Source organism: Molothrus aeneus, chromosome 13 (assembly GCF_037042795.1).
Source record: "Molothrus aeneus isolate 106 chromosome 13, BPBGC_Maene_1.0, whole genome shotgun sequence".
NCBI classification, from domain to species: Eukaryota; Metazoa; Chordata; class Aves; order Passeriformes; family Icteridae; genus Molothrus; species Molothrus aeneus.
Genome location: NC_089658.1, coordinates 3,739,789 through 4,023,105, shown reverse-complemented (window position 1 = coordinate 4,023,105; position 283,317 = coordinate 3,739,789). Strand labels below are relative to the sequence as shown.

General features: G+C 50.7%; 1 protein-coding gene across 3 annotated transcripts; it reads right to left on the bottom strand.

The window, feature by feature from the left end:
• Positions 1-123,423: 123,423 nt before the first annotated feature.
• On the bottom strand, positions 123,424-282,122 carry LINGO1 (leucine rich repeat and Ig domain containing 1). 3 transcript variants are annotated; one of them, XM_066558820.1, is made up of 6 exons: positions 281,982-282,122; positions 267,520-267,690; positions 230,534-230,576; positions 187,610-187,752; positions 183,261-183,346; positions 123,424-125,629 (listed from the first exon to the last, which is right to left on the bottom strand). In XM_066558820.1, exon 6 carries the CDS (start codon positions 125,615-125,617, stop codon positions 123,776-123,778), a length of 1,842 nt encoding a protein of 613 aa, XP_066414917.1. In that variant the 5' UTR covers positions 125,618-125,629; positions 183,261-183,346; positions 187,610-187,752; positions 230,534-230,576; positions 267,520-267,690; positions 281,982-282,122; the 3' UTR covers positions 123,424-123,775. The 3 variants fall into 3 exon arrangements, with proteins under 3 accessions (XP_066414917.1, XP_066414918.1, XP_066414916.1); XM_066558821.1 differs by lacking the exon at positions 187,610-187,752; XM_066558819.1 differs by lacking the exons at positions 183,261-183,346; positions 187,610-187,752; positions 230,534-230,576; positions 267,520-267,690; positions 281,982-282,122 and adding an exon at positions 139,896-140,027.
• Between the last annotated feature and the right edge of the window lie 1,195 nt (positions 282,123-283,317).

Below are 283,317 nucleotides of genomic sequence, written 5' to 3'. Positions count from 1 at the left end.
TATGTCAAAACATCAGGAAGGCTATTTAAGCAGTTATGTCAGTGGAATGAAACAAAGTCATGAGTTAATGCTTTTCTGATGCTATATAAAAGGGAAAATGGTGAAGAAGGGTCACAACTAAAATACAGAATGAATAAGATCAACTAGAATAAAGTCAGGCAGTTTGCTCTTAAACTGGAGACATCTACAGCAATAGAACTCACATGACTGCATTGCTATTTTTATGCCATTCTGTGATCACACCATCCTGTCCCAGATCTCCCACCCTCTAGGGTCAGTCCCCAGGAACCAGGAAGGATGATGGAGCCCTCCTAACCCTGTTGCTTCCTCCTGTCTGTCCTGCCAGGTGCTTTGAAAGTGAGTCAAGGCATTCATTATCCCACCATTTCTTTTCAATGACATTTTAAAAGACCTGGCACAGTAGGAATGATTGAAGTGCCTGCTGCTTTTCTCTGTAATTATGCAGTTTCCTTGTTGGGACTGAAATTATTGCCCTGCAAGAGGGCAGTGTCCCTATTGCCACGTAAGAGCTACCCAAACACAAACCTGCTTGGCTGCCACCAGCAGCACTCCACATATCCAGACAAAAAAAGGTTTTTCCTTGGCTGCTGGTTGCACTGGGAGTGTGGGACCCAGACTCAACGGGTGAAGCTCCAGTTGGCTGAGGTGGTGATGTTCTGGTAGATGGTTACAAAAACTTACCCTTTTTTGTCTCCCTTTTCATGACAAAAAGTAGTGCACTGAAACAAGGGACAGGGAGCTGTAATTAGTCCTCAAACAACCTTTGCTGTGGATTGCCCAACTGAAGGCCTTGCCTGTAATCTGTGGCAGGAACAGCAGGACAAAACCCCTGAGATCATCAGCTCAGCTGCTTAGAGCATGGTGCTAATAACACCAAGGTTGTGGGTTTGCACCCTGGATGGGCTGTTCACTGAAGAGTTTGACCTGAGAATCCTTGTGTGTCCCTTGTAGCTCTTATTATTATGTGGAGGAACAAATACAGGTAAAAAATGGAAGGTACAGGAAGAGGATGATGGTTGAGGAAAAAGTCTCACTCAATTATGGAGCATCTTCTGTGGCATTTGCTTTTTAGAGGATGTTCAAGGAATGTGTGCAGCTCTTGCCAGGGGAAGTTAGATCTGGAGCTATCAGGAAACACAAAAATTGGGAGTTGAATTTCTTCAGCTAAAGGTAGGAGAGTGCCAAGGATGGTGTGAGACAGCAGAGGGAGCTGACAGGGATTCCTGTAAGTATCTGTTGGACAGCTGCTATTCAAAGCCTGAAGAGTTAACAAATAACTAGTCTTGATGCTCAAGGACTGCCCCTCTGCAGTCTGTTGAGTTCTCTGTCTTCACCTGGGCTCTGAATTCCTCTCCAGAATGGAAGCTGGAGTGTTAGTGGATGAGCAAGGTGAGAGAAGGGGGAAAAGAAGATTAGGTTGAAGGATCAATGAGGTAAATGATCCTTCAGCCTATGCTAAGAGCGCTGTTTGTAATGAGCAAGGAGGCAGAAGGATCCTGTGTGGCCTCAGGTGTGTGTGCAGATCCTGTCCCAGCCCACAGGGCTTTCCTGGAGCTCAGCTCACACTGCAGCTGCCTTGGCCCTCATTTCCCCCTCCCCTTGGAACACATGCTGCCTCTGCCCTGCCCCCTCTGCCTCCAGTTCCTTGTGACAGGCTTAGAAATCCTGGCACCCCTGATGCTGAAATGGCATTTTGGCCTAGCTGGAATTGTTTATAAGCACAGAGCTTTGATGCTGTCTCCAAAGCCTCTGGAGAGCTGAGAAGGGCTATTTTTCATGTGATGCTTTTGGAGAATGCTATGGGAAAAGGTCAAGGGACAGAGTGGGAATGAGTAGGTCACATACTCATTGATTTAGGGCACCAGGACAGCATTGGCTCTTTAGGATCTCAGAGGCTGCCTTGTACAAATAAGCACCTCTCAGTGAGCTGCCTGGGAAAGAGCAGGGCCACGCCTCCCATAGCAATGTTCCCGTGGCTCCTTCTCCTGCCCTGGCCTTCCTGTGTCTCAGCATCCCTGCCAGCCAGGCAGATCCCACAGATGGTGTGCAGCATCCTAAAAAGCCTCTTTGCCTTCTGCTTTCACCTTTGTAATGCAAGGAGATGTTCTGTAAGCAGGGGCCTTCTGCACCTGGCACAGATGGGGTCTGCCAACAATGCTGTAGGATTCCTTAGTCCATCCCTATGTCACCACCCTGGGCCTGTGGGCAAGAAGAGCTCAGGCTTGAACAGCTGTTTGCCCCTTGATTTAGCATGTTATCTTTCTCATTTCAGTTGGGCTGGGGGGAAGCAGTCTAACAAGTCCTGTTTCCTTTTTCCTCCCTGATTCACACATGCTTCAACTACCAGCCAGAGTGTGGGGGCTACAAGAGGGAACAGGAAGCAGAGGGTGAGGTGGCAAATCATTTACATTGGAAATATGAGCTGAATGTGCATTTCCCTACTGCTGCCATCAATCACTGTGATTTCCTGCACGCTACAGAACAGGGGAATGGAGTTTGCTTGCTTCCTACTTCCCCCAGGAATGGAAACGCTCGTTTGTTTCACTGCCTAGAAATGCTGATCACTCAAAACATTTATTGTTTCAGAGATACATGCAGTTCTGATGCTGAATTTTTCAGCTTTCTCTTATCTGGTCTTCAGAAATGTCTTCAGATGTCCTGCAGACCTGGGGAGTCACTCTGTTCTGGTAGAGATGTGAAGGTGCTGCTGCAGTAGCACAGGAAAGCCCACAGGCAGCAGAGCAGATGCTTTACTGCAGAGCCCTGGCAGACACCCTCTGGTCTCCATCAAACCACTTGCTTTAGCTTGTTCATGTGGTCTGGCACCTGATCCACTGAGATGAGGTCTTTAGAGTCCTAAGTCCTTGTTATTGTTGGAAACTTTTCAGTGGCTATTTTATGGGGCTAACAAATCTGTTAAGTGAAAGTTATAGTGGGGAATGACATGGAGCAGACATATCAGCACATGTTCACTGTTCAGCTCTGTTGGAAGGGATGGAGACAATAGAAGAAACAGAACCTAAAATGTGGAACTGAGAAAGGAATAGAAAAAGAAGAAAACCAGAAGGAAGTACTAGGACAAACTAGAAAGTGAATGAAAAGTCTATAACAAAGAGCAGAAAATAACTAAGTGTAGAAGAATTCAGGTAACCTTGCAGACTGCAAAGGTAAAATAAAAATGCCTGTGTATTCATTGCCCTTGTGATCATGTGAAGGCCTGGCACACTTCTGCTGTCTTTGATGGGATCTGGTCTCTGATTAAGAAACATCTTCCTCTAGTTTAAGTCTCTCATTAGCCAGATGATTTTCCTGCAGAGGTGTGGAGGGATAGAATGTAAGAAAATAAAGATAGTGCAGAAGGTAGTCTCACACCTGAGGAGTTGCAGCTGCACTAATCACCAAAGATTAGGAACAGGCCTGCCCTTAATAGGCCACAGCTGTGTCCAATAAGAAGATGAGTGCTACAAAAGAGTGGGGTAGCTGGGTAAGGAGGGAGTTGGGGTTTCTTGCTGAGCTGTGAAGAAGAAGGAGTTGGTGCTGTGAGGAGCTACCCATGAGAAATCACCGAGAAGGTATGGAACTTATGCAATAAGATGATAATACAGAGGAAATGCTGACTTCGTTCTACATGGGGGCCCCTGGGCTGTGGACAGTTTGGGACTCATGGATAACCAAAGGGATGGGGCACTAAAACTCTGGTGTGGTTCCTGCAGCCCTTCTTTGGGGATGGCAGGGCATCTCTGAAGCTTCTGTGCTGGCTGGGACTGGGATGTTGTTGCTATTCAGTTCAGTTGCTGTAGTAAAGAGGCTGGTGAGGCACCATGTCCTTGAAGCATGGTGGTGGCCAGGAGAGCTCTCCTGGCTCTGGGGGCCTGGAGCCTTGTTCCCTGTGAGCTCAGCACAGCTTTTATGAGCTTAGCCACTGTGGGTCTGGGCAGCAACTCAGAGGGGACCTGTCGGGAAACCCAGGGGCTGGAAGGAAATGCTGTTGGTGACTCAATAGGCAGAGCTCTTCCCTCTGTTGATGTTGGAGCTGAGCCACACAGACACATCCCTTCATAATTACCTAGCAGTTACTTACAGTCCATGCTTTGTAACCACTGGCATTCTCACATGTGGATTTGTAAGGCTTAAATCCATCCCGGAAAATCTGATATCACAGCAGTGCCTGCAGCCTCTGAGAAGCAAGGATGCGTTTGCCTCTAGGTGAGGGGTATTTGACCCATGTGAACGTGTCTCAGGCATGTACAGGTGTTGTACCCATGCAGACAAATTGTGGATTCATTGCTGTGGTTCTGCCCGGGAGTGGCTGCTGTGGGATTACGTGCACAAACCCAGAGCTGTCATTACCCGCTGGTTTCAGCCTGGTGAGGAGCTGGGAGGTGTCGGTGGCCTGGTGTCAGGGTGCTGTGGGATGGCCGGGCAGCACGGGGGAAGGGCTGGGCTGGGCTGACAAACATCCAGCAGGACAGAATTCCCCGCAAAGGGTGGGACTGAGCGCGGGGGACCCCTGGCGGGCAAGCAGCGCGCCCAGCCCTGAGCCCAGCCATCTTTCCACGTGTGCTTTCCATTCGCTCCTTTCAGACATGAAGTCATGCCATGACTTCAGCTCTGGACATAAACCACAGATTCAGCTGTGTTAATGGCATTGAATAATTGCACTTTTTTTTGTTTCTTAATGATCCCCTTGGAAATAGGGAGGTGCTTTGTAAAGCTGGCACAATTTTCAATTGCTGTATTGATTGCTTTGTGATATTTGTGTATTTTGTTGCAACTGCTGCCTTATGCTGAGAAGTTCCTACTTCAAACTCCTTGTAAATGTATTTGACCTGTCCTTGTGCTTCATCCAGCCACAGTGGCTTCCTCTTCTCCCTTGCTCCCCACCAGCCCAGTGTAGTTGAATTTGGTGAATGACATTAATTAATCTGATTTGTCCCTGAGGAGGTGCTGAGGCTCTGGCACTGGGGTCCTACAGAGCCTGTGAAGCTGTGGATGCCCCATCCCTGGCAGTGTTGGAGGCCATGGACTGTCCTGCTCCAGTGGAAGGTGTCCTTGCACATGGCAGGGGCTTGGAATGAGTTGGTGTTTGAGGTCCCTTCCAACCCAAACCTTTCTGTGATGTTGCAACACCCTTATCCAACTTGTTAGCAAATGCACAGATAATTTGCTTACTCCTATCAGAGTTATTTCTGTGCAATTATTCTCTTTGCTGTGGCTGGCAGAGGAACCAACCCACCCATGCAATGGATACCTCCTGGCTCTGCAACAGCACTGCCTTCCTGTTCTGTTTGTGAGAACAGTGTTCTCTAGAATGTTCCTAGGTAACAACCAGCAGCAGAAAAATCAGCTCAGCTCTCATGCTCTTTATGAGATTTAGTCACTGCCACTTCAGAAGTCAGGGACTGTAGTATTCCAGGGATCTGTTGTAGCTTGATGAGTGACAGGCTGGGAATTGGAAAAGATGGGCTGGACATCTCAAGGGGTGCTCATTTGGGGTAAGTCACTTAGAGGTGATAACAGAGGTGTGCAAAACAGGGATAATGGTCTGACTCACCTTTGCAGAGAGCTTAGAGAACTCAGCTGACACTGGTTTTTGCTGACACTGTTTTTTTATTGCCACCTCTCAGCTCCAGCAATGGTTCAAGACCTCTCTTAGGACTCAGCAGGAATTCTACTGGTCTATTAGGAATCACAGCAATATATTGCAGGGCTCTTCCTGCTCTCCCAGTGCTGCTCAGTAGCTGTTCACAAGTTACCACAACGTCATCATAAGGATGCTGTGTGAAATCACCACTTAGTGTGCCCACTGAGTCAGCTCTTTCCTGGCTTCCACATTAGAGCTGACTGATCAAAACTAACACTATCCTGCAAAAAAACTAGAACGCTGAGATTTCTTTTCTGCCCAAATCCCCTTCTGCATTGTTATTATTATCTGTCAGTGCTCTAAGTAGTAAATTTTCTGAGGTCATGAGCTGTTACCAGCTGCTAATGATGCTGTATGCAAATTGCTGCTGGAGAGATTGGCTTAGAAGAACCATGGGATCCCAGACAACTTCTGGATAAAGGATTCCAGTAGAGACTGGACCTTGAAGTTCATGTCTCAATCACCATTGGACCTCTTCATGAAACTTCCAGCTCTCCTGTTTGTAGGAGACAATGAGTATAAAGCAAGGGGTGGTTGTTTCTTTAAGGCCCCCCTGCACTGCTCCTCTCTGTTTTCCTGCTGACACAGATTTTCCTCTCTTGCTCAGTTTCAGTGCACCTGCTCATACAAACTAGGCTGCACTGGGTTCTCTCAGGCTGAGCTTGTGTATGGTAAAAGCACATTCCTAGGCAGAGAGGAGCCATCCGTATGCAAGGAGCAGCCTGGCTTCAGCAGCCTTACAGAAACTAGTCAGGAGGTGAAGGAGAAGTGCCTTTAACTAAAGGTCAAATCACCTGACATAGGAAAATGTAGGGATATTTTAGAGAGGTAGCAGCAGAACAGGAGGCTTCCCTATTGGATCTAGGTATTCACTGTGACTATATAGCATTATTATTGTCTTACATACTCAGTACAAACCTATTTACCTGTGCATGCTAAAAGCTTTACACTCAAATTCAATATCAAACGAGACAAGTTGACTTGAAATGTGAATGCCCACATTGTTTTACTTGAGCCTCCAGGTCAACCTGCCTTGTCTTAGTCCTGCTTTATCCTGAGTTAAGTAATGTGGGTTAGTCAGCCTGTATTCAGAACACATATTTTCTTGGTTTTTAAAAGCCATTTTTGTGTAACCAGAAGGACTTAGAGATGGATAGGAAGGCCTCTGTGGTCAAATTTCAGGAAGCCAGAATGTGTCAGGAGGGAACTGGTTAGAGCTGTGGAGGAAGCTGGCAAATAGCTGGAGAAGCCTGAGAGTTTGGGGGCAGCAATGTCCACTGGGCCTGTGCACATTTCCAGCTTGCTGTAGTTGTGATGGAAAATGTAGTCTCAGAAAGTGTTTGTGTGGCAGCTTGTTTGCCATCCTGCTTGTCTGGAGAAGGTTTGCCATCCTGCTTGTCTGGAGAAGGGAGGTACTCTCTCAGAAGGATAGGTGCAGCTGAATTCATACCCAGCTTCTGGAACACAGACATGATCCCTGGCAGGATGTTCTTGCTCTCAGCTTTGTGTGGGGCAGAGCTCCCAAAATGCCCCTCCTGGCACGGTGCTGATGCTGTTCTGTGCTCTTGGCTGTTCCCTGTGGCTCAGGGCTGCAGCACAGTCCCTGATGTGCCCCAGTGCTCACCTGTGAGCAGGGCTCCAGAGCTTTGGACAAGGCCAGTGCCATCCAAGGACAAGCTGCAGTGCTCCCCAGGCCTCATGAGTGGACAAAGCAACTGTGGTGAGGCCCCAAATTATACTGCAGGAAAGCAGGGTTCCTTGGAGTCTGGGTGGGGGCTAATCAATGTATATTCATCATTAATTTATGCATATAAGGGGCTTTTGGAGTGGAGTTGTCATGCTGGTTTTGATAATGCTAACTCTATCCACTCTGCCAGCTGCTGCAGTGTCGTGGTAGTTTGTGTTGCTGCATGCAGAATTATGGTGCTTTTGTGGGAATGTTATGTTCCCTGAATAGAGCCCCACAGAGCAATTTGCTTCATCCTTACAAACCCATCCAAATAACTGGCAGTGCCTTACAAATTCAAAACAATTGAGAAAATAAATGTATTATACTGTACATCTGTGACAAAACAATGCTTTCATGTGCAAAGAGAGAAATGTGTTTGTTTAACTTACAGTCTCCCTTTTGGAAATAAATGCATTCATTTAAATCAAAATGGGATGTTCTTCACTATTACAGTATTTTGCATGCCAGATGTAAGAAATATGCTGCTTGAGGAGCAGACAAAAAACTTGGAGTGGTTGATCTTACCAAAAGCATGTATGTATGTAGTGCCTTATTCTAGACCCTGCCTCTCCTCCTGGAGTGGGAACCTCCTGCCTTGGTGCATGAAGGGTCTGTGTGCAAAAGCTTTGGGAGTGTGGCACTCTGATGTCCTGTCTGCACACAGGAGAGCTGCTTTTCCACCTGGGTTGTGCCCAGAGGAGAGTGCAACCAGCAGCCACACAGCAGAGCTTCACATTGCCATGATCATGAGGCAAATTCCCTCAAGGAGTTGTAGCAGTCCAAAAGATTTTTTGATCCTTTATGGTTTTTGTGCTAAAGAAACATTAGTTTCATTTATATGCAGCAGTAGAATTGTTAGATGGGGAAACATAATCAATAAAATACAGGTTGAATGTTCTAATATTTGTTTTAAAAATGTGCCCCATCTTGTAATTTTCATCTTTTTAAATGGTTGAGCTCTTGTAATGAAAGTCTGCTGCATTTCAGTTTACACATAAGCTTAACATCATCAAGCAAAGTTTGTTCTGGGAGTTAACATTTGCATTTTTGAAAGCAGCAGCCTAATCCAGAGCAAAAGTAGATGAGAATGTATTATAATATAGCACATTACCAGCTGCCTGTCAGTAGGTGTGAGAATTGTCAGAAAGGTGCTGAAACTTGATTTCAGTGGTTTTCCAAGTCTGCAGTTTCTTCCAATTCAGTTTGAAGATCACTACCACCAGGAGTAGGAGTTGTAAACAGAAATTCCAGGAATGATTTATTAGAAGGAAAAATAGCAAGAAAAAGAAAGTACACACCTGATCTTTTCCAACCTGATCTTTTAATAATAATACTCAGACCACTTTCTAGGCTTCTTGTTATACCTTAATTAAAATCACTTCTCAGATTATAGGTGAGAAGGAAAGAGTTGGGAGTTTCAGCCCCTTGCCAGCGTTGGCTGACACACACTGCTCTGTCATGGTATTTTTCACATGTATCATCAGGTCTGGGCAAGCATTTGATTGTATTTGTCTTTGAGTAGCTGGAGGGCCCCAAGTTGAGATTCCCAATTCAGCAAGTCTAGCATTAATAAATACTCTTTAATTCAGCTGGAAAGCATCTTGGTCTGCATCTTCCCCATGTGAAGTGTGATATCCATCTTACTGCTGGATCCAGCCAGCCAGAGGAGTCCTCACAGCCTGCAGGAAATGTGACACCTTTGTGAGAGCCAGCACCTGTGTATTGACTGATGGACCAGCAGGGCTGTGCAGCAAGGCTAGTTTGGCCTAGCTCTCTTTTTCCCCTGGATTGATTAATCAAATAATTGCTGCAGTTGTGATTAATGTCAACTGCATAGCTAATCTCCCAGGAGAATAAAGTGACTCTGTTTGAAAAAAAAAATCAAAATCCTGTAAATGAGTTAATTATTTACTCTGCTCACCTCTCTAACCTTGTTATGCTTGTAAATGAATAGAAATATTGATCTTGGAGCTGACTTTTGTGTTATCCATCTTGCCTCAGTTTAATTGGGGGGTTCAATGTAACCCTGTGCCCTCCTTTTGCCCAAGGACATGCTCCTTCTGCTTTGATTTGGTGTGACCTGGGAGAGTGGGGCTGGCAGGACCATTGGGCTGGAGCTGACCCAGGATTTTTAGGGCACCTCTGAATTAGTAATTCCTACTCTCCATGGGCCACCGTGGCCCCTGGCAGCAGCACCTCCTTGGCCACCTCTCTCGGTGGCAGACTCTACCACCCAGTGGCTGCCGCTGTTAAAACAGTCTTGTTTCCTCCCATTAGCTTCAGCTCACATCCAGTTTTCCCACGTTCCTGCTCTGCCAGCACATTGTCCCCCCCCCTCCCATGGACACAGGAGACTTTAAAAGCAGCCAGGGCTGCAATGACAGATTTCTGCCCCTGGCAGTGCAGTGCAGGCTTGCTCACAGAGGGGCCTGCTCTGTTCCCTGCTGTGGGACAGACACCCCTGTGCCTCCCCATGGAGCTGCTGCAGCCTGGGCTCCTGTGTCCCAGCACTCCTCCCCAGCTTAGCAGTGCTTGGCAAAATGTGAGACTCTCAAACTGACAGAGTGTGCCAGCTTTAGGAACATTACCAGGGGTGTACCACCAGCAGCAACACAGAAAGCCCCTCTGCTCTTGTATTTGTGCAAATGTAAGTAAAGGAACCTTTAAAGCCAGATGCTGTTTGTGGTCATGTCAACTCCCTGTGCTTTCATTTCCATGCAGTTTGGATTCCAGAAAAACGTTGGGTGTCTCAGCTTTGGGAAAGGTGTTTTAGACACTGTCCAGGGACCATCAGCTTGTGTAACACAGAGCTGAGACAGGTCCCATGATGCACAGGTGCTGTTTGCTGGCCACAATGTTTTCCTTGTGAAAACTCAGTTTCAAGAAACAGGGAAAAGCAAGTGAACAGTTGCTACAATATCCCTGCATCAGATAAAACCTGAGAAGAGGTTGTAGCCGGATGGGGTCCGTTTCTTTTCCCAGGTGACAAGCAACAAGGGAAGAGGAAAAAGCTTCAGGATGCACTAAGGAAGCTTTATATTGGATATTAGGGATTTTTTTTCATCAAAAGGGTTGTTAAGTCCTAGCCCAGGCTGCCTAGGGCAGAGGTGGAGTCACCATCCCTGGAAGGATTTAAAAGCTGTGTGGATGTGGCAATTGGGGACATGGCTTAGTGGTGGCCTTGGCTGTGCTGGGTAAATGTATGGACTTGATGATTGTAGGGGCCTTTTCCAACCTACACAATTCTGTGATTGGGAAAAAATAAAACACCCCAGCATAGAGGGAACACAATGGCTTTCTCTTCTGCATCAGACTAGTGAAGACAAAAGGGCAGGAGTTTCTAGCAGAGCTCTGGAGGAGATGTTAATGTTTCCCAGCAAGGCAGACACAGCTCCACCAAAGCATCCTGATGGCCAGACACAGGAATGAGTGTATTAGAGCCAGACAAAGACTTTGTGCCAGGCTCCATCAGCAGTCCCTGCCCAGACACAAATGGTCTGAGTTGGTGCTGAGAGACCCAAATTTTCTTCTTTTTTTTATTTTTTTGGCAGCAGAAGGCTGAGTTATATCTGTAGCCTGAGGGCTGTATGGACTTGGTACAGGCATGGCTGGTGCTACAAAGATAAAATAAGTAAAATAAACAAGAAGCATTTTTGCTGCTGGACTCAGTGGCTTGACTTTAATGCCAGGTGCCATCATGGGAACTTGGCTGCAATTCAGTTGGTGAAACTTGATATGTTTTCTTGTAGCTTTTGGATGTGGCTGTATTTTCTGGCAGCTGGGGGAAAACGGCTTTGAAAAATAATAGTGGCTTTTAAGTCAAATTAGTGTCAACATTCACTCCGTGATACTAGAAGCCAATCAGTTAAAATTCCCACTTGGCAAATGAAATTTCAGTCTTGATGGCCACTCTCTGTAGCCCAGTTCTCATAGTAGCCCAGCTACTGTAGCATAGTTCTCATGCTACTTGTTTTTCACTTCCTTTCTTTCCTTTTAGTGGCTGGTTGAAGAAATGTTTGGTTGCTGAGGTGTAGGATCTGGTGTGATTTTGAAGATACCTGTGTTTGGGCCTCTCACCTTTTGTATAGGAGCAGAGGGGGGAAAAAAAAAAAGCAAAAGTTGGTAAAGCTTCAACACCTGCCTTGGGCACAGTTCAGCTCATGAAAACCACCAGTGCCTGCTCTCAGCAAGGCCCTGATTCCAGCTGTCCTGCCTGGGCTGGGGCAGGTGGGTAGTGAGGATCCATGGGGGAGCCATTACAGGCTATTCCAGGTGAACAGAAAAGGGAAAGAAGCAAAGCTGCCTGTGAATAGAGAGAATCAGGAGAGCAAGAGGTAGATGGGCTGCTGAAATAATGCTGCCTTTAACTGTGAATAAGTAACAGCATCACAGGATGCATTCAGGGCAGCAATTTTGGAAGGTTAAAAGGAAGGTTAAAGATTACATTTAGGATTAGGATTAGGAAAATTGGGACCCCTAAGGCACACTCAATGCATGCTGAAGATAAAGGCAGAGGCAAAACTGGCTCTGTCTGGAGTAAGGACTGGTAATTAGGTGTGTAAGATACACTTCATCATTTTTGATATTAACACCTCTATATTTAATATCTATGGTATGTGCACATATAATATACAATATCCATGTTATTAGCAGATTAGATATTATGCAGACTAATTCCTTGGATTTATGGAAGTGTTAGAGGTTGCTGTGCCAAGAAAAAGGTTTCCTCTGGCAGCTCTTTACATCAGCTCCTGTCCAGGAGCAGCTTCCACACGAGGCTTCCCTGTGGAGCTGAGTGCTGGGCTGTGAATGCAGCCCTTGCTGAGGCCCTGGCTTTGGCTGGAGCTCTCCTGCCCTCCCTGAATGCTCAGGGATAATGCAGGCTGTGTTAGCACGCAATGCAGATGCTGGGGAATGAATAAAGTGGGAAAGGAAGGAGTGAGCCTGCCTCTGTCATCCTTTTCAGAGAGCAGAGGAAGGCATTAGCAGCCTCCAGAGGGAGTTTCACTGCTCAGCTGGTCCCTAGGCACGGGCAAGTGGTGCCTCAGGGAATCTTGTGATGGATGAGCCTGTTTTACTTAGTTCTGTCATGGCCCTTCAGAAGGCACTTGTTTCCTGTTTGGTTTTAAAAGATTGGGTTCACTGTTTGCTAATTCTGTGTGAGGGCATCAAAGCTTGCAGAGGAAGCAAACAAACCCCCTCCCACGTGTGCAGCACTGTGCCTGCCAGCCCTGGGCTCTGCCATGGGGGCTCAGGCAAGCCCAGGTGTGAGACTGAGCAGCTGCACCTCAGGAGCCTGGGGATCAACTCCCACAATCACTGCTTCCCTCTGCTAGAGCAGGGACAGCTCTGCTCTGCAAAGGTTGACTGAGTTGTTTTGTAAATCTCAGCAATAAAAACGTGTCCACTATCACCCAAATAATGGAAGGGAAAGATGAGAGCATAAAATGATTATGCAGGTGAAAGAAAGGAGGAACTAGTGGAGTCTGAAAGAGATACAGGCAGGTGACCAATGGGCCTGGTGAAGCAGAACGAAATGCATTATTATTTTTAATGGAAATTCAGAAAAGGCTCTGTAGATGTGCTGGGCAGAGGCTGAGTAGAGAAATTGCTAATTCTGTACTGTTGGAAGTGAAACCAGCTTTGTTCCACTGCTCAGGCAAATGGATGTGGCAGCTGGAAAGGACTTTCTAGCAAGGGATGGGAGGAACCTCATGTGAGGATTGCACTTCACACCTGCCAGGTTTTCTTCCTGTTTGCACCACAGGAGCCCATTGTGCTGGTGTGAAGCTCTGGGTCCCCTGCAGAGGATAGGTCTCAGACATTTCAGTGTGACACTAATTCCAGGCTCCATCCTGCCCCTCTGGCTTGCACATCAAACCTGGACACACCACATGCTCCCTCTGCCTTGCTTAGTCCCTAAGCAACCTTTCTGACCTGGGCCATCCTCCATCCAGTATCCTCCCAGTGTGCTCGAGCCTTGCTGCCCCCAGGAAACTTCCTGCATGTTGGATTTGCAATAAAAATGTAAGATCCCTGGTAAGCAGGTTAACTATTTCTTCCAAATTACAGGTGGCTAAAGCTATGCTCAGCTTTATGCTCATAAATTAAGGGAAGGTTCTGATGCCACCACCAAGGAGCAGAACTGAGACTTTCACAGACTCTGAGGTCTTCTCTCTTCTCATTTCTTCTGGGTGGGGTGCCTAAAGCTCAGTTTAGAAAATGGCAATCATGTCACAGGATATATGTGATGGAGTGTCATATGGGACATTCCATTGTGTTTAGTGCTCCTTAGAAAATGGTTCCCAACACCTATTCCAGAGGCTAGAGAAAATGACACATGTAAAAAATAAAATAGAATTAGAAACCAAATCAATCTGTGTCCATGGGGAGGGCATTCCCAAGAGCAACATTTGCTGAGAAAGAAAGAGCATTTACTCTGTTTCAGGCAGAGCAAAAGTAATTAAGGCACAGCACCTACCCAAGGCAGCTCCCAAGGTTGCTGGCTGGCCAAGTGGGTAATGTAGAGGGATTTAGGTGGTGATAGTAGCCTGTGATGGTGTTTAATAGAAAACAGGGGTTGGGTTGTTATTTCTGGGGGATTTAACCATCCCAGACTTGCACAGTACAAGCTTTCCTGCATGAAATCCTGCTACATGTCTTGGAGATGCTGAGGACTCCTGAGTCCCACTGGGTGACTGTGCCAGCCAGGGGGACAGGTGAGGGTGGTGCTGCTCTCCCCTGAGGAGGAGTTGGTGACAAATGCTGTATCTCAGGGTGCACCTGATTACTTGTGCCAGGTCCTCTTTTCTGAGAGGTACCTGTGCCAGGCTGGCATGGCCATCTGTTCTGGGCATCTGAGCTGCATGTTCCCATTCTGGCTCAGACAAATTTTCACTGTCCATGCTTGTGTAGTCTAAATACTCTGCATCCAGCCTGCCCTTTGTCTGGCATTTCAGGGGTCAGTGTGACCAGTGCCAGGGTCCTCATGGAGAAGCACTGCGCCCCAGTACAAAACCAGGAGGGTTTCCTTTTCACACACAGCTCAAGCTGGATCTTGAGGTGACAGGACCAGGCTCACCTCCCTTACAACCCACCAACATGAAGCATTTGCTTTGTGATTGCCAGGGCCCAAAACCTGATTTCTGTGCAGGTCTGTAGAGAGGGGAAGCAAGAACAAAAGGAGAGTGAGGTTTTAGGATTTGCTTTCTCAGTGGCAGTTCCTTCTGATCCTTTGTGCATGTGCTTGGGGAGTGCAGGAGTGGAGGGGATGCCACTGCTTCCTTCAGTGCTCCAGAAGACTAATGGACCTTGACAACTGCAGCACAACATGGAAACTATTAAAAAGGGAGGGCTGATTAAAGCCCCAGCCATCCCAGCATTCCCCTGGGCTCTTAACCCCGTGTTGGGGCTGAGCAGCCCAGCAATGCCTCCTCCCAGTCTGCACAATTAACATCTCTTGTCACTAATTGATTCCTGTGGTGCTCACAGGACAATTAGAATTTAAATTGCCTTTTACAAAGGTCATGAAAACATGATAAAAGACGAATCTATTAGGGAGGATCACTCAGGAGTCTCTCTCCTTTTCTGCTGTGCTGGCTGTTGGTTATCACACAGACATGAGTGAGGGGAGCTGGGAGGGAGGTTCATGCCTTGGGTTCATTTCTTGATTGTAGTTCATGGCAGAGGCTCAGCTCTTTGTGACTTGTGAATATTTTTGCACTGAAGATGGCATTTAATTTTTTACTGCCTCTTTTAGAAGGCTTTTGTGTCTGTATGTCTTCTGATAAACTTGAAATGCTGGTTTTGTGCTTGAATCTTGAATTTACTGCAGAGGGGAACCTACAGTGTTTACAATGTGAGGGCAAAAATTTTGCCTTTGCAGGGCAAAGGTGTCCTGGTACAAGCCTGTCCTGGTTCCCAGAGGGTGGAGAAATGGATTAAAATCTGCCATGACTGCCTGGAAAGCACAGGCAGTGAGGCAAAGGGCAGCTGAAGTGCTGTCTGCACACGGGTGCAGTGAGGATCTGAGTACTTGGTTTAGCAGTACTGTCACTCCAGCTTTCTGTAGAGCAGTCCCCAGTGAAGAGGTCCTAAAAGAGAATGCATAAATGTAAGTGTATGAAGGCATCACTTCTAAGCCCATACTTGCAGCTTTCCCCATCTGCAGCTGGTACTTCAAGGAATGGCGTGATGGCTCCAGAAACCTCTGGAGCTCCTGCCATTGCTTCTGAGCTGGTGCAAAGCCTGAATTCAGGTGTCTGCAGCTTCAGGGCTCAGAGAGCTTTGAGCATTTTGCCTCCAAAGCAGAATATGGCAAGCCCCCAGCTTGCAGGGGGGGTATTTCACTGGCACAAGGGAGTGCAGAGCTGTTACACTTACAGCAGCTCCCCTCTGTCACCCTCAGACCTCAACAGTGGCAGAGATACAAAGTTTGTGTGTCAGGGTTAAGGCAGTGTCTTGTGACTGCAGCAAATTGGCCTGGCCTGGATCTTGGCAGGTTCCCCGACTCATCTGCCCTCTCCCAGGCAGGACCAGCCCCACCCTTGTCCCCAAGCTGTTAGCCAGGAAACCTCTCACACCAGCCTTTGCTGCAGTGGGGATTGGGATGGGGGCAGGTCACCTCCTGTAGGAATGAGCACATCTTGTTCTGACACACCTGGCCCTGCCTCAGAGCCAGCATTGTGGACTAGCTGCATTTCAGGCCTGGGTCCAGTGAAAAGCAGCTTTAAATCCTGCAGCTCAGTCATTGCTCTCCTGTCTTCTATGCCCCAAGTGTGGGGTTTGACAGGAAAAACAAAGTTGGAGAGCCACCACTGTGGTCCAGATCCCGCCTCATGTAACTACAGCAATATTTCATGCTGAGAGAGAAAATCTAGCCAGAATGTCCAACTGCCCATCCCATCCTATCCCAGTGGCATTCCCATTATAAAGAAAGCTGGCTGGCTTTTTGAAAAACTCATGTCCTTTCCAAGTCCTGCCTTTGACTTCTTGCTATTCTGGTTATTGAAATTGATTTTGCACTCCAGGCATGGGATTTTCCATTGCCAAGTTTAATGTGGGAGATAATAGAAATTATGTTTCCACTTGCACATAAATCTCAGGGCTGTTTGTGCTCAGATGACTGGACAGTAAGTACAGGTGAAATTGCTCCTGTGATTGTTTCAGTAAAAGTGTATTATTGTTGTAAGGTTTTATAAAGTGTGTTTAACTAGCTTACACATATTTCTAGCAGTCACCAAGTAGGTTCTTTGTTGAGGTTTTTTTTTTCTATTCTAATAAATATAAATCTCTAAGCAGGGCATGTAATTTCTCTTCTTGACAGGGTGGTAAATCAGCTGGTTTTGGCAGTAGGCCAGAGAGTGAGCAGCAAGCCCACCCAGCAGTCATGCAGTGCCCCTCTGCTGTGCTTGCCCTGCAGTTTTGGGTTTGGAGAAACCAACCTGTGCAAAAAACCACAGGGATCCCTCTGCCTTTGCACCCCTCTTCACACAGGACAAGCATCAGGCTTTGTTCTGACTGCAGCACAGCCTGGTCTGCACTAAACCCAGCCATCATTAGTCAGAACTCTCAGGACCTGGCTCTAACAAGCTTGGGGAAGAATAAGCAAAGGTCAGTCTCTTGAGCTTTAAGGGCAAAACAGGCAGAGAAGGTTCCTGCAGCTCCCAGGAGCTCAGGGAGATAATGGTGTTAGTGTGAGCCCCTCAGGGATCAGCAGGGGCTGTGGCCTGAAGGCACTCCAGCCTTTGGGCTCCCCCTGTCCTAACCCAGCAGCTTTTTCTGCTCCCAGGAGGAAGGACCTCTCTTTGTCAGAGTGCATGAGGCAATCTCACACTTTACAAGGATAAAAGAGGGGAAGGACTCCAGAGTGATACAGGGACTGAAGCCTACAACCACATCAGCTCCAGGCTCCTGTGGGTAGTTGTGAATCTGCTCAGCTCTGCAGTCCTCACCTGGGTGACATTCCTGTCATCTGGAGGCCTTGGTCAGCTGCCCAAAGAGCTCCATGTAGCCCAGCCAGCTGGCTGCCACCCAGCCCTGCTGCCATCTGCTGCCCTGGGCCTCTGTTGTGTGTGGGCCCTGGATGCCAAAGATGCTGCCATAGCTCCTTCCTGAGGGAAGCCCAGGCCCTGGTAGCTCAGGTGTTCAGAAAAAATCCTTCCTGCACAGATGCCAGCCCCAGCAGCCAGGGCATGCTGTGTGTTGATTAGAGCACTGCAATGCATGCAACACATTGCTGGGGTGGTTTCCTATCTGTCCTGACCCCACTTTCTTTTATTCTTTGCATGTCTTGTGTCCTTGGCTTGAGGAATATCATTACTGTGTGTCAGGTAGTGCCCAGCATGGTGAAGCTCAGCTTGAGCTGGTATTTTAGATATTGCTGAACAGTTAAAAATGCTGCACTTGGCTTATTTTTGTACTTGTATGCATTTGGCAGAACTGCTTTGGTGTATCACGTTGTTTCCCTCCCAGAGATCTTAACTTTGGCTGGGAGCAAAGGGACTCAATTTATCTATGCCTTGCCTTGCAGGGGTTTGGTGAAGCTCAGCTAGCAAAAACTTGTAAATTGCTTGGAGATCATTAGAGGAAAAGTGGTGTAAAAGAGCAAAGTATTATTTATTAATGTGCCTCTGTCTTACGGTGCCAGAAATATCAAGGTTCTAATTGTGCAGACTTGTAATCTGAGTAACTTCCTGTTGTTGTTTTTTGGGTTTTTTTCCTTTGTTTTCTTCTTGGATTGCCTAGGTAAATAAATTCATGGAGCAGTCATTGCCCAAAGTGGCACATGGGAGGGATGTTTAAAAGGCAGGTCTGTCAGATAGAAGGCAATGGGATGCCACAGAATGACTTTCAGCTTTCCTCTGCCTGCTCTAATCCCTACTGCCTCAGTTTTATCCTCTGCATCTAAACTTGCTTTTCCTCTGTCCTTGTTTAAAACCTGACCTGTGCTCAGGAGAGGAGTGTGTGACACAGTATTACAGAAGTGAACAGAGACCTTACACTGCAAGGATCACTCTGTCAGCCATATGCAGCCACTGATAAACTCTGGCCATGCCTGAAAATCTGCACTATTGCCACTTTTGGGCAGGAGATGAATGATGTGACTGAAGGGCACAGAAGGGAGAAAATCCTCCCTCTCATGCCACTAGCTTCAGCTGGCAGGGGGAGCTGGGAGCTGGCCCTGCTGTGGGCCTGCCCTGCTCTCAGACCACGCCAACAGTGCTTGCAGCCAGTTTGAGGTGACAAGGGTGGCTGTGAGCTGAGTGTAGCTACTCCAGGAGCAGTTGGAGCAGACAAGATGCAGTTAAATGTGTTTTGGGTTTTCCTTTGCATGAGAAATGTCTCCAGATGAGTGACATTAGGGGCATAATCAGCTGCCACCTTGCCCATCCCACCAGGACTGGACAGGGATCTTGCACATCCTTACCTCTGAGGCTGTGAAAAGGTGGGAGCCTGGTGTTGCTGCAGGCTGCTCTGCAGAGGCTGATCTCAGATGCTGTGGCTGGTGGGATGGTATCAAGTGATCCACAAAGAATGATGGCAAACACTGTGGTGTGTGGGTTTAAAATTGAACCTTTCTGTAGTATTTCTAATGTGCAATGAGGAAATTCCTGCCCCCTCTCTCTCAATATCTCTCTCCCTTTGCCTGTTTTGTTTTAGTTGCCTCAGAAACAGGAGGCTCAGCCTGCTCCTGTTTTCCCAAGTGCATGGGCATCTGACTGCTTGCTCCTGCGTTTCTGGGGCCTGGGACTGGCCCTTTGAATATATCATTCAGAGGCCTCTGAGATCACCCCATTTCATACAAAATTCACCAGGAGCAGCAGCAATTTGTCTGTGTTCTCACTGTTTTCCAGCTCTGTCTGATTAACATCAGGTTTAAAATGTTCATATTGGCTGTCAGTGAGATGTAGAACTGGTCTGGAGACTTTCCTTTCTTCTGGGCTACAAGATATGAACAGCACAGTGTTCTGCCCTCCATGTTTCCCACACTTCCCTCTGATCCTTCCCAAGCTTCCTGTGGGATTCTGAAGGCTACAAGGTAACAATTTCATAGCAAATTCAAGGGGCTGGAATCCCAAATACATCAACATTATAAGGAAACGTTCAGGATGGGTGGTGAGCATGTCTCCAGACAGTCCTAGGGGGTTTTACCTCAGGTGTAGTGATCAGACAGTGTCAGGACCCGTGACATCCCTCTGGCTGTCCCGAGCAGCCAAGACCCCTGCCAGGGGGCTCAGAGACCCTGGCACACAGCCCAAAACACCTGTGGGTTTGATCATGACCCATGGAGCAAATCACCAACCTAAGATGAAGATCTGCAAGCCATGACAAATTAAGTACAATGATAGTGAATTTATCACAAGGTGAAAAAGTAGATTTTGGGGTTTTTAGAGTGGGGATTCAGGGGGGCAAGATGGAGGGATCTTGGTGTGACCAGCCTTTCTCCTTCTTCTTCTTCTTGGCCTCCATCTTCTGCTGTAATGTTGGCACTTTTGGATTGGTTTAGAGTAGAAGCTCACTATCTAACATAGGTGATGGGTATTGGAAAGTGATTGTAAACATTGTACACATAGTTTTTAGTATAAAGACATAACACCCACCCTGGGGGCAGGCAGAGTGCCTCTGTCTGTCCTGCTGAGCTGACCTTGGCAGGACAGGAGAAAGTCTCAAGTTTGTTTATTGTTTCTTATCTATAAAATAATGAGAACTGAAGAGCCCTGACTCCTTCTTCGACCGCCGGGCTGGGCAAAGAGACTTTCTAACGTATCCCAGGGTCACTGTGACAAGCTAGAGACCCCTACAAGACAGCTCCTCTGTGGCCATCACCTAGGCCTGGAAAAGAGAGGATATCCACTGTTAGGACCTCACACTGAGGCCATGGCTGAAATCCCCCAGGCTGCAAAGGATGGGCTTTCAGTTGGCAGCAGAATTTAGAAGTGCATCTGGCTTAGCCCTCAGTTGTAGCCATCTGCCTTTTCTGCTCACTCACAGCCTCACTTCCCTTTAGCAGCCCTCCCCAAGGGGCTCAGGTGTGCCACCTGAGAGGGAAGGGGAACAAATGGTCTGTGCTTCAGAGGGAATGTCAAGTCCTAATTCAAGGGCTCTGGCAGCCTGCTCTTTCCTCATGAGCCAGGCCTTGCACTCTGGAGGAAAGGAAGTCTCTAATTTCTGCCATTGACTTCCAGAGGGTCCATGAGCAAATGGGAAACAGCTGCAAATGCTGAGGGCCATAAAATGTGCTCCAGGGAAACATCTCCAGTACAATGCCCATTGCTTGGGCATCATCACTCAGGCCTGTTTCTTTTAGCTTTGCTAACAACCTTCAATTAAGTGATTCAACACTCTCTGGTTGGTTTCAAATGTGTGGCTGATATTGAAAAGTGCATTTTAAGCATAAGAGGGCTTTGAGGAGCTGTGTTTATGCTCAAGAAAGGAGATCCATGTTTCAAAGGTGTAGATGAAATGACATTAAAGTGGGAAAGGAATAAAACAGCACATTTCTTGACTCTACAAAGATTTCAGAAGTATTTTGAAACCTAGAGAAACTCTGCACTGCAAAATCTGTTTTCCTCATATATTTTGGCTGAGATTTCCAATTATTTTTGCGACATGAGCACAATCTGGACTCTGAAGAGAGAGTGGGGTGGAGTGTGCTGCTGCATTCACTGGGCAAGCCTCGGGTGCTGCAGAAGGGAGAAGCAGGGGAGGCTTCCAGAGGAAATTGTGTTCACAAGGATGCCCTCCCTGCACAGCTAGGGACAGTGACTGCACCTGGCCTGGCCTCACTGAGGATGTGCCTGGAGTTCAGCAGTTGGCTGAAACAAACCCTGGAGACTGGAATGAAGAGGAATTCTGTCCCAAGATCTCAGCACAGTGATCTCTGTGCCTGAACCTCCTGGCCTGCTCTTTGAGCCTCTTGCTAAAGAGGTGCACACTGGGGAGGGCCCTGCTGAAGTCTCAGTTTGTGTCTGGCAGGAGAGCTCATGCAGACTGCTCAGCAGTGATCCCACCATGTCCTGCCCAGCCCAGCTCTGAGCAATTCTGGGCTCTCAAAAATGTATCTACATTCAAATTATAGAAACTTAACACTCTTGCTTCTATGGCTTCTACTCCCTTCAGCTGATGGCTGGTGACTGATCCCTTTAGTGAGGGGCCTTTGAAGTTATTATGAGACTCATTAAGGTAATTAAATGGTTGGAGCCTATCAGAAGGGCTCATGTTCCCACTGGTGCACGAAGGGAAGAGGCAGCATTTTGTCTGGGTTTCTGGGAATGCTGACACCCGTGAGCTCACTACTGTAGCTCTTGGTGATTGCTGGTGCTGCCAAAGGACCCGTGGGCAGGCTGAGGTAAAAGCTGTGTGCACTAAGGAGCCTATCAGCATTCAGACTGTTGTGAAATTAATCCCAGTCCCTTGAGACAGGCTCAGCCTGGGACTTCCAGCACAGTGAGTGCTGAAGGCATGCTCATAGTTATGGCTGGAATTAATTACATTTATATCAAAGAGCAGATGGAATAAGGCAAGAGGGAGAAAGTGAAGGGGCTGTGGGACAGATCTTGTTCTCTCACCCCAAGGATCTCTGGAAGCCTGGGTGGTTGCTGTGGCTGTGTTCAGCTGAATGGGTGCTGCTGAATTCTCTTCAGCAGAGAAGGGGTTAAGGTGGTGCTTTAGAAATCCAGTGTGGGAATAACAGGGGCTCTGAAGATGGGCACTAAATTGGTACAACAGGCTTATATGGACAAAGCTAGCGGGGAGACTTCATTTCACCAGTGCTCAGGAATGGAAAAGAAATGAAAACTGGCACATGATTCTGTTTCCACTTATGAAGCACCCATCTGCCTTTTTAAAATTCAATTTCTGGGCATGGTGAGTAAGGCTGGGCCAGTTCATAGCTATTAGATCCATGCCATTAACATCCCAGCCCCTTCAGAGTATCAGTAGCACGCACAGGGCGAGGGACATCTCTCATGCAGGATTGGCAGAAATTGTTATTAATAAATGGATCTAATATTCTTAAATTTGCATTCCTTCCCAAGCCTCACAGCGACCCCAAAGGGCAGGAAAAATAATAAGTGAAGGCCTAATTCATTATTTATAACCAGGCAAACCAGGGAAGTAACTCTGGGAGATTACCTGGATAATCCAGCATTAGCATCTTGTTTCAGATATCTTTATTAGGACTCAAGAAAGGCTGCTGGGAGACTGGAGACAGCACAGTAAATTCATGTGCTAGCCTTTGGCCCTGCCTGCTGCCCTGGCCTTCTCATTTACTTTGGGACGTGTGTGAGTTTAAGAGAAAGATAAACACCTTTGGGTGAAGAGAGAGGGAAGGGGGCTGGGGAGGGGCAGTGCCTTTTCAGGCTGTTTGGAGTGCATCTCAGAGCAAGGTGCTCCTCAATCTTTTAGACTGTTCTACAGAATGGAAAGAATAATATCACATCCTAGAGCTCAGGCTGATGAGGATAATGTTTATGTGATGCTTTGAGGTTAAAATACATTAGTTTTTCTAGTGCAATGTCTGTTATTCTTTCTCAGGGCAGGGCCAGCCTATAGGGCTTCTGAAAAATTATTGCCTTGCTGTCCTGTGCTTTGTTGCTCTTGTATGGGGTATGTGGATGATTTTGCAGAAGGAAGGGACCAGTTGCTGTCTGAAGGTTGAGAACTATTGTCCTCACTGGGTGTTTGTTCTTTTTTTCCTGCAGAGGTTTAGAATGGTCTCAGGTTGCAGGAACGAAACCAGCTAAAAGGTCACAAATAAATTTTTGGGAGAAGATGTAGATGAGAGTACCATGGGACAGAGAGAGAGATCCTTCTTCTGAGATTCCCAGCTCAGCTTTGCAGATGTGAAATGTTTGAATAAGTTATGGGAGAGGAATTTAATGTGTGTTTAGTCCTGATAATGCCTTCAGCTCTTTATGGTTTGTGAGCAGCCCCTTATTGCATGAAGAGCTTTGCTTTTGTGTACTAATAGCAAGGCAGATGGGAGACACACTCCTTGGAAAAGTCATGGGGACTCCCCTCTGGATGACTTTTTGATTGGGGCTGTTCCTCATCTTAATTCTTGGCATTCATTGTTGATTCAGGTCTGTGGGCAGGCAGTTAAAAAGGAGCAGAGCAGGCTGTCAACAGTTAATAGAGCAGCAGGGCAACTGCTTTGCATTTATATTGTACCTTCCCTCAGAGGTTCTCAAAGTGTTTCCAAATATTAGTTAATCCCCACTAGGCACCTACCAGGTAGGTACAGTCAATAATAAGCCCATTTTAGATGAGGAAGTCTGAGGTGGAGCAGTTTAATGGCTCTGTAACAGATCAGTGGCAGTGCTGGGAATAAAGCCCAGGACTCCCAGGTGCCTCTCCCTGGCTCTGATTCACTCTTCTTTGCTTCTTCCTCATCCGAATGGATTTACCCATCCCTAATAGAAAGCAGATCAGATCACCTACCATGTCTGCTTACACGAATTTCCTTTAAACACTAGCTGTCAGTGGGCCTTTTTGTGAAATTACACACAGAGAAAAGAGGGAATATTACCATCTGGGATATCATATCAGCACTTCTAGAGATACTCGGTACAGGATGTATCCAATTATAAATGAGCTAGAAGCCTACAGTCTGACAAAAGCACATGGAACCTTATCAGCAGTAATGAACAGTTAAGGGAAAGAGAGTTAGCAGGATTATTAACCCTCATGAAATAGATTCTGTCTTCCAAAAGGGAAAATAATAATGTCCAATGCCCAAATAATTAACAGAAAAACAATTTGCAACACTTAATTAAATGACTTAGAATATGCTAATGCAGAGTTAAGACTGCACAAAGGCTTCTACTACATTGCATACCAAGTATGCAATTTTCATCCACTTATAACTTGGTGAAATCAAAGCCCAACTTCTTCCAATTTAGGGAAGCAGAGGCTCCTCATTGAGGTGCCATGTGTCAGGTCTCAAGCACCAGCCACACTTTCTGGCTGCAAGGCTTTTGAGATTTGTTGGGGGCTTTTTCCCACCACAAAGTGTGCTTTTCATCATTCTGTAGCTCACAAGCAACTGAACAGGTTTTTCAGAGATGATTCAAAACTCTGCAGCTCTGGGAACGCATGAAATTGTGCAAGAGCTGTTGAGGAGTGTGCTGGAATGGCCTGGGAATGAGAAGTGTCTCATGGCCATGCCTGCTGAGGGTGTGCCAGCTCCAGCCTGGCACACTGGGCATTGCATCTGCTGCAAATGTGCTGGGAGCCATGGGCACCCTGCTCTGCCACAGCTGTGCTGCCATCCCACACATCCCTGCCACCAAGTGCCACGGGGGTGACTCTGTCTGTATTGTTGTGGAGCCAGTTCTGTGCCACTGTGTGTGACCCAGCTGTCCCACTGGCTGGTGGAGCCTGGCCATTCCAGCTCAGGCTGGCAGGAAAGAAACACCCAGTCTTTCCCCTGAAAAGGGCTTGTGCTGAGAGAGGGGATGAAGTGTAAGACTCTTCTGGGGGGCCTTGAAATGCTCTCTCTGCCTGTCAAGGAGTGCAAGCTGTGGCCTGGTTCTGTCCTGTTCTGCTGGGCTGTGCTTGTGTCATGGAGCCAGCCCTGCCATAGGAGAGTGAATTGGGTAAATTGGGGATGTCCTGCAGTGTGTCTGTGTGAGTCCTGCCATGGTAACAACACTGAGGTGGGACTGAATCCAAAAGGTTCTGGGTAAGCAGAGCAGGAAAACGTTCTGCTTGTCTCTCAGGATGAGGTCCTTTCTGCTCCAGTCACTGGCAAGAGGGAACTAATAGGAGAACATTTTACATCTGCATTTGCTGTCTTCTTTCCTGGGTTTCCTCTGCTGCCAGCATAGAGGCTGGAGGTGCTGGTTGTGGATTGCCTGTGTGCATTTCCTGGTATCAACCTCCAAACACTACCTAGTGGCACATAAAATGTCCTAATAATCACCATTGGCCAGCGTGTGCTTTTTGGAACCTGCTTGCTGTGTGCTGAGAATTCTTTGGGGTTCAGATTGGCTTTCTCAGTGGTGAGGAGATGCCATTCACCACAAAAGCATTTCCAAAAAACTAGGTCCCTATTTCCAAAGTGAGCCCTGTTCTGGGCTAATGGTGTTTGAAGTCCAGCACCCCTCCTTACCTTTGCAGGGAGTACAGGATGCTGGGGCTGATGAGCACACTGATGTTATTCTGGAAAATGCTATCAAAGACAGCCCAGGAAACCATGTTCTGGAAACATCAATATCTGCTCTGGGAGGTGGTTCAGGCCCTTTAAACTGATCCCTGATATTGCAGATTTCTCTGCTGAGAGCCTCAGTCTCATTCCTTACATGTCCAATTCTTTTATGCCTGGAGTCAGCTGTTAAACAACTGGTTGTAAGGTTGGCATGTGGGAATAGGGGGATTCAGTTAGCAGGGGTGGATTGAACTGAGTAGCACATGAGTGCAGGGCTGGGGACTTTGCAGGATGAGCTTAAACCCCTGCTCATCCTCTTCTGCTGTTCACAACACCCAGGCTGGCTTCAGCAGGTGGGGGCTGTGGGAGAAACATGACAAGAGTGTGGGAAGAGGCATAAATGGTTCTTGTGCTTTCTCTGCTGAGCTCTGCGCTTGCTTTTTATTGCCTGTGAGAAAGTTGGGAGAGAAATTCCTGCTCAAGTCCCAGGCACAGGGATTTTTAAGAGATGACTACAGTGACAAGAGGGAGAAGAGCACATGAGAATGGATGTTAGCAGCTCATTTGAGTCCACGTGACCCGGAACAGAAGGCTCTGGCTCCAGCACAGAATGACTTATTCCCACGTTGCCAAAATGCACACTTTGGAGTACACTATCTGCTGCTTCATGACTCTTTTAAGGCTGAAATGATAGAGCCTCCTCTCCCATGGTAAATGATTGCTGGGCTTGCAGGCTGTTTGGTGGGTTGACACATCATAAGTGCAGGTGCTTAGGTAAATATTGCCTCTTCCTTGCCTGAATCAATACCCGTGCTGATCACTTTGTAAATGGATGCCTTTTGATGAGAGGAGAGGGTGCAGTTTGCCATTTCACAGTCATTCTGCAATATCTTTCTCTTCAAATTGTTTTGCTTTTATGGGACTCTGGCCTGTATTCTGCAAATAACCCTGGAATTTTAAATAGTTAAATGGAGTTGGCCAAATTCTTCCCTTGGAGATGCCCGTGTGGTTCCCATGGCATTGCTGAGAACTCAGAATGCATTTCTGAGGACAAGCTTAAGCTCAGCAGAGCCATTTCACTCCAGGCATAACACTGTTCAAAGTCAATGGAAGCATGATTTGAACACATCGTGTTTGTATTTTTACAAGTGTTTTTCTATATTCCTTTATTTCCAGGCTAGAATCCAACTATGCAAATGCCAGGCAGAAAATTGCTGTTTTCTTCTTAACTCTTGTTCTCCATGAGCTGTGCATGGTTTTGGGGAGGACTTGGATTTCTGGATATGTTAAGGTTATCTGGATTTGGTCCTACTGAAGCTGCTTTGTAATCTTGGCTTCCCAGTGGCTAAATAAAGCTGGAGCGGAATGCCTTGGAAAAAACTCATTCCTTCCTGAAAAAGATCAGTTTCTGACCAGTTAAAATCCTTTTCTTCCCAGATTAGCTGTCTGAGGTCAGCTGGTAGCCCCATTCTCTTGGCTTAAAGCACCTGCTGCCTCAGCTTCACAAGGTTATGCACGATTGCCAAAATTTAATTGGCATGTGTTAAAAGTTGTCTGAGGGGAGACACAGCCTGCTTGGTACCTAGGCTGGGTCAAGCTGTCTGTGCTAAAAGTGTCCATCCTGGAAATTCCACCTGCAATCCTGAGTCTTTCCTGTTTGCTCTCTTTTGCTGTATGTTGTATTCAGGGTTTTTCCATGGTTCTCTGTGCTGAGATGCTGTGGGAGCTTTGTGGCCAATTGTGGGCCAGTGTGGCTCTTGACAGGAAACCATGAAAAGGCTTTGGAAGGCTACCAAGATGGGAGTGATTTGGCATAGATGGCATCTCATCTCTGCTCACACCCACAACAAAAATGTGTCCAGACTGGGGCTGAGAGCTGTCTGTGGTGATTCTATGCTAAATCCTGGGTCAGAAGGGGTGCAGCACGCAGTGTCCATGCTTTAGTTGCACAGCTCTCCTGACTCCACTTAAATAAGTTTGGGCCTATCTTGGGAATTGATGTAACACCTGTGTGGCTCTGCTGGGAGAGCAGTTTAAGATGAGCAGAACCAAGGTTGTCACTGCAGTTGGGCATGTACAGTGTGTCTGGGCTTGTGCAACAAATCCTGGTCTTGGATATTAAAAAACCCACTCTTGGCAAATTCATCTGTCTCCCCAGCAACTGGCAAGATGACAGGAAAATTGGCCAGGCAGATTTCCAGCTAGCTTGTGGCAGCCCTGATTTAAGACGAATATTCCCTGTCAGATTTATTTAGAAGCTCCAAGTACTCCTTCCTGGTCTCTCCTCATCCACTCCTCATTGTTTTGTTGTCTGCTTCTCAGCATCTTATTTGCTCTTGATTTAAGGCAGCCATTGTTTAGGGTGAGTGTAAGCTGCAGTTACACAGCACACCTGACAGTGTCTTGCTCACACCATTTCCCCTGGGAATATCCCAGATCTGCCCCCTGTGCCCTGGTACTTGTGGGGTGGCCCAAGTGCAGTTCTGGGGGGACCTTGCTCTCTGCAGGAGCCCTGGCTGGGGAGGGCAGCTCAGAGAGCTGCTCTGCTGTGGGGAGGAGCCAGGCTCACTGTGCCCTGGCACTTCAATCCTGTGATAGCTGTGTGTGGAGACACTAAAATGAAGCCAGTTCTGCTGGACAGCAGTGGCTGGGCCCTTGGCCTGGCTAATAACAGAGCTGCTGCAGCAGGAGCATGCACTGAGAATGTCTTCCTGCACAGTTTTGATTGGCACACCTTGTCAGGTTTCCTAAGTGAGGTGTTGAATGCTGCAAAATGAGTTCTGGACCCTGACTGTGGGCCTGCTAATACAATTCAGAAGTAATTCCTGGGCTCCCAGGGGCATGAGGAGCATTGGCTGAGCCCTCCTTGTGTAAGCTGGTATGGAGGGGGGGCTGTGTCCTTTTGAAAGTACAAACTGCTGTGCTTGCCCCATGGGATTTCCTTATTGTTCAGCCTGAATTGAGGCCTTCAGGAAAATGCCAGAGACGCTCCAGTGACCTCCTTGCAGTACCTCCCAGAGCTCCACAATCAGATATTAATTACAGGCAGACTCTATATTAAAGCAGAGATTTGCCAAGTTACCATAGGGGTTTCAATACTTGATTCACATTAATTTAAAGTGGAATTTAGAAATCCACCCCCCCAGCAACTTTGGAAATCTCATAAAAGCAGAAATGAGGAATTTTGCTGGATGTGCCCTGCTTAGCCAGGTAGCTGTCTAGTGGGTACCTGGCTGAAGTCAAAGGGGTGTCCATGTTGCTTAGTGTTTGCTCTGACCCTGTTTTCTTCTCTGTGCCCCCCACCTGTGGGCCCAGCTCTGTTGCCTGTAGCTCTGGAGAGACTCTAAAAATTGTGATGCCTCCACATGCAAGGCCTGATTCACCTGTCACTCGTTTCAGTCCAGTGCTTCATGCTGCTCTCATTGTCCTCTTGCACTCAGATCTGATAAAACTTCTTGGCTTTTCCAGCTTGGGAGGACCTGGCAGTGAGTCTCATGGGGCTGCATAACTGTGTAACTAAGCAGTGATGTGGCTTTGTAGGGCTTCCACTGGGAGAGAAACTGATCCTGGGCTGCCTCTGCAAGGTAAATCCTTTTTCCAGAGAGAGCCCAAATTTCACTCTAAGCATGGGGATCAGCAGGTGAAGCAATGGTCATTGGGCACATGGGGAATTTGACTTTGTTTTGAATGCTCCAGGAAAACAAGGACCAATTTATTTCTAGTTTAGTGAAGTAAGCTGTGTGAAACAAGAAAATCTCCTTCAAATTCCCCCGGAAGTTGCTAGGGATAAACTTCAGCTATCTGCAGCAAGAGCTGGTCACTGTAACAGGGCATCTGCTCAGCATCCTTGTGGGATCTGGGTCACCTCTCTAAATGTCCTTCAGCAAAATTTCTTCCTGGGATTCTCAGCAGAGGAAATGTTGCCTCTGTGGTCCCAAGATAGATGCTCCCACTATGCTGCCTGCTGAAAGCTGTCCCTTTCTTAATCCCAGTGCTGAAGTGGGGAATGGGATCAGTGTGTCACAGAGGTGCTGTCCCAGCTGCCTGCCTGTCCTGTCTGCACTGGAGAGGAAAGCTGCTGTTGTGGCATGGCAGGGCTGGCTGGGGACCTCACTGGGGCCTGGAGGAAGGGATGTGTGAGCAGCAAGGATTGCCTGCTTCTGTCCACTGGGTATAATCTGTCCTCTGCCTTCTCTGGCTCTTAATTTCCCTTCTCTTCTCATCTTCCCTTCCTCCTTCAGAGTCTGCCATCTCTTGCAGCTTCCTCATCATGTTCAGCTCAATATTCTTTGACAGCAGCTCTGGAAGGAAGGAACAAGTTCAAGCAGCCCTGTTCCCTTCAGAAAACTCTTCCTGAGGAACAGGGCAGCAGAGCTGTGCCCTAGAACACAGTGTTTCCCTGGCAGGGCAGTGTGCTCTAACAGGCTTTAATTGCCCTGATCACCCTCACCTGGGCCCTCTATCCACCTCTACCCACCAGCCCTGGGCCTCAGCCCTTTCCTGAGCTCCACTGTATCTGCTTCCAGCCCTTTCCTGAACTGAGCCTTGTTTGGATTTCCTGGTCTGACCTCAGACCTGATTTGTTATCTTACTCTTGCCTGATGATTTATTAATAGAGCTGTTTTTAACTGCCTGACTCAAGTGCTGTGGGACCATATCCTGCTGGGGAGGTTGTTGTCCACACCTCTGCCTGCAGGCTTGTCTGCATTTATGGGAGAGCAGGACCTTGCTGTTTCCTGACACTCCTTTGAGAGCTTCAACTTGGAGTAGTTCTGCCTCTCAAGTTAGATATGGACCAAAAAAACAGCTGTAAAGCTTAGCCTTGCTCATGGACCTGGGGCCTGGTTTTACTCTTGTGTTGATGGCTTGATGAGTGTGCTGTGCGCTCTGCCCCTGAGCAGGCAGGCAGTGGCCACTGCCTGTACTCCCAGGCTGCAGTGCTAAGGACTGCAGGACTAAATCCCATTTTGCTGATATCTACAGAAGCTGATGCAGTCAAATAAACCTGTTGTGACAGCAGCATTTAATAGCCTTGCTGCCTGCAAAACCCTGGGTTCCTGTGCTCACTGGCAATGAATGTGTGTTTTCAGCAAGCTGAATTTATTGTCTTGGAACTGGATTTACAGCTCAGCATCTGCTGAGTACCTGTACACCCAGACTGTAAAAGGGAGGGGAGGGGAGGTGTTCAGTGCTCAAGCAGACCCACAGGAGAGAAGGCAGCAGCTTTTGTGCCCCTTGGTGTGCTGGAGCTGACCCAGAGGAGGCTCCTCAGTGCTGGGTGAGCAGGGAGGCAGTGCAGGGAGCCCAGAACAAGGCAGCAGCAGGCAGACATCTCTGCTCCCACAGAGCTCCTGGCTGTGGGAGGCTTGTGTGGGGAGGGATGGTACAAGTGCAGGGTGAGGAGCAAAGCCTCGTGCCAAGTCTTCTCTTCCTGGTGCTTTGTTCTGTCCTTACAACATCCTCAGCCCCTGCCACACTTACAGCAGTGAGGAAGGAGCAAAGGGTTGGTAATGGGGATGTCTTCAAGATGGAGTGTGAGCCTCTGAGGTGCCTTCAGCCCTTGGAGTCACCCACAAGGGTCACTGTACATCAAGGCCAGGGGCAGGGTTAGTAACAAGAGCCCTGCTTTTGGTTTCTCTCCTCTCACGTTAGGAAAGTTGTGGCAGGGAGGAATTTTGGTGCTCTCTGCCTCGTTTCACTTCTGTCTCCTGTTGTGGCTGGTATACAGTCATGCTTGTTTCTGCCTTTATAGATTAGGTGCTGTCACTGCACACAGTTGCATCCCACCCTGGGGGTGGCTGCATTTTGGTGATTCATGCTAGCCCAGAGGACTCCTTCTTATTCCATCAATTTGATGGAAAGAGGCAGTTGAACTTGTTGTTTACATGATTACTAGAATGCCTGCATGGCAGAAAGCTGTATTTGTAATTAATATCTGTACCAATGGCCTAACAGTTAGTCATCTTTCATTACTGGATGGGCATTCTCTCTTCAGCAGCTGGCAGGGCCTTTCTTTGATGTTGTGGCTAACAGCCAGTGAGGGCAGCCAGCTGTTCTGAGAGCTCTTGGGCTCCAGCAGAAGTGGTTTCAGTTGCTGCATGACACAGAAGGCATTGCAGCATTCCTCTTCTTGCTTTGTATCTAAATGGAGCTTTCAGTGGATGCCTCAGGGAGGATGTCAGAGATCTGCTCTGGCTGGCCCATCTCAGGCACAGGGTTTGTTCTGCTGCTGCTCCTGGGAGTAACTCCTATCCCTTTGGTGGCCCCTTGGTATGGAGAACGCACAAACACTTCTCCAGGCCACAATGGAGCAGGGTTTCCTGGCCCATTCCAGGAGACAAAGTCAGTGGTAGGTGCCACTGACTTTGAGGTGTCATTCTCATTTTAATATCAAGGAAAAGGGACTGATTTACAGATCATTTCCCCAAGGACTTAATCAGGCTTTTACTTTTCTCCTGCTGGATCCTTTGCCCTGCACTGAGGTGCACTGCTTGACTCCTCTGCTCCTCCTGCAAGTCCACATTGTCTCTTCCTCCTGCCTCTGCACTCCCTTCTGTTCTGCTTTCTGTGGTTTTTTTTCCTCACAGCTGTTTGTATTCAGGGCTCTCCTGCTGTGCCAGGCTGCTGGGTTATCCCTGCATGAGTTTCCTACACCTCTCCTAAGTGTTTGTGTGCCAGCACATCCACAAATCATATGGATGCGTGGGTGAGAAGCAGGGATGGAGCAGCCACTGGCTCCCATGGCATCCCAGGCTCTCAGAGCTAGCAGAGGGAAGGGAAGGGCCTTTCTCCAGGGACTTCACTGCCTAGGAAAGGGGAAAGCTCCCTGGGTGCTGGAAGCAGCCTGTCAGCTTGGCAGGGAAAAGGGAGGGTGGGTAGAAGCAGGTTGGGAAGGAGGACAGCTGGTGTTGGGCATGGTGGGCTGGGGAATGGACTGGCAGTGTGAGGGCAATGAGGTGTAGACAGTATGAATGAGAAAATGCCTCCCTCTGAGGGTGGGGGTCTGGGCACATGGAGCCCTCAGCCATTTTCCAGCTCAGACATGCTTCTCCTATGTATGGCTCTGCTGCCCATGCCTGGGCAAGGGATATGTGCTCTTCTCTCAGGGAATCCTCTCCACAGGGTCAGAAGTGTGACACTCTCCTCGCTTGACTTCAGGTCTGGTGAGCTTTGGGTCACCCCTTCCCCCTCCAGCCCTCTCCTCTCTGCCTTCTCAGCTGCTTCTTCTTCTTTCCCAGCCCCTCCTGTGGCTGCCACAGAACTCATGGTCACCTCTTGCCCCTGGCTTTCGCTCAGGCTGAGGGAAGCACCTTCTGTGGGTCCCCAAAACCACTTTGGTCCTGGATGCTGTTCTGCAGGGATTTCAGGGATGCTAAATGGTGAACTAGGAACTAGAGGAGATGTGGGAAATGCTTTACTTGGGGGAGCAGTGGAGAGGATGCTGGTCTTGTATGGAGTTGTGAGGTAAATTCATCATGGGAACAGCCTTGGGTGAAACAAAAAAGCAAGCACAGCTGGGTTTGTAACAGGTCTGCCAGAAGCTTCACTTGCTGGTCTCAGATATGCTTCCATTCTCAGCCATCCCCCTGTGTGTGTTTTCCAATCTCTCCCTCTTCTCCATTCACAGTGAGTGCTTTGGGACAGCAGCCTCATCTGCCAGTGTGTTTTGCAAGCACTTGAAGCACACTTGGTGCTGAGTAAATGACTGCCACCATTGTTGTTATTGCATCAAGAGCTCAGGGCCCCAGATCATCTCACAATTGCTTTATGGCACATTGAGGGCTCTCCAGCAAAGCCCTGGGCCTGCTCTGCAGGGGCTGTGCTAGGCAGGAGGGCTCTGGGCTGGGGTGCAGTGTGTCCTCCTGCCCTCCATGCCAGTGGTATCATGTCCTTTGGCATTTGTTCCTTGATTTCCCCCTCTCCCCCCACTGGCTCCCCTGCCAAGGTCTTTAGTGAATGCATTGCTTGGCCTAAGGGTTGCTGTGACTTGTCCAAGACAGCACAGCAGTCAGGAGTAAACCCAGGGACTTTTGCTGCCCAGCTGTGTGTTTTAACAGCTCCTCTTGCTCCCCAGGAGGACACCTGGATCCTGTTGGAAGCACAGCAGATGGAGCCAGGCAGCAGGTCCAGCCCCAGCTGCCTGGCAGGGAAAGGGCAAAGCAGCAGCATCAGTGACCTTGTTGATTTATTCATCACACAATGCTTAGAAGAAGGGGAGGATTGATTTGTCTGTCAAATACAACATGAAACCATGTGGCCTGCAAGGGGAGGACTAATTGTGCTGCTGACACACGGACCAGCACTGACTCATGCAGTCAAGCACCTTTTTATTGTGTTTTCCTGCTAGTCAGCTTTTCTTTTCATCTATCCCATTATCTCAGGCAATTTATTGATGCAAAGTCAAATTTAAGTGGTTATTTTGCCTGTGAAAATGAGAAAAAAATGTCTGAATTGAATACCATGAGGTGTTGGATCAATCTCCGTTATGGAACCAGTTTGAAGCCATCCAGCTGTAGGATCCACAGCAACAAAATGCCTTCAAAGGGGCCAAGTCCCTTGTTCAAAAGCACTTTGTGGGCTCTTAGTAAGTGTCCCAAAACAGTCAGGTTCTTGATTCTTGAATCCAAGGGGTTCTTGAAAGCACCACACTGCCTGCATGCCTTTGAAATCAATGCCAAAGCTGCTTTAAATATTTAAAAAAAAAAAAGGAAGAAAACTTTTTATATGTACAGTGTAATGGCTCTGAGGCTGCTGTTCTTGCAAACAGGCAAGGGCCCAATTTAAATTGGCTGTTTCACATGCAAGGAGTGGCACTGCTGCAGGAGCTCTCCCAGGCAGCACAAGTGGGCTCTGCCTGTTCTGTGGGCAGCTCAGGCACTGCTGAGCCTCCACCAGCACCCTGCTGGGGTAAGGTGAGCCTGGCTGGGTGGCAGCACAAGACAGACCTTGTGCTGTGCCCTGCCAGCCTCCCCTGCTGCTCCTGAGCTGCCAGGCACGCTGCTGTCCCTCTGTGCAAGAAAGGTGTGGCACTGTCCTTCCTGAGGACGCTGAGCATGCAGTCACAGGGGTCAGCCCCTTCTCTCTGCTTCCTGTCCTGATCAGAGCTTCACCTGCACTGCAGGAGGCTTTGGCCTGGCCCCACAGGGCTGAGGACATTCCTGTGTGTGTGGGGGATGCCTTCAGAGACTCAGGTTTGCTTGGGCCCTGACAGCTCCTGCTCGAGATGCCCAGGCCTGGCCTGGAGGGTCAGTGCAGTCCTTTGGAAGATTTCCAGTGGCTGCAGTGGGTGCTGAGCTGAGCCTGCACTGAGCACACAGGGGAGAATTCCTTGGCCTTACTAATTTAGTTTTCATTCTCCCCCACTGCTCTGCTCAATGGACCTCAACCCTGATCTTGAAGCAAGTACTTTGCCAAAATTTGCACCCTACAGGACTTGAAAAGCTCCTCCTCTCACTTCCAGCCTCTCCTTTCCTTGCAATCTCTGTTCCTCCTCCACAATTTGTTGAAGGCCATTTATCCTCTGGTTGCAGAATGTGCCTCTCTCTCCCCTGCTGTAGTTTCTTGCTGCCCAAAGGATGTTGAACGTGATTCCATCCTGCATTGCAAAACTAATCACCTTTTAATTATGTAGAGGAGAGGGAGTTGGAAAAGCCTTTCAAAGCCCAGAGTCATTCTGCAAAGCAGAGGCAATGTGAGCCTGGCAATTTTTTTTATTGATAGTGAGCTGTTCCTTTAAGCCACACATTACACCTTCCACCAGTGTTTAGCCATGGACAAAAATGCCAACTGAGAGATTCCTGGGCTTTTTTTGAAAGCAAAGGTGGATTCCTTTGAACAAGACCTGGATTCCTTTCTCTTGGCTCCTCTCATCCCCATGGAGATGAGGGATACTCTCAGCATGAAGGCAACACAGTTGGAAAGCCAAGTGTTCTGCAGAGGGATTTCAGAAAATCTTGTGGATTTGGCAGGGAGGACATCAGTACAAATGGCCAGCTACCTCCCAAAGGGTAAAACTCCTCTGGATCAAGGAAAAGCTGCTTGCAGTTTGTTTTGGTGCTTTCTGTCTCACTGTGGGGCTTTTAGGACTTTGGAGGGGGTAATGAATCAAGGCATTCAACTTACAAGGCTTCCTTTTTGCTGTGATGCTCATGTGAAAAAGTGATGGCAAAGGCCTGTGAGAGCTCCATTAATGTCTCTTATTCATCCAACCTGGTTTATGGTAGTCACTAAATTGGCTGCTTGCTTATCTTGTGCTCACTTCTCTTATAGCTGCGCCCTGCTGCTTCTCCCTTCACAGTTCCTGTCCAAATCATCTGTAAGAGAGCAATATTCTGCATTCATGTAGCACCTGGCAGTCAGTCACAGACAGGCTTAGGGAGCAGCAGTGGAGTCTGCCATGGGACCCCTGACCCTTTTCTGTATTCCAGATGAATGTTCCACTGGGCTGAATTATTGAGTCATTGCACAGTTATTCTCACCTTAAAAAAAAAAAAAGGAGAAACAGGTCAGGGATCTCCAGTTGCTGTGTTGTGTGTGTCATAGTAGATCACACTCCCTGTGTGAGGAGTTGAGAAGGAGCAACTCTAGGCTTGGATACTCACCTGGATTTCTGTGAGAGGCTGCTCAAAGGGAAAATCCCGTGTGACCACATGCTCTGTTTATTCTCTGCACCTGAGCTGTGACAAAGTTGAAAAAGCTACAGAAGTACAACTTCTACAACCAGCATAGTGGGGAGCCTGGGGTGAGAAAGCCCAGGAATGGGTAAGACTGAAGGACAGGCAAAGCCTAAAGGCCTGGCAAAAACCAAAGCTGACTTGAGCTATTGGCATGAGGGTTTGGGTGAAAGGTGAGAGGGGAGCTAAGATGGTGAGGGACAGGAAGGAGGAATCTGAAGATTCCTGTCCCAGCTCTGTACCTACCTAGAAAGTCAGACTTTGATCAGTGTGTTCAGCCTGCCTTGCCTCTGGTTCCTGTTTGGATAGCTGGTGAGTGATTCTCAGCTATCACATGGCTGCAGCTCTGCCTGGGGGACTCGTACCTGCTGAGTGTTGTGATGCTTGGTGTGAAGAAAGGGCAAAGTCCCCTTTATTGACACTATACTGCACCAGCAGTCAGCAAACAGCTGTGTTCACCTTTGGAAATCCTTCTGCCCCAAGAGAGGCCCAGGATTAAATCCTCACCCACTACCCTGAGGACAGGAGGGCCCTGGAGTTGAGGCAGTATCTTTGCCTGGCCAGCTGTGTGCTGCAAGCCTGTGCTAGCAGTTCATTTACATGTTACCAGGGCTCACTGCAAGCTGGCAGTCGGCCAGGGCAGCGATGCATTCAGCTGGCAGGCCAGCTGCAAATCCTCTACAAGTTCATCTCTTGATCTCCAAAAGACAAAAGTAATGAACCTCTTGAAAGAAAGTTGCTGTTTTTGCTGTTGTACTGCCACAATGTTTGGACATCGGTTGGAGGAGGCTGGAGTCAAAGCAAGGAACTGTTGAATGAATAAATCGGCTTAAAGGGCTTTGTGGTGATTTATTCTGGTCCTTTGGGCTTGTGTGCAGCTCATCAATGAGCTTATTATTCTATCATGATTCACAGCTCTGTCTGTGGCAGAGGCTGGATGTGCCACCAGGAAAGACACAGGGCCTGGAGATGGAGCATTGCAAGAGGAGATCAGGCAGAGGTCACCTGGAATGTGGGGGAAGAGGGAGAGACTGTGGCTGCAGCCAGCAGTGAGAGACAGGGCTGCTGGATCTGGGTGCTGGCTCAGGGCTAGTGCATCAGGGCTGTGGATCAGAACTGCTGGATCAGGGCTGCTGATTAGGGCTGAGGGATCAGGACTGCTGGAGCAGGGCTATGGATCAGGGCTGTGCATCAGGGCTGCTGGATCAGAGCTGTGGATCAGGGCTGCTGATTAGGGCTGAGGGATCAGCACTGCTGGAGCAGGGCTGTGGATCAGGGCTGATGGATCACTGCATGTGCAATGCAGCTGCTGGGGAATGACCCTCCCTGATTAGGGTTTAATTTGTGGCTGCTCTGGCATTCATTTAAAGATATCTGAGATCTCCCAGTGACAGGAAAGTGCTTTGTACATCTGCTGGTAGGAAGCTTAGTGATGGGGTACATACAGTCTGTCTTTAGGGAGACTTCAACGCTCCCATCTGTATCCTGGGACTTCTGTTCCACTTCATTGTTCCCAGCAGCCATTTCAGCCTTTCCTCCTATCAGTGGAAGAGTTTCTCATTGGGATGTTCTGCTCTAGCACACACCAAGGCACCTCAGAAGTCCCTCATGCTCCCCTTAGCATGTATGACATGATGTCCTACTTAGAGTGCTGCACAGCTGGTTTCTGCATGTTGGGGGGCCCTCTGTCACTGGAGATTAATGCTGCAAACAGGAATCAGCTTGAGATGGGGCTTCAAGATGTCCCAGCCCATTATCTGTGTGTCTGATCCAATCTGTCAGTCTCCCTGGCAAGGAAGAGACAGCATGTGCCAGGCTGCTTAGCCAGATGCTGTGGTATATTTGGTGTTTCAGAGCTGTCAAGGAAAAAAGGAGAAGCCCTGGCCTTTAGCACCTCCCTTGGTTTTTCCAGCATGAGACTGGATTGTATCTGCAGGGCTGCTGCACAGCTCTGCCTTTAGAGAATGAGCAGGTGGGCTTTGTTCTCTGTGCCCAGGGCATAGGAGCCTGAACCATGCTGTCCATACCCAGTCCCTGTGCTCAGTGATGTCCTTTATGTCCCAGAGACCTCCTGAGCAAAGGCACAAAGGCATCTCAGCAGAGCCTGACAGCTGCTGGTGCAGCTGTGGATGTGGTTTCTCAGCCATGACCTTGGGAGGCTTTCTCTGCACATCCTTTTCCCTAGAATCACAGTGGGACTCTGATCTTGTTTGCTTTTCCTTTTGCCAAATGCAGAGGTTACTTTGATCAGGAACCTGCCTGCAGTGGCCCAAGACACAGGAGGGTTGAGAACAGCCCTTCTCAAAGTGTTCACAGAGATGCTGTCCTGGAATTCCTCAAAAACAATTCTGATGGAAGCCTGAGCCTCCAGCAGTGCATTACTTCATCACACAGGGCAATGAGGTGCAGGTTCTGTTCTCTGTGTATATTGTTGAAGTTGGGATTCATCCCATCCAAGCTGAGGAATGCAGATAAACTGTGAGTGCAGCTCTGTTTGCTGGTGTCACAGTCACTGCTCTCAGGGAGAGAGGGAAATCGGCTCATCTGAGGCCAGTGGCCTTCTGGCCATGCTCTCCAACTTGCTGGCTGTAAATGAGTTTGGGATGACTATTCTCTGCTCCTCCCTTGGGGGTTGAAGCTAACAGAGGTAAATGCAGGTCTCTGACCTTCTCTCTGAAGTTATCAAGAGGCAAACCATTCATCATGACACTGTGGCTCTTGGTTGTGGCTCCTGGTGCAATGTGGTGATGGTGGGCAGCCTTGTGAAGGTTTGTTCAGGTGGTTTAGGGGTACAGGTGTATTTGAGGGTGCTTTGCTTGCCTTAGCCTAAATAAGAGCATCCAGCCAGCCAAGTGCTCCTTCTCCTGCAGTGGTAAATAGTGGATGCCTACAATAGAGGATGAATGTAGGAACAGGATAAGCATGCAGTGACACCTCTTAATATATTCTCTCCATCTCCAGAGATTTGGCATTCTTAGCCAAAGTCATTTCCTACAATCAGTAGCACTAGATGGGGTTTTCTCCCTTGAATTTCCCTCAGCTTACAAGAATTTATAGCATCCAGCCCCTGAAACAAGGAGTTCCACCGCTCAAATCCTGCTGGTGCCCAAAACACAGGATTTTGTGTTGTCTTCTCTAGTAAAGCAAACCTAATAACTCAAAGAGATGAAGGTCCCTGGGCAGATATCTTTGATGCTTCTGAAACCTGAATGGCTTTCTGTGGAAGTGTGAGTCAGCAGAGTGTTGCTTGTAGCTTAGAAATACTTTCAAGGCTTCTGGCACAAATATGTCTCCTGAAAAGCAGGCTCTGCGTGGGCTCTGGGACACTGGGAGTTCCCAGAAGATGAATCTGCAGAAGGCATTTCTTCAGTCAGCTGTGTTAGGAAAATTAATCCACAAACACCAGAGGTTTATGTCCAGAAAGGAGACAGAGGAGTCCTTTCTGGCTTTATTTGAATAAAGGGAGAGGCCAAGGGGCATTCCCCTGGGATCTCTCAGATTTTTGGAGGACGCAGCCTCCTTTTTATCCCAATTTCCCACCTGCATTTCCCTTCTCTCTTTCCCCATTGGCTGAGGTACTTGAGAGGTACAGACTTCCCAGAACTCCTGATACCAAAGATTCCCCTCTAATGTACAACCCTCCCTTTTAATTTTTAATTCTTATGGAATTTAGGGGTTTTTCTTCCCCATTGTTTCTTTCATCTTTCAATGTCTAATTTCATTTATCAGCAATTTTATTTGTAAAAGCAAGTATCTTTTTCCATTCATCAATCAGTGGAATCCTTCCCATTGTTTCTTTTATTTCCCAGTGCTGGTTTTATCTACCAGCAGACCCACAGCTTGTTTGGAAAGACAAATCCACTGTTCCTCTCAGCTGGGAGCAGGGAGAGGCAGTAATTTCCTCTTCTCCTCGGGCCACAGCCACTGCAGCAGTGCAGGCACGGGTGCCTTCTGCAGCTCCGAGCTGTGGGTGCAGGGGACAGGCTGTGTCTGCCCTCCCTGCTGCCTGTGGTGCTGCAGCAATGCTGAGAAGTGCAGAAAAGTCAGACATTCATTCATTGTGTGCTTGACACCTGTGAAAAATGCCTATTTTATGATTGGCTTTTTGCAAATATTCAAATGAATATTATATGTGTTATGTTAGAAAATTATGCTGTATTAATTTTCTTGAGTAGTGTGTTAAATATAGTTTTAGGTTATAACATCATGTTAAAATAGAAACTATGCTATGTAAGATACTGTTTTTAAAGAGAGGACTCCCAGCGAGACAGCAGCCACAGGACACCTCAATCTTTCAGAAAAAGAGAATTTATTGCCCTCTTATCAGAAATTAACTTCTTCCTGCCTTGCTCAGTCCTGAAGACGCCATTAGGATTCAGAGGAAGAAGTTGACACTGACCAGACAGAATCCTGTGTTTGAATGGAATTTATGCATCATGGATGAGGTGTATGAATATGCAGCAGGCTGTTGTTTTTAAGGGTTAATCCTCTGTTAACGTGAGTCCTTTTTCAGGCTTATGCTGCCCAGACCATCCGTAACTCTTTGTTTCTGTTGTCTCATATTGTCCTAATTCAAACTGTCCAAATTTTTATTACTCTAATTATATTGCTATTTTTATAACCTTTTTATTACTGCTAAACTTTTAAAATTTTAAAAACAAGTGATTGGCGTTTTTCACAATACCCTTGCAGGAAGCTGAAGGGAGCACCGCAGCCTTTTGGCTGGGAAGGGACTCACATGGGACAGCAAGGGAGAGCACAGAGACTGATTTGGTTGTGAGAAATGTAAATGAAGGCTCTGCTGATTCCACAGGAACTCTCAGCAGGCTCATCAATCCCTCTGACCCAACAGCCAAGCTGAAAAGAGTGCATTTACATTTCAAAGAGAGGGAGAAGGTGTGCGGAATGAGGCGGATTCTTCATTTGGTGATCCTCGGGTAGGTTAAAGAGGCAAGAGCTGCCTCCTCTCCTGTGCTTCAGTCACATGTGCAAACCATGCGACCGAGCTTTCAGAAATGCTCGGGATCAAGAGGTTTCCATCAGGAAGACAACTCCAATTCAGGGTGCACACAGATTGATGTCACTTTGTCAGAGCTGCACCTGCTTATGCCAGCTCTGAGGGTGGCTGAGGGCCAGGCAGCACTTGGGTAATCAGATGGGAAATAAGGAAGTGACTTTGATTAAAGCTGAGAGACAACATGTGGGGGAACAGTGGGAGGACCCACTCTGAGCCACTGGAAGGGAAATCTACTGGAAAAAAAAAGCTGGGGAAGGATTTCTGGGGTTTGAATGGGTGAAGTAATAAGAAAAGAAAGGCTCAGAGAAGGCTGCAAGTGTTTTGGAGATATAATTGTTTGGGACAGTAGCAGGAAAACAGCCAAATTCTCCTGTCACTGTGTTTCAGACCCACTGTGGGCAAGTGGCACAGCAGTTTTGGGAAGTTTTTGAAATGACAGAATATTAAACTCCACTAGCAGAGGCCTCTCTCCTGGGGGAGACAAGGAGGGCTCTGATCCTGGGATGTGCCAGCCACTGCTGGATGTCTGAGGTCCAGCTCAGCCCAGAGCTCAGGGTTTGGCCGTGTGAGAAATGATACTCACTTCAAACAATGTGAAAGGTTTATTAAAACCTTCTAAAAAATACAACAGAAAACTGACTAGAGAAAATATTAGGGTGCTGGGAGCAGAGGATCATTCCCACCATGGATGGGAATGGATGTTCCACCTTTTAACCCTTTTGGCTCCTCCCGAAGTCTTGTCAATGGACTCCTTCTTTGCTGTCCAGTGGTGGAGATCACTATCTTACATCTTGATTGGAGGTCAGGTGCTGCCATAGTGAGAGGAATGACAAATTTGTCTTTCCAAACAAGCTGTGGGTCTGCTGGTAGATCAAACTGGGACTGCGAGATAAAAGAAACAATGGAAAGGATTCCACTGATTGATGAATGGAAAAAGATACTTGCTTTTACAAATAAACTGTAGGCTGGTTGATAAATGAAATTGGATATTTAAAGATGAAAGAAACAATGGGGAAAACCCTTAAATTCCATAAGAATTAAAAATTAAAAGGGAGGGTTATACATTAGAGGGGAATCTTTGGTATCAGGAATTTTGGGAAGTCTGTACCTCTCAAGTACCTCAGCCAATGGGGAAAGAGAGAAGGGAAATGTGGCTGGGAAATTGAGATTAAAAGGAGGCTGCATCCTCCAAAAATTGGAGAGGCCCCAGGGGAATGCCTCATGACCTTTCCCTTTATTGGAATAAAGTAAAAGGACTCCTCTGTCTCCTTTCTGGACACAAACCTCTGGTGTTTGTGGGTTAATTTTCCTGGCAATAGTAATAAGCCAACCCTGCCAAGTGCCCTGGCTTCCCTGGCCATCCCATGAGAACAATGCAAAAGGGAAAGAAATAAACCTGTAAATCTATAAAACTTCACTTAGCATATACATAATATTTGCCCTTTAATTGTGAGAGTCAACCCTATAATTACTCATTTATCCCAGCCCTGTGCTGTGCAAAGCTTGGCTGGGGAGCCTCTGGGGACTCCCAGGGGACAATGACATGGAGGCAGAGCTACCTGGGGATGCTTCTGTGACACTGGTGAGCACATCAGGCTCTGGGACCATGAAAGCTCCAAGCCAGTGAATTTGTTCCTCCAAATAGCTTCTCAGCTATAAATTTGATTTGCCCAAAACAACTTTTCTTGTTTGAGTGAAGCCCCTTCACTAAATATGTGTAAGATGGCAGGTGTGCAGTGGGGGAAGCAGGAAAGGATGGCTGAACAGACAGAGCACTCACCAAAGCTTCCTCTAAGCACACCTACCAAGGTGGGACTCCTGAGAGCCATTGGTTTGGACAGGAGGAGAGCTGGGCTCTGCAGCTCTGGGGGACACAACCTGCCTGAAAGCCTGGAGCAAACCAGCTGAGACCCTGTTTGATTGAGTCACTCTGAAGGGGGGTAGAGTCTGTCACACATACCCACTGTAATGAGTATGAACAAACCCAGAACAGCTGGCTGGAGCATATGGAGCATCCAGAAGGGAAAAAAGCTGAAATAATTCCCTTTTCTCTGCTCTTTGCTTACCCTGGCCCTGATTCAGGAGCACACTGGGGACTGTGCTCATCTCCAGGCCTGCACTTTAGATCCCAATGATTTCCTTTTCAGTTTTACTATCAACTTAATGAGTTCTCTGAGCAGATAAGCACCTGCCTGAGTGCAGTTGGGGTACAGCATCTTTAATCACAGATTCCATAAGGAATCTGGCTCCCCCATGACCAGCTGGCTCCTCTGTGGGGTCAGGTGGGAATCCAGCCTGCACCACCCTTGCTCCTGGATAGGAATTGGGTCTGTGATGGGCCTTGGTAAAGAAGGCAGGGCAGAAACACAGGAATGGAATCATCCTGTCACTCACAGTTAGCCAATGGTCCATGTCCTGGGTTCTTGTGTTTTCACTTTCCCTTAGAGTTTCTCAGGTTTTTCACTTTGGAATCAAATAGTTTCCTTCATCTGTACACTGCACATGTGGGAATAACTGCTCTGAGGCTCAGAGGTGGCAGGTTTGCTTCAGAGAGTTTGGTACATCTTTTTCACTCTCCCATGGTTTTTTCAATCTCCATCAGGAGGGACAGAAGGGCACAAGCAGATAATTGTTCCCCATTGCCAGTATTTCTGTAGCAGAGCAGTGACAGAAGGACTGAATTGTGCCATAAGCAACATATATGTGTGTATGAAAAATGGGAATGTGGCATAAATGATCTCACCCATCATTTCTGGCTTTGATGCCCAACAGAGGATAATTATCAGCTGCTCTTGCACAGAATGCACTGGTGAAATCAGGGAGAGTCTGTCAGAAACCAGTAAGAGGAGCAGAGGAATTCACAGGAAAGTTGCTTACTCCTTGTTGAAAATCCCTGTGTGTGTGTGTGCACATGAGCACGTGTGTATGGGTTTTGCACTTGCCTCAGCGTTTTTGGGTGGGCTGTGAAGCAAATTTCCTAAGCAGTCTGCACCTCCTGCTAAGCAAAAGCTGGTCTGAACATTTGTTATGTTAGTAAAATGCATCTTTGTGGTACCCTTTAAGCAACTGCCTCATTTTAGATAAAAATCTGCTTGTGGTTTTTTAGGGCTCTTGCAATTTATTGCTTCCTCTGATATCCTAAACCTATTAGTTCTCTACCCATCCACAAAATCTTCCAGAGAAACAGAATTGACAGCACCTGAATGTCTAATAAAAAAACTCTGAGCAGGAATGAAAACAACTAACTAAAGTAAAAAAAATTGACAAAACAAAAGCTGGCCTGGGGGTTTCAGGCTCTGCTGTGTATAGCACAGAAGGGGCTGTAAAAATGGAGCTGTTTTCCCTCTGCACTGATGTGGGGACCCAGGACATCCCTCTGGCTGCCCTGGATGGCTTGAGACCCTGGCAGGGGGCTCAGAGACCTTGGCACAGAGTCAAAACCACCTCTGCCTTTGATTTTAGCCCATGGAAACATTTACCAACTTTGTGTGAAGATCTGTCAGCCACAAGAGTTTGAGTAGAATGATAGTGAATTTGTCACAGGGTGAAAAAGTAGAATTTTGGAGTTTTAGAAGGGGGGTTCAAGAAGCAAGATGGAAGAATCTGGGCGTGCCCTGTCCTCCTTCTTCTTCTTCTTGTCCTCCATCTTCTGCTGAGATGGTGACACTTTTGGGTTGGTTTAGGATAGAGACAGACTGTCTAACATAGGTGATAGGGATTGGAAAATCATTGTAAATAAAGTACAGGTAGTTCTTAGTATAAAAAGCCAACACCACCCCAAGGGCAGGGACTGTGCCACAGCCCAACCTGCTGGACAGATCTCAGCAGGTCAGAGAAAGAATGGAACAGATAAGAGAAAATAAAAGCAGAACCAATGAATCTTGACTTCTTCAATCGTGGGGCTGGAGAAAAGGGACTTTCTGATACCTCAGGGGTCATCTCCACCACAGAAACCACAGACACCTCCCTTGTATTCATTCAGAGCATCCCTGAGCACTCCCAGTGGCTGGGCTGGGATTGTAACCTGGAAGCAGCCTGGGAGTGCTGGGGCAGCACTCAGAGCCTGAAGTGAGTCAGAGCAGCCTCTTGGTCACTCTTACAGAAGTGCTGCTCTTTGGGATCCCCTGGCCCCAGCTCTCCTTTGGCTGCTCTTGAGCAAAGGCCAAAGGAGATGAGACAACCCAGAGAACCTGGAGCAGGAAAGAATTTTTCAGCAGCACCCAGCATTGACATTACAGCACATTTCTCAGCTCCCAGGCAGAAGCAAAGCCTTGCTGTTACCTGCTATTCTCAAAGGTGCATTTCATCTCTACTCAAATAGTCATTCGACACCAGATTTTTAAATACAGCCTCCAGAAGGCTTTAATGTTAACATTAAAAAGATAATGAAAACAGGCAAACAGACAAATCATGATGCCCAGAACTCTGCTTCCTCATTGATAAAACATGAGAGCAGCTCCCCCCTTGCAAGATTTTGCCTTTCCAGACTGCTAGTCATTTATGGTTTTATTTATGAAAAGAAGAAAAAATAAGTTTCCATCACAGCCCCTAAGCATAATAGAAAGGGAAAGCTTTCATGCATTCTGCATGGGGCTGCGCTGTCAGGCTGTGCAAGTGGCTAATAACAGGATTTCTTCTGTTACAGCCCCAAACCTGCCTTCCAGTTCCATCACAGAGCTCAAAAATAAGTTTGCATTCAATAATATTCCTGTTGTGCTCATCCACAACTTCCTGCTTTGTACCTGTTTCCCTTTGCAGTGTTTTGGGGTGGTGCATCCCTGTGCCAGGCACTGCTGTGTGCATTGTTGCTGTTAACTGCTGCAAGGCACAGAATTATCCTGAGAAGCCTCAGTGCAGTAAGAGAGAGTCTCTTACTTAAGGTCTAAACAGGCAAGGCAGATGGAAGTGTTATCTTATATTTATATCTTATAGATATATTTATATATATATGTAAGTTATTTTACTGAGAGCTTGAATGACCTGCTAAAGGTCACACAGGCACCTGTGGTAGACTCACACCTGGCAAAGAGATTTCCCAGGGTTTATTTACACATCTAACCTGGGCTCTTAGTTCAGGAAGGCAGTGTGAGAATGCTGCCTGTGTGTGTGAGCCTGGTGCTGTTCTGGGCTGAATTTGCAGGGAACCTCCTGGTCTGAGTAAGGAGCTTTGGGTGCTGGAATGAAGAAGGCACAGGGAGCAAAGAGCAGCTCCAAGGGGCAGCTGCCCTGGGTTGCAGAGCTCTGAGCAGCTCCAGGACAGAGCCTTCACAAGGTGCAGAGGCTGGTGCTCTCACTGGGTGTGTGTTACACAAACCTGAGCAGGAAGCACAAAGGATGGTGATTGCTCTGGTTTTAGGCTGATGAAGAGCACAGTCCTGTGCCTGGTGTGCTTTGTTGTGTGGGCCTTGATGTTCAGAAGCAGCTGAGAGCCTCACATTTTGCATCAAAGCTAATGTTTAAAGTGCAACATGTTGAAATGTTATGGCAAAATACAGGTTTTAAAAGCACTCTGAAGTGCACAGGTTCATGTGTGATGGGAACCACCCATGGTGGGTGCTGGAAGTAGAGGCCAGCTAGAAAAACAACTGTGCTGCAGAGCTCCCTTCTGGCAGAGTGGTCTGGAGGAAAGGTGACCTTCCCACTAATCCCTTGTGCCAGCTCAGGAGGGGTCCCTGGGCTGTGGCTCTGCTCTACCTGAGCTGTGGAAATGGCTTCTCTGGAGCTGAAAGCTGGGCAGTGTCCAGGTCCTCTGCTTTCTTTGGCTGTACAAGAGTTTTGTCTGTCATTGGCTGGAAACTAGACACAGTTAGGCCCTAATACCACAGAATTAGCAGAGCTACCGTGCTTAGCTAATTGTTTTAAGTGAGATTTTAAAAGAACTATTTTCCTTAATGTTTCTAGTTTGCTTTTCTATTGTCTGCAAGTACAAAATTCAATTTTCTTAAGTGTCATTTTTTATCTAAAATAAAATACTTATTAGCAGTCCCAATGCATTTCAATGTAACTTTGTTTTTTGAAATGATTTCACAAAACTCTTTACATGTCTAATTGAAATTGACTTTAATTTAACAGAGTGACTATTTCTGCAATCTGCCCTAGCTTGTTTCCCAAGGAAAATGTTATTTCTCTTGCAGCAAAGGGAAGGACATGAGGTACCCTGCTAGAGCTGGAGACCCAGAGCTGCAGGGACTTTGGCCAGCTGTGAGTGTGGGGTTTCTGAAGCCTGTGCTGGTGCTTTCAGCTTGCTCTCAGCATGTGCTGTGATCAGGAAACAGCTCCACAGAGCTTTTTGTGACATTTTGGCCTTGGAGTAGTAATGCTCATGGTTTCCTGAGAAGTAAACAGTTTTTATCAGTGGCTGAATTGGAATAAGGCACTAGAATTAACTGAAATGTGAAGGCAGATATTTGAGAGCTAACGCATAATGCCGAATGCAATTCCTTTCCTTTCTTTTGGATACAATGTGTTCAGGGATTAAAGTTGCCATTATGGTCAAATAATTTCTCTTCAACTCCATTTTGTAACTTAGCTTTAATGTGTTTTGCCATTGTTTTAATTTTAAAAACTCTACCATTAAAAAGCTTTTAGCACACTGTGAAATGACCCTTAGTGTGGGGTACTGGAAGTGCCTTCCTGTGTTGGACAGCCTGAAAGAACTTAAAAATTGCTGCTGAAAAATCTGATCCTCTTCCCCTGCACCAAAGTCACTTCCAGCAGCTTAAGAACATTTTAAAAAAAAACCTTTTCAAATGTAGTATATGCAAGGGCCCTGTGGGAAAGCTGAATCACTTTGGGAGATATTTAAAAAGATTTAAAACTTTCCAATGCAGCCTCCTTGATCAAAGGATGATATATCCATGGGAAACTTGCTGTATGATATATTCCTGTATTCCATTGGCCTTGGGAATTACAACTCTGTGCACAAATGAACGTTACCAGTTACAAATGGAGACACTTTGCCAATATTGAAATAATTACATTACAGTAAATCTTTAACTTTTAAAAATATTCCAAATGGAGTTTCAGTGCTGCTTTCAAAGTCATCATGAAGACAATGAGTTCCTTCCTATTCAGCTTTGGAGTTATAAATGATTATTGAAAATATTTTTATATTTCCAAAGGTTGTAGCGTAGAGAGAGCAAATAAAATTGTCCTTTTCTAGGATGTCTTTATTTCCTGTACTGAAAAAGAAGTTAATATATTTTTGTCAATGAACACAGATTTTGCCTTATGAAGATGCAGCATTTTAGCTACGAGTTAATCTTGTAGAAACAACATTATTTAATTTGCTACCGATTCAAGAGATCTCTGCAAACAACTAAATAGTGGTGTTGTGTGCCTTTGTGGTTTCACAGAAGCCACTTTGTTACTCTGGATTTGCAGGCAATAATCCATTTCAGAAATGTTCTGTACTAACCTTTACAAGGTTTTGTTTGTGGACTGTCTCTCATCTGAGTCCACCACAAGCAACAAAGAAACTTCTGCAAAACCTATCATAGGTCTTGTGACAATTATATGTACCTTCAATGATTCATGCAAAGTAATTTCTTTACTCAGGTTAGAAAACACCAAATCTCCAGGAGATCTCTTGTGAGTTATTGCTGTAGTGCTGCTGGCAGTGCCATTGAGGTTGTTACCTGAGGAGGATTAAGGGAAGTAAATAATTCTCAGATTAATTTTTTATTATAGTTATCTATAGTTTTGTTTCAAGTCATTCTGGTTCATGGGCCAGCAACCCTCCAGACAGTGGGACTTTGGATTCAGGCCATGGTAAATATAGGGGGGAAAATAATATTTAGAGAGCAACAGGCTCAGAAACTGTGATAATCTGGGTGAATTTAGCTTTTAAAAATCTTGCTGTGATAGTTGAGGTGATTTCTGTATTAAATTTGTGAAGACTTTTAGGGTCCATTAGTCTGGAGGAAATTGTACAAATATGAACTACTGCTGTTTGAGATCACTTACCCAAGCCTTGATCTCAAACAACAAGGAAGTCTGGGGAAATGAAGCAGGCTTTGCAAGACAGCCTGAGTCACTGCTCACAGTCTCTGGGGGAGTGAGCATTTGAAGTACCTTTCTCAGTCAGTTCCAGTCCTTCAACTTGTACTCATTGATTTTCTCCATTCCCAAGCTCTAACCTCGCTGCAGGATTGGAGGGAGGGCCTGTGCTGGCTTTTGAGGAAATCTCCCTCCCCTTTGTCCCCAAAACCTCCTGTCCCTTTCTCATCCTGAGCTGTAAGAGAGCTCATTATTTCTGCTGTGCTGCAGCAGGAGCAGGAGGAGTTCTGGGAACAGGCAGGAATTCCCAGCACAGGGATAGAGCTTCCCTCCACACACAGGCAGCTGAGCCTGGGCAAATATTGTCCCAGGACTCTGGGGCAGCCTCCATTTAAAAAGTTTGAGGTCCCTCAAATCCGTTTTGCACATGACAGTGTTCCATCTGTGCAAGAAAATGAAATGATACTTGCTGTGGCAGTTGTTTGCTTTTCTGATTGTCTCAGTGAGCTCCTGCAGAATTGTTCTTCCTCACCTTTGGCGGGGTTACAGAGCCAGGAGCAGAGCTCAGGGGTAGCATGGAGCAAAACCACCTTCATGGCTCTCATTTCTGCTCTGCTGCAGGCTTCACACAACCATTCAAAAGCTTTGTTTTTCTCTCCATGGAAATGCGTAGATTAACTTTGCTAAAATTTTAGATACGTTCAGGTTGAACTCTCAACTGAGACAAGGTTTAATCAGCAGTTACACTGCTTTGTGGGCTTTTTTGCAGGTTTTTTTTTCTTTGTTTCAATCTTCTCCTTTCTCTACTGATAAATGAATAAAAAGGGGATATTTTCTAAAAGAAGTGATGCTGGGTTACTCTTTGCATTGAGATTAGCTGGAGGGAGTGAAAATGTACCCCGTGGTTTCTGTCCATTTCTACTGTTTTGGGAAAATGGATCAAATGTGCACTAGATTTCAAAGTGTTCTGTAATTCAGGCAAAATATCTATATATCCAAATGTGCCATTATTAAAAAAAAAAAACAAACTCAACCAAAACCCCCAAGCAAAAAGCCTACAAAGTAAAGGGAAATGTAAGCTGAGAGCTTAGACTTTGGATTTCTCCTAAGCAAAACAGTTTAACCCTCCCCAAGGTTTGGGGGGTCTAGAGTGAACAAAGTATACTGGTAAAATCCAGAATTTGTTACCATTGAATCACTTAAAGCTAAAACAATATTCTGAGAAGGAATCAGTCACTCAAACCAGCCTGCGTAGGAAATATTGTCCCTGTGTGCACCAATCCTTCAGCTGTCCGTGCCATGAGCTGGACTCCTTGAGGGGTTTTGTTCATTTGTTTTGTGGAGGTGCTGGAAACCTGCAGCTCCTACTGAATTGGGCAGGTGTCCAGTGAGGTCCCTGGTGAGCTGACAAAAGAGGACAAGGATAGTTGAAACATTTTTCCATCTCAGGCTTGCCTAAGGCACTGATTCTGGAGTGTGGAGGTGCCAGTTGGATTTTCTGTCTTACTGCTGGTGTTAAAATGGGGACCCAGGCTTGGAGTAGCTGCTGAGGCAAGGCAGAAGTCAGAAGGAGAGAGATTCATTGCCAAAGCTGCCTTTTGCCTGGCTCTGGTCTTCACAAGTATTAAAAGTTAACCATAATTTTTTGACAGGAGAAAGATGAAATCCAGCCAAGCCCTGCCCTGAATTACAGGGGGCTGCAGTGGGAAGCAGAGGTGCACACCCCTCCCAGAGCCAGGCACTGCCAGAGGTACCCAGTGGGACATTAGGAGGCAGAGAGAGGACAATTTCCTTGCTGATGAAATGCTGCTTTGCTCAAGGGAGCACATTATTGCTGTTATTTATGCACTGCCAAAGGTGTGCACAGTGCTTTATAGTGCAATAAAGCAATGACTGGTGTCCAGTCCCTGGGGTGCTGTGCCACTGCTGAAGGATGGCAGAGGGGCAGCATGAAGGGTTGATTGTCCCTCTGCGCTGAGGCAGAGCTCTGTCACTGTCACAGCGTGTCCTCCTGGCTGGGGACATTGCAGTGGCTCTGTCACTGGTGTGCACAGTCGCCTGTGATGATGATTCCAAGGGCACGTAGCCTGTTTGATATGCACTGGGAGTCTGGTGGCACTGGGAATGAGTGAACAATACCTGGGGCTGTGACAGAGGCACTTTCTACATTTTTTTTAACTTTTACAGATTCCCGGCCATCTGCTGCCTCACCAGCTGCTCACAGTGCAATGCAAAACTTATTTCCATTCAGGAGCTGAGCTCAGCCCCCTGAGGAGGGCAAGGGAAGGGTGCACAGCTGACCTCCTGTGCATTGGCTGCAGGACAGGCCCAGACCCAGTGCCAAACTCCAGAGAGATGGGGAATAAATGCAAGGAAAAGGTGGAAGAGCCAACATATGGCTGCATGAACTCTTGTTCACCCCTTCCCAAATCCTGGCCATGGAGATGCTCTGGCCTGGAGAACTGTGGGAGTGAGTCTGGGGACTGAGAAGACCACAGGAGGTGGCCCAGTCCCAGATTTGATGCCCCTTTAGCCATTATTAGGTAGCCAGGATGGAGGAAAAGACATTCCCTGAGGGCATGGAGAGGTTCTGGCTCTGGCTGTGTTGCTGTGATGTTGCTTTTGCTTGGGAAGGGAGCCGAGGCCTGTGGCAGCATAACTGGAGGCAGTGGGGAGAAAGCAGCAAGTTCTGCCTCAGGGAACCTCAGCAGCCACCAGCAGGTGTAGGGGAACAGAGAAAGACACAGCTACTGGAGATCTGTGGGGCCAGAGGGCCCAGGGAATCCTCCTGCCCGGCAAGTGCATTGCATTATTACTCACTGTCTTTGGGGCACCTCGGTGAGAATTCCCTAATTTCATTAAATCTTGTTTTTATAATCCCCTTGGGATCAGGGTGACTCACCTGGGTGCTCTCTAGTCCTACCCCTCCATCTCTCCTGTGCCTGCTCCCCAGAGATGGGGGCGATGCTGGGGCAGGCAAGGGAGGAAAGGCAGGCTGGCTGCAGGAGCTGGAGGGAGTGCCCAGGTTTCCTCCTCCATTTCCAGAGAGCCCCTGTGCTGTGCCTGTGCCAGTTCAGACCGCTCAGAGCTCCCTCCTCCCTCCTCATGCTTTTATGCATTTTCCAATTAAATTTCTTCCACGAGAAGGAGAGAGGCACTCTGAATCCATTAGCATTAGTAATTATGCAAATGCTTCAGGGAGTTGACTGCCCATCATTACATATAATTAATGTTTCTGGTTATGAATGAAGGGTTTGTTACTCTTCTTCACCCCCCCTCCCTTTTTGTGCTGGAATGGGGCGGGGTGGAAGCGCGGGAGGGGGGGAGGTGGTGGCGGTGTGTGTATTGGTGGTGATGATGTTGCTGTATTTAATTTGCATAATCAGCAGGTCTGATTGGGTATGCATGAGGGTAGGGGCGGGGGGACCTTCTCCAACGTGCACTCAATTAAGCTGGTGGCAAATCTCAGGAGAGACACGCGGAGTGTGGAGCGCAGTGTGGCACAGTGATGCAGCCAGCAGGCTCGGCTGTAGGCTCGGCTTTAGGCTCGGCTTTAGGGAGCATCACCAGCATGTAGCAGTCTGAATTGTTGCTAGCATAGTCCAGGGTAAGGAAGCAAAAGGGATCTTTGCATAATATCCAAAGATGTTTTATTCAGCCCCACAGTGAGATGATCAGGTTCCAGCTCCCACACTAAGTAAGCTGAAGGTCGAGCTTACTCTCACAGGAACCTGGGGCTGACCCTGGTCTCAGGGCAGTACAAAGATGAGGGGCAATCAGGGAATAGGGAATAGGGGTGGCTCAGGGACATAGGAACAGACACAGGAACAGGGAAAAGAGCCAATGGGGTCTAACAGAGCTTTTTGAGGGAAGTTTCCTGTGTCTCCCTAGACCAGGGAATGGGAATGCCCCCCCAGGGTCTCCACACCAGCAGGAGCAGAGGTGCCCTTGGACTGGCAGGGCTCTCTGCACAGGTGTTCTTGCCTGGAAATGCTCCTCCTGCCCTTTTGCTTTGCTTGCCTGCTAGAAATGGCACAGGGGTTCTGCAGAGGTGCTGTTTTGGCTCTTTCCTTGGGCAGCACATGGGCACTGAGTACTGCAGAGCTGTATCCTCGATACCTGGGGCAGCACGGGGGAATGGGCTTGGCACTGGCAGCAAGAGGCACAGCCCCATCCTGTGCCCCACGGCCCGAGGCTGTGCACTGAGATCTGTTCTGTAATTCAGGCAAAATATCTATATATCCAAATGTACCGTTATTAAAAAAAAAAAACAAAAACAAACCCAAACAAAACCCCCAAGCAAAAAAACCTACAACCAAAAAACCAAACAAAACCCCCAAGCAAAAAACCCTGAGGCTCTGAGCAGGCGTGCTGGTGCTCAGGGGGCTGAGGATGCTCTGTGCCCTGGAAGGCAGGGGCTGAGAGGGGAGGGGTATTGGGATGGACTGAACTGTCCATGTAACAGGGGTCAGGACAGACAGGGAAGTGGTAATGTGGTAGCTCAGAGCTGTACCTCTGTCAGACTTTACCTCCCACGTCAAACATTACAAAAGTTGGGGGTGGAAATTTCCTCTGTGTGTTCCAGTTACAACAAATGCCTGGGAAACCTCCCTGGAGATCTCTCTGCTTCCTGGTCCACATGAAACAAATGCTTCCTGTCCACTGTAAAACATCTTCCTGTTCCCTGTCACTATCCTTTCACATTTTGTCTCTTTTATTGCTCTTCTGTGTTTCCTTTCCCAAACAGCCAGACCCTGGTCTCCAGCTGAAGCCCATCTTGTGTCCTTTACCACCATCCCTGGATGTAGGCAGCCCATCACTGGCCTCTCCAGAGTCCCCTGGTTTTTAAGTGTCAGCTGCTGTGTTCCCTCACTCCTCCATGGAGAGGACAGAACCCTTGATTTTGGCTGATCGAAGATGTACAGAAAGAGATACTCAGTGAAGGGGGTCTGGAGTGGGGAAACAAAAGATTCTGGAAGCAATATGTGCTCAGTGGGATGTAATGCCATATATCCCTTGGAGGGCATATCTCCAAGCTAAGGACAACACAGATCCTCCAGACAGAGGGAGATGAACCTAAGAGTACCATGGAGATGAGAAAAGCAGGCCTGCAGCAGAGATCAGATTGACCAGAGAGTCTCTGTCAAAAACCAAAAAGGGGCAGCAATTGCATAGATGGAGTCTGGGGAATTGTGCCCTCCTACTCTGTATCTATCATTATTTTCTGTCCTGATTATAATACGTTGTTTGCAATGCAGCCACTGGAAATTGGATAGATCTCTTCTGGCATCTCCCTCTTGGGTCACTATGGGCAAGGTGTGAGCTCTTCACAGCAGTGCAGGAATTTGGAGTATCTCAGCAAAGGTTCCCAGAGCAGGCAAGTAGGGAGAATTTCAGTTTTATTTCCTGCCATGCTATCCCCACAGCTTACAGAAATGTGAGACAGAATTCCAACAAGAACTCTACTGTTACTTAGAAGAGGTGAGGAATGGGACACACATAAAAGAAAGAAAACATCCTGAAAAAATTAATGTGTCCCTGTGTATGTGTTTTTATGTGTGTTTGTTCTTAAAGCAGAAGAAAGTTCAGTGTGTGCGTGTTTGTGTATAAGCTTTTAAAGAGGAGAAAAGTGGGGGAAACTTGAAACATTAAACTTCCAAAAATCCCTCAGACTCTTGATAGATGACATTATGAACTGATACCAGGTTTGCTCTAAAGATTGTTTTTTGGTACAAGAAACTTGAGGCAGTGCTGGATTCTGTTGTTGTCAAGGTTTTGTTTTCTCTGACTTGAAGCTGCTTTGGAGATTTGTAGTTCTGAGGTTTGTGTTGTTCAATATTTTGTAAAGCATTTGTGCACTTGGCCTGCTGCTACAGAAAACCACTGGGGATGACAGGTAGCAGCACCTGTAAAATCTTCAATGTACACAAAACCAAGAGCTCTGGTTGGCTCACACAAAGAACTTCTCTTAAGGATGACAAAGGTACCAACACTGATGGGAAAGGTGATCCCTGAAGGACTGGATGAAATCCCAGAGGCACTTGCCAGGAGTAGAGCAGAGGTCTTTGGGAATGATGTGATGAGTAGCTGCTGTAAAATCACAGCAGCAAGTGATGGTGCTTCCTTATGTGATAGAGAGGAAGCTTTCCTCCTGTGGAATGGGAAGATGTCAGCAACTCTGCTCTGGTTTTGCTTTCTGCAGCATTCACCCCACAACAGAATGTGTGACCAAGGCACCAGGGCAGCAGTGACCCATGGAAGCAAGGTGGGCTCAGGCTCCTCATTTGCCCAAGCCTGGGTTGTGTTTCCTGAGGTCAAATCTGCTGATTGTGCTGTATCCTCAAAGAAGACACAAGGTGAAGACCTCACTGTCCCCCAGAGCCACTACTGAGGTCAGCTGGGCCTAGAGAAAAGATGAGTGAAACAATTTCCAAAGCAGAAGGGAGACAGTGCTGAGAGCAGGGAGTGCAGCTGAGGGAGGGAAGGGAAAGGACAGCGAGTAGCATGACAGCCCCAGGCTGTGTCCCATCACCCAGAGGGTGCAGCCATGGCCAGGGACTATGACCTGCAGGAACAGGGCTCCCAGGACACAGCTGAGCTTGTGCAGGGTGCCAGCCCTGTCACAGGCTGCTTTGTGGGCACTGATGTTCACAGATGGTGCTCGATGGTGTCACTGGGGGGGAAGGCAAAGAACAAAGTCCCCTCTGAGCTGTGCCCAGCAGTAGCTCCACATGGTCACATCACTCTTCTGCAGGGTGGAGGCATTTGCTGTGTTTCCCCTTGCCATTTGATTTATTTTTGTTGCCCACAAGGTGGGTCAGGCTGTGTCTGGCACAAGGACACACGAGAACACCCATGGGCACATGCTGGCACAGGGCATGGTGCACAGACTCTGGAGATTGCTACAGGCAGAAGTTAAATCCCACATCAAAGCACAGAGCTCTCAGAGCAGCACTGTTCAAAGGCACCAGCTTCCTTCCCGGGAAAGACAGATTGTCACTTTGATTTAGAGATTTTAACAAGAGAGAAAAAAGAAGGAGGGAAAGAATGGAGGAGAGAAAAGAGGGAGTTTTCATTTATACCTTTTTTCCCCTTTGGCTATCCAAATAAGGCTTCAGTTTGATCAAAAAAGGACCCCAATTTAAAATAAGTTTAATGTAACAATGAATTATTTAAAGGAGAAGAAAATACAAGCTGCTGCTTAAAAAAAAAATAGAAAAAGCTATTATTGAAATGTCAGAACAAATACCCAGCTTGATCTGCATTAATATGATAAATACTAATATATTCATTTCCCCTGGTGGTTCTGGCTTGCAGAGGTACATCTGCAGCACGTTGCTTTTGGTAATCAGGTCACAACTTCAAAGGGAGAACGCGAGGAGTTCTGGGGGATGTTGTGCAAGCAGCAGTTAGAGACCTTGTGGAACATCCTGTAGACTTGAGGTGTTCTCATCAAGGGTCTTCTGGAAGTTCTGTGACTGCTGAAGGAAATGGAACATCTTGTCATATTCTGTGGTGGCTCACCAGTTATGGGACAGCACTGGTGTCTGGCTGTTAGCTTCAAAGTTGCTGTTTTCCTGTAGACAGCTTATCAAGAGAGAAAAAAAGGCTGAGGTGGAGAAAGCAAATGAGCTTCCCACCTTCTATCCCCACAGCCAAATTCCCAGCCCCTCTGTGACTGGGAAAGCTGTAGAATCAGCTGTGAATCAGCCATGTCAGTCTGTGCTTCCAGAGCTGCACAGTGAAGTTTTCAGGAGCTGATAGCTTGAGCCTTGAAGAAGCTTTATGTAAATATCTTTGGGTTTTTTTGGGATCTAACAAGCTGGGAAGGATGTTTTGGATAGGGACATGCATTATCCTCTACTGGGCATCGTCTCTGCCTGCCTCACCCTTCTCATCTGCTGGACAAGAAGTTCTGTTGTACTGTGCATCAGGCTTGCTGGTATCAGCACCACCTGTGCCCTTGAAAGAGTAACCTGGAGATCAGACCCCTTTATGGGGTCTTTTCTATAGCCAAGGCCTAGATTTAGACCAGAGTGATGCACCCAGATACCAAGAGAAACCAATAGTTCAGACTTAGGAGAGCTTATGTAGGAGTGATGTGTGAAAGGTGTTGAAGTGTTGCTTCCTAACATTACTGCTGACAGTTGAGTGACAGATTGAGAGTGTGGTTAAATTGAGATGCAAAGGAGTTAAACTGGTCTTCTGGTTGGCAGAATAATGACAAAATGTTGGAGAGAAACAAGGGAGGGGCAATTTACATGAGAAGGTTGAACTAGAGAGAAGCTCAGAGCAGGGAGTGGAGGAGAGGTGTGTTTAGAAAATCATATAATATAGAAACCTGTTGGGGTGTCACTCAGGATCACCAGTTGTGGTTATTAATTGTTGCGTTGTTGAGGGTCCCCAGGATGAGGTGAGAGATGAGAATTTACTCCAAATTCTCAGAAGGCTGATATTATATTATATTATATTATATTATATTATATTATATTATATTATATTATATTATATTATATTATATTATATTATATTATATTATATTATATTATGTTATGTTATGTTATGTTACATTATGTTATGTTATGTTATATCATATCATATCAAATTTATATACTAAAACTATACTAAAGAAAGAGAAAGGAGACATCAAAAGACTAGAAAAAGAATGATAATAAAAATCCCATGACTGACCAGAGTCCCAACACAGCTGGGCTGGGATTGGTCATTAAGTAAAACAATTCACATGGAACCAATCAAAGATGCACCCGTTGGTAAGCAACCTCCAAACCACATTCCAAGCAATCAGAAATTATTGTTTACATTTTGTTTTTGAGACTTCTCAGGAGAAAAATCCTGACAAAGGGATTTTTCATAAAGTATGACAGTGACAGAAACCTAATGTGAACCTATCATAGAATGGTTTGGATGGGAGGGACTTTAAAGATCATCCAATCCAACCTCCCTTCCTCTAGCCCAGGTTGCTCCAAGCCCTGTCCAGCTTGGACACTTCCAGGAATGGGGAGCCACAGCTGCTCTGGGCAGCCTGTCAACGTGGCAAGGTGAGTTAAGGTAAAGCCATGAGACATTCAGGTAGATTTTGACCTTCTTGTTAAGCATCGTTTCAATTGAGATAGCTCAAACATAATTAATATATTGCTAATCTGCTGCCACACTGGAGCTGCTATGTCATGAGACATTGAGCCCCTCCTCACAGGGGACACGTGGGCCCCAGGCTGCAGCGTGGGGCTGTGAGCTGGCCACGTGCCCACCTCAAGGAAGGACTGATTGCATCCAGGGGAATTCAGCTGCTGCTGGAGCCTGGAGTTTCCAGGTAGATAGAAGTGTGCCCAAAGCCCAGGCAGGGCTGGTTAGAGAGCTGCAGGAACCGTGCCTGAGAGTCTGTTGTGATAATCTGGGCTCACTTGAGGAGCCCCTCTTCTCTGTGTGTGTGTGTTTCTCCATGAAATGCTCTAGTTTCCAAGGAGCTCTAATGTGCTTTTCCGCTAGATTTTCCTCACAAATGCAGAGTCTTAGTCCATCTGCTTCTGCCCCTCTTCCCTCCATTGCCTGCATTTGAATGTATAATATTGGCTTTTGGGCATGAGTGTGCTGTGCCCAATTTACAGACCAGTTCCTCAATTAAAAGATGCATAAGCTTTATTATTTATACCATTATTTTTCTAATTATTTTGTTTTCCTGGAGATGCCCCGCAGGGTCTGTAGTCTGCTAGAAATTCCACCAAGAGCTCCTGGCTTTTGACTTCAGAAGGTTAACTCTCCCAGTAGCTATTTTTGATCCATTCACTGGGAAAATGTGATTACTTCTTATTTACTGACATTAAGTATTCCTGCTTGTAGCCAGTGTGGTATTAAAGTAAAACGTTCAGCATTTAACACGATGAATGCAGAGATATGAGGCTAAATGCACTGCATAAAAATCTTTATGGGGCTGTAAACAGACGCCCAGAATATTTTCAACTGTTTTGTTGTGACTCAGGCTGGGGTCCCCCTCTCTGCCAGGCAGCCTGCCCCAGGTCCCTTGGGAATCAGCCAAGATGTGTCAACACAGCCTTGGCTTCCAGAGGGGAAGGGGCCTGGGGCACAGAAAATGAGCAGGGCTGCTTCTGGTGGGTGCTGCACTTGCCAAGACTGGCCTTGGCCACACTTGGTGGCTGTTGCTGCATCAGTGCAGATCTGGGGGTGAATATGGGCTGTGATTGCTTCAGAGCTGCTTTCTTCAGTCTCGGTCTCAGATAAACAGAGCTCAAGAGAAAATCAGTTCAGAGTGAGTTTTGTCAGCTTCAAAAGAGATTCATTCCTGCTGTTGTCAGTCACAGGAGACTGATGGCTGAGATTACTGAGGAAAGCAAGGCCTGTGGGCATTAAAGCAGATACTGTTACTGGAACTCAGGGCTTAAAGATGAGATTTAATCTGGACTGTGGATTTGTACAACATCCCTTCCCCCTTCCAGCTTCTCACTCAGAAGGTCTGGTTTCCATGAGCACACTCAGCTTCCAGTGCTCCATTTGCTCTCATCAGCTCTCTGGTCAACACCAAATCTGCTCCTGATTTCCTGTGTGCACTGAACACCAAGAGCAAGGCTAAACTGAGAGCTGGGCTCTTGCTTGACCTTGTTCCTTGTTGGGTTTTGGGTTGGGTGTTTGGGCTGTGTCCTCACCCATGGATAGAAGCTGGGAACTCCTCAGCAAAACAGGCACCTCCTGTTCCCTGGGAGAGCAGCTGGGCTCCCAGGGAGCCTGTGCTGGGCTTCCCACAGCTCAGCAGCTCTTCTGAGCTGAAACCCCACCAACACCTCCTGATGCTGCAGCACAAGGAGCACCAGTGGTGCCACACAAAGCACTGCTTGCCAACCCTTACTTGGGGTAATCCCTGCCACCCTTGGGTGTTGGAACCCTGGATGCTGAGACTTTTAAACTTTCTGTGCTTAAAGGCACAGACCCACAAGAGAACACTGTATTTGACCTGAGGCTGTGAAGAAGGCTTCCCAAATAGCCCTGGGACTATGGGTGTGTAGTTGGTTAGAAGTGTGTTTTCCACCCTGGGTGTTTTCACAGGGTGGGAAACTTAAGAGTTTGGGGTTTTAGAATATAGTAATAAATATGAAGCAAGATGGAGGTTTTAGGGCAGAGACAGGTTGTTCTTCTTTACCTTCTTCCTTCTTCTTTATGGATTTGGGTGATGTTTTGTAATTGAACAGAAAAGTCCACATTGCAGGCTTTGAAGGATCAGTTGTTGGGTTAAAGGAAATTAATCTAGGTGTCCTTTCTTAATTGGATAGTTTAGCCTTAAAATACCTTGTAACAAGAGCTAGTTAGCCATTTTGTGCCTTGCTAATGAAAGGCTGCAGTACTCATGGTTGGCAGGCTGTTTCACTGATAAGAAATAATAAACACCTGAGTCCAAACATGTACTACCATCTCAAGTGCCTTCAATCTCAACCCAGAGAAACCAATACTTGGGCACCTCAGCAAGTTCTAGGTATGGTTGGTGGTAAGTGAGGAGGCAGAGCTGAGTCACAAGCTCTGAGATCTTTACTGCTTTAATAAAAGGCTGTGGAAGGTATTTAAATGGCCTCCTGAGGAGCATTCCAAGAGCAAAGTCAAAGGCCGCAATTCCATATTTAATGATACGGAATAGAATTGGTTCTGTTTGTGCTGCAGGGAGCTTCACACAGCCCTGACCTTCCAGAGCTCCTTTCTGCTATGTGTGAGGCTCAATGACAAACCTGAGAGTTTCTTCCAGGGGCTGATTTATTTTTGATTGTTCCAAAGCTGCGTCCTGAAATTTGGAGTGGCATATCCCTGGGAAGTTAACATTTTGCAAGCTTTACTCTTGCTTAGAAGTCTAATGTGCCTGTTGGGAGCAGCCCTGCCTATCTGCAGTGGAGCGATCGGGACAATTTTACATCTTTGCCCTCCCCGATTGCTTTGGATGCTTCCCACTGGGGTTCCCAGCACAGGAAGGGCATCAACTTGTTGGAGTGACTCCAGGGGAGGCCTCCACATGATCAGAGGGATGGAACACCTTTCCTATGTGAAAAAGCTGAGAGAATTGGGATTGTTCAGCCTGGAGTGACCTAATTGCAGCCTTCCAGTACCTGAAGGAGCTCCAAGAAACTCAGAGAGGGACTTTGTTATAAGAGCCTGGAGTGACAGGACAAGGGGGAAGGGACTGAAACTAAATGGGAGTAGGTTTAGATTAGATATTGGGGAACAATTCTTCCCTGTGGAGGTGGTGAGGCCCTGGAACAGGCTCCCCAGAGAAGCCCTATCCCTTAAAGTGTTCAAGGCTAGGCTGAATGGAGCTCTGAGCAACCTGATCTTGTGAACAGTGTCCCTGACCATGGCAGGGGGTTGGAATTGGATGATCTTTAAGGTCCCTTCCAACCTAAAGCCCCTATGGCAGAGGGTTGGAATTAGATGATTGGATGATCTTTAAGGTCCCTTCCGACCCAAACCATTCTGCAATTCTGCAGTTCCTTGCTACAAAGGTTTGTGTCCTACATCCATCCTGCTCCTCTTCCCCACTGCCTCCCCCTGCATTCAGTGTCTCTTCCCCATAGCATATGGCCAGAGCATATTCTCAGCAATGCTGTCACTTCTGCTTCTTCACTGCAGCAGCCACAGGAGCTGTGGGACAGGAAATCTGTTGGGTGGTGTTTAACTGCCCCGTTTGCAGCCAGTCACGGGACAGCAGTAGTTACAGTGGCTCTAATTGGCTGGCTGCAGAGCCCCTGCACTCCGTGCTCAGGGCAGGGCAGGGATCGCTGCCAGGGTCTCTCCTGCTCTTCTTCCAGCAGGCTGAATGCTGCTCATTCAGGAAGTTAACAAGGATGTCTGACTGCTGCCTCGAGGATCTGACCCTTCTACAAAAGAGATGCTGGTCAGCTGAAGTTCAGGAGGTCTCTCCTGGAACTCTTTCCAGGGATCCTGGCAGGGCAGGCTCTTGGCAGCTCTGGTGCTGCCTGCTCCTGCCAGGGCTCCCTGCTTTCCCCTTATCCCGCTGCTGCCAGGCTGGAGCAGGGTTTTTTTCATTAGCAGTGATGCAGGCAGAGCGGGGCCAATTACTCACTGCTTTATGCTTGCTGGAAACCCACCCAGGACTGGTAATAGCCATTAAGTGAGGGTGCAGCTTTAACTATGTGCCATTACATTAAGTTTCAAGTTGATCTATGGCCAGAGCAAATTGAATTCCTGCTGCTATCCCATCTGACATTTGTTACATTACAATGCCTGCTCTTTTGTTTTTGAGTCAATAGCTGCTGCTTTCGAGAAATATGGATTATTAGAATTTATAGCCCGTCCAAAGTGTCTTTTCAAACACTCATATCCTTTTATCATTTCGTTTTGTTGTTATTCTGCCCAGCACAGTTTGTATTTCTTCAGGTTTTAGCACCTGGGACTCTCGATACTTGTGCTAAATCAATACCCTTTGTCCTCATTGCTTTAATATACACAACCATTTGTGTGATGCATGAATTGCAGTGGGTTTTCTACCTGCAATAGTCATTTACTCCTCCTGCTCAAGCATTGCTTCCCCTGTCTGTGTACAGGCCGTGCTTTGCAGTAAATATCACACATCTACATTTCAATTCCTTTATATGACCATTTCCAGGTACCTGGCTGCACATGGGAAAGTGAATTTGCTGGCTCCTTATCAGGAGGGAAACACAGGTTTGACAGTATTCCAGGGCGTCCTGGAAAGTGCTGGTGTGCTGAGTTCATAAAAATCCAACTTTTTCTCTTATAGTGGATTCACACCTTCGAAATCTTAGATTTAATGCAGTTACACCTTTTCATAAAGCAGATGTCGATACTCTCAAGATCAGTAAAAGGGTAAAAAAGGGCTTTTGGACTTTTGTTCAGATGTCCTCAGGTCAGTAGCAATTGAAGTTGTCACTCATCACTTGGCAGTTCTGGAGACCCTTGGGAGGGGAATTGCTTGGATTACTATCCCAGCCAGGTGTACTGGAATGGAGACCCCCCCAGCCTTGGACCTGGATTCACCCCTGCAGCTCAAAGTGGATTTACAACAAGAGCAGCACAGCCTGTGCTGTCACTGCATCTGCTCTGCCCTGCTCTGCTGATGGAGGTGTTCCCAAGGCTCTTCATCACCCTTTGGGTGTGTGCTGGACACTGCAGTGTGTGCTAAGGTACATGGTAGGTCTGGGCCTTTGGTATCACTCATCTGCTGGCCCTTCTGCTCTGCTCCACTTCTCTGCTGGCTCTGGGAGTCCAGAATGCACAAGAGCAGCAAAGCTGCATGTTCCCTCTGAATTTTGCTTTCTTTTGGTCTATCAGGAAGGGCAGGAAACAAACAGGAAAGGTGAAGGCATACAAGATGAGATCAGAGAAAGAGAAGACCACTTCTTGGCCACTCTGCATTTCCCATACAAGTAGGAAAACCTTGCCCTGTGGCCATGACCCCTTTCCAGATGTTTCTCTTTTCCTCTGTTCCACAGACTGGCAGCCACACACCCACTTCATGCCCCAGCTCCCTGCCAGCCCAGTGGCCATCCCACGAGCTGCCTGGGCTTCAAGTCCTTGACTCAAGCTGCTCCACTTTGTGATTCAAGGCCCTGTGCTGCTCTCCCAGCTGCTGCCAGCCCAGCCCTGCCGTGGCCCTGCAGCCCCATTCTCCTCCCAGGCTGAGCAGCTCCCGGTGCCTTCCTGCTTGAGAGGTGACAATTTAACTAAGAGCCATTTCTGAGAGTGATGAGTGTGATTTTCAATGTCTCATTGAAACACAGGGCAAATCCTTCATCCCCAAAGGGAGATGTGTTAAACACTGCTTCAGAATTAATCTGCAGAGCGTGAATCTCCCTTGCAGCAGCAGCAGGGAGAGGCACCACGGTGTCCTCCTTTGTCTCCGTGTTCATGGCAGCCTCCTGGTTTATCTCTGCCACTGCCGCTCTTCAGGGCTCTCCCTCCCTGTCCTGCCCATGAAAAATGAGATGTCAGCTCCCTTCAGGGCACAGGTATTCCCGGTAATATATTTTCCATGTAAATAAATGGCAGCAATTTGCCTGTCACTTACATTAATTGTAGTGGAAACTGGGAGAAGCAGAAGAAGGGGTGACCAGATCCTCTGCTGGACTGACCCCCCCACTGCTGCACCCTGCTCCCAGGGGGCTGCAGTTTGGGCAGAGCTGTGGTCTTCTGCATGGAGCACCAGAGCTGCTGTCCTGCAGATTTGTAGCAACATCACTAGAAGTGGAACCCAACTGCCCTGGCTCAGGGTCGAGGTGAAGCAGCCCAGCCCCTGACCCTGATGGATACATTTTCCCTGATTTTTAAGTCCTCCCATCAATCCCTTGATACTCCTCCCAGTGCAGCCTTTTCCTTCAGAGGTGCTTTCAGACCTGCAGATGAAGCACCCATGTCACAGAGCCAGGAGGCAGAGCCCAGCAGGGCTGTCAGAAGGTCCTTCAAAAATCTGTTGGCACAGGTGGCACGTGCCTGCCTGTTCCTGAAACATAACTGCTCCTGACTATAAAGATTATTTACATTGCAACCAAAGCTGCCAAACACTTTTAAAATGCGCTAACGGTGCCTCTCTCTTCCCACTGCACTTGCTGATAAAGGGCCATAAACAAGCTTGACACATTTATAATAACCTTTCTCCCCTCCCTCTACCTTGTTCTCTCCTCTTCCTCTCTTGCCTCTCTCACAGGCTGCATTGGGTAAATTTTTATTCTACTGCCATTAGCTGGGATATATTGTTTGATGGGGAAAATAAAATGTCGAATCTCATTTTATTTTTATTTTTATTTTCTTGTTCTAGTAGCAGCTGCTTCAAATGCCAACAGCGGATGTTTGATTTTAAAATTTTGTTTCCCCCAGCATTTTTTTCCTTTTCTCTGTTCATTTTCTTCCCCTTTTCCTGTATCTCCCTTCTAAAAGGTCATCTTAAATGATGCAAGGATACATGCTTTTGCAGGTTGTTTTTATCACTTATCAGCCTGTTCCAAAGGCCATTTAGTCTTCTAGGCAAAGGTTGTAGCTTTCAGCCTCCACTTCCCATTTACAAAGGAAAAATGGATGCTCCATTTCTAGGTGTATAAATTAGGTATAGATATAGATATAAACCAAAATGCTAACCCATTGGAAAGAAAAGAACCTTGTAATTTCTTTGTCTCCAGTCTGAAGAGGTCTCAGGTTCACCTTTTTTCATGTCACCTGTTCCTCTCAGAGATATTGATGGAAGTGCCTCGTCTAACGATTCCTCCTCCATCCTGTATTGATGGTGCTGTGGAAAGGCCTGTGCTCTGCAGATGAAAGGCAGGGTACAGACTGTTCCTCTGGGGCTGCTCTGGAGGCTTTTTTGCTCAGTGACTCGTGGCTGTGAGGGAGGGTTTGTGGGCAGGGGGGCACAGGGGACTGCACTGGGGGCCCGTGCAGTTCAAAGTCTGCGTTTCTGGAGCCATCCTGGCTTTGCAATTTTGTACCCATAATAATAAAGCACTTATTTGTTTCATCTTCCCTTGAAGCCCTGGCCAGAGGGAGAGAAATGGTTGTGGTAGACCTGGCCTGGAATTGCTCATCCTCTGGCAGCAAATGAAGCCATGGTGAGCTGTGCTCAGCTGCTGACACTGGGAAAGCCTGGCTTGGAGGGGAGGGGGGACATTGATTCCAGCAAAGATGCAGCAACTAAGCTATTGTGTAAGAAAGCATTACCTAAGATATGGTTAGATAAGGTGAAAACATCCCTCACCTCTCCCCACTTTGTCTTGCTCACATAATATGTATATAGTATGTATGTATATGGTACTGGCAGGGCAATTAATCACAGTGTGCAGACCTGAGTTGGAGCCACTTTCAGGGCTTGAGACTTTCAGATGAGAGATGAGGAAATAATTTTTTATGTTTGATACATTAAAACTGCTGCTTTTCCTCTCCACTTGGTATATTTTGTTGTACGTGGTCAATAAATTTGCAGAGATCTGCCTGTGGTTATGGAAATCACACAATGGAATAATTAAATGGCCTAATTGTAAAGTATATTATCTTCAGCATTGCACTCAGCAGCTATTCTACCACACCTCATAGAGGAGGGCAGTAATTATGAAAATCTGACACAGACTTGCACTCAGCAGGGGAATCCAGCCAAATCCAAATGTGATGAACTGAACCCACCACCCATGGGGATGGATCCCACTCCTCCCTCATGGTCAGTGACTGAAGACACTGAGGGAGGGGATGATGATAATGTACAAGGGATAAATCATGAAGCATCTTACAGCAGAGAGAAGGTGGGGACCATTTTAATTTTGGTACCACTTTGGGCTTCTAAAGCTGCTCTGTGGGACTCAGGTCTGTGTCGTGTCCAAGCATTTCATCCTCTGTGGTCCTGGCTGGAGTTCTGTGAAAATGTGCCTGTGGTAGATATCCTGGGGCTCCTGTCAGCACTAAGGGCTGATGCTGTCTAAAAAATGAGGAAGGAATGAAGTGTCCTCTCTAATATGACACAAAACCCTCATCATCTAAGCCATTTTCTAGCATATTAATATTAATTTTGCACTAATGCAGGATGAATACATTTTAGTGTTTGACCAGAGCACATTTGTCATTTTTATGTCATACTCACAGAATGCATCAGTGTGATATATTGTGTATTTTACCATAATAGTAGACAATATACCTCAGTATTTCATTTGGACAAGTAGCAAGTATGAGGCAAGGAGACAGTCACTGCTGGACCAGGGCTGAGCGCAGGAAAACAGAAATAAATTAAAACATATTAATCTGGAATAAAAAGTCATTTATCCAGTAAATTAAAAGCAGAAGCCTTCACCTCTTGTTGAGTTGCCCTATTAGGCTGCCTTAGCAAGGCTTGGCCTGGAGCTTCTTCTGTGTGACTTCAGGCAGTGTGAGTTTGGAGACAGGTGGGAAAAGGCAGAACCTGAGAGTGACAGTGCCTGGGGAAGTGCAGAGCTGCAGAATCTGAGATGGAGCCAGGTGGGCTCAGCACCTGCTGCCAGGTGTGCCATCCACCACCCTGCCTGCTCCCAGAGCACAGCTGGGGCAGGGTGAGGTGCCTCAGAGGCCTCTGGGTGCTGGCAGGGAAGAAGCATCCCTAGGGTGCCCACAGACAGGAGGCTGAGGAGGGGCAGCAAAGGAGGGAGAAGGGCCCCAAAAGTACCAAGGAAGTCACAGTTACTGAATGGACTCTTCCCTATTGCTTTATTTGTTCCCATGTTTTGCCCTGGGCACTGATGTTTAGTCATTTAGACCAAAGGGATCTAAAGCGTTGCCATAAAGGGTAGTTCAAAAATCAATGGATGTTAGAAAGGGTCAAATGATGCCATAAAGAGATTAACAGCAGCATGGAGAGATAATATTCCCCTGACTGCAGAGCTGGGCCTGAGAGCTTTATGAGAGGGAAAGAGCAGAGGCAGCCCCAGCACCTCTTTCCCTGCTTGACTGGTCCCCCTCCTCACAGCTCAGGGCTGTGTGGGGAGAAGGAGGGATGGCTCTGGAGATGGCAATGAGAGCAGACAGGCAGGTGGGCCATGCTGCTGCCTGATGAATTCTTCTTCTAATCCAGACAAACTGCAGCTCTGTGGACAGTCCCTGCTAAATCACCCAGGAGGAATTACTTACTCAGCAATCAGTCACAGGTTTACAGCATGAAGGTCAGATTTTATGAGGGTCCCCTGGAAATGCATGGGGGAAGCACAGCAGGGCTGTGTGTCACTCCCCTGGCATGGGACCTAAAGGCAGGGCAGGGGACAGAGCCAGCCAGGGCAGCCTTCCCCTGTCACTTCCTCCCCAAACCCATCTGTGCAGCCTCCTCACCCAGCTAGGGAATAAAATCAGGAGCCCAAGGGACCTGAGGGCTGAGGCAGAGGTGACATTTGGAGATGAACTGAATGTCCTTGTCAGGAGAAGGAAAGCTGTTCTCTGGGGATTTTTTTTTTGCTTTGTTTTCAGCTGTTCTTTAGTTCCATGGAATGTTCTCAGCACTGACAATGCTCTCATGCAGGAGCACATTGGAATAAGCAGCTCTGTTTTCTCCTGTCACTCTCCTGGGGCACTGCCTCTCTCTGTGGGGACAGGCAGAAGGAACCACTGGCATTTTTTGCTTAGAAAACACTGTTGATGCACAAAGATCTGTTCAGGACACGTGGAGGGGCCACTGCCCCTCAGGCTTGCAGTTGCCTGGGCTCCTGGAAGGGCCCTGAAGGAAGTGAAGAGGCTGAAACCCACGTGCTCAGCAAGGATTGCCTGGGAAATCTCAGCTTGGCCCTCCTGGGAAGGTTTTCCCCTTGGAGAGAAGCCAGAGGCAGCTTCCCCACAGCCCAGCTGATGCTTGGGAAGCCTGGGCAGGAGCCAGTGATCTGCATCCAGGGATCTTCCTTCAAAGCATGAGCAGTTCTTGTACACACAGCTCCCTAAGCCTTCCCATGGTGATAGTTTATGGCAGGATAAAGCCAAGGCAGATAAAATTACTTGTTTTCCTGGTGTTGCACTGTAGATCTTAGTTCTGCAGGAAATTAAAGATCACACCCAGAGGTACCTGATGTTTCCTGGATAGAGGCTCCTTTCTCCTGGGTGCAGCAGGCCTGGCTGGCACCCAGGGGGTGGGGGCTCTTCATGAGGACAGGCACCTTTGGGGTCTGCTGGGGACTCCCCAGGGCGGGCAGAACACATAAAGAATGGGATTGCATTTGGTGCTGCACTTAAACAAATCAATGTGTGAATCAATGTGACTGGAAGAGCTGTGTTGAAGAGCAGCTGACTGATGTACCATATTAGCAAATGTGAAGGGAAAGGAAAGAGATGGCTGAACCTTGGGAAAACATGACCTTGATCCAGTGCCCTTTAAAGCCACAAAGGCATCTGTTTACTGGAAGAGACAGCTGCCATTTTATGTGGGATCATTGAGTCTCCATGTGCTAAGAGGTGACATTCTGAGCTCTTCCTGCTGCCATGATTGGGTGGCTTTAGGCCAGCTCAAAGCCCACTTTGCCCAGGAGGAACCTGCTGTGATTCTCCTGCCCTTGCCCAGAGGGACATTCTTCTCTCCCAGTTCCTCGCTGAATGCAGCAGAGCCTGGTGGCCATCAGGATGCCTGGTCCATGCCATGGAGCTGGCCCTGCTGGAGGCACAGCCAGGCACCCATTCCCATACCCTGGGCAGGGCTCCCAGACCCTGGCATGGAGCAGTGGTTTGACCCTTGGTCCATCTCCAAGGAAAGCAGCATTTTACTGATAGCCTTTAGAGTGATGTGTGCTCAGTTCCTTGCTGATGCCAGGGTGCTGGTTTAGCTTGCTCCCTCCCTCTACATTTCCCCTCCTTCTATAGCTTTGTTCTGATTCTCTTTTGCTTCCCATTTTTTTCCCTTTTCCATGTCCTGCTGGCCCTGATCCTGCTCACCTGCCAGCCAGCCCCTCTGGGACTAACTCTTGAGCTGCCCTCTGTAAAGATTTGTTTTCTTTAGACAGCAGAGGAGGGAGGAGGGTGCTGCCACGGGATTCCTGTGCTTGCTTGCATCAGTGCTTCCTGCAGAGTCTGGGCGATTGTTATCTCTGTAAATGACTGAAAGAAGTAGAGTGATAAAAGGATTAAGGAATTTGGATTTTATTTTATTTATTTATATCTTGCTGCTCCTCCTCCCATCCCCCTTGACAGGCTGTGGAGCATATTGTGCTGCAGCTGTTGCAGGGAGGAGCAGTGACATGGACACCAGGGCATGGTGCACAGGGCTCTGGGAGCAGGCAGGGAGCACAGATGGATGTTTGGGCAGGGGGTGCAAGGGGCTGCAGCAGGAGGGCAGCAGACCCCACTGGGAAGGGGCTGGGCATGCAGGGAGGCAGCTTGTCCACTTTTTTGTCTCCTAGTCCTTCTTTTTAAGACAGGGGTAAAGAGCCCATGAGAATGCAGTCATGGAGCTGGACCTGGAGCTGCTCAGAGTGAGAGCTTCAGTGAGTTATGAATCAGGAGGGCTGACAGAGTCTCTGGACAGGAATTGTTGCACAGAAATGCCACAAATTGCTGCTTGCCTGGGGCCCCTGAGTGCACAAGGCAGTGGCACAGCCCCGTTCCCATGAGCAGTTCCCAAGCTGTTCCTGCAGCAGATCCCTGCAGATGCCACTGGAAGCAGCCTATTCCCAGCTGAAGTTTATTTCAGGTCTCCATGTGTGTCTGCTAAATAGCTGCCAGCCTACAGACTCATAGGGACAAGTGAGTCCTGTCTGGCAACTCACAGAGCCCTGCCTGTATCTGTGGCTTCACTAATGGCCCTTACAAGGGTTCCCATGGTCAGAAGCCCAGGTGATTCCAGCCATGCTGGTGGCATTAGAGTTGGATGGGGCTTAAACCATGACAGACACTCAGAGTTATATAAAACAATTCAGCTCAAATGTTCGGGTTTTGGTATTGCACCCCCTCCCAGCTCCTTGGCACAGAGGGAGCAGTACATGATTGCAAACTCTCCTTGGATTGAACCCTAAGGAATGAAGCTGGAGATTATATTCCTGGCAAAGAGTCCTCTGTAAAACTCATTTGTACCAAGGCTGTATCTATTCTAGTAAATGTAACGAGCCAGAATGCAGTCTGCTCCTGCGGGGGTGTGATGTGGTGTGGTTCCTGCTGATACAACTAAACTCTGGCCTCTCCCATCCAGTCCCCTGGTGACAGTCCCTGGCTCATGCCATCCCCTGAACTGTGTCCAGGATCCTCTGGGACACTGCTGGCTGGAGCAGGCCAGGGAAGCATGTCCTGGCTTGGATGGCAATGACAGTGTCTGAAGCCTGGGCTCTGGCCCTGGCTTAGTTACCAAAGTAGATCTCTCCTGACACAGTTTCCCAGGCTAGAAGGAGTTTCATGGAGCCAGGTCTGTGGGCTGTCTGCAGTGCTGCTCACTGGCAGCACAGGGTTCCCACACATGGAGCAGGAGCAAGGGTGGGGCTGGAAGGGAACAGGGAATTTGGATGGGGAGGGACAAGCGATTTGTGGCACACTGGGAAGCCTCAGCAAGCAGGAGTGGGGGCAAGAGGAGCCTCCCAGTGTCTCCCTGTAGTCTCAGTGCTGGCATGATCACACTGCCTGTACCAGCAGGAAGAACTTGGCAGCCGCCATCTCGCTGAGTGCTGCGTGGAGACAGATCAGCTGCTGTGTTTGTGTGACTAAAGAGACCCAGGAGCACAATCAGTCAGGAAGTGAAACAAAAGGATGGCAGCGTTCAGGCCAATACCTTCAGGAGTCCGCAGGATATGGGAGCTCTGCAGGCAGGTGAAGGAGCAGCTAGAGCTTTGTGTAATGATTGCATGTTCTCCTGAACCCCTGGGACTCTGAACTGGCCCTAAAGGGGCAACAGCTGCACCATGATATTCCCTTAAGGAGTCCAGTCCCTGAGGTGGCATCACAGATATCTGCCTGGTAGGCATGTGGTGGCAGCAGCACCCCTCGATTAGCTCTTGCCATTTGTTCTGCCTCGTGCTGCAGCTGCAAAGCAGCTGATGCTCACTGGGCTCTTGGTGCTTCTGGACTTCAGCCTCCATCTCCATGGCCAGAGTTCCAGGCTCTCTCTGGGTTTATGGCCAGCAGCAGAGGCTGTGGGTGGGACATGTCCCACCAGCTGTCACTGAGAGGCAGCCCAGGGGCTCAAGGCCAGGGCCAGTCTGCTGCCTCTGCTGCCTAAGGCCCCTTCCACAGGTCTAAGCAGAAGGAACAATTTTGTCTCTTCAAACAAGGCCTGTGGGAGATGAAGCCACATCAGAAGGGTCTCCCATGGATTCCAGTCCACCCTTGGAGAATACAAGGCAGGTGGGATGGGCAACCATCCCTGGAAGGTCACCTGAGGACATCTCACAGCCTGACACAGCTCTGCCTAAAGTCAGTGACTCCCCTGGGCTGACTCTTGCTGTGGTGGCTTCTCCCCACAAATCCCCCATGGCATTTGCTTTTCCCCACCTTCTCTGCTCTGCCATCTCTACCTTCCCTTCCACCATTGCCCACAACGAGCAGAGTGAGCAATCCAGCATGGCCCAGTTTAATATTCCACAGATCCTCACACACTGATAAATGAGAACAAGAGAGGGAAGGGGGGGATGAGAGCCTGGTGCATGGGGGGGATATAAAGCCCTGAGCCAGTATTCAGAGCAGCAGAGATAACAATAAGCGAGAATAATAGTCTAACAAGTCGGAAATGTCACACGCGATCGGGTGCCATTAACACAACATGGATCTGAAATATCACATAATTAGTTTTGTGCCTGTTGTTCTGATTTGGAGAGAAAAAATATTAAAGGGAAGAGATTTGGGGGGGCAGAGAGGAAAGTGCCAGCAAAGTGAACTCATAAAAGGGCGAAGCCTACAGCGTCTAATGTTTTTGGAATGGTATAATAAAGCTCTATCTCCTTACCCATGTTTGAGGCAGAGATTTTTATCTGGCAGTACGGGATAAAAAGAAATGAGAACTTGAAAAGGGTAGATAAAATTGCGATTGATCTCTCTAGGGCTGCCTTGCCTCCTTTCAGGGAAGCTTGTGGGCCTCATGAATTGCTGCACTACTGAGACACATGATCCCCACCCCTTCCCGTGCCACCTCACTGAAAGATGAAAAAATCCCAATGTTTTCAAGACTTCTTTCTCCATCTTTTTATAACCCAGTGCACAAAGCCTGTGTTTGAAGGCTGTGCAGTGACTCAGGAGCTGTTTGTCCCCTGAGAGCAGGCTAATGCATGGGTGTTTGGGGGACCCCCACTGCTCCAAGGCATGAGAGTGCCTGTGCCTGCAGACAGGCTCGGAATTTCAGCGACTGGTGTCTGCCACCAGCTGCTGGGAGCAAAGCTCCTGCCTCTGCTGCAGAGCCTGCTTTGTGCTGGGGGCATTTTGTCTTTCTGAGGGATCCAGGCACTATCAAAAGAGACAGAAATGCTCAGGTCTCAGTGGGCACTGCTTGGGGATGGTTGTATAAGGATTGGAGCGTGACTCTTCTCTGAAATGGTAGGAAAAGGGAAAATTGCAAATATCACAGGAGACAAACACTGTCAGTCCTTTCCTGCCCTGCAGCCTCTTGGAGTGTGAGGAAAGTGGTGTACATGCCAAGCTCTTTGAGTCAACTCTGGTTGTGTCAACTCTACACCTGACTATTAGGTATCTATATTAGGTGATTAGTTAGACTATGAGGTGACTAGTTAGACTACTAGGTGACTGTACACTCCTCTTTTTCTGGAAGAAGCTGCCCCTTTCTGCTGGGCCCACACCTCAAACACACTTCTTTGAGACAGGAGCCCTTGAAAGATTGGGTGGGGATTGCACACTAACCCACCTCTCTGTCCTGGAACAACTTCAAGGTCAAGTTTGAGTGGGCTTGGAGCAACCTGGTCTAGTGGAAGATGTCCCTGCCCATGGCAGGGGGGTGGAACTGGATGATCTTTAAGGTCCCTTCCAACCCAAACCATTCCATGATTCTATTAACTTAGCATTTTCGTCATCAACAAGATCGTGATAGGGATGGGGATGGATTTCTTATTCATGCTTCATTTTAAACATTCCCCTTTCTACATGCCTTTTCCAAAAAGCCCTTTAACTCTGGTGCTCACTGGGACATGAACAGCCAACTATTACCCGTTCTCTGGTGAGACAGCTGGAGCTGCTTGTACAGCATCAGGCACAGATTTTGGTGTCTCCTCTGGCAGAGGCAGCCCCTTCTCCATGCCCTGGCTGTGGGAGCTTGGTGGGTGCCTTCTGCTCCTGGAGGCAGGTACTAACCACCCATCAGTGCTTCTCCAGGCTGAAGGACCTTGTGGTGCACAGCAGCCAGAGCTGGTTTTGCCAGCTCAGCTCATTCCAGGGACTCTATTTTGGAGGGAAGATGGGAAGGGCGTGTGCTCCTCCTGTTTGCTTTTGCCTTGTCACCACAGAGCAGCTTCTCACCCATCCAGGTACTGTGTCCCCTTTCCCAGGTCGGTGTGAAGGGAGAGCAGAGATGTGCTAACCCCCGGTTTGAATTACAGTGCCTAGAGCTCAGTCACTTGTCTACCTGCCAATGGCTAATCACTTTTAAAGGTATTCTGGGAAAGAGGTGCTTCCAAACAAAAGCAGCACTCCTGTGCCTGAGGCATGGGGAGCTGTGTCCAACTCCTGTCTCTGAAGGATGCCTGGAGGATTGGGATTCAATTAATTCAGCCCCAGTGGATCCATCCTTTGCCGGCCAAGGGCCAGGCACTGACAGCAGTGTGACAGCAATGCTGATCCATTGCTGCTGCTCTGGCCAGTCGTGACAGGAGCTGCTGCCACCTCAGAGCCGCAGCCTTTGCGTGCGGTGAGCGATTCGCAGAGGGCTGAAGTGCAGCCGCTCTGGGCTGGAGTGTGGCAGCTCTGGAACAGAGCTCCCCTCACTCACGTGGCAAGGGAAAAGTATTTCTGCATTTTGTTAACACCGAGCAGAAGTCGTAAATATTAGGACTAGCAAAGAAGCGAGTTTTCCTTTTGACAGGAAAGTCTGTGGCATCAGTTTTTCTCTTGACTCTGAAATGAATGTTAGAAATTCTGATGAAGCATATGTTCTTCCAAAATTAAACATTTCATTTCTATTTCAGTCTTTGCAGCTTGCCACTATTTTTAAAATACAAACTAAATTATTTTGTTTGGAAAAATCATTTTGAACAAGGCGTTTTAGACTTCTTAAAATTCTTTGTTTCATTTTTTTAAATTGAAAAGCTATTGAACAGAGTGTGTGATATTAGTATTTCCTGAGATGTGTTGATTTAAATGAATACAATTGATTATTTTATTTTGGTGGTAAGCAATTGCTGATGAAAAATTCCTGACCTGCTCTAGAAAGATGGACAAGGCCTGTATTATATATTGGTCACTATCTATAGAATGAGACATTAGCTATTGCAAGAAGCAAAGGGAAGCTTTTGTGACCATTACTACCAAAAAATTCCTAAACACACTCCTCTGCATCATATGTCAATGTAAAATATTAAATTTCTTCCAGCAGTTTACAGGGAATTTTATCAGAATGATGCAACAAATAAATAGGCTGCCAGATGAGCTTAACAGTGCTAGTTCTCCCATCCATTTCAGTCTGCTTGAGTTCTCAGCAGATCAGCTCAGCCTGGACTTGTTGTGAAGGTTCAGACAGACCCCTAACACTGTCTTGGTTTGAAAGAGAGGGAACCTCCCTTGGAATGGAGAGTGTGAAAAATGCCAATCACTTGCTTTTAAAATTTTAAAAGTTTAATAGTAATAAAATGGTTATAAAAATAGGAATATAATTAGAGTAATAATAATTTGGACAGTTTGAATTAGGACAATATGAGACAATAGAAACAAAGAGTTATGGACATCTGGGTACATTTTTCTGGGCAGCACAAGCCTAAAATAGGACACACCTTAACAAGGGATTAACCCTTAATAACCTTTTGCATATTCATACACTCCATACATAATGCATAAATTCCATTCAAATACAGGAATCTGTCTGGTCAGTGTCAACTTCTTTCTCTTAGTCCTAATAGCACCTTCGAGGCAGGAAGAAGTTCGTTTCTTCTGATAAGAGGGCAATAAATTCTCTTTCTCTGAAAGATTGAGGTGTCCTGTGGCTGCTCTCTCACTGGGAGTCCTTTCTTTAAAAAAAGTATTCTACATAGCATAGGTTCTATTTTAACATTATGTTATAAACTAAAACTATATTTAACACACTACTTAAGAGAATTAATACAGCATAACTTCCTAACACAACGCATAGAATATTCATTTTACTATTTGCAAAAAACCAATCATAAAATAGGCATTTTTCCCAGAGAGTATGACTCCCTTCCCTCCAAATTATTGTAACCTTGAAACGAAGGCAAACAAAGCTTTGGGGCAGAGCTGGCTTTAAGAACCGGTGCACTTCCCCCAGACAGATCTCAGGGGAGCTGCACCCAATGCACTTCCCCCAGACAGATCTCACAGGATCTCTGCCCCTCCAAGAGAAACCCCTCAGATAAGAGAAGTGCAGCCAGGTACACTCCTCTCCTTTCCTCCTTCCTAGGTACATCTTTTGTTGCTCTTACTACTGGTTGTTATTGTTTCTTAGCAACAAATGGGACAAAATTCCATGAGAGAAAGAAACAAAAGAAAAAATCCTAACCCCTAACAAACACCAAGGCCAATGTCTGCCTAGAGTACAGGCCCCAGGGAACTGGGCTGCAAGGCTGAACTCCAGTCAGGAATTCAAGAGGCTTGGAAGGAGTGCGCAGCTGAGATGTGTTAGGGCCCAGGTTTCAGGTGGTAGCAAGGCCAGGGTGGGGGTAGCCCCCCAGTGATGTCCCTGGCTCATCCCTGGTAATTGCAAACAGGTGGCACCAACAGGGAGGCTCAGCCAGGTGAGCACTGCAGCACCTGGAACTTGTAAGCAGGTAATAAACCATGTGACCAGAGGAGCTGAGATACTCTGAAGGACAATCTTGAGGAGAAGATGGAAGTCCTTCAGTCTGAAGGACAGCTGGGGAGAGGTGTGCAAGCAAGGAGGAATTGGGGAATAGTTCTTGATGTGCTGCTTCAACTTTAGAGGAGAGAAACCACTGCAAAAGCCTTAGGACAAGTATGGATGTTGGATCATTTAAACAGAAATGGCTCAGGAACTGAAGGTATGCTTTGCTGGGTGTGTTTTGGTGGTGGCTGTGGCTGGAGAAGGGGCTCTCCTCATCCTTGTTCCTCCCTTCTCTCTTGAGTTGGATTGTGATGATGGATGGAGCAACACCAGCCCTGTAGGTAGGGCGGGTGTGGGCTGGTGCCTGGGGACAGAGGTTCCCTGGCCTTGGAAAACAGGGAAACACAGGCTCTGCCTGTGCTGTGGCTTCAGAGGACAAAGAGAGCTTCACTGCCCAGGGCAGTGGGCTCTGGGCTGGCTGCTTCCTTGGCCCAGAGCAAACATGCCTGTTTTTCTGGGTTTGTGGAAGTTACATTACCAGCTCTTCCCTGGGAAATGGCCTGGAAATTAAAAAAATAAAGAGGAAAAAAACTTGTAAAGTTGTTCTATCTAGCTTGCAGTCCTTTAAGGGCCACTCTTTCCTCGAGAAGCCATGAGGATTAGAAGCATCCTGTCCCCTTCAGTTGATGCAGAAAGTGAGGTTAAGTGCAGTGCTGAAGACTCCAGGACCTGAGGATATGCAATTCCCTGAACTCATAAAATCATGACTTGGCAAAACTGTGCTAGCTGCAGAGCTGTTCGTGCTCTTAACCTGTATGTTCCCTAAGCCAATTAGGCTGAGTTTCTGGAGAGGGCAATAATGGCTGGGCACACTCCTTTGAACCAATAATGAAGGTGGCTGGAGCTGACAGTGGCCTGCTAATGAGGGAGTGCTGCTGCTTGCCGTGCATAGCTAATGATCCTGGCTCCAGTAGCCCACGGCCAGGTAGAACAAAAAATCCATTTCCACCCAGTCCTTCATTACTATCCAGCTGCACTCAAGGGAGCACCTCTTTGGTGGAGAGAGGGGACATCATGGCTGTTTTTGGGAGAGGTAGAGTGGTTTTTCTTGTGCCGTCCTGGGTCAGCCTCAATTCCTCTTTAGGCATTGCTGTTCTTTCCCCTCCCTGCCTTTGCAGTGGTGTTATTTCAGGGGTGAAATGGGTTGTGATACATGCTGCAGGTAATGGTGGAGAGGAGGAATGCCAAAATACAGAGATTTTAGGGCTCCAGTTTGGAGATGCCTGCCTGGTTAGTGTCTGTCACCTCTCCAGCCTCTTCCAGGGGATAATACCCTTCTGCATTTGGGAAGGGAGCTCAGGAAGCAGGCAAGGCCCCGCCCCCCCCCCCCCCCAAAAAAAAAAAAAAGCTTTGTAGTACTTGTGAAACACAGATTTCTCCAGGATTGGTCCTTGTCTGTTGAAACCAGCCCCTGCTATAGGCAGGCCTGTGCTGGGTGTGCTCCCATCCCTGCCCTGGGAGGAGTGCCCACCTCTGGAGCTGGGCTGGTGTGGGGCAGGGGCAGGCACTGGTGCCTGTGTGCAGAGCCCAGGTGTGCAGGAGGCCGTGCCAGCCTCCTTGGAAGGGCTGGGCTCGCTGTGTGTGACCCTCCTGATGGGTGCTGGCAGGGAGGGTGGGCAGGGTACAAAATCTACTGAAAGAAATTCTTCCTTTTACCACATTAAACTCTTCTTGCCGAGCTCCTGTGCATCTTCCCTCCTACTTGAAATTATAAATATGTTTTTTCAGTGAGTTAGTGAAAAATTCAAGCTTTCTACTGTAAAGACCCCATCTTCAAACCAAGCCCTGTGAGATGTACATGTGGCAGTTGATTTAGCTTCATTGGGCTGCTGTGGTTGGTAAAAATGTATTGAGATGCTTTCAAGATGCTAAAGAAACATAAATGATTGCTGTTACGCTAATTTATTACTATTTAGCAGAGAACAAATACATTTTTAAAGGGCTAATGGCAAATTAAAATTCCTGTTAGGCAAATTTGCTTATCAAGTACTTAGTAAAAAGTTGGGCTTAGATCCTACAGTCTCTTAAATGCACACACAACCTTATGCAAGTGTGTAGGCCCAAAGAAATCTTAAATCTCTGTAGGATCAAGAGCATGGATATTAAATAGAAAGCCCCCACCAAATTAGTCTTTTCCTCTTGGCACTGCTAGTCTGCTCGTTATTCACTGCCTTGGCTTGGAAAGTGATAGTCAATGAGGTCAGTGTTACTTGTGTTTCTAGTCAGTGTCAAATCCTTGCCCTCAACACTGGTTTCAGCAGGAGTGTGGTATTGATCCCACCTCTGATCTGCAGCATCAGAAGGACAGGGACAGTGCCTGTGTGTGCTGGGTCAGGGGGCCTGTGCTCTCCCTTGGAAGGGCTCTGGGGATCTGCAGGATCCCTGGATGCTGTGCCCTCAGTTACACGAGGAAGGATTTGGGGAGCTGGCTGCTGCCATCCAGCACAGGTGGGCTGTGCAGCCCAAAGCAGGATGCACTAATGAAAGATTATCCTGAAAACTCTTTTCTTGGGCTGCTGGATGAGCACAGTAACCTGTTCCAGCTGCTTCTTGACTTACCTGTCACAGCTGTGCAGCAGCTACAACTCTTCTGCTCTGTGTCATTTCCACATCCATGCTGAATGAACTAAAAGGGTGAGAATTTTGGTGAGGCCATGGCACAGACTGCCCAGGGAAGATGTGGCTGCCCCATCCCTGGAAGTGCTTAAGGCTGGGTTAGAGGGGGCTTGGAGCAACCTGAGGAAGGTGTCCCTGCCTGTGGTAGGACATGTGGAATGATAGGATCTTGAAGGTCTCTTCCAACCCAAACCAGTCTGGGATTCTATGATTCTAATTAGTAGAAATTGGTCTTGCTTTCCTTCAAGTTCTAGTTTGTACTGCAAATCAAAGCAATTGCCTTTCTGCACTCCTGAACCGAAGACTGGCATTTATTTATTTTGTTAACTACAGTTCTTCATGTGTTCTGGTGCAGGTAATGGAACTGACATGGTTTGCAGCTCAGTTGTGAGCAGGCTGCTTCTTGGGATGGGATGTCACAGAGTCCCTGCAAGGCACTGCCTGAGGTGTGTTGTGGCACCCAGAGGGACAGCCCAGCACAGGTTTGTGCAGGCATGAGCAGTGCAAAGCTGGAATACTGCTGGGATTGGTAACCCTGAACCAGGCAGCACATCTGGAAGTGTTTGAGCAGGGATGTGTGCCTGGGGTGGTTTGTTGTGAGGGCGGCTCGAGAAGGTCCTGCATGCTTGCCTTGGTTCCACTGAAAGCTGGGAGCTGCACCAGCGCAGACAGCTGCACATGAGGGCAGGAATGAGCTTCTGGAGGGGCTGGGATTGAACAGGAGCCTGTGGGGGGAATTCCAGTGGGCTTTGCCTGGCCAGAAGTGGTATGGTCTGCACCTGCACCCTGGGATTTGTAGCCCGTGGCTGGCAAGAGCTGACATCTGCTGAGACCTTTTAGGTGGTATCTGGCCTACAAACCAAATGTGTAGAGCAACCCTTATTTCCATTGATTGGAATATGAAACTGTGGGGGCAGTGTGAATAAATGCTCACCTGAGCCAGCCATTTACCTGTGCTCTCGTCGTGGTCACCAGCAGATTGCTTTTCTCTACGTGAGCCTCGGTGCTTGCTGGACCTGTCCCATTGTGCCTGTCACGCCAGGTGACAGTCTGAGGCAAGGTCTGCCCTGCCCACACAGCTGTGGGGGCTGCTCCCCTAAGATGGGCTCTTACCAGCTCTTCATTAGCAGTTGACTTGATGAGGAAGGCCTGGAGGCAGCCAGAGGCAATTCTCACCCCAGGCACCCACGGGTTTGTGCCTGCTCTGACCATATCACAGATTTGAGATGGGTAGTGCATGTTCTGGTTGGAAATGACATGTGCTAAAATTCCTGTAGCAAAAAATATACTTGTGAATGTGTTCCTTGGAAAAAGTGGTGAGTTCAGATGATGATGGCTTTCAAAAATCCTTCCTCGCTACTTGTACAATGACTTCTATTTATGTGAAAGTACAGCTTCTGTGAGGACCTTAAATTTGAGAGGGGTTTGGTTTTTTCAGCAGAGAGATGAATTTCTGATAGTCAAAACACTTGGTTTCAGATCTATGAAGAAGTTCTAAATTACTTTTTTTGTCCAGGTTTCCCTGGAACTACTCCTGTCTCTTGGATTTGACATAGTTTGGAGAAATACTTGGATGTTTTGATACACAAATGTTTTTCGGTTGGGAACAGCCTGAGGTGTTTTGGGGAAGGGAAGCATACTCATTCAGCAGCTCTGCCTGCATCCCTCTTCTCTGCCAACCAGTCACTGCCTTCCAATTCCACAGCAGTGGTCATCCAGGCAAGGCAAAAAAAATAACATGTGAAGTGACCTACTGCAGAGTGCAGCTACTGAAATCCAAGGGAACGGGCCCCAGCTTCCCCAGTGTGATTCTTACCTGGCTGCAGAGATGCTGGGCAGCCCCTCATGGGTCTGTTCAGGTAAGGACTGTACCTTAAATTTCAATTCATGGTAATTGAATGTGATAAAAGTCAAACCAAGAGATATTTTGATGCACAAGTAACACCTTTCTGTGAAAAGGATTCCCTCTTTCTATTTTTAGTGTGCAACAGTGTCATTGCAAGTGTCTTTCTGATGCTTTTGTTGTGACAGATCCACTGGGCAAATATACTTCAAAACAGACTCTTCTGTGCTAGGGGCAGCTGTTGGCCTTGGTGTGCAGGACAGCAGAGAGGACTCTTGTGGGGAGGGCAGGAGGCTGTTGGTGTCTGTGTCCTTGCCAGGCTGGTGGGGTGGGTTGTTTTCCAGGATGTGGGAGTGAGGTGGGTGTGAGTCATGCCTTGCCCTTGTCATTCCCTTGCTTCCTGAGCCATGCTTGCTCATCTTTCTGAGCACAGGATGTGGTTGGCTTTATTTGGAATGTTACAAGCATCCCCGTCTGAGTTAATTGACCAAGACAAATTTTGTTAAAAAACCTTGACATTAATAATGTGAAATAAGAGCTGGGAGGTAAAATACACACTCTCTAGACAAGCATTAGCAGTAACCCCACCCTTCCAGGCTCCTCCTGAGGTACTATGGCAGAGAGCTTAGGTCAGTTAGTTTTAAAATTAACTTCTAGTCCTCAAGGCAACCTTTAAATAGAGCATTTGAGCTGTGACTATTGCTAGTCTTTTTTGGCTGTGTAAGGGAGAGTGGAAGAGTGTAAACCCAGAGAAATCCAGAACTGCTGGTGACTGGTCTAATGACTGATGGTGGGCAGACCCTTCATCTCAAACTCCCCAGCCCTGCAAGCTGAGCTGGGCTGTGGTGCCCTGGTTACTACCAGGAATGGGAATGCTCCTCTCTTCCAAGGGAGAGTCTCCACATGCTGTCAGTCTGCCCTTTGCAGCTCGGATCCATCAAGGCCTTGCTGTGATAATGCACTCCAAGTGGATGTTGTTCCTGCTTCTCCCAGCCTGGGCAGGGTGTGCTGATGTGGCTGTGCAGAAGGCTTGGCCTTGCACTTGTGTGGAGGGACCCACTGATACTGCTTTGGGTACCAAACATGCACTGAGAGCTGCCTCAGTCCATCTGAGAGGTGCAGAGCTGTTCCCTTCTCCTGGAACAGTAGGCTAAGCCCAAGAGATACGCAGGTCCCTTGCCTGAGATAATTTTAAGGTGGAAAAATTAATCAGGTATAAAGGGAAAAAACAAAGTGCCAGATACTCTGAATGCCTGGGAAACAAGGTGAGAATCCTGAAAAACACCTGTTTCTTGGCTGGGGCAGTGATGGGACAGTCTAAGCTGCAAGGACTCGGTGTGTCCTGTGTCAAAGCACGGCAGCATTCTTCTGCCTCTTCACCTTCCCTTCCTGTGGGGAGGAGTCTCTAACAGGACTGTGGCTGCTGTGCTACAAATCATACTTTTCTCCAAGGAAGCACAGCTATCCCTGTTCCTGCTTCCCTCCCCAGATAGGACTTTGGACTGAAAAGATACTCCTGAGACTCTGAGAGCAGCAAAAGGAACTGAAGTACACAGGGCAGGAGACTTCTACTCCTGTTGATGCCTTTATTAAAATAACCAGCTTAAGATTGGGAGGCTTGAAAAGTCCATGGCCTCCCCGTTGTTACTCCCAGGGTGAATTAACGAGAAGGAAGAACGTACGGTTTTGTCTCCTAAGAGACTTGAGCTAGCGTTTACTATCCACGCGCACCCAATATCAAATTGTTCCAAGTTACAACTATCGGCTTTTGCAGTCTTGTGGTCTTGGTTCCAGCTGAAGTCTGTGGTCAGGGCGAGGGGCAACAAAGGTTCTCAGCATCTCTGCAGGCTCGGTACTTTGTTCCTCACGTCCAGACATCACTCTGATCTCTTAATTCTGTGTTGGCTCATTGTTTTTGGGGTCTTTTCGGTAAGTTTGGTGGGGTGGCTTCCCATGGCATGCTGGTCCCGAGGTTATTTTGCATGCCCTCTGATGCCCCCCACCCCATGTCCCCTCCTCTCACTGTCCGGGGAGGAGGGCTATCAACTTAGCTTTAGGCAGGGCCATACTGATACAAAAGGAGCAATTAACCAAAACACCCGGTGATTACAATATTAAACAGGTAGAACGCCACCTTGGCAGCAACTGGTTTAACTTGTTCACTCTGCAACCTTTTTTAAAAAAAATTGGCAGATTTTTTACTTGTAACAGGAACATCTTCATTTGCCTCTGACAAATGAAGAAGGAGAAGCTCAGCGCTCGGGGTAGCTCCGGCCCGGAGTGCCGGCGCTGTCCTGGCTCCTCCTGGGACGCTGCCTTGTGGTTTATCCCCATCCTCGCTCCCTTGCCCTGCCCCGGTGCCGTGGCCTTGCAGGCGATCCCTGAGCCGGCGTCAGTGCGGGGTGGCAGCGCTGCAGCCTCTGATCGATCCCGCCCGAGCCTGACACGGAATCAGTCACTCGTGGCCAGCTCATTACTGCTGCCGAGCCGCTCGCCTGCAGCAGCCCCTTAATAGCCCTGCTCGGCTGCTGCCGAGGCATGGCAAAAGTGTTTGGCTGTCTTATTTACATGCAGCATTCCACAGTGCCTCCTTCCCTTGCTCGCAGCTCGCCATCTGCTCCGCAGCCTCGGAGGAGACGGAGGTTGCGGAGTGGGGACAAGAGCAATCGTGCCTGTGCTTTGTCTCTATGGTGACTGAGTGCTCTCCCTTGTGGAGGCTGGGGGGGAGCTGGTCCCAGGCCTGCCCATTTCAGGCCTTATCTGCCTAAAAGAAAGGGGTTTTTTTCTAAAAACCTTTCTTCGGCCAGAAGATTTTGGTGGTGTGCTTGGCTTTTATTTTGGCTTTGAAGCTGATTTTACTTACAGCTGTCTTAATCTGCTGTGTGTTTCTTGTCTTGTCACTGTGTTTGCACTCTCCAAGTGGTGGAAAAGGCTTAGGATACTCTTCCTAGACAGCAGCTTTAAAAGGGCAATTTATTATTTATAAATTAGGGGATGGATGAGGTCTGGGAGTCGAGTTCCTGTGAGTCTATTAGCTGGGCAGGTTGTGCCCTGTGTCACTGCAAAGATGCTTTCCTCTATATCAGCAGCAAAGTCTTAGACTTGACTCCTGACCTTGGTCATGAGCCATTAATGATCTCTGAAGGCAGAAATGCACTGACACGTGCACTTTGGGGGATTTTGGTACATCTGCTAGTATGCCATTGGTTTCCATGAGCAAACTCACAAGGACAGGTTCCTTTTTAAATAGCTTTTACTTAAACTGGAGTCCAGTTCTTAAACATGGGATCCTCTGATTTTCCTAGGAAACAATTTCACCCTGGGGAGTGAGGATGTGGAGAGTGGCAAAAAATGAGGTGTGTGTGCAGCAGCAGGCTGGAGAAGCAGCTGCACATGTTGGTTATGGACACTATCAGGGACCTCTTCTCCTCTTCCTCCTCATACAGCCTCTTACAAGGCAGTGTGACAGGCCAAGGCATCTGTGGCAGATAACCCAGACAGTGCAGCATGGGTGTGTTTGCTGCTTTGCTGGCTGTTGTGGTAGTTGTGATGCTCATTTCCAATCTCCAGCACTGCAGTGGCCCAGAACCGAGGTTCAGCCCTGCCCTCAAGCTCCCTACGTGAGCACTGAGGGTCAGACCAATGTATGTGCCATGGCTGCCAAAGAAAGTTGAGGTTTTTGTGACTCTTAACTAGTTCATTAAACTACTTCAAGTGATTGTCCTGTTTCTTTCCTGATTAGGGAAAAAAATCTTTAAATACATGAGACTATTCTTAGATGTTTTGGGAGGAACCAACAGTGCTGTAGAGTGAGTTGTATTAAAGGTATCTTTAACTGGAATGAAGACAGGAAGGCTTGCTCCAGGAAGCTTATGGGCAAGGAATGTTTTCTAATCTTGTGTTTAGAACCACTATCTTAGGGCCTCTGTTTATTTTCGGTGGTGAGAAAGAAATGAGTGGTTTAATTGCCTTATTTCAGTGTGTTGTGGTTTAACCCCAGCCAGCAAGCCACCAGTGCAAGCAGTGTTTTGAGTACTGAGGTGGCCTGGCCAATGGTTTAATGCCAGGGAGGGAGAAGCCCTTTGCCCAGATCTTGAGCTTGGTGGGGATTGGAAATTGGAGAAGGCTGGCAGCTGAATGTTTTCCTTCTTGTCAAGGTTTGTGGTCAAGCAGCTGGCAGACTCTGGAAGCTTGATCTTCATAAAGGATGAGGAGCAGATTTCTCCCTTATGGTGGGGGCCAGCCCTTGCCCGCAGCATGTCTGCACTGCCCTCTGTGCACATCACGGACATGAGGCACCTGACTGGGTGAAGTGAGGTTTTTGTGGCCCTGCCTTCCCTCATGGGGGTGGATACAGTGCTCCTGGGCAAGCTGGGTCTCTTGGAGTGCCAGCCAGCACTGCCAGCCTCTGGGGATTTCTGCTTGTCTGCTACAAAGAGCAGCCTTGTGCAGAGGCCATGCTTGCCTGGCTCTTTGCAGAGCCTTGGAGCTGGGAGTGCTCCTGCCAAGGGAGAGGCTGCAGTGCTGTGCTGTGTTAGCTGACAGGATTACAGAGAGGATTATGGAGGGGACCCTGAATGCTGAAATCACAGGAGCACTTCAGTCAGCATTTGTGCTTCCTGCCAGGGCAGTCATTGAGGAATGAGGCGGTCGAACAGTGCCCTGAACCTGCCTTGGTCCTCTTCTCTTACCTGTCTGCCCTGCCCTGAAGGACTCTCTCTCACATCAGTTGCTAATGAACGAGAGTTTTGTGTTTCAGAGTAAGATTTGTAGGCCTCTGTTTCCCCTCTTGATTTCAAGAGCTGGATATATGGTTTCACAGGCAAGGACTTTGTGCTGCCTTCTTTTGTGTACAAATGTAGCTCCAGAGACTTGGAGGACAAAGGCAGCCTGCAGTGGCTTTGCAAACCAACTCCTGTGCAACAAAGACTGTCTGCAGTGAACCAAAGCTATTTATTGTGTTTCTTTCCAAAAAGTTTCCCCCATCCAACTTTGAATTAGATTAATTTTCTTTTATGTGGGGAAAGTTGGAGCTTCTCTGTGGGGTGAAGTAAAAATAGATCATTTTGACTTGTTGCATCTTGCATAATTTCCTGGAATTTGTTCCCCTTGGAAAGATTGTTGGGAAAATAAAACACCCCTCCTTGGCTGGCTGAATGGCATGAAGATGGAAGGGCTGGGCTGGGTGGAGAGAAGGCCAGGCTAACAAATTCCCTTGCTTCCTTGGAGACCAGCTGAAGTTTGGCCAGCTGAAGTGTTCTGGGAATGCCAACAACCTTGTTAGTGGGCAGCAATGAGTGGAGGAGGTTGGAATATCTAGATATATTTTACTTTTTTATTCCAGGGTCAGAAGTTAAACAACCAGGTTATTAGGCTTCAAATCTTCATGGTGCCAACAGCTGGATTGGTACATCCTTACCTGCAGGCTGGGCACTCTGGATCAAGTGGGGCTGCAGCAGCAGTGCAGATAACACAGCACTGGGGCGTAGTGCTCTTCCTCTCACTGAGGCTGGGGAGGTCCATGCAGCCTTAGAGCCATGACATCAAGGTCTGAGCAGTTGCCTCATCCATCTCCTCCTCAGCCAGACCTCAGCTCCCTCCACTGCAGTAATCCAGATGCAATCAATCTGGCACTTTCAAATATTTATGAATCATTGATGGATTTTTTTGAAGTTTGAAGTTGTAGCTTTCATGGAATTTGGTTTGATTAGCTGGAAAGTCAATATTTTCGCTGCGCCGTGGCTGAGCAGCATTAATTCCAGCCCAGGCAGCAACAATAACAGCACTGCAGTGCTAATGGCTCTCTGCCTGCCCTGCCTGGTGTTTAGGTAGCCTGGGATGAGCTTGGAGCATGTGGAGGAGCCTTAGAGAGGTGATAATAAAGCAATACAGCTCATGGTGAAAATTGGCAGAGGCAGGTAAAGAAAAGGTCTATAGCAACATTTGGGAGTGTGCAGGGTGAGGTGTTGAGGCTGCCTCTCTTCATCAGTCATCTGTTCCAACACATCCAAACAAGGTGGATTGCTTTGTACCACAGCTCCCATTAACTTGTCGTAAAAGGATAAGGCACCTTCAGCAGAGTGAATCAGAACCTCGTGGGACCAGACCTTTATTCTTTTTAGCTGATGCAAATAGGAATTTGATAGGTGAGCCAAGTTTTCCTTGTCTTTACAGATGAGGGAGTGGAGCCATAGGGGAATTGTTTGAGCTCAGAAGAGGCACAGACACTACATCTTTCTGTCACTTCATGCCATGATAGTCATTGCTTGCCCTGGAGAGCCCACCTCTCCCTTCCATGTCTCTAATACCTGTCCTGTTCCAGATAACCTGTCCCAGTCCTGTTCCAAAGGAGCCCAACAACTCCCATGCTAATTTGATATGACTGAAAAGGCTGACTGAGAATTTATAAGCTCTTCACTATAAGTGTGGGCTGCAGACAGAGCTTCCTGTGCTCTGAGGATGTCTGAGAGATTTGAGTTGTGCATGACAGTGAACGTGTCTGCATCTGTCAGGGTCTGGATATTTCAGTGTCATCCCAGGGGTTAAGTGCCTGCAGTGGAAAGTCATGTTCTAGGATATTTCTTTGAAATCCACGTCATGGTGCATTTCTGTCACACCAGGTAGCACAAAGAAACCCAGTGGTTTGCAGCAGGAGATGTCTGATAACCTGTGCTCCCTGGGCAGCAGCAGCAGCTCAGCAGGGACTGAGGAGGTTCTGCTGCATATGGATGGGATGAGCCCTGGGGATCCTGTGGCACTCTGCAGTGCTCCATGCTCACTCCATCCTGGGAAGCAGCCTTGCCTCTGCTGCTGAGGCCTCAGGGACATGAGGGCCAAGGCCTTGGATCAGATTTCTCCTGGATCTCTGGATCAGGACCTGGGAGGCAGCTGACCAGCTCAGTGTGGAAATGGGATTACAGAGCACTCGGGGTGCAGAGCATACTTTGGATAGAGCTCTTTACACGTTGCAGGCTGTCAGATTGCTGTGGTCTTGCTGAGAGGTGGCAAAAGGCATGAATAGCTGTGGCTGTGCTGCTGCTCTCAGGCAGGAATGAGCTGACATGCTGGTGTTAATAGTGTGGATCACAGGTGCTCTGGCAGAGCTTAATGGCAGCAAGGGATGTGAGGAAGCCAAGAGCTGAACTGACTGTGCCAGTGGCACACTAACCCTGCTCTCCAGTGCTCAGGGCCATTTTTGAGGTGAATTTACACAGCTTGTACCTTCCATTCAGTTCCCAGCTGATCTTGTGTAAATTCTAGGGCACCCTTGTGGTGTTGGCATCTGTGAGAATAACAAAAGCATGACAATCCTGCTTTAAACTTCACAGGCTTTTTGGCAATGCTAATAATGCCCAGTCTCTTCTGAAGGAGGAAATGCAATGGCAGGCTGTGCCAAGGTTGTCGGTGCTGTGAGCCTTCAGTCTGAAGGAGAGTGTACAGATGTGTACGTGCATAGCCCATCCTTCAGGAGAGAAACCACAATAAGTACTGGTGGGAGAGATGGCAGCTGCTCACAGATTGATGCTGACCACAGAGGTGCTAATGCCTTGCTTTTACACCTTGATCTTGTTGCTGTCTTTTGTGGTGGGTAATAAATACAAGCCATTTCATCCTCTTTGTCTCTTCTTTGAACCTTTCTTTAAATTTGGTCAAGTTCCTGATGCATGAATTGTCTTGACCTCACCATGAAAAGACCTGTCCTGGGATTGCCCTGAGTCTCACTATAATTTCTGCTGCAATGCTTTATTTCAGTCTTCATTTTGGAGGGATAAGACTGCATTCAGTCATGCTCCACATGGTGCTAAAAGCCTGTGGTCTGGGTGATGCTCCAGTGGAGAGGATTTTCCCAGCTGACTGGGTACCTCTGAACCTGAAGTGCCTTCCCTGACATGATTCTCTTGCCTTCATTTCAAGTGTTTGCCCCCCATTCTGGGTTCTTGGAGGGCTTGGCAGAATGTGTCTGTGGGAGCTGTACACATGGGGAGCATGGTGCAAGGATTCCCTCCCTTACATGTGGGGAAGTGTCTGTGTGCCAAGGCAGCTGTGGGGGACAGTGCCATCGAGTCGTCTGCTGTAGCTGTGGGATCCTGTTCCCATTAGTCACCTCCACAGGAGCCAGATCAATCCCCTGCTGCTTTGCAGTCTTCCCTGCAATTGCTGCCAAAGGAAATGTCACTTATTTGGAAACTCTGCTTTCTTATTCTGGCAGTGGATGAACTTTCTTGGAACATCAGAGTTCCCAGGGCTGCAAGGTCCACTTCCCCACCAGCTCACACTGAGATAAACCAAATGTGCAGCCAAAGGAAAAGCCCAAGGATCATGTGGAGAATGGCTGCAAGTGTATCTTCTCTTCAGGCTAAAAATGTAGCTCATTGCAGGGGCTTGGCCATGGTTTTCCATAAAAAGACCACATCTGGAAATGCTGGCTCATTATTTTTGTGGGGCAGTTGTGCTTTGCTTGCCTCCAGTGGCAACTGGAGATGGCAAATCCTTGTCTTGCAGAGTCTGTGGGTTAAAATGGTGTGAATTGTCACAGGGAAAGAGGAAGGACACTTGACAGCAGAACTTGGGTGCAGCTGGTTATGGGGAGGGCTTGGGCAGGCAGTTGGGACAACTTTATGAAACATGTATGGCATGCACAGCAGGGGCTGCAGCCTGTGCTTGGCTGTCATGATTAGCATGATGTGCTGCTGGCACAGCAACACCTTCCCTGCTGAAGCAAGAGGCACTCAGTGTGCCAGTTGCAACGAGGTGACAGTGATGCAGGAGATAAAGAGCAGCCTGGGAATGGAATTCTTGTTTTCTGATCCTGTTCTGGGCCTTTGAGCTTGATACTGATTCTGTTTGCATGCTGCTAGGGGAGAGATCCAGATGCCTGCCTAATGCCTTAAACTCTATGTGGTACTGTCATAGGGCTAAGGGCAAGAGGTCTCAGTTCCTTACAGCTTCAGTAACCCTTGATATGCAAGAGTGGCGAAGCAAAACCCTGAAAACTTGTTCTTTCTATGTGGACATTTGTTCTTAGACAGCTGATTATTCCTGCTGGAGAGAAAAACCTGGCCCTTGTATCTGCCCTGGAAAAAAATTATTTCTTAAGATTACCAACATTCTCTAATTCTGTTTTCTAAAAGAACCTGCCAGTTCTTCCCACCTCCATGCTACCTGTGAATTTAATGAGTTTTCTTTCTGCTCCTTCATCCAGCTCTGTAGCAGAAGCTCTGAGGAAGGCAGGTTCCTACAAAATCCTGTTTGTCGATATGCTCTGCCTTTGTAGCACAGGAGAGTGCTGATATCTGCTCTTTACACATGGCTCTCTGGGCAGTTCTGTGCCTGCCCTGTCACTGTTCCCCTTCAGACCCCATTCCCCTGGCTGATGGGAGGGGAGGTGTCTGACAGGGAGTGCTGGGCCCAGAGCCCGTTCAGCTCTTGGAGGAGGGAGATAGATGGGAGTGATGTGATTTGCTCTTGACAAATCCATATTGGCTGCAACTCATCTCCTTGTTATCTCATTGATTTTTGGAGGGCTTGGAATTGGGTCTTTGAGGAAACAGGGCAGTGTGTGTGAAGGTGCAAGGGCTTCCTCTCTGCAGTACAGTGTTGTGTTGTTGGCCACTGCTCTTGAAGTGTTTCTCCTGTACCCCAGATGGCTTTTTGCTCCTCAGCACCCCCGTGGTGAGGGGCTGGGTGGGTGTCTGTGTCTCCCCCAGTGGTGTTTTGTCACACCCTAGTGGCTTGATGGCACAGTGGCCATGCATGTGGCCCTGCCACAGGCCTCAAGGGGACTTGCTTTTCTTTCTTCCTTTGGAAGAGTGGCCTGGGATTCACTCCCCTCTTGCTCACAACATGCCTGTTGTGAGCACCAACAGCGTTCAACCCCCAGATCATCCCACCTACAGCATCCCTTGGGGTGCTGACCAGCTGTGCCAAGTGGAAGGTGAGCTTGTTTGTGCTGCTGTAGCAGCAGTTCCTTTCTCCTGTGTTAAAATGCTGCTTTTCCCCCTCCCTCATGAAGAGGCTTGGTTATGGAAAGGCAAGATGAGGCATGATTTCCTTCATCCCTTTTGTCTGAGTTCCCAGAAAAGCCATTACAGTGCCAGAAAGTGACTCCTGACAATGCCAGCAAAAATGGCAGCACCAATTCCTGTCCTGTCTAGCTAAGACAAGTTATTTACTTACTCTTCTGTGGCTGCTGTGGGACCTTATGCATGGTGCTGGGTGAGATTCCCATGGAGGGGATCTGCTGAAGGCTTGAGGGGCTGAACCTAAAGCCTGTTGCTGGCTCAGGACTGTTGTAGGGACACTTGTACACGATCAGCTGATGGGTGGGACCTGGTGGTGTCTGTGCTTTGCCATCCTGGCCTCTCCAGGTCACAAAGCAGCAGAGGGATGCACAAAACTAGCTTTGTTATGTGGGTGTTGATAGCATGAGGAGTGCTGCCAGGCAGTGGGGCCCATCTGTAGAGCTGCAAGTGTCCAGATCTAGGGGCCTGTGGGGGCAGCAGGGCAGAGGAGAAAGTCATTACTCTGTTTTTTAGAGTCTCAGAAACATAGCTGAATCTGGGGCAAAACATCTGGCCTGTGCTTGCTTTTTTGTTTATGATTTTTCCTACATACATCTCTGATCAGAAGCAAATGATGCACTTGACTCAAAGCTCAAGCTGTGTTTTCACACAGGTATCACCAGTGGTTCAGGTTCCCCCAGAGATGGCTGAGGTGATATGGAAGACTTGCCCTGCAATGGTGCTCAAAAGAAATATCAGCAGCTCCAGGGTCAGGGAAGCTTCCTGCTGTCCCCTGTGGGGTCAGCTTGTGGGCTTGGTCCCTGGTTTGCCTGGCTGACACACTCTTGGCTTCCCTCTCCTCCTCCTCTGGAGAACAAACAGAAATTTTGCAGCTGCCAGCCACCAGGGAAGGGAAAGCACTGGAATACTTAAAAGGCAATTAATGTTTGCCACCACAGATCTAGCAGAGCCTTGCTCTTTCCAGTCTCATTCCCTGCCTCTGGCCCCCTCACCACCTGCTGCATTTTGTGGGTTTTCTTTTATCAGTTGCTTTTCATTTTCACTTGGGCTGTCGGTGAGAGCTGAAGTTCAGATTAAGTTGCAGCTGAGATGTGCTTTGCTGGGGATTATGGAGCTGGCTCTGTGTGCAGCTGCCAGGTAGGGCAGGAAAAACAAAGCTTTTCAGCAGGCTCTGAGCAGAGAGAAGCCTCTGCTTTCCAGGGCTGAACGTGGTGCTCCCAGGCTCCAGTCTGCACTGGTGAAACCAGTACCACTTCCTTTGTGGAACTGGTTGATTCAGTCTAAATGGGACAGCTGGTCTGTGCTGACCTTCCTGGTGAACTGGAGCCTCTGGGCTAGCCCAGAGAGCTGCCAGCACTGGTGGAGGCTCAGGCAGCACCTGGAGAAGAGCAGAGTCTGCTCCCACTGATGCATTTTGGTCTGATGCAGGTTCTAGGTGCAGTAGAGAGAAAAAATGAGGCTTTGACATGTATCTCAGCTTTATTGTTTTTGTTTAGGTGAATTCAATTTCTGTAATTGCTTGCTCCAGGAAGCTCCCTGGCTGTGTCTGTTGAGAAGATGAGGCATCACCTGAGGTAGAAAATGTAACTGCCATGATCTGGGAGGGCCAGGATGGGCCAGAGCCATCCATGGAGAGAGAGGTGGCTTGGACACCAGGAAATGGACTTGTAGGGCTGGTCTGAATTCATGGACTGTACTGAGTTAAAATAACCAACACTGAGTGGCTGTTTTTTTTTTCAAAGTGTTAAAAATATCCCAGATTTTTCATAAATCCAAGGGATGCAACCACAGTTGCCTAGCACAAGTGTGGATGACTGTCCTCCCTCAGAGCCCTGGTGGGAGCTGCAATACTTGTGCTGAGTTGATATTTTAAGGACCCTTACAGAGTAATTTGCCTGAATCTTTATTTGGGCAGCTGGGCTGACCTGGGTGAGGTGCAGAGCAGTGGTTCAGGGTGCCCTGCTCCTGGTGGTGACAGGGTGAAGGATGAACTGACCTCATTCTTTGCTCTCCTAGGGCACAAAGTCCACTCCATGAACTTGCATGTGGCTGGTGCCAGATGTTTTGGGCAGACTGCCATGTTTCCCAAAGAGCCCCACAGACCTGTGAGAGCTTTGCCATCCCAGGGAGGCAGGCCCAGCTCTCAGGCTGCCCATCCCACTTTGTCCACCCCTGGGGCTCACTGGGCTGCACTGGCATCATGCCACAGCCCTGGGGTGTATGTTGCTGCAGGAGCACAGTGATGCTGTGCCTTAGCTCTGCCCCTCTTTATGTTGTGCCATTGCAGCCTGTTGCCAGTGCCACTGGCATCCCTCCCTCTGAGCCCTGGGTGATGGAAGCCTGATTTCCATCCTGCCACCTCCAGGCCTTTCTTGCCTTGCTGCTCTCATTTCCCTGAGTGTCTCCAGGAGAAATTCACCAAGGAATCCTGCTGTAGCTGGAAGGACTGCCATTTTCAGAGCTGTAATCTCCCACCTGCCCTGTTCTGAGCTCCCAGTGTCACAGGCATAGCCTTGCTTGCTGGGATGCACTTGGCAGGAATGCTGCACAGCTTAGCAGTGGCCAAGGTGATCTCTAAAAGCATCTGTGTGTTGTTGAGATAGCATTTATCTGTTGGGAGTGAGCAGGCCTGACCTCCAGAGCACAAATGAGACTAAAACTTCATACCTGAATCTCTCAGATGATCTCCCAGATCTCCTTCCACCTACAGAAACATGCAGAAAATCAGTAAATATGAAAGCAGCTGCTAAAAGATGCTTGGTGGAAAGATGATTGTGCTAATGGGGAGCAGTGTGAGGTAGTGTGGTGCTTGCAGCCACAAAGGATGCTATAAATTGGGTCCTGTGTGATGATGAGCCACTGTCACAACATATGGCAGCCAGTGTGGGCTGCAAAGTCTGAGCCCCTCAGCGGGTGCCTGCTGCCACCCAAAATGGCTCACAGCCATCTGCTGGGACTGCTCCCACCTCCTGCTGGAGGCATGGCCTGAGCCTGTGTTTCCTGCTTGCAGCCTTCACAGAGCAGCTGCATCCTTCCCTTGGAAGGGTTGGCAAAGCTGGATGCCCAAATGTTTCATGTAAACCTTCATGTCAACAGCATGTCCACATATCCATGTGCTGGAGATGTAACAGATGCTTCCTGCCCTCCTCAGCTGTGTGCTCCCTCCTGGAAGGGGTTGGGGTGCTACAAGTCCTGAGGGTTCATGTCCAGTCTGACATTCCTCAAACAAGGCACAACAGTGAAAGTTTGTTTAAAATTCCCCACCATCTAATCTCCCCAGATGCTGATGAGATAACAACATTTTTTGTGGGGTTACTCAGCAACGAAGAAATATTTGGGTCAAGTTGAGCTGTTTACATTCATCTTGGTTTATCCATCTCATAGGGAATGAAACAAGTTTCTTGTTAAGTTTTTCCCTCTTCATTTTATTTTTATCTTGGTGCTTTGTATAAAAAGTATTCCATGTGAATCATGGATATTATGATTCCAGTCATGATGAAGGCCTTGTGACTTCTCTCTGCTGTGGTGGTGGTACACAAGGGATGAGTAAGCTGTGCTCAGTGCAGTGAGACCCAGCCTGGTGTGCATCTCCTGCATTTCCTTGGCCTTCTGGTTTTGAATGGAGAAGCCCCAGATCATGAACCTGTGTTGGAAATAGGACTACATTTATCTCCTGTCTTCTAATGAGGTGCCCAGCGCCTCAGGGTCTCACACGTGGCTCTCCAGCCTGTCTGTGAAAATGCTCTTGAGGGACCAGACCTCTTCTTTACACTCACATTATGTTTTCATGGACTCTTCTCTTTCTGATTCAAAGTGAAGGTTCAAATAACAGAATGTCTTTCAGAAGTCAGTTTCTGATTTTTGTGTGATCACAAAGTCCTGGAAAAGAGACTTACCAAAGGATTGCTTGTGCTGGGCCTGCTCTTATGGAAGGCTCAGTTTTCTGTGGGAATCCTAAAAACCACAATTTGACTGAAGATTGTCCCATAGCTTTAGAAGCAATACCCTATGCCTGTTCCATCTGATTTGTGCTCTGTGTCCTGCAGCTCTGTTGGTCTCATTGAATTAACATGATGGGGGCTGTAATACTGAAATGAAACCATCACTGAATGAGCTCATCCTGTCTGTGAGCCCTCTGCTCATCAGCCTGGGAAGTTGTCCTTCCCTTTGGGCCTCTTTGGAAGTGTTACCATTGGAAAGGATGGAGAAAACTGCCCCCCCAAACTGGGGGGCTGGAGACAGATGATGCTGCACCCACTGCAAGGAAGTGCCAGGCCTGGCTGAGTAATGTGGGAGTGTTATGTGGCATTTAGGTCAAGGCTGTTATCCTGACACCCAGGGGCTGCCCCATGCAGAGCTCCAGGTGCTGCCCCAGGGTTCTGGGTAAGGGGTGGATGCTTCCAGGAATACCTGGGACTGCCATGGCAGGTGAGTGTGCCACATGCACAGAAATGGGAAGTAGGTCTGCAGTGGGGAGCAGCTCTTTGTGTGGGCATTAATATGTTTGTGTGACTCAGGGAATGAAAAAAACAAACCTACCAAAACTGTGTTTTGTCCTTTCCTTCCCAATGTGTGCTGTGAAGGGAAGAAGGGATCTTCAGGGACAGCAGGACAGATCCTTCTCTGGAGCAATTCTTTGTAACTCTGTTGATTTAGTTGGCATTTCACTGATTAATACCAGTTGAGAATCCAGGCTGGAGTGTTTTGTATGCTTGTAAATAATTGAACGCCATGTGAATACAATGATGTAGGGGAGGATGGGAATAAAGCAGAGACACTGAGAAATTTCAGATTTTTTGCAATGAGGCTTTTATGTGGGAACACATTGGCATCTTGGCTGTGAGGCACTATGGTTGAGTGTGAGGATTTTTTCATCATAATTATAAGGACTAGAGCTGGAGAGCTGTTGAAAATGTGAGAAATGGCAAGCACATGTCAGATGGGGAGAGGGAGGCTGCTGCCAGCTGTTTCCCCCTCCCTCTGCCTCACTAGGTTTGATAAATATGCATTGTTTTTTAATACTAAAAATGAGCCCTAGTTCTGGCAAGGTGCTAAGTTGAGAAACCTGGAGATTAAATCCCTTGTTATCCAGGGTGAAGCAGCAACAGCACAAGACTCCCATGCATGCTGAGGGACCAGGTTAATGCACATCTGCTTCTGTGGAGGCCAAGAAATGCTACTTGTGGTGATGATGTTTTGTAGTGTGGGCTACAGGCTCCTTTTACACACTGGCTGCCAAATCCCTGCCCATAAAAGATGTCTTTTAACAGCTAGGGTTGGTGGGAGCTGATGTTGACCTGTCCCTCCTCACTGGTGTGAGAGCAGTTCCCAAATTCATGCCTCTCCTGTTTGCCCTGTGTAACCTGGCTGTGACAGCTCCAGCCCCTGCTCCCTGCTCCCAGGGAGATGTGAGGTTAGGAAATCAACAGGTGTGTTTAAACCCATCTGCATGTGTGATTTAAGGACAAGACAGGAGCCAAGGCAGTGGCCTGGGAGCTGCTGTCTGCCCTTGGCTGTGGCACAGGCACTCCAGGGAGCCTGGAGAGAGGCTGCTGATATGTGCATGTGTGCTTCAAAGCCTGGAGGCTTCCCAGGAGCTCCCACGGGAGGAGGTGAAGCTGTGAGGACTGAAAGTGGGTCTGCAGATCACGTGTGAGATTCCTAGAGCTGTGGGCTCTGCAGGATCTGGTCACCCAGCAAAGAGGGGCAGCGTCTGCCTTGTATTGCCTCACAAACCAGGAGGAGGAGGAAAACGTGGCTGTTTGGAGAGAGTTATTCTTCTTTCTACAGATGAATGACTGAGTTTCAAAAAGACTCAGGTTTGGTTAGAGCCTGTGGGCTTGTCTTTTTGCCCATCACAGAGTAGAAATTAATGTCCCTGATTGCTCATTCCCTCCTGGGCTGGGGCTGAGCCAGCTGTGCAGCAGCACAAGGCAGGAGCTGGCTCTGCTGGTCCTGCTTGCAGGGCCTGCTGCTGCCATTTTATGTCTTACCCTGCTCAGGCTGTTGGTGAATTTCTGTGCTCACTCTCTTGGGGATGCTTTATATTCTTCTTTTCTTTGTCACTGTTGAAATAAAAGTCAGTTGGGAATGAATGAGGGATTTGTGCTGGGTGTGGAGCAGTGTAAGAGTGGTGACAGATGTCCTCCATTTCTTGGACAATAGGCACAGCTCAATGACATAAGCCATTTTTATCCAGTGCTTGGAATTTTCTCCATGTAGTATTTATCAGTTAGCTATTCACTACATTGCAAATCCCTTTCTGCTGCAAGATCTCTGCTCTGCTGGTCTCTGGGTTGGCACAGACTGTGGTGACTCCCCCTGCTGCCTCCAACCCTTGCCCAGGAGGTGCTCAGGTGGGAATGGAGTAGCACAGAGTGGTGAAGTCAAGATTAAGATGTGCTGGTGACAGATCCTGAAATCCCATAGAAGGTTGCCCTTGGGACAGTGGTGCAGCAGGAGATGAAGGAGCAGAAGGGATGGTGCTCTGAGGGCAGACTGCAGAGCCCAGGTGCAATCCCAGCCCTGAAATCCTAGGTGATCCCCAGTACTGCTGGGGGTCAGGAGCTTTGCCTGTGTTCTGAGGGGAGGTGACACTTTGCACTGCTCCTTGTGTGGAAACAGCAGTCCTGTCCCAGCAGGGCAGGATTTAGAGGCTGCAGGTCAGACCTGGAGCCTGACAGAACATTCACTATGGGGGTAAAACCAGAGCCTGTGGGGAAATGTCAAACAGCAATGGTTAGAGAATATGGTGTTGGGAAAGGAATCAACCCTTGCCCTGCAGGCTCATTCCAAAACACATATTAAGAGTTACCCAGACAATCTTCATCTGTGGGACCTTGAGAACCACCTGGAGAGCAAGGGACTTGCAGACAGTCTCCAATGCTGGCCACTGGCAGTAGCCACAGAGTAACGTGCTCTGTCTCTCACCTTGGCTTCACTCTTGCTGTCATCTGGGACTAAACTGGCATCAGGTTCAGCTCAGAGATTTATTGCTGCTTGGGGGGTTCTGCTGAGCCATTGATGCAGCATTGAAATATTTATTTCTTAAGGATCCACCAGGAAAACTAAATTTCCAAACAAGCCAGCCCTGTGGGGGTACTCTTCAAAGGACACTGAAGGAAATGTTGCATTCCCTGAAAAGCAAATTTTTTTTTTTCAATGATGTTGGGACCATTAAATGGTCTCAATAGGGACAAAGGTGGGTGCAAAGCTGTCTATGGCAGGAGTGCCTGCCTTTCTCTGGAAAGCAACAGTGAGTCCATGGGCCAGGGGGTTCCTATCTAATTTAAATATATTAAAATGGAACTGGGTGACTAAATCATCCTCATGACATTCCTTATACAGCAAAGACCTGATTTCTTTCTAGGGACCAGAGTGAAACACCAGTGGGGATTCTATGCCTGAAGCATCAGTGCTAGGGCATTGCCTTGGCAAGAGAGGAAAACAGCAGTGAAATGCTAAAATGGCAAGAGAAGCACTGCTTTCAAACCCTCCTTTGTAACTGGTGTTTCATTTGTCTCAGGCTTCCCAGGGTCTGCCCTGCTCCATGAGCTCCCTGGGGTGCATCAGGCTCATTCACTGGCCAAGGCTGGGGACAAGAGCCTGATGTGTGTGTCCTGTTTGTGACCTGTCTGTGATTTCATCAATGAAACCCTCTTAGGAGTCCCTGGGACTGACCCCACACCATTGTCCCTATGGAGGGTGACATTGGGCTGCCTCCACATAGTTTGCTTACATTAAAGCAGGAGTCAGACTAGAGGGGATGCTCTGGGCTGGTTGAGGGAAGGGCTGTGGATATCCAGGAGGGTCTGTCCTTGTGGTCCTGCCTGTCTCCCAGGTTCTGGCAGCCCCTTAACCACTGCTTGCTTACTGCTGAGAGATGGTGGAAAGGGTTAGGACCTGGAGGAAGGCAAAGCTTCTTTACTGAAATAGGTCAAAAATGCTCAACTGGTGATGTTTTCATTCCTGCATGTTGCAGGGGCACTTGTAAGAGCACTATTAAAAAAAAAATCTTTCTAATCTATTATTCATTCAGGAAACATCATTTCAGTGTAAAATAAAATATTTTCCTTTTCCACCTCATTCTTAATATACTCTCTTCTCTCTCTCTGCCCTGCCTCCCTCCACCCTGCAGTGCTCCAGGGAACAGTATGTATGAAATTATTTTGTAAAATCCAATAAAAATTTTAATCAGGTCAACATCGTTACAGGAAAGGAAAGTGATGGAGCTTTTCTGATCCATTAAAAAAAAACATGTAGAGGAAAAAAAGCAATGTAAACATGCAGTTGTAGAAAGAGGAGCACAGAGCTTCACACCTGGACACCATGCAGAGCCTTCTCCTCATCCTGTCTCCATGGAGCACAGTCTCACTTTCAGCCAAATGCCTGCACACATCTCTCATCCCCTTGCACGTACACCAAATATATGCCAAAAGAGGGAATCAAGGCCAACCAATATTCTGAGTTGGAAGGGATTCACAAGGATCCTCAAAGTCCAGCCTGGCCCTGCAGACACCCCAGCAATCCCACCCTGTGCCTCAGAGCGCTGTCCAAAGGCTCCTGGAGCTCTGGCAGCCTCGGGGCTGTGTCCATTCCTTGGGGAGCCTGGGCAGTGCCCAGCACCCTCTGGGGGAAGAACCTTTTCCTGATATCCAGCGTAACCCTCCCTTGGCACAGCTCCAGCCTTTCCCTCAGGTCCTGTCACAGAGAGCAGAGATCAGTGCCTGTTCCTTGTGCTGCAGACCCCAGTGAGGTCTCCCCTCAGTTTTCCCCAGGTGAACAAGCCAAGTGACCTCAGCCACTCCATTCATGGCTTCTCCCTTTAGACCCTTCTCCACCTTTGTAGCTCTCCTTTGGACACTCTCTAATGGCCTTATGCAGGCAAAAGTCTTTGCCCTGTGCCCTTTAGGAGAACACCCACCTCTACCTGGAGGTCTTTACAGACCCTGTGGCCTGTGTGGCCCAATATTGTTTATAAACCACGGTTGGTAAAGCAGAGGGCTCAGCCAGTGCTGTGGTAACTCCTCTTTTTAATCCCTGTCTCTCCAATTACCATGGAGGGGAATAAAAAGCCCTGGTAGCACACGGTCATGCTCTGAGGATTTGCATAGTGTATTAAGGTTTGCTAAGATCCCCTTATCCTGACATTTACAGAAACTGCAACTGCTGAGGCTCCTCTCCATCTTCCCTCTTTCAGATTAAATCTGAACTTCTGAATCTGCCAGGGGGGAGCAGAGGGAGGGATTGGGAATATAACTGCCTCACCCCAGCCTGGATTTGTTCCCGCTGTCTGAAGCGAGGAGCTGGGCTGAGAGATAGGAGTGATGGATGGCCATGCAGGTCAGAACCCCTGAGGGAGGGGACAGACATACCAAGCCCTAAAAGTAATACACTGTTGACTTCAAGGGATTTGCAAAAGCCTCTAGGAATGAGTGCTTGGAATAATATCTTTTTTTGCATTGGATTCCTTAAGTGCAGGAGGGGCTGGCTACCTCCAACACTCTTCCCACTGAGGCCAGGGTGGTGCTTGTGGATGAGAATGGAGCTCTGGAGATGAGCACCATCCTCTGAAGAACCCACCTATGGAGGGGGAAATGTGATTGCTAAGATCAACACAGCTCCTGGTAGAGATGCCCATCTCTGCACTGTGGGGACTTCTCCCACAGAGAGCTGCTTTCCTCAGGGAAGCTGGGACCAATGAAGTAACCATGGACCCTTGTGCTTTTCTGATTCTGCTGGGACATAGGGTTGTCCTGGAGGACTAGGGATGGATTTTGCAGTTCAGAGAAGCAGAGATGGGAGTTTTAGCTCTTGGGAATGAGGATGCCTGGTGTTTTCAAGCTGGAGACAGTTGAGGTTGAGTTTACTGGGAGGGTGGCATCAGCAGGAGCAGTGCAGGGACTGGTGGGGCTGTGAGATGCCCTACAAAAAGTGGATGAATTCCACCCTGGGGTAGGAGGTGTCTGGGTAAGTCACTGAGGTTTGTCTGGTGCCAGCATGACTGGCATCAGGGCATGGAAGTGTCCCAGGCCAGGCTGGACGGGTCTTGGAGCCACCTGCTCCAGTGGAAGGTGTCCTTGCCCATGGCAGGGGGTTGGATTGAGATGGTGCTTCAGGTCCTTTCCAACCCAAAGAAGTCTGTGATGTTATGTGCTGCAGCTCATCACCTCAGCTGTGTGTCCCCCTGCATGGTGGTGTCCCCTGTGCCCTGTGGGGACACGTGCTTGAGCCCATGACCTGGAGCCTCTGCTCTCTGCCGCCACATGGGCTAAAATAGGAGTCAAAACATTCAGCGCTTTGGAAAGAAAAACAAACTCTAGGCAAAAGTGCCAACTGCAGCAGCCATTTTGGCAGAGCCGTGGTGCAGGGGGGTGGGTGCCAGCCGCAGGGCCTTGGGAACAGCCCTGAGGGGAAGCAGCCCGCGCTGTGTGCCCGGCGGAGGCGGGAGAGGGCAGCGCCCCCGGCGCAGGGCTGGCGCCTCGCCTCCTGCCGGAGCTCGCTTCGCCACCCTCCGGGTACGCATGCACACGCCTCATGTGGCTCTGACGTTATTCTCCTTGGGTTGCTGCGAAGGACTCAAAAAATGTCCATTTTAGGGTTTTTATATTTTGGGAGCCAGACTGAAATTTTTTTTTTCATGGTCAGTGACAAGCAGCTTATGGGAAACAGATGAACAATACTCCCAGGAATTTCTCTTATTGCTGCCTGTGTTTAAAATACAAAGTTAGAGAGGGAAGGGAGGAAAAAAATAAAGTTTTTTAGGCTGAATTCCAGTCGAGTGCTACAAGACGTTCCCTGCAGTTCTCCCTGTATGGATGTGGATCTCACATGATGGAAGTGGGCATGGAAAGCTTGGCTGGGTACGGATCTGATTTGGAGTGAGGCCCTGCTTGGCTGCTGGGAAGTTGCTGGACTTCTCAAAGTGTTTGGTCTTTCCTGGAGCTCAGAAAGAAAAGGCAAGTGCACCCTGAGGCCAGTGGCCATGGGAGTCTCTTCATGGTGGCCACAGCCAGGCCTGGTGGCTCTTTCCAGAGGAGACCTCATCCTTCTGATCTTCCCACTGTGGAGAACTGATTTGTTTCCAGAGGGGCTGGTGTGATGGAGGACTTGGTGAGCACCCTCAGCCACCTCTGGTGCCTGCAGCAGGGGTGGGCCACTTGGTTTTCACCTTTCCCAGTGTTGTAGATGTGGCTCTGTAGGTTCCACAGGATCAGTGTGGAACCTGCCTGGTCCTGGCAGCTGGATCTGATTTCTAAGCCCTGTGCTGCTGCCTGCAGGGCTGTGCTGGCTGTGTCCATAGGCTGCAGCTCCCTGTAATAGATGGCCAGAGGGACGGATGGCCCAAGGGGTGAATAAATCTTGTGGGCTGGGTGATATAACAAAGCACTTGACCTTTGCCCTGGTGGTTTATTTTGTAATCAGTGCCTGGCGATTGATTTATGGGATAATCAATCTTTGCCTCCCTCCCTTCCTCTGGCCTTGGCGTTGCCTGCACCGTGGTCCTTGCTTTGAGTGATGACTCCAGGCTACAAACAGGGATGAGGCTGCCCACCCCTGCCTCCTTCCTTCCCCCTGCCCAGCCGTGCTGTCTGCAGCCCCTCCTGCCCACTGAGCCTTCATGAGAGAGCTCTCATCCCTCTGGCAGGGGCAGTCCTGCCCGCCTTGCCAATCTGCAGTGCTCCTGGCCTGACAACTGCCTTCCCAGCACCTCTGTTTATAACTCCTGCAACAAATTGTCCTCAATGAAAGGCTTTCATGCCTTGTGATGGATTTCCCTCACATAAATTGAGGCTGTGAACATCCTTGCTCTTCTCAGGGATGCATTCCACTGGGAAGCTGCAGTTGGAGCAGTGAGGCCTGTGCAAGGGTAGAATTCATGCCCAGGAGATGCTTGTCCCCATGCTGGTGTGGGTTCAAAACACACCTTCAGGCACTGTGCAAAGCCAAAACCTGCTCAGTGACAGGTAAGTAACTTCCTTCCTGGCTATAATGCCCAATTTTTCATCTTTGTACTATTATTCTCCTTTCTTTTGTACTGACTTCTGTTTTCTCTACTCAGCACCATGGTGCCTGATAGCTGCATGAAGCTGTGCTGTGGGCTGGGGGCAGGCAGAGAACAACTGTAGTGTCCCTTGGGATGGGGCTGGAGAGGGTGTGTGCCACATCCTCCACTGCTACCCAGTAAATCTGTCCTTCCTGGGCCCTGACTGTCCTCTGCTCCCTGCCTGAGAGGCTGACTTGCTGCTCTGATAGCTGCTGTGTGCCCAAGGCTGCCCAAGGGATTGATGGGGACCCTCGAGTGATCTCATAAATATGGGACTGGGAGGAAAGAACAAGTGAGGGAGCTCAGCTTGTAGCGGGTGTGTGACGGGGAGCAGGTTCACCCAGTCAGCAGTAGCCTGAGGAAGGCGTCCAAGTGTCAATTCCAGCAGCAGGGCAGCTGTGATAAGCCACAGAGATATGAGCAGAGGAGGAAAGCTCTGAATCTCAACAGGCTTTACTGCAATAGAGGTAGCAGGGCCAAGGCTCTAAGTTCCTGAAAAGCTCTGGGAGATGCTCCCCAGTTTGGATCGCCTTAAATTTTGGCATTTCTATGAGGGGCCCATCCTAGCAATGTGTGCTGACTGAGACCTGCACATGTCCCACCTGCCCTGAGGACAGGGTGTCATGTACCCTGCTCTGAGCAGCCATGGTGACATGGTGGCACCAGGAGGGCTGCTGACACTGCTGGGTACCTGTGGGACAGACTAAGGGGAGCTCTGGTGGATAGAAAGTGCCTCAAGTGGGAGGCTGCTGGGAAAAGAGAGCCCCAGCCCCTTGGCATGTAGGGCCAGCTCTGTGTGTATTACTGCCTCCATAATCCTGAGGTGATGCTGTGTGGGATGTGGGGCTGGGCTGGCTGTGATCATTCTAGTGATGGCACCTTTCCTCTAAGGTGTTTTTAAACATCTCCTTCTTCCTTATGGAAAGTCTTTCCTTATAATCTATTCTTGTCCTTCTCTTATTTAAGTTCATTCCTTCTTGTAATGCATCATCCTTGGTCAGCCTTAAAGGTTGGCAAAGCCTGAGGGAAGAGAGGAAAGAGTTATAATGTCTGAGGGACTAAAGGTTTGATTTGGATGCAACCACATTTATTCAGCAGCAAATTACATCTTCAATCAAACCAATGCAAATCAGGCTCCCAGTTCAGTCTATTTGTTTGGACTTAGTGAGTGCAGGGGGAATAATTATTTCCTGCTTCCCCCATCCCTTTAAGTTCCAATGTGCTTGTCCAGACCTGCACACACTTGCCTGTAAAACCCTCTTGCCCCAGGGTGCTGTGCTGTTGGGAATAGGTACATGATGATCTCTGGGTTTGGTAGAGCCTGTGTCCCTTGGGAAAGCAGCAGAAGAGCAGCAGTTTGCACCCAGTGTGGTGCTGTAGCAGGGAAGGGAGGGGTACCTCGGAGCTGCAATTAGAGCTCTCTGAATAATTCAGTTTTTCAGTGTGGTGTCTGAAGTAGAACAGTTAAAAGAATGTCTCTGGGAGACTGACAGTGATCCCTTTCTCCTTACACACACCCTGAGGAAGAAACAAACCATGAAAATCCATTTCATTTGTTTGGGGTCATTTCATTTTCCTTCTTGTTTGTGCATGTCTGCTCACTTCCTCAGTGAAAAGTCCTCTGTTTTAGAAACATCCAGGAAAAATAAGTCAGGGCTGAAATTTTCATTTTCACTTCTTTTTTTCTGAAGTTTTTCTCCAAATTTGACCTGTATGTCTTTGTTTGAAACCTGCATTTTAAGGTGGAGAGGTGAGAAAAGGTAAATCCATCACTTTTATGAACAATTTCCCTTGTCTTCATCCCAATCTGCCCTGGACATCTGTGTGTCTGTCCCTGCCTGAGTCTGCTGAGACACCCCTGTAAGTCCTTCTCGTGCACCTCATGCCCTACAAGAGGGCTGGGGACTTGTCCAAGCCCTGAGTGCGGCCATGGGCAAGGCATCCATGCCATGGGCAAAGCATCCATGCTGTGGGAAAGGCATCCATGCCATGAGCAAGGCATCCATGCCATGGGCAAGCCTTCCATGCCATGGGCAAAGCATCCATGCCGTGGGCAAGGCATCCATGCCGTGGGCAAGGCATCCATGCCATGGGCAAGCCATCCATGGCATGGACAAGCCATCCATGGCATGGGCAAGACATCCATGCCATAGGCAAGGCATCCATGCCGTGGGCAAGGCATCCATGCCATGGGCAAGGCATCCATGCCGTGGGCAAGGCATCCATGCCGTGGGCAAGGCATCCATGCCGTGGGCAAGGCATCCATGCCGTGGGCAAGCCATCCATGCCATGCTGCAGCCATGCTGACTTGGGAGGCATTGGCTCCCAGCACGTGGGTAGGACACAGCCCAAATGTGAAAGCAGTGATCTGATTTCCCCTGGGCAGAGGGAGGCTTCTTCCCTTGTAGTTGTCCTTTGTTTCTGGAATGGCCATGGCAAGTGTTTTCAGAGAAGAACCCATTTGTGGGTTTGTGCTAGATCTGCCCCGACACACCAGGGGAGGTGAGCTGGGTGCTTGCTGTGTCCTGCAGCGCTCCCCAGCTCCTGGGTGTACATGTTCCTCCCCAAAGCCCTAATCCTGCACTGGCCCACGCTGCCAGATTCAATAAAACTTGACCAGGAAGGCTCAGGAGAAGGCTGCAAGGTCTGCACTGAAAGTGGTAAATCCTTTGAGGCTGGAGGCGTCTTTATGCTGTATGTGTGTCATGAGGGATTTTTGTTCCTGCTCGCAGCCTCCTGTTATCCTTGACTACCAAGTCCAATCTGGATTCACTGCACAGAACGTTTTGAGCTGAAAACAGCTCAAAGCACCTCCTGGAAATGCTAGGAAAAATTTCCATATGGGGGATAATGAGCGGTGAGTGCAGAGGAGGGACACAGCGGGAATTCCTTACTCCTAGAAAGTTGCTCTGAGCCCGAATTTCAGTGCCACAGAAACCTTGGAGGATTTAATACATGGGTCTGGGTTTGTTGTTTTTGTTCACTCCTGAAATGGGTCAAAAAGCTTTGCATTTTTTCATGGATCCAAAATCACACTCTGTGTTCTCTGAGAAGCACTGCAGCTGCTGTGTGCCTGGTGCTTTCCCAGCTGCCAGGGCTGCTCACGGCTTTGAGACCGGTTCCTTGGGGTTGGTGTTGTCTGGCAACCGTGAGTTTCTCCAAGATATGTTCAAGTAGTGCCAGGGAGGCTGGAGGCAGGGACACTCCTAACAAGTACAGCACACATGAGGCTGAGATGTTTGCCCTCTCCTTCAGATGAAGCCTGCTGGTACAAGCAGGGTGGTGGGTTGATCAAGCCTGGCTTTCATGGGTGAGCACAGAGCTCCAGCTGCTGCTGGTTCCTCCATCATTGCCAGGTTGTCTCCTGGCAGAAGCAGAGCTGAGGTCACCCCCTGCCTGTCAGCAAAGCCCACGGTGAACATCAGGTCCTGCATGCAACCAGCTCCAAGCTGGCCTGTGGCAGCAGAGAAAAGATCTCAAGAGCACCAAAGGAGTGCCAGTGCTTTCAGAGGGGCACGTGGCTCCCAGTGTCAGCTGGTTGCCCAAGCCCCTGGACCCATCCATCTTTCCCAGGGACCTTGCTTGCGTTGGGCAAGAGGGGCTGTCTGAACTCCTCGTCTGTCCCAAGCAGCCTTGAGGTTATTTATCTTTTGTAGATTCTCTGCCCTGTAAATATTTGCATGTCTAGCCAGAGTTATAGACCGTGTTATTTATGTGGAGGAAATGGATATTTAAGGCTGTTCCTTTTTGTTATTGCCCACATTATTTTCAGGATGCCAGACCCCTTTTTATAGGGGAGCTGCTGCTGTGATCAGCATTTCAGAGCTGGCTGGTTTAGGGCTTTAGCTGCTGATGTCTCTCACCTAGTGCCTGTGGGAGGCCTGGCTGAGCTTGCAGAGGGGGTGCAGTGACTTTTTCCATTCATTGGAATTCCCTGCCTCTTTCCCCTTTGATCTTCCCTTCCCAGACAGGCTTGGGTTTTTTTCCCTTTTACCTTACACCCTGTCAGCTCTCACACACCCCTTTCTTCCCCCCAGTTCCTGTAGGTTTTTGGATGTGCTGTCAGTGACTGGTGGCCATTTCTGGTCCTCTGGTTCCAGCACAGGGCTGTCCCTGTGCCCTGCTTGCCCTGATACTGATAAGCTCTCCTTGGCAACAGCTCCACACTGGCAAAGCATTTCCCTCATCCTGCAGACCTCTTGAAGACCTGTCCTCCCTTGGTAACTCAGATCATCTTTCCTGGTTTTCTATGCACCTCTTCATTTGCCTTGTCTGTCTGAGGACCCTTATAATGCCAGTAAGATGGTTTGGGTCAGAGATGGCTCCCCAGAGCCCATCCTCTGCCTGGACTGGGATCTCAGCATCCATGTATGTTGTATTTTCTGACACCCCTGACAAAGGGAGGAATGATGATTCTGACTCCATGTTCTTAGAAGGCTAATTTATTATTTTATCATCTACATTATATTAAAGAATACTAAACTATACTAAAGGATACAGACAGAAGGCATAAAAGATACTAATGAAAACTTGTGACTCCTTCCAGAGTCCAACACAGCCTGACCATGATTGGTCATTAAGTCAAAACAATTCACAGCAGAAACCAATGAAACAATCACCTGTTGGTAAACAATGCCCAAACACATTCCAAAGCAGCAAAACACAGGAGAGGCAAATCAGATAATTATTGTTTTCATTTTTCTCTGAGGCTTCTCAGCTTCCCAGGAGAAAATCCTGGACAAAGAGATTTTTCAGAAAATATGATGGTGACACATATGCAAGCACCCATGGGTACCTGAGGGTTACCCCTCTCCCAAGGGCCAGTGAAGTGTTGTCTGTGGAGGGGGCTGTGCTGGCCTGCCTCATTCCCTCACCTCAGGTTGCCAAGGTACAGCTAAAACTCTCATCCAGAGTGTCATCATCTCACGGCTCAATTCCTTCAACATCCTTTTCTCTGGCCTTGACAAATGCAATCTTCTCCCACTCTTGCCTGTTCAGAGCTCTGCTGCAAGGATCATTTTCTGCGCCTGTCATTTTGCTCATGTCACCCATGCTTTACTTGCTTTTGCTGATTCCTGCTGGCAAATAGCAGTTACCTGTATCTGCTCTCCAGCCCTTTCACAGCTTTCTTTGCTGTTAACCTTGTAGTCCCTTTCCACACGTGGTTTCTCACTGTCACTCACCCTCCGGTGACAGCCTCTGCCAGCACTCGCTGTTGTCTCCCAGCTCTCTGCTTTCTGCTCTGGTGCCTCTGGGATCTCCTCTTCGAGCATGAGCCCTCATTTGCCAGCTCCTATCCCAAACTGGTGACAATGGCTCGGGTGCAGGTGTGGGAACCACCTGTCTGGGAGGCAGTGATCCTGGCTTTTTGTGCTGTTCTTCCACCACCAGCTTAGGCTGAAGACCTTTGGGGCAGGACCTTTCTTTAGCAGTGTTTGCCTAAAGATATGCAAACTCACAAGACCCTTCTGGCTTTGTGCCTGTGTGATGTGTGCCTGTCCTGCTGCCATGCCTTGTGCAAGCAGTGGTGAATTCAAGCTGAATTTGGCAGGCTGGGTGGAGATGTTATTCCTTCCAGGTTATGTCTAGATACTGGAGAGGCACCTTCTCTGGCAGCCAGGGTGTGGAAGCTGGGTTTGTGCTGGGTTTGTACAGCTCAGTGCTGATGGGGAGCAGGCTGAGCCCCTGCCCCATCTTGCTTGATGTCTGCTCCACTGTACTTGGTGATGGCCCAGGGGAGCTTTCCTAGTCCTGAGCCTTGCCAGGGAACCTCCTTGTACACCTCAGGGCAGCATTTGCTGGTGCAGACCAAGTCTGGCCCCAGACATAATGTACCTGGACTAATCTGGAGCAGGGTCAGGGTCAGGGTGATCCTGAGCAGCACACAGAGCCCTGCTCTGTACTGCAAGTGCAGGAGGGAGAGAAAAATGCATCAGTGCCTTCATCTGCCCTTATGGATTTTTCCACCATATTTTATAAGCGTTCATTTTTATTTATGTGAGGTTAAAGTCAGTCCAATTTGGAAATCAACTTGTCTAAGGAGCTCCCCTCAGATCCTATTAGCTTCATGTTCTATTCCTATTCATTTTTGCTAATGCCATTCACCAGGCTGGCTGCGGTGGTGGCTGCAGGAGCTGATAACTCTCTCCTTGCCAAGCTGCTGGGGCCATGAGCTGGTGGCTGTGCAGACAGCAGGATCTGGCCATGCAGTGAAGGGCTGGAGCTCTCAGGTTTCCAGCTTATAATAGCATGGGGGGTCACTTTCTGTTCTCTCCTTGCTGCACCCAGTATCCCCAGGAGCCCCCCTATCAATGCAGGCATGGAGGGCACTTCACTGAAAATCAGGGGCTGGTTTGGACAGAGAAGAGTTAAGAAGTGCTTGGGTTATCCTGGTAATTAGAGAAATTCCTGGAAGAAAATAAAAATAAATCCATTGAGGGCTTTTAAAGGAGAGCTAGGGTGCCTAAGCCAGGAAGTCTGTCAGCCGCAGATTGCCGGCGGCTGCGGGGGCGTCCTGGGGAGGTATCAGTGCACGCTTGGCCAGCTCTCACACCCATCCCCTGGCATCCACTGCTGGCCCCTGCCACGGAGGGACTGCAGGGTGGAGCTCTGCACTGCAGCTGGATAAGCACTGTGTCCTTTCCAGAGGCCACATTCAGGTAACCCCAAATCAGCTGCCAGGATTGCAGCATGGAGATGGGTGTCAGCACCCAGCCAGGATGGGATGCATCCCTTTTTTCCATTCCTATTTGTCCATGCAGGTAGCACAGCCCACCTCTCCTGAAGCATCCTGGCTGCCCTGTCTCCCCCCTGCCTTTAATTATTTATTGAAGTGGTCTGATACCAGGCGACTGTAATTAAAAGAAGAAAAATACACACAGTAAAATGATTTCTAAAATGGCAACACACTGGATGCAGTGAAGCAAGCAATGTATTAAATATTTATAGCCACTAGTCTGCTGGGGGGGGGGAAATTAAAATTATTTAGCCTGAGAAAAACATTTTAATTATTTAATTTGAGGGGAAACCTCCCCCACAACCCTCCTTAGTAGTAAACCCCAGACAAATGACAGCATAATGTAAGGTTTGATTAAAATCTGAATGGTATGAGGGCCTGGAGATTGGAACAAGGAGATAGGGAGCCACGTGGTTATCACACGAGGCAGAGGTCTCCTTGCTGTGCTGTGGCAGGTCTGGCTGTGTGATCCTGCATCTTGCAGGGGAATTCTTCCTCTCCAGGTGTGGGCCATGCTTGGCAGCAGTTAGCCAGGGGTTTGCTCTGTATGTGGGAGCCTGGGAGCTGGGCAGGAGTGCAGGGACAGGGTGAACCACCATGGGGTAGGATATGGACATGAACCACTGTGACCCACCCCTGCAGAGGGAACTCTGTGCCCATGAGTTGCTCTGAAATGCCTTGCTGGGCTAGGAGCTCTGCTGTGTCTGTCCCAGCAGTCCAGCTGCACCAGGCAGGTTCTGCTGGGCTCACCCCACACCAGGCATGTGGCACAGGGCTGCCTGAATCCCCAGGTCTCGTGGCATTTTCACACTGCGTGTGTGCAGCTTTTCCTGGGAGTCTCTGTGCCCCTCTGCAGGAATGGGGCTGGGGCTGGCATCCCTTTGGCACCTCCAGTCGAGGCTGGAGCAAAGGATCTCCCAGCTGCATGTCAAAGATTGAGAAGAGCAAAGCGTGGGGTCTGAGAGGCTGACTGTTTGCTGAGAGAGGAGGGGCTGCAATCTTTTCCCTTGTGCCTCCAGACTGACAGTGTCTCATTATTAGCCCCCTAGAAACAGGCACTTTGACTGAAAAAGCCATCCTAGCTTTCACTGTAACAGTCAAAGCGGCTCAAGAATAAACATGGCTTGGCAAGAATAAACACAAATTGCAGTGCTTGCTGTGAACAGCGATATCCAAGGGAGCAAACATCAAATGAAGGATTATCCCTGTTTGCAAGGAAGCTCTTTGAGAAAGAGATTGAATAAGGACCATCTGCAGCCCAGAGCAAAGGGACTACCAGGAGAACCTGCTTGTGCCATCAGGAGCTCTCCCCTTTGAAGCCCACATGGTCTCCTTTAGGCACTGTCTGGTTTAACTTCATATGCTCTGTCAGCTGCTGGAGCCCTGAGCTCTTTGCAGCTACCTCCAGCTTGCAGACAGTGTGGGCAAGCCCAGAAAGCACAGGAGGGGAGTTCAGAGGGTCAGAGAGGACGAGGAAAGCTTCCCTGCTGTGGGCAGGTACTGGACCTGATGGAGACAGCCTGTGGGAAAAATGCAAAGCACTTGCAGGAGCTGGAGGAAGATCACATCAGCCAAATCCTGCAGGAAGCTCTGCTCTCTGCGCCAACACTAATGCTGCCAGGCTTAGAGCAGGAGCCCTAAAGGCAGCTCTTAACCAGTGACTTTCCCCTCACTGCCCATGGGAAGTGAGCACGAGCAAGCCCTGCTCCCCAAACCCTTGCTGAGAGGCAGCCCACATGGCATAAATCAAATTTGGAGGCACAGAGGTTCCATAAACAAGCTTATTTTCTGAAGCCGGCTCCCATTATGTTATCTGTCACTTTATTGGGGTTTCTGAGCCGTTTATTTTTATGTATATACATCAGAGCTGGTGAGCTGGCGTTGGCCTCAGAGTATAAAGCTGACAAGACACAGTAGCAGCGTGTGAAACCTGTCAGCAGAGCAGCCGCCTGTGAAATGAACACGGGAGCCGATGCAGATGATTTTATTTATGGGGAATCTTGGGTAGTGCATGCTGGAGTGGTGGTGCTGTCCCTGGCCCTCTGAGAGACACCAGTACCAGACCCATTGCTGGCAGGGATAATGGCTCCAGGCAGCTGGAAATTAGATTTTCTTCTTAAGGAATGTCTTAAGCTGCTAAAATACTGTGGTAGCCCAGAATCTGTGTAAACAGATAGATTTTCTTGGGATGGAAGGTTGTGATGGAAGGTTGTGATGGAAGGTTTTACAACACTTTGCTTTCTGGTGTTTTCCATCTTGGTAATTGTTCTCCTTGTTTTGTTTGTTTCTTTGTATTTAAGATAAACTCCAATTCAAGGTAAGGATTTGTTCTAAATAGAAAACCTGGAGTTTCTGGAAAGGAAAGGAAAGGAAAGGAAAGGAAAGGAAAGGAAAGGAAAGGAAAGGAAAGGAAAGGAAAGGAAAGGAAAGGAAAGGAAAGGAAAGGAAAGGAAAGGAAAGGAAAGGAAAGGAAAGGAAAGAGCAGGGTTTTGAAATATATTTGAAACTTTTTTTCCCATTTTTTTGCCCCTGGGGCGACATTTTGCCAAACTCAATAGCCTTTACAAAAGCCTAAATGAATAATTGTTTCTGTCATGTTCCAGGAAAAAAGTATGTAGCTCAGCAATTTTTCCTCTCAGTCAGAGGAAGCATTTTGGGTGTGAGATAGTTTTATGGGTCATTGAAAACCCTACAGAATTATCTGGATTGTTATCAGGGTGATGGCACAAAACACAGACCCTGGTCTCCGAGGCTGTTGTGACCTTGCTCTGAGTCCTCTGCTTTAGCACAGAGAGGATGTTGCTGTCATGTTCTGGTCCTTCCACAGGCATGAAGGGCTCAGTGCACTTGGAAAAGCAGCCAGAGGTTGTCAGCGCCGTGTTGCACATGGAAGTTGGTGCTCCCTGCCTACTCCTGCCAATTCACCTCTTCTTGGGTGAATAACTTGGGCTTGCACTGTGCCAGGTGCCAGCCCCAGTGCCCAGGGAGAGCAGGGACCCTGTGGGGCTGCTCCTGCCTGAGCATGTCATAGGTGCATAAAACCTGGATGCGTTCTGTTTGGCAGGAATAATGATTCAAATCTTCATCTAGACTCCAGTCTGTCATCGTGCTTCACAAACAGTAGCAATGCTACTGCAGCAATTCCTGGAGCTGTCCAGGGAAATACCTCTGGATTGGCTGTGTGTCCCATGGCTGCCCTTGGAGAAGGCATGGGTTAGGTAGTGGCATGTTTCTTCCTAAAAACTGCGACCCCTGACCCATCAGTAGGAAAACTGAAACTTCAGTAGGAAGATTCCGGTACTGCTATCTTGCCTGCTGAAAATCAAGTGGTATTATTTTAATCCTCAGCTCTCTGGTTTGTGTGAGGGGCACGTCTCCTTCCCTGGTTTCACTCACAGCCTGTTCCACCAGTGTATCTCCTGCTGGCCAGATGCAGGAAAGGCCTCTTCACCCTTGTGCACGAGTGAGACAGGCAGCTCTGCCTGATTGATCTGCTGCCTTCCAGCCCGGATCATTCCTCTGCAGGTCTGTCTCTCACCTGCCTGGGCACTGCTAAATCTTCCCTGGAAGGAAGAACTATTTGTCAAGTGAAATAGGAAGGTTTGAGTCTCATGTTCCCCAAGGCCACTTAGCAGGGCTCTAGCTGCTCTCTGGACACTCTCTTTGCTGTGCTGGAATGGCATGAGCAGGAATGAAGGCCACAAGGCTTTTCTGCCTGCTGTCAGCACTGCTCCCGTGAGCCCTCCTGGCAAGCACTGTGTGTGTCTTGTCTTGCCCAGCCTGTGAAGGTGCAGCATGCCTCAGCTTTGCCCACTGTGGAGCAACGTCTGTGGTCTGCACGTCATCTTTTGTGCTTCTCTGCACCAGCCCACTTATTGACTAGGAGTGTAATTGTGCTGCATCATGTCTAATTGGTTTGCTCTGTCTCTCTCCATTTGTTTTCCCTGCTGCCCCCCCGCTCCCTCCATCAGCGCAGCGAGCTGTGAGCGTGAGCAGGGCACAAGGCCACGCTCCTGATTGCTGCAGGAAAACAAGGCACCCAACTTCCTCCTTTCTTCTCCTAAATTCAAATGACAAGAAACAGAGGCAAACAATTTTGCCAACCCTTGGCAGAGGGCCAGCGCTGATAAAGAGCCGTAATTAATCTCCCCAGCTTTATTAGAATATCATTACAATTAACTCGGCAATCTTCTGTTGATCAAAGCCATTGTTCCCTGCAGAGCAGAAGAAGCCAGCGTGAGCTTGGATTGTGCTGTGCTTAAAAGCACCTAGAGCTGGATCATTCCTGCCAGGCCAACAGCAGCTCCATCCCTCTGGCTGGCAGCACAAGGGCTGGCAGAGCTGTGGGCACAGACCTCTGTCCTCAGCCGGCCTCTTGAGCCTCTTGCAGCTTTGATTTCTTTTTTTTAGCTTCTCTTCTTTGTTGAGCTGTTATAGCCCAGATCCTTTGCAGGCACCTGTGAGTCCCTGATTCCCTGTGTAGATGTTTTTGGGTCCAGCCTTCTAAGCACCAGGTTGGTTCCTTTGTGTGTGTTCATAGAGCTCATAGCACTCTTGCTTCTTAGGCTCAGCTGGAGCTACAGTGACTGCTGCAATAACAGAGGCAGAGCGGGCAAAGAAACCGGGGGAAACATTTGTAGAAGCCACATCTGAAGGAAAGGAGAGCTGTCAGAATGAAGCTCATAAGCTCTACAGTTAAATAGCCTGAGATGTGTGCTGTAGAAAAGCAGGGAAAATGAGCACTGTTAAACTTTCCTCCTTTTCCAACTGTTCTTTTAATATCAGGTAGTTTTCTGTAATTTAAGCCTGTGATTAGTTTTATCAAAAAGATAGGTCTGAGGCAGAGATCTTAAAAATGATTAGGTGTGTGTTTGAAAGACAAGAACAGCTCCACTTGCACTGCAGGATAAAGATGTCTGTCTGTTTGCTGCCTTGAGCATCCATCTGTGAGGGCCTTGTGCCAGAAGAAACCTCTGGTTCCACACAAATCCCAACCCATCTCAGACTTTCAGGGCATTTCTCATCCTCCTTAAAAGATGCCAGAGCAGAATCCTTCTGGCATTGGGCAAGATTGTCTCAGGTGATTTCATATCTCTTCCTCATCACACTTCAGCTTTTGAAGAATGCTCTCAGCTTTGGTGCTGTTGCTGGGGTCCTGACAACACAACCTTGCTGAATGCTCAGTGCCCTGCACCTGGAGCCACCAGCAATGTGGAGACACTGCCAGGTTGGCTTCCAGAGCATCCTGTTGGAGGGGTTACTCTAGAGGGGGCTGGAGGGCCTGCAGCCCATTCCCCATCCACTCCTGCACCTTTCTGCCTGGTGGACTGCCCTGTGCCAGGCTGGAACAATCCTCTGGTGCAGAACCAAGGGGTTTGCTCCACAGCAAACAGCCTGGCCCTGCCTCTCTTCTCAGCCTGATGTAAGATGGCTTAGGTGGAGGTTTTATCCCGGAACTAACTCTGCCACAGAGGATTTACAGGCTGTGAGCAGACTCAGTGGGTGTGAAAACATGCTATCCAGGTACACAGAGAGAGAAGCAGGGGAATTTTAAAAGCTCTGGGTCTCTTCCCCTGTGGTTTGTGGAGCAGGTTGCAGTGGGCCAGTGAGCTGTTGTGCAGCAGGCAATGCTGAGCTGCCTTGCCAGCCAGCCTGGGAAGGGTTCTTAGGTGAAGGTGTTTGAATCTCTCTTGCTTTTTGTCCTGAATTCTCATCCATTTGAATAGTCAACTTGTGAGCCCTGGGAAAAAGAAACGAGAAAGAAAAGGCAGGTCCAGGGCTGGGTCTAATTGACCTTGGCATTGTCCCTTTAAGCAGCCACCCAGGAGAAGGGAGCAGCTGCTCCAGTCCATTTGAAGGTGCAGATATAGCATATCCAACCTTGCCTGTACTGCCTGGCTTCACTCTGCAAATCCTTAACCCTTCAGGGCTGGAGAAGAGGGAGCTGTATTTGCAGTGTAATTTTATATGCACAGTGCTGGGTGTGCTGAGTAAATGCACCTCACTGGTGGCAGCAAGCAGGATCTGGGGGTGGCACCCACTGCCACAATTCCTGCTGCAGGCAGGGGCATGAGTACATTACAGAATGCAATCACATGAGGGTTGGTTTGATGTAGGCCACCAAGTTAGAACCCTCTTCCCACTTCTCCTTCCCTGCCCCTTCTGTGGCTGGGGATCTGAGGCACTAGAAAACCCTGAGAAGAACAACCCAAACCCAAGAGTCCATAAGACTGATGGAAGGGGCTGTGGCTCTGTGTGAAGCACCAGAGTATCCATGAGGTCCTTTGGTGGTTGGTCCCTGGGGAGAGAACTTGTCCTTTTGGCCACCAGCATTCCTCAGCACAGGTGGGGACAGGAGGGGCTGCTCAGCCTGCATTGAGCAGGTTCAAAGGGAGCAGAAACTGGAGAGGCTCTTCCAAAGGGCTTAAAGCAAGGCTTGTCTCCCTGTGCCCTGCTGCACCTTCCCCTGCTCCTCCACAAATGGCTGAGGATGTTATCAGGCTTCCTCAGGTCTCTGGGTAAGATGCAGGGGCTGAGTGTCAGGTTGTTATTAAATGTCATTAGTAAGTGCCAAAACTGTGTGTAGCTCCTCAGGCACAGACAGTGACTGGAGGAGGGATGGTTCACAGTGCCAGGAGATGAGTGAATGCTGAAGGTCAGGGACACCTCAGTCTGGGCTGCCTTCAACTCTCATTACCTGGTAGAGGCAGGAGGGAGGGTGTGTGTCACCAGGGACTTCCTTGTGCTCACATGGGGAGTCCCCAGCATGGTCTGTGTGTGAGGAAGAAGGAGCTGTGCAGCCCCCAAAATCCTCCTCTTGTATCACCCTGGTCTGCAGGGGCTCCAGTATGGGGCAGGGCAGGCTCCTGCCCATCACAGTGGAGCTGCCCAGGGGAAAGACTGTTTTAGCCTCTCTTCTACCCAGCAGAGGCAACTGAAAGAGAAATTTTGCAAATGTTTTTCTGGCTATGTTCCATGCTTGGCTCTAGCTTTCCCTCAGAGAGAGCTGGAGATGGTGCACTGTTGAGGAGGCAGCACCAGCATCCCCAGGAAAGCCGCCTGCTTGCTTTGGTGCCTGGCTAGCTGTGGAGATCTGGGGAGGAGCCAAAACACCCAGAAAGCACCTGCCTAAAGGGTGAGATGGAGCAGAGGCAGCTCTGGTGAGCGTGCCTGGGGCAGAGCGAGGGACGGTGAGTCGGGAATCGAGTGCCCGCAGCAATCGCGGCCTGAGCACGGAGCACAGAGCACGGAGCCGCTCGCTCGGTTTATTTCAGGCGGGCTGCCCTAGTTCTGTGCCTTCCGTGGAGTCCCTAATTATTCCTCTATCTTTGTAGCGAGCTAATTAGTTTCTCAGCACTCAAGGCTGGGGAACACTGATAGGCTTGGGAAGCACAAGCTGAAGTGATGATGAGGAGAAGAGCTGGTGGGAAATGGCTGACTGCAGATGGGAATGGCTGGGAGCAGGGCAGGGTTTGGAGAGCTGCTGCAGGATGGTCTGGGAGGATGATGAGGAGGGAAGAGCCATAATCTCTTCAGGCAGGGTCTGCAGTGTGACAATAGGGAAACAGCAATGAAATGGCAGGGGGAAATTGAGAGGGGCTGGAGGAGGGCAGAGAGTGAGAGGGGTGGCCTGGGGCAGAGCAGCCACAAAGGGCAGGGTTCAGGGCTGGGATCCTGCATGGAGGGGAGCACGGCAGGGCAGGGCAGCAGCTGCCCCCTTATGTGGGTACTTCCTTGGGCTGCCTTTCCCAGGGTGCTGCTTGCAGGACCAGCAGCCTTTCCTGACTGTCCCATCATTTTGCTAGCTTGGTGGTGACACCAAAGAGCTTTGCTGGGAGAGGCCAGCCTGGTCTCCAAGCTGGATGCTCGCCATTCTGCCTGGTCAGAGCTGCTTCTTTCAGAGAGAGCCACCACAGATAAGGCAGCCTGCACTGATATCAGGCCCCCAGTGTTCCCATGTAGGCATTCCCCTCTGGCTGCTCTGTGTGCATGGATGCCTCGTTGCTGTGACACAGGGCTGTGCTCCAGAGCCCACACTCCCTGCATCTGCACTCTGAGCCCCAGGAGCACAAAGGTCTCATTCCAGTTCTCACTGCCATTGGGAAGTTCCCAGTGGCCACTGAGTGCAGTGTGTGACAACTCTGAAGTGCCCAGGTGGCCACAGATTTATTAGGGTATTATTCTACTAGTGCTGCAAATGGTGTCATCTGTCTTCTAAACTTTGCACTTTATTTCAGGGAGAGAATTTAGTATATCCAGGCAATATGCTGTAGCTATAGCATATGATAAAGCCCTGCTGGGAAGTGTAGTTTAATTGATTTTGTTATTAAAGTGCCACTGGAATAAATTTGCTCATTTGAATTAAATGTCTTATTACCTGGATCGTAACAGGCCCATGGTGAAATCTGCAGAGGGGCTGGAGCTACCCACCAGCTTTCCTGGTGGTACAAGCTGACATGGAGCAGCTGACAGGGACCCACAGCTGGCACCCTGCTGACTGCAGGCTGGTCACCCTGAGACCCTCAGCACCCACCCAAATCTGCAGGGAAACTCTGCTTGGAAACCTCAGGATGGGAACAAACCACAGTGGCAGGGCAAACTGTGTTTTAGTCACAGTTTGTGTTGTTCCTCTAATCCTTTTCTCAGGTAAGGACATTGTTTTAAAGGGACCTGAGGAACAAATCTCTTTCACAGGACAGTATTTCTTCAGTACCACCAATAACAGGGGTGGATTGAGAAATGAACCATTCCCCATTACACTGGGACTAACAGCACAGCCCATGCTTTCCAGTTAAAATTTGATTGCCTTGAATCCTGAGGATTATGGAAAATAAGAAAAAGGCCTAGTAAAATTTATGGGTTTTAATCATAAACTGATAGAATCACAGTAAATCTATCATAAGCATGCAGATACAGATCCAGGAAAAAGAGGAGAAAGCAATAGGCTTTTTCTTAGAGGAGTTATGTGTACCTTGGCAGGGCCAGGGGGAGGGGAAACAGGGCTGCTCCCCCAAACATCTCCTCTGGGGCTTTGAGCCCCTGCACCTCAAATCCCTTCTCCTCTGCTGTGTCCTGCAAAAGCCTGGAAGCAGGGATTGCACTGCAATGTCCCTGCCCTGTCTCATGGCAAACTGGCTGGGCAGGGCTGGAGAGCCCATGTGGAGGTGGAAAAAGAGGGACAAGGAAGGAGATGGGGGAAAAAAAGAGAAAAGGGAATCAAAGCCCAAAGATCTTTTTTCCCTCCACCTCTCTGTGTGCTGCTCGCTGTGGTGGAAGCAGGATGAGACCCTGCCAGGGGAGGAGGGAGGCAGAAATGTGGGGGAGAAACCTGTGAGCAGAGGGAGCTGCAGGAAGCACAGCCGTGGTGCAGACAGGAGAGCTCTTGACAGAGAGAAATGGCAGGAGAGCGAGGGAGCAGCACAGAAGGCAGAAAGTATTTAAAAAAAAAAAGAGCGATAAGGAAGAAAAAGGGAGAGAGTAAAATATTGGCTCTGAAGCTGAGATAAGAGAGAGAGGGCAGTTAGTGAGAGAAGGAGTAAAATTAAGTGTGATAAGGCCTGATAGAAGAAGGGGAAGGCAGCAAGCCCAGGCAGAGAGCCAGGGGGCTGTGGGGAGAGAGCACAGGGGCTGTGGGCAGAGCTGGGGGGCTGTGGGCAGGGCTGGGGGGCTGTGGGGAGAGCAGAGGGGCTGTGGGCAGAGCTGGGGGGCTGTGGGGAGAGAGCACAGGGGCTGTGGGCAGAGCTGGGGGGCTGTGGGGAGAGAGCACAGGGGCTGTGGGGAGAGCAGAGGGGCTGTGGGCAGGGCTGGGGGGCTGTGGGGAGAGAGCAGAGGGGCTGTGGGGAGAGCTGGGGGGCTGTGGGGAGAGAGCAGAGGGGCTGTGGGGAGAGCTGGGGGGCTGTGGGGAGAGCAGAGGGGCTGTGGGGAGAGCTGGGGGGCTGTGGGCAGAGCAGAGGGGCTGTGGGGAGAGAGCAGAGGGACTGTGGGCAGAGCTGGGGGGCTGTGGGGAGAGAGCACAGGGGCTGTGGGGAGAGCAGAGGGGCTGTGGGGAGAGCAGAGAGGCTGTGGGGAGAGCAGAGGGGCTGTGGGCAGAGCACAGGGGCTGTGGGCAGGGCTGGGGGGCTGTGGGGAGAGCAGAGGGGCTGTGGGCAGAGCAGAGAGGCTGTGGGCAGAGCACAGGGGCTGTGGGGAGAGCAGAGGGGCTGTGGGGAGAGAGCAGAGGGGCTGTGGGCAGGGCTGGGGGGCTGTGGGGAGAGAGCAGAGGGGCTGTGGGCAGGGCTGGGGGGCTGTGGGGAGGGCTGGGGGGCTGTGGGCCCAGGAAGGTGGAGGGCCAGCCTGACCCCTCTTCTCTGAGCACCCTTACCCCTGTGTAGCTCTGTGTAGCTCTGGTGATCCATGGAGAGGAGCAGAGCGGGCACAGGGATTGCTGGGGAGGGTCAGGGAGTGGGTGGGTGTAAATGTGGCCTGCAGGGTGCTCATAGCCCTGCTCCTGCCTCGGAGGCAGAGGGGAGAGCTGCCACCTGCCAGGCACCTGCCAGGCATGGGCCCTGCAGTGGGGGAACACATGGAGCCAGGGTGGGTGATGCTCTCAGGGTGGAAGGGCTGTGTAAGCACTCATCTCCTCCCTGCTGTGTCCCCACACACCCTGCCTGTCACCAAGATCCCCATGGCACTCCCAGTCTAGGAAGCAGAGGAGGTAAGGCACGTTTGCCCTCCGTGCCCTAAACACAACTCCCTGGGTTTTTTTGTTACCTCTTTTAAACTGTTTTATAAAGTGCATTGTATTTATTGTGATTCAGAAGAAGCAAGTGGAAACTGCTGTCTGGCTCTGACACATGGGCCACGGTTCCCTGAAGAGCAGTGCTGGAATCCAGCCTCTGCTTTCTCACCCCTGATTAAACTGCAATAGAAACAGACTGTAAATTTCAGCAAAGGAGAGAAAGAGAGTCTATTCTTTGGGTTTGGTTTTTTTCCTCGTTTTTACCAGCTGTGAAAATGGCTGAGCTTAGTTGCTGGCCACTCTGAGATGCTTTTCTTCTGCTCCATCCATCTGCTTCAATCACATGGTGACTGGAAAAAAAATTATCTAGTTCACAAAGCATCGAAGATTAAAAAATCAGTGTGGGTAACAAAGTGTGTGGCAGTGCCACAGAGCATCAGGCATACTCACTAATGAGGGATTCGAGCTGCAGCTTGGGATTTAAGGCAGCAGTGTGGCCTCCCCCAGGAGGGTACAGCAGAGGTGATGGGGCTGGGGACAGGTGTGGGGTTCTGTGACAGGGCTGGGCTGGGAAAATTCCTAAGTTGTTCTATGGAAAATAAATCATTTGCTCTCTTCTTTTTTTTTTTTTTTTTTATTAAACCTTTTCTGACAGTGAAAGACTTGGTTCCCCCATTTGATTGCTGGGGCAATCATTTGTAATGTATTGCAAATTTCCTCATTGGACTTGGTTATTAGTATTTTTTAAAATCTATGTGTGTTGAATTAACTCTTTTCATTACAGCACTAAAAGTGATCACTGGAGCCAATTAAGAGCTCTTTTGGATGGCCAGTGCCTGTAGCTGTCCAGGGTCATGGAGACCCCCCTTCCACCTCTCTGCTGAGCCACTGGTTGAGTTTGTGTCAGTCCTGACAACCAGGCTCAGACTGAGCTTTCTGTGCCTAAAGTTCTTTTTCGCTTGGCTCCACTTGGCTTGGCATCATCCTCCAAGGGCTGAAGTCCTTGTGCATCCCTGCCTGTCCCAGGGGAGTGCTGCTCTGAGCCCCTGGAGCAGGATCTGCAGTCTCTGGAGCCTGCCTTCAGCTTCAGCCCTAGGTTTGTGTGTTGCTGTTGGCAGTTTTATGTTTAGCTTGCTGGAATATTGGGAGGGGAAGCTCATAAAGAGCGTTTTGCTTTGGCTCTTTTAAAAAGCAAAACAAAGCCAAAGGCTTTTAAAAAATGTATTGGTTTCAAAGTTACAAAGGAAGGATGTGTTAGAGATGAGGAAAGAACAAATCAAAGCTTCTGAAACTTGCTGTGGAGAAAGAAACACAAAATGTTTTGTTTGAAGATGAACAGAAAGCTGCTATCAGCAAAAACTCCCCCTCCCCGCAGCACAGATGCTTCAGGTTGGTTCCTCAAGGATGGCACAGTGCTGAAAGAAAAGCAAATCCATTCTTTCCCCTCTTGGGGCCCCAGGTTCCTGGCACTTACATTTTACCATCTTGCAATGACTTTGATCCCTGGAGACTCCTTAGGTGCCTTACAAATCAAGAATGAAAATCTGGGCTCTGCCTAAGAGGTGTCACTGAGGCTGGGTGGGCCAGGGGGGTCAGTGTGGTGGCACCCTCTTGGTGGCAGCTGGGAAGGTTGGGAAGCACCTCCTGATTCAGTAAGGATGATAAAACCTTCAGTGCCCATATTGACACCATTTGCAGGGATATTTTGTGTTTTGTTCTTGTGGAGATGAGATGGTCCTTAAGGTCTCTTTCAACCCAACCCATGCCATGGTTCTGTGAGGCAACACAGCCCTTCCAGATCTGATGCAAGTCCCAGAGCAGAGCAAAGGCAGGATGTTGCTGTGACCAGAGCCCATGGTGATGGGCTCACTGCTGCCTGGCAGGGGCAGTGTATCACAGCCTGTGCCTGTCCTCTGCCTCAGCCTATGCCTGTGTCTACAGACCTGTGGAATTCCATTTTCAGACAAGGTCTCCTGTGAGCCTGGAAGCTGAATTCCCTTGGATGTGCTTGAGGGTGCTTGAGACTGACTGCCAGTGATCAGGTCCTGAGCTACAGGCAGGTGAGGAGCAGTGCTGGAGCTGCTCCAGGCACAGGTTGCTGGAGGTACCCAAGTGGGTGCTGCCAATGGATGTGTCCCATCCCTGCCCATGGGCTCAGCTGTGCAGAGCACAGGAGCCAGCTTGTCCCCTATAGGAGAGGACACACCCTGGTACTGCTGCAAAGGCTGGCAGAAGATCCTCTCCCCATGTAAGAAGCAGGAGGATCCCTAGCCCTGCCCAGGCAAAGCCTGGCCCCCCTGGCTCCTCGCCTGGAGGCCACAGGCAGGGCCAGCCCTGCAATGGGGCTCTGCATCCTCCTCCCACACAGAGGGCAGGAAAGCACAGCCCTGCTCCATGCTGCTTATGGACACCAGTGTCACAGCCCTGCTCCACAGGCTTTGGGGATGGCCAGGGGAACTGACTGTAAAAACCAGGAAAAATAGTCCTGCCTTGGTGCCACAGTGGGCACTGCACTGTAGGAGGTGCCTTTGATGTCAGCAGGAGACTCGCCCTGGCCTGGGGCTGCTCTTGGCAAGGCATCTGGGGAGTGCCTCTGAGGCAAGAAAGCAAGCACTTGCCAGGTACAGAACTGGACAGATCAAGAAGTCAAAATTTTTCATTCCAACTATCTATAGGAAATAGGGTTTTTTTATTATTTCAAGTTTTCATAAAAATCCATAATTATTGAAATCAAAGTTACAGAAGAAAGTTCGTAACTTTTTTATTGATTTTATTTCTTTTTTCTTTCTTTTTCCCACCCTCCCCCGTTGTTTTTCCCCTCTCAGAGTTATATCTGACACCAGAGTCCATCAGACAAAGTCCTTACAAACACAGGAGTCCTGAAGACATCGGCTGAATGTTTTCCTGGTATAAAGAAGAGGAGGAGGAGGTGGTGACAGTGCGGGCGCAGTGGGTTTGGACAGGGGCAGAGGGCACGGTGGAAGGAGAGAGGTCGGTATGTTTGTAGCAATGTTTGTTAATTATTTTTTATTTGTTCATTTGTTCATTTTTTTTAAAAAAAACAAAACAAAACAACACCATTATTATTTGCAAATTGTCGCCTGGTTAAATCATTTTCATATTAAACTTGCGCGGCGCGTCGGCAGAGCTGATGCCCGCGTCGGACTTCCGTGGCACGTACTCGATTTCAATGTTGTGCTTGGTGTTGCCTTTCCCGCGGCTCCAGAGGAAGAGGAGCACCAGACAGAAGAGCACGACACCCAGGAAGGAGATGAAGCCCATGGTGGTGGCGATGATGAGAGTCTTGATGTCAAAGGGGAAAGGCACGGTGGCGCGCGTGCTGTTGGCATCGCTCTCGTTGGGCTGGTTGGAGATGAACGCGAAGGTCTTGTTGGGCTGGTGGGGCCAGTCTGGGGAGTAGCTGCGCACGTGCAGGTGGGCCAGCATGGTGTCGTTGCCACCCGCGTTGCTGGCGATGCATAGGTAGGTGCCGTTGTCCTGGATCTGGGCGTAGCGCACCTCCAGCGTGCCGTCAGGGAAGACAGTGAGCCGCCCGTTGGTTTTGGTAGAGATGAGGTGCTTCCGGGGAGACAGCCACATGATGGTGGGCGGCGGGTCCCCATCTGCCCGGCAGACAAAGTGTACCGTGTGGCCTTCGTCCACAAAGATCTGCTGAGGTTTGCGGTCCCGTATTCGTGCTCGGCGGCAGGTGAAGTAGTTGGGCAGGAGGACGTCAGGGAAGTCCTTGAACTCCTTGCCCTGGACGAACTCGGGGGTGGAGCAGGTGGGCTGCTGCTTGTTGAAGTTCAACCTCCATCGCCGCCGGAAAACCCAGAGCAGCCGGCAGTCGCAGGCTAAGGGGTTGTTGTCGAGGATGAGCGTCTCCAGGTTGCCCACCGAGTGGAAAGCTGACTCCTCCAGGGTGGTCAGCAGGTTCCCTGACACGTTCAGGATGCGCAGGTAATTGAGGCCGCGGAAGGCGAAGGGCTCGACCGTGGTGAGCTGCCCTCCCACCAGCTGGATCTCCTGGAGCCTGAGCAGGTCATGGAGCATTGAGCCCTCGATGGTGACGATGGGGTTGTAGGACAGGTTCAGGAACCGGAGGTAAACCAAGTGCCTCACTGACACGTACGGGATGGACGTCAGGTTGCAGTGGGTGATGGACAAGGAGGTCAGGTTCAACCCATAGAGGCAGTTGGATGTCATGGTATCCAGGTAGGGCCAGTGTGAGATCTCGAGGACCTTGAGCCGGTACAGCCTCTTGAATGAGTAATCCCGGATGGTGTTGATGTTCAGGTGGCGCAGCCGCAGCACGATCAAGCCGTGAAGGTGAGACAGGGCCTCCGTGGGGATGGAGGTCAGGTTGCATTTCTCCAGGGTCAGCTGCTCCAGGCTGTTGAGGCCACTGAAGGCCCGGTGGGAGATGTAGACGAGGTCGTTGTCACCCACCTCCAAAGACTTCAGGTTGTACAAGTCCTGGAACATGTAATCTAGGAGGATCACAATTTTATTCTCACTAATGTCTAGCTTGGTAAGGTTGCTGAGTCCAGTAAACACCCCCAAAGGGATCAGCTTGAGTCTGTTACTCCTGAGCCCCAGCGTCCTGAGGTTGAAGAGGTTGTTGAAAGCCCCAGGTTCAATGGCACTGATAATGTTCTCGTTTAGCTCCAGCTCCTCCAGGTGAGGGTAGTTGGCAAATTCATCCTGGTTGAGCGTCTTGATGCGGTTCTTGCCCAAGTCCAGCAGCCTGGTCTCGGTGGGGATCCCCTCTGGCACGACCATGAATCGCTTGCGGTGGCACAGGACGGCGCGCTCCTGGGCAGAGCACTCGCAGCGCGGCGGGCAGCCCGTGGCGGAGCCAGACAGGATGGATCCCAGCATCAGCAGGAGGATCGGCTGCCAGCAGGCCAGGATTGGGCTGCGCATACTCGCCTCCCCAGCTACCATCCTATCTCTCACCTGCAGGTAACAGCGGGAGAAAGAGCAAGGGGCACGTGAGCAAACAACGGGCACAGCCAAGGCAAAAGCTCTGGTGTCCTGCCAGAGGTGATGGGAAGGCAAAAGGCACCATCCATGCACAGCAGAGGGTCTCATTTTCCAGCTGAAATGCAGCCCTTTGGCTTCAAGACCCTCTCTTCTCCCCCTTCCCTGACTTTCCACTTGATGGTTGAACGTGCACTGACTCTTGAGTGGAAGGCCTTGAGGAATCTGTGTCATACAGCTTCCTCTGCTTCTTAAAAAAATAATTTAATACAAAACACATCTATCTACATCCTATTTTAAGCTCTTGAAATTATTCCGTTCCCTGTAGATGGAGTCTGAATATAAAGGCTGCTTGGCAAACAGAGGAGCCGAGCAGAGGATGGAGCATCTGGGGGAGCCCCACTTGGGGCAAGCAACACTGAGAGCTCAGTGGGAGCCAGCTCCCTCCTTCTGTGCTCCCCCATGCCCCAGCTGCTCTCAGTGTGTCCCCAAGGCCAGTTCCTTGCCTCCCACCATGCCAGCCTGCAAGGGCAGACCCAAACCATTTTCCCCCCACCCAGAAACAGCAACTGGGCAGACACTGCCTACAAGAGCAAGCTGTAGCCTCAAGTCAGGTCCAGGGGGGCTCTGGATAATGAGGGAGCTGCCTGGTGTCAGCTGGGAATCACCCAGCCTCCTGCTGATGTCCCTGGGGAGGGCTGGGAGACCTCCCTGGGGGCTCATGGTCTGGCTTGTGCCCCAGCCCAGAGCCGTCCTGGCCCGGCAGAAGTGGATGCTCCTTGTCACGCTGCCTTCGTTGCATTTATTTCCTTTTTCAGGCTGTTATGAGGAATCAAATCATATCAATATTGCATATTAGATCTCCAGCTACTCCAGCCCTTGTTTATATCTATTGTTATGTTACTCTCTGCACTACTCCCACTAATGCTATTTATGGCTATCACCAAACACACCCAATCCATTACTTCCATTGGCTCTGTTTGTATCCATCACTGTATATCCTGTCCATTACTTTCCCTGCTCCAGCACTATTTATGGGGCTGGTACACGTTCTGCACATTCCTGCCATTGCATCTGCTCATATTCATCATTTCATACAGATATATGACCCAAGGATCACTTTTGTTCCCAAAAAATTATTCAAAATTTCTTTGTAAGATACAAGGATGGGAGATGATGGACTGGCCATAAAAATGTCCACCAGCACCATCTTGGAAACCACCAGCCTCGGCACAGCCAGTGACGGGCTGTGAGGGCCTGGAGTGCCCCCAGAGGAACCCTCTGTGGTTTCCTCCCATTTCACTGTCCCCTTCCACCCCCCACCCCCCCTTTCCCTGCTTCCTCTGCAGTGGGGCTGCTCAATGGGGATCATGCTGAACACATCACCCCACAGTGAAGGGGTGCAGGGATGGGAGCTGGTCCTGCCAAGCTCCCCTGGCCGTGATGCTGAGCTCCCTCCTGCTGGCCCTGGGCCAGCATGTCCCAGTCCAGTGGAAACATTTCCAGTGGGAGTGCCTGGGCCCCAGCCAGGCTGCAAACAGCCATTTGCTGGGTATTTACAATCCATCATCTCCCATGTCATCACCTCCCTGGTGCTGGGCAGCAGTACAGATACAAGGGGGTTGCTGCTCCCACTGCCATGCTGCTGGGGTGGGGTTGGGACTGGGGCCGGTGCCCTGGAGCCAGGCTGGCCCCCTGGTTGGCATGGCCCAGGTTGCACATGGATTTGTTCCCCAGGCTCCTGCTGCAGCCCTGGCTGGGGCTGGGCTGCCAGTGAGTGCCCACGGCCAGGAGCCTCTTGGGCACTGCCCTCCCACCACAGGCTCGTTCCTGAGCGCTGGCTCGCCTGCAGCCTTTTTTCTCAGAAACCAACTCCTGCTCCTCAAAGCCGTGCTGAGAAAGCCATCAAAGACAGCAAAACACGGCATGCAAAACAAAATACAGTCTGAGGGGCTTAATTATAGCAGGACTGAAAACACTCAGCTCATTAAGAGTGCCAGGCACCAGCCTTGTTTGTGTGCCGGGCCAAAAGCTCCGCTCTGCCTGCATGTGCTGCTCTGTTCTGGTCCCTGCTGGCCATGGGGAGGAGGCAGAGCTGAATCCTGCAGACCAACTTCCCCCAGGCTCAATCCTGCCTCTCCAGCAGCAGGAAGGGAATTGCACCTCCAAAGCACCTTGTCCTGTGCTGTCATCCCCAGCGCAGCCTCGGCAGAGCCAGAGCTGTGAGGTATCAGTGAGTAAAAAATCAGCAAAGAGGCCAGAGATGAATGAAGCAGAATCTGTGTGGTGTTACCGACGAGCACAGCCCAGAATTAAAGTCCAGACACACCTCACATGTTATTAGTTCTCAGCTAAATTTAAATCCGTGATAAATACAATCCCTGACAAAAACATCCGTAATCTTAATAACCAGAGCCACAGAAGAGCTTTGGGAGAAAGACAATAAATAAGCTGGAAAATTCTGAGCTAAGATGAGCTTTAAATCACTTCTGGCTCCCATTTACCTCTGCCTGATTCGGAGAGAAATAGTTGTGCCTCAAGGTGATGTGGATATTAAGAGATGCCCTTCTAAAAACGACTCAAACTGTGATTTTTGTGTGAGCTGTGGGCCAACAATGCTTGCATGGCTTTACAGCCACTGCACAACTGCTACCTGCAGGAAGGGCTTTCCACAAAGCCCTCCCAGATTTACTCTGAGGAAGACCCTGAAACATGCCCAAGCTCCCCTCCAGGGTGCCAGCCATGGCCCAGCAGGAGCTGCCAGGCAGGAGCAGAGGATGGGGCCATGGCTGTGATGCACAGCCCAGCCCTTGGCATGAGCGTGGTTCTCCTTCCTCAACCACAAAAAAAGAATGGACAAAAAAAGCAGCAGCTGCCAGGCTCACTGCCTTTAGGTGACAGCAAACCCAGTGCAAGCCAAAGCAAAACTCATGCTCAGAGCCATGGCAGCCACTGACCCCTGTCCTCACCACCTGCTGCCCAGGGCTGAGGGCTCTCAGTACAGTCCCTTCCTGCAGGAAGGTCCCAGCCTCAGCCCAAGAGGCGCAGATGGAGGCACCAGAGCTCTGCCTTGGTGCTAAATACAGCAGGGCCTGCCCAGTGTCTGTGCCTGGCCTCACTGCTGGGAGGGAAGATGCCATTCTGGGCTGTGCCTGGAAATGCAGCCTGGGGCCAGACTGAAGCGCTGACGTGCGTGGGGTTTGCTCTGCTGTGACAGGCACACGCTGCCCTGGTGTGGGAGGAACAGCCCCAGAAAGCCAAACTTGGGTGATGACCCAAAAGGGAGCCCAGGTTCTGCCCCTGAGTGTGCTCCTGAGGATGCCCCAAGGGGTGGTGCAGCCGCCTGGCCATGCCCACCACTGTCACCGCTGTCCCTGGGCTGTCCCCTGCTCCCACCCCGCCGAGCAGGGAGCGATCTGCTGTGCTGACAGGGAGCGAGCAGGAGGCAAAAACCCCGAGTCAGCTCTAAGCCCACCTGGCAGCCATAAATTACAGGGTTGGAGATGTTCACCCTTGAACCAGATGCTTCTGAGAGCATCGAGCCACAACAGGCAATTTAGGACAAAGCGAGCCATACCCCAGCAGGGAGGGGGGCCCACGGTGCTCTGGGGGCACCATCCCCACCCTGTCCCTACAGGAGCCAACCTGCTGCTCCCAGCTGTGCACAGCTGGACAGTGCTGGGCATCCTCACTGGGCTGCAGTGGGGGGGTGCGTTCAGCCATGGGTTCACCCCATCTCTGCCATGATGGCTTCATACAAAGCCAGTGAGACACAGCTCCCTGAGTCCATGCTCCTGTCTCCTCTAAGCTGCTCCAGCTAAATCAAATTTTATTGAACTTCACTACATTTTAGAGACAAAGACTTCAGGTTTACAAATAAATATTTAACAACCTTTCCTGCTGGTAGAGGAGTTTCTTACCCAGACCCCGGGCTCTGCACTGTTTCTGTAGCTATCTGCAAAGCGGCAAAACAAAGGGAGCAGCTTTAATTTGCCAAACACGTTTGTGCCCATTTCCTCCTCTCATCATTTCCCCTGTGTCCAGTGTGCATTTGTGGGCCCTTTTGCTTTGTCTCTCCCTCCTCTCCACCCTATCTGCTCCCTCCTCCTCCTCCTCTTTTCCCACCCAGTCCCAGAGTGCAGGCATTGGCAGTAACTGCCCTTCTCCCCCCTGCTCAAGGATGGGCAGCAGTGGGTGGGAGCATCAGGCAAAGGAAGTAGTTTCCCTTCTGGAACCACCATGCTTCACATGGGGAAGAAGAAATCAAAGAGGGAAAGCATAAAGTGATTCCTGAGTGCTGTCAGGGCTGGCTGGTGGGCACAGCCAGGGTGGCACAGCACTGGCCTGGGCAATGGAGACCTGCCACCACACTCCTCTGGACCTTCATTCATGGATGTGCTGCTAACAAAGGGTTAGAGGGCTGCACTGTGTCCTGGCCTGGCCCCAAAATCATCCAGGAGCAACACAGGAGGGTGAAAGAATGGGGGAGAAACAGGCAGGAGATGAGAAGGACCCCTCAGGGTGGTGGGGACACACGAGCAAGTTGTGCAAATTAAGCAAATGAGCCAAGGCAGGTCAGCCAGAGGAGAGCACACCCCCAGCCCAGCACCCCCAGCTGCCAGGGTCACTGCTCCCCTTCCCACAGGAAGGCACAGCTCTCCAGCTGGGAGCTCTTGCTCAGCCTCCTGGAGTATCTGCTTTCAGCAGCTCCGAGGTGGGAGCCTGGAATAGGTGTGAGGCAACCTGATCTGCTCTGGCAGCTGCTCTGGAGCTGTAAAAGAGCACGAAGAAGAATTGAAGATGCAAATCCCCTTCCGGCACTGACACCGCCCGGCTGGCACCAGATTTTGGTCATGGCTGGCCCATGGAAGGGCCCTGCAAAGGCATTTCCTCATGGAAACAGGCTCTGCCACCCAAAATGGGGTGTCCCCAGCACTGCAGTCAGTCAGGAAAGCACCAAGTCAGAGAGCAAGAAGAGCAGAAAAAACGGAGATGCCCAGGGGAGGAGAAGAGCTCTAACATGGACTGAGGGGCTGGAATGCTGGTAAGGGAGGCTTTGGCCCAACTGCCTACTGGTTTAAACCTGGGCTGTGGATCTACCTGACCCCATGCAGGGACAGCTTTGTACAGAGAGGGACAGCCAGCAGTGGCCCAGAGCCAACCTGGAGAGTGGCTTTCATTTTCAGGCAGGTTACTGGAGCAGGACAACGGGAAGGAGATCCTGGTTGTCTCTGCAGGATGCTGAAGCTCAGAGCAGTTTTTGCTGAGGCTGTTTCTTGCTGTGATCACATCTGTGCAAGAGCTCCTCACCCTCCTCCTACCTGTGCTCCTTCATTTTGAGCATCTTTTCTCTCTCTGGCTGCACATGCCTCAGCACCCCATCAGCAGAGAAAACATCCTGACAAGGGATCAATAAGTAATTGCAAAGGCAGCTGTGGATGTCAGGGGCTGTAAAGCCCTGAGCCAGCACAAGATAAACAAGGGGGGTGAGGGTGCTGTGCAGAGTGGGGCTGGGGCTCAGGACCAGCCATGCTCCCCTGCTCATGGGCAGGGATAGCCAGGACATGGACTGGTCACTGCTGCCACAGCCACTGCCTGAACTGGTGGCTCTGTGCTTCCCAGGTCAGGTGAGCCTGGAGAAGGCTCATTTTTTATTACTTATGTGAGCAAAAGAGTAGGGGAGGTGTGTTTGCCAAGGGAATAGCTCCCAAGGGCTGGCTGGAGTCTTCTAGGGTTGGAGATGGCTGGAGCCTGGTGGGCACTGGGAAGGACATGCACCATTTTGAATGGAGATTCTCCTTCCTCTTTCTTCTTCCTTTATTTTGGCAAATTTCCTTGAGATTGCTACCTCTGTGGAAATGGGCTGGGTCACCAGGATGTTTTAAGTGCTCACTGAAGGCAGGCAGCTCACCTTGCACTCTGATCAGTGGGCACTGTGTACAGGAGGCTCCAGTGTAGCATGAGGGTCTCCTTAGACGGTTCTTTTTCCCTGCCAGAAAGCTGAGGAAGCTGGGAAAGGGGGATGTAAAAACCCCAGGCTCTTCTCAGGGCAATGGAAACACTTGCCCTGAAGAGGTGAAAGAAAGTCCAAGGAGTGTTCCTGCTGGGAGAGCGCCAGGGTCACAATGACATTGCAAAGGCATCCCCTGCCACGTGCCCGTGGCCCAGTCGCCTTCTGTGCTTCCTTGAGCTGCCCTGAGCCTCCCTGCATGGGGTGGCAGGGCTGGGCTGGGGCTGGAGGATGGGCACAGCCCTCCCTCCCAGCACAGGGCCCCAGAGCTGCTGAATCAGCCAGAGCCCAGCTGCACAGAGCCTGAGCTGGACCCGTGTGCAGGGCAGGACAGCACCTGACATGGCAGAAAAGCAGCTGAACAAAGTCACCCCACTGCCAGAGCGCCTCTCAGCCCCGCCAGGAGCACATGGCATCGCTGTGTGGGCTTGCCTTGAGGGCTGGGCTGGGGACAGGGGCTCCCTGCTCCCCCAGAGCCAGGCTCCAGCCTGGGCCACGGGCAGTGCCCCAGCAGTGAGGAGGACACAGCTCTGCCAGGCTGAGACACGGCTCCGGCTCCTGGCCACCCACAAACCACACCTGGGGGCAGGAAAGATGAGCTGCTCCCTCCTATTGCTCCCTGCCTGGGAACAGCCAATCCCCCTCCAGCTACCAAAAGGCATCCTATGGCTCCACAGCTGCCTAGAGCTCTGCTCAGTGCCCACAGGAGGGCTGGGGCACCAGCAGCTCCAGCAGCACAAACCCAGAGCTAGCAGGCAGGGCTGGGGGAGCCCCAGCAGTGCCTCCTGCCCTCATTTACCCAGGGCTGCCTCAGCACAGCAAATGCCAAACCAGCCCAAAACCCTGGTCCCAAGGGCCATAGAGAACAGCTCTGAGGCTTTGGGATGTGACCCCCTCTAAATGCCACCACTCCAAACCACTGTGTCCCTACTGCATCCCTGACACTGCTCAAAGGTTGAAACCCCAGATCAAAGTCCCAAAGGCTGGGGAACAGCAGCTGCAGGGACCAGTCATATTCCTTACATTTAATTTAAGCTAAGACTGTACTTACAGCATCACTTTGGTTCCTAGGGCGCATCCCTTGAATTCCCCTATAACCAGCACAGGATACCAAAAAAAAGTACAAGGGCTGCTCCTTTCCTCTGGAAACCTTTGGGATAGTGGCAAGAGAACTTCAAAGGACATAGGACATAAAGCAGTCAGCTTTGCTGACCTCAGGGAAACCTGCTGATTTACCCCCCTTTAGGACTAGCCCTGGTATTTTTATACTGCTGCCTAAAATAAGTGGCCTGGGAAGCCTTCGGGAGAAGCCAAGTGCAGCCCAGCCTGGCAGAACCGGCTCTGGGATCAGCCACCAGTGAGACAAGGGTCAAGGGACTGTGTGTGCCCTGCTGCCAGGGCTCCCATGAGCACGGGTGGCACCAGCAGAGCTGTCCTTGCTGCACACCCCCAGGGACACGGGGCAGAGCGGGGGGCAGGAGCACGGCTGTGCTTCAAGGCACTGTGAGAGATGGAAGCCCCAGTTCACTCCATCCACCTCATTTCCCAACTCCTTCCCGCAAGCCACATCTCTCTCTCTCTCTCTCTCCCCCTCCCATTTATTATTAAGTTTTGTTCACATAATCACAAATTTGGTGCCGCAGGAAATTCCAGAGAGAGAAATGGAGAAAAAAGGGAGGCAAAGAAAGCATGAGCAGTAGCAAGTGCAGAGGGAAGATTCCTCTTCCCAGCCTGGTTTTCTCTGGGCTGGTTTTACATGTATAATTCCTTTTTCTTTCTCCCTCTCTCACTTGTTTGATTTTTGCATTATTTATGGCTTGTCTTCAGGGCCTGTATTTGCTGTTATTGTTTCATTCAACAATAAAATGGATTAGATAAAAACAAACTGTGCTGAGCCACGGCTGAGCCTGCCCGTCCTGCCTCCAGCTGAACCCACACAGCCAGGCAGGGCGAGCAAGGGGCCACCAGCCCCTCCCAGCCCAAATCCTGCAGGAAGGGAGGTGCTGGGGGATGTGGCCTGGACAGGGTTTGGGCTGATAGAAATCCTTGGCAGGTATGGGGCTGTGCCAGGCAGAGCTGTTCTAATGCCCAAGACAAGGGGGGGCAGTGTCAGCACAGTGGCAGCCTCAGCCATGCATTCCTCAGCCTTTCCAGCACACGCTGAGCCCGTGGGCATAGAAAAAAAGAGAGATCCACCACGGGGATGGAGCAGCTCCCCACTGCCCTCAAAAGAAGGCAGCTGTGGGGTGGATTTGCTGTGTTGTGCCTGAGCTGCAGCAATGCTTTCTGCCCTTTCTCCTCTCCCAGCACTGTGGATAATGACACGGAGCCTGCGCTTTGGGCTGTACGTGAGAACAAAAGTAATCATGGGGAAATCCAGTGCACGGGAATGCAGTGGGAAATGCGAGGCCAGGGTTTCCATTTCGCTGCCGTTTCCCATCGAGGAGGATAAACAGGCTGAGCACAAATCAGTTTAATGGCAGCACCTAATGGCAGCACAATTCTGCGCTTCCCGGAGCGAGCCGTAGCTCAGACCCAAAGTGGCAAGGAGATGGCAGCTCTGTGGGACAGCTCAGGCCCAAAGTGGCAGGGAGGTGCCAGCTCTGTGGGATGGGCACCCCATGGCACAGCCCCAGACAGGCACTGGGGGCCCCCCAGGACTGGCTGCCCTGGCAGCAGCACTGAGATCACCCAGTCCATCACAGTACAAGGGGACTCGTGTCCCTCTGCAGCCATGGACTGTTGTCTGCCCAATTCCCAGCAGAAAAGAGGTGTCCCTGTGGGTACCCCTCAAGTCCCTAAGGTCCTCAGAGCCACGGGGGGCCTGTGGAGTGCTGTGCCTTGCTCTGTGCTAGAGCACACAAAGCACTGGCCAGCAGAACAGGGCACCCGGCCAGTGCCTACTGTGATGCCTCCCCAGCTCATCAGGCTCATATTTTGGGTAGACCAGATGGATCTGGCTCTCTGTGACTATTCCCAATCCAAAGGAGGGGTGGAGAAAGGCTGGGTTTGGGTATGGGAGGGAGAGGTTTGGCTGCTGGAGGGTGACAAGTACCTCTGGAAGGCTCAGGCTTTGCTCACCACCCCCAGGTTGCCTCTGAGGTCTAAATCGGTTGTTTCCCATTTCACACTCAACATCTCAAATCCAAACAAAGAGCTGAAAGAATAGATCACGTCAAAATATTTCTGCTTCTCCCTCCTACGAGAATTCCCCATCAGAGACCAATCCAATTAAGGTGCAGGTTATGAAATTAACCATAATTACCAGAGTGATATTTAATGTTTTGCATTCTGATGAAGAAACAGAATGGAAATGACAAAAAAATGAGTAATTGTGGGTCCTACTGCTATAACTAATAGCAACATGGTGGGGAGGGGAAGGGCTGCCCGGGAAGTGAGGGCTGTGTGGGGTGGCAGGGGCTGGGCTCCACCAGGAACCTTACATCCCCAAGGGCAGGGCTGGGTGCTCAGGGCACATCCCCCTGGGAGCCATGGCCAGCCTGACCTCCAGAGCAGAGGTCAGCCCAGTCTGATGGCAACCACGGGCATTTTGCTATTTGAGCATCCCTTGGACAATGCTGGAGCACAGGAATCATGTCCTGGAAGGCACAGCCCAGTCCTGCACCTCCTCACTCTGTCCCTGCTCCCTGTGGGGACCCTCCAGCTCACCCAAGGACTGTCCCCACCTCAGGACAACGACCACAGCCCAGAGAGAAAGGACACGAGTGCTTCAGTGGGGAAAGCCTTTGGCCTCTGCCAGGACACTCCTGTGGAGCCCAGGAGAGGAAAGCTCATTCTACACACATCCATTGCAGGATGCCAAGGCACTGACCAGCACTGACACATGAATAAAATGATGGAAAAACCATGCAGCATGGTTAAACAGAACCATGGTCTGTGCTTCACCATGAGAATGAGCAAAACAAAGCCAAGCTCCCCAGCCCCTGTGACAGGACAGTGACCTGCTGCCCTGCCTGAGCCTTACTCAGGTAGGAGATGCTGTCTGGATAGGGCATGGGAGGGGCAAGGGATGGTGGCCATGATGTTGGTGAGGCCAGAAGGAGGACTGAGCCACTGGTGGGGCTCATGGCAGAGCTCCCCCAACATGGCCATGCTGCACTAATACACTCCATGCATCCCATGCAGGCCCAGAGAGGTCCCATTGGCCATTCCTGATTGCTGCTCCTGAAGTGGGAATCACCCAGGATTCACCCCAGCACGATGCTTGGGGTCTCTGCTCAAGGCAGAGTGCTCCCCCCACTGTGAAGCCACACTGGTGTGACCTCCTGTCCCCAGGGATGGAGAGAGCCACACACTCCCTGCCTGGGCTGAAGGGGAGATGATGATGTCACCCTCAGTGACATTTATCAGCATTTACTCAATTGCCCGGGTCAAGCTGACAATTAACGCTGCTCAGACACAGACACCTCTGTGCCACCCAGCCTTCTCCTGGTGACAAGGGACAGAGGCCACACCATGCTGCTGACAGCGCCTGGGGGCTGGGGAAGCACTGGGAAGGGGGACTCTGGCTGGTGTTTGTCCCTTCCCCAAGTAAGGCCCATGCCCAGACACCCCTGTCCCCTCTGTATCACACATGCCCTGGCACTGCCCCACAGGCAACAGGCTCCAACAGCCACCAGCACTGGCTGGGAGTAAGGCGTGTCCCCAGGCATGGCCACACGGTGCAGAGGCACAGAGATCTCTCTCCCCACAACCATTCCCTGCCAAAAGTTCCAATTTTTACTCTCTCTCTGCAAAGAAAGTGGAAAAAATTGACTAAGAAGAAAATTGAGGTCATGGCCTTCCGTTTCTTTCTCCCTTTGTTTTTCTTGGGTTGTTTGATTTGAGTTAAACATTTGGAGCCCTTTTCTCTCTCATCCCAGCTACCTGAAAAGCTCTTCTGGCTCTTTTCCCACCAAAAGCCATTTCTGCTTGAACCCTGCTCAAGGCTCAGCAGAGAACAAAGGACAGCTGCTGACTCAGTGCACTGGGTGTGTTGGAGAGACCAAACACCCACCCTGGCCAAGCTGGGAACATTTGGGTGTTTTCCACCCAAATGTTCACAGAGATGTGCCCATTGCCAACTCTGCCTCCAAGGACAGGGTCCCATCAAACAGCAGCACCCAGTGGTCATCCAATGTACCTCATTGAGCCCCAACAGGTTGTGTTGTGTTTTGTAATTCAACAACTGTAATTACGCTATAATTGTGGTGTTATTATAAAGTGATTTATCAACCCCTGAATTAAAGCCTCAAGTTAAAAGATTTTATACTTGTCACTTACATGGAGCAGCGCTAACTTCAGCAGTGCAACTGTGGCTTTGTGAAGCAGGACACTAAAGGAAACAGAAGTCCTTCAGTGATACTGTTACCCTTCCAGGAAACAGTGGTAATTAGAGGTATCACACAGTAATTACATTACAGGTGTAGAGTAACTGCAGCACAGTACGGTGTTACAGTGGTACAGCCATTTGTTGAGTAATTAATCCATCCACAAGAAGGCCTGCAAAACCTGATGCTTCCCCAGGAGCTGTAAAAGCAGCTCCACTGTCTCCTTCAGTCACCTCCTGCCCATTCCACGGGACCCAGCGAGAGCTGGGGCTGCCTGAGCCCTGGAGCAGGCAGCTGCTATGGGGAAAACTCTCTGTGGGAAGACATGGAGGCTTTAGCCCAGGGGCACATCTCCCTCTTGGCCTTGCTCATTATGAGAGGCCCCCTCTCCTCCATGGCATCCAGCAGCTGTGCCAACAGGATCCAGGAGGGAGCCAGGAGCAGCAGGAGAGCAGGCACAGCCAACCCAGCCACTCCTGCCGTGCCCCAGCCCACCCTGCTGGGAGAGACCCACCCTGGGCCTGCCCCTGGCACCTGGGACAGGCACGGCTGCTCCGGCCACCCGAGCTGCGAGAGGTGCAGGACAGGGACACAGCGTGCTCTTGGAGCCAGGGGAATGGACAGGGAAGGAGCAGGGGGAAGGAAGGTTTGGGCAGTGATGCTGGCTGGGATCGCTGGTGTTGGGGTGGGTAAGGGCTGGGATGGGTGCTGTGGGATGGGGACAGGCTGGGATAGCAGCTCCATGACAGCTGTAAGGTGCAAATGGGCTGGGGCAGCTGTCATGGAGTGGGGGTGGGTGCTCTGAGATAGGGATGGGCTGGGACAGGGGCTGGGATAGTGCCTTTGGGAGGGGATGGGCTGGGATAGGGGCTGGGATAGTGCCTTTGGGAGGAGATGGGCTGGGATAGGGGCTGGGATAGTGCCTTAGGGTGGGGATGGGCTGGGATAGGGGCTGGGATAGTGCCTTAGGGTGGGGATGGGCTGGGATAGGGGCTGGGATAGTGCCTTTGGGAGGAGATGGGCTGAGATAGGGGCTGGGATAGTGCCTTTGGGAGGAGATGGGCTGAGATAGGGGCTGGGATAGTGCCTTAGGGTGGGGATGGGCTGGGATAGGGGCTGGGATAGGGGCTGGGATAGCTGCCTTTGGCTGGGGATGGGCTGGGCAGTCCTGTAGGTCTGTGCAGCCCCGTGCTGGAGGAGATGGCTCGAGGCACAGCCACAGTGCTGCTCCAGGGTCGTCTCCAGCGTGCGTGAAGGTCAGGTCAGGGCTGCTGCAAGGTGCAGAGCAGTGAGGCGAGGGTTAAGGCTGGCAGGAGGGCTGGGATGGGGCTGTGGAAGGGGTATCATTGCAGAGCCACAGCCGGGCTCTGGAGGTGGTGCAGAGGAACGGGAGATGGAGGGAGATCCATAGAGTGGGGCTCTTCCCGGAATGCCTGAACTTCCCCCCACCAGTCGGGACCCCGGAAAGCAGCGGGGCTGTCACACCGATCCCCTGCTGCCGGCCAGCGGCCACATTCGCTTGCTGGAGCAGGCGTTTGCTGGGAAGGAGCGCGGATGGCGATGGCTGGGGCGGCAGCTGGGGCAGGGACAGGCAGGGAGAGGCAGCAGAGCCTCGGCGACGCCAAGCAGCCCGAGCAGCCCCGATCCCACCCGTGCCCACGCTCGCCCGCTGGCCCTCCCTCCCTCCCTCCGCGGCACCAACGCTCCCATTCCTTCTCGGAGGTGGCACCTCCAGCACCTGGATCGAGTCGTGCCTCTACCCATCACTCGGGCTATTTATACATCCACGGCGCAAGGTGAAAAATCCAATAACCCACACACAGTAACGGAGAGCAACAAGCACCGGCACCGCCCGGGAGGGCTCCCAGAGCCCTTCTGCCAAGCAGGCTCCTGGGCATCCCCACAATCCCCACTGCCCTGTGGAGCTCCTTTAACATCAACCGCTTCTTTTTTTCTGCCAGACACAAACCGAGGGCAGAGCCCGCACCCGCAGCCTGACCCTGGCCCAGCATCTCCAGTTCTCTGGGTTGGCTCCTGGCTCCGGGGTGTGGAGCTGAGCCCAGGCAGGGGGGGACCCTTCAGAGCCCCCCGAGCCCTCCCGGAGCCTGAGGAATCACCCCCCTCGGCATGAGCTCCCCACGGCCCCGACTCACCTATCTCCAGGCTGGGGGGCTGCTGACAGAGAGGTGAACCCCTGAAAAATACCTGCCCTGAAAAATACCCCTTCCCCATGACTCCTGCCTCCAATCTCAGGGCTGGAGAGCTCTCCCTGCCCGTCTTTAACCCTTAATGCCTCTGCTTTGGGCATGGGCAGAGGAACAATTCCTCCTCTCGAGTTAACCCTTGCTGGGCAGGAGATGGGCACAGCCAGCTTGAGGCTGATCCCTGCTCCCGTGCCAGTCCCGGAGGGTAGCGCTGTCCAGACAATCCTTTCCCTACCTGAACAAGGCATCTGCTCCAGGCCGGCCAATTCACCCGGGAACTACCGGGAGAGGAGGAGGACACTCCCCATCAGGATACAGCCTCAGTCCCGCCGAGCCCCAGCCCGCCCGCTGGGACCCCGGCCCCGAACCCCGACCCCGCCTGGCTCGTAGCTCCCGCAGGGGCTGCGCCGAGGCTGCGGGAACGGTGCGGGGAGGAGACGGGCAGAGGGGAGCGCCCGGGCAGAGCGGGGCGAGGAGGCGGCAGCATCCGCACCGGCGGGGCTGGAGGGCGGCAGCTCCCGGAGCACACGGCTCCCCCCGCAGCCCCGGGGCACGCACCAAGTTCCAGCCCCGCGCCCTCCGCACCGGAGCGGGTCCGGCCCCGGGGCAGCGCGGCGGCGCCGTCCCGGGGCGGCGGAGCCCCCACCCCGCCGGTCCCGCCAGCCCTGTGCCCCGCTCCGGTCCCCGGTCCCGCTTACCCGCATCTCATCCTCGCCGGCGATCTCCTTCGGTCAGAAATGGCATCTCCCCCGGCCCCCCCGCCAAACCTCCACCTGCAGTAGCGCAGCTCCCCCTCTCCGCAGCGACAGCACACGGAGCGGCGGCGGCGGCGGCGCTCCCGGGGCCGGGCCGCCCCCCAGTCCCGCGCCCGGGGGAGGGAGGGCCGGGCCGGGCCGGGCTGGGCACGGGGCCCCGCCGGGGCCGCCCTAGGGCCGCGCTGCCGGCGGCTCCCTGCCCTCCGCGCCCGGGCGGCCGGCGGCGCTTCGGGGCGGCGGCATCGCCCCCGCGGGCGGGCGGGCGGCTGGCTCAGCCCGGGCTCCGCACGCCCGCTCCGCCGGCCGGGTCTGCCGCGGCGGGGCCGGGCCGGGTGCCGCCGGCCCCCGCCTCCCCTCCGGGAGGAGCCGCCGGCGGGTGCGGGGCGGTGCGCGGAGCGGCGAGCGCGGCAGCGGCGGCCGCGGCCGGTCCCTCCTCCCGCCGCCGCCCCCGCTCCGCGCGGGGGGTGCGGGTGCCCGGGGCTGCGGGGCGGGGGGAGCGGGGATGGCTCCCCCGCCAACCGGGGCCGCTCGATGGATGGGGGCCCTCGCAGCCCCCGCCCCGCCGCCGGTGCAGCCTCGCTGCCCGCAGAGGACGGACCAACGGAGCTCTGCCCGTCACCGTCGCGTCGGTGCCCAGCCCTCCCCGCGTCCGCCGGGAGACGGAGCCGGGCTACCCTGAGGATTCCGGAGGGTCCGTCCTACAGCAGCTCCCTCAGTACTGCGCTTTGCTCCTCTTTACACTGTCCCCCCTTCCCGGCACATAAGAGGGAAAGGGCTGCGAGCGCTGAGGGGACGCCTCCGAGGACAGGTCTGGGACCTGGCCATCCCAAAGCCCCCTCGGAGGGTCCGGCGCATGCTGAGCCGATGGCCTTTCATTCAGGACTAAGTGCACGACTTCCCGAGCACTGCCCACCGCTCCCCCCTTCCATAATGGACACTCTTTATCCAGCAGCGCTGGATTTGCCCAGCGCTGGCTCTCGCAGCCGAGGCTGGTTTCTCCAGCAGTAATGGACACAAACTTTGCTTGTAATGTGCACTTTTCCTTCCTGCTTCCTCTGGGCTGGGCTCTCCTGGGGTGCTTCCTGCCCTGTCTAGCTTCTCCCCAGCTGTGCCTGGCTGCCAGCCAAGGCGGACCCAAGGCAGGGGCACCAGGGCGCCCGGCAGTAGCACGGGCTGGGGCCACGAGTCTCTTGATTGGGTCCCATGAGCCTTCCCTTGAAGGGCTCTTTCAGCAAGTGAGAGCTTTTGAGCTGGCCCCAGGCCTCTCCTGTGCTCTATGGCAGGCTGGGGGAGGCCATCGCACAGGAGAGGCCATCCCAAGCTCACGTCCCTGCAGCGGGCTACGAGCAAGCCCCCCCTGGCATTCAGGCAGTGGCTGCTGCCTCTCCGGAGCCCCGTTATGGGTAACGTTATCCCCGTTATCCTCCCGCCTGGCACAGGCGAGCTTCTGAGCAGAGGAGGAATAAACAAAGGGTGGGCACGGTGAACTCGCCGGCTGAATCACTGCAGCTCCCTGCTCCCGCTGCTGCTCGGCTCCCACGGGCACAGCCCCCGGCTCGGCTGGCACGGTGGGTACCCGTCAGGTGTGTCCCTGCGTGGGCTCGGGCACAGCATCCTCGTGGCACGGAACACCGTGGGGGGACAAGGCGTGTGTTGGTGCACGAGCTCTCCTCCTGCCACCAAGGAAACTCAGCCTGGCCGCTCGCAGCGCTCCTCAGACCTTTACTCGGTGCGGATCGATGCCTCTTATTGTTACGGCTATGGCAGCAATGCCATCGATGTTAATAGCACTTCACAAACACAGACAAAGCCGGCAATCTGAATGCGGCCAGAAAAAAACAAACAGAGGACAAAAGACAGGCTAAGAGCTCTGAATGCCGTTTCTAATGCTTCCGTTCCCCCCGCCCCGTTAAAGCCCCGCTAAAGTGCAGGGCACCGCGTATTCAGAAGTAACACTCGGAAATAATTCCTGGAATTGTTGGTGTGTGAGGGGGGAAATTTCACCTCAGCCCTTCCACAAAGACACGGCAAGTACGCCATGCACGCAGCGCTGGTGGCGTGTGAGAGTGATGCTATGCACTGCCTGGAAGCAGGGGGCCTTCCAAGACCGTCTTTCCCACCTCGGCTCCACGGCCATCCCCGCCCTGGGAGCGAGCCGAGCGGCACAGGACGGGGCACTGCGTGTGCAGGAGCAGGGATGAGCTTTTGGGCTGAGAGGGCATCCGTGCACAGCTCTGCTACAGAACAGTCCCGTCCGTGCAAACCCTGCCTTTTGTGTGCCCTCAGCGTGAGATTCCCTTCCCTGGAAGTGGCCAAAGCCAACTTGGATGGGTCCTGAGCAACCTGGGAAGGTGGAAGTGGAAGGGGTCCCTGCTCAGGGCAGGAGTTGGAAACGAGAGGATCTTTGAGACCTCTTCCAATGCAAACTATTCTATGGCTCCATGATTTTGGACCTGGGTGCAGGGACCAGGGGCAGCAGGGGAGGTGAGGGCAGCACGGGTGCCCCAGGAATGGCAGCAGGGCACAGCCCTGTTTGCTTTGACAGCTACACTGTGCATTTTGGCCAGCAGTGAGGAGAGGCGAGGGGAAGGATGGAGGGTGCAGGGAGATAAAACCATCACCTAAGAGCTGCTCTCTCAGCTGGAGCCCCAAGGCCCTTGCCCACAGTGCCAGAGTGTAAGAGCAGCCAGTACAACCAACCTGCCCAAGGAGCACCACTGCCAATTGGGTTTTTCTCTCTTTAACCCTCAGCCCACCTCATGGGCAACACTTCCTCACCTCAGCAGCCTCAAGGACACTTTGGGCAAAGGCAGATCCTGGCAGCAGTGAACCCTGCTGGTCTCTGCTGGAGGAACTGCATGGGCCCCTGCTCGGAAGCCCCAAAGGCTCCAATGTTCTGCATTTATTGACCTGTCATGACTGCTGAGCTTACTGTTAATGTCCCTGAGGTGTTGTAGCACGGGTGACAGTGTGCTGGGGACAGCCACAAGCCCACAACCAAGCCTCACTGGAAGTACCATCCCCTCCTGTCCCCACTAACAGCCCGTAGCTATGTGCAGCTGACAGCTTTGCAGCTAACATGCCTTTCTTCCCTCTCCCATCACCTTTACTGGCCTCCCCCATGTTGTAGAGACCAACTCCAGCTGTTTTTGGATCAGCTCCTCAACTGGGTCAACCTCCTTTTTGCAGCATGGAGTGACCCACAGTGCCCCAGCCCTCCAGGTGCCACTACCCTGTGCCGACCCGTGTGCAGCCCCTGGAAGCTGCAGAGCAGCTCGGCTCACACGCCCTCGTTGAACATGTTCCTCTTTAAAACCTGCAGGGAATGGCAGGAACATTTGGGTGTCCATCTGCAGGGGCTTGTCCCTCAGACAGATGCTCCAGCTCTTTGCCACTGCCATCCTGGGATGATAACGGGCTGTGGCAGATGGTTCCCTTCTGCTGGCATGAGGCAGTTTATCCCTGCTCTCAGCTCCCTCCTGGAGAGGCAGCACCTGCACACTGCTGAGGGACCTGGGCAGTGGGAGCAGAGCTGCCCCTCAGGGGAGAGACCCGGGACCCATTCCCTCCTTTGGATTCAGTGCACGTGTCCAGAAATGCCACAAGAGGTCTAGAAAGGGCCGAGCTGGCAGGAGGGAGGTGGATTTTAATTACTCCCATTATTATTATCATTCCTTTTCTTTCAGATTTTCACACTTTTGTCGTAACAAGCTGAGCTGAGAAAATACATGCAAATGCCAGGCAGAGATAAGATGTACCACACCTTGAAGTACTGCCAGCGCTGGCTCTAGGAATGCCAGATCGGCTGTCTGCCCCTCCTGCCTCCTCCCTCGGCAGCAGGCACGGGGGAGGGGCTGTCCCTGCTCTGCCCCTGCACATCCGGAGAGGAGAGGAGAGGAGAGGAGAGGAGAGGAGAGGAGAGGAGAGGAGAGGAGAGGAGAGGAGAGGAGAGGAGAGGAGAGGAGAGGAGAGGAGAGGAGAGGAGAGGAGAGGAGAGGAGAGGAGAGGAGAGGAGAGGAGAGGAGAGGAGAGGAGAGGAGAGGAGAGGAGAGGAGAGGAGAGGAGAGGAGAGGAGAGGAGAGGAGAGGAGAGGAGAGGAGAGGAGAGGAGAGGAGAGGAGAGGAGAGGAGAGGAGAGGAGAGGAGAGGAGAGGAGAGGAGGGTCCTCACATGGCCCTGGGCTCCACCTGCAACCAGCTCCTTCATCCTGCCAGTCCTAACCAGTCCCTGGAGAAGGCACCATCATCTCCTGGCTGCTCGGGACAGGGAGGAAAGGTCATCCTGATTCTTGTGCGTGCCTTGCACATCGCATGGACACAGACCTCCCCTGCCCTCCTCAGCACTGCGGGCAGCAGGACCTGTTCCTGAGGAACTGCTGTTCCTGAGGAACCCTCGAGGAATCCTTGTTCCTGAGGAACCCCCATATCTGAGGAACCCCTGTTCCTGAAGAACCCCTGTTCCTGATCAACTCCTGCTCCTGAGGAACCCTCATTCCTGAGGAACCCCTGTTCCTGAAGAACCCCTGTTCCCAAGGAACCCTCATTCCTGAGGAACCCCTGTTCCTGAAGAACCCTCGTTGCTGAGGAACCCTCGTTCCTGAGGAACCCTCATTCCTGAGGAACCCCTGTTTCTGAGGAACCCCTGTTCCTGAGGATGGCTGTTCCACCGGGCCCCTGCGGATGCAGTCAGGGAGAAATGTGCTCCCAGATCACGTTCTCCCTTGGAGGTGGTGACATTTCAGGGTGTGTGGGGGGAGTGGGATGAAGAGGCAAGGCAGGATATTCCTGCTCCCCCGTCCCCACGGCCATCTGGATGTGTGCTGGTGCCTCCTCACAGCAGGCTGAGTCAGTCCAGTGGCTTCTCATTATCAGCTGGAGGGAATCCAAATTCCACATTGTATGGCTGCTCCTCAGTGAAACTGAGGATCCTTATCAAGTATTATCATAATGCTTTCTCTCTGTACTGCCTTGTACTGCTCCCTGCTCTGGTCAGCTTATTGATTTGGAGCAGAATGACCCAAATATTCTTTGACCAGCAGCCATTCACTTGGGACAGCAGTGGCAGGAGCCACAGAATGTTCCCCTGGACATGGGCTGGGGCTGTGAGGCCGTGGAGGGGATCCCTCCACTGTCCCCACCACAGCCTCACTTGCTGGAGGCTGCAGGTGCATGGCTGGACCCATCTCCAGCTCTGTGTCCAACTGAAAGTGAGGTGAGAAGTAGGAGATGCTGTGCTCATGCCTTGCACATCTCAAATCATGACCTGACCTCCATGAAGCTCTGGAGAACAGGGATAAAAAGGAGAAAAAAGCCTTTCTGTAGCCCCCCTCAGCAAGTGCTACTGAACATTGGGTAAGCTGCTGATACACAGCGTCTGCCCCAGCTCAGCTCATCCACATCTCTGCCAGGGCACTGTCCCCACCCTGACCCATTGGAATTTTGGGTGTGGAAATTAGGCCTTTCTATGCAATGTTCTGGAATGGAGAGAGGCCACATGTCCTCATGTCAGCCTGAGTCAAGCACTGATAACTTGACTGCTCTGTCAAGCAGCCCAAACACGTGGCATGAAGGGCTGAGGGAAAAGGCTCCATTAAGTTCTTAAGCCCATTGACACATATATAGAAGGTATTAATAATATCAAGCACCTCAGTGCCTATTGTTGCCCACGTTCAGGAGATGAAAGATAATTTCTGGGACAAGGAATTTATGACAGTGACAGCTTTTTAACAGCTTGGTGTAAGAATAGGAGCTGCACAACAGGACAAAGAGCAATGATTAAAGAATTTGGCACAAAGGAGAGAGGGCTTGGAGAGAGCTGTGAGTATGGAGGACAGGAGAGTCCTGTCAATTGCCCACACTGAAAAAGCAAAAGCTGCCCTGGGCATGGAGGATGGCGAGGTGATATGGGCACCATTCTGCTGGGGCTGACTCACAAATACTTGGCAACTAAGAGAAGGGGGTCAGGGTGCCTGAAGGGGATGAAATGTTCATCTTAACATTCAAAAGAAGTTTGGCCCCTGCCTGGTGTGGCAGGCTGAAATGGGCAGGGCTCAGCTGGGGCTGCATGGGAAGCAGCATGGGGAGCAGGGGGGAGCTGGGCTGCCCTGCTGGGCACAGGCCAGGGAGCAATCAGCCAGGGAAGGGGGGTCTGGCATGTGGCAGGGTAAGGAGGGAGCTCTGCTCCCTGAAGGCCAAGCTGGAGAAGCAGCAGTAGCAGACCCAGCTCCAGGACACTCTCAGGGTGCAATTATTACTAACATCCTCAGTGTTCCTTTGCACAAATACGTGCTCCCCTAATATGCACTGCACATGTAAACAGCCTTCCAGTGACATTTGCATGCCCAATTACATCTGCATGTAATTGATTTGCACGCACAGTTGGAGGGTGCTAAAACACTGGAGCCTGTCTACACTTTCCCACAGCCACCTCCCCGAACCCACACAGAGGAAAAGCACCTCATGCTGGGGCCAAACCCCATCCCAGCCCCACTGTTTGTGTCCCTCCCTGCGGGGTGTGCCCCGTGCCCAGTGGGATGGGCTCACAGCCATGCCCCTTCCTGCATCTCCATCATCTGCAGCGACCCCAAACCCAACCCCAAACCCAGCCACAGCACTTGCTGTTTGCTCAGCTCCTCTTATAAGTGACTGGCACCATTCCAGAAAGGATTAAAAGCAGGGAGTGAGAAACATAAAAGCTCATGTAATTACGTGCAAAGAAGCCCCTTAATAATTTATAGAGGGAGAGGGTAAATATCTTCGTGTGTTATTCAAGTGTAGCTCATTGTCCCGTCTGGCTAATACCCAGCGTACACGCATCACAGCCTTTATCCGGGAGGCTGTTTTGCCTTTAATACCTTTCATAAATTATTGAATTTATAAAGAGGAAAGCAGGTGTCATGTCACTCCTATAAACAGCTCGTTAGTTAAAGCTAACGAAGTTGGGGAGCAACAGTTTCCTCCTGGCTTGTCTACCTCCCACCTCGCTGTCTGTGCTGTCACCTGTGATGCCGCACAGACCCTGAGCTGGGGCAGGCCTAAATTTGGCTAAAAAAAAAATCTGGCAGCAGATAGATGGCCTGTGACAGCCTTATCCCCTGGCTTTCTGAGCCCTACTTGTGCCCTTGTGGAGGTGTAAGGATGCAGCTATGGAGAGGATCCTTTTTTCCATTCCCAGCTTGCCTGCTGCAGCATCACCACTTCCATGTCACCCATGGTCCTTCTGGGTGCAGCAATGGACCATCAGCTCCTGGGGGTACCTGAGGATGCTCTGAGCACTCCTCCCAGCAGGAGGGCTACACGAGGGTGAACTCTGAGGGCAGGACAGGGCAGGAGGCAGAGGTGTCTATGGCAGGAGGGCTGAGCACAGACCTTTCTCTCTCCAAAACCCACGCCTGTCCCATTTCCAGCAGCCGAGGGCCAGGACGAGCAGCCCAAGAGTGGCTCCTGAGCGCAGGGGATGTGTTTTCAGGCTGGCTGGGGGAAGCACAGCATCTCCCTGCTTTCTGCTGAACGAGGCAGGGTGTTAGAAGGCCGCCTCTAAAAACAGCAGAGGTGTGACTGAGTCAGCAGCACGTGTCTGTGCGAGGGAGTCAGTCCAAGCTCAGCAGAAGCAGCGTGCGAGCGTGGCCACGCAGCCCCCGCCGGGCAGCCGGGCCCCCCCAGGCTATGCCCCCATCCCTGCGCTGCGGGACGGAGCCACTCCGGGAGCAGCTGCTTTGGAGGCTCTGCTTTTGCTTTCACACCCAGGAGAGAGTCACCAAACCCCCACACGCAGCCTCTCCAAATAGAATACATATGCATTAAAGAACAGCCATGGAAAGGGGAGCCATCAGAAGTATTTTAGACAGTTTCGAGCGAGTGCCAAATGGGGATGAATAAGCTGAACGCAAAAGGACCCACGCGGAAAACGCTGCCGGCATCACGACGGGCACAGCACGGGGATGGGGACGCACGGAGCAGCCCAAGCTGTGACTGCCAGCACTGAGGCACGTCCCAGCCTCATGATGAATGCTGGCCCCCGAAGAACACCCAGTAGGGCCTTGTGGGCATGAGGAGAGGGAACTCAAACTATTGATAATCAATTAACTCCTTCAATTACAGCAGCCTAATGAGGTAGCACCAAGTCAACTCTAATGAACATCAGTTTAATAGAGGCAGTTCCTCAGGCGCTGGTTTTTGACTCAATCTCTACAAGGTAGGGAACACTGCTAAAGTATCGAGCAATAATGTCACCAAATGAACACACTCTGCTCTCTGCAGAGCCCACAGCTCCTGGGGGCTGTGGTAGCACGGGGTGTGTCTGAGCCCTGGGGAGGTCCTGGCTGTGCCCAGCTGGACCCCAGCAGGGGGACACTGCTGGCAGCACAGAGCTCGTTTGTCCCGGCACAGAGCACACGGTTCCTGGGGACGCTGCCGGCTGCGTTAGCTGCTGTGAGATGAAGCGAATGTCACCGGGCCCAGCTCTCCCCTCCAGGCAGCGATTTTTTAGGGTTTTTTGGTGACGACAGCGTAAGTGACAAAACAAATGTCACTGCCCGCTGGCCCCAGTGGCTCCCTGGAAACCTGCCGGGTCCCATGGAGGAGAAGGGGGAGTGGAGGAGGGGTGCAGAGCACCATCCCTAACACGTGCCTGTCACGGGGGCTGTGCCAGCACCCCACTGCACCACGGCTTGCAAGCAGGGCCTGGGGAAGCCCTGCCCAGCAGGACACTGGGGTGGGGATGCCCAGGAACGCCGGGATCCCGGAGGTGCCATCCCACTGTGCTGCACCGACCATGCTGGGGAGGGATTTACATACTAAGGAGCCTTCAGCACAGTAAAGACAACCTGACATCTATTTTGGGTCTCAAAGCCAAAGGCTGTATTTCAAATCCACTAATCAGGTGAGAATACAGCAGAGAGAGAGCAGAGCAGGGAAGGAGGGGGAGCCTCTGGCTCCTGGCAGCATTCCCCACTCCACAGCAAGGGCCCCATGGCAGTGGTCCCCAGCACCCCATCAGCACCCACCAAACTGGGCTTCCAGGGGAAAGGACCCCTTGTTCTCGAGGGGGCTGAACCCCAAATTCCTGCTGCACTGGTTCTGTACAGAGGGGCCCTTTCAGCACCTAAACCTCCATGGGCAGGGACTGCCAGGACCCTGCCTTCACCCAAGGCTGTCCAGAGCTGAACTGAGCTGTTGGATGGGCACTGGTGGTGCAGCCCCACTCCCCACAGATGGAGCAGATGGAGGACACAGGCTGGCTCCCCGAGCCCAGGTGTGTGGTGCAGGGGCTGCCTGTGCCTCTGGATGCTGTGGCAGATGGAAGTGGATGTGGATTGCCTGTGCTGCCTGCTGTGACCACACAGGGGTTTGGCCACAGCCTCCCTTCCCTGCTGATGGGCTTGGGAGCAGGCTGGGGGCACAGAGGATGGCTGGATGGGCTCAAACGACAGCAGAGGCACAGGTCAGGCAATTCACTCACATGGATGTGTTTGTGAAAGCTTTGGGGTCTGAGCACCATTCCCAGGGGTGCAGTGTATGACCTTTGGTCCAGCTTGGGGAGGGTAAAGGGAGGAGAAGACATTCCTGCTCTCTCTGCCATTCCTGGGCAGAGCTGGGCCACACTTGTATGGGAAGAAGGATCCAGGAGACCCAGGATCACTGGAGCTGGCCAGGATGAGCCAGAAGGGAAGTACAAGGCAGAGGACTGGAGGGAGAAGGAGAGACATGAATAGATATACAGGGAAGGTAACAGCCCTGCACACCTGGTAGACCCACACAAAAAACTGAATCTGGGCATCTCCAGTTCCCATGAGCAATTTATCTGACACCAGTGTAACCAGCAACAGCCCCCAGCTCTTCCCAGTCCGACAGCACTGACTGCAGATGCCAACCTTCCTGTGCCCACCAGGATCTGCACAGATCCCCCTGGCCCTGTCAGCCTCTGGATGAGCAGGGGGTGCTCATCCCTTCCAGTCCTCCCAGTGCCCATTCCCCCTGCAGTGTGGAGGGGACACAGGGTGCTGGCTGTGGCTGGTCTGCCCCAGACCACTTTGTCACCATTCCTAAGGGCCAGAAAAGCTGCTGAGAGTGTCCTGGGAGTGTGAAACACCGGGGCAGACGGGTGCAGCTGCTGCACTGAGGATGCTCACAGAGCTGCTTTAGTGAAACAGCCACGCAGCTCCGGGCACCGGAGATTATTCTCATCTCTTTTCTTGTTCGGTCGACTTATTCAAAGACTATTAGTGGATTAACTAAAATTCTTATCATGCTGGAGCAGCATCTTAGCAGGGGTTTAGGGAGCTGGAAGGGGCAGTTTTCAGGGGCAGCTCTCATGTTACCCTGGAGCAAGTCTGCAGCTGGGAGCGCTTGCCAGAGGAGGCTCAGAGTCCTGGCAGCAGTCGCTCTCTTCTCCAAGCTGGCAGTGCTCTAGAGGAATTGTCTGGAGGGCAGCGGTGGCTGGCAAGCCCTGTGGTCCCTCCTGCTCTCTCATGTTTGTCTTGCAGCTTCTGGGCTTCATTTCACAGGGACAGCTCAGTGACACAGGGGACTGAACCCAAGGATGAGAGAAGTCTCTCCACACCTTCTGTTGCTACATCCTCCTTCCCACAGGTAACTCCCCCACTGGGGCTGTTGCTCTTACAAGCTCTGCTTCCTCGTCCAGAAGGTCCCAGGGCCGTGCCCTGGTATCCCACAGCCCACAGACAAACGACCTCACAGCATTCCTTGTTTTCCCAGGCTGCCTCAGCATGTGTGGCAGAGTCTTCCCCCTTCCCACCCCCTCCTCATCAACTGGCAAAGCCCCAGCGGTTTCCCCCAGAGAGCGCGCGGTGAGACACAGCATGAAACAACTGCACATAATTAGAGGATTGAATGGGGTATGGGAGCAGAGCAGGGAGCTTGCAACATCCATAAATAGCTCGTCTTGCCGAGCTGCTTAACTCCTTGCTTGTTCTTGCCAAAGTGCAGACCCCAAAGGGATGGTGTCTGTGTGTGAATAGGGGTGGAAAGTTCAGGAGCGTATTTTTAAACCATTCAAGCTGTACTCGAGCTGAGTGATACGTTATTGTCTCTGTGTGTCATTTGAAATGTCTTATGAATGCAAGAAATGAAAAAAAAAGCTACCATTTTGCCTCTCTACACTCCCACCCCTCTGCTTCTACCCAAATAATGTCAGGCTAGAGCTGACAGGCAAAAGGAAAGCACCACAGGCTAAGGCTGCCTCAAAGCAGCCTGAAAAGCTCCTCTAGCAGGGGAAGCCCTGGCTGGTGGGGCTGGTGGGCAGAGGAACCAGTGCCAGGCACAGGCACCCGCAGGCAGCAGTGTGCCAGAGCCTGCCAGGACAATGCTGGGGTCCCCAGAGAGTCCCCAGCCAGGACAGCAGGGCTGTGTGCCTAGCAGCAGGGGGTCAGGTTGGATATCAGGGAAATGTTCTTCAGCCAGAGGGTGGCTGGTCACTGGTACGGGCTCCCCAGGGAAGTGGTCACAGCTCCAAGCCTGACAGAGCTCAGGAAGTGTTTGGACAATGCCCTTGGGCACTTGGTGTGACTCTTGGGGATGCTCCTGTGCAGGGCCAGGAGTTGGACTCAATGATCTTTTTGGGTCTCTCTCAACTCAGCATATTTTGTGATTCTGTCTTGACTATTGTCCCATAAGAACAAGGGACCTACCCCTGCTACCCCACCCAGGGTCAGTGTAGGATAGCATCACCTCAGTTCTGCCCATCCTGAGCTCTCAGGCCCCTCTGGGTGGCTGGTACTTGGTGACAGTGACAATCCTCAGTTCCTGGGGCTGGCAGGCAGCCCCAAGCTGTGGTTGGAGACAGAGATCCCAAAGAGCCTGACAAACAGCTGGAGCCATGGTGAGATACAGCGGGACAGAGGGAAAACAAACCAGAAACTCACTGGGAAATCATTTTTCTCCTAAATGGGGCAGATATAATTAAGCAGCACGGGCTTTATGAATGATACCAGCTCTGCCTTGAAACACATCATTACCCCTCTCTGTTAGAGCAGTGTTTTTAAATACATATTTCCTCTTCCAGTGCTAGAGGAGAAGGCTCTGGGGCTGGGATGCTGGGATCTTTTGCTAATCACCTCTCATTTCACTTAGTGGCAGGGAAGTGCTGAGCTCTGGCTTTCCTGTACACACACTTCTGCTCCAAATCACTGCTGGCCACTGTCCCCTTCCTCTCCTCTGCCACTGTGGATACCAGAAGGGAGGACAGTGCTGAACCTGCATCCTCCAGCCCCAGAGGGTTTGAGCCTCCCTGTGCCAAATATGCCTGAGATCCCAGTGCCAGAGGTCACCCCAAACCCCTCTACCCAAGCTGTGTGAGCCCCTCACCATATTGTTTTCCTTGTTTTACAGAACCTGGGGCTCCAGGGCATGAGATATTTCACTGACTGTTGACCCAAGCTGGTTTCCCCCATCTGGCACCCTCTGCACCCAGCAGGGTCTGGGTGTTCTCCTCAGCTTAGTGCAATTTGGGCCTCTCTGTTCCCAGACAAGTCCCCCAGCCCATGCCATGTCTGCCATGAGTGCTCACTGCAATGGATTAGAGACACCCAAGCAAGAACGAAGGGCTTTTGTACTAGAAATTGAAAGTTGATGGAGTGTGTCATAGGAAAATGACAACAACCTACTGTACCCCGAAAGACAATTATTTTTCCCTCATTGGAAGTGATTGAATTTTTCCATCAGTGACACCAATGGCTCTCTTATAGAAAAGCTCTTTCCCAGCTGCACACCTGAATCTTCTTACACCTGCCCACTCCTCCCTTACCTGCTCTGCTTCCTGTGCTTTGGCAGGACATGCTCAGGTCACAGCTAGTACAGAGACCACCCTCAGCTGGGTGTGCTCTCCCTCTCCATCCCTGCACTCCTGCAGACCCTTCTTCCCTCAGCTCTGCTCCTCTGGACTAATTCTGAATATTCTGTGATTCTGTGAATATGCCAGGGCTGGAAATCACACAACGAAATCATGTTGTTTCACTGTGACCAGCCATGGTAGCAGGACCTGCATCAAAGTACTGGGGCTGTGCTTGGTGTCTGATGTAGGTACTCACACTGGCAAAAAGGAAGAGCTGGGAGGCATGGTGACCTCTCTAGAGATGGGGAAAAGGGTCAGGCAGCACCTCGATCTGCTGTGGGGTTGGAGGGTTGGACAGCACCCTGGAGAGCCTGCTCTCCTTGCAGAGCACTGTGTCCTGCTGGCCTGGGGACACCCTGCAGCCACATCTCACCTCAGGGTGAAAGGTACAGCCAAAAGCCCCTTCTCTGAGTGATTTTGGCCCAGAATCTGGCATAGCACAAGCCCCAAGGGCTTTGGGATAGGTTCCTGTGTGTGCCTGGAGCACAGCTGTGCTTTCCACAGGCTCCTTCCCATTCCCAAGGTGCTTCCCCCACAACCCAGCCTGGGTTACTCCCTGCTGGCAGAAGACCAAGCTGGTTGATTAAGACACATGAACTAATGAAGGAGCCACAGTGCAGCACTGGGAGCCTGCTACATCCCACTGCACCCACCTGCACTAGGAGCTGGGCAGGCTCCTCCCAGCACAGACCAAACCCTGAAAGCCTGGGAGCACAGGAGGGTGCCAGCACCCCACCCAGCGTTTGGGGGGACAGCGGTGACACATCCAGGCTGTGCAGGGTGCCAATCCCAGCGGGGAGGATCGGGGGCAGTGGCAGGTCGGGATGGGTGGTGAGGCTGGCACTGGCACAGGCAGGCCGTCCCCCTGCCCGCTGCGTGGGCGCTGCGGGGCTGAGGAAGGCGCAGCTCCAGCGGCGCTCAGAGCCCCATCTGCTGTGTGGGCTGGGAGCACATATGTTAGATACACACACATCTACGTGTGCCTGATATATATACACACACATACATGGGAGAGACTTTTATAGATACACATTTACATATACAGTCAACACCAGCAATTACTGCGGGATTTTGAAGGCAGCAGAATCAGCCCCAGATATCAGAACATGCCCATCTTTTTCCTGTGCCTTTGGTCAGGCTGGTGAATGCCACGTGCCAGGGCAGGGTGCTGGGAGAAAGCAGGGCTGCCCATCTCCAAAACCTGCACTCTGCCCCAGGAAGGAGCAAGGCATCTTCCCTGGCCATGCACAAATCCTACAGCCCAGCAGGGATCCGGGGGGATACATCTGCCCATACACAGCCTGCATCCATGGACAAGCTGGATGAACTGCTGTATGGCTAATGGAGAGAAAAGGCCTCTCAGGGGCAGGATTAATCTCGTTCTAAGGTGCCTGCCTGAGAAAGGTCAGATGAATTTTGCCTGGACGTGCCTTTTTTCTCCCTGCTGACTATAAATGTCATCCAGCCAGTGGGCTCCAAGGCAGATACCTACAGAGAGGCCACATGCAGACAAGTAACAGGGATTCAAGTCCATAGCTGCTGCCCTGGATCAACCCTGGTGCTGCACGGATCCACGGGCAGGACAGGGAGACAAACCCAGCTCGGGATTTGAGACCCTGAGATTTCTCCCAGACACACAGCTCAGCTGGTACAAAGTTCATCTTGGTAAGTGAAACTTTTCCATTCATCGTCTGCCATAGCCCCAAGCAGCATCACCCAGCTGTAAAGTACCTCAGAGTTGACTCAATGTCACATTTAAGTGCTGGAGGCATCAGAATTCAGGATGCTTCAGAAAGGTTATGTAAACCATTACATCAAATCCTGGGAGAGTTATTAAGGTGAGCGGCAGAGCATAGGAGAATGGGTGATTATCTCACAGCAGTGCTGTGGAACCACACCAGCCACAGCCAACAGAAGGATATAACTCATTCTCCTTACAAGCCCAGTTTTGTTTCCCCCTAATGTGCTTTAAAAATTAAAAAAAAAAAAATCTGTCCACCAAAGAATTCTCTACTCTGGAATATAATTATTTGAGAGAGTCTCCAATGAAGCAGCGAAGGCACTGGGGAGATAAGCTATGAAAAAGGGAAAGTTTCTAACTATTGGACAAGTCTTCTGTTCCCCCTCCCCATTTTAGAAAAGTCATATTTAAAATTCAGTGTGGTCTATTAACTCCAAATTTATTTTATTCATCTGAACTTGTGCTTTGAGGGCTTGGGGGAGGCCTGCATGGTTAATTTTGGAGTTATTTGCTATGGACTCTTGAACCTCTCAGAAGTGTGTGGGCTCCCCAGGGAGGTTCTCCAGTGGGCAGAATTGTCCTTAAGGACATGAATGCATCTGCAGGGGTCTGCAATTTTTCAGAGTTTGGAATAGACCCAGCCAGATTGAAAGACATTTAGAAATCTTCAGGATCAGCAAATGTATTTTGTAAAGCACAGAGCTGACCTGTTTAGGTTAAATAATGGTAAGAATTTTGTGGGGGCAACACAACTGGGAATTGCAGGCCCAAAGCAGCCAGCTGAAAGACTAACATTAAGTCAGGAGTCATCACCCTGAAAACCTGTGGTGCTGGTGGCATAGAGCAACCAAGAAATGCTAATTATAACAATATCCCTGATGGACATCCTGCAGCATCCTGCCCAGAGTGCTCTCACATGGCAATGCTGCCTCCTCCTCTGAAAAGCCACAGAAACCACAGGGAGACAGCCAGAACTGTCTCGTAGAACTCCTAATCCCACAGGATTTATCCCACAGGATTAACACAGCCCATGTCCATGCCAGCAGCCTGCATCCTCCGGGTGAGCCACTGGGATGTTGCTGAGTGACACGAGGAGCAGATCCTGTGGCAGACTGATGCATCCTGAGAACACAGCCCCAGTCCAAAAGCTTTCACCCTGGAGTCTGGGAATGCAGGGAAGTCCATACTGGAGTCTGCACACAGGAATGGGGACAGGGTGTGTGCTGGCAGGCACAGCAGTCCTGGCAGCATCTCCTGCACAGGACACAGGGGCTCTGCCTTCCCAGCCCCCCCAGGCAGAGGAAAATGAGGCATTGCTGAGTAACTGGGTGAATTCCTGGGCCAAACAGGCAGCAGGAGGAGCACCAGGGTGCCACACTAAGGTTCAGCCCTAGGGCTGTGCTGCTGTCACCCCCTCTGGTGGGTTATGACTGCAGCACTGCCACTGGCTTCCCTCCTCAGTGTGCTCAGCCGTGCGTGGCCGGTGTCAAACACGGGGGCAGTGACTCACAGTGGCTCTGGCAGCACATGGGCAGTGTCTGGGCTGAGCTGTGTGACAGTCCTGGAGAGCTGTGCCTTTCAATGCCACCGTAGTACTCCTCAAATCCCAAAAATGATGCTACTGAATAACCCCTGGAGGCGAGCTCGGCCCAGCCATGCCCAGAGTGAGCTCTTTACAGGGTGCTGGATCCCAGCCACACTGTGAGAAGGTGCTGTTGTAAGTAGCTCACCCAAACCCTTGAAGAGGGACATTTGTCGCCAGAGGTGGCAGGGGACCTGTGCCCTTGGGACACACGAAGAAGCATCTAGGCTGGCATCAGCCCCAACCTGGTCTGTGCACAAAAGGAGCCCTGACTCTTGGGCTATCAGCTGGCACCCCTTTCACTGTGCTATTCTATGATGCTAACATTCATTTAAGAAAAAATACAGATACCCCCAACATGGGCTAATTAGCTAATGACATTATTTTGGCCTGATGTGCCATATAATTAAACAACTAATAAATGGCAAGAGTCCTGTGTTGCTGAGGCTCCTGAGTCAATACCATGCTATTACCACGGTGTAATTGAGTTTACTGAGAACCTCAGCACAGACATCCCAGAGCCCATGCAGGAATGGTATTGAAACAGCCACCAGAGACCCACCTGCTGGATAAAGGAGAAAGACAAATCTTTTAATCTACAATACAGCCTGGAGTCACACACAGAGAAGACAAGTTTGTGCTTCACACTGTGGTAAATGCATTTGCTAGAGGAGGGTACATGCCTCCCAAGAGGGGCTACCTGTGCAAGAGCAGCTCTGGCAGCACAAGAGGCTTCCAGAGCTCCAAGGGAGGGTGGGATGAAATGTAGCTTCTCCTCACTTCCAGACTTCTACAAACCTATTTCTATTTCATTTTTCTCCATCAAAAAGGTGCCTTTTTGGATGGATTTCTGATGACAGAACCAAAGGGTGCTCTGGGGCTACTGAAAGGTCTCAGAGGTGGCTCAAAGCTTCCTCCTGCAGCCCTGACCCTTGTGGACCAAGTGCCCCAATCTAATACTCTGCTGGCATGCTGCAAATGGGCCAGGAGTTGGATTTAGGGCTCTTTGGGTTTTTTTAGCACTAGCAGGGAAGAAGGAGAGGAGTAGGTTGGCAACCAAGCTCTCATTTGAGTCATGAAGCATCTACAGATGTCTCAGTATAATTTGCTGTCCCTGGGGTGGGGAGGGTGATTTTGAGGTGCTCAGAGGTGATTTTGCTATATGAACATGTTGTCAGGCAATGACCACATGACCTTTGTGTGCATACACAACCCCTGAGCCCAAGCTCCTCTCCCACACGCTCCCCTCCCTGCAGCTCTGCTGTTGTGTCCCCAGATGCACCCGTGCTCCAGCTCACCCTCCTCTTTCTCCTCACCTCCCTTCCCTGGCAGTACCAGGCAAGAGCTCCTTCCAGTCCAGGAAGGGCCTGGAAGCTGTGCTGGGGCACGGCAGCATCTGTCATCCGAAGGCAGGGGCACAGGGCTCTGCGCCGTGCTGCTGTCAGGTCCCTGCATGGCAGCAGTGGGCAGAGCCGAGTCCTCCTGGCAGGCTGAGGCTCGCTGGCCCTGCAGTGGCATCTCCTGGTGACAGTGCAACAGGAGGACAGGCCACTACAAGGGATGGATGCGGGGCTGCATAGCCAGGAGCCATGGCAGGGCTGGGGATCTGCACTCTTCACATGGGGTGAGACAGTGGCTGCAGCTCAGTAGGTGCAGCTCACATCCAGCACCTGCATCCCACACTGGATGAAGTAAATGTAGCCCAGAGGAGCAGGAGCCTGGGCAGGCAGCCCCATCCCAGGGGTTGCAGGTACAGTTGGTACAGCCTCAGCACTCCTGGAGAGTTTCTGGGAGTGTGAGCAGGACTGACAGGCTGTAGCTGATGGGCTGGGTGGGCAGCACTGCTCTGGGCAGGGCCCTGGCTCTGCTGCCATCTGCATCCCACCATGGACCTGCTCCAGTAGCTCATCCTCATCCCACAGAGTTCCTCAAGAAAAGAGGGCTAGAGACAGAGAAATGAGAGCCCAGAGGGACCACTCTCAGCCTATACTCCCAGCTCTTGCTTAGCACAAACTACACCATCCCCAAGGAGCTCCACAGCAAATCCATAAGGGTTCCTCACTTCACCCGCTGCCGGTATTTAAAGCAGACGTGTCACAGACATCTTTTATGAAAAATCCTTTCCTTAGGATTGTTTCTCCTGAGAAGCTGAGAGGCCTCAGGAACAAAATGTAAACAGTAATTATCTGCTGCTGTGGAATGCAACAGGTGCATCTGTGATTGGTCTCACGTGGTTGTTTCTAATTAATGGCCAATCACAGTCAGCTGGCTCAGACTCTCTGTCCGAGACACAAGCTTTTGTTATCATTCCATTCTTTTTCTATTCTTAGCTAGCCTTCTGATGAAATCCTTTCTTCTATTCTTTTAGTAAAGTTTTAATATAATATATATCATAAAATAACAAATCAAGCCTTCTGAAACATGGAGTCAGATCCTCGTCTCTTCCCTCATCCTCGGACCCCTGTAAGCACTGTCACAAAGACAACCTCAGGAGTGAGGCTAGAAGCAGACTAAGCCTTGATCCTGGTGCATGAGGAGATCCCCAGGACAGTGGGAGAGGGATGATGGCTGGGGGATGGTGAGCAAAAGGGCTCCATGAAAAGAGGGGCAAAACCTGAGTTTGCAGGAGGGCAGGGAGCGGCTGCAGGCAGCACCAGGGCTGCAGGCAGCAATGCGAGAGGTGCCAGGAGCAGAGGCTGCTGGAGCCGCCTGCAGCTCTGGGGAAGAGGTGGGTGTGCAAAGGCTCAGCGACAGCAGAGCTGCTGCTGACAGTGAGAGGCAGCTCCTGTCATGAGCGTGAGCCAGGCTCTGCCAACACAAACACCCAGACTGCTGAAAACAAGATGTGGGGCCACGCGTCCTGGCTGTCAGTCAGCACGCAGGGAGCGCCGCGGCCGCTCCGGCTGACACGGGGGAGGGCTCGTGCTCTCCCTGAAATGCCTCCCTGGTGCCCGTGGGCAGCCCCTCCAGGCTCTGGCCAGGAGACAATGATTGTGCCCAGGGGGCAGGAATGGTCTCCATCCTCCTGGCTGGTCAGGGAAATCCTCCCAGCTCCTTGGCTGCAGCTCGGCCGCTTTCCTCCCGTGCCACAGCTCAAGGAGGGAGCAGGGAGGAACAAGGAACACCTGCTGCTGCTTTGGAGAGGTCCTTGTCTGGAGAGTGATTCCTGCAATTGAGAATCACTCACAGAGCACTCAAAAGCCACGGCGAGGGCAGGCAGGGTGTACCTGCACAGACAGGAGCCCACCACCATGGGCCACTGCCTGCCACTCCCAGTGGCTGCAGCACAGGACAGCCTTGTCCTGGCAGAGCAAAGAGGCCCAGAGCATCCAGGGCTGCTTCCTCACATGCCAGAGGAACATCAGGTGAATGGAGACATCCCCCAGTGCTGGAGTGGACACCTGGTGTGACCCCAGGGACCCACCTGTGCCGAACACCAGGAGTTCAGCTCACGGTGGGAGAAGACACCCAGGCTCCAACCTGCTGGGATGGAGCCTGGGGAAAACCGGTGGAGAAGAGGAGGCAGTTTGCACACCAGTGCTGGCTGGAAGTCACCACTGGAAGTGCACCCATCACAGGGCACCATCCAGACCCCTGAGGCACCACCAACCCCCCCAAAATGGCCTGCCCATGGCTGAGCTCCAGTTCCTTCCCTCTGAGCCACACCGCTCTGCTTTGCTAGGAATGCAAAGTTTAAGCAGCCCTTGTGTCTTCCCTTTTATCTTTCATTTCTATGCTGACATTTTGAAGGAAATTTGTTCTCCTCCTTGAAGCACGGAAATCCGTGTCCAAGAGTGCTCAGGCCCAAAAAGCTGGGAAGATAAACATATTTGGACGTGTGATTTCACAGTGGCTCCGTTGATAGCTTTCAGAGGTCAGGTCCTGTCCATCAATTACCCACAATGTGCATCCAGACGTGATAGGGGAGAACAAAACCCAACTCATTAGAGGGGAAGAGAGGTGAGTGAACACCAAGCCTGGTTAAAGAGAGCGGCTCATATCTCAAGGAGTAAAGGGAGGAACTTTTCTCCTGCTCTTTTCCCCCACTCCAACAGAAGGCTACAACATCTGGGAGGCACAGCACAGCCTGCACAAGCCCACCATTGCCCCACAGAGCACTGCCATGTGGCATCAGCATGACACAGAAGGCACTGGCAGAGCTGACTTTTGGGCATGAGATGTGGCATGGAACAGAATTTGCAGAAGAGACTTTGAAATGGAACCATTTAGAATGGGATTTTTTAAGATATTCAAGCCCCTCTCTCTCTTCCCTCTGGCCTGCAGGTACTTAGGAACGCTTTGCACATAAAGAATTATTTGTCTAATATATCACGTTAGAATGCAAGATGACATATCCAGGACAGACTTTTGTACAAAGCAGACTTTTAAAAGCAGAATTTTAGCAGTCCCAGGCGGGACCAGGGCATATAAAGCATGCAGTAGGACGAGCAGTGATTTCTCTTTAGCCCGGGCAAGGACTTTTGTTTGAATTCTCTGTCCCTAGGAAAGACAATTATCACTGGCACCTCTGAGCCCAGTGCAGCCCCAGAGGGAGGTTGCAGAGAGCTGTGGTGGGTGATGGGGAGGTCCCATGGGGTCACAGCAAGGTGGGGGGAACTGGATGATAATTTCAACACTTTACAGATGGGGGCAATAGGCAGGGAGTGATGGAAGCTGGCTCTGGTCCTCCAAAGCCCCTTGCCTCCCCTTTGGCTTCCAAGATTCAAGCACTAACTTGACAGTAGGATTAAGCAAAAAGAATAATCAGAGTCTCAGCCTCATCACTTTTCCCTGGGGATGTGACAGATGATGCAGGATAGACCACTCTGTGCAAAAGGGCCCCACAGAGTGTGGGTGGGGCTGCCTGGCTTGGGCACTTCCCAGGCAGGGGATGGACTCCAGCCCCACCCCCCTCTGCCATGGGGGGGAACCTCCCCTTTCCCCCTGTGCTTCAGCACCATCCCATCTGTGTCTTGGCATCCCAAACCTGGGGCCAGCATGGCTCAGGGGACCCCCTCTGCAGGCCTCTCTCCTCCTGCCCTGCTCCCTCTTTCTCCTCTCCCACAAGTACTTCTCAGGGTGTTATTTCCTTTCCAGTATGCTAATCCCTCTCCTGAGTACAAACTGCTGCAGTCTTCAGAGGAACAGGGAAATATTTCTGTTCTGCATACTCCCCAGATCCTCCTCTGCATGGAAACGGACACTATCATTATTGGGATTTCTCTTTTTTACATCTTGGCTGAGGAAACTCTTTGTCCTATTGAGCCTTTGCTAAGCAGAAATGAGGGAGAAGTAAACCAGCCAGGCTCCTGCAGAGAATCTCTCTTTCCTGCCACTCCATAGGGAGTCTGCACTGCTTTCAAGGTGGAATTCCATACTGGAGGTGGCATGTGACATGCCCTAAGGCCCCTGACCTTGTGTGGGGACAGTGTGCACAGAGGACATGGAGTGCCCAGGATGCTGTGGCAGGGCAGGGGGGCTCCAGGGCCCTGCCATGCTCCCAGCTCCTCAGGGAGAGTCAGAGGCTGGGGTCTTGCTCACAGACCCTCAGTGCAAGGTCCAAGGGGTCCTTGACTGAATGGCACCTGGGGTTAAGACATTTCAAAGGCCAGTCCTGGTGGAGATAATGCTGTGTGAGGGTACACTTTTTTGTATATATGGATTGTTTTCCTATTTACCCTTCCAGGGGAAAAATGGGAAAACAATCCATATACACATATTTGTATTTATATTTACATTTCTATTTATATTTATATATGTAGAACTGAGCACTCAGACCAACACAGGACCACAGCAGCCCTTCCCTCACACCAGCAGGCCCCCAGAATGTGGACAAAGGCTGCCCTGCTTTAACAACCATAGCACCAACCTAGATTACAACTAACTCATCAGAAAATGGACTAATTCATTGAAGAGGAATTAAAATGAAGTGATCACACACATCCAGGCTCAAGGGCCCAGGGTCAGGCAGTGCTGAATGGTTTTGCCCATTCTGGACCTGCATGGATTGCCCTGGCCAGTGTGGGAATGGATTTACTGGAAGAACACCCAGATCCCCACCTGGCAGGGAGTGTTTTGCAGGGATGGCAGTGTCTGCAGATAGGCAGGTGGCTGGTTTGAAGTTTTGAGCTTCTCAGGTAGAGGATCATATTACTCTGGAAATGGAGGATCAAATTATTCCATTATTCCCCAGGGAGGGGATTAAATTACCCTGGAATTAGAGGATTAAATTACTCACCAAGGGAGAGGATTGAATTACTTTGTGAGTTGTGGGATTAAAACACTCTGCAGGTGGCAAGCTCAAAATAGACCTTCACACAGAAGGCAGGATTAAATTATTCTATGGCTGGTCAGGGAAAAAAACCCCAAACCACCGTACTCTGGAGGAAGCCATATTAAATTATTTCTGGAGATTAAATTGCTCCACAGGCTTGCTGGATCCCAGTGCTGTGGAGCAGACCATCTGCTTGGGAAGGTGTGTGGATAGCCAAGCATGAAGAGCCATATGATGGGGTCCCACTGGTGGTACCCGAGCGCTCCTGGCACGGCGGCACCGGCGCCTGACAGTTTTGACTATATTTACTTGCACGTCAAGGTTGGGAGCCTGGCAGGGCTGGGCTCTGCTCCCCCGCACCATCCGGGAAATCCAGGGGGATCCCAGGTCAGCTGGGAGCATGAGGCAGACCTGGGGAATTGAGCCAAAGCTCCATTTGCTTTCTTAAGGGAGGTTTTATCTTTTCCTTTTTGCATCGATGGCTGCCTTGAGGAACGGCACCGCTGTGTATGTGGGGCAGCAGATCAAAGCCCTCCTTGCTACCAACCAGGACCAGCTCTCCTCCATAAATTCCTCACTTGCAGGCATCACCTCCTCTCCCCTCTCATCCGTGGGCTCAGCTCTCCACCTGGCATCTCCCACGGGAGCCGGTCAGCGGTGGCTGGAGCGTGCCGGCGCTGTCAGCCCTGACTCACTCTGCTGTGTCTCCTTCCCTGGTGCCTGTCACTGCCTGTTCCCAGTGATGGTGACAAATTGGCATTTGAAACTTGTATTGGTATTTTTTTATGCTGATTTCTTTCTGAGGCTCCACTGCTGAGAGTTCGAGAGAGAGAAAGAGAATGAGCATTTTAGGATAATCTTAAAAGCAGAAAAATTATTACATGTCAAACACCGAATGGGGACTTTAAAAGGCTCCCAGGTGGGCTGCAGAATTAAATGTTTGGAGGCTTTTTTTCCCCCAGTGAGGTAAGAAATGGTAATGTCACCATAGCAACTGCAGGGCACATTCTGGGCAGCAGCTCAGGCATCATCAGGAGCTGGGGCTGCCCCAGCCCCTCTGCACAGCCTGTGGGGTGCAAGGGGCTGGGATAGCTCCAACCCTCACACACCTGAGCCCTGCAGCCAAGGTGCCTTGGGAGCCTGCAGAGTGACTGGCATGAGATACACCATGGCCAAAGGCTCCCAGAGACCCATAGGATGGGGTCTGTTTTCCTGGTGAAGGGCCCTCCTGACCACCTCAACCCCTCCTGGTTTCTCCATCCCACTTGCTCTGTTCCCTTGCACCAGGGCTGGATGCTCCCTGCATCCATCTGGCTGGGCTCTTCCAGGGATGGGACCTGAAACTCCTGACTCAAAGAGGGGCTCCAAGGTGTTCCAAATCACCAGGAAAAAGCAGCTGAAGAGCTCTGTTGTGTGGCCTGGGATCCCTTGGCTTTGTGGCTTCCAAACCACACAGGAAAGTTGTCACCTCCCCAGCTGCACAAGAGGCTCATCTGCCTCCTGCCTGCCACTGTTTCCTTGTTGAATTTCTGAGGCTGCTGTGAACAGGGGAAATCTTCACGAGCAACCAGGGGTTAATTGAGTGTTAGTTAACTCCTGGTGCTCTCACCAGGCCTACCAGGGTTGTGGTAATTAGCACAACCTGAGCTGGCTCATTAACGAGCTTTGCTGGAGAGTCACAGGTAGCAGGGGGGTTAAACTGCCTTGATTGCTTCTCTTCTCCATTAGTAGCAGCCACAGAGAAAGGATTTGTGGGAGGGAAACTGGTTTCTCTCTGGATGAAGCAGGATATACCCTGGGAACAGGGCTAATCCCATGGGAAGGGACAGGGACAGCAAAGCTCTGCTCATGGCAGGTGAGGAGGGCTCAAGACCAGCTCAGCTCTGGGCTGAAAACTGCAGTGATCCCTGTCAGAGCCACAGTTTAGCTGCAAATGATGATGATGATGATGATGGTGATGAAGGGAAATGTTCAGCAGCTACGAAGGGCTGTCATTTTATCATTTTCCAGGGGCTCCAATTCAATTTGTGGTGTACACCCAGGAGCTCCCACCCCAACAGCAGCCTCTGACCATGGCAGTCCATCAGGCAGAGGGACCACAGCCACAGATCATCCTGAAATCCAGCTGGTGGCCACTACGTGAGGAGGGTGGCCCAGTGCTCCACAGCTGGTGGCCTCCATCACCACCTTCCTTCTCCCCCCATAACACATGGCTCCACAGGCTCCCTGGGAAGCTGGATTCCAACTCCTCTTCTGCCTGCCTTGGAGTCAGATTTCCCATCTGCTGGACTCTGGGTCCTGTGGGGCACTCAAAGCCATGCTGGATATCCCAGATTCACTGGATCCACCACCTGGCCCCAGCAGTCACTCCCCAGATCCCACATCAGCTCCTCAGCTCTCCTGCTGCACACCCTGGCAGGGTTCCCTGGCCCCAGGAGGAAGCTCCCCAAGCAGCACAGGGAATGTGGCAGAGCTGGGAGCCAGCTGCAAACCCAAATGCTGCCCAGCAGAGGCAGGGAGTGATTAAAACCCTCCATCCCTTGCAGGTGGCTGGGCTGGCCAAGTCTTGCAGGATGGATGCTGCTGTCTAGAGGCACAGGGAAGGCTCCCCTCAGCACCAGATTTATAGAGAGGCTGTAGATCAATAATCAGCAGCCTCTGACCTTGAAAGCAGAAGCACAGAGGGCTGTAGAGTGTCTCCCTCCTTTTCTGGGCAGGAGGTGCCCATTTGGGAGGTGATGATCCACGGAAGGGCTGCCAGCAGGAGCCCCACAATCCCTGGAGGGGATGCACACACAGAAGAGGTTTCCTCACATGCCACACATACACACTTCTCCTCCTGGCACCCCTGTACCTGTGTTTTCCTCCTCCCCATTGCACCCAAATACACAGAATGGCCCCACATCCCATGCAGGGGCAGGAATTCAGCTCCTGAGCCTATTGCAAAGCAACTGACTGAACACAAGGAGATGAGGGAGCAGGCAGAGAGAATCCAGCTTGGCTTTACCATCCCTGAACTTCCTGTAGATGCCAAGGAAACCTGATTTTTGGAAGGGGGTGGAGTTCCAGGAAGTCCAGGGATATCCTTGACGAAAAGGGGACAATCTGATTTTGTGAAGACTCATCCTAGGGTGAAACAGCATCATTTGTTTCAGAAAGCAAGCACTGGCCTTGGTGCCAGCAATGGGCAGCTCCTGCCTCCAAGAGCATGGTGGAAGCACAGAGGTGGGCATCTTCTTGTATGGATGGTGGGAATGCCATCCCTTCTGCCAGCTGAAGGAGGGCTCGTGGCACCCAGCTCTCCCCCCTCCACCTTCTCAAACACTGGGGCCTCAGCTCAGAGGGCTTTTTTTTTTTTTCTCATGGGCAAACAAAGTGGAAAATGAATTCCTTTAGATAGCAAATGAGTTTAATAGAAATGGTGATGGAGTTATGCTGTGCCAGGAATGTTAATCCCAGACCCGATGTGGCCGGACTCTCAAGCAAGGCAGTGAGGGAGGAGGAAGGCTGCAATTAAGAGCAGAAATATGAGGTCTGTGTCCAGAGAGTATCCCCAGCTGCTGGCCACACCTTGGCAGGTCCTGGGGAAACACCAAGCAGGATGGGACCCAGCTCTCCAGCCACTCCTCCTCCACCAAGGCCCAATCCACTGAGACAAGGGGTGACAGCTCGTTGGTCCTTGCCTGTAATCAGTGAATTTTGTATGGAAGGATCCAGAAGAGAAGTGAGTCTCAGCACAGCAGGAGGGACCCAGGGCAGGCTGGGAACTGGTCCTGGCAGAGCCTGTGCTTCCAAAGCCTGGGGCTGCTAGGTCACCAGGGAGGGGACTTGTGTGCTAAGTGGGAAAACCCACTGTGTGGAGCACAGCAGCTCTGCCAGCTCACAGACAGCTCTGGAGAGCATCCAGATCCACCCCAGGGCAGCTGAGATTTCAACAGAGGTCTTTGTAAACAGTAACACAAAAACAAGATGTGAATGTCCCTACTTCTACTGCTCACTGAGAGGTGACCCGAGGCCAAGGCTGAGCACAGCCCCAGGGCTGTGAAGCTGGCCAGGCACTACACATCCCCTGGATCTCCTTTGGGAACAGCAGGTTAGACACACCATGGGACACACAGGCTGCTGGGGACACTTGCTGGACCTGCAGCTGCCCTTCCCTCTTAGGCAGACACTCTGCAAGCCATCACCTGAGAGCAGCCTCCAGCCTCACCTCTGTCCTGGCACAGACACAAAACCTCAACCCTCTGCTCCTCCTGCAGCAGCCCTACCCTTCTCCAGTCCCAGCCCAGGAGTGGGGACACAAAGGAGGACACCAGGGAGTGCTCCCCTTTCCCCTGCAGCTTCTGCTGCCAAGGTGACACATGTCCAAATTCAATAAAGCCTTTCAAAGGTGGGCTGGCAGCTCTCTGCACATGTTTTTTTTTACTCATCCTTTTCATCTGGGTAATTTATTCCCCCTTTCCCCAACACAGCTTTAATTGAGTTCACAGCAGGATCTCGGCTCTGCAGCAAAGAACTGAACACCACCAGCTTCCCCAGGCAGGGACCCCACAGAGAGCAACGGGGCAGGTGCTGTGCCTGGCCACATCCTGGCTCCTTGCGTGCCCCTGGGCATCTGCTGCCTCTCCTGGCAGCCCCCCCAGGCAGGGCAGGGGCCATGGAGCTGCCAGGGCAGCACAGTTTGGCACAACCTGGGGCTGGTGACACACGGGCCTGGTGAGCCCCAGTTCCCCCTGATCCTGCCACACTGCTCCTCAGGATCAGGCCAAGCACAGCCACCCACATCAGCCCTTTTCCAAGCAGTCCTCCAGGGAGCAGGAGCCTAGAGCAGGACACCCCCATGCACCAGGGCATGGAGGAGCAGGAGCTGCTGCTGCTTTCCTCTCCACTCAGAGTCACCAGGAAAAGCCCACGCTTCTGCTGACAGAGTATATCTGATTCTTCTGCTAACCTGACCTTATTTAGTTCATTATAAGCCCCCAGGACATTGCAACTGTAACTTAAAAAGAAAAAGAAAAAAAAATAGCCTAACAAAAACACAAACCTTTCCTCTGATCAATAGTGCAGGCAACTGGAAAAGGTATAATTCAATTTGTCAGCACATAGTTATTAGTTACTGTGATGGAGCCCTTCCTCCCAGCCCCGCTTCCCTTTTGGCTCCTGATGCTGCTGTCCCCAGGGCAGGGGAGCAGCCCACGATGTGACACAGAACTCAGGGAGGGCTGAGACCCAGCACAGCCACACAGGAGCTAATGGAGCTGTGCCCTGGGAGCTGAGGCTTCACTGCACCTGGGAAAGGCAAAGAGACAGAAGCTCCTGTGTGAAAGGCAGTGCTGGCTGTTCTCGTTCTTCCACCGGCTTTGCAAACTCCCCTCCTGGGGCACACACAGTGTTTAGGGGTTCTCACACATCCATCCTTGCCTTTAAATCCTCTGGTCTTCCCAAGTGTCAGTTGTCCTCTGCCTCACCCCTTTGTGATGCTAATAAAGCCACATCATCCTCAGCCAGAACCACGCAGGTCCTGTGCAAGGGCTCTAAAGCTTCCCCCTTCCTTTTTTCCAAGGGGTGCCAGGGGCAGGAGCCAAAAGAGGGGAGAGAGCCAGGGTCCCCACATGGCTCTGCTGTGGACCAGCTTGTGAGAAGGGAAACATGCCAGAGCATGCATGGCCTCAGAGGAAATCAATTACCACATGAAACAAGGGGCCAGAGGCCTTGGGGAGCCTTATCCCACACCTTCCACAGCTCTCCATCAGCAGCCTAGCCTGAAACTACCTCTCCTTTCTCCTGAGACCAGTGAAAGTGGAGGGCAAAGATGCAGAGCCATGGGTAGCTGTGAATACCAATGCCTTCTGTTCCTGCTGATCCTCCTTGTCCACCCCTTGGCACGGTGCCTCCTGAACACCAGTCCCACGAGGCCACCATGGAGCTGAGTGTGGCCATCAGTCCCCACCTGAGCCCTGAGACAGAGGCACTTCCAGCCACGCTCGGCTCAGCTCCCTCCCCCACCTCCTTCACCAGGGAAACCTCCAGATATGCATCCAGAGATGTCTCTTTCCATTTGTTGATGTCGACAGGCGTATCACACACACATTCATTATTTAATCTACCTTTGAATTGGGCTAAATAGTTCTAAGGATAATTACAGAGCATTTGTATTTATAGCAAAGCGTCGTGCTCGATCTGTGTGCGCACGGATAACGCCGCTGCCATCTATAAATACGGAAGGGATGCTGTGGGAAGGCAGACGACGCTTCCAGGCGCCATGAAATGCAAAATGCACGCATGGCCCCACACACGGGGAGTTTCTTACAGCTCCTCTCCCTCAGAGCACACCACAAATGGAGCTGAGCAGCCACACAGCATGGAAGGGACAGGGAAGGGGGCAGGAGCACACTGCCATGGGGCACAGCAGGGCCAGAGCAGCAGAAAACAGACACAGGGATACACAGCATGGAAGGGACAGGAGCACACTGCCATGGGGCACAGCGGGGCCAGAGCAGCAGAAAACAGGCACAGGGATGCAGGATGGGGAGGGGATCAAAGGGAGCAGAAGCAGAGGGAAATGGGATGCACTCAGTACTGCCTGGCACAAAGGCTCAGAGCCCTGGAGGATGAGCAGAGCCAGAGTTGGGGAGCAGCATGGAAGGAGAGAAAGGAGAGAGGGAGGATTCGCTGTTCCTCTTCCCACAGCAGTAAAAGTTTTACAGCAGTGTAGCCAGCACTTATGATTTTATTGCCAGCATTAACGAGGTAGAGCTTCTCCAAGCCCCAGCCCCTGGAGTCAAGACACAGGAAGCTTGGCTTTCATAAGAAAGCAACAGAAGAGGAGAGAGGCCAGTGCAGGAGCACTGGGGAATGTGCAAGCACCCCGCTCCAACTCCAGGCAGCAAATAAAAGGAAGCCATTATTTTAAAATTTATCTGTTTTTAAAATAATTTTATGCCTCTGGAGTAAAGGCTTGCAGAGAGCAGGGAGCTGGACATTCCTGTGATTTGGGAGGACTTGCAAGAGGCAGCATTAGCACTACCTTGGTGAGAGGCTGTGCACATCCCTGTGGTCCCTTGTCCACCCCTCAACCTCAAAATCTTTTGGCATTTCTCAGGCTTTAATTCCCCACTGGCACAGAGCCCCAGCTCAGGTGTGATGCAGAGACACCCCAAATGAGCCATGAAGGCTTTTCACAGGTGAGCTCCAGAAGGGCAGGACCATATGGAATGCTGCTCAGCACCAGATCAGGTACACTGCCTGTGCCCACACAGGCACACACACAAATTACGAGTACTTCTATTGCATTAGTGCCTGCAAATTTCATTCCAGTCATATCCCATTCAGTGAGATACTGCACAGATACAAGACCAAGCAGCATTATTTTTTACCTAGAGAGGAAAGCTGTTTTTCTCTGCATATTGGTTTAAAGCAAACACAGCCAGAGGCTGCACACGCCTGAGTAATGGCCCGTGACTGTGCCAGTGAGGAGGGGAGAGATGACAGTGCTGTGCCCAGGCTCATTGGCTTTGAGATCTCCTTGTGCTGCCCCCACAGTGGATCCACCCAGCCCCGCTCTGCAGAGACCATCCCGCACAGCAGGAAGAGTCCAATCCGGGCCCTGGGTTTCTCCAGTGTAGGGCTTTGCCTCGCCTGTTTCCCATTGCTAATTTCTAAGCAAATATTTGGCCATCTGGCAGCCCTGTCCAGCGGGCAGCAAAGCGAGCGCTCGGCAGAAAGGGCGAAGCTGACATTAAATGTCCATCCCCGAACGCTGGGCACCCCCTTCCGACACGGCTCCCACCATTTGGCAAAGCGCTCCTCACCATCTGCCTGGAGAGCTCTCCAAAGAGCATGGAGCCTACTAAATATAGCCCAGGAGCTTAGCAAACATTTGCAGCCAGTCTGAGAAGACTTCTCTCAAAGTTCCATCTCCCCCGGCCCATCTCCCTTGCCTGTGACGTCTCAGATATCCTTAAACCACCTCTGCGTTTTTCAGGCCCATTTCCTCTTTGGAGCCTTTTCCTTCCCCGTTCCCTTCTCACAACCACTCTTCACCTCTACTTTTACAGTTGAATTCTCCTAACACTTTCCTTCACGCTCAGAGGAGGGCTCTAGATGATGCCAATGCTCCTTTCCCAGCCCACGGATCCTCAGATGCAGTGGGAGATTGCAAAGCCTGTGGGCTGACTCTGCATTCACTTTTCCAGGACCAACTTCTGCACACAGCACCCCAACTTTCCCTGATAGCCCCGTACAACAAACACAGGGTGCACACCACCTTGGCATGGGCACCCCTCTCTCTGGTGGCAGGCTGATGTTCCCACCTCTGCCTCAGTAGCTCACCTTCTGTCTGACATGGAGTGCCACAAGCCCTGACCTTCACATCCATCCCCAGCTTAGCAGCCTCTGACTCCTTTTTTTCCAGGAAAGCACAAGCCCAGCTGTCTCCTCTCTGGCCCAATTTTAACCTTTCCCACCAAGAACAGGGACCAGGAGCAGTATCCCTCATGGCACTGCTGACCTGCTAAGAATGAGGAAACTTGTAGTGTTGGGCTGAACCACACTTACAGACTTCAGGCAGCTTGATCCCATCATATCTGCTCCCTGGAAAAGGAAGAGCCGTCTGCTTGTGTTTTATCATGGCAAACAAACTAAGCACAGCAAAAAAAACAAGCACCCATCATCCTGGGCACGGACAAACTCAGCATGAAGACAGCCCTTGCTGTTGTATGGGGTTAACAGTGCAGCACCTGGAGTTTCCTCCTTGGGGAAGTAGAGAAAGGGAAAAACCCACAAGAAAACAAACCCCCTTTAACAATGAACTCTTGTGCTCAGTCATACGTGAAAGACAGGAGAAGGGGGGAGGAGAGAGAGTGAAAGGGAAGGAGGAGAGACAACAGAAGACAGAGTACTATTTCTTCCTCAAATATTTATTTTCAGGTCTGCCTTGGAGTGCTGCTTATTGAGATACAGAACCTTGCTGTGCTGCAGCTTGTAAGCTCCTGCTGCCCAAGTTCATGGCACTGCTTTAACTGGAGCTGGAACCACTGGGAATTCCCATCGCCCAGTAACAGAGCCCACAGAGGGCAGCTCTCCTTTGGGTCCCACTCACCCCCAGGCTCCTGACCATGCTCTCCATCCTGAGCCCAGCACTGTGCTTGACTCTACCTGGGAGCTCAGAACACACAGCTCAGCTCCAACCCTTGCTGTCTGGCCAAGGCTGGGGAGTTTGGAGCCGGGGCCTTAAACTGGCACTCCTCAGTTTGTTGAGCTCCTTCAATACTCACCACTGCCCTCAGGGGCAGCAGAGGTGGCCGGAAGGGAGAGGAGAGACTCTCCAGTCAGTTATTCAGGTGAGCTGAAAATAGTGACCAAAGCAAGGTGGCAGTGAGCACCAGCCTGCTGAAGTGACAGATCTTGGAGGAGTGCCAGAGCTGACATCCAGATCACAGATAGCAATTAAGAAATTAAGCTATCAGAGAGGCTTTTTGGGAGGGTCGAGTGTCTGTGGTTTGGTCAGATGCCAGAGCAGGTCAGTAACATTTGTCCTTCCCACTGCAGATGGAGATCCTCCTCCACCCCTGATCCCAACACGGTGGCACAGCTCCCTCCTCCCACCACACTCCATGGAGGAGCAGAGAGGGAGAACAGCAGAACTCTGCAAAGCAGTGACAGAGGGGAGAGAGGTTGGACAGAAACCACCTGGAGAACCCAGACCTGGCAGAAACAGCTTCACCTGGCCCTGAACTACAGCCCCAGCTGTAGATCCCTTCTGCAGGGAAGGATGGGAATCTTCAGCAGTGCTCCCACAGCAGACACCAGGGGCCATTCACCACACAGCCCATGTCCTCTGGGCAAGAGAAACACCGTGGACAAGGACAGCCATGCCCAGGATACACCACCACAGGCTACACAGAGTGCTGCATGCAGTGCACCCAGATCAGCACCCCATCCATTGCCTATCTCAACCACTCCCATCCTCCAAATGATGGGGCCTGTGGGTCCTTGGGAAAGTCCTTCACTCTGCTAGAATCCCTGATTATTCCCATCTCCTGCACAGCTCAGCTCCACACACCAGGTACCAGAAACCAGGACATGCAGAGCACACCTGCTCTGCAATAAACTCACAGCCTCACACTGGCTACTAAATTACACCTCTTGAAATGAGAAAAACTGTGTTTCCTTCTCTTAAGGACTGTGCTGGGAACCCCATGGAGGGAAGCCCAGCTGTGCCACACACATGAGTAGGATGGACTCACCCCCACAGCTCTCCTGGAGCAGCACACAGCACTGGCACTGCAGACACCATGCTCTTCTCTCCATCCCAGGTCTCAGCTCTGCCACCCTCCCAGCCCCAGCCTCACTGGGTGCACATCTGCACTTGCACGCCTGCAGCCACACACAGACAGCTTCCTCTCTGTGCCAGGCATGAGAAATATTGATTTCTTTCCCCCTGCAATACTTCGCTTGGCTGAGCAGATTTAGAATTGAAGAGTCAGACTCTGCCTAGAGACTAGAACCATATTTAATTCCACGGTTTAAGAAGCCCTAGAGCAGGTTATTCTTATTTTAAACTACTAGTGCATTTAAAAGCAAGTGACATTTCAGGGGGATGGGGTGGGTGATGGCTGGTGGCCTCTGCCTCAGTTCAGCCAGTGCTGGGAAGAGTTTTGCAGCTCTGCTGCATCCCCACAGCCCCATCAACTGCTCTGCCTGCACCAGTGAGAGGTGAGGAGTGGTGGTGAGCTACCCAGCAAAGCCCAGGAGACCTGCTTCCATGTCCTCCTAACTGAGGAGAAATCAGGGGAAAAAGAGAGCAGAGAAAGGCAAGGTGTGAAAACCTCTGATGAAAATTGCTCAGTGCATTGAGGTTTCAGGATTCATATTGCCAGTTCCTGCACCAGGCTCTGCTCATGGAGCCCTCAGTAAGGAGAAGTTTGCAGTTAGAGAACAAAGACATGGTGCCTTGGCCAGAGGATGATCCTCACGGGGCCTGATCATGGAGCAGGGCTGCTGGAGGGCAGAGCCACCCCCATCCACCTCCTGGACAAACACACTGCTCTCCACAGGCACACAGCCTCAGCACGGACTCCAGAGGAGATGCAAGGGACTTTTAGGGGAGAAGGGGGAGAACACAATGGCAAAGGCTTGCCCAAAGCATCCCTGAGCCTCTGCCAAGCCCAGGCACATGGGCACATGCACTGCTCCCTCCAAGCCACACAGAGCGTGTCTGCTGCCCAGCACAGTGGCAGAAAAAAGCCAGGTGTCCCCAGGACGAAGGGTCCAGGTGAGATAAGCCCTGCCAAGGAATGCATGAAAGTATTCTGGAGAAGAAGAAGGGAAGCACAGATCCCTACACACTGCTCATCTCCCCACATCACATCTCTAAGGAGTCTCAGCACAGGTTCAGCTGAACAGCTGTCACCCTGCCCTGGCTAAGGGGGTCTGAGCACACAAACATCAACTGTCCCCTCTGCCTAAGGCACCATCTCCTGGCCCCTGCCAGTGCCAGCCAGCCAGTCATCCCCAGTGGCCCCACAATGTGCCCACGGAGCGACGGGGCAGATTGAGATGCTCTTCACAGCCTCTAAATAATGGAGATGAAGACACCAGGTGCCAGTGCCTCAAGGGCACTCTGGTACGTGTGTGCCCACGGGCACATCCCTGTTACTGAGCAGAGAGAGATCCCTAACACATCCATCACTGAGCAGGGAGAGATCCCTGACACCCCTGTTACTGAGCAGAGAGAGAGATCCCTGACACACCCATCACTGAGCAGGGAGAGATCCCTGACACACCCATCACTGAGCAGGGAGAGATCCCTGACACACCCCTGTCCCTGAGCAGAGAGAGATCCCTGACACACCCCTGTCCCTGAGCAGGGAGAGATCCCTGACACACCCATCACTGAGCAGGGAGAGATCCCTGACACACCCCTGTCCCTGAGCAGGGAGAGATCCCTGACACACCCATCACTGAGCAGGGAGAGATCCCTGACACGGCCCTGCTGCTCCCGGGGCCCTGCGGCGGGCTCAGCTGGGAGCTCCCGGGGCGGCTCCTGCTCCGAGCACCGCAGAGCCGCTCCCCGGCTGGAGGGGAGCCCGGCAGGGCCGGGGTTGGCAGCTGGGGAGCGCCAGGGAGCCAGGACTCACAGCAGGGAGAGCTGCGGGCTGCGGCGGGGCCGGGGAGATGCAGCACCCACGGCAGCAGCCGTGCATTAGGGGCTGCAGTCAGGGAGATGCAGCAGCCATGCATTGGCTCACTGTGGTCGGCCCTGCCACTGCACCCCCGCAGCTGTGGTGCTGTATTTTGACTGCAGCAGACGAGCAGGGCAGTGGAAATGGATCCCTTTATATAAGCTCCCTGCACACGCTCTAACAGCTCCTGACATCTTTGCCCACTGTGTTCTCCTGGCTGGGGCTCACGCACAGGCCAAGCCAGGATTGCACAGGGAGGGCAAACTGCTCCCAGCACTGGATTCATCCACTGGGCACTGGGCTAACACCCCACGGGCACACGGGCACAGTGGGCCTTGCTCAGGAAGGGGACAAGTCAAGGCTTGGATCTGGTGGCAGAGACTGCAGGCATGGATGCCATGGGGCTCCCAGCACAAAGGTCTGTCCTGAGGCACCTCCTGGAAGCAGGTCCAGCTGAAACTCGAGCTCATCCACCTGGATAATACCAGGCACAGGCAGCTCCAGCAAGGCTTGGTGAGTTCAGTACACAACAGGGCCAGGGCTGCTGCAAGTTTGGATGCAAGAGGTCACATATGGGGTGCTGTGTAGGGACCCACAGTGCCTGGGGAAAAGTCTGAGTGAGGAGGAGGAGGCAGGAGGAATGGATGAGCACAATTAGCTGTGGTAAAAGTCAAGGCTGTGAAAGCCCATTACCATTAGGGTAATTATTGCAATTATTATCTTTTCAAAATTTTGACAATTCAGTAAGAATTAGCTTAATAGAAGAAAACATTTTCTGCTAAGTGCTGGTAAATCTAAAACAGAGAACTAAAATGACATTTCACTTTACATCTGGACATTTCCAAGGATTTACCCAGCTCTCTAAAACAAAAGTCAAGGAACTTCCCAACTAAAGTTTTCTTACGAAAGGAAAGTGGCAATTAATTCATACAGAAAATAGCACAATGAAACCCCAGGACATTTTCCTTTTTCTGCTTTTCTGCCCCAAACAAACAATTAAGCAAAACAGAAGCAGGTCTCTGGGGACATGGTTCAGCAGTGGGCTTGTGGGTTAGTGGTGGGACTTAATGATCTTAAGAGGTATTTTCCAGCCTAAACAATTCTGTGATATCTTGTCCTGATCTGCTGAGACAGGCTTGTGTCACCAGAGCTACTGATGGCTTTGGCACATGGGTGCAGCTGGGGCACCCCCCTCCTTCCCCATGCACTCAGAGAACCAGCACAGACAATAAACACCCATCATGAAATGGCTTTAAAGAACAAAGTGCATAGAAGGACAAAGCTGGAATGAATTAAAAAGAAGTATATAAAAATAAAATAAAAAAAAAGCATTGCAATTAACTAAACTGTTAAATGAATAAAAAGGTACTAAATAAAATTTCCTGAATGTCAAGTTGACACAGTTTTTTACATTCAGGCAAGGAAATGAGTCCCTTGAGCAAATCTCCCTGCTCCAGGGCTGGGCATTAAAGGCTTTCTGGTGGATGTTGCTGGCTGAGGTGCCTTTGATCTGGGCTGCTGGATGCAGCTCACATCTCCCAGCCAACGTAGCCCTGAACACAGCCCCTCCTCCCCCCTCCCCACCCCGAGGACAGCACTGCAGGGCTGCCCAAAGCCAGGGCTCCACGGGAACAGGGCAGCTGAGCCTCCCCAGTGCCATCCAAATGCCCCCAGCGGGTCTCTCCACCAGGGTGCCTTCACATCCCTCTTTGCCAGCTCTCCTCCGAGCAGGGCAGAGCAGCGGGGCTGCTCTCTGTCACACCTCCACCTTCCCCTCTCCTGCAGGCACCAGCAGCAATTTTCCCTCTCTGGGGAAAGCAGCTTTCTTTAGCAGCATGTTGCCTGTCAAAGGCGCTTCCCTCGGTGTCTCCTGAAGCCAGTGAAACCTTTCTCTTTGGGAACGAGGGGAATGCTCCCTCCTGTGGCAAACACAGCGGCAGCCCCGCTCCCCGGCGTGAGGAGCCCAAAAGGGGCCTGGCTCCCTCGCCCCCCGGACCTACAGAACAAACATCCAGCTGCTCAGGAGCATCACGCAGGCTGGGGACATTATTTACTGCTGCAAGGTCATTCATGGGAGAGAACTGTGCATCCTGAGATGCACATATGTATGTATGGCTGTAATTCTCGTGTGCTTTGTGTATAATAATAAATATATCACGCAGGAACTTAACCAGTGAGGTACCAACAAAGACATCAAACGAAACAATTTGTCTCAGCCAATTGCTTGAGCTGCCTCCGATGTCACTGTCTGCCACTGACAATGAGAGGCTCTTAAGTGTCCTGGAATTGCACTGTGAGCTCCCCAAAGCTCTCACTGCCGCCCGCCTTCCCCTCCCTCCAGCTCCTTCCTGTGTTTCTCCAGCAAAACACTTTCTTACGCAAATAAACATGCAGGGAGGCACAAAAGGCATTTTGTCTAGGATTTCAACACTACCACGTATTTCTCATTCAAATATTCAGCTGTATCCTTCAGAGATCAAAAGCACGGCACTGAAACGAGGCGAAGCACGAACATCCCAAGCCAATAGCTCAAGCTTCCCTTTCATTCCTGTTCTGGCTGAGGAAGCAGATGAGCATTCCATCGCTGTGGTGGCTCCCAGGTGTCACAGGCCCAGGACTCCTGGGCACACAGGTACAGCTCTCACAGCACCCATCTCCGCACAGAGCTGCCAGTGATTTTATTAATGGCCATTAAAGCCTTCATGAGCAGTGCCTGTACAACCAGCAGGTGACCTGTGTGCTTGTGAGGTCTCCAGGGAGGTACAAGCTGGGGCTGGCACAGCCTGGACCAGCTGGAGAAAGTTCACTGCTCCCAGATACCTGGAGTGGGGTCTGGCCCAGGAAAAGGTGGCCCCGTGCTGCACCAGCACCCAGGGAAGGCACAACTCACTGCACAGCATCCTCCAGCACAACCAGCACTGAGGCATGCCTGCCACTTCACACAGGGGAGCTATAAAGGGAAGAATGGATAAAGTAGTGTCATTCTGACCCAAAACACGCCCACAAGCCCCTCCTGCACCTCTACCTTTCAGCCAGAGACTGTACACACCTGTACTGCACCACAGGCTCAGGTTTATTAACAGGGAGCAGCTTCCCTGCACAGCCAGCTCCATGACTGCAGCCCATCTCCCATCCCAAAGAGCCTTTCCCCATGGGAACACCTTGGGGCAACAGGGCTGAGCCCCAGCAGCTGCCCACTGCTCTCCCCAGCTCGGTGAGGACAGTGCTGAGCAGGAGCCATGGGCTTGGGCATGTTTACTGTGTAATATATGAACTCATACCAGTTTTATAAGCCCCTCCTGGCTCAAATCACATTGTAATTCTGAACAGTCTTAAACTCATTTAAATCCTAATAAAAGCACCGCCCTGCATTTGCATTCGCTGCTTGCAGGTCCCTGAGGCTGCCCTGACAGCAGCTCCTGTGGAATTGGGAATGCTGGATGCCATCCCTCACAGGAGGGGTCAGGATGCGCACTGAACAGGACAATTAAAAACACAGATGCAAGAAATGGGCCTCCAGACTGACCCAGGATGATTGGCAGAGCAGTTGTGTGTCAAAGCTTCCACAGAAACACAGGAGAGCAGCAGCAGCATGGAAACCTCAGAGTCCCACCTCCTCTGGAATGCCAGAGGAGATCCAGGCCAGCTCTGTGCACACACAGGCACAAGGCACCCATAGACTGCACCATAACTGGGTTTAAAGGAGAACAGGGAGTAACTAATGAAGCACCAGGAAACCAAGCAGGTGCTGTGGGAAGTGTGTGCATGAACCACACAGGTGCCCTGGGGCAGGTGGGACAGATCCCTGCCCTGGTTCCCCACAGATCCCAGGGTCCTGGAGACATGGGGGGGTTGCTGCCACAGTCTGGGGGCACATCACACCCTGGGGAGGGCTCTGGGGTTGCATCTCAGCAGATCCTCCACCTGGAGCACATCCTCCCACTGGCACCAAGTGCCAGTCTTGCCCTTCCCTCCCAGCACAGCCCAGCTGTGTTCCAGCTGTGCCAGAAGGTGCAGCAGGGGGCTGGATGATGGCAGCCCCATGAGGCCCAGCTCACACAGCTCTCTCACCCCACCATAGGCACAGCAGTGCTGACTCAGGCCCTGCCCACTGTGTCCCTTCCCCAGAGCTGCTGCCCCACTGTTCCCTGCTCCACAGCCTCTCACCTCCCCTCCAGGTTCAGCCCTGCTCCATTCCCATCCCTCCACCCAGTGCAGTGCACTGGCACTTGCCCAGTGCTTTATGCATGCCTGGTTTTGGCAGTGACATTAACAGGCTCCCCTGAAACAGTGAGATTATGAGCTATACCCATCCAGCTCCAGAAATACTAATTATTAGTAACTGTATGAGATAAATGGAAATATCAATGATGAAAGTCAATATTATTGCCTCCTTTGTTCCTGTTTGTTTTATTTGTAGATGAAAGGACCGCTCAGGCCGTCTCCCCAGGATGTGGCCTGGAGCTGGAACAGCTCCTCTTGGCAAGCTCCTCCAGAGCTGTGCTCTGATAAGAAATCACATTGCACACATGCTTGCAAAGGGCTCTCTAAATCAGCAGCCCTCAAAAGCAGCCATTGTCTTTGATTGATTCATAAAACTGGAGCTGCTTCCATTCCCTGCTCCAGAGCCAGGCAAGGGAGGATTCAAGGAAGGGAGAAGGTGGAGTGTGGGTGGCAGTGATTAATTGTGGAACATGGCACGGCACTGGGAACACTCCATGGCTTGGCTGGCTTTGATGTTCACGCCTTCATCCTCCTCACTTGGTGGTTTAGGCACCAAGATGGGAACCAAGGACCCCTCCCAGGCTCTGAGAGAGATTCTCAGGCAAGTCCCAGGGCCCTGCTGTGGCCGGGTGAGCACTTACAACATCAACATTGCCTTAATCAGCAAGTCTGTTCCCTCTGCATGTTCTGAGTCAGAGCTGCTGATTTTGGTGACAAGAGACTTTTTTTTTTTTTTAAGCCCTATTAGCCTTGCAGAGCTAACAGAGCTAAGAGCAAGTGAATGGGATGCTAATTTTGGATCACACCTCACAGCACTGGGAGAGCACTTCCTAGAGCAGCCTGTCTCCACAGGCAAGCCACATGCTCCCCACAGCCATGGGGGGCAGGACACAGCCAGGAGGGAGCCATGGGGTGCACCAGGGCATTATTCTTGTACCTAGTACACCCTAATATGTCACTAAGCTGCCTCCATTCCCTTCCAAGCCCTGAGTCCATCACCAGCAAACATCCACAGGAACAAAGCAGCCCTCTGACTCCCAACTCACCATCTCCAAGGTCAATGCAGTGATCACCTCCCTGCAGTGAATACAAACCATCCCAGCCCCTCAGTGCTAACCAGGACAAACACTCCTGCTGCCTCTCTCCATGTGCAGTGAGATCAGGAGAAGTGGAAGCCTTGCAGGAGTAATTAGAACAGTCTTTAAAAAGTAGTCAGGCTATCCTAAATATTTCATGGAAGGTAATTTTATTTTTTTTAAGCTGCTTTAAAACCCTTCCTTGCCCCTTGGAGCATGTCAGGGTGCAATTAAGCAGAAAGTATCAAGGCATAAACCCAAAGAAACAAACTGCCATGCACACCCACCTCCACTCTCACTTCTTCCCTGTGGTTAACATTGATGTGACATCCCAAAGCTGTGTGTGCACACGATATCATCTCCCAGCCCAAGAGAAGGGAGAGCTGCCTCAACTGCTAGAAAACCTCAGAAGCCTCCCAGAGTCACAAACACAGTGCCCAGATTCCTGCCACAAAGAGTCCCTGATGGTCCCCACCAAACCCTGAGCATCAGACACTCTGTAAGATCCCATCAATGGGCTCTGCAGAGCTGCTGGACATCCAGCAAATGGTGACAGCAACAGCAAATTTGCTGATGGTGACATCCAGCAAATGCACTCATGGTGCCACCCTTGGGCAGGGCTCTCTGCCTGGCTTGGTAGATTTTTGCAAAATTAATAATTATTTTTAATTAATTAAGAATTATTTTTAACAACAGAAAAATCTCTTAATAGCTTTGTCAGCCCTTGGAGGGAGATGTTTGAGAAGAAATCTGTTTTAATCCAGAGAGCCAAGTGGGAACCAGGTAAGGCACAGAACAGAAATTCAGGGCTTCCCTTGGCTCTACTGGGGTGAAGAAGCCAATGTTCCAGAAGAGACCACAGACACCTCTCCCTGTGTGACACTCCTTCCTCCAGCCCAGCTCTCTCTCAGCTCTCCCAGCCCCACTGTTTAACCACAGCATTTGGGGCAGCTGAAGACAAGAGTGGTCCTGGTGTCCCCACTGTCCCTGGGGACAGCCCCAACACTGCTGCCACTCCTACATGTCCCCCCAGCTCGTGGGGCTTTTGATGTAACCTTGGCACCAAAAACTTGCTTTTCAATAGAATCCAAAACATTCCACAGGGGCTTGGTGGAAGCCCTGCTGCAAGTCCATGGCCACATCACCAGAGCTAGAGAGGACATGGGGGATTTTTTGGGAGCATTTATGGCACATGCAGTCAGAGAGGAAGAGAAACATCCCTCAGAAACCACAGCAGTTCAAAGATCGACTCAGTTTGAACACTAAAAATTCATGCATTAAAAATCCACTCAGGCTCAGAACTAAATAAAGCCTCTGACCACATCATCCAGCCCAAGGTTTGCAGGCTCCTTGAGGAGAGAGCTTCTGTGCCTGCTGGATGTTCAGGCTGAGATCCCTGCTCCCAGCACCACATCCTGCTTCCCTCCAAGCTTCTGGGCAGGGCAGGGGTCTGTGGGGTGTTTAGGACCCCAGCTGTGCCTGGCTGCCCTCTTCTTGCACTGCTTAGTGGACAGAGCAGCCTGAGAAACTGACCACACACCCATCTCCCTCATTATCCCAAATTCCCTAGGAAAAAAACTTTTCTCCTTTTCTCAAAGGAAAAGGCAGAAGGAAAACTAAAACCACCTCGTTTTCTATATACTGTTCTTAGGAAAAACCTTCAGTTTTTGCAAAGAGCACTCTGAAAGAAAACACCCAAATCCAAACACAGAGCAGATGGCTCTTGGTGCTTATATTTTCAGGAGGACTTTAACCAGCAGGATCATTTCCCAGCAGAATTTTGTTTTAAGAGACAATCACTAAAAATAAATGCACTTCAGAGCTTGCTGTTGAGAAGGTATTTTCACAGAAAACTGCTATTTCCATGGTCCCTGTAGCTGCTCTGTCAGCCCTGACACAGTGGGAGCTCCTCCTTGGAGCATCTTTCACACACAGCTTCTCCCAGGGTCCAATGCACACAGAGCACCTGTGGGAGCAGGGAGGGATGTCTGGGCTCATTCCTGATTACCATAAAACAGGAAACGGCAACAAGAAGCTACAAACACCTCCCTGCAAAGCTGGAAATGCCTTCTACAGGCTCCTCTCACACAGGAATGTGAGGCAAGGTAAGGACAGGTCCCTTTTTTGCATGCACCAGGTTGAGCCTATGCAGCCTGCTCTTTGCTTTGAGCAAAGAGCAACATAAGGGAGAAATGACATATCTGAGTGTGAAAGAGTTCTGCTTCACTGTTCTGATTCTCTTTTCCCTGAACCAGGCATGGAGCACCAGCCCTGGGCAACCCCAGTGAGCCCCTGTGCTCTGCCCAGGTAGGAGTGCCCCTCCCAGTGCCACCACTCCTGTCAAACAGAGATGCCAGCACTTTCCTCCATCTCCTACTACCTTGGACAACATCCAGTTTCAACAAACCCTCCCCCAGCTGTGGCAGATGAAAGATGCTTGAATCATCCTAATTTTTTTTTTCATTAGGAAACCAAACTCTGCTCTTCACCGAGAGATCCTTTTTATTCTCTCTCGAGGACTGACATGCTGGGAAATTACCTCAGCCCAGCCAGCTCTGATGTTTGCTGTCTCACGCATCTCCTGCATCAGGCTGACAGCTCCCAGAGCCAGCTGAGGATGGGGATGTGCAGAACAAGCCCAAAGCTGCTCCTGCCTCTTTTAACTGTCCCGGCAAGAGCGTGGGGAGGAGCTGAGCCGGAGGAGCTGAGCCGGGGGAGCCGAGCAAGGAGAGCAGAGCCATCTCCAAAGGCAGCGCTTTTGGAGGACCCTCTCGCCTGCCCTCTCCTGGAGGATAAAACTGCTCCTGCCCGGCATTCCCCAGCTGTCCGCCTGAATCACTCCACGTGGGCAGCGTTTGTCCCTCCCTGATGTAACACGAGCTGGAGCAAACCCTCCCGAGCAGAGTCACACAATCCCTTTACAAAGCCCTTTCTCAAAATCACCACCATCCAAATACTCATTTTAGAGGCCTCTCCCCCTGGTAAAACACTCCCCTGAGCAAGCACGATGGACTGACTGAACACCTCCCACCTGCCCCAGGTCCCAGCTGGAAGCCATCCCCACCACAGGGATGGGAGACAGGCACCCAGCTGCCTCAACCACACCAGCAGGGATGGGAGACAGGCACCCAGCTGCCTCAACCACACCAGCAGGGATGGGAGACAGGCACCCAGCTGCCTCAACCACACCAGCAGGGATGGGAGACAGGCACCCAGCTGCCTCAACCACACCAGCAGGGATGGGAAGCCACCCCAGACTAAGGGGGAAGGAAAAGGCATTTTTACCACACTTTTGGCAATGGAAACCAGTCCAGCCCTGGACTCAGCACCACAAATGCATGTGAGCATCACCTGCAGCAATGCTCTGAGCTCACCTACCTGGGTCAGATGAAGGCAGGATGCTGGGGGATCAGATGCCAGGTGTGCACTGGGCTTCGGCCTCTCCTCTGCTTTCCACTCATGCACTGTGAACAAAAAGGAAACCAAAAGTAGGGTTTTAAACCTGGCATTTGAGAGGCGAGCAGGAGAGAAATTAAAAAGCTGTGAATGCTTTTCCCTCTCAAAACTGAGCTCAGGGAAGCTCAATCTTCATCCAAGCTGATATTTAAAAGTTATAAATCAAGCTATAACAGACAGAAAAACACAACTACCAAAATTTAGTGGCCCTGCTGCTGGAAGGCCCAAAATGAACTGCTTAAGAGAGCCATTTTCCCACGGAAATAGAGCAGGTCTGTACTTAGTAGAGCATTGATCTGCTGACAGCTACCAGGACAGATTTGGGCCAGAGCACTTGGGAATCATTTGCAGTGATCTCTGAAGAAGCACATGCATGCAAAACCCCTTGGAAAAACACTGTTGTAAGGCACTGCTGCAGCTGATTACAAGTCTAGATGTCACTCACTGGTCAGCACAGGTTTACACTTCCTTCCAAAAGCCTCTCCAGGCAGCTCAGTCCCTGGCTGCATCCCTCTATCCCAGCCAAATGCTTCACAGAGCACAGGAACTGCAAAACATCACCAAAGGGCTGAGCTGCAAAAGGCTCTCACAGCTCAGGACCCCAGCAATGAGGCTCATACTGGGGACACTGCACCCTATGGACCCAGGGGGCCTCTCCCACAGATGGTGCTGGGATTTGGAGATGCTGTGTTACAGCCAGAACACTGCCGTAAGTCCTGGGGACAACAGGCTGGGGCCTGAGAGATGCCAGGAGCTCAGTCCAGCTGAGGGGTGCACAGGCTGGCAGCACTGGGGTGCCCCAATTTACCCAGCCTGGGGCTCCCTCCCACTGCCACCACAGCTGAAATGTGCTGGAGGTAGAAGAGCTGCAGGTAGGAGAAGTACCCCATATTCACCCTCTCCCAGTACAATTTTTGCTGCATCAGGAGATGAGGTCAAAGCAGGGGGATGCATTCCTCCTTTCTTGCCATAAAAAGCCATTTCTCTGAGTCCTGAGCCACTCCACAGACAGGGGGCACAGGGGAGCCTCCAGGAGGTGTGAGCATTGCTGGAGGGGCTCCAGTCCCACATGGGACTCTGTCTGTGCTCCCAGCACAGGGACACGGTGCTGGGCTGGCCAGGAGCCTCTCCCTTACCAGCTTTCCTGGAACAGTTATCACCCCCAAGATAAGCCAGGAAAAGCTAAAGCATCCATTTCCAGAGGTGTTGAGTGCTCTTGGCTCTCACTGGCTTCAAACCCAGGTGCTGGTGCCCCAGGCCTTGGCTAATTCTCACCATCACAGCCCCCAGAGCAGCAGAGGACCTGGCAGACAGGTGGGCAGGGAGGGCACAGGTGAGGGGAGGCAGAGCTTGCTCACCCGCCCAGCCCCTTTCTGTGCACAGCTCCTGCACAGACAGGATGTGTGACACCAGTTAATGGTGCCTTGGTTTTCTGGGGGTTATTCCTGTCTACTCCTCCTTAGGAACTCATACATAAGCAGATCTTACAAAAATCCCCAATGCTACCAAAAAAAGTCCATCTGTGTGAAAACGTGGAGCACAAATGCCTCTGCTTTAGGGGAACAGAACCTGCCCAATCATGCTTCAAAGGACATCTGAGGTCCTAACACTGCTCAAGATCCTGCAGAAGGCATTGGAAAAACGGGAAATTACTTATTTGGTTTATTTTTTGCTTTCACACATCACTTATTTTAAAAGACTAAAAACATGTTTATGAGTTTAACATATTTAAATGGATCAAAATCTGTTCAGCAAGGATGGAAAACAACTCTCCCACCCCAAACTTCTTGTGGGCTGGGACCTGCTTTTCAATCTTCCACCCACAGCAAATATTTCAGATCCAATTTTAAACTGAAAGGCTGGGGACAGATTGGGGAGAGGACCCGTGTGGGGAACTGTGCCACTGCTCTCTTCATCACCACCCCGAGCACCCCTCACCTAAAGTCACTCAGGGACACCTGGGCAAGGGATCAGCTGGGAACAGGGGACAATAGAGGCATCTGTGTGTGGGGAGAGCATCCAGAGAAGATAAAATGAGAAGCTTTCCTTCCTTCCTCCTCCTCCTCCACCAGCAGCTTTCCACAAGGAGGATCAATGCAGCCCACTGTAACTGCACCGTTGTTCCATTTTTAATTAATGAAAGAAAAAACTAATCATTGAATTAAACTTCTCATTACTCCAGCTGAATACCCTCTAAGTAAATTTAATTACTGTACGAATAGGGTTTCTCCCTGCCTGTTTCATTAGCTACTGATAAAGATGGAGGAAGGGGGGAAAAGAGAGAGAAATGAAAACAGAGAAGGAGAATGGAAGGTGGGAACAGTAAATGCAACCCCAGAGGTACACAATTCTGGAGTTTCAGGGCCTGGGGAAAGACTCTCCCAAAGCAGGGTGGAGGGATTCCCTCTGGGGTAAGCCCACAGGGACAAGGTCCTGCCACCCACACCCTGGGGTCACAGCTACCTACAAAACAGCTAACAGAGGTTTGGGCACAACCAGCTCCCCTCCAAACAAGGGCAGACACTGATTTCAGACCTGCAGCAGCCATGATCCCTTCTGATCTCACCTACGTCTGAACAGCCAGGTTTTTTTCCTCTGCAACAAAGGCAGCAACCCCTCAGCACTCCAGCAGGGAGCCAGTGCTGACAGAAGCATGGGAGCACGTGTGAGCAGATCCTGAACACCTGCTGTCCCACCACGCTCCCAAGCACCTGCCTGCTGTGTTTGAGCCTTCCTGCTGGAGTGGGAGTCCTGCACAGCCAGGCTGTGGGCAGCCAGGATGTGCCAGCAGCACACTCCTCCCAGGAAATCAGCCCAGGAAGCCTTTCTGCAGCCCCTTGTGTTGCTGCACAGATTTTCTTCATGGCATGATTTTGGGGCTTTCCTATTCTCATTCTGTGATTCAGCCTCCATTGCTCCTTCCTGACACATGGGCATGAACCAGCACAACCCCATCCGATGAATCCAGCAGCCCCCACCAAGCACAGCCCCCTTCCAGCACTTTCCTCCACATCCAACAGTTCTGTGTGGCTGGGAAGGGTCACATTTAGGGCAGACTGGGGTGGAGAGGGTGAGGAAAGTGAAAAGCACAGCTGTTTTCTCCAGCTGGCTAGTTTCAGCTGAGCTGGGTGGTGGAAGTGCTACCCAGGTGCCAGCCATGATGGGATTTGGGACAGGGGTCAGATCACCTGCTCCCTGCCATCAGGGGGCTGAGAGGAGCCCATGCTCCTCTCACAGGGGCTTGATCTCCTCCCCCAGTCCCTTCCTGCTCTCCTCCATCCCCAGAGTGATTTCTCCTGTTCAAAGGTTCTGGGCAGAGCAGAAGGTCCCTTCTCCTTCCCATTTATCAAAATCCCCAAAGTGGGCTTTCCCAAGGAGCAGATGGGAAAGCAGGTAACAGGGAGGGAATGGCACTGGGTGAGACCTGCCACTGAACTTCTGGCACCCAGCACAGCTCTGGACACTGGGGCCACCCCCAGAGCCTGGGAGGTGCTGGCTCCAGGTGGGCTCAGCACAGCACACTCTCCTCTCCAGCATGAGCTTTCTGCTGTAGCTAAAATTGGCTCCCACAGGCTTCTGCCATCACCAAAGTCATTGGTACAGCATGTTCTGCCACCACAGGCTCTTCCCAAGCTCCCACTCACAAACCCCCAACACTGCCTGCCATGGGCCCCACAGCTCCCACTCCCTCACATGCTTCTCTTTTGTCCTGGTGATTAAACAGAGAAAAGAAAGTCATTCAGGATGACCAAAGAAATATTTTTTTTCTTTGCCAAATTTTAAAGCTCCAGTAATAATTTGAGGCTGAATGAAACATTTTGTTTGGGCTGAAGTGAAGCTTTCATTTTGTTTGTAGGTGGCTTCCCCTCCACCCTGGGGAAAAAAAAAAAAAAAAACCTAGAAAAAAATCAAAATGAAATGTCATGTTGAAACAGATGGCTGAAAGGTTTCATTTTGAAAATGTCAAAATCAAACTTTTCAGTGTTTCACTTTTTTTTTCCCAGCCAAAGCCACTTGCTAAATACAACCTGAATTCGTGAGCTGAGTCTGTTGACTGAAACCTGAATTTTTTTGGTGCATAAGCTGTTCCCTGAGAGCTTTTTTTTCTGCAGGCTGGCACAGGTGCCCCACGCTGTGACCCCGCTGCAGCCGGGGACGCACACGGAGTCAGCAGGAACAGTGCCCTGGAGCAGCCCTTCTGCAGGGGGGTGTCCTGGGAAAGCAAAGCCAGAGCCAGGAGTCACAAAGCAAAGCCAGAGGCCAGCACTCACCGTGGCAGCAGCTCTCTGCAGCTCCTCTGGGGGGGCAGAGCCGGGCGCTGCGGCCCCGGGCACGAGGGACAGGGGGGTCCTGCCCGTCTCATGGGACCCAGCACAGAGCAGGGGGCACCTGGCTCAGCCCCAGACACACAGCCCTGCAAGACAGGAGGAAGGGGACAGCGTCAGTGATACCTTGGGGTTGTTCTCTTCTGTGTTGGTGTGCAGCTTTAGCTTTCTATTAAGTGTTACTGGGATCTTTTCACAGGGTGGTGGAGACAAAACAATCCTGTTCTAGCTGGAGACTCAAGGACTGGAGACTCTTCAAACTTCAGGCCCAAAGCATAAACAATGTGAGAAGAGGAGGGTGGGAAAGCAAGCAAGGAGGATGAAACTTCGTCATTTGAAGCTGTTAATTGGACAGTTAACGCCTATATGCAAATGGACTAAAACTTATAAAAATGTGAGATTTCATGACTGAGCCCTGTTTTGCTTCCATCTTGGAGCCATCTGGGCACTGCCAGGGTGTGCCCTTTGAGGGCACTTCAGTAAATCTCCACTTTATTCCCCTTAACTCCATCCAGCCTCTGCTCCAGCTCCTTCGGGCATCAGCAGCAGTGCCCAAGGATCTGCCCTCTCCCCCAGGGACTGCTCACTCCTACCCCTGGCCAGTGCTCCCTGCAGGGAGCCCAGCCCATGGCAGAATGGGCTTTGCTCATCTTGCTCCAGGTGGGACAATGTCCATCCCTAAACTGGTCCAAACCAGATCCCAGGAGTGAGGTCTAACAAGCAGGTTGGTGCTGATCACATCTTACCAACAGCAGATCTCACAGCCTCTCTCCATGTCCTGGGTGCCAGTCCCCACAAGTGCCTTGTGCCAGCACTGCTGCCAGGTGACTCTGTCCCCATGCAGATGTCTGGGTGACAATGTGACAATGGAGGGCAACCACACACAAGGCTCCCACTCAGCAAGCAGGAATCAGGCTTCAATTGCCAAATTCACCAGTCCAAGAGTTTTCAAGCACATTGCAGCACCTCTAAATTCTGCCTTGAATTTTGGGCCTTGACACACAGAAGGGCATTGGAAATACCTTAAATCTGCTTTACATCTGCTATTGATTCCCAAAGAGTGACAAGATTCCCAGGGTACACTGGCAGGAGCACAACAGGCCAGATTCATAAGGGTGCTCTCAAAAAAACCACCCCAAAGCTTTAATCCAACACAAAATCAGTTATAAAAATCTGATTTATGCTCCACAAGAAGCTGGATAAGGAGATCACATGCCCCTATAAAAGCAGGAGTAGACACCTAAATGCAAACTCCACCAGAGCTCAAGTTAGAAACTTGTAGGTTCATTTCCTTTTCCCTTTCACCTCTGGTTCAGCTCAGGAGCAGCAGCAGAGGTGCAGCAGGACCATCACCCTTCCAGCACGATCACAAACCACAAAATGCCGAGGCTGGTGCTGGAAAACCTGTTTGTAGGAGATCACCAGCCTGATAGCTCCCTGAAAGAGGATTAGATGGAGCTTAGACTAAGCATCTCAGCAGTATCAACCCATAAGAAGATGCTCAGCCGCTGCCACTGCTAAGGTAACATGGAGATGGATTTATCCACTGAGAGGGAAAATCTTCCTTCTGAGAGCCTCTCTCATCCCAGAGAGGGCAATTTGCCGGGTCCTTGGCTCCATGGCCACAGGGGCAGGGCAGGCAAGAGCCTGCCTCATGGACTCACATGGAACAAGAGGCAGACTGGCTCCAAACTCAAACCTCCTCCCAAGTTCAGGGGGTGGCAATCGGAAATTAAGCCCATCTGTTCCTGAAACATTGCACCAGTGGAGAGGCAAGGAGGCTGAGAATCTGAGCTCCAAAAAAACTAAAAACAGAGAGACAGAGCTGCCTCTGAGGGGAGGAATGCTGCCTCGGGCTCACCACTGCAATGAGTTTGGAGAGCTCAACTAAATCTCTTTAGTTTACAGAGCAAGGGAGGTGCTGCCAGCACCATGTGGGTCCCCTGCACCAGCCCACCCTGGTGAAGGGAGAGATGAGGCAGCTGAAGTGCCCCAAACCTCATGGAAAAACTACAGACAAGGGAAGAAGAGATTAGATATTAGGGAGGAATCCTTCCCTGTGAGGGTGGGGAGGGTCTGGCACAGGCTGCCCAGAGCAGCTGTGGCTGCCCCAATTCCTGAAGTGTCCAAGGCCAGGCTGCACAGGGCTTGGAATGCCCTGGTCTATGGAAGGTGTCCCTGCCCATGACAGGGGGCTGTCCTTGAAGGTCCCTTCCAACCCAAAACACTCTGTGATTCTATGAAGGGAAACTGAGGCAGGCACCAGGGGATCAAGGAGCTACCACCAGCAACAATTCTGGCCCAGAAAACTGGCTTTGTCATATGGAATGGTTTCACAAAGAGTATCAAGTGCCCCATCAGCATCAAAGCAGCCAGGTTTTATGTGTTTGAAAGGAAACATTGCCTTTTTTCCCTCCCTCTGAGCCCACTTTTCATTTTAACTCCCCTCATTTCTTTTCTACCCTAATCTAAACCAACTCTGCTGTCAAGACCTTGCATTTCTGCCACGTTCACTCAAATAATTTCAAACCAAACCTCCACGTTTTCCTCTTCTCCCTTTAAACAATGATGCTAAACCAAGAAACAGTTTTCTGCCCAGTTCCTGCTAAAAGCCAGGACAGCAGGGTGTTGGCTGGGAGCAGAGGCATAGGAAGAGCAGGTGGGACTCGGAAGCGTTGCCTCCAAATCACCTCTTGCTTCCAGGATGCTCACAAAAGTAATTTTGTGCAGATCCTTTATCCCTGAGAGATGGAAATAACAAGGGAGCAGAATTGGATCAGGCATGGGGAGACAGAAGGATATTTAACAACCAATCCCAAGCACCACTCAGGTTACCCAGGGTCAGGGCAGCACAGGAGGCTGATTCCTCCAGCATCAGAACAGGGCAGGAGTACCTGGTCCCTCCTGCTCCAAGTAGTAAAAACTCATAGTTAGCAAAGAGTATTTATGAGTATTGAGGGGAAAAAAAACCCCACATGCCACAGGGAATAACAAGGCTTTCTTGTGGCTGGTAGCTGAACAGAATAAATCTATCCACTTGGTATAAATTGGTTAAGCAAAAAATCCCTCTCAACTGGAATATTTTGCAAGAAAAATCGCAACAAAAAAAAAAAAGAAAGAAAGAGAACTCTGAACCCTCATTTCTCTCCTCAAGGTCAGAGCTGTTATCCTCTTTCATGAAGGAGAAAAAAACCACCTTTCACCGGGAAGTTTAGCCAAAAGAATTGAAACGTTTAGGATGTGAGTGCATTACTGCCTGGACTGGCCTGCCCAGCTGGACCAGACTAAATCTCTCTATTTTACAGGGAGTTATCTTTCAAAAGCGTGTGGTGGGGAGGCTGAGGCACCCAGGGTAAAGGAGACAGCAGCCCCTGGGACTACAGCAGTCAAGGAGAGCTCTGTGTGTCAGAGCTCAGGATCTAGAGCCTCTCTGGTTATTATGCAGAGGCTGTGCTAAGGTTGCTGCTTTAGTGCACTGCAGGCACTAAATTAAGGGGACATTTACAACCCACAATGCAGAAGCAGCTGCTGAAGGTGGCCATGGTGAGTGACTTCACCTCTGGGTGAAAGGCTCTCTGAGAGAAATCTCAGCCACAAGGAATCAAGACGGGAATTGAGTCCTTCTATCCACTCAGTGCCCTGGCCAGCAATGCCAGCACATCTCTGGGCACCTGTGGCAAGTGGGGACCAGGAGCAGCCCGCTCTGCCCAGTGCCAGCCAGGGGTGAGACTGCCCTGTTTGGAGGGGATGCAAAGCCCACAAAACACTGAAGCTTGGCCCAACTAGCAGAGTTCTCATGGAACAAATGCACCATCACCACCAGGGCAGCACTCCAAGGGATCTGCTCCCCAAATGAACTCCCAGACCAATCCCTGCCCAGAGTGTGCATGGCACAGACCAACAAGGCAGAGCTGCCTCCAGCATCAAGCAGTTTCTGGTGGCAAAGCAAGTCCTGGTGCCTGCTCAGCCTTTTTAACTGCTCTCCATGGCCGAGCAGGCTGGGGCTGCCAAAAAGGGGGTGACACATGGTGACAGCTCCTGTGGCTCCTCCTGGGAGCAGTCAGCACTGCTCCTTCCCTCCTCCCACAGCCATGCCAAGCCCAGCTCACCAGGGCTTTCCACCCAGCACTGCTCCTTCCTCCTCCTCCTTCTTCTCCATGCTGGGCAGGAACAGCCAATTTCAGCCCAGGCCAAAACCCAGTGTGCTGGCACAGATGAGCCAGCCCTGCTCTGTGCTCCCCCTCTTCCATGGCCCTGTGGAAGTCACCAGGAGCTTTTCCTTGCAGGTCCAGGGACATCCTGTACTGTGCTCAGCCATGCAGGGAAGGGGATGGCTCTTGGTGGGAGCTGGCACAGACCTGCTCCTGCCCAAGGCAGCAATTCCTGTAAGTGGCCAAGGGAAGGGGAAGCAGAGGAAGAGCAGAGATGATCTGACACATGCAAGAAAGATGAGGAGAAAAGGAGTCACTGGGAATGGATCTCAAGGTCACAGCACACACCTCAGCTTCTGTTGAGAATTCCATGTGCTGTACTGGGAGCTCAGCTGTAGAGGGGCTGCAACTGGGAGCAGAGGGAGCAGCAGCAAAGGGTGGGGGCACACCCCTGAACACAAGCGGGGCACGTCAGGGTGCTGGGCCCCAGGGAGACTGGCCATCCAGAAAGCACAAGTGGCATCATGCTGACAACCCTGCAGCTCACAAATCCTTTTGAGAAAGTTAACTGAATGAATTTACACCTAAATCCCTCCAAACACTGGGGTCTCCTGCCTGTAGGGATTTACAGCCACCATAACCACTCCTGTTTGCTTGGAGATACCACATTTTGGGGACATTTGGCCTTTCAGGCACCAAGACCAGCCCAGGCAGTGCCCATGAGCCTCTGTGCAATCGGGCAGTGACACCCCACACAGGCCCAGGCACTCTGGGAGCACTCCTTACTCAAAGGGATTACTGCAAGCAGCCCAGCTAGGAACAGATGGGAGCCTCCTGGAGACCTCTGCTGCCTGCCAGCAGAGCCAAGACCCTGCAGCTCCCCTGTCTTTGGGAACCACGTGCCCAGAGTTGATACACTTGACAAAGCAATCAGCCAGGGACAAGTTCTGGCTTCTGTTCCAGAGCAGGTCAGACCAGAGTCATAAATCTGCTCCTCTGGCCTTTAAATGTGCAACAGGTAGAATTCAGAGGTCTTGAACTCCTCTGATAGATGAGCCCTGAGCCTGGAGGGCTGCCCAGAGCAAGGGATCCTGCCATCTCAACCCAAAGGCTCCAGGTGAGCACGCCGCAGGGTGAGCATCCGATGAGCCACGGGGAAGCCAAAGTCACAGCCAAGGCCAGTGACAGGAATAGAATTGGCTCAGACCGAGCAAATGTAACTTTCCATCACTTTGCAATCAGCCATCCATCCTGGAGGCCAGCTGGCTGCCATGTCAGAGCACCTCCCATCCATTTCAACTGTCCTGAGAATGCCAATGCTACACAAGACTAGCTCAAGAAGACTTGGAAGAGTTATTACGCAAAGCCAGGTGGCTGGACTTGACCCAAATCTTAGGCAAGTGATTAGAATGATTGGCATTTTTTTGGAAAGCAAACTGCTGTGCTGTACCTGCCATCTATCTTCAGAAAACTATTAACTGCACAATCACCAAGCCCAGCACACCTGTAAGGCTATCAAAGTGCCTGCAGACTGATGAGGCTTCTCCTCACCTGCAGCTCTGGGACCAGCCACCCCTGTATGCCCCAAAAATGGGCTGCTTTGGGCAAGATGCTCTCCTTGGGCATCGTGGTACCATGCCCAGACAGCTCTTGCTGCAGGATCAGGGATGGGATAGTGAGTCATGGGGATGAGTGTGGAATTGCTGGACTGGGATGACTTTCACCCTGTGGGTGATGTGAAAAGTCTATTCTGGCTGGGAACAGATTGTCACAAAACTGCCTTTGCTGAAGATCTGGAGTCAGGCCTCATCCAGGCCCCTCTGCTGCAATGGGACACTGCAGCACCACCAGCCAGCAAGGTGCTGTTCTCCCCCTTTGACTACACATGCCAAAAATAGTCTGCTTTCTCTCAGAGCAAAGGACACTAAAAGCAGCAACATTTCCAGGTGAGCAGAGCACAAGAGCAGCTACTGAATGACACCCAGCAGCTACCAGCCTCTGCCCAGGGCACACATCCCCACTCCAGGACAGGGTCAGGAGCAGGCAATGCTGATCCCAGGCTCACTGGAGTGTCAGCCCAGCTTTCCTGCACACCAGGGCAGGGGGCTACCCATTCTGGTTCAACACCAGAACCCCCAACTCAGCTGTTTCAGATTTGAAACCTGAACCCAACTCCAAAATTACAGATGAAGGGAATGAAGAGAACAACAAGCCCTATTCAATGAATCAGTGCACATCCAGCACCCCACATCTATTGTTTCAGCTTGAACCACATCACCCAAAGGATGAGCAGCCCAGGATTTACAGACTGGGGACATTGTGTGGACTCGGGGTTATCTTGCATGTCCTTGTTCCTGGAGAGTCCACTACGCAGGAGCCCTTCAGAAACTCAGGGAGGTCACACAGTTCCATGTCCTGCACATCCCCAGCCCATGCCAAATGCTCAGCTGGGGCTCCAGCACAGGAGCTGCCAAACCTGCTGCACCAAGAGGTTGAACTGTGCTTAGATGGGGATCCCAAACAGGGTAAAATCTGCATTTAATACCTATTATCCTAACATCTCCCCATCTGTCTACATCCCTCACATGCCTGTAACTGCAGCGTGCCAGGGCTGCCTCATATCAATGGCACTTTAATTTCATCATTCCCAACTTATTTAGAGCAATTAGGAGGCAATGAGCACACGCCAGGGGCCAGGATGCACTTGAATAGCATCCAAGGGTTACCACAGTATCACAGGAGACTTTCAGATGGAATTATCAGCCTGAAAAAAAACTTAAATAAAAAGGAAGGCAGTCCCCAGAGGGAGGATAAGGTTCTTCTTGGTCCGACAGGTCCCTTTTTTAATTTGAAATTAACTGACAATTATAAAGAGGTGATATTCCTCATTTAATTAGTGAAGAGACAGCCTCTCAGGTTGGAAGACAGAGATAGATGCTTTGCCTGGGCAACTGGCTGAAGAAAGGATCGGGGGAGCAACGCTGGGATTCCTGCAAGGGCAATTGCCTAATCCCACTTCAGGCAAGCAGGTTTTGCTGTTGACTTTTCTGGGAGAAAAGGGAAAAACCTGAGCCATTTTGGAAACTCTGGTTGGAAAGGCGAGGCAAAAAGTGAGCTGTTTCTCCCTAGTGATTTCTGCTGGGTGCTGGGAGCGACCCACAAAGCCAATGCCACCAAGCAAGCTACCAAAAAAAGCCAGCCAGCCTGCAGCCTGGCTTCCCAGTGGCCCCATTTCATGGAAGGCAGGTGAGGTGCCAAAGGAAGGGACAGCTCCTCACTTCTGATTTAGCCACAAGCCCACACTCCTCCCTCACAGGCTCTTTAAATGCCTGCCTGTGTGAGGAAAGCAGTGGCCTATTTTCCTCTGAGCAGCTCAGAGCAGCTCCACCTCGGAGCACAGCGCTCAGGTCTTATTTAGGATGCTTCAGACACATCCGGAGGGACTCTGGGAACAGTCTGTGGAAAGAGAAGACTGAGTGGGCAACCTGAGTCACTTCATTGCTTACAGAAGTGTACACAAGCATCTTCCATTTGAGCAAAGCCCTGCTGGCTCTGGGGACCAGAGGGAAGTGCATCTTCTCCAGCACACTCCATCGGTTCAGAATGGCTGCACAGCACCTTTCCCACCCAGGCTCACAGAAAGAGGGATCATCCCCCACAGCTCCAATCCAAACCTCTGATCCTGGCAATCCCCCTGCAGCACCAGAGGAGCTGGGAGCTGCTCTAATCTGCTCTGATGGTGAGCTCTGCAGAGGAGATTAGCTTCCTCCCGAGGAGGAGGAAGCAGCACAAGGCTGGGAGGGGAGAGGTGCAGTGCACATGCCCTCGAGGGATATTTTTACAGCTGGCTGCAAAACTCAGCTCTGAGCCCCTTGCCAAAGAGCCTGACTCATGCAGACAAATCAACCCAGCACCATCTCCTGCACGTGGGGAGGAGACAAGAAGCGCAGGAGTAACTGGAGACCCCAGACAGAACACAACCAGCCTTTACCCTGAGCCCAGGCCTCAAGGAAGTCACTTGGAGCTGTCAAACACCTCTGCAGAGGCCCCATAAGCTGGAGCTGAGAAGGACTGTGCTGAGGCAAAGCCATGCCCTGCCATGGGGGACCCTCACATTACTCTTCCTCCTCAGTGCAGGTAAATGGTGCTGTTTGAGCTCTGAAAGCTCAAAGCCTCTGCTCACCTACCCAAAGGCACAGCCCAGCTCACCCAGGTGTGCTCAGCATCCTCCCAGTGAAGCTCTGCCTTCATCCAGGACAGGAGAGCAGCCATGGGCTCCCACCCTACCTCACTTTTCAGGCTGGTTCACAACAGCACCATGCAATGTCTGCCTGCCTGGGCACCCTAAGCCAGCTCAGAAAGAAACTCTTCTCATAACTGCTGCAAGATGCCAAAGGCTCCTGCTTCTGCCCTGCAGCGACCAACAGCACTCCAACCTCTTTCCATTCATTTCCCAAGGGATAAAAGCCACAAAGTGACATCCAGCACAGGCAGGATCATCTCACAGGACTACTGATGCTGTCAGCAACCACATGCACAGCAGCTCCCTGGGGCAGCAGGGAAGGGAGCTCGTGGGAATCCATGGAAAGTGCCAAAATATGAACTGCTAATAAGATGTATTTTCAAATATCACCACATTATGATCTATTGATCTCACACTAGAAACTTGACTTTTTCTGTGTAACATTAATTTATGTCACTTGCAGAGTCTGGGAACAGCAGATTGAATGGGTGCCATTACACTAAAATTAGGTACTGCAGTTATTAACTGCTAGGAGCCCAAATTGTTGAGGTGTCAATCCAGAGTAACAGCACCCCTACAACCCAGAGGGAGCACCCATCCACAGGGGAGTCCCAGCCCCCAGTGCTGAGTGTGGGACGGGGCACCAGGCTCACCACAGAACAGGCTTTGCTCTTGGGCAGCAGCCCTGCCCAGGACCAGCCTACAAAATGGGCACAGGGAGGAATAAGAGCCAAGTCCTGCCCTGAAGCAGGGGAATGCCAGGCAAGGCAGTGTTTCCAACCCCATCCAACACTCAGCTAAGACCTGGTGACACCTCCTAGGCTGGCTGAAGCCCCACAGAGCACCTGCAGCTCCTCAGAGATGATCTGAAACCCAAGAGCCCAATTCTGGTAGGAACTCTAGAAACAAGTTGTCTAGCAGAAGGTTTTCACAAAAGCTGAAAATGCTCCAGTGGGACTTTGGCCAAATATTTTGCTCCCTTTTAAAACAGGGCCAATCCACAGTCATTTCTAATGATCCCACTGCCTGCTTCTCAGAGTGCTCACAGAGACAAGTTGTCACCTTTAGACCACTATATCAAGGCTGAGAGCATCAAGTGGGGAAGATGATGGGCTTGGAGAGGAAGAACATCCTTCCTTTGCTCCACTTGAGCTGCTGATGGGTGTGCCAGAGCTCTCTAAATGGCATTACATTAGTGCTGCATAGAAGCAATAAAGCCCTAAAAGACCCCATTACATATTTACTGAACTACACATCACACAGACTGTCCCCAGGACCCACACCAACACTTGGAATAACAAAGCCAAGGGCTGTAAAAAGCACCAGGCTGGGCAGACATCCCCAGTGCCCACAGCTGGGGTCAGGACACACACAGGATCTGGGCACACAGCTGTGGGGAGTCCACAGAATAATCCAACCATCACATCTAACCAAAGAAAGCAGCACAAAGCACTGTCTCCTCTGCCAGAAACTTGCCCAAGTCACAACTGCTGAGCACAGAGTCTGCAGAAGAATCAGCGTCCAGGGTGAGACCTGCTGCTTTGCCAGTGCTCAGTCCTGGCACTTTCCCCCTGCTGCTCTGGTTTCACTCCCAGAACTTAAATTTTTACTGTTAAGCTCAATGAGTTGTCATTTCCAAATGCCTCCTGCCTACAGGAAAGGGGGCTGCACAAAGTGCTCTTTGGGATTTCCCAGTAGCCAACACTGAGGCACAGGGCTGTCACAAAGCCCTCACTGTTCCACTGCCATGACAACTTTGGTAAGGTGAAATGGTGTGATGGCTTTTAAAAGACCTTTTTCTCCCTCTGCTCCTGGCACCTGGCATATGGCAAGATCACAGACCTTGCTCTGCCACCACAGAGGCCATCAGAGGCACCTTGGCTGGAGAGGTGAGGTCTCCCTCAGCCAGCAGCCTGTGGCAGAGGACAAGCTGACAGATGTGTTGGGACAGAGCTGAGGACTAAAAGGGGTCAGAGACAGAGAGGGGAGACTCCCCTCGGTGCTAACACGGGAGAAATGGAGTCAGTTTGAGAACTTTTGGATGCATTTTTCCCACCGCCCCCCCCCCAAGGCACAGATTTGCTAAATCAGCACAGGTTTGCACGAGAGCTTTGCCCTTGTTTAGCAAGTAGGAGGGGCACAGGAAAGCCACAGCTGACTCAGAATGCATTCTCAGCTGCTGGCTATTAGGGATGCACCCTGAGCCCCAGCAAGTGCTCTCACAAGGTCTGTGGTCCCTGTGCCTGTGACACATGGGGCACAGATCCAGAGCACAACACTGAAACAACCTCAAACAGGCCCCTGTCACCCAGCTCCCTGCTGCTGGAATCATGGCAGGAGCCTGCCAGCAATGCCAGAGAACACCCTGACCACAGACTCGCCTCTCCCTCCACAGAGGTGCAAGCAAAGCCCAAGCCCTGAAGGCTCCTTCTGGACAAGGGTTTCTCCAGCCCTTCTTGCAGAGGTGCAGCCAATGTGCCAACCCACAGAGGTCCTGGCACAGCTGGAAAGCTTAGCCCTGCCCCAGGAGCACATGCAATGCAGCTCCCAGCCAGCTGCAAGCCCACAGCCCCTGCACTCAGGCACACACCAGGGGCTGGCAGCCAGAAATGCAACGCCCGAGAAGTTTGGTGAGTTATTGTGTCCCCACCAAATAGCTCTGACCTTTTCAATATTCCATATTTTTATTGGCTGCCCATTTCCCCCCAATCCCCACAGGCTCATTAGACAGCGAGCAGCTCCACAGCCAATGCTATTGCAGCACACTGAAAAGGTCAGAGGCATGGAGGCTGAGAGAGCCCTCTCCAGAGGGTGCTTGGAGCAGGACAGGAACACTCCTCAGCCAACACAAGCTGCACATCCACCAGGACCGGCTGCCCAGGCACCCTCTGAGGCAGAGCTCCTGCTGCAGGCTCCCTGAGGATGCACCACACCCATCCCTGCTCCCAGACACACCAGCTGCTGCTGCAAGGGGACCTGGCCGCCCTGGCAGAGCCTCCAATAAAAACCTCCTGTCACAAGAAAGCACAAGGTAGGGCTGTGCTCCTACAGCACAAAGGCCAGCAGGAAGGCTGCAGAAATGCCCTGACTGCTGCCACAGACCTGAGGCTGCTGCTTAGGTAGGGGAAGCACAGAGATCATTTTCCAGAGCCTCAGGCACACACACAGGACAGAGAAGGCAGCTACCCAAGGTGATTATTAGCCATGTCTGATAGATGTGAAAAATGCATATTTTACAATTAGCTTTTAGCAAATATTAAAATGAATATTATATGTGTTATGTTAGAAAGTTATGTTGTATTAATTTTCTTAAGTAGTGTGTTAAATATAGTTTTAGGTTATAACATCATGTTAAAATAGAAACTATATATGTGGGATATTTTTTTAAGAAAGGAATGAGGTACTCACACCAGACAGCAGCCACAGGACACCTAAATCTTTCAGAGAAAGATAATTTATTGCCCTCTTATCAGAAGAAATCAGCTTCTTCCCACCTTGCTCAGCCCTGAGACACCGTTAGGATTAAGAGGAAGAAGGTGACACTGACCAGACAGAATCCTGTGTTTGAATGGAATTTATGCATCATGTATGAGGTGTATGAATATGTAACAGGTTATTGTCTTAAGGGTTAATCCTCTGTTAACGTGTGTCCTCTTTCAGGCTTATATTGCTCAGAAAAAGGTACCCGGACGTCCATAACTCTTTGTTTCTATTGTCTCATATTGTCCAAATCCAAATTGTCCAAATTATTATTACTCTAACTATATTGCTATTTTTATAACCATTTTATTAGTATTAAACTTTTAAAATTTTAAAAACAAGTGATTGGCGTTTTTTACAGTAGATGTAAGAGGAGACTGTGAGTCCAGGCCTCCCTCAAGGCATTCAGGGGAATGAAAGGAAAAACCAGCCCTGCTGGCAGGCAGCAGGGCAAGCCCAGCATGCAGCAGCAGGGACAGCACACCTGCTTCCTCCCAGCCTTTTCTCAACCCCTGGCCAGCAAAGCCACCTTACACAAAATAAAGCAGGACGCCCCCTCTGTGTAACACTGGCATTCCCTCTGGCGAGGGAGCCCCACGGGCGGGCCCTTCCCACAGGCAGGGCCCCAGGAGCGGGCCCTCCTCACGGGCAGGGCCTCCAACAGCAGGAGCTCCCCTACTGTGGGGTCAAAACTCACCAGCTGGCAGCAGAAACGTGTCCCCAGAGCAGCAGAGTGCAGCCCTGGCTGTCCTGTCAGGGAGGGCAGCCCAGGAGCAGCGGGTGCCTTCTGTGACAGGGCACATGCCCATGGCTCCAAAAACAACAGGACGGAGCTGCAGCCAGGTCCCCCCACAGCAACAAACGAGGCCCCAAAATGCACAGGCTGGAGCCCAAGAACACACATCCACCTACCACGAAGGTCTGGAAAAAAAATGAAGGGGCCAGTCCTGAGGTTAAATAGGGCTCTGAGCAGGAGTGGGGCAGCTCCAGGTGCGGGTGATTAGGGCCATTAGGGCAATTAGGGCAACAGCAGCTGTGAACAATTAGCTTGACTCATGCCAGCTGAGCTCTCTGTCCTGAGCTTCTCTGTAAATACCAAAACACACCCAAAAAAAGACCCCGACCCAGAGGTAGAAATAATAAAAAGACAAATAAAGAAGCAACACCCAGAAACACCCCAGGAGAGAACAGGAGAAGGAGGCAGAGCTGTGTAGTGGGGGAAGCCCTGGGGATGAACACCAGAGGTTTACACTGCAACATCCCAAGAAAGGAACATATCACTGCTCTGGCAATAACCAGATTTTTCTAAAATAATGTTAAATTTTTATTTTTTCTTCATAAAAAAATGGATCTGGGCAAAGGAGTGCCTTAACATTAGTGACAGATGGCAACGAAAAAATTTTGTTTGAAAAAAAAAAAAAATCTTTATTTGAGTCACACATGCAGAAAGGAAAAAAACTTAACCCCTCCAGGGATTACCTGTATCATGTCAGCAAAGAGCCAAATCCCAAGAGACTTCAGGGACACACTCCTGCCCTTCAGATTACTAGAGACCACAGCTGGAAGGAGCAGAGATGGGTCTGCCCTACAAAAAAGGTGTTTTTCTCCTCGCTGGAAGATGGTGAAGGCAAACCCTCAGCCCTCCCTGTCACACCAGATGGTTTTGCTTGGGAAAGTTGTCATCCCTCAGCTGTGATGGTGGCATGTCCCTGGAGCCACATCATCATCTTCTTGGCTCCACTTGGCCAAGCCCAGCCCTGAGTGCAAGGACCAGAGATGTAAAGAATACACTGCTGAAGGAATTGATATTGTTAGGAAAATTAACCCACAAACACCAGAGGTTTATGTCCAAAAAGGAGACAGAGGAGTCCTTTTACTTTATTCCAATAAAGGGAGAGGCCATGAGGCATTCCCCTGGAGTCTCTCCAATTTTCGGAGCACACAGCCTACTTTTTATCCCAATTTCCTGGCTGCATTTCCCTTCTCTCTTTCCCCATTGGCTGAGGTACTTGAGAGGTTCAGACTTCCCAGAACTCCTGATACCAAAGATTTCCTTCCCTCTAATGTATAACCCTCCTTTTAATTTTTAATTCTATGGAATTTAGGGGGGGTTTCTTCCCCATAGTTTCTTTCATCTCTCAATGTCTAATTTCATTTATCAGCAAACCTAAAGTTTATTTGTAAAAGCAAATATCTTTTTCCATTCATCAATCAGTGGAATCTTTCCCATTGTTTCTTTTATCTCCCAGTGCTAGTTTTATCTACCAGCACACCCAATATAAATATAAAGTTCATTGTTGAAGAAGTTAATATAAAGTTCCAATGTTAGTTGAATGTTCTATAGTTATGTAAATCCCTCTTAGCTGATTGTTCAATATTCTGTAGTTGTATAAGATCCCCCTTACTTGTTAGATGTCTGTAGTTATGTGAATCCCCACTGCTCCCACTCTCATGTAAGATGGCAAACCACCCGAGACCATGAAGGAGATTACATCACCTAACAAGCAAATATGAAACTCCCATAAGACTTAGCAGAGAAGGATTACCTAGAGAAAACCCCTAGAACAACGAACCACCATGCAAATAAAGAATTGAAACAACACCTGTAACCAGAGAGAACATAAGACAACATCAAAGACCCGAGTCAGAACTTTTCACCTTCATCACCCCGAGAGCAATAGTGGATTTGTCTTTCCAAACAAGCTGTGGGTCTGCTGGTAGATAAAACTAGCACTGGGAGATAAAAGAAACAATGGGAAGGATTCTGATTGGTGAATGGAAAAAGATATTTACTTTTACAAATAAACTTTAGGTTTGCTGATAAATTAAATTAGACATTGAAAGATGAAAGAAACAATGGGGAAGAAAAACCCCAAATTCCATAAGAGTTAAAAATTAAAAGGGAGGGTTATACATTAGAGGGAAATCTTTGGTATCAGGCATTTTGAGAAGTCTGTACCTCTCAAGTACCTCAGCCAATGGGGAAAAACCCCTAAATTCCGTAAAAATTAAAAGGAGGGTTATACATTAGAGGGAAATTTTCAGTATCAGGCATATCAAGGAGTCTGTACCTCTCAAGTACCTCAGCCAATGGGGAAAGAGAGAAGGGAAATGTGGGAAATTAGGATAAAAAGTAGGCTGTGTCCTCCAAAAATTGGAGAGACTCCAGGGGAATGCCCCATGGCCTCTCCCTTTATTGGAATAAAGCCAAAAAGGACTCCTCTGTCTCCTTTTTGGACAGAAACCTCTGGTGTTTGTGGATTAATTTTCCTAACAACCCTAACCAGAGCAGGCCAGGAGCAGTATAAAGACTGGGATCTGAAACCAACAGGCACCTACTCAGAGACTCTCGTGAGGAGAGAAGACCCAGCTCCTCCAGGCCAGACCCTCCATGCCATCTTGGGAGCAGCAATGGTGAGTGCACACCCCCATGGATCCCCTGCCTCGAGTGTTTCCAATAAAGCTGGAATCACTGGAGCTGCTCACGTGCCATTCATAACAACAGAAGCTCTCTGAGAGCATCCACACCGAGAGCTTTGCTGACACTGCACACACCCAGAGCTTCAGAGACAAACCCTGGGGAAGATGGACTTTGCCTTGGGAAGCAGAGCCCCATGAGCAGCTGTGTTTGCCCAGGGAAGGCATGGAGAAAGGAGGAGAGAGGGGCAGGGGGAGGTCTAGGATGAGGAGCGGCGCAGGGGAGGGAATTACAAAGTGTTTGCCCTTGTGGCGAAAACGGCTGGAGATGATCTCCCACTGCTCCTGTTTTGACAGCCCAAACGCACTTGCTCGCACAATATCTCAGTCTCGTTAAAGGTAATTACAGTTCTTCCTGTGTAATGAGATGGTTTTTAAAGGCCATTCAAAAGAAATTTTCTATAATGAGGTTAAGGGTTTTATGGTGTTATACATCAAGGGAGCTGGTAATTGGTCGGATCCAGGCAGCATCCTGAAGCAGGGAGATAGGAGGTTCTGTGAATAATAGGCTAGCACGGAGTGCAGAGTCTCCAAAATGTTTTGGTTCTGCAGAAGAGGGAGAACACAAATGAATGGAGGAAAGAAAAGAGAGAAAGGAAAAGGCAGAGAGATGCTGCCGGCTCCTGCAGGACTGAGGTGCCTGCTTCCATCTTGCTCTGGGTGGGTTCTGAGGAGCTCCATGAGAGGAGAAGGTGCAGTGTGTGTGTCTCCTGGCTGGGAATTACTGCCCTGCTGGCTGGCACAGGGTGGCAGTGGGACAGAGCAGGGCTGTGAGATCTGGCTGATGCAGACCTGCAGCCACCCCCACCCACTCCATCTGGAGGATGTGGCCATGCAGGGATGTCCCTGCTGCACACAGAACATGGCTGAGGTGGGCACAATACTGTGTGGGTGGGGTGTAGCTCCTGCCTCTTACTTCCCTCCAACAAACCCCTGATCCTTCCACAACCTGTGCAGGAAAAATCCCCTGCAGACAGCAGACCTGTCTCCCAGCCCTGAGATCAAAGCCTTTCCCTGCTGGATTGCTCCTCGGTTGTTACTGCTGTGGCTGCTGCTTCCGCTCCCTCCTGTCTCCTCTGTTCTTCCAGGGCCTCCCAGCAGCAGGATCATTATTCCACGGCGTTTAGCAGCAGCTCCCCAGCGTAGCTGCTGAAGGCCTGCAGCATTTCTCCATATTTAGAAGCAGCTGATGGTGGCTCAGACACTGCTGTGGGTGAACAACAGGGAGCTGAGCTGGAAGAGTGGCTATTTTGGTGCCACCCCCAGCCCAAGAGCCCCAGGCAACAGCAACTCCATAGCAAAGCTTCTTCCCTTGGGATCTTCAGGCCACTTGAACTCACTGGAGTGGCATCAGAGAGACAAGTACCTGAACTCTGGGCAGCTTGAGTGTTCCTCTGATTGAAAAATCGGCCTGGAGACGTGCAGAGGTTCACCCACCACTTGTGCTGGTGACACTGGAATGGTTGTACACGTGTGCTGGAGATGGCAGGGCAGGATGCTCCTTGCATCCCTGCCACCTTCCCTGGGAGGACTGCTGCTGAGGGGATCATGACTGAACCCCAGCTTCCCCTAAAACCTAAATGTGCTGTTCCTGCATAGCTGAACCTCCAGTGAACTTCAAAAGGTGTTTGAGTAGGGCTTTGTTTTTGTTTTCCCAAGGGTTACCTGCCTGTACACCCACTGCAGAGTCCATAACTTGCCCACAGCCAGGCTGAAGCTCTTGACTGTGACCTCATGTCACAGTGGGGCAGTGGACCTGACTTCCCAAGGCATGGATTGACTCCAGGACATGTGGTGCTGCAGCTGAAGCCCTCTGAAAACCTGTCACAGCTGGAGGTGGGAATTTGTGGGCAAATCCTGCAACATTCTGAGCAGATGAAACTTGCAGTGTGCACTGTGCTCTGGGACTCAGAGCCCTAATTTGGCTCTGTGGCCTTATTCCAGTCTGAACTTCCCAGTGCTTTTTGCCCCCACCTACTACTGTAAATGGCACAAAAACTGCTGGACCCTTAGGAAACTGTTTTTAATGGCTGGAACTCCCACCTCATGCTTGGCTGAGACCACAGACGGAGGCTGGAGCAGGAGAACCTCTGGTGGCCTCATCAGCAGACACAGTGGAGGGTGTGTAAGGAATCCCACATTCCATTTCCAAATTGAAAGACCCATGTGAGCACCCACAAACTCCATCTGGGAAACAAGAGCAGGAAACACCTCCCAAGCCCTTGGTTTCAAACCACACTAAAAGAGCATTTTGCAGATGCCACCAGTCGTGGGTAACATTCATTACTCGCCTTACTCTGCCTGAGGAGTTGCATTTAATATCCTGCCTATTTATGTTTTTTAAAGACCAATTAAATATTAAAAGCATTTATCAAGGTTTAATGCTGCAGTGAGTCCAGCAGCACGGGTGCCAGTGATGCCAGTGCTTGTGGTTTCTGTGGGGAGCTGCAAGTGGAGTCATGGAGCTGTTCTGTGGCCCAAGGAGACTCAGGAGGGGACACTGGAGTGCTCCAGATCTCTGCACAGAGAGCTGGAAAAGTCCAGGAAGTGCCCATTCTCAGAATGCATCCCCATCCAGGCTCTAAAGCTCCTTGTCATGTACCTAAACCTTCCTCCACTCTGCTCTGGAAACCTGAAATCACAGTGGCTGGTTTGGGAATTTGTCAGCTCACTGTGTTTTCAGCAGTAAATACCAGTTTGTTGAAATTCAAAGCCTCTCAAAAAAGGATCAATTGTGACAAATTATCCACTTCACAAAAATCCTGGAAAAAGGCTCAAAAAGTCAAAATGTCCCATTTTTGACACATTTGAAATAAGAAAGAATCAATTTTTAGGTTAATAAATCTCAGATAATTTATAGTTTGCAAAAAAGAACTAGAAACGAAAAGCAACTATCAAAATGTTTTGAAAGCATATTTAAAAACCCTTATTCAGTGGAATCAAAAGGAGGGCTTTCAAGATTTTTATTCTTTTATTGATATTGGAATTTTTCATCTCTGATGCTGGTGGGAACTCATTTCTTTTCTATCTCAGGAGCTGCAGGGGTGGGGAGATGCTTCCTGAGCCACTCCTGGCCCCGCTCACATGGCCTCAGTAGGATTGTGGCTGTTACTGCCTTTACCAGATGCTGGAGGCTCCAGGTGAGCTTCTCTGCAGACATCCAGCCCTGTCCCACTCAGAGTGCCAGCCCTGGTGGGAGTGAGGGAGAGCCACCAGATCAGCTGTCACTGTCACCACGTGCTGATGGCAGGGCAGGGTGCCAAAGAGCCCTGGCTGTCCCCCTGCTCCCCTCAGCAGGCAGAGGGACAGGCAGAGAGCCTCTGGAAGCAGAGCAGATGATGGTGCTGAGTAGGGAGCAGAAAAGGGGAATGCTTTCCTTGCCCTCCCCCTCTGCCTCAGCCTGTTTGTCCCCCTAGATCTCCAGCATCAGACCTCATGTTGGAAAGCAAGACCAAACTCCTGGGCAGCATAAAACCTTCAGGCCTAGGAAAATGCTATCCTGGTCACTACCCCCGTGTCTGTCCTAGGTTGTAAGATATGGTTTGGGGGTGTGTATTCTATTTCCCATCTGTTAGAGGTGGGGCAGTTCTCTTCTGTTAACTGGGCAGTTTTCTTTATCTCTTCCACAACCAACCCTCCCTCCAGGAGATCTCTGCTGTTAATGGGCTATTAATTATCTTCTGTTCATGGGCCAGTGAGTGTTCCTGCATGGCTGATAAAATTCCATCATCCCATGGGGAGATGCTCTGCCCAGGGGAGGAGCCAAGCATTCCTACCTGGATCCAATCTGAGCTTTGGGACACCCCAGCAGCCTTTGCCCAGTGCATTCCCAGAGGAGCAGCTTCTGCTGCCCTGCATTCCCAGAGGGAGCCCAGGCCCATCTCCAGCAGCCCTGGAGCTGCAGAGGAAAACTCCCCCCCTTGTGCAGGATCCCTGCTCCAGCAGAACCACAGCTGGCACTGCAGGAGGGCTGAGCCCCCACTGAAGGGCACTGCTGCCACCCTGACCCACAGGCTGTCAGGTCCTATTCTGACTCTGGCAGTGGTTTGGGTATTTTTTTTTTGTTTGTACTACTGCATTTGTATTTTAAATTTTTCTAATAAAGAACTGTAATCCCTATTCCCGTATCTTTGCCTGAGAGCCCTTTAATTTCAAAATTACAATAATTCAGAGGGAGGGGGTTTATATTTTCCATTTCAAGGAAGGCTCCTGCCTTCCTTAGCAGACACTGCCTTTTCAAACCAAAACAATAACACATTTGGCTCCCTTGTGGCTGTCCCACCAAGGGCCCTGTACCACCACTGCTGTCCCCATGCTTTGGGGTGGGCTGTGCCAGGGCTGTTAGGGGCTGGGGGGGCAGAGTGCAGGTGGGCTTTGCAACAGGCATCTATGCAGAGATAAAAGCAGCAGAAAGGGAAAATAAGCTGATAGAAATAAAGGAGGCTGAGATAATGAAGCAAGAGCCCATATTTCCCATGATGAGTAAGAGGCACCCTGTGAGGGGTACAGTGAGAGAGGGAGACAGCCGGTGCCTCCCTCTCCCTGCACACTTCTTCCCCCTCTGCCCCCTCCTCCCTTGCCCTGTTCCTCCTGAATTTATCTGTCATCCAGAACAACATCTCTCTTCATAAGGAGAGAAAGAATGAAATATTTCATGAGACTACAGTCAATCTTGCAGAGCCCTTCTGTTGACATTTCAAACATATAATTGACATTGCTTTCTCATTCCCTCCTGGTGGAGCAGGGAGCTCTGCAGAAAACCCTCTGCAGGGAGGGAACACTGTGGGCTGTTCCCCAGCCACCCTCATGGGGAATGAGATGGAGAAGCAACCCTTTTATCTCCCCTCCCTTTCCTTCTGTCTCCCTCTCCTTCCCCAGCTCCCCCAGACCATGGGTAGCCCCTGTCCTCTGCTTTGGCCCTTCCTTCCAGCAAAAGCTGAGCTGTCCCCTAGCTCCAAAACAGGACCTAAAAGCCACCAGTTCAGCAGTGCTGAGGGTTTGATAAAGCTCCATCCTGAGAGAATCCCAGCCCCTCTGCTGTGTGGTACCTGTAACAGCCCTTCCCTTGTGGGCACAAGGCAGAGGTCACAGGAGGAAGAGGATTTGAGCTGGGGTTCCATTCTGCTGCCACCCTCAGGTGGACATTGCAATCTCTTAAGGAGGTTGATAAGAAACCTTCTCCCCCACATCTATATCCTCTGCCATCAGAGAGAAGGAGGCTTGAGAAGCATGAAGCCAGTGTTCAGCAGCAGCAGCAGCTGCTACAGGGTCTGACTGCTCCATGAAACAAGTCAAGGTCGCCTTGCCAGCCCGCTGGGGAAGGCTGGGACACTGCCAGGAAAAGCCTGGAGCTGTGCCATTCCCCAGACTCCTTGTGCAGGGAGTCTCCCTCACAGCTGGAGCACCAAAGGGTGGGGAACCCTCACCCCCACACAAGAAAGAAGGGAGAGGAAAGTGGAGGGACATCCCTGTTCCAGCAGCAGCACATCCAAGTGCCTGTCAAGCATGTAAACCATCTTCAAGAGCTTCCCAGGTGCCAGAAACCCCAGCTGCTCTCTGGGCTGCTTCCAAAACCTGCAGTGTTCCCCTGACATCCCAGGAGGCACGAGGCTGCAGCACACTGAGCACTCACAGCAGGGCTGGACAGGCTGGGGGTGCATTCCCACTGCCAGGGTGCCCCGTCCCGGCTGTCACCCCCTGGCACTTCTTCTCTGGCAACCACCCCCCACCCTGCAGCTCCTCACTGTCCCCTCCCAGCCTGCTCTTGAGAGAGGAGAGAACAGCAAAACCATCCCCCTGGCCCTTCTGTAGCACCTCAACACAAGGAGGTGAGGAAAAGAAGCCACTTTGCAGCAGAGACGCGAGGTGACGTTTCCAGAGCAGAAGGAAGATCACCCTCAAAGTCACACCTCTGACCTAAGGCATCCACTGCTCTTTCCATCCCTTCCACTAACATGAGCCTCACAGGGAAACTGGGAAAACTGGGAGAATCAGAACTGGTTATGAGGAGGGACCTGACTGCTTTTATATCCCACACCATACCCCAGGGTGCCAGGATGCAGCCCGTGGGGCCGGCAGCTGGTCACTGCTCTATGGACACAGCAATAAATCACTGCAGACAGAGGGAGAAGGAAGGTCCAAAGTTCTTCAGGAAAACTGGATGGATTTGCAGAACATTCTACCATTTAATGAGGTTTTACAAATTGTTTCTAAGGTTCCTACAACTCCTCCTGTGTGTCAATTGAACAAATCCCTTTCTTCCTTTTAAGTTCTGTATTTAAAGATACATTTAATCTTCCTGTTAAAATATTTCCCATTTCCTCGTAAAATTACAGAACTAAGATTTTCATCTAGCTCTACTGCTCTGACTCAAACTCTTGCTGTAATCTTCTTCAGATCACCAGAAGTTGATCAAAAAGAAATATTTATGATCACTGGTGTTTCCTTTAGAAACACCCACGACCCTCACAAGCTCACAGAATGAGATCCAATGACTCCAAGTCAAAGCCAGGCAATTCCAGGTGGGAAGAAGATGTCAGTGGTTAAGAGCAAAGGAAATGGAGCAGCAGAGCTGTTGGCTGAAGAGCACAGTCTCCTGCCCTGCAGGACCTCTGGGCCCAACTCAGAATTGCTAAAAGCCAAGCTCTTCCCCTGAGCATGCCCCAAGGACCCCGGGGAGGGCAGCAGCACCGGGACCCCTCAACACATGTTCTGGGGACCGCAGGTCCAACACAGCCACCACTGGGGACCCAAAGCCTGGCTGAAGCCCTGCAGTGAGCATCAGGCAGGAGGTGAGCTGAGATCTCACATTGATTTCTGCTGGCATTAAAGCTCCAGGAAGAGAAAAATACCTTACGCTGCAAGGAAGCGTTCTGCAGTGAGGCAGTTACGTGCCAGTTCCCTTCCCTGCTAATTTCTGCTTTGTCAAAGCCACTGGAAAGTATTACTTATGACTGACAAAGCAGTGGGATTTATGAATAGGCAAATTAAGAATAAAGAGGGAAGAAATAAGTCTGTTGATAAAAAAGCTGAATAATTCAGTTGAGGATCAGTTACTTGAGTCGATTCCCCCAGAATTTGAATGAAATATTTTTTACTTAAAGTAAGTTTGTCTTTTGGTTTGAAACCCTGTGAGCCGGAAAGCAACATATTTGCATTTTGCTTTCCAATACATAAACCGAGACTTCATTTTGTAGGCTTTCTTGTTGAATAATCTGCTCTAATTTAATTGAAACTTGAATCCTATAAAAAGCATTTTCTGCTTAGTTTTCTACTGATCTTGGGTATTGAGATTTTGTGATCTGAAAAAGCAATATGTCTACGTGTGCTGATTACCATCCCCAGAGGAGCTTCATTGTTTTCGTGTTTTCTGCTGAATAATCTGTTGAATCTAAAATGCAGTTTTGACTTAGCTCCTTATTGATATTTTTATTTTAAAATGCTCTGATATGAAGAGCAATTTGTTTATATTTTCTGCTGGGAAGTATTTCCTGTTGAGGAATAGGAGAGCTGATTCTATCAATGTTTACAAGAATAACTAAGTCAACAAAATTGCTCACACACTTAGCTTTGCTTGGCCCTAATAGCCAGATATTGAGATATTGAAACTGCAGGTCAGTGTCTGTGGGGCAAGTGAGGAGGGCATAGCCACCTCATCTTCCTCAGCTTTTCTCTCAGTCTTTAACTGCCTAAGTACCTAAGATCACTGAACTCAATACCTGGAGGTCCTTTCCAACTCAGGATATTCAGTGATGTTGTATGATACCTTTATAATTCCAGCCCAAAGTTCATCATTCTAAGAAAAATTGGAGAGGTTGGAAAGAAATAAGTGACAGTAAAGTTTGGTTTTGTTTCTGGATGCCCAGGAAAAGCCATTTGCGTGGCTTGGAGCAGACAATCCCAGGGCATGGGGACATCCCGGCATTGAGCTCAACACCAGCACTCAGACACACCAGAAATGAAACCAAGGAACTGTAGGCACTGAAATCCCTCTGCAGGTCTGGGACAAAGCCCTGCATGGGAAAACCAGTCCTGTCTCATCTGTCAGCCTCACTGAGCCAGGCCCTGCACATTATCTCTGCAATGGCTTGTAGTGCCTAATCACTACCAGGCTACGTACAACCTGGCACATCCTTTAATCACAGCAGCAATTGTAAGGAATTAAAATAAATTTATATATGTAATAATCACTCAGCCCTGGGTTATCAATAATACACGAGCAGCTTGTGAGAGAGCAGGAGGATGAATGAATCCATAGCCCAGCCTTGCTCTGCCACAGCCCATCAGAATTCCCAGCAGCAGGCAAGCACCACTGCCCGAGCTGCTGCTTGGAAACAAAACGGACAGCAGGAGGGCTGGGGGGAATATAGCATTTCATTCTGTGCATCAACAGAAATGGATTAATATAAGACAGGGATCCTCTGAGCAATGGCTGGGTAAAATATCACCGTGAGGACAGGAAAGCTACATTGACCGTGAAATAATTCCAAAGGGCAATATCATAATTTTGGTATCCCTTCTGTCCCCTGGGTGTTATTTCACACCACTCCTGTCATCAAAACAATGCTACAGACCAAATTCACAGCACTGGAGACTTGCAGACTGATTCTCCCAGCCAGGCTGTCACACTTAGGGGTGTCTGGGGGTCCCTGCTGCTCCCCTGTGTGAGCTGGGGTGCCAGGGTGGAGTCAGCGTGGCCTCGGTGGGCACTGGAGATGGGCAGGTCTGTGTGGGTGAAGGGCACCAGCTGGATCAGCCAGATGCTGAAGGCATTGTGGCACGACCTTCAGTGGGGGCAGAAAAGACAGATTTGGCTCTCTTACAGGCAGCCACAAATCCCCCTGACCTCGGCAGCAGCAGGGCAGCCGTTCTGCAGGGCACAATTTGATTTCCAGAGTTTGGAAGTTCAATGCCAACTGTTCAGACATGCATAATCCCCCACTTAACTACGGGCAACCACGTGCCGGCGTGGCCCAGAGGCCTTGGCGGGAGGAGCCTGGGATGCACCCGGCTCTCATCGGATGCAGATCCATGGGAGGGCTGTGCTGAGCCCTCTGAGCCCTCTGATGTGCCCCTTGTCGGTGCTGTGGCAGTGAAATCCCCCTCCAAAGCCATCCTGAGAGCCCCTAAGCTCATGGGGCTGCTTGTTTGCCCCAGGTTTGCTTTTCTACCTGCTTAGAGAACCAGATCCTCCTGCTGCATCCCCAGAGCCTGCCATGTCCAGCCACCACCCATCCTGCTGTAAGCCAACAACAGCCCAGGGTCTCTCCAGGTGTGAAGGACCAGCCCCTGGGCATGAGGAATCACGCTGGCAGCACACATTCATTGTGCATCCCTGGCACACGGGTGCACACCCAGCTCTGCAAGACACAGGAGCAGAAAGCCCGTGCTCCAGACTTCAGGCAATAAGCAGATGGCTCCCCAGCACTATCATTTTACAACATTACAGCTTCTGCTCTGCTCATGCAGTAAACATTTTCTGGCTTATTGCATGAAAAAATGTGGCCACCATGGCTTTGCAAAATTCTACATTTTCTACATTATCTTTTTATCAAATGCTTTCAGGGTGGAGGGAGGGAAGAGCATTTCTATTTTCAATTTACATCCTGCAGGACACAGCATTTTCCCTGGATCCCAGTGGGTTTTTGCTTCTTGTCTGCCTCCTTCCTGATTGTCATAGCTCTGTCACTGTTTGTGGGGAACTAGGAGATGGAAAGCTGTTATGCAGACATCAAGGGGTTGCAATTGCATGCTGGTAAACATGAGAGCAAGAGGGATTTCTGATGGTATGAGAAACCACAAGATACCTGCAGATGTAAGTGCTCCTGGAGGCAGCAGGTCTAGCTGTTAGCAGAGCAATTAGAGCCGGTGTTATTCCCAGCCCTGCCGCTGCCCTGTGAGTCACTGCAGAGGAGGGGACAGTGCCTTCCTCCCCACCCACCTGGTGGCAGCTCCATGGCACATGTGGGTCCCTGTATCCCACCCTCCAGCCAAGCCACTGTCACTTCCACCTAGGCCTTACAAGCTGGGAGAAGAGGGAAGGAAATGATCTGGAGGATGTGGCACAGTGCCTTGCTTTACATGTACAGCAATTACCATTCTGGCATTTTCCCTGTGTTCAGAATAAAAATGTCAATAAGGAACAAGTTATTACACCAGAAAGAGGGTGGAAATGGCAAGAGCTCGTGCAGGCTCAAGGGCCTGGGCATTACTGCAAATGCTGCCCATTCCTGTTGTGTTCCCTGACCTATGGGGTCAGGCCTGTCCCTCCCTGCAGCACCATGAGACCAACCCAGCTGGTGCTCCCCAGTCCAAGGCAGCACTGGAACAAACTGGGATGGTCAGGGACTGGAGCACACAGTGCACAAGGAGTTGGGTTGTCAGCCTCCAAGCAGGCCTTACTGCCCTCCTCTGATCTCCACAACCCCGAGGCTGCCCCGGTAAATAATTTTTTTTTTTCTCTTTTAATGAGACCTTTCTGTCCTTTTCACTTTTGCCTTTTCCTTTCCAAGGTGCCCTGCTGAGCTTTCTGCTTCCACCAGCCCCTCCAGAGGCCTCATCAAGGAATGATGTTTCCAAAGGAAGCAAAGCAATTCCACACTGAACCTCAGGGTCCCTGCATCCAACAAGGCTCTTGGCAAAGGGCACCTCCAGAACTGTGAATACCAGAGGAGACCCAAACATGACATGGGATGAAGGAGGAGGGTAACAGGGGGAGAGGGATGCTCATAGCCAGTTTGCCCACACAGAGCCTGGCAGGCAGGATGAGGGGCAGGAATCTGGGTGCCCATAGCCAGCAACTACAGCCCAGCCCAAGGAGCAAGGCCAAGCAGGGCCCCCATGGCATCCTCCTGACCATGGATGGTGAAATGGTTCTGACTGCACTTCTGCTATCCTGCACCTACACTGCCTTCCTCTCCCTGCTTTCAATTATGAAAGCAAAACAACACACACACAAAAAAAAAGCAAAACCAAAAAAACTCAAAACAAACAAACAAACAACATTAAAAAAAAAAAAGCCCTCCAGGAATTAATTAATGATTCATGTTGGATCCTTGGCAAACCTCACTCTGCAGAAGTTCAAAGCAGGAACAATAAGCATTTGGCAAAGAAGGGGCAGTGGGCTCATGCTTGGCGGCGTGTGGTGCGGAGTGCTGACAGCATCCCTCCATCCTTCCCCCACAGAACCAACACCTCAGGGACCACAGGAAAGGCTCTGCCAGGCTGCTCCAAGCCAAGTGTCACATCCAGCCCCAGGGAACAGCCACAACCCAGCTGTGAATAACCAGGGACAGGAGCTTGGGAGGAACACCATTGCTGCCTGTGGTGGCTGTGCCTGCCCTGCCTGCCTTGAATGAGGCGCATCCTCCGGCCCGTGTGCTCACACACACGTGTGCCCTCCTGAAAACCTGGGCCTGAGCCACTCCAACCTGGCATCCTGGAGATTTAGGATAATGAGAGATCTTTAATGCAATTAATAGATGTCATGGGACATGGTCTTGTGAGTCTAGAGCAAATGAGGCTTGGATAATTGGTGCTGAAACACATATATCAGGGAGATGATTTTTCCCCCCCTGCCAGAGCTGGAGGCTGGAACACGCTGTCGACTGAGCCCGTACAAATGTTTGGCTATTCGCTGGCGGCAGCTTCCAAAGTTCTACTGTGGAGCCTCTGCCAGGCAGGCCTGCAATCCTAGCAGCAAACAAGCTGTCATTTGGTTGTTAAAAGAGCTGCCTGGAAAGTGGTTTTATCCCCACATGCATGCACAAACACCCGCGCACGTGCTCACGTGCATGGAAGCAGCCAGCCGGCGCAGGCAGCAGCAGCAGCTCTTCTGCTCTTTGAGCTCTGCCTACAGCTCCCCTTCCCTCAGGGGGGTCACTGGGGGTGCAGAGCAGGCTTTAGTCTGTGGCACCCCTGCCCTGTTATGGTGTCAGTGAGAGCAGAGGGGTGTGTGTGTGTCCCACAGCAGGAGAGAGGCATGCACCCCATGGCATCCCACCAGAGGGATGTGCCACCTCCAACACTGTTCCCAGCAGTGGACCCACAACAGCACAGGACATGGTGCTCCCCAGACATGTCCATCCCTCAGTGGTCTGTGGCATTAACATTCTCTGAAGAGAAAGACATAATTCTCTCTCTCAGGTTTTTCCGGAGAAAAACAGAAATCAAAACAATTCTTATCTCATTTACTGCTCCTGTGTTTTGGAACATGTGGAATGTGCTGGAAGATTATTTACCTGAAGGAATTTGCTTGATTGGATTCTGGTGTGAGTGTTTTGTTTTCTTCACCAATCTCTGCAAACTGTGTCCTGACAGTCAGTCAGGAGACAGTCAGGAGATTTGGTTGAGTGCTTGTGCAGTTTGAGTTTAGATGTAGTGTAATATAGTATAGAATAATATAGTATAATAAAGTAAATTAATTAGCCTTCTGATGTCAATGGACTCCTCCTCATCATTTCTCCCTGCCACGGGGGTCACCCTTGATTCTGACAGTGGTCTGGTCAAAGCCATAAATAAATCTACCTCTACATTGCCTCTGCAGCACCTCCAAATACCAGACAAGGCCACATGCTGCTTCCCAGATCCCCAAACCTGCTCCAAGCTATTGCCAAGGCACATGTAACCAAAAAGCCATGAATTCTCAGAAACTGCCTAATAGAAACCATTATCTGGTTTGTGCAAGGTTCCTAAATGAAAAGTTTTGTCTAGCACTGAACTCAAGTGAATCAAAATCACCTGCAGGACAGGACTTAGGAAAAACCCAAGCTGGGAAATATTCAGGAATTTTGCCGCAGTAAGGGAAAAAGTATTTAATTTCTCAAGCACGAACCATAATAAAATGTTAAATACAACCTGGATATTAAATTAAAACATAAAAGTCAAAACACATCAAATCAAAGAGACACATTTGAATTTCCTGGACACTGTCAACAGACAGAAGCCAGAATTATTTGCTTCAATATTCTCCCACCTGAATATTGGCTCCATGGCTCCATGCTGATTCTGATAATGTAGTTTGATAAAAAATACATTTTCCAATGGAAAATTTTACCCCAGTACCCTCTTCCTCCATTTCCAGAGTGCCTGATGGATGATGCAGGGGAAAGAGGTGGTGTCACTCCAGGGCAGGTCCCCAGCAGAGAGGAGACCAGCCTTGAGATGCTGCCCCACACTTGGCTTGTACAGGACCAGGGGAAATGGACCCAGCCTGTGCCCCTTAACGAATGGGAAAGCATTCCCATGGGTTATTAAGCATTTGTGTATGGGTTTGGAAACTGTAGCCCTGTCACCACAATGTAATTATGGATAAACACAAGATGGGCCATCAGAGAGCAACTGAGCACTAGGCTGGAAGAAGGGCCCTGCTCCCTTCCCCACCCTCTCCCAGCACTCACTGGGAAAGAAGGAGATGGCCCTGGGCAGCCTGAGCCATCAGCTCTGCACCAGAGCAGCTCTGCCAACCAGCCCTGGGCACTCCTGGCCTGCTAAAACCAAGCTGGCTGGGGGCCAGGCTGTGCCAGGGCAAGGACTGTAAGAGCTCCCTAGGGACAAATCACTTCTGACAGCAAAAGAGGGAATCACACCCTGCCTGAGCCCACTCCTGGCTGTCACTGGGCACCTGCAGTGCAGCCCCAGCTCCTGCAGATGTATCTGTGGGGCTCCAGCCCCCAGGAGCAAACCCAGAGCATCAGAGACAAAAAACAAAGGTGGGCATGGCCTTGGTTTACTGCTCTGCAGCCCTGTGCTTCTGTGGCAGAGGAAGGGTACCAGGGGATGTGCCTGGCTCACAGGGTCCAGCACTTCATTAGGCAGCCATGGAGCCCTGTGAAGCCCATTTCTGCTCTGGATCAGCTGGTGCCAGGTTGTGGAGAGAGCAGAGGGCCTCGAGGGCCCAGGACATGGGGATGCCAAGCTGTCCTGTCTGGCAGGGCTCTCCACAGGACACTGGTGTGTCCAGCCCCACGTGCTGCTGGCCCAGGGGCCCCCCCTGCCCACTGTACAGCACCTGAGCCCCCTGAGGGGAGCAGGGCCCAGGCATGGCTGCTTTCTACAAGGCCAGGGCTTCCCCAGGGCCCTGGCACCCCATGTTAGCACAGCCCACGGGCACAGCCTGGCTCCAGCTGCAGAGCTGACCAAGCTAATGCATGCAACACCTGGGAGTCAGGAGTTAAAGAGCAGCTGAGAGGCAGCTCTGTGGCCATCTGCCAGGTGATACAAGCAGTGCTTTCATAATTCAACAGGCTATAAAGTGTTAGAGAAAGTCAAGGCCAGCAGCCTGTCTCAGGGAAGGTATCTTGAGAGCAGGGCTAGCACCTGAATCCTCAAGCCTGCAGGTGTGGACATGCAGAGGGGAAACACAGATGCCCTGCAAGGATCCTGCATACCTTGCTGCAGGATCAGGTCATCTTATGTTGCAAATGGAAGAAGTGGCTGGGATGTGTATTCTATTTCCCATCTGTTAGAGGTGGGGCAGTTCTCTTCAGTTCATGGGGCAGTTTTCTTTATCTCTTCCACAACCAACCCTCCCTCCAGGAGATCTCTGCTGTTCATGGGCCATTAATTATTAATTATCTTCTGTTCATGGGCCAGTGAGTGTCCCTGCATGGCTGATAAAATTCCATCATCCCACTGGGAGATGCTCTGCCCAGAGGAGGAGCCAAACATTCCTACCTGGATCCAATCTGAGCTTTGGGACACCCCAGCAGCCTTTGCCCAGTGCATTCCCAGAGGAGCAGCTTCTGCTGCCCTGCATTGCCAGAGGGAGCCCAGGCCCATCTCCAGCAGCCCTGGAGCTGCAGAGGAAAACTCCCCCCTTGTGCAGGATCCCTGCTCCAGCAGAACCACAGCTGGCACTGCAGGAGGGCTGAGCCCCCATGGGATGGGGCTGTGCCACCACCCTGACACACAGGGGGTGTCAGCTCCTGCTCTCACTCTGGCAGGGTTGTTTTGTATTACTTTTTTTCCCTAATAAAATAAGTGTTATTCCTATCTTTGCCTGAGAGCCCTTTAATTTCAAAATTACAATAATTTGGAGGGAGGGGCTTTATATTTTCCATTTCAAGAGAGGCTTCTGCTTTCTTTAGCAGACACCTGCCTTTTCAAACCGAGACACAGGTAAAAGCAGATGCTTCTTTAAAGGATTAGACGTTATTGAGATGAATGAGAACAGGAAATAGAGTTGGGCTAATGAAGGCAGCAGTGTGGAAAGTCCTCAGCCCCTGGGGGTTAGGCTGAATAGCTGGAAAGAAGATTTACCTGAGATCTGCCACTTTCTGTTAGACCTGCAGTGCAGAGCATGTTCTCTTGCACTGGGGATTCATCAGTTCCAGCTGCCAGTAAAAGGGCCACAGGATGCCTTCCTGAGGTGCTCCTCCAGTTCTGCCACAAGTTGTCAGCAGAGCAAGAGTTCCCTGTGCAAGCAGCAAGGAAGTGTCTTTCTCTGGACATCATTCCTGCAGAGCACAGTTAGAAGTCCTGGAATTTGTAGCATCACAAAGATGGCACTTGGCTGTCCTATCCTGAGGAGCTTTGGAACAGCCTGGGTCTCACTGGGTGACTTGCCAGACCCAGCCACCATGCTCCCCACTCTCTACAGGCTGCCTTCCTAATCTCTAGCTCTGCTGACCCAATGAGGCATTGGGAGCAGTGGTGACAGAAAGGTAAAGAAGGTGGCAGCTGGAAACCATGACTTAAGATACACCCAGAAACCACCACTTAAGATACAACCCAGCATGGGAATCCCAAAGGCCTGACATTGCCCAGCAAAAGGGTGTTCCTAGTTGGCACAGGCAGCTCTCCTGCCCCAGGAGAGCCTTGGAGGCACAAGGAGGGTTAACTCACAGCCATGGGAGCAGAAAATGAGGTTCCAGTTATTAGTTGATTTATTGGTCTGTCCTCAGTTGGCACTCAGGACTCAGAAGAAAATGTTCCACTCCAAAGCATTAAGCATCTTCAAAGAGCAGAAGCATTAAAAATTGAAATCATAAAATAGACATGTAAATATAGCAGAGGTAAGCGGGGCAGCGAGGAGAGGAGACGAGCAGAGCCAGCCCCAGCAGAGCCTGCAGGGCAAGGAAAGGGCTGTGCCAGGGGGATGGAGCCATGCTGGGGTGGCTGCAGCCCCCCAGGCTGGGGGGATAACCTGCAGGGAAGCTCTGGATAGCTTCCCTGAGTGACTGCACTGCTCACCAAGATCTGCGGCTTGCAAACACCAAAGGGCAAAGCTGCCTTGCTGGATGCATGCAGGAACCTCACCCCACAGCCCCTCACCACCCTCCCCTGGCCTATACTCCATACCTCTAGGTGTTTTTACTCCCCATCTCCCACAACAATCCTTCCCAAAATACCTCAAACATGGCAAGAGAGGGGGGTGGGGCTGCCTGCCAACAGTTCACCAGGTCAAGCAAACCCAGTGAAGTCAATCAGCTGTACATCAGGAGTCACAGCTTGATGGCAAACTAATGCTTTAGGCAAGGGCTGTTGGTCACATGCAGCATTTCACAGGTCAGGGACAAGCACTCCTTTTCCTTCTCTCCTAGAGGAGCAGGGCAGAACAGACCCAAACTCCTCTGGCCAGCTGGATGGTGTCACCCTTCCCAAAGCACCTGCCAAAGCAGAGGGCTCAGCAGCACTCCCCAAACCTGAGGATGGGCTGCTGAGGTGCTGGTCCCTTCCTGGGAATAGAGGAAGGGAAGGGACCCAAGGTAAGTCACTACCCCTGTGTAAGAGTCCCTGGCTGGGCCTGGGAAGTGGGAGTTAAGAACTGCTCCAGCATCTGGCCCAGCCTAAGGCACCAGCTGCCAGCAGGGGAAAGATGTGGAAAAAGGAAAAGGGAGGCTGGGGACACAAAACCTCCTTGCCACAGTGGGAACATGCATCTGGCTGGGGACTGACATTTGTGGACAAGTGTGTGGCAAACCCACCCTCCTAATGAACACCAGGCTGCCCGTTGATTATACTTTCAGAGCTATCTGCAGATACCAAGCCCTCCTGATTTGCCACTGGCCTTCCAGGAGGGTGCTGGATGCTCAGCCCCTCTCCAAACCCACCTTGATCAAGGGCCTTGAACCTCCATGTGCAGGAAAGAAACCCCTTCAAGGACCAGCAAACCAGCCAAAGGATGAAACATGAGGCAGCCACAACAGGGGTCAGATGAGCTCCTAAGCTTTCAAACCTCTGGAAGCACAACCATCATCTTGGGAAAGGTCTCCAATGAGGAACTGGGAACTCACCACATCCTCCAGAGTGCTGGAGTCCCCAAAGGACCCCATCCCACGTGAGGTCAGCAAGAGGGACCCACCACCACTGCCCCTCACCACGCTCTGGCACAAACCCAGCTCTCTTGGCACCCATACCTGCTTTTCCTCTACACACAATTTTTTCTTAATTGGGAGCTTGTTAATTATCGCAATACTTTGCAGAGGAAATAAACAGCAATTAGAGAAATAAGTGGTATTTTTATTCGCTGGCACTCTGGCAGAGCTCTGTGACGCCTCCCATCCCTCGCTCCCACACGGGCACATGTTGCTGCCTGCTCCGGCGTCGCTGCCCGAGTGCTCTGCTCCGTCTGTTCCCCACGAGCAGGGCACTGTGCTGGTGGGCTGCCTTGCTCTCCCCCGGGGAGGAAGCGTTACTGTGTGAAAGCAGCAGGCTGTCCCACTCTAATCTGTTTTAAAAGTCATAAATTGCTGAGAAAAGCCAGTTTTCCCGCACAACAGAAGGTTAGCGTGTTTAAAGAGAGCACTGGAACTGTTTTTATTAATCAGAACTGCCATAAAGAAAGCATTTTAATTAACATAATTATCCTGTTTGAGAGAAGCAGCCCATACCTCACAGATACTTTTCAAACTAAAGATGCAGGCTGTCACAGTCAGTCATAATTAAGCAAAATGAGCTGCTTTTCCTTGTTCTATGTCTGCCTCTTTCCAGCCACATACTTCCCCCTTCCTCTTACACTCAGTACAAGGCAAGCAGAGACAACATCATGGGGGTGGCAGGGCAGGTCTCCATCCCTGCATCTCAGTCTCCAGCATGGAGCAGCTGGGGTTAATCTCCATCCAAGCCAGCAGTGCCAACTCTGGGCACTGACCAAGCTGCAAACCATCAACCTGGAAGATGGAGGTGGCTATAAAAACCCACAAGATCTGTACGACTCTGTTTGCAGCACAGTCTCACAGTCAACAGATAAAAGATTTATTCTCATTGAAAAAGACAAAAAGAAAACCATAAAAAGCCTGGCACTGGGCTGCCCGCCAGCACCGAGAGAGAGGAGCGGGTAAAGGGAATAAAAGCTGGCACGGGCAGGCATCTGTGTGGGGCTGGGTTTCTCTGAGCATCCCAGACACAAATCTCTGGAGGGCAGAGATTTGACCAGGAACTGCAGCCTTCAGCAGCAGCCCTCATCCTTCTCCTCCTGCCTGTTTCTGCCTGCAGCATGAGGCTCCACTACAAGCCTTAGGCAGCATCTTCCATTACTCCCTACACAGTAAGAGGCTCAGTAGCTCCCTTGGCACAACCCTGACCCCTCTTTGCTCCCAATGCTGGTGTCCCCCTTCCGAAGGGCAGGACAGGGCACACAAAGCAAACAGGCATCATTCCCAAATCCCATGTTGGCTGCTTCAGCCGAGACATTCTGCACCTCCTGCACACCTCAAGTGTCCTGCAGCAGGACACAGACCTTTGGCCAGCCAGCCAAAATCCCTTAATGGCAGCACCATTCAGTATTTTAACAGGTACTTTCAAGAATGCTCTGCTATTTGGCAGAATGTGCAGTGTACTAGACTGTTAACAATCTGTGGTTTAATTAAAACCTCCTTTATTTATAAAAGATGGTTCTGAGTTGATGGCTTTGCCCTGAAATAGCACAGCACTACTGGAGATGCTCGTGTCACATCCTTCATTCACACCCAATGTCATTTCAAAGGGACCAAAGTCACCATGCTGAGCTCTCAGCCCCGTGTCCCCAAGGACTGCAGGGACAAGGACACCTATCCTGCCCACACAGCACCCAGTGCTGAGTGTCACCACCCTAAGGCAGCCCACATTCCCTTACTGCCAGTCAAGAGCTATCTGCAGGTAGAACAAGGCAAAAATTTTGAAAAGAGGTATTTTTAGATATTTTTTCCTTTTTTTGTTGGTGTGGTTTCCTTAAGAAAACAAGTCTTGTGCCATCACGTGCTCCACATGTTGTCTGTCTACCCTAATTACTCTCCGACTCAGCAGTCAAATTCAACAGCTTGTGAGTGACAGCTGAAAATCTCAAAGTTATTAAATTCCTGGAGGTTTCATGGAAATAACCAGGCAGACAGAGTGGAGAGGTCTTCCTCAGCTCAGCTGAGCCAGGCTGCAGCAGGAGCCTGGGTCTTGCAAGGCACCAGAGGATCCACATCGGAGAAAGGAAAAGCACAAAAGCCCTGATGATGCAAGGGAAAGGCTGAATCAGAGGATGTAGCGTGCTAGATATTGAAATCAGTCAATCTTCAAGTATTAGCCCCTGGAAAAGCAGCCTTCTGTAGTGCTGAGTGGCGTGTTAACAACCTGCTTTCAAACAGGAAACACAATTTCCATGGGAGAATCAGGTTTTCTGGATGGAAGAATTAAAATATTCAGGGGAAAAAAAAAATCATCGAGTGCACTTTTCTTCTTTGGTTCAACACAGACTGACACATTTCAGGTGACTAAAAAGACATCTGGGACCCACCACAGAAAGTGTAGAAGCATCTCCTGCATCAAATATTGCTGGGCAGGGGTCAGAACTCATGTCAGCCTGCTCTGGGTGCCCCCAGGAGAGCTGGCCAGGGACACGGAGCAAAAGGAGAGCACAGAGTAGAGGCAGCAGGACAAAGCCTCGGGCTGGCTGCTGTGAAGGGCTTTGGGTGGCACCGGGGAGGGTTTTATTTTTACACAGACTATGAAGCACCCACTTAGAGACGTCTCAAGACCTACTTGTAAGACCAAATAAAAATATCTCTCCTGATTCTCGATTGTGAGATCTGGGAAGGAGGCTTCCAAAATTGGGTTCTCTCCCTGCCTGCGCAGAGGACGGGGTTGTGACACCACAGAGGAGCTGTTTGTAGGTCTCCGTTTGCAGGCAGGCAGCCTCACCCTCCCTCAACCAGGGCATCTGCCTTGCCCAGCTCCCAGTGCCCGGCAGAAATAGGACTCCTTGCTGTCGGTGGCACTGCACTGCATTGCAGCGGCTCGCACAGCCACGTCCCCTCCCTCTGTGGCCCTGTGGCTGCCCGGACAGAACCCACAGGGCCAGGGGAGTTCCCCCCTGCACCGCCCGTCACAAACCAAAGCTGCGGCGAGATGAGGCGACGCTTCTGAACGCCTTAGCAGGGGAATGTTAATGAGCGCAGAGCGGAGGGTGAGAAAAGCCCTCAATCGTGTTAGCTCCGCTGCCAGAGCTGATGAACATCCCCAGCCGGAGCGCCCCGTCCAGACACCCGGCACGGGGCAAGGAGGGAAAACAGTCCTCAAAAGCACACTGATCCCTGCTTAACCTTAGAAAAACACCTTCTGCGAGCTGATGGTGCCTACGGCATGGGGCTGCCGGATGCCATCCCGCCCATGCTGCCGGCAAGGGATGCTCTCCATGAGCGGGAGGAGCCCGGGCTTCCGCTGCATGAAGAACTCACGCGGCAGGTTTTCTAGTGGGGACTCGGCTTTGAGCTTGTGTAACTATCCCATGTTTTTATGTTTGTTTTTCTTTTTTTTTTTTTCTTTACGGGGCCAGGAAAGTGCCATATAAAGTGTAAGTACAAAAATAACGATTTTCCTCAGCTAAGCAGCCGCGTGAGCGGCTCGGCTTGCGCCGCCCTGCCTCCCGAACGCTGTGTGCACACACATGTGCGCTGCTCCGTGACACACCGGCACATTTGTTACGGTGACAGCCTGCCGCTCCCCCTCGGGGCGAAATGTGGTTTAATTTTTAGTATAACCTCAAAAAAAGGAGACTAGCAAAGCTGCTCTCCCATAAATTTTGTAAGTGACATTTATTTCTCGGTGCATTATTGCTAGTGATGGACAAATCTGGAATTTAGGGGAGCAGCCATCTTCTCCTGCCAGCTCCAATGTGATGAGGTGGTTATCCTTAGGCTCAGCTCAGGCACTGCCTGGAAAATTTCCAGATGCTGAGCTCTCTTCTCCCTTCAACATCTTGGCACAAAGTGCAGCCCCTGTGTGCCTTAGGGGGCTCTGGGTACTTCTTTGGGTGTCTGGAGACCCCACCTCTAAGGAAGCTCCCATGGGCTGGACACCAGCAGTAACACAGCAGAGTTTCCCACCCAGTCTCACCAGCTCAGCCCACGAAAGCATCTCTGGCCTGCTCAGATCCCTGCCCATCCTCTTGAGGGATGATGAGTTTGCTTTAAGAGCTCATCAGATCTTCCTGGTCACCGAGATGAGCTCCCTGCTACCTAAGCCTGCCAAGTCTCAATTTGAATACAGATAAAAGATCTCAACAGCTGGGTGTTTAATGACAGGACTAGAAATCAGGCTCTGCAGAGTCACACCAAGTTATTGCAGCTCCCTGGAGCTGGCTTTGGGGTGTGCCAGAGAGGCTGGTGCTTCCAGCTCTGTCCAAAAGCGCAGTGGTTCAAGGAAACACAAACCATTCCAAACCCCACACAAACCATGCCCAACCCTTCTCAAACCATGCCCAGCTCCCAAATGCTGAGCTCAGAGGAGCACAGGTAGGGATTCACAGCACAGTCCTCTCCAAAATGTGGGTGCAGGGGTTTTGCAGACCCAAAGAAACTCTTCCAGTTCCTTCACACTGACAAAAGATCAAAGGAGCAGTTGTTAATGGATAGCAAAGTCTGATGTAATTTGTGGCACAGTTATTTACACCTAGGAAAAAGCAGGCTGGTGTCAGCCCTGCCACAACAAGTCCTTGAGTGTTGCCCTGCCTGCTGGTACATAGGGATCTGCAGTCAGTCACTCTGAATTTCTAGAGAACAGGTCCTTTCAGAAACTGCACTCTGAATCCTAAAGACTTGGGCACCTCCAACTGCAAAGTGCTTCTAAACAGCCACAACAGGCTTTCCCCATGCTCTAACAGAGTCTGGAAAAGCCTTTTCTCTGAGCAGACAAGTGTTTCCCTCTGCTGAGGTGGCTCAGCATCCTTGGAGCATCCCCTGTGCTCCTGGAGATGCCTCTCTCAGCCATTCCTGGTGCGGTGTTTGGGCTCCCTCCCTGCCCAGGGGATGGTAAATGCTGAGCAGAGCCAGCAGTGGCTCCAGGCCTGACTCTGGCAGGAGGTCCTGCCCTGTCCCAGCCACCTCTGGGAGACCTGGGACTGACCCTCAGCACTCCTCCTCACACAGCCCAAGCAAAGGCATCTCCTGGAGTCTTCCAGCATCAATGTCCTCTGTTGTTGTTCTATTATTTCTCTAGAGTTTCATATCGCTGTTATCAGATTTCTAAAGTCCATACCTCTTTGGCATATTCTCATGGCTGCAGATCTTCGCTGCACGGACTCCTTCTTCTGCATGCTGTTCTCTCTCAGGTCAGGGCTCCTCCAAGGCTCTCCCTGACTGGCTACCCCAACCCTTTTTATCTCAGTCATCTTCATTGGTTACAGCTGCAGCCCAATTAAGGACATCACAGCTGCAGCCCATCAAGGGCAACTGGGACCTCTGGGGCAAAGCCTCTATACAGAAATTCAAATACATTGCCTCTACTATATTTCCCCCTTTTCTTTTACATAAGTTAACAGTTGTACAGATATTCAAATACAATGTATACATTTATCTATGACTCACAGGTCATGTACAACCCACATAGCTCCTTGCTCAAAGGCCATACTATTTCACAGCTCCCTGACCCAAAGGCTATGTTCTGTCACAGCTCTTGGCCACCACAGCTCTCAGCTGTCTTATCTTCTGTTAACTATCACATCGGGGTCACCACTTGTTGTTGTTCTATTATTTCTCTAGAGTCCATAATAATAATCTCAGACTTCTAAAGTCCATACCTGTTCAGTGTGTTCTCATAGCTGCAGGTCTTCGCTGCACAGACTCCTTCTGCTGCATGCTGTTCTCTCTCAGGCCAGGGCTCCTCCAAGGCTCTCCCTGACTGGCTAACCCACCCCATTTCATCCCAGTCATCTTCATTGGTTACAGCTGCAGCCCAATTAAGGACATCGCAGCTGCAGCCCATCAAGGGCAACCAGGACCTCTGGGGCAAAGCCTCTATACAGATATTCAAATACAAATATTCAATTACAATACATTTCCTCTACTATAGTCCTCTGCTCCTCTGCCTTCTACCCTCTCAACACACTCTGGAAACCCAAGCTGTAATTTCCTAAGCTGTGTGACCAATTCTTGCTCTGGTGTCACCACACATCTACAATTCCCCATGTCACATCTCAGCTGCTTCCCAGCTCCTCCCTGGCCTCTCCACTCAACAGGGGGCACAAATCAGTCATGTTTTGGCAAAGGGGTGCCTGCAAAACCTCAGCTGCAGCCCTGACTTAAAAAAATAAGAGCATAGGGAAAAAATAAGGCAGCCTCAACAAGGCTGAGCACCAGGACCCATCACCATGCCACCAGGGTTAGGGGTGGCACCCATGGGAGCCCCTGCCTTGTCAGCAGCTCACTCTGAACATGCAACTGAGCCAAGAGAACTGTAACTCTTTCCTCTGTGCTGTCTGAAGGCTGCATCATCCCCCAAAGGCCCTGGGGGAGTTGAAATAAGGATGAACATCGGATCAGACGTGTCTCCTGCTCACAGGCATGCACACATCTGCCTCTCCAAAGAGCCTGGATATGGAGCCACAAGCAGAGCCCAGCCCTAAAATCCACTCTGAAGCATGCAGGTGAGGAGGCAGGAGAGCTCCTGGGTCAGCACAGCAGGCTGCAGGGTCTGAGGATGAGGCTCAGAGACGCTCAGACTGAACTTTCCACTGTCTCTTGCTCAGCTGCCCATGACTGCTGGTGCCCAGTCAGAGACCCCACGGGGCCCTCAGAGGCACACGAGACCAAAACACCCCTTCTCCCTCCTCAAAACACCATGTTTATCTGTGCACCAGCTTATGACTGATCTGAGTCCATGCCCTTGTAAGTTAAGATTTAAAGTTTTAACAAAAGCCATTCACTGTTTTGTCTGGGCAAACTGCTGGGAGCACCACCAGCTCAATTTTATGGATAAAAGCCTCTTTTCTCTAAAAACATGGGACCAGTTCTCCCCATGACAGCAAAGTGAGCAACACAAAGCTTCAGACTGCACAGGACAACAGTTTTCCAGCACTTCTGCCAGGCTATGAGGAAAAAAACCACATCCAACAACATCTGCAAAGAGAGTTGGTGTGAAACCCTTAGAGACCAGTGGGCAGAGCAGGTTTCCAGCCTCTTTCAGCAGCTGGGAGCACAGCAAAGGATGACACCAGTCACTGTACAGGGCATCTGTGTGTTGCTTTGCTTTGCTGTCCATTATTATGCACCCCAAGGAAGGGCCTGCTGTGCTGCCAGCAGCCCCCTGCAGCTCCAGGACAGCAGCCCCCGTGAATTCTCTTCCAAGGTGCTCCCATTGACCATGGGGGGACAAAGCAATGAGGAAGCGGACAAGGAATGCATGACTTTCCCATCGTGCAGGGACTGCTGGGATTTGCTGGAAGGCATCCAATTAGTTAACGAGCACTCCAGAGCTGAGTCTGGTCTGGAATTAGTAATTAATTACCACAAGACAAGCAAGGGTGTCTATATTGGAGAAACCTACGTCTGTCTAAGGGATGGACTTAGGAAAAGAGAGTTTGCCCAGCAAACCCACACTGAAGTGAAGTGGAGAGGAGCAGCTGGCAAGCAGGATGATGTGGATCCCAGAAAGATGCACAACATCAGGAGCAAACATCACAACTGGGCCCCATCCTTGACATCCTGTACAGGAACTGGTCCAGCTGGAAGCCCTGGGCCCTAGAGCTGGTTCTCCATGCTGATCCCAGCCCATCACAGGCACCACAGGCACAGCCAGTGAACACTTTGCTTCTGATGAGCAAAACTGGAGCAATGAAGTGAACAAGACACCTCAGCCTGGCTAGCTGCCTCCTCCTTTCACCATCCACACAGACCATAGCTTTGGAAATCCTGGAATAAATCCCTCATATCCATTTCTTTCATTAGTCTTCTGCTCCAGGTTCCTGAGCATGCTCCAGTGCAGGAGGACTCATCAGCTTCCAGGTCTGAGGCGGCTCAGAGGAGCCAGGCTGTCACCAGCAGCATCAGCCCTGGGCACCAGCAATCTCCCACCAGGCTCTCCTGGTTGAAAATCAGTGGCTGAGCTCTGGGGAGAAGGAGAATGTGTCCTCCTGAGCATTCACTCCCAGGCCTCACAGCTCCTTGTCCCCATCTGCCTCTCCGGAGCATGTCCCCATGCGGCAGGAGCTGCGGAGCAGCTCTGCATCCAGCCCCTGTGATAAATTAGCCAGGGATTCAGGCATTTCAGCACAGCTGCCTCATCCTCTGCCAGCATGACAATGTGATTAATTTTGGGTGCAGATGAAGCTCATTTGTCAGAGGCACGTGATGGCTGCGCAGGCTGCAGGGGCGTGCGGGGAGCCCCGGGGTGCAGGCAGAGTGGGAGCCCGGGCAAAAGGCAGCAGGCAGGGAGGGAGAGTGAAGAGCCAAGCCTGGGGCTCTCCTCTCAGGAAGGCTGTTTGCCACATTGGCTCATGATTAAGCACGCTGGGGAAGAAGAGCCCGTGTGGGAAGAGAGCTTTTATCTCTGCTAACACACATGGCCACGTCTGGGGAGAGATGTGCAACGGGAGGGGTGTAAGAGGATCGGGGAGAAGAAGCCAAAGCTGATTACACTGTGTCAGGAGAGGCAGCTCTACCACCATGGCCACTTCTCCCCCACTGCCCCCTCCTTCAGGCCATTTTCCACTTTCTCCCTTTTTTGGAGGACCAGTGGGTCCTGTCTTGCCTGTCCCCACTCTGAAGCTATAGACACTTGCTTTTTGTTGCTGGAGGGAGTGTGGCCAGAGCTGTTCCTGCAGGAATTGTCTGGGAAGACAAAGCTATATGTTCACTTCCCAATGTAACACAGCCCTGACACAGAAAAATCTCTTGATTGGTTCATCAACCTCTTGGCTGGAGTTTCTCCACGTGCTGGAATATGGCAGTGCTGCTTCCTCAACACAGCACAGCTCTCCCAAGGGCCTGAGCTGCTCCCAGCTGAGGCTGCCAAGGTCATGAGCAAAGCACCACAGATGAGGAGTCTCTGCACAGTTTAGGAGTGAGGAGCAGCTTTTGGGGTAAGCTCACACAATGCCTGATGCCCTCTGGTGAGATGGATGCACAAGGAGAGGACATCAGGGCAGCTCCCTAGGCACCAGGATCCACAACCTTCGTTTGCCCCCTGCCATGGTTAGATATGCCCCAGACACTGGTGTCCCTGTTGTAGAACAGCTCTGTCTCAGAGCAAGGTCATGCCAGCAGCACCCCAAAACCCTGAGATCACCATTAACAGTGCTCTCTTTGATAATTTTAGGCCCCAAGTAGTGAACTACTTGCAGCTAAAGAAAAGAAAACCCTTCAAGTTCAACGAGGCCATGCAACCTGGGACATCGCTGGCAACTCCTTGAGCACATGGCTGATGTCAGTGCCTTCCATGGGACTTAATTATCAAACCAACAGAGAGCATCAAACAAAAAGGCTGCTTTTTTTGATAAATGCATACTTTAAAAAAAAAAAACACATCAAGAGGACAAAGGTAAAGATGACACAATACATGGTAGCCACACTGATTGCAATACACCTCTGCTGATTTACCTCAGCACAGAACCAGGACCCTTTCTGCTGGGTTAAAGGTAAGGTTAGAAAACCCATGGGGACTATAGAAATGTGAAAACATCAAACACTGAATGGCACAGGGACTTGAGCCTGAGAAAGCCCTGAAATGTTATCCTTCTACCCACTAGTCCCTCAGGAGAGTCAGCTGGGTGGCTGGTGGCAGAGAGGGTGGCCTGAGAGGAGCACATTCCTGGAAAGGTTACAGGTGACAACACTAGCTTGCAGCCAGGACTGCAGCTTCTCACATTCACATTTCTTCCAGGGCCTAAATGCTCCTCTAAGCCTGGCTCCTGTGCAAAGGTCCCCAGGCAGGCTGTGCTCTCCTTCCACCCATCAGTTCACCTTCTTATTGTTCCCCTGATGTCCCCTGAAGTCACACCCAGTGGAAATACCTCCCAGCTTTTATTACAATCATCATGCCAATCACCAAAGTTTTCAGTTCCCATCCAATACAGATTGCCCAGGAAGGATTAAACATGCCCACACAGTTTCCCTTTATGGACTATAGGAGGGCACTGATAGACACATCTCAGTGTATTTTCACACACAGGAGAAAGAACTCTGGGGTGAAGTGCAGCAGGAACTGGCTCCTCAACAGGGGCACACTCAGGCTCTTCCACCTGCCTGGGGAGCAGTGGTGGTGCCCAGCCCCAGTGCCCTTCCAACCCCAGGTGACACTTTCACAACAGACTCAGTGAGGAGAAAACACAACTGCACTTACCAGAGCTGAAACCCTACAAGGACCTGCTGGTGAGGCAAGGAACCTGGAAAGGAAGAGAAGAAGAGATGTGGTTCAGTGGGTTGGCTGTGGTCAGCAGCAGGGGAGTGTTGGTGTGGCCCAGCCCTGGAGGGGTGGATGGGGCAGCACGTTCAGACAGGCAGTCACCTACCCTGGCATTGCACCAGGACCATCTAAATTGATCAGGGCCACCTAAATCCACCCACCCCTGCTTGCCAGCCTCTCCAGGGGCTCAGCTGGTGCTGGCAGAGCTACAGCTGCTGCACACAAGAGGAATTCACCAAGGGATTAAGGAGCCATTCCCATCATTACCATCCTGGTATGAACATTGGGCTGCCCCATCAGTGTTCCCCTCTCATCAGCTCCCGGAACACGCCATGCAAATCTGTGCAAAGGAGTCACAACAACGCACCTGGGAAACCATAAACATCTGTGAAAAATCTCCCCATAAATCCACAGAAAGAGGAATTTATGGTGCTTTCTTTGGAGATTTCTCTGGGTGTTCCCTATTAAGCCATTGTGCTTGTTTGCATAAGTATTCCTCAGACAGTAAAGTCTTCTCTGCCATCAGTTATCAGCTCTGCAAACAGGAGCAGCACCAGGCGTGGGATGCACAAACACCCAGCTGTAAAGATGAGGGACTGGCTCCTCACCTTGCGAAGAAATCAAGGGTATTAATTGCTTAGTGCAACCACAACACACTCCCAGCAAGGACAGGGTGAACTGGCAGCCCTGACATGTACAGAACAACTGAAAAAAGGGAAACGAGCCAAAAAACTCTCTGTGTGCTCTCAGGGTATGCCACACAATGGCAAAGCTGTGGAAAGAACGAGGATTTTTCACATCATTGGGGGGAAAAGTATCAAGGGGAGAAGACATACACAAGTGCTGGAATCAGCTCCAGCTATCCAGAGAAATTGCTGTAATGTATTGTCCAGCCACATACCAAGGCCTCTACAGACATTAGGGAAGGAAGTGCCTTGCGTGATACAGCAGCAATGAATACATTTGTAAGTGATAATACATCAGTTACCAGGCTGGGTAGAAGCCTTTCCCAAAAGAAAGGCTGACACAGGGCCTTATTAAAGAAGGTAATACCAAGTTAAGACACCTACTAATCTCATTTGATAAATGGTTGACACAATACATCATATATATGCAGGAGGGGTTTGAAAATAATAGAATAAGCTGAATGGTATCAGCCTACACATCTAGAAATACAGGTCCATTATATACAACTTGGAGATGACATTTTAATTAACATGTTCTCATGAAAATATAAACTGGAACCCAAGTGGGAAGCACCATATACCATCTTACTATGTTCCTATTTTGCTGTTAAAAGTTTAGGAAAAGAAAGATGGATACACCATTCTCCCATCAAGGAGGTGGTAACTAGCAGCCAGCTGACAAATGACTGACTCCTAGAAAAACTCTCACATCAGCTAAGAATGAATGGGGCATCTCACTACTCTTGGTATTATTGACTCTGTTACTGCTACAGCATAGCTAAGGATAAAAATGATGGATGATCCAGATTAGTGGAAAGTTAACAAATCCAAAGAGAAGATAGTTTTCCTAGATTATATAGGAACAAGGTTCCCAATTCCTGAAACACGTGACAGGAAGGCTCTTGCTTTCTGGTGTCTATCAGATAAGGTTTATAATTTAGCCTGGGCAGAGGTAAGCAGAAGGACAGGTCTCATTGCCTTGATAATACCAGCTGCTGCTCAAGACTTAATACCAGTTGTTGTGTGATGACAGATAATAGTTTAAGAAGTAATAGTATACAATTAACATCACTTGTGAAGTGTTGATCCAGGAGTGATTACCCTTTCCCTGCTCATCCCCCTTCAAAGCAAACAGGGAAGGATGCAGCCAGTATTACAGGGACAGGATTGGGAATCCTAAATGGTATAGATGTTGAAGTGTTCCTAAATAAACTAAGTGCAACAACAAGTGATTTAAGCATATTAGAGCACCCATTGCAATCCTCTCTATTAGCACTGGGGACTAATCAATGGCTCTTGTCTGATATATTGCCTCTGTGGGAGAAAATTAATGAGAAGGACCACCAGCTGATTGGAGAGGCACTTTGAATAGTCCAGGGCAATCTTTCACCAGCTCTTAGATGTATCCACTCTCAACTGTGGATGCACTCCACACTGGCAGAAATTAAAAGGGTAGGCAAACGCAGCACCTTACCCACAGAGGTTTAAAAAGTGGCTTGGGACAGCACAACTGGGAGAGAACTTCAGTCCTGGTAGTATTTGGCCAATTATGACCCCACTATCAATAAGGTCACAGTTTCTGTCTTAATAATAATATGCTTCAGTACACAGCACATAGCCAATTGCTGCACTAAATCACAATACAATCATCCTCTTTCCCATAGAACATAGAGCATGGACACCACAGAGTGGACACAGGTGGCAAACAGTATATGGGAACAACAAGGATTCAACAGTAACACCCTTAAAGCCCAAGACACGTCTTGACACTGAGCAAAATGTTTGTCATCTTGAAACACATGCTGATGAATTCCCTGCAACTGAACTTATATATATTGGAAAAGGATATGTTTTCTTAAGGACCCTTTGTGGTTTTATATTAGGAGGTGATACTATTGCAGATACAAGTAATCATTTGAATATTTGCATTCGTAACTTTAGTGGAATTATAGGGTATGATTTTAATTATACAGCTCCTGTTACGTCCTGCCAGTTGTTACAGTCTAATTATACACTAGTTAAAGACTTGTTACCTACTTCAACTGGAATTAATCTTAATGCTGGTAAGAAAATTATCACTACATGATGACTTACATCAAGTATTAAAACACGTATGAATTGATAAAAAGAAACTATAATCACTGTCCACCATAATGGGGATGAAATGTGTTGTGTGTTGAAAAGAGGAAAAAGAGATGGAGAACACACTGGTGGGAACCTCTCCCAGGGTGGTCACCTACAGCCACAGGAATTTATAACCTCCTGCTCCACCCAGTGGTAATCATACTAGCTTTGAGTCTATTAGGTCTGGTGCTTGTGATCATTCTGTATATAAGATTATGGAAGCTGATCATGCTTTTTGAAAGGCTTTGCAAGCTTTGCTAAATGTATTAGCAGGGATGCTTAATAAAAACAAAGGGAGGGCTGTAAAGAAGTAAAGGATATTAATTGCTTAGCATAACTTGCTTAGCATTAGTAGCTAAGATGTGCTGAAGCTTTAGGCCCCACTTTGAGCAGATTTCACCCTGCACAGCTTCTGCAAGGCTGCCTGGGTTAATTGCCAGGAGAGCAGGTTGTATTTCAGCTATGACATTTCTCTGCATGTTTAACGTATCCCTATCATGGTTCCAATGTACTTCTGCATAGATGGGTGGGAGATGGGGGAAAATGAATAATACGTTTTCTTCCAGCATGAAATTGTGAGAGTGTCCTCCACTGAGTGCAATTACTGTGTATATAACTTCTGTAGGCTGGCTAATACTGCTAAGTATACTGGAGATTAAGGGATTTGGGGCTGTAAAGTCCATTTCATCCATCCAGGCCTGAGCAAGGCAATGAGAGCAGGGAAAAAGTCTTGCAGAAACCACTGGACCAAGCAGGGTCTGGCCTGCAGGTTCCATTCCCCCACATCCCCTTGCTGCTCTCAGACCTGTCCCAGGCAGCTCTGAGCTCTGTGGGGGACATGAAGGAGGGTGAATGCAGATGCCAGGACCAAAGCACCTGCAGGCACATCCCAGGGCTGACCCCTCCCCAGTGGCTACCAAACCCAGCACACCCCATCAAGGACACTCCTGAGCCTATGCCAAGCACTGCTGTCATGTTCCTGGATGGCTGAGCCCTCCCCAGGGTGGCATGTCAAGGACACAGGGGAAGAGCAAAGGACTTAAGCAGTCATGGAGCTGCTTCTGAGAGTGCTCAGGAGGCACAGGAGAAGAGCTGTTATTACCCCTGAGCCAGAGACCTGATCACAACATTGGAGCATTTTTGCTTTGGCCGAGGCTATGGCCTCTCCCTGCCCCATGGAGAGGGAAGTTGCAGTGCTTCCCATGGGGCTGGACTGTGCTGCCAGTCCCCAGCCCTGCTGCACCTTGGCTCCTCATCAGAGACTTACCCTGGGGGTGCAGGCTGAGCTAATGGGGGAATACCCTACCCCAGTGCTAGAAAAAAGGAAGCCTCAAAAATAACTCTCCTACAGAGCCAGCATCCTGCCCAGTTCAGAGCAGCAGAGGCCCTGCCTCCACTCCTGCCCAGAGGGGAAGCCATGGCAATCTCTCCCCAGTTCTTCCTAGCCAATGGAATATGAAGCAGAGCAAATACTGGGTTGTTGTGAAGGCATTGAGAAGTGAAGCAGAGCAAGGAGAGAGCTTTGAGTAGTAAAAGCTGCCCTTACGATATGAGCTCAGACACAGCCTTGTGCATCCCCAAGCAGCAGAGGAGCCATCTCCACTTTGATCTGAGTTTGATTTAAAATGGAGCATCTCCCTCAGCATCACCCATGGGGCAGCAGTGCAGCAACCTCATTTTCCTCTGCTTTAACCCTTTTGCCACCTGCTGTGTGCCCAAGGTCCCAGGGCCACAAACTCTGGCTCCCTGCACTCCCTGGCCATGATGTTCTGGGGCACAGCCCTCAGCTGTAGGTGCATCCTGCTCCCTCTCTGCTCTGGGGTGGGGATGGGCCAGCACAGAGCCAGGGAAATGAGAACCTGCTGGGGCATAATGCCAATTCAACACCCATTAACTTCCCACAAATCCTCTGCTCCATGGCCTTATCTTCCTCTGCCATGTCCCCTTGCTGCCCCTCCTCCTCCTCCTCCTCCCAAGCTAATGGTCCTTGTGGATGTGCAGACAAGCTGTGCAGGTACTCTTGGCTGTGCCTGGGAGTCCTTCAGTGGCAGTATCTGCAGGAAGGTCTGATAGGCAACATCCCTGACACCCCTTGGTGACACCCCAGGCACCCACAGGCCATGGGATGGCCCCACACAGCACAGGCTCTGAATGTTAACTTTTACAGCATGATATATCCCACACCAACCCACATTGCCAGGAGATACCCCAAAGCCATCACCTGATCTGGATGCAAATGATTGTTTAAACACCCCACACAGTCCTGTGCATACAGAATGGATTTAGTGTCACTTCTTGTAAAATTAGGAAGGGATAAAACCAAACAGCTGAGCAGCAATGTCTGCTGGGCAGGGGGAGGGGAGCAACACCAGCACAGCTCAAGGGCTTTGGCTAGACAGGGAGCTCCAGAATTAACACCAGCACAGCTCACCATGAGGCATCTTTGCTTGCAGCTCCTGCCCAAAGAGTGGGTTTGACCTGGGAGCTCTCCTGACCCACAGCAGCCTGGCAGAGCTCGTTCGAATCAGCACTTTCTGGAAGCAGCCACGTTTCAGTGCTCCTTCACTGCAGGGCAGGAGAGACAGGAGGGGCAGGAGGGGCAGGCAGCTCCCCTGGCAGGCCCAGTGAAGTTCCTCAGATCAACAACAGATGAAAAGCACTGACTGTGGAGCTCAGCCCAGCTGCCCTGGCTGCCAAGGCTCTCACTGCACTGCTGGTCTTGCAGGAATTCAGTGGCAGCACAGAGCCAACAGCAGCCCTGCCACTGCCCAGGAACAGCTTCAGGTCCCTCCATGCCCCGAGCTGTCTGCTCCCCACCTTGTTCCCCTGGGAGCTGCATCCATGGGCTCACAGCACTGGTTTTGCAGAGGAGAAAGTTCACCTTTTCAGCAAAGACCACGTTTTACACAACAAATTGAACTCAGCCCAAGCCTTAGTATTCCACCAGAAACTGTTTGCACAGGAAGTTTGTGTCCAGTCCGTTCCATCAAGAGGCACAGTTTCCTACATGAGGAAGGGCTTTGGAAAACAGAGCATTCCTCAAGGCAGCAGATAAATGCTGGACCAGAGTTAATGGCTGGAGGCTGGAATCTAGGCAAACTGGGACTAAAATAAGGCCTGACTGCTGGACAGTCACAAGGAATACTGCAGCAGCTGAGGTAGGAACAAGAGGAATACTCAGCCTTCAGTGATGTCAAGGGAAAGCAAGGCTGTTTCTCCAAAGGAGGTGCCACAAGCACCATCCAAGAGTTACAAGTAGAATACAACTGTGGAGGGGCTGGTTTCCACCAGTGCTACAGAGCTGTGACACGGTGCCTGGGGATGGCACAGCCACCATGGGCTCAGGTTTGGCACCAGCCTTTGCTTCAGCCAGCAAGTCACATCCCTCTCCAGCCATACTGAGGCTGTGGGACAGGATGGGAGAGGAAATGCGTTCCCAAGCCCATTTAACTGCCCATGAGAGCTCGTGGCATCCTTACATCAGTAACCCAAACTCTGCAGGATCTCCCAGCCCTTCGAGTGAAGGGCAAGGAAAATTCTCCTCCATTGCAGCTCACCTTTTATCTTTAAAAACCACAACAGGCAAGGTTAAAAAAACAAAAAACAAACATGACAAATAATCCAAGGAAAAGAATACAACAGCCTTTGAAACCCCATCCTACAGTTGAAAGGGAGGGATGGAGGCAAGGCAAGAAAGCCAATGTAAAACCTCATTACCATCAGAAATCGTCTCTCCCTGCCCTTACCTCCCTGCTCATTTCCATATCACAGGGGACACAATACCTTTCTTCTCTTGAAAAACATCCCATTTTTGCAGAGACCGGCTGTCCCCACCCCCAGCACTGACTTATGGAGCTGGGGAACAAAAGCCGGGCTCACACCTGCCCCGGCAGGCGAGGCCAGTGTGTGAATCGCCAGGCCCTTATCAGCCTCTCAGGAGCAGTTTTTACCATTATTATTATTAGTCTACTTTATCTTTTTTTTACCTTTAGCTCAAGATCCTTTAGTCAGTCAAATTACACTCCGAGTAGCAGAAGTGGCAGAAAATAAAGCATTATAAGGGGTTCAGGAAGTTATTTTCATCTCAAGGAGCAGGTAAGAAAGGTTGACAAGTCTTTATTCTGCTCTTATGGGATAATCTGTAGGTTCCCAGCTGATAGGGGGGAAAAAAATTAAAAGCATCTGAAGAAATTGCAAGAAACTGAGGCCTCTGCATAAATTGAAGTAATGTGCAGCTTGGCTGACAGCTGAAAGCACTGGAGGGTGAAATGTCAGAGCCAGGAAGGAAAGGGGCGGCCACAGGGTGTGGGCAGGGCTGGACAGAGGGTGCTGGGTGCAGGACAGGAGGGTCACTCAGCCCCCTCCAGCTGGTCTTTCCTCATGCTAAGTGGACCTGTCACATCTTTCCAGTCCAGAGCATCACTAACAGAGCAGGCGGAGAAGGGAGGGGAAGCAAAGCAGCTCAGCCATCAGTTGGCATCCCCCATACTGCCCTGGATTGCTGGATTTGTCCTGCTCCTGTCTGGCTGCTCCAATAAAAGCTACAAGCATCAAGTCAGCACAAGGAAAAATTTTCTGTCCAGACTTCAGGCTCTCATATTTACACACACAAGGCAGGGCCCTGGGAGCTCCCAGCATCCCAGCAAGCAATGAATGCTGGACTGGGAGCTGGGAGTGGAGCCAGGGTGCCAAGGAATGGGAGAGGATCACAGGGAGATGCACAGAGGGGAGAGAAGAGGTGGGACCATCAACTCCTCTCTGAGGCATTGCCTGTGGGGATTAGAGACTGATGCAGGCAGTGCTGGATGCCCAAGAGAAGCAGGGACACGCTGCAGGCCGGCACGAGGTAGCAGGGTCCTGAACAGCAGAGAAAAGGTGCACAGATGCATTTGTGGTGTGAGACAGCCTTTCCCCCAGCAGAGAGTGAGGGAATGGGATCCCTCTCCTCCAGGCAGGGCGTGGGGGTCCGAGGCAGCCCCCTCCCAGGCCGGGGGGCAGCCAGCCCCGTGCCTCTCCGGCTGCTGCGCGGCTGAGCCACGCGGTGCCGAGGCGGTGCTGTCACCAGTGATTGATGGCATGGTTCAGGAGGAAATAAATTCCCAGGCTTTTGCAGGAGGTGAACTGGGGGGTGTATCCATCTTAAAGATGCTTAATGAATGTGCCACAGCCCGCGGAGTGGCAGCAGATACATCTCTGCAGCCAGCATTCCCCACGCTGTTCCTTGCGAGGTTCAGGCACAATTTAACAGCTTCTTATTGATTTTATTTATGTTTCCCAGGCCCTGGCAGTGTTTAGATTGCCCCAGTCCAACAAGATCCCCATAGTCACAGAGGTGACTTGCACTTGATTTTCACATCCTGCTCCTCAACCCTGGGGACAAAACCTGGTGTTTGGGCAGAAAAGATGGGAGTTTTAGGCTCTTTTTCAGCTTCAAGAAAGAGGATGATGCTGGGGTGATGGTGAGCACTGGCTCAAGCAGTGAGGGCAAAACACTGGGGCAAATACTGCTGTCACCCACCCACATCACCCCAGCACCAAGCTCTGGGTTGTACCTTTGGAACTCAAAGCAAAATAAGGACCTTTCCAAAGACATCCTTGCAAACTTGGAAACTCCTAGCTTCTATGTAGCTTAGCACACCTTCATTTTCAAGGCCAGAAAAATGACAATCAGCAGTTCTGGCATGTGACTTGGTTTTGTATTTCCCTCTTCCCCTTAGGGGGGGAAAAAAAGGAGAAAGAAAGAAAAGCAGCAAAGAACAGCAGAGACCCAGTTGACCTTTCCGGCTACGAGACCTTGTCTGAATCACTGGATGGTAACAATGAATGAAATGCCAGTGCCCTGCCTTATAAATACCAGCTTCCTCTTGGGGTGAAATGCCATCTTCCGAGCATGGAAAAGCTGCAAAGAAAATGTCACCCTCGCCAAGGTGTGAAATGCCAGCCTGCTCCAAGATCCCCAGCTCAGCTGTGGGGAGATGGGCAGGCTAATGCTGCTGGATCTCCAAATTCCTCCTGTCCAGGGCCTTCTCCAAAGCTCCATGGCATGAAGGGGACAGAACTTCAGTGTGGGACAGCCAGAGCATGAGTCCTCCAGAATTACCTCCAGCATCTCAGCAGTGAGCTACTCAGAAAAGCTTCCTTGAGGATTTGGGTTATTTCCCTTTTCCAGTGGCTGTGAGTCAGAGGGCCAGTAGGACAAACAAATCACCTTTCAAGAATGGTGGGACAAGCCAAAACAGATATTTCTAGTTTTACCAGTGAGATGAAAAAACAATTGAGCATAAGGAGATTTTGTCATCTAAAAAGTTTATCACAACCCAGACTCCTAGTTCCCAGCAAAAGCTGTTGTTGCTGGGTTTAATCCTATTTATTAAACAAGGGAAATCATCCAACATACTGTCCTTGTGTGAAAAAATGCTTCCAATTAGGCTGGTGATATTTGCAATATCTCTCCTACCCTTCTCAGGGCTACATTTGGCTTAATCAAAGCCACATTTTCCAGAAGCTCATCCTCTCTTTTCCCCCCATTTGGCATCCTCCTACCCCGGTTTCCCAGTACCAAAGCCCCAGTACCAAACCTGTTCCAAGTCAGGGCAACACAGCAGGAGGGACAACTTGGACCATCTCAGGGAACTGCAGGGCTGCAGAAACGTAACCAAGCCTTCCTACCTGATGAAATTATGTTGGGAAATGAATGAAGTTGCTTTTTGTCTTCTGGAAACTGGAGCTGTTCTCTTTCCCCACACCCACACCTTCTTTTTTTTTTTTTCCATAAATGTGTGAAATAATTTCACCACCATTTTTTTTTCTTTCAGTTACTCCTCCTCCCCTCAGATCTCGCCTTTCCTGGCATTTGAAAATAACTCATGAAAAGGAGGAGGAAGGAGGGGAATGAAAGGAAGTGTGTGGGGATGCAAGATGGAAGGGAAGGGAAAAATACATGAATACTGAAAATACATGTTTTTCAAAGCAAATCAGAATGGCTGATTGCTTCGATTCCAGAACCCATTCTAGGAAAGGGCTGATAATCTAGGGGGTTTTCTAAAGCTCTCTGCATCTCTCAGTTGTTAGGCAACACCTAGGAAGAAAGTGGCACAGCACAGCTGCCTGCTCCTGCCTGTACCTCATGTGCAGGCAGCCATCCCAGCAAGGAAAAGCGACCTTCCAGGGACCCAGGTACCATCTGTGCTCAGAGCCGACCAGGATCACTCTGAATGGATTTTTTCTGACCTGTGCAACACTTGTGGCTGGAAAAGAAATGGCTGGAAAAACCTCCTCAGGTTTGATAACCTGCTGGTGGAGAAGCAGCTCAGCTCCACAGGACCCAGGGGCACAGTGAGGGGAAGGGTCTCAGCCACCTCTGGCCTCAGAGGGGCTGCAGGCTGAGGGCTGGAGGGATTTTTTCTCCAGCCAGCACCAGGCTGATGACCAGGATGCCCTTCACTTGCTGGGCAAGCCATTAGTGCTGGAGCAGTTCCAGGGACAGGTTTGTGCCCGACCCCTCTCCCTGCCTGCCTTGTGGAAGATCTCCACGGGAAATGGTTTTAATGCATCAGCATCCATGTGCATCACATCCAGGGCTTTCCCCCAAATGCTTCTCTGTAATGGATTTAGTCCTTGACCTGGAGTGATGCTGATCTTACAGGTTCCCAGGGAATCAGAATTCCAGTTGCTCCACAGCTTTCCTGCCAGGAGAGCAGGGCAGCAGCACTGCACCTCTAATGCAAATCTCCTCTCAGCCTTGGCAGTGGTGGGGCTGCCAGCACAGGGGGAGGGATGCTCACTGGCAGGGGAGGCAGCCAGGGCAGTCTTTCCCTCCCACACCCCACATCTCCATTTGATATCTCTTCTCTCCCTGCACAGCACCTTCCCCCTCCTTCCTGCTCCTGTTCTCTGGGCAGCAGCTCTGGGGCCAAAGGCATGCTTTCCAGATTTTTTCTTTAAAAAGCTCCTAAAACCTGCATGTCCCTAAACCACTGCATGTCTGTGTCTGCCACAGAAGGGATTCGGTGATTTATGTTTAGGAAAAAATTTTTCACAGAAAGAATAATAAAGTACTGGAATGCTCTTCCCAAGGAGGTGGTAGAATCACCAGAGAGGATGTGTTTAAAAAAAGACTGGACATGGCACTTGGTGCTAGAGTCTAGTTGAGGTGTTAGGGCATAGGTTGGACTCGATCTTAGTGGTCTCTTCCAACCTCATCATTCTGTGATTCTGTGATTCTGTGATTCTGTGATTCTGTGATGTTAGTGGTGGCACCAAGGGGAATCTGCAGCTGGATCAGCAGCAGCAGGAAGGCTGGCAGCCACGGGCATTGCCAGCACGGCTGCTGTTGGAGCCCTGGGAGCTTTGCCATGAGCAGCACAGCTCTGCAGGGATGCATTGCCAAGTCCTGAGGATGCTTCCCATCCCAATCAGGAGCATGACAAGCACTTCTCGCCTTGACAGCGTCAGAAGCCAAGAAGGGAACTACGCCTCATTCTGTGCCACACACACCAGCACTGGGAAAGCCGGGTTGGGCTGAGCGCTGGGGAAGTGGCAGCACACTGAGGAGAGCCTCGCTGCTCTAGGGGGCTTCAGGCCAGGCAAGAGCACCCCCACACTCCCAGGAGTGAAGATGGGGGGCTCTGCCATTGTGTGCAGCTCCCTCAGGACCTTGGAGGGGATGAGTTGACCGAACCCGACAGGCAGTGCTGCCCCAGCCCAACAAAGGAGCCCAACAGGACCACCTTGACATGGCAGTGGGACACTGAACATTGCTCCAGCTGAACTCCTGAGCCCAGCAATCCGCTTCTTTCCTCAGGAGATGCCACCCTGCGACGCCCTCTCTTCCCACCCTCCCACAAGGACACTAATTTTTTCCAGCTGAGCTGAAGAACAAACAAATCATCACCCACTCCAAGTAGGTGGGTTGGCCACGGCCAAGGAGAAGATGCTTTGTGTTTGGCAATGGTCCACAGAGCTAAGTCAGCAAAGCCAGATGATAGGCAGTGAAGCCACCCTTTCCAATAACAGCACTGTGACACACAGATCACTCCTGCTCCAGGTCTCCAAGGGCTTAGTGTGAACTCCATAATCCCTGTTTCCAGTGCACAGGAATGCTGCTTGCAAAGCTAATCATCTGCTAAGGCATCTTCATTAGCCTTAGAGAACTCTGCTTCTGGCCTCCTGCATCCCCACTGGAGGCCCTGGGCCATGTCCTGCTCTCGTGTACTCAGAGAGCAGTGTACACTCTCAGTGTAAATGTGTGTATCCACACCTGAAATCACATGATGGATATTTCACTGCTGTCCAAACATGCTCTTGGAGGCTCAGAAGGTCACCACTCTTTTCACTTCCAAGGTGACAAGCCCACAAGACCTCCAGCTCATCTTGTGGATGTAACACAGTTCCTCCTGCACAGCCCCACCTTTTACCTTCAGCAATCTGCAGAAATCCCTCCTCTCCTGAGCTCAACATGAGGCATTTCAACTACTGAGCCTCAAAATCAGACACAGCACATTTTACCCACACATCCCTGCATGCCACAGACCAAGAAGCAAACACTGAAATACACCTTAATCCTCAATCACAGAAACACCTCCTTCCAGAGCAGCAAATTATTTTATTATAGGAAAAGTCCAACCAGGGACCACACTGAAAGCCCTCACAAGCCATGTGCAAATAACCACACATTAACAGCCAGGCAGGCACTGGAGAAGGGCAGAGCGATATAAGTTTCACATGGAAACAGCAGCTCTGCCCAAGCATGGCCAGCACTGGGCTTTCCATGTGTAATCCTGAGCCCCCCATCCTTCTTCCTGCTCCCCAGCACCTGCCAGGGGGGTCCCTTTATAGTTTACTCTGCTCTGGGGCTGCTCACAGGGCTGTTCATGGGGCAGCTCTCTCTAGTCCAGCCCTGAGAGTCCACACTCCTCTGCACCAATGTGGGAGCATCAAAAGCCTCCACAGGTTTCAACACAGAATCCCACAAGTGTTTTAGCTTGACCAAACCAGATTTTTTCTCAGGAAATGAAGTTTTGATGGACATTTTCCAGCCAGCCAGCTAGTGCCTGCCAGTACTTGCACTGCTTGGGTGTTCCCCAAGGGTCAGGAGCAAACCTGGCACAAGCATAAAGCAGCATCTACCCTGGCTGGGAGGAGACTGGCTGCAAAGCTGGCAGCTCAGCCTTACAAAGCTAGGCCAGACATGGGGTTTCCATACTCCACAGCTCCCAGCCCTGCCAGGTTCTTCACTCGGGATGTAAGAGGGCACGACGGCCTCGGATGAACCCAGCTCTGCCACTGCCACTGGCCTTGGATGTGGGGCTGATTAGAAGGATTAAAAACCAGTTCAGCAGCGGGCAGCAGGAGGGATGTGCTGGCAAGGCCCAGGCTCACCAGCCTGTGGGATGCCATGGGAGATCTTGAAAGGAAAGAAAGATCTGAGCGGGCATCGCTGCCCGGCTCCCTCTCTAACAAGGGACAGGAACAACCCGCAGTTCTCAAAGAGCTCCCAGATGAAAGCAGCTCCATCCCCAGGATCTTGTTATTATTTCACAGATGTTTCTCACATACCTTTTCTTTACTGTTATTTTTCTATAGTTAGTCATTGCTCTAGATAAATGGGGCCTCTGTGGCTGCAGGCAGTGGGTGGAGGAAAGGCAAGGCAGCTCTGGGGGCTGCCTATGGCACTGGCAGGGCCAGACACTGCTGAAACACACAACCACTGCTAAGGATGTCAAAATGTGCCATCAGCAGGTATACCCTGCACAGGACCTCAGTTCACCTCCCCAGCTCCTTCTGCTCCTCACTAGCAGGATGGGCTTTGCAAAGGCTGGTTTCTCTGGGAATTGCTAAGAAATCCCACCATGAAGAGCACTAGCAAAGTGCAAACTGTTGTGACCCAGCCTTTACCTCTGCCTCTGGGCAGGATTGCCATAAGACAATCTGAAATCCAGGCTGAGGAGATCCTGCCTGGTCTGCCCCACATCCAGCAGTAAAAACAAAATCTCCCCCTCCTTGAAAAGGTAGAGCTATTAAAGGGCAGCAGGCAAAGCTCTGTCTTTGCAAAGCAGCCCTGAGTAGGACAGCCTGAGCCAGGGTCACTGGGCAGAGGGACCATGCAGGGATGGGTTGACTTCCTGCTCTAAGCTGGGCATGCAACCTGGCCCTTGGCCTCTCCCAAACCCTGACTGAGCTTTTGCAGGATTAGTGTGATGGCTGAGTGACAAGAGAAGACTGAAAGGGGAAAAGGGAAAGGATTAAAAATAGATTCCAGTTTTGTTTCAAATATTGTAAAATAAAAGGTCGTGCAGCAGCTATTGTGGAACCAAAAAGCACGCTCACATCTCAGGCTGCGAGGCAGCTCAACAGCAGATGTATTTTTCATTAAAAGACTATTTAATATTGCAGGTTCCTGCTGAAGACCTGCTTTCTTGGTTCTGGCTGATTGCCAGGGAGACACTTCTTCCCCTCCCTTGCCTGGAGGAGCAGGGATTTCCTCCCACAGCCCTGAGCAGTCCCTTTTGCACATCTCCTTGCCTTGACGTCCCCAGGAGCATCTCTATCCCCCACCAGCATCCCCAAGCACTCACCCAGCACTGCAAGAGAGTCCCACACCCAGCACACAACCCATGTATCACAGCATCAACCTGGCAAGCAAAGGTAAATAAGAAACAAATTATCAGGCATTTTTAAAAAAGCAAAACAGAGGGCAGGAGCAATCCCAACTGCACAAGCCCAAGGACTTGTGGTAAAGGGAATTCCTTTCCCACTAATGAGAGACATCTTGACTTTGTTTACTCAAACTTTCTCATTTATCACCTTTGCACTGCCTCTGTCAGCCTCATGGCTGTCAGGCCATGATAATGTATGAAAAGCAGTCATTTATCCCTCAACATCTTACTCAGTACAGACACACTGTGCTGTGGGAATGGATTTACCCCACGCCCAGTTCAGCTCCCAGCACAATAAGGCTAATTTAGATGTTTAGCCAAATCCTCCTTTCTCCTCTGTCCTTCTTTTATTTTATTTTAAAGCCAGCAGGTGCTGGGCTCAGCAATTGGAAGTGACAAGCAGCTGCAGGCAGAACACAGAGTGAAAGCTTCTCCTCTCCTGCCTGCTTCTCTGCCTGCGATGTCCCCTTGGGCACCCACCCCAGGTACTGGCACCCTGGGGGGCTGCACTGGAGCACCTGGTCCTGCTTGTGGTATTTTCTGGGCTCTGAAAAGCAGCACAGGAACCACCAACACACGGAGGCATCTTAGCAGTGGGGCTCAACACAGGCAGTGACCTCTCTCAGTCCCCTTGAGCTGGCTTTGGTGTCCCCATGTTTCCCAAACACGCTGTATTTGGTTGGAATCATAGGCAGAGTGCTGGCTCTGCCTCCCACGCAGCTGTTGATTGTGCTGGGCTCTGTTTGTTGGAGATTTGCAAGAGGGGAGGAGGGAGCAGCAGGCAGCTCTGCAAGTGGATACGTGGCTAGATCCTGCCATTTTCAAAAATTAAAGAAATTGCTATTAATTAATTCTTAATTAATTAACAAAGGTTTCAACACTGAGAGATGCAGAATGCAGAGAAGAAAAAAAAAGGCAAAACTCCCTGGCTGCTGGACACATTTCTTCTGGTAGAAAATCTTTTTAGGAGATTAAAAACTTCATGTTCCGATGATTCTGGAGGAGGCACGCAGAGCTGCCCTGAGCCCTGGTGGTGCCACCCCCATGGGTGCTGCCATGGGTGCTGCCCCTATCCTGTCAGCTCCTGGTCCTCCAGCCCAGCGCAGCCCATCCCTCTCACTGGGACGTGTCCTGCGATCAAAGGAGCCGCCCACCAAAGTCCCCAGGGCTTGCGGGCTTGCTGGGAGAGGAAATATCAAACCTGTCTGGAAATCAAACAGCAGAGTCAGAACAGAGGGAAGGAAAGAAGAAAACACAGGAAACGAAACCTAAACTGACACCCTTTGTAATTGAAAACACCCAGTGCAGAGAATCACCGCTCCGGGGACAACACGCTTTCTGCAGAGGAAATCCAAAGTGACTCCGGCCCCGGGGCAGCTTCCCCAGACACCGCCGGCCATCAGAGAGGGCCTGGCATGAGGACTGTCACTGCTCTCAGCTGCAGGTTTCTGGCGACAAGCCCTGAGCATGCAGATGCCACTGTATGTGTGATTAAAATCCTGTGAAGCTCATGCCAGGAGGAGCAGAGAGGCAGCCCATGGGCTCTCCCACCACCAGCAGTGGCAAGGCAAACACCTCCCTGGGGACAAGAGCCTGGCCACTGGAAGAAATCTTCCTCAGGGGTACCCAAAGCTCTGATGGAGCCCAAATCTCGTGTTTCAGCCTTAAGGTGCTGTCCTCTCTGCTACCCAGCTGGCAGCAATGAGCAACGAGCCAGACAAGCCTGCTCAGAGGTTCCAGCGAACCAGCAAAGCACAGAGGAAAACCAGCCAAAAGCCCCTGAGGATGCAGATTCCATGGCTCACTATACCTCATTTGAAGGCATTATATTATCCTGAACTTTAATGAAAGCCATGTAAAATAATAATAATAATAATAATAATAATAATAATAATAATAATAATAATAATAATAATAATAATAATAATAATAGGAGTTCAAATTGAAAATGGGATGCCATTTCTCTGCTCATCTCTGCTGTGATCTCTTGCTGATCTCCAAGTGGAAGCCATACTTTAAAAATATTCATGTGTGCCAGGCACTCTGGAAGCAAGACCTCTGGCAATTTGCCACAATAACCCATACAGGAACTAGAAATCATGGACAACAGAATGCATTTGCAGTCCTACTGGGAAGATCAAGGCAGGTAGAAACAGAGGAAGTGAGGAAGGAAAGACAAGGCACATGCTCAAGTTTCCTACCCCAGTCTGACCAGTTAGGGCAGGCACCTCCAGAGCAGAGCAATGTGATATCCCTGGGGTGCACAGGGCACCAACAGGGACTTCACAAAGGCTTCTCAAGCCCACAAAGGAAAAGCATGGTTGCTCTTACACATGACATGAGACTTCCCACCCTGGCCTCCTCACAACTGGAGGGTTTGCTGCTGGGCTGGACCTGAGCACAAGGAGATGGCTGCAAGCAAAGCATTCACAGCCACTGTCCTCAAGCAGCCCCTGCTGCCCCCACAGCGCCATCCCCAGTGTCCCAGAGCCAGCACCATGGCATGGGCAGGGATGGGAGATGCTCTGCAGGCGGGCAGCCATGGGAGCTGGCACTCATCCTCCCTACCCAGCTCCGTCCCAAGCAAGACAGTGGAATTAAGCACAAGTTATAATTAAGACTGGATGTTTGAAGAGAAACATAATCTCCGTTCCGTGGGATTCGCCGGCACAACAGTAATTAACGTCTCATTAACATTCGCCTAATTAAGCAGTTTATGAAAGTGGATAGATTTGCATACTGCTCCACTTCAGCTTCAGTGCATCCAGTTATATCCAGGCACCAGAATTAACCCTTCCAGGGTATTTCCAACCAAGTTCCCAACCCTGCAAGTCTTGCCAGCCTCTCCCTGTGAGGACACAAGCTGCTGTCGCTGCACATCTCACTGCACAGTGCTACTCAAAACCTGGTAAAACATCTCTCTATCACCTCTTTTCTAGCCAAACACCTCCTCCCTATTACCTCTTTTCCAGACAAACCCATCCTAAACCTCTCCAACTTTCTCCATTGGTTATCTGCTTTTAAATCCCTCAACTGGTTTCAACGTTTTCCCCTAAGTCCTCAACACATTCATAAGGAAGCAAAGAAGATCTGTAAGAGTTTCTGAAGATAGGGAGAAATGTCTCCTAAAACATTTTGTGCTACACTCATTCCCAAATGTTCTTTAATGTTTAAAAACAATGACTTCAAGATTAAAGAGATGCTCCAAATTCTGAACACCAGTTTAAAAGCAGGATGCAACAGGAGCTTCCAAAAGGGTTTTACCATAGGGAATATGTTCCCTCTCTTTGAGAGTCCTCCTGTCATTGAGAGGAAAGGCAAACCAGCAAAAGCAGTGACAACACCCAGATGATGCCCTGTCCCTCTTGGGGACAGCAGGACACCATTCCTGATGGATCCTGGCGCAGCCCATCAAACAAGACACATCACACATGCATCCCCTTGGCAATGAGTCACTTGAACTGCTGGACAGAACATTTTCCACTGCTAATACTGGCCTTCTCTTCTGATGCTGGATTAGTAAAGCTGCTGCATCCATCACACACTTAAACAGACCATGTGCAAACCTGCCTCCCCCTGGGGCAGCTCCTGGGGGGCGAAAAATGAGCTCTCTAGTTAGTGGTTAATGCTTGGAGACCAGATGCAACTTTCCAGCAAATACAGTGGGAAAGAAAAATTCATGACACAGCCTTTCATTGAAAATCAATAAAGCCCAGACCTGTCTGTGATGTACACACTCAATTTATTCCTTGCTCAGCTCATTGCATCTTCACCACCAGCCCTCTCACATCAGTCAGGTCCTTGCTGCAGGACACAGTGTCCCTGCCCACCTCTGGGTCATGGCACTGGTGTCACCAGAGCCACGTTAGTGTGTGGCTGTCACCTCCCTGAGCCTGGCAGTCACAGGCCATGCTCCTGTGGCTGTGATCCAGCCCCACAGCATCCTTCCCCACAAAATGTCTAGGAGTGACAGCCCAGCCGTGTCCAGTGGCAAAGGCAATTCCAGAGTTTCCTTTCATCTCCCAACGGGTTCCTACAGCTACAGCACACACTCTGGATTTGCACTTGGAACACCTCTGTCCTGTGAAAACACATCTTAATTTTCCCCTCTCCCCAGCAGCCAAGAAACCTTCCTGAGAGTGATGATGGAACAAGCCATCCTCCTGAGCCAAGTTAGGACGTCCTCCAGTCCTGCCTGAGTCCTATCCGCAGGAATCCCATCATTTGTCCTGTCCTGCTCCCCCTTCCCCTCTGAGGAGGCTTTGAAATCGATATGAGACACCCAAAATCCCTGCAGACTGAGGTGTTAGCCTCTGCCTTTAACCATTTTTTCTTCCTCCCCAAATCTCCCTGACAATGCAGAAAATAGTCCCAGAAAGGGGTGGGGGGAGGGAGGGTGATGTCCCTGAGCTTTTCCCACCCCCAGCTAGTGGGAGACCTCAAAATTCTGGGGAGATGGAGAAACAGCTGCTCCTTTCTGATGCTGGGGTTGCACCCTACATCGCTCCTGCAGACAGATCCTCACTGGATGCAGGAGAGCAGCTGAGGGATGCAGGCAGGGGAGAGGCAGCACTGTCTCCTCTCCCCTCCCTCTATCTCTGCCTCTCCTCCTGCATGGCTCCCACACTGCCCACCCTCACCCAGAGCCACCAGAGCAGGACCAAAGAGCCGCCCAGACACCGGGGTGAGGGGCTGATGCCAGCCCAGCCCCAGAGCAGCTGCCTTTGGGGCAGGGCTGGCTGTGGCTGGCTGTGAGCAGAGCTGAGGGGATCTGGGGAGGGGTGGGTGTCCTGCTGTGCTGGGGGCTCGAGCCGGGCTCTGCAGCACAGCCTGACCTACTTTCCCTGGCGGTACAGTCACACCAGCCGCAGCAGCAGCGCGGGGTTTCTTTTCTCTCTACCACGTACACACGGCTTCTTCAAAACTGCCGGTGGCATCACAGCAGGGTCGCCTCTGTGCCACCACCTCGAAGCATTAGTTGTCCCCTCCCTCACCTCCAGCCAGTCCTGCTGCCTTTGAATTGGTGCCCTCCTTTCTCTACCCTTACCCAAAAAATTCACGGCACATCTCAGCCAAGAGGAGGATTTATCGATCGTCTTATCTGTGTCTAATCCCAGCCGGAGCACTGCGATAAACGAAGCCGGCTAAATAAAATGCTTTCCTGCAAGGTCTCTGTGTCGAGAGCAGCTGGCTGCTGGCGGGGTGCAAAGTAGGGAGCAGCCCCCAGGGGCCCCAGACCCACCTGTGCAGGGAAGAGCAGCCCATGATGGCAAAGGCCTTGAAAGAAGGAGTAATGTGCTGTGAACGCCCATCCAAAGCTGAGAACAGAGGTGGGGTACAAACCAAACCCCAACTACTCCATCTAATCGATGGTAAGCAGTTTAAATGCTCTTTCACTGCAGTTCAGGGAGCCCTAATTCCAGGCGTGACCTGAATCTCTTTAAAAAGAGAAGGGAGGGGAAGCTGGCAGGCAAGGAGCGGGGAAAGCCAGAAATGCCAGGGATGCTAATTTGTCCCTGTTTCCTCTCTGCAGAACAGCATCTGGGAGAAAAAGCACCTGCTAAAGAGAAGGGATCCCCGTGGAGCAGAGATCCGGAGGCGCGTGCTCGCAGCAATCCCTGTTACCCAGCCTGGACTGGAAAGGCTTGACGCAAGAGCAGGATGACGGATGCTTCTGTCTTTGTGAGAGCAACCTGGGGTGCCAATGAGCACTGACAAAGCAGCAGCCCACCCCAGCACAAAGAGGGAGCAGGGGAGCTCAGCCCAAATGCAGTGTGGCCGTATCCAGGTCAGCTGGTGAGCCTGCTGGGAAGCACGGGCTATAAAAAGCACAGGCAAGATGCTGGGATCATCCTGGAGCAGGGAGGAAGAGGTGAGGATGGCCCTGCCCTCCAAGTCAGCAGTGCCTGGGTGGCAATGGGCTGCAGAGGATGGCACCAGCCACAAAGGACCGTGGGCAAGCACCCTTCTCCCTGGGATTTCCAAAGTAATGGTCCGTGAGACAGCACTGACTAAGAGTTACTGCTGGCTCTCCAGAGGGAGATGGGGTGTGGAGGAAGGGGGACTGAGGTGGCCAACAAGGCAGGGCTGGCAGATGGAGAGATGCAGTTTGGCACCCCCAGCCCTGACCGAGGAGGCGGAGGTGGGATTGCCATCCCCTGCATCCTTCTGTGCTTGTTACACGGTGGTTGTGCTCCTTCAGCAGGGAGATGCCATGGGGAGCACCAGCCTGGGACCCCACTCTGCATGGAAGCACCAGCCTGGGACCCCACTCTGCATGGAAGCAGACATCCTGGGTGCTCTGGAATGGGGACAAATACATTGACCAGAAAAGCCTGTCATCTCAGCCTGTTCCTGGACAAGGCACATGCATGTGGCCAAGAGCTTTCCTCTAGCTCAGCATGGCCCCAAATCTCCTACAGACAGTGGACAGAAGCAGGGCTCGGTACACTGGGCTTTCAGCTCAAGCTGTTCCCACCCTGCTGCTCTCCTGCCACCCAGTGTCATGACATTCCCTCTGTTCTCCCAAGGAGAATCACAAATCTGCCTGCAATCCCTCCTTGGAGGCCTGAGCTTTGCCAGACCCTCTGCCAAGCACCACAGACCAAAGGGTTAATGGGTGATGAGGGGGAAAGGCTGTGATGCCTGTTCCCCACTCCCCATCCCGTGTCCCTCTGCAACAAGACCTGGATGGGCAGCAGTCAGTGCAGCCCTGCCTCCCAGCCCCAATTTCAGTAGAGCCTGGCAGGGCACACAGGGAGCTGTCAGGCCCTATCATGACTCACACAATCATTTCTCCCTTCAAGCCAGGAAAAAAAAAGACATAATAATAAAAAAAAAAATCAGACAAACGTTTGAAAACCTGGAGATAAACAGAGGAGAGAGGAGATGGAAGCAGCTAATGAGGTCCCTGGCCCCAACAAGAGGTGTGAGGAGAGCACAGATGCTCCTTGGCCAGCAGCAATCCCACCCATCAGGCACAAGGAGCACTCGAGGGACAGCCCTGCCTTGCACAGCCCTGGCAGCACCAGCAGGGACCCCTGGGCAGCTCCAGGGAGCCATCCCCAGTCTGGCAGAGCAACCAGCCCTGGGGCAGGACCCCCGGCAGCCCTGGGGCAGTGTCTGCACAGCCACACACAGCACAGGATCTGCACAGCCACACACAGCACAGGGAGGGCACAGCCACACACAGCACACGATCTGCACAGCCACACACAGCACAGGGAGGGCACAGGATCTGCACAGTCACACACAGCACAGGATCTGCACAGCCACACACAGCACACGATCTGCACAGCCACACACAGCACAGGGAGGGCACAGGATCTGCACAGTCACACACAGCACAGGGAGGGCACAGGATCTGCACAGCCACACACAGCACACGATCTGCACAGCCACACACAGCACACGATCTGCACAGCCACACACAGCACAGGGAGGGCACAGGATCTGCACAGTCACACACAGCACAGGATCTGCACAGCCACACACAGCACACAGATGGCAGGATACCCTGGCCCAATGGAAACCTCACCAAGCTGCAGTGAGCAGACTGGGGGCACTCCCAGATTTATTTTTCTCCCCCTGCTCTATGAAACACCCATAAATGCTTGGTCAGGAGGAAGCCAGAACCCCAAGCCTGTTCCCATGCAGACCCCCAGCTTCTCTATGACTTAGCCAACCCCTGCCCTAGGGACTGAAAAAGGAGAAAAGCCGAAAAATCTTGATTCTTATAGCTAAAACCAAATGTGTCACCTCAGTAACAAATTGGCCTGCCTGCCTGGCAGAAATTGCTCTGTTAAAATATATATCCATATTATTCTTTTTGAGCTGCCTTTCCCAAATCTGTTCAAGAATGGGGAGGTTTTCAAGTCCCCATGGACAGCAAGTCTTTCTGCTCCCTTCCCAGCACCCAGCAAGGTAATTATCTGCCAGGAGCCCTGGGCTGTGCCACGGCTGGTTACACTGCTAATTAGCAGAAACAAGCCAGTCCCCTGGGGCACACCAGGTCCATCCCCATCCCTCTCTGCCTTCCTCCTCCTCCTCCTCACCCTGGAGGGCATAGAACCACATCTTGTGTTTAGCACCAGGAGGGCCTTGTACTCCTCCCCTGGGTGCCAGAGTGCTAAGGTACTCCTGCCCACCCGAGGGACAAGGGACAGAAGGACCCCAGGAACACCTATTGCCAAGAAGATGCTCTTGCCATGAGGCTACCAGGCATGTGAGGACACCATGGAGAGCACTACTTCTGCTGGTACCAAGAGACTTACAAAGTGCATAACTTAGAATCTGTTTTAGCCTCTTCTGGAGGGATACCTAGGAAGTGGAGGCTTCCCAAGAAGTCTTCTCTTCCCAAAACGAAAGGAAAAAAGCTCTGATCTTGGAGGCATTTAAATCTCCCCCCAGGACTTCTCTAGGACTTCTCTCCTCACTAGTTTCCCTGTCTCCTCACCAGGCAAAAGTCCCATTTCAATAAGCCGTTGGCTTTGCCAGGAGAAGGGCAGAGCTGCACACTGCCAGAGTTGAGCGCCAGGAGGCAGAAGAGGCACGGGAGGCAGGAAAGGCACGGGAGGCAGAAAAGGCATGGGAGGCAGGAGTGGCACGGGAGGCAGGAGTGGCACAGGAGGGCACAGGAGGCAGGAGTGGCACGGGAGGGCACAGGAGGCAGGAGTGGCACGGGAGGCAGGAGTGGCACGGGAGGGCACAGGAGGCAGGAGCAGCACAGGAGGCAGGAGAGGCACAGGAGGCAGGAGCAGCACGGGAGGCAGGAGAGGCACAGGAGGCAGGAGTGGCACAGGAGGCAGGAGTGGCACAGGAGGCAGGAGCAGCACGGGAGGCAGGAGAGGCACAGGAGGCAGGAGAGGCACAGGAGGCAGCCACGGGCAGCACTGGGAAGATGCCCCTCGTGCACGTGATGCGTCGGGAGGAGCATCCCCCAGTGCCTGGCCCAGCGAGATGGGAGGGAGCAGTCAGAGCCCAGCCACCCTACCAGGATGGCTTCAGGCTGCCAGGATGCCACACCATCATCCTCCTCGCCAGCAGCACCAACAGGAGCTCAATGGAACGTGTAGATGGGCTTGTTCCCCACCCTTGGATCACAGAGCGCACACCGGATCCTGATCTGAGGAACACGGACGGCACCTTGGGCTCTCCAGATTTACACCCATCCCTTCATGATGCTTCAGTGCAAGACATCCGAGGCCCCACACCACCAGAAGCAGGGACCTTGGATCCCAAGGGAGCAGCAACAGCAAGAACTGGGGCTGTTCTCACCATGTAAGCTGAGAACCAGCCCGAAAGCTCCCAACCATCACAGCTGAAGCTACTTTATCCAAAGCTATACCAGCACTCAGAAAGGAACTCCAGATCATCACTCCAGGGGATCCAAGACTCTGCTGGACTGTACACACAGGTTGTTCCCCATCCCTCAGAGTTCCCTGCTTGGGCTGGATATCCCACCCTGCCCCAGGGAGCCTTTGGTAGGGCAGAAATAGTCCTCAGCTAGCCAGTGCAAGCCCGGAGCTCGTGTGTTCCCAACATCAATCCCTGCCCACTGCCTGCTTGTTTCAGCTTCCCCAGGAGATGCAGAAGGGGATGAGGCTGGTCCTGCATACCATGGCTTCCCCACAGAAAGAAATCAGTGGGGCATCTCCTGCTATTAATGGGCAGGATCCCAGGCAGTCCCTTGAAACACCAAAAGTGGATTGAGCACAGGACTCATTCCCATCACCATAAGGAAGACAGGACTACCTCCCCCACTAACCCCCCTTTTACTGCAAGACTCTGGGGCCCCCAAATGTGTGGGGCTCCTCAAAAGCTGCACCACCCCAACTGGACAGGATGAACAGGCACTCACCCGGGCGCTGTTCCTGGGTAATTCAAGCTCCTCTTCCCATTCCCCCCACTCAACCAAGAGCGAGACCAGCTTGCAAGCCAGCACCCGCTGCTCCACGCTCACCTGTGCTCTGCCCCTCCGGAGAGCGGCTTGGAGCTGCTCAGCCTTTGCAACAAACTCCCTTCCGCAGCAAGACATCAGCCTTTGGGTGCTGCCTGCCCCTTCCACGCGCTGGCTGCTCTGCCTGCCTTGGGGATTTTTTTCCTTTTTTCCCTTCCACCCCGTAGCGTTTTGAACGTGCAGATGCCCCAGCTTCTTAAAATTCAGCCTGGGGGCGTGGGAAGTGTTTTGGAACATGCCCAAGCTGTCTGCTCCGTGCGTGCACGCTGCTAAAAACGATCCACCTACTGCCCCCATCTCCTGCACCGCTTGTCAGCGCCGCCGTGCCTTTCCAAAGATAAGCAAGTTTACACACGCAGCCCAGGAGCAAAGCCCCGGGAGCAATCCCATGGGGCAGGGGGGAAATTCTCTGCTCAGGTACCAGGCAAACCTTCCATGTAGCAGTGGACAAGGAGCAGGGTGCAAGGTCTAGTGGAAGGTGTCCTTGCACACACTAGGGAGGTGAAATGAGATCTTTAAGGTCTCTTCCAACACAAAGCACTCCATGATTCTATGATGGACAGCGCTGGGAATGATGCCCTTGAGCCAGCATTACCTCCATCCCCCCACGTCACAGCGAGGATGGAGCACCACTGCTGGCACAGGGAGAATACATGAAAAAAACCAATTTACTTGCTCTTGAAGGATGCAATGGCAAGGGAACACAGCCACCCTCATTACCATGGGAGCAGTGTCATCGGGTGCACTATGAGAACATTTAGGACACCCAGCTCAGCAGCCCTGCCTGACAGCTGAGCATGTGTGCGGTAGCACGGTCCAAGGGAGCGTAACGCATCTCCTCCCCAGCAATCCTCAAGGGCTCTACCAACAAATAATCTAGCTACAGAGATTTGACAAATTAACCTGTAAGACATTGCTGGCAAAGCCCAGCTTGTCTGAGACACCAGCAGGAAGCTCTCAGTGGGGCACCCAACCAGGGTAACGGAGCAAGGCCAGCACACACACTAACTCAGAGCCTGGCTCCAGCCACCAGCATGTTTTAAAAAAAGGGTATATAAACCACTGAGTCTGGGATTTGGTCAGGAGAAATGGGCTGAGCCCTCCTGCCACATGCACAGTGTACAGTGAAGGCTCTAGGTCCCCAAGAGTAAAGGACAGCAGGGCCAGCTCCAGCCAAACAGCCTGGCTCTGGATTCAAACACAAGCTGCTCAAAATCAGTGACAAGGTTGCTTTTTCTTTTGCTTTTAAATCTCTCTGGCAATCTGGCCTTCAAGTGCTCATCAATCCATTCAGGGCCATCTCCCCCCCACCACATCATTGCTCTGCAAATTTGAGTGAAATTGATATTTTCCTATCAGAAACATGAATTTTCAAACACACAGAACATTGGATTTGAAAGCTGACTTTTGTTGGGAAGGTGCTTGTCTCTTTGTTCACAAAAGGACTCATTTTTCCTGGAAAAGGGCCCAGATTTTGAGTGAAAGATCAATAACATGCAGAAAACGGGTCCTTTTATTTAATTTTGCCATGATACTAGAAAGAAAAGAAAGAATCCAATGCTGAGACTGAATGACTTCAAAATATTTTGCATTTGTTTACCCCAGTGCCACGCTGGAGCATCTATTCGGAGGAACTCAGTGGGAAGGATGCAGCCTTTGGGGCTCCCCTAGAGCATCCCTTTATCACCTGCTGGTACCCCACTGGGACAGCAACCCTGGCACTGCTCCAGTCCAACACCAGTCCATTTTTGGGGGTATTATTAGAGATTTAATTGCTGCTTCCTCTGCCCTGCCTTGTCCAAGGAGCTCTCTCACCACAATGTTCAAGGATGACCTTCTGCCTACACTAATTATAAGGAAGGGTGAATCAAACTTAAAATTGCAATTACAGCCACAGTGGGGGGAATAAAGGAAAAAAAAAACTACACCACGAAGACACAGCATTCAAGATGCCGTGCAACAGTCATGACATGCTGCATCCTCCCCATCCATATGGGGGAAAACTAACACTTTAGCAAATTTATGAGGATGTGTGAAAGTGATTATATATTCCTGAAAATATCTCAAGTGGAACGGCCTACCTGGCATATTTTGTTAGTCATGAAACACGCTCCTTCCACCGACTGTAGTTTGTGGCTTTCCATCTGCTTAAATACTTTAAATACTGAAACTTTCTTCTTTTTTTTTTTTTCCCCTAAGCTGAAATAGCACGCCAGCAGCAGAGTGCTGACTCAGGGGCACGGGACGAGGACATGCTCACCACCAGCAAAGGGATGCAGAAGATGCCATGCCACAAAGGGCAGGAGAGCAAAGGATTCACCACGTGGGTGGTAAGTCCTGCTGCCCCTGGCCAAGAAATGCAAGAGGTCAGCTTGTGTTAATTAATTAACTGAATTAATTGAATTAGTGTCCAGCAAGGGAGTACCAAGAAAGAATATTATTTTGGGTCAAGTGTGGACGTGAAAGGGAAAAGGTTAAAAGAAAGAAATGGCACTGGTTGGCCATTTTAATTTCATTTGGCCAAGAAAAAATAGGCAACAGTTGTAAAGGTTACAGGTCACTGCTGCCAAGCCTAGATTTTAGCAAGATGGGGTTTATGGGCACTTGCTCCAGGGCAGTCAGCACCCTGATTCCCCTAGTTCTTGCTTTCATGGGGAGTGATGCCCCTTTTGTCCTGGCAGAGTTGGGGAAAAGGCTCCAAGGCATCAAGGGGATCCAGGGCTGCTTCTCTCCTGCTCTGTAGTTAAGAGTTTCTATTTTACAGCTCTGGCTGGAGTTTCTATGGCCACAGTGGCTGGAAGTGGGGTGGGCCTGCAGGGATGCAGCCAGAGCTCAGCACTGGTGCAGAGAAAACCCAGCCAAGACTCCCAATACCAAAGGAGATGGCCAAAGAGCAGCCACAGCAGCAGAGAAACATCCCCTAAAACCCCATTCCCACCAGGGATGTACCCTTAGATGTGCTTGAGTGTAGTGAGGCCCTGGCACAGAGTACCCAGTGCAGCTGTGGCTGCCCCTGCATCCCTGGCAGTGTCCCAGGCCAGGCTGGACAGGGTTTGGAGCAGCCTGGGATAGTGAAAGGTGTGCCTGGCCATGGCAGGGTGTGGCACTGGATGAGCTTTGAGGCTCCTTCCAACCCAAACTGATTTTATGATTCTACTATTGCATACCCTGGAAAAACTTGGAATATCAACACTGTGATTTATCCACAAAGGGATCATTTTGAGTCATTGAAGCAGTTATCTACTTGTTGCATGAAGCAATAGCAATTGTGCCCCTCAAAGCAACAGTGAACAGCACTCAGGGTGTAACTACAGTGCAACTTCTCTTTGCCTGATTACAGAGAATGATCCAAGAACAGGAGCACCTCGGCCCAATCACCTCCCCCTGGGCGTGCAGGCTGTGCAAGAGAAACCCAGGCACAGACACACATCAGCTGCAGCAGGGACCAGGGGAATATGATGAGCATTTTCCCAAATGGCAGTGCAAAGCTGAATATTAGGTGATTTGTGGCAGATTTCCTCCAAGAGAAAATCCCTCCTACCATGGTGGTAAGGTTTTCACAGCTCATTTGGCTTTTCATTTGCTGAACAGCTTTGAGCTCTTCTCCCTTGCAGGACAAGGCCTCATCATTTGTGTTTTCTAACAGGGTTTTTTTTTTTTCCGCCTAGGAGAAAACCATCTCTCCTTCTGCTCTCTGTGAGCCTAATTCTGCATCTCCAGCTGACATTCAAGGGTTTTGGAGTTACTCTCACTTTTCAGGGGGATAAATAATCTTGGAGGGAAGGGGTTTTTTTTCAAGGTGCAATACCCAGAGAAGGAGTTTCTCCTTCCAAATGCAAATAGCCCCTGAGAGAAATAATCCCATGGGAAATAATCCAGTACAAAGAGGGTTTGTTCTATCTTTTCACAGGGTCTTTCTCGCTAACAATTGATGAGTTCATAGGTACCAATATCCATTAGAGGGTTTATTTTATTTCTTGTTAGAAAATAAAAAAGGCAGAGCCTAAGAAGAGTAAAACCAGCCACAGAGACTGAAGACTGACAGGAGCTGCCTGGCAGACAGTGAGTGAAAATGCTCTGACAAGATGAAATGTTTTTTCTTTCATTGAAATCACTCCCTTTCCGAATGACTAATACACAGCTATCGCACCATGGATATTTCCAGAGTGATGAGATGTTTTTAAAATATCTCACTGTGCCTCAAAATATCTCACTCTGGCTCAATAGATCATCCAAAACACCACCCACGGAAATCATAAATAAATAGATACTATAGTGCTGTAAAAGAGCAGACTGGCCAGGGCCAGGGCAGCATCCTTCATCGGGGAGTTCAATGAGGCCACTGAACCCCTCCCCTCGGCACGTGGCTCCTGCAGCCAGGCTCTGTGGAGGTGGAGACACCGAGCCCTTGCAAAGGGAGCTGGGCACCTCCTACTCTCCCAGCACCTTCACAAAGCTGTCCTGTACAGCTCCTTGATGACACAGATATCTCCTTCAATGAGCAAACTGGATATAAGAGCTACAGTGGACTCCATGGTCCACTCAACCGCCCACATTCAACAGCACAGCGGCCACCAAGAAGGCAGGTGACATTCTCTGGCACATGGGCCACCCCTGGAAATCCATGTGCCCTCTTGGGGACCCCCACTGCCTACACAACAGCTTCAAACCTCAAGCTGCAGGAACCAGAAACACTCCCTCCTACTCCCTGCCCCAAAACACATCACTCCTGTCGGGAAAGGGACACCCACACCCTGGGCACAGCTGGCACTGGGTGATGTGCTGGAGGGGATGACTGCCAGCCCAGCAGCCTCCACAGCCCCTCACCCTGGATGGCAGGGACCAGCCCAGCACAGCACCCACTGCAGAGCCAGGAAAATCCCCTTCTCCTGACAATGGGATTGGACCAAGCCAGGAAGCTCCTGCTCTCCTGACAAAGGGATTGGACCAAGCCAGGAAGCTCCTGCTCTCCTGACAAAGACTCCAAGGGATTGCAAGGACTGAACGGTTGCAAAGCCGCCCCCAAGCAGCTGATTTTTTACACATTTGGATGCACTTGCACCAGACTTGGAGAGGGAAAAAAGCAGCAAAATGGCAAGAAGAAATCAAGGAGCAGGGCTGACTTGCCTTGCATGTGCTCCAACCATTCTGTGTGCAGAGAGGGCTCATGCCAAATCCCCATGCCATTGTCCTCCCTGAAGGGAAGAGACCAGAGTCCCATCCCAGGCTGGGATCCCGGTACAAGGACAACTCTGCTTGGTAGCTGAAGCAAAACTCCCAGAGAGTTGGAGTGCAGACTTATTTTTGAAAGCTCCCTGGATCCTGATGCACACAGCTGAGATCCAGCCCAAGGAGAGCTGTGACTCTCAAAACCTCAGCCCAGCCCAGCCCCAGGTCACTCTGCAGAAGCTGAGTGTCCTTCTTCTCTTCCCTAGGAATCAGGCATCACTCTTTGTTTTGCTGACTGAAAGCAAAGAGAGCAAATCATTCTGAGGAACTGAAAATGGGCTCTTCTGCTTTTCTCAGCAAGATAAGAAAATGGTTCAGATCACCCAGGCTGCGCTATTCCTAAGTTGTTTCCTCATTAGTGGCATTTACTGAAGTACATTTTGAAACTTTGGGTGATGAAGCAGCTTTTCAGAACAGGAGTCAGAATATATCCTTTGGAAACCACAGACAGCCTGATACTTGTAGTCTTCTTTTCAAAAGGGCTGAAGCTACTTGTCCAGCACAGCAGGAACTGGTAGATTCTCTGGGTTCAAGGAAGGAAAACACTTTGCCACAGAAATTGTACATGGAGCATAGGAACCCAGCAGCAATGCAACCTTCACAGAGCTCTGCCAGCTCCTGTCCTTCCTGTCAACCTCTGCTTGGTTTTTCCCTAAATTTTCCCTTCTTCCCACTGGGAACAGGCAGCACTGAGAGGCTGCAGAGAGATGACAGAGATGCTGCAAAGGCAGGAGGGAGAAAGACAAGGCCCTGCATTTCCAATGAAGATAGCTCCAACATCTGTCCTCAGCCACAAATGTATTCACCCGCACAGACACACTCATCGGATGAGGCTCTAAAATATTTACTGCCCAAATATCAATCCTCATAAAGCCAGGCAGCCATTTGGGCTTGGGGAGGGGGAAGGAGACGGGGTGGGTTGTCAATAATGTCATAACCACGGGCAATTTTATGTATCTCTGGAAATGGCCAAGGAACACGCAGCTTGACAGATGTGCAAACGGGTAATGCAGGCTCCCTAGTTATGAGCATGAGGATGTCAAGAGGAAGAGATGAGCAGTAATTCAAAGTATATTGGGCTTAGAGAAGTACATGGGCACCGTAATGAATGTGGGACGGGCACTGCGGTGGAGGGAGGGCTGAAGGAGGATGAGGAGGGAGTGGGACGATGGCCAGAGAATGCAGCCCCTGTAGTGATCAAGAGTGACTGAAAGGACAGGGGACCAGGCTGGGCATTTGGTGGCCTGAGTCACACTGCCATAGGGTGCTATTGCACCAAGGGAGGTGTCAGCCTGTCTGCTGTTGCTAGAAGCTGGACCAACCTTTAGGCTCCTTCTTCCTCCTTCACGGCGGCAGCTCTACACAAACCTCTCCTACCATTGTGCCACCTTTCCTTTCCGTTGCTCTGAAAATCAAAGTTTTAGCCAAATACCTATATTTTTCACCAAAAGTCAAAAAAACCCTCACCAAGGAACCAAATTATGTTTCAAGATTCATCTCAGCAAAACTACAGCTTTTTTTTCCTTCATCTCCAAACTAGAAAACAAACCCGACACCGCAGCAAGGGCTGCCGCCGCCCCCGGCGCCCGCCTGCGAGGCGCAGGCACTGCTCACACCTCTGACTGTGCCTCGCCCGGCATTTCCCCATCCCACCCCGGCGGGTTTTAAAAAGCAGCATCACTCAGACGCGCACTACACCCCCGGCCGCACGCTCCCGCCCCAGAGCCACGAATCGCAGCCGCACGACGCCACGGAGCCTGGCCAGCTTCCAGCCTGGGGGGCTGCAAAGGACGGAAAACCAATGTCACAGGGATGGGATGCTGGGGCACTTCTGCTCAGGTGTTTGGTTTGCTGGAGGAGTGGGGCAGCACGGTGCAAAGAGGACCATTATCTGTCCCAGCTGGCCTCTCTTGGCCAGCCCAGAACAGCACACATGGACATCTCAGCTCCACTCATTTTGCCGTAAGATTCGCCTCCTTCAGCACTTCTGGCAGTAAAATTCCCCCTCTCCCACGTCCTCCAATGCTCTTTGAAGGGACACAGTCATTGGCTGTGGCGGTGGAGCCACACACACCCTTCCTCCCTCTCAGCTCCTGCAGAGTTCATCATTTTTCCACACCCTGGTGCTTTCGGAGCTGGGGGGAATTACTCATGATGGCAAGCAGGCACCCCACACACCAGCAATCACCATAAAGGTGGTTTTTCCTGTGGAAAAATCCATGAATCACTGTAAAAGTCAGTCAGGCTCAAATCAAGCCACACTACTCACCATTGTTTATTAAAAAGAATTAATCACCAATCTTTTTCTTGGCCGGTTTTATGAAATATGACTTATCCCAACCATTCACTACTAAGTTGTTACAATATCCAGCTGCAAACATCCTCTGTGTGTGCTCTGGCAGCCTTCCCCATGGCTCATGGTCAAATGACCAATGACTGGAGAAGCTTGAATCTTGAAGGAATATTTCCTGCAAGTCTCAGGCCCCAGATTTTCACTCTGGAGATACACTGCTGGCAGGCTGCTCCTGTGAATGCACTGCTCAGTGAAAAGTCCCACTGGAGCTGAAGAGCCCTGGAGTGTTGCAGCCCTGGGCAAGGGGTGACACCATGAGGAGGACAGGGCACAGGCAGAGCAGGAGTTCACACACACATACAGAGCACAGGTTCTCTGCCTTCCATAAAAAACACTCTCTGCCACCATCCCAACCAAGCCACATGCAGGCAGGTACCAGGATGGGGAGGCAGGGGCTGCCATCACTCTGCATGGGCACAGCAGCTCTGAGCCAGTGAGACAACCAAGCAGTAACAAATCCTTAATGAAAAAAAATCTCTTTTTCTTTCCAAAAAATATCCTTGTTATAATTTCTTTCTCCTGGTGGCACCCTCCTGTGCACAAGAGCTCGGCCATGACATGGTGTAAGAGCAGGAAACTTCAATGCCCACAGTTGTGAGAGCAGAAAAGAGATAATTGCACTTCTTACAGCAGCACTAACTTATCTTGTAGAAACTTTCCCTGCTAATGAGGCCATTCTGTTCAGACATTCAGCAAGATTTGACAGGGCTGCTGCTGCTGCCAGCCCATCGTGGGTGCAGGCAGAGGGCAGGCAGGGGTGGGAAAAGCAGCCCAGGAAACCACCACCATGGTCCCAACCTCATCACTTTGCAGCTTACTGGAGCTCAGTTTTCCTGACCTGGCTTTAATTTATTTCTCTTTAAAAACAACAAAAAATCTCACTACATCAGCTATTGTCTGCTCTGCCTCCTCTTGCCTTTGGCTACATGCTGGTTTCAAGGCATCTCCTGGCAGAGCTGCACCTGCCATCCAATCCTAGGCCTCTGCAAAGGATTTTCTTTCTGCATCGGTGCCCACACCCGTACAGGTCCCAGGGAGGCCATGGCTGGCACTGCCAGGGGCAGCTGGGGACAAGCTCTGTGTTGATGAGTGCCAGCTGCTGAGCAGGATGCCTGGGCTGCAGCAGCTGGAGGCAGAGGTAGTGATTTGTGTACTCACCTGGAAAGGCAGACATCCTCTCATCCCTTGCAGAGCTGCTGAGAAACCAGCTCCTGGCTTTTTTCCTAGGAGTTTAACATCACAATACTCCAGCTACTATGAGCAGATGCAAAATCCCCTCTCCCTTGAGTGCAGAAAACCCCATAGCAGGAGCAGAGGTGAGACAGCTCTGCAGGACAGCCAGCTTCCAGGAAAAAATGCTTGGAAGGTGGCAGTTGCAGCCAGATGGGATTGCATCTCTTGTTTTGAAGGGAACCATGGGACAGTGCCTGCAGCGTGGCTCTGCTTTGGCACATCCCAGGCTGAGCTGCCAGCGCCAGCCTCGCTCCTCATTGGCATGCCAGGCACATGCCTCCCAGTGGCATGGGGCTGCTCTTCCTGCAATCTGTGTACCCAAGCAGCAGCACCAGGAAGGCTTGGAGAAGTATACTGAGAGTGGAGAAAAGGAGGGAAGGGAGAGAAAACCATAGCTGAGCACAGCACCGCAGCTTAGGCTGTAAAGCCAAGGCTGGCAGTGTTGCTCCAGTTGCCTGCATGACCTTGACAAGCTGCAGGGAGGAAGAGGAAAGCCTCCAGTGGCAGCTCTGTGTGCTAACAGGGATGGGGAAGACAGGCAGGGGACAGAGGGGTGGGTGCCATTTGGGATGTGCCACCCCAGGAACAGAGCACACCAGATGGACCAGGCTGCTTTTACCTCTGTCTCAGCCCCAGAAAGGCAGCTCACAACCCACACCTTCTTTGGACAGCATTTTGTGGGTCTTGGGTTTGTTCCCATGGGAGCACATGTGTAGGAAGAGGTGAACACCTCATGTCACTCCTCTGGGACACAGCACAAGGCAGTAGGAGGGGGAGTAGGCTCTGCCTGTGCTCCCCAGAGGGAAGGGCAGCCAGCCCTGTTCTGCCAGGCAGAAGATGGTACCAACACACAGGCAGGCCCCCAAGACCACAGCGTGTGTATCTTGAGAGCTCAGAATAAATATTTAAAGGTGGAGGGAAAAAAAAAACTGCTTGTCTCTGTGAGCAAGTTCTCTGTCTTTGCTCTGGGATTTGAGACAGAGACAGAAGAATGACAAAGGAGACACAGGTTTCATCAAATCATGGGCACATCAGAAGCGATAGGTTTCAGATGCCAGCTTTGCTGCAAGACAAATTCTCTCCAAGCCAGATGCCTGACAACCCCGACAGCCCTCGGGGACTGCAGGTCTGTGTTCCCTCAGACACAGGGGCTGCAGTGAGCCCACCTTCTTACACCTCTCCACTCTAGCCAGGGATGGGAGCCAGGCTGTTCCCCAAATCCCTTTCCAAGCCAGTAAGAGCTGGTCCTGACCTGTGGGGACATGTGACCCCTCCTTGCCCTGTCCTGAGAGGATGTACAAGGTGATGGGCTTTGCATCACAGTGTTGGACAAATGTTCCCAAATCCCTGTCCCCACAGCAGAGCTCTGCCAGAGGAGCAAACCATGGCTCAGCTTTCTCAATGCCTCACATGAGCAATGGCTGGAGGGAAGGATGGGAGGTGACAGCTCTGCTCAGCTCCCAACAGCCCTGTGCTGGGCCATTGCTCAGAGGCAGTGGCCAGAGCAGGCACAGAGAACGGGATGTTCTGTATCACAAGGCTGTCCTTAGGATGCTTTTATTTCCAGAGAGAGCTCATTAGTTCTGGTTGTGCAGGAGTTCAGGGTTTTTTTCTCCCTGTTACTAAGAGCTGGAAAACTCCACTGAATAACATCTCTGAGCACGGGTGGAACAAAGACAGGGCATGGCAGGGAGAGGAGCAACTAAACCAGAGATAATCAAAGCTATTGCTGCAGCCTCACATCACTTACAATCTCCATCTCCTTTGGATTTCCCAGCTGGACTGGTCTCTGCTTGCTCAGCCCCACTCACCATTGTGCCAGGGCTGCAGGGCTTGGCTCTGCTCGGCTCCAAGGGGGAAGAAGGTGCAGAGGAGAGCTTGAGATAGCAGGGAACTAGGCTCAAGGCAGCCCACTGGATCAGATGGGCTGCCAGGAGCTAAAGGGACTTACAAATTCACTAGCAAGGAGGAAGAGACAGAAGCACTGTCTCTGGCACTGTCACAGGAGGGGTTTAACACAGGCACATCCTACCCAGGGATGCTCCAGCTGTGATGCCTTGCTGCCATCAGTGTGGAGCAGCCGCCTTCTTACCAAGCCCTGGCACTCCTCTCCCATCACCACAGGTTCAGCACATGCTGCAGGAGATGCAGCCAAGAAATCACGTACCAACAGCAGGAGATAAGCTGCCTTCCCAGATATGATCACAGGCCCCATTATCTCCTTAACCCTTATGCATTCACTTATCCATCCCAGATCTATTCCTCCTTATCTAAATTCTCCTCCTGTTCATTCCCATCTCTCACCATGGTTGGTCTCTCCAGAAGCGAGGAGGCAGCAGGAGAGGCTGATGCCCTGGGCAGCCACTCACCACAGCTAATGGGATAGGCTCTGACTGACTGGCCCCAGTGATTGAAAGTTAATAAAATGTTAAAAGCAGCCCTATAAATCACCCATGCAGGAAGTGACCTGGACAGGAGGCCTAACAAGTTAGCAGACGTTTTATTTAAAAACCATTTGTCTGAGAAGTGCAACACAAAGAGTCAAATAACTCTTAGGAAAACAGCAGTGATGGAGCTACTGGGAAGATTAGAGCTGGCTGGATATTTACAGCCTGAGGATGTCAGTCTTCCCAGTGCTAACTGGCCTCTGCTTCCCAGCTGGAGCATCCCAGCTGATCCCAGCTCCAGGTAGGGAGCTCCCAAAGTGAACCAGAACAAGGCAGTTCACAGCTCTGACTTGTACTTTTAGCTCTCTGGGTCCACTGTGACTTTCTCACAGACCTCTCAAAACAGGAGTGTCATGCCCATGTCCATCCTGTGACAAGCTGGTAGCATCCTCATCCTCCTCCAGGCCCAGCTCCTCTGCCCATGTGTGGGATCACACATGGAGAAGCTGCTATTCTCATATGCTACTGCACACAGCTGACATCTCTGTTTGCATGGAGAAACTTGAAGACAAGAGGTCCCAAAAATCTCCAACTCCAAAACCACCCCAGAAACCAGTTTTTGGTTTCTAATCCTGATTTCCACTTCTGTTCCATGAATACTGATTTTGTACCCATTAGGAGGGCAGCTGGGCCACATCAGCCTCAGCCCCTGCTCACTCCCCACAAGCTGAGCTCTACTTCTTTAACTTTAAAAAAACCCTATTGCCAAGTGCAAGAAACAGACAAGGGTGTTCCTGGGAGAGGGACTTGGCCCCCACCCAAATGCTCTGCCCCAGCCATTCCTTACTCTCCCATCACAGGAAGCCTCCAATACCCCAAAGGCCTTTTACAGCTGGGAGGAAAGGTGGCTTGTGCTTGGGAAGCCTCCAGAGCATCGTTAAGAGGAAAATTATACACAATTATCCTCAGGAGGTACATCAGGGGAGCAGAGGCAGTCACAAGGCACCAGTCCCACCCAAGCCTGGCTCCTTGCAGCAGCAGAGCACTTTCTAAAACTATGAGCAAATTCCAATGGGATACAGTCTGCAAGGATCAGGCTTCACCAGCAGCTACCTCATCTTCAAAATCACCTTTTAATTGCAAGAGAAGTTCCTATCCCCAGGCCAGCACCTTTCCTCCCAGCAAGACAAGGGGGAGAGGAGGAGGTAGGAGATGCAACAACACAGCAACAACCTGATTGCACTTGAATTTGCCAAGTGAAATTGGGTTGCCTTTGCTTTTCATGGACATCCTTACCTTGTGAGGGATGCAGAGGCTGGGTGCAGGTGCAGCTGGTTCTCCTGGCCAGTGATGAGCACCTTCCAGGGGGGCAGGGAAGCCTAAGAGTGCTGGGGGGCTGCGGCTGGGAGGCTGCTCCTGCAGTTCTGCGGGCACTGAGGGCAGCTCATGGCTCCAGGGCACAGGGGGCTGTGGGTGGGAAGCACAGAAGGTGTCAGTCAGGAAACACACGGCCTCGAGCACACACCAAGCAAACCCGACCCCACAGAAAGGCTGACTTGAAAGTTAAGAAGGTGAAGAACTTAATATATTGGTATTTTTCTGTATTGCTCTTATTTCCCCACCTCCCCATCATCAAGGAGAGGAAACCAGTGGGATCTGCTTAGATCTGGACAGTAAGCAGATGTGGATACCTGAAGAGGTCCAGCACGACCCAAGGGGCTCCTGCCAGGCACAGGGGGATTCTTGGGAGCAGTTTCCCAGAGGGTGTTATATGCTTCCAGCATCACTAGTGGGGAAGGAGAGAAGGCACAAGCTCACCTGGGCAAGCAGCCCCTGGCCTGTGCTGATGCACACACCCATGAACATGCAAGGGAAGGACCCCCCAGCTCAACAGGCCCAGCCAAAGGGTCTCATAAGACAAGGGGAGCTCTCTCCATTCCTCACAAGTCAAGGGGTTCCACCAGCACCTAGGAAAAGCTAAGAGAAAGCAGGTCCTTGACCTGCCAATCTGTGATCACTCCTCCCAAATTCAAAACTGAAAGGGAAGCAAGACCCTTTGCTGATGGAGGGAGTACATCCACCCATCCTCTAACCAGCTTCAGCTTCACATGCAGCACTCTCCTCTCCAGCAAGAGTTTGATTTAATACATTTATTTAGTGGTAAGATCCTCAAGGCAGAACTCACATCCTCTTTTTGCATCTCAAACAGTTTTGAGCAGTCAGTGTTTAACAAATTAATGATAATATGATGGCACCTTGAAAAATAGACTGTCCTGTCTTCAAAAAAGGGGCCACATTTCCCAATTACTCCAAAGGGCACTGTTTCAGACCTCACTGAGCAAATGGCATTTCAGTGCAGCCACCTTTTAATGGCAATGATGTGATCCTGCTACGGCTGCAGTCACACAACTGTTAGGGTTGAAAGGGACCCCTGGAGGTCACCTAGTCCAAGCCCCCTAATTAAAACAGACCCTTAAAAATTACTAAAAGCACTATTACGCATCTCCCAAATGATGGTATTACTGAAAATACAATGACATAATCCCCACCCCGCCACAAGGAAGGTGAACAATGCTGGGGGGGGGTCAGGCACAGTGAGGCAGAGCCCCCCGAGCCCGCAGGCCTCACTGTCCCCCGCAGTGCCAGGGGCCCATTGGTACCCAGGACCAAACTTTGGGCCACACCCATCCCTGCCACCTCCTGCCCACCCATCCACCGGTGACATCAAAGGCCACCACAGCCCCGTGGGGACCCTTCCCACGCTCACCCCATGCCCCAGAGGGACAAAGCGGCTGTGGGGGTGCTCTCCCATTCCCCCGTCCCACAGCCTGTGGCAGCCATGCTGACCTGTGGGTGCAGTGTCACTGTGTCCCTGTGCCCATGGGCTAGCCCTCACACCCACATGCACCATCCAGCATGGGGATCAGGTATATCCCATCTCCACGCTGCACAGCATGAGGGCAGAGGACAGGAGGGGTGGAAGCAAGTTAAAAACACCTCTTAGCTCAGGTATTTTTTAGCAGCCATCCCCTACCTGAGGTCTGCCATCCTATCCCAAGTTGGCAGCTAAGCTCAGCATCTCTCTGTCATGAAAAGTATTCACGAGGTTTGCGGTGGAGGCTGGCAAATATTTGCCAAGGATTCTTCCAAATCTCCAAGCCCGCCATGAGCTCACTGCAAATTTGTTTGCTGATCGTGGTCCTTGGACTAATTTGCAAATGGAGAGCAAAGAAAATGCGGCCGTACTGTGTAGGGGAAGATGAACAAGCAGGATCCTATTCCATGGGGAAGGCAACCCCACCGACCCTAACGAGGGCTCATTAATTAACACCTGCAGCACTGGTGCAACACCCAGCTCCTGATGCTGATTGTGGCCAGGGAAGTGATGTCTCAGCAAAGGCAGCACCAGGGAATGGGAGGATGCTGCTGGGGATGACAACAGCAGCACCTGCAGGCTGCAAGACCAGTGCTAGCCCCAGTCTGACCTGTCTGTGTGGCAAGCTGCAAAGAGGTGCTGGGAAAGCATCCTCTCCATTTCCCTGCTCCCTCCCCAAAGCAGTTCCAATCAGAGTTTCTCCTGTGGCTTCGCCTCTGATTTTGGCACCTCACCAAGTTCCAGCCTAGGCCAAGCACATTGCTAATTAGCTGCACTAATTAATCACAGTTTCCATTGTTTATTCTTTTGTTCTCGCAGAAACGCCCATGCTGCCCAGTTTGGTGAGCTGCCATGGCATTCATGGAGCACCAGCACAGCTGGTGGAGCTGACCCCAGCAAATGTGGGTCACTGGCTGCTGGGCTCAGTGCTGGAGACCAGAACAGAGCTGGTCCCTGGTCCTGCTGGAAAGTGAGTAAAAAGCCAAAGCCATCAATTCTGGCCTGAAACAGTATGAGATTCACAACCCTTCTCACACTTCCAGCCTGGAATTCCTCATGCCAGCACAACTCAGACCATATTTCTGAAACTTCCAGGAGGCCAGGAGCTGCTGGTGGGTCATTTAGTCCATTCCTCCTTTGGGAACTGGGATTTACTGTACCTAAAGTATGCCCAGTCATCAAGCCTGGCCTCCAACATCTCCAGCAAAGCCAATTCTACAGCCTCCCTTGGCTTCCTGAGGCTGCTGCCACCACTGTCAGGGCACAGTGTGGGCTGCAGCTCACTTGCCACCATCCTTGATCCCTCCTGCAGCCATCAGTGCCACAGCCCATTCTTCCTCTCTGCAGCCATGGGGATGGCTGCCTGGCTGCCACTCCATCAGATCCCCCCAGGGAGACACCCCACACTTGCTCCCAGCAGTGAGCATGGCAGGCAGAGCTGGCACACAGCCCCAGCACAGAGGCAGCCATCCATCCTCTCCCCAGCTAATCCCACCGAAATCCTGCCTTTGTGCTCATCACATCCACTGCCTGAGCACTAGGCACCCGCCGAGCCCGAGCTAATCTCCAGAGAGCTCCCTCACCCAGGGGGGTTCCCCTTCCCTTCCCTGGGCAGCCCTGGCACCCCAGAGGCACAGGGGAAAAGGAGGACATGCTGGCTGTGACTCCTTGCCAGCGCTGGCATGATGTGCTGGGAATGAACCCAACAACCACTCTGCTCGCTCCCTCTTGTCAGGGATTTTTTAACCAGGTATTCTTTGAAAAAAAAAAAAAAAACTAAACAAAAAAAAACACCAAGGGGAGGGAAAAAACGAACTGTTAGTCCAAAGGAGTCTGTGTTGTTAAACACAGAGAAATCCAAGTGTGAAGTCCAACAGAGGCCAAGGTTTCTGGGCTTTGACACAGCTGACAAGCTAGAGCACAATGAGAAAATACGCACACAGAAATAGCCAGGCAGGATAAAGGATTTACTGCTCCTTTCACAGAAAACAAAAGAATAGGCTTAAACACTCCATTTAGGAGTGGTAAAAAAAAAATAAAAGAAAGATAAAAACCAGATCTGCAGGAAGAATATTTGAGTACAGGATTACCAGGAGGTGAAGGAAAACCAGATCCTGCCTGTCCTGGGTGCAGCAGGGCAGCAGCATCCCCAGGGACCCTCTCCCCAGGCCCAGCAGCAGTGTGTGTGTGCAGTGAGCACACACACAAAACACCAGGTCTCACCTCAGAGCCACCCAGTCAGTTCCCTCCTACCCTGGGTCAGAGCATCCCAGCACAGCCCACATTCCAGCTGTCAAGCCAACATCTGCATGGTCTCACCTCTGGAGCATTTCTCCTGGGCTGATTCTGGCTGTAGGATTGCCCTCTTCATTCAAATCCCTCTCCAGGGTCCACTTCCCCAGTGCCAACCACCCCAGCTAATGAGGCTGAGGGTCCCTGCCTTTCAGACAGGCTTTTCCATGATAGGAAGGCTCCAGGCTCTTGGCTGCCCTCCCTTCCATAAGGAAGTGATCTCAGAACACCTCCTGGGACCTCAGCTGAGGAGGCCTGATGGAAAGAGAGCTAGGGCTGGCAGGGGCTTTGGAAACAGCTTCCTCCCATCATCTCTCCAGGTGTGTCCTCATTGAAGAGGGAAGTTTTCAGTTCCCTCTAAGTTTCCTCTAACTTGTGATGAAAGAGAACCTCTTTGGAGAACAGACAGGAACCCAGTTTCCCTGATGAAAGTACTGCAGTGGGATTTTTTGGGTTTCTTTTCTTTTGAGTAGCATCAGCCAGAACAGAGCTTTGCAACCAGGCAGGCAGAAGGTCTTACCCTTTCCATGGCAGGAGACCAAATCTCCCAGCTGGAGACCAGGACAGAAACCAACCCTGGTCCTGCTGGGAAGTGAATTAAAAGCCAAAGCCATCAATTCTGGCCTGAAACAGCATGAGATTCACAAACCCACTCACTCCATCAGCCTGGAATTGCTCATGCCAGAGCAGCTCAGACTGTTTGTGTGGAACTCCCAGGAGCCATGGGGCTACTGGTGGGTTATTTAGTCCATTCCCCCTTTGGAAACTGGGATTTACTGTGCCTAAAGCACACCCAATGGCTAAGGTCAAGCCTGGCCTCCAACATCTCCAGCAAAGCCAATTCTATAACCTTCCTTGGCAGCTTACAAGCTGCTTAATTGCCCTGATAGTTATGCATTGAGGGTTTTTTTGTGAAAAGCAGCTGATTTCTCAGCAGCAACAAATACTTGGGAAAGCTTTCTCTCTGGCAAACACTCTCTATTGTTCATCTCTTTCATATAAAACGTTCCTAATGAAGAGGGAAAGCAGGATCTTGGCTTCTTTCAAAACAATCTGAAATATTATATTAAAAACATGCGCTGAGTGTTGACATATTTAGCGCATTGCTTTATAAAACAAATTGCCCAAGCTCATTCAGAGCTTGACACCATTAAGACAACACAGAACTACAGGATGATACCACTGCAAGAAGTGCCACTCTGGGGAGCTGTGGAGCACCTTGGAGCAGCCAGACAGTCTTAACTTCATCCTAGTGAGAAGTGGAAGCCACCAGCATCATCCCCTAAGAGAGGGATGCACAAGCAGCACTCAACATGCTAATGTGACAACTATAGCAGGTTTCAGACCATGAATCCTCCCCACCCAAACCCTCAGGTCTTCATATAGGCATCTCCAAATATCCAAGGCTGGGAGGACATGGTATGTACAAGGCTCTCACAGCAATGGATCTGTGCTGTGGGAACAAAGCTCAATGTCTCCCTCAACACACCAAGCCAAATCCCTTGGAAGTAGGAAGCTGGCTGTGGTGGCTGGCCAGGTTTCTCTCCACACCTGGCATAGGCAGGGTCCCTACAGAGCCCCCTCCTCTCCTGCAGTGTCTTTGAAGTGCTCCAGGCTCTGCTGCAACAGGATTTTTCAGACATTAAACTGATGCTCAGAAAACAAACAGACATAGAGAAAGCTTTCATTACAAGGCTGGTTCATGTCCAAGAGCAGCCCAGGGGCCAGCTAAGATAGGCAGGGGTGCTTTAACAGCCTCTCACCAGAGGCCAGTGTGAGCTATGGCTCCCTGTGGGCTCCCAGTCCATGCCAGTTCTGCACTCACTTTGCAGGAGCAGGGCAGGAGAAATGAGCAGGTTTTATGGCACATTGGCTCTCCTCCAGGGACCGAAAGCTTTGATGCTGACAAAGCCACTGCATCCTCTCCTGCTGTGAGGGTGCCCAGACAAGATATTTCTGGGTGCATCTGGAGATGCTGCTGGCCTTGTAGAGACATGTCAGGGGTGATAACCACCAGCATGATCCCTACCTGCTGTGGGTGGTGGTCCTGGGGGATCACATCTTCTCCTCCAAGCAGGAGACCAGCACCTTAGGGGGTCTGAGCACAGGGCAGAGAACACTGCAGCCATAGTGTGTATGGAGCATGTGCAGGTTTGTTTACCTGTGACTTAACTCCATCTGCACTGTGGGCAGCTGACACAAGGGCCTGGTTCCCCGGGACACATTGGTGTAGAGCCAAAGACAACTGCTGCCCCATGCCAGAGTGACACTAAAACCCCTCAGGCACGGCACAGACCCTTGGAAAACCTGGTGTGCCTCAACCTGCTTTAACTCAGGACCCTAAACCCTCCAGGAAGGTCCAGCAACTCCTCATCATTTCCACCATCTCTAGCCCCCTTTGGGTTTATCAGCACCAGTGAGTGGACAGGCTCCCTGCAGCGAGATCCACTGAGCACAAGGCATCACAGCAGATCAGAGAGACCAGGGCTTCTCCTCATTTATATTCCCCTCCAGCCACAGCCTTCAACATGGCTGAGGAAGGCAAGGCAAGACAAGGCCTACAGAGAATGCCTAAAGATTATTTCTCTCAGATTCCAATTTATTTTCCATCATTAATGTCTTTGAAAGCCCAACACGTCCTGCAGACAGAAAGAGCATGTTAAATGTGCACGTGGTGGAGCTGCAAAACCACGGTGAACACGTGCCTGGCACAGGTACCCATCCCACCAGGGAGATCAGCACAGCCAAGGAAGGGCTTTGCTGCCAGAGAGCATCGCCCTTGCTCAGCAGAAGCTGTGGTAGAAGGCACTTTTTCCCTGCAGAGAGATCCCCACCGTGCACCACTTGAGCCCAGAAAAGCGAGAGCTTCATTTGGGAAAGCGGAGGTACCACCAGCCCCAGTGCTGAGCATTGCACAGTGGCAGAGAGAAGGCAGGGCTGGGGGAGAGTGACTTGCATGAAGGATGAGAGGAGCTGGAGTCTTCTGTAATGGAGAGAAAATTGCTTTCGCCAACTATCTGCAGTTTTAAAGCAATTACATTTGGGGGGAAGCCGAGAGCATGTCTGAGCGCTACGCGCGTGGCAGGCGTGTTTTGAAATACAAGAACCAAGTCAGGAAAAAATAGAAAAAGAAAATGCCATTTAAAAAAAAATATTTGATGCAGTAGGCACTGAGAAGATAAAGTATTTATAACTCAGGGAGGGGACAGATACTGGAAGCAGCCAGACATTCCAGCAATGGGACAACTGAGAGGAGGTGGGGCAGCTTGCTCCTATCTGTGGTTCCCTTCCTCCTGAGAATATCTACCTTGAGAAGGATTTCCTCTGAAAACACAGCAGCTGAGTGTAGCCTGGTCCAGTAGAAATAAATAAAATTTGTTCTAATTAAAACACTCCTCGCCCTCCGCTTCATCTGCTCATGCAGTAGGGACAGTAACAAAAGTCACCACAGTGACATCAAGATCAGGTCTCCATGGGCTGGGAATGTGCTGCCCTCAGCCAAAACATGGACCTGCCTTAATACTTCCCCTCACAGACCTGCAGGCTGACCCAAAACCCAGTAAGCACCCAGAAGCTACCTGTTAAAGCCTTTTCAGAACCAGATTCAGACTGGGAGGCAACAGCTTGATTTGGCCACAGATAAGAAGCTCCTTCAAGCTGTACAAAATACTGCTGATCTTCCCTGCAAGCCATCACCTTTCACCACCATCCTTCTCCTCTAATCTGCTGGAATTAGGAAGGATCCCAGGCCATAAGCACATCTCCTCTAATGACCAAGGTGGCAGGGCCTGAGCTGCCCTGATCCCCAGAGCTGCTGCACTGACTGCTGCCGGCACTGCTCAGACATCCAATTTATCAGGAGGCTGTCCCTTTTGCTTTCTGGCCACGCGCCTTCCCCTTGTCTTTATCTGCTCTGGGGACAAGTGTGGGAAGCAGAGAAGTGGCATCCAGGGCTTCTGGTGACAGAGTCCCTTTTCAAAGGATGTTGTTCAGCTGTTATTACCAACTCTCGCCAAGTGGAATTGAGACATGAAGTAGATTTGTGCCCAAGATAATGGCGTTTATTAGACAAGCTATTGAAGAGAAAACAAAAGCTAACAGTGGAGAGCCACTAAGAGCAACGCCTAAAGAGAATCCATCACGAATACAAAGAGAAGAAGTGCTAATAGTTAGTGCTTCCCATCAATGATTTGAAACCTCAAGCAGTCCCTTAACGACTCCAGGAGAGTGAAGGTTAGTGTCACCCAGCAAGAGGTGACAAACAGCACCAAGGCATCCACGCTCTCAAACAAAGCAGCATCCAGCCCCTTCTGCTATGGTCAGATGTGGCTGAGCATCTCTGCCCCAGGGTGGCAGCCCTCAGCGTGCCCACGACCCTTCTCCTCACCTGTATCAGCATCACATATCACCTATACAACACAGCACCTGTGCTATATGCTCCTAATGCACACAAGGATGCTCCAGAGCGAGGATCCCAGGAGGACTGCCCCCCACATCCTGACCTCAGCAGGATGGCAAGGAAGGAGAATTCCATCTCTGCACACCCCTGCAGCAACCAGGCCCCTTTTGGTAAAGCCCCCTGAGAAATGCTTTGGAAATCATGGGTCCATCTAGATTTTCCTGTTGGAGACCATCCCCTTCTTTCCTCACCAAAGGAGACAGTTTTGTTCCTGCAAAACCTTCCAATAAAAAAATGCATTTTTAATGTGAATGAAAGTCTTCCATAGGATCTTCACTGGCATGTTGGTTCACTGACAGCCAGCCCAAGCCCCTGGTGAGATTAGCTGGAGCCTGGAACAATGTTCACACCCTGAGGCACAGCTGAGATCTTCGGGAAAACGCAACAGAGATCATGGCTGCTAAACAACAGCTTGTCTGGGTCTTTGACAGATTTCTACTTTCCAATTTCCAGCCCAGACAAACAATATAGGAAGCCCCCAAATCCCCAGCTTTGAGATCACCAATTGAGGCTAGCCTAAAGAGATCACCAATTTCACACTCTTCATCCCGACCCTCCTCTCCTTTGCTCAAGGGCCAGGCTGGGGCAGCAGCACAGGGTGATGTGGAGGAGGGTGAGCCAGGCAAGAGCATGAGGGCATCCACACAGCCCAGAAGCTCCTGAGAAATTTATTGCTTGTGACACGCTGTCAAAGCGAGGCGCGTCTCATTAGTCAGAACCAAAGCAAATGAGAGGGCTCCTTAGCCAATTAAAAATTAAATAAATAAGGAAGGGATGCTCCTTGGGGCTCACCACCTCCCCTTCGGCCCTGCTGGTGAGTGGGAAACCCAAGGCAGGATGTAACACAAGTCTGACTCACAGCTTTGTCCCCTTCCAAGATGGTGAATTCCTTACTTCCAGCGAGCAGCTGGGAGCTGCCAGTGACCACCACAGCCTTGCTGGATCTGGCACAGCCAGATGGAAAACAACAAGCTTGAGGAGCCACACCTGACACTCAGGGAGTTGGAAAAGGAAAGACTTCCTTTCACAGCCCCTGGAGCATTTTGTTTCCCAGCTCTTGAAACGGATCTCATTGACTCCTCTGAGTGTCATTCTCTGCTAAAAATTTCTATTTTTAACAGCTTTTCTTTTTAAAATGACGTGGGTTTCCTTTGAGGGTTAAGCTGAGCAGGCACATGACTTTTTTTTGTTGTTTTTTCTTTGTTTTTTTCCTCCAAGATTTATCAGCCATTGGAGCAGAGGGCATTACAACTCTTCTCCAGCTTGACAGTAACAACACCCTCTGGAGTCTTACACTGCCCTCCTCCACACCTCCTTGCATCATCAAGGAGCGGGAGAGCCCATCCCAGACCCCCAAACAGAGGTGAAGGGACCATTTTGAGCAGGCACTACAGGGCAAAGTTCAGCTTCCCCATCATGAGCCAGATTGAAATTTTACAAGAGCACAGAAGTGCCTGTTGGCAGCAAACATCCCAGCTCACCACATTCCAAATGGGTGCTGGAGGAACCCGAGGGCTGCAGACAGACACATGGGTGTTGGATGGATTGGTGGGGGCACCTGAGCAGAAAACAGGGGAGGCACCCTGAGAAGAGCCCTCCCTCCTCCACCCATACAGGACCCAGCGAGGGAGGGAGCGACCCCAAAGGATGCCATGCCCAGGAGAGACCCCAGCCCAGGGCAGACAGGGAACCCCCTCTTCCCACAGCACTCCCAAAATGTACCCCTTAAAAAACAGCACAGACCTGAAACATGAGCCCAGCCCAGCAGCATTTCCCAAATCAAACAATAAACAAGGAGCCGTTCCTTACGCTGCAGGTCCAGATTAATGCCCACAGTAAACACAAAGGAAGGGAACCACCCTAAGGGGGATGCTGTCTGTTTAAAGGCACAAATGGATGGTAAAAGTAGACAAAGAAGCTGAGCAGAGGCATGGCAAGTTTGGGAGCAGGAAGGGAGTGGGGAGAAGCCCATGGGCTCCGGTGTGGGAAGAAATAGCAATGGAATTCTGCCAGGCATGCCCAGCAGACCCTAACCCCTGGAGCCATCCCACAGGGTCTGTCACCCTGGCAGGAGGGGGCATCCCCTCACCACCCCCAAAACATCCCAGCCCAAACAAGCTCTTCCCTCCTAGTGGTCCCCAAGGCCAGGCAAGTTGGTTGGGGCTCTCAGAACACAGGCAGCAAAACAACACTTCCTCTTATGGAAAAGGGCCATGACCCTGGAATGAACCCCTGTGCCCAGAGACTATTGCTGCACAAGGCTGGTTTAACAAGAAATGGACATTTGAAGCTTAACAGCTCTTACCAGCAGATTCCCCCCTCTCATCCCACTGATGCTGCTTCCCATACGGCACACCCAGCTAATTAATTACAGAGCATAATCCAATCAGTCAGGCCATCCTATTGCAGTTAAAGGCATTTAAGAGAAATGCCATGAAACTCCAGACGGACTGGCCTGACCCCAGACTCTGACACCACTGGGGAGTGTCCCAGGTCCAAACACCCTGGGAAAAAACCTTCAGCCTTGGAGTGCTCCCTGTGGGCTGGGCTTGAGAGTCCCTGCCGACTGATGTGCTGCCCTGCTCCACTGGCACATTGCCCCAACCTGGGCTCGCTGCTGCCCATGGACACACCAGCCTGGCCCTACACAAGCACCAGTGACAGAGATCCCACCTGCCCTACTTCTGGCTCTGAGTTTGCTTTCAGTGTGGCAGAAGGACAGATCTGATGGCCAGATGCCAGCCCATCTTCTCCCCACTGCTGCTACACACACCCCACATAGTCAGCTTCAGCAGTGGCTGCCTCAGGGTATCATGCACCACTGATGCCCATGTGCCAGGACAGCCTGATCCCTTCCCACCTCACCATGCACCATCCACCTCCCCATCACACCAATACAGAGAGAGGATGGCCCCTGCTCACCAGCAGCAGGGACTGGCCTCACTGGAGAGGGGCTTTGGTGGCAAGTGGATGTAGGGAGTGGCTAAAGGATGAGATGCTGTACTACCAGCCCCTTTACTGTTCTTACTGTTGGCTCTGATATGCTGATCTGTAGATAGGATGTTCCCAGCTTTGCAGGGACGGCCTAAATTTCCTCCCTGGGCTAAAAGTGTGGGTGTTCTCCCTGCTCTGCACTTCAGTTATTTGTTGAAGTTATCAGACCCCTTTGACAAAGGTGGGGGCTTGCATTAGCTCAGCCCATTTGGTCCTGAATGAGCCACTGTCCTTTGCAGAGCCCCAGCAAGAGGTTCATACAGTGGGTGTCCTCTGTTCCACGAGCAGCCTTTGTTTCTCCATCACACCCAGGTGAAGCCCAGCCCCATCCACATACGGCTGGGATCCCTGCTGATTACCAAGCTGTTCACTGTAAAGGTATTAAAGGAAAAACCCACGGTGCCAGGTCCTGATCATACTCCCAAGGACTCCATGTGGTTATGCTGCTCCATGCTAGCTGTGTCCCAGCCCTGATGTTTGATGATGAAAGTGGCTGATTCTGTGATTTACTGATCCTACCCTTGGTTAGTTTTTCCTACCCAGAGTGAGGATAAGCTCTTGGATTTGCAAACATTTTGAGGATTGTGGTTTTAATTTTTTTCCCTTTATTGTGTATGCAAGCATCAAAAGCTCTTATGCCTTGATCCAGAGCCCAAAGTCAAGGCAGGGGATATATATCAAGTCTAGATATGTTCCTGTCACAGGCAGCACCAAAAGATTGTTGAAGTTGAAATGAGTGAGGGTTCTGCTCTTACTTGGTCCAGCCCATCTCCCAGATGCTTGACCTTCAAGGAGAAGCGAGGAGGAGCCTCTGCTCCTCAGTCTCACCTGCAAAATGCCTTTGTCAGAGACTCAGGCACAGTTAACCAGGACAAAGGACAGAAAGCCTCCTCTCAGAGCTGCCCTCCCTCGAGCCACAGCTAGCCAGATACCCAGCACTCCTGCATCAGGACCAGCACCACACAGGTCACAGCACCAGGAGTATCCACAAGGTTTTCACCCAAGCAACAGCCAACAAGTTTCACTAATGCAGATTTGCAAAGGAGGGATGTGACTCTGGCAGGACTGGAGCATGGCTACAAGCAAATGGCAGTGTTCACCAAGCACAAGCATGAAGGGAATGATGCCAAAATGACATTAATAACTGAGTCTTCCTGAAAACACCATCTCAGCACAACTACAAAACTCACCGAGTTTACTGAATGTCCTCTCAGAGTGTCAGAAAAAGACACCAGCAATTAGCAAGGGGGGCTAGAACATGATTGCTGTAGATGACACAGGACCAACCCCAGATTTCTAACGCCAGCTGCTGTTTTGTGCTTGTAGGAACTGCATGAGGGCTGGTTTGTTGCACCCAGCACTGAAAAGAAGTACAGCTAACTCATTATGTTGGACCCTAAAACAAGGAACCTAACTACAACAGCACAACATTGTGACTTTGCCAGAAAATCAGGATACCATGACCCCTCCGAGGAGCCAGAAGAGATGGGGGCATGGTTTCTTTACAACATCTGTCCCATGGTCCCCAGGGAATGAGCACAGAGAAAAGCTCAGCATATCTTGATAAAAAATAAAATTAAATAAAAGGAAATAAAATTAGATATCCTTCTTCCTTGTGCTGGAGTGTCCCACACCAGGCTGATTACAGGGTCTGGATAGAAAAAGGTCTCATTTTGTGGTAGCAATACGGCCATTGTGGGATGCCACAGCTGGAGGAGGTTATGTGACGACAGCTACAGCCCAGAAGACAGCCCCAGAGTGCCCTGGTTCAGGAGCAATTCATTCATTCTCAGCTCTTGGATGCCCCATAAAACAGGGCACATCTCCCAGTGGCCCTGCAAGGACTCTCATGGGAACTGACTGAAAAGCTGAGAACTGAAGTGAGACTGCAAACACATCAGCACCTCGCAGGTCACAGGATTTGAGGTTGTGCTACCAGCCCAGAGCACCCTCTCTGCTCCAAGCCCACAAAACAATACACCAGAGAAAGTTCTTAGCCTTCAGCATCCATCTTCCCTTCCCACAGCTGCAGCAGCAGGATCACTGCTGGAGCCTGCACCGTCCCATTTTCTGTACCCTGATATGAACCCTTCCAATTAAACCACTGAACTGTTCCCAGCTCAGCCTCCCATGCATGAAAACGTCCTGTTATTTTGCACCTGCCAAGAGCTGTGTCCCAGCAGATCTATCTTGAACTGACACTTGAGGATAATTAAACCTCTCTCTCCTCCATTGGCAGCGCAGCAGATAAAAGGAGAGCCCTGGGGCCCTCAAGTCGCTGTTGTGGTGGGTTGCTCCTGAACAAGTCAAGGAACGTGAGATGAGACTCAGTTTCTCAATAGAGACATGGGCAAGGGAGCAGGGGGCCAACTTGGCAATTTGCCCTAATTTAGCAGGGGAGCAAGATGTCAGAAGCACGCAGGCAGCTCCCCTAGCCGGGCAGATCCTCTGATGAACAGAGAGCTGAAAACAAAGTGTCTGGCTGGGATCAAATCGAACCCCTGCTGTTGCTAAACCTGGGGTAGCATCCGTCATGCAGTCAGCAGTCCCTAGGCACCCAGCTGTGATGTTCCAGGCACCCTTGGCATCTCCTCTAGCTTTAGTCCGAGCAAGGACTGGCTCCCATTGCCCCCACCAGCACCACTGGGAGCCAGGTGCCCCACAGCATCAGCCCGAAGTTGGCTGGTTTTGGGAGCTAGCGGCAAAATGGGAACCTGTCACCTCACACCACACTCTGCCTATCTCCTGCGCCAGCTGCCTGAGGTTGCTGGATGCATCCAACCTCAAAGCCGAGCTTCGATCGGGGTGGTTTTGAGGTTGGCACTGAGCATCTGCCGTTGCTCCGAGCTGGGCCTCCAGCCCCTCGGGGCATTGGGGGGGCCCAGAACACGGCGACCCTGTCTCTGCCTGCCCCACCGAGCTCTTCGCGCCGGGAGAGCCCTTCACTCCGCGGGGGGACCCTTCCCTCACCTCATCCCAGCCCCGCTGCGAGGGGATCCAGTCCCACTTGCCGAGTGATGCGCTGCAGAGCCGCAGGTCCCCGGGGACCATGGGTGTCCCCCCCGCCTCCGGGAGGATGGATGTTCTCCCCCCACCAAACGCCATGCCGGTGCCCCCGATCCCCTCCGCCGCCGTTACCTGCGCGGGCTGGGGCGGCGGCCGGGCGGGACGCGCCGCGCTGCAGCTGGGCTCGACTCCCCGGGGCTCGGCGCATCCTCCGCCGCTCGGGAGGGCTCGGCCGGGCTCCCTCGCCCCGCTCCCCGCCGCTCTCCGCCTTCCTCCGCGTTCCTCTCCCGCTCACCCGCATACCCCGGGGCTGGCGGCTACTGCCGGGCTCCGCTCGCCGCCGCGGCGCCGGCCACCTCCCGCAGCAGCCGCCGCCGAACCGAGGCGCCGCGCCCCCCGCCCGCCCCCGCCTCCTCCCCGCTCTCGGCCCCGGGATTGCTTTAAAGGGAGAGCGCCTGCATAGAGGGAGCGCTGTTTGACATCCCCTCCAAGATGCACCGCACCCCCGTAGCTCTCCATCACTCCCTGGGCGGCTGGGTGTGCCATGAGGCTGAGTCCCGACAGCTGGACCCAGTGATGGCCCTCGTCCCCCCTGCAGAGCCCGTTTTAGTGAGCGCGTTCGTCCACTCATCCAGAAAATTCTTATCCCACGGGCTGAGTTTGCCTTACCCCTTCCCAGGTGCTGCAGGGAGTGAAGCCACCAAGGGTTCGGCACAGCAGACCCTGTCCAGGAGAAAGCTGTGAAGCCCCTTCCCAAAGCTGACACCCTGTCACACTTCTGCTTCAGATATCATCGGATGTTTTCATTTTCTCCTGCCAATATTATCCTCATCCTTATTCAAGCGGGAGCCGAGGCTTGCAGGTCTGTGGGTTTTAATCAAAACTGGAATTCTCTTCACACAGTCACTTATCTCTATTTGTCTTGCCGGAATGAAGCAAGGTGTTTTAGAGCATTCCGGGGTGTGAGGGCATCCCTGCCCCGAGCAATCTCCAGCTGCCACAGTGAGGGCAGGACCCGGGGGCAGGAGCAGGCAGCCGTGCTGGCAGCTGGCTCAGGTGTCTAGAGCTGGGATCAGGGCGGTGGATTTGGGCTCTGCAGCATCCCACAGCCCTGATGCTCGCTGCTTTCCCGCTTGGTGTTTTTCATCAGCAAGCACCATCTGTACCAGAGCCGGCAATTGTTATGACCTTTAAGGCTCCATCCAGTGGCCACTTCCTTCAGATGCTTTTGTGTCTTACTATGATCCCAGGCACGCTGCCAAACTCTAAACGCACAATGAAGGCAGGGAACATCTTTCCTTCAGTTTCACAAAGGAGAAACATCACCAAAAAAACCTGCCCAGATGCCAAGATTGGGTCTAGAATTGTTCCTGTTCCATTAATACTAGAGATGAGTGAGATAGGAAAGCACACCTGGTAGGAGGATTGTAAAATAATTAATGCATAATGTCAATAATGATCTTCTTAT